We start from the raw sequence: 288,358 nt of genomic DNA on the forward strand, positions 1-288,358 counted from the left end.
TAGATGAACAAAATGTATTTGACAAAATTGAACACCCCTTCAAAAGAAGAAAGATCACTCCACAATCTAGAAAAGCAACTTCTTCAATTTCATAAGAGACTCATGAAAAGTCTATAGCCAACTTCATACTAGGGGGTTGAAAAAAACAAAATGCTTTTCTCCTACTCTCAGAAACAAGAGAAGGATGTCCACTCTTGCCACTTTTATTCAGTGTTGTACTGAAGATTATAATCAGTGCAATTAGGAAAGAAAAAGAAACAAAAGGACTCCAGATTGGAAAGAAAAAAGTAAAACTATCTCTATTCACGAATGATGTAATCCTGTTGTGATGGTTGGGTTCATGTGTCAACTTGGCTAGGTGACCCAGCTATGTGGTCAAGCGGGCACTGGCCTGATGATTGCTGTGAGGATATTTGAGGCTAGTTTGTCGGATCATCAGTCAATTGACTGCAGCTGACTGATGCCTCATCAAGGGGCGTGCTTCCACCATGAGAGAATGCAATTGGCTGGATTTGGTCCGGTGATCAGTTGAAGGCTTATATGTGGGACGGTTAGAGAACCTTCACTTCTTCGGCTGCCCAGTGAAGCATTTCCTGGGGAGCTTGTCGAAGTTACCGGTTCGTTTCCTGAGGAGTTCGTCGAAGTTGTCGGTTCGTTTCCCGAGGAGTTCATCGGACATCTTCCTTGGAGTTGACAGTCTATTACATCTCTCATTGATTCTGTCTCCCTAGAGAACCCTAATACACCTGTATATTGAAAGTCCTAAGGAAAACACAATAAGACTATAAGTGATGATAAAAGATTTCAGCATCCTTTATCAATATCAGTATACAAAAATCGTTTGTATTTCTGTATCTAGCAATGAGAAATACAAAAATGAAAATAAGAAAACAATTCCATTTGTAACATCAAAAATATTAAAATACTTGGGATTTAGCTTAACAAAAGACGTGCAAGTTTTGTCCACTGAGTACTACAAAACAATGTTGAAAAAAGTTAAAGATGAATTTATAAAATAGAAAAACATCCCAAGTCCATGAATCAGAAGAATTAATATTGTGAAGCTGGCATTACAGATTGAGGCGCAGATTCAACACAAGCCCTTCAGAAATACAGCTGAATATTTTTCAGAAATTGACAAGATGATGTTAAAATTCATACAGAAATGGAAGAGACCTAGAATAGCCTAAACAATCTTGAAAAAGCAAATAAAACTTGAAGGACTCACCCTTTCAGATTTCACAACATACTCCAAATATACTGTAATAAAAAAAAATATGGTACTGGCATAAATATAAGCTTGAAGATCATGACATTAAATTTAGAGTCCAGAAATAAACCTTCATATTTATGGTCAACTGATTTTTGATAAGGGGACCAAAACAATTCAATGTGGAAAGATTATTGTTTTCAACAAATGGTGCTAGAATAGCTGGATATCCACAGACAAAAAAATTACATTGGAATACTACATCAGACCATATGTAAAAATTCACTCAAAATGCAAAGATCTAAAATTAAGCACTAAAACTATTAAACTCTTAAAACATAGGTATAAAATTTTATGACCCTGGATTAAGCAGTGAATACTTTTTATGACACCAAGGGCATGAGCATCCAAAAAAAATTAGATAAACTGAACATCAAAGTTAAAAACTTTTGTACTTCAAAGGATACCATCAAGAAAGTGAAAATACAACATACTGAATACAAGAAAATAATTGCAAATTGTATATCTGATTAGGGACTGGTACCTAGAATATATAATGAATCCTTACCACCCAACCATAATAACTTAAATAGCCCAATTGAAAAATTGGCAAATAATTTGAGTAGAAATTTTTTTTTAAAGAAGATATGCAAATGGCTGACAAATACATGAAAAGATCCTCAACATCATTAGTAATTCAGAAAATTCAAATCAAAATCACGAGATACCACTTCATACCCATTAGAATAGCTATAAGCAAAAAGATGGACAATAAGAAGTGTTGAGGAGACTGTGTAGAAACTGGGAACTGTCCTACATTACTGGTGGTAATATAAAATGGTATTGCCACTCTGGAAAACAGGTTGAAAATTCCTCAAAATGTAAAACATGTAGTTAATGAATGACCCAGCAGTTCTACTCCTAGGTATACACCCAAGAGAACTGAAAATATATGTTCACAAATATAGTACCTGCATGTTCATAGCAGCATTATCCTTCATAGCTCCAAAGTGGAAACAACCCAAATGTCCATGAACTAATGAATGGATAAACAAAATGTGGTATATCCAAACAATGGAATACTATTCAGTCATAAACATTATAGAGTGTAAATTCAATCTACAACATAGCAAACCTTGAGAACGCTACAAATGAAATAAGCCAGACATGAAAAGGTGAAATATTGCATGGTTCATTCAATTTATATGGAATTTCCAGAATAGGCAAATCCATGGAGTCAGAAATTAGATTAAAGTTTTCCAGCCTGATTGGGTACAGGACTTCTTTTGGGAGTGATGAAAATTATGGAATTAGATAGTGGTGATGGTTGCACAATTTTGTGAACATATCAAATCCACTGAATTATACACTCTAAAGGTCAATTTTTATGATATGAGAATTATATCTTGATGAAAATATGAAGAGAAAGAAGAAGATAAAGAAAAAGACTGATATATTTTTCTGTATTAAGTTACATAATTATGTTAAAGCAAAGACATTATACACAAATGAAAACACAAACTACACTTTGAGGAAAGACACGTGCAATACACGTAACTGAGGTTAAATTGCCAAAAGAATTTTTTTAAAGAAATGAATGACAAAAAGCTTGTCAAGGAGATACATATCTTAAAGAGCTATCCAAAAAAAATGTAAATTAAGACAGTAAAGTAGTATAATTTCACACATACAAAATTGAAAAAATTTCAGAAGTTGACCATCTAAAGTTTGGTAACAGTGTTCAGCTATAAGCATTCTAATACACCACTAATAAGTGTATATATTTCTACAAGCAATGTGAAAAAACATTTTGTTAATATCTAGTAAATTTGAAAAAGAGCATTCCCTATGGCTCAGAATTTAAATCCTATATATGAAACTAATTAGCCTCATGCCCATATGCAAAAATAAATGCAACTTCTAACATTATTTAGGGAAATATAAAAGAACTTGGAGAACAAAACTACAAATTGCTTGTGGAATGTATATATATATATGGCCAATGTGCACATGATGTTTGATAGTCACAACATATCTATGCTTCATTGGTCAAAAATTATGACTCATTTCAAGCTTTCCTTGTTATTTAATAAACAGCACTAGAATGTAATTTAGTTACATTACTCCGAGTAAAGCCTTGACTCCACTTTAAAGAAAGTTAAAATAATTAACTTAGATTTTATAAAAGTTATTAGTTGCAACATACTGCTTGAGACACATTAAACCATGGATAATGATATCCTAGGGTGTTCCAACAAGGAGGATGAGAGCTAGTTGTTCTGGATGACAGAAACTAGTCAACATCATCTTGAAAGACTTGGAGAAAGAAGTGAACAACAATGATACATATATTACTATTAGCTTATATAAGCCAGAATCAGGAAAACGATAGACTTCACTAAATTCAGATAACATTTGTAATTTCATTATTGGTACTGGATGTTCCAGTGTAACCACACTCAGAAAGGAGTAATCGTATTGTCAAGAGAAATGAAAATCCTTTCAATGAGGAACTCATCTCCACAATGGAGATGTGTCTCAGTGAAGTAAAATGGGTGGATTTTGTCCTCAGTTACAGAAAGCATGGAATGACTGAGGAAGTGAATTTTGAAATTTCGTATCTGATTCAGTAGGGCCAAACTATGACTGATTTGGTAAACATTCCATGGAAAAATTTCTACATGATTTAAGGAGGACATTTCTAGCACAATGAGGGAAATCACTACACTGTGAGATAGTGAATTGAAATCTCAGTAAGGTCTAAAGGTTTGTACAGTGGTAGGCACTGCTCCATTGGATTATGTCATCTCTCAAGAATCTTTCACCTGTAGAATAACAATTCCACATAACTATAATTAGGTCAAACAGATACTAGTTATGCTCTAAGGACTGTGATAGGTGATTCTGTATCTTGTAACTTAGTCACTCAAATGAGATAGATGTGTTTATTTACATTTCCTATTCCTATAGGTAGATTCATAGAGTCAAGAATAGGATAAGAGATGTTAAATAATTTCTTGCTCAGGTATTATATGTCAGAGACAGATGAAGCACTATATGACCTAATTATTTTTATAATTTTCCAGTAGTCAAACCTATCAATCCTTTTCTTTATTATTTATTCCATTAATATATGCTTAGAAAACCTTACCCATTTTCACTGAGATAAGTTAATAAGTGCCTCATATGTTCTTGCTTTTCAATGTTTTATGCTAACTGTTGTAGTAATCTGCAATTTTTAGGGGGAGGGAGTATACTTTGCAAAATAGATTCCAACTTTATTTTTCTCACATTTTCAATTTTCTGAACATTTTTCATGGAGTAGTGCATTCCTTTCTTATATCTTTATGATGCACCTAATAGCATATAATGACTTCACATAAAAAACCTTTTCTCCTCATCTGACTATTGATAATTTTCCTGTAGCATATAACTTTATATTATTCTAACCTTGTAATACATTTTACTGTCTTTGATGCATGTCTAAAGCAATCTATTTAAAAACATATTCTGAAGTCAAGTCATTGCCTTTATAATTTATTTAAAATTTCAAGCATTTATTGAACATAGACAATGTGCATGGAGCCATGATTAGCATATATTCATTACATGCCTAGCATGAGAGATGTACTTTCTTATTAATTGTCTACACAGTCAATGCCAGTCATTTAAAGCAGGCTAACCTCACTTTTCAGTAATAGCCTCTTGGTGGTCTTCCTTGCTCCCAGTGTCCCTCTTGAATAACAACCTGTCAGTTTATTCTTACCCATCACTTCCACAGAAATCTACAAAAATTCAAATCTTATCTTCTTTTTCTCTGCTTTCATTGGCATAAATTACATGCTTCTGACTATATTTCAAATCTCATTGTTAACTATTCACCATCTTGTTTTAATGTTTCAAAAAGGTATAGTTCACCATTTCCACCAGTTACTTCATGACTCTAAATATTTATTAAGGCTACTTCCTCCCCCTATTTATCCTTTAAATCTAATTCAACTTTTGTATTCTCCAGGAAATCCCTCTTTATCATGCCCACCTGATTCTCTTCTCTGATGGAGTTAGATCTTCTGTGCCATGTTATTCCCTATATACTTCTCCATAAACACACTTGGGATTTGACCATGATCTGTTTCTGTACATAACTAATAAACATATTAGTTTCCACAGTATCTAATAGGTGCATGAAATTAATATAAGCTGAATTGAACTAAATTTATCAATAATATTGTAATGTAACTCTGATACTCTGAACTCATCCTCAGATTTTATTTCAATGAATTTTATTATTTTATTTATTTTTATTTTATTTACTTTAAATATTAAGTATATTTAATCTATTATTATTTATATTCTATTTTTATAACTGCTTACTTTTCCTCAACTTTGGTCAAGGATCTCAATTTTCAGGGTAAACTTTTCTTGTTTTATTTTGGCTTTGATTTGTGGATTCTTCAGCTTACCGAATCACTCCAGGGTCTTTAATCTTTTACAGCTGTAAGAGTCAGGATGAACCAGAATAGGCTGCAGTAACAAAACTACAGAATATCTGAGCACTTAACAACAAAGTTGATTTATGGCCCATTATCTATGTCCATCGTGGCTGCACAAGGGGGTCCTGTCATCAGAGCCCCTCAGTGTTTGAGGCTGAACAAAGCTCAACATATGTGCCTATGATTTTAGAACCAAGGAAATGTGGGCAAAGGCAATCATGTATTGGCTTTTGAAACCTCTACTTGGAAGTGACACCACTTTGATGGGCATTTCTTTGGGCAAAGAAAATGACTTGGCCATCCCTGAGTTCAATGCACAAAGGGAACCAAATATTTGTGAATAACAATAGAGCAATTCTCATCACAACACATTCAACTACCTCACTCCCATCCCTAATGGCTTTATAGAGATAAAAATAGTGACAGAGAAAAGGGAAGGAAGGAGAGAGGAAGAAAGCAATGCCAATCTCAAATGCTTGAAGTTACTGGTCACATAATGGAGATGTGCAACACAGACGGAGCAAGAGGTGAAGGGAGTAGAGATTGAGGGTCTGTTTTACTTAAAGGAGGTGGAAGTATTAAGTTGCAAGAATGTCACCATACTATGGTAGCCAGACCTTCAGATTTTTAAAGAAAATACAGATATCATGTGTGTTTGTACACTATGTTTTAAATACTTACAGAAAATACATTTATATATAATAGTTAAATATAATTTAAATATTCACATTTATGTTATATATTCAAACATTTTGATTTTTTAATGTTGGCAATAGATTTTTAAGTGGCAAAAATACACTTAGGGGCGTTCTCTCCCTCTCCCAACATGGCGGCCTCAGCGAAAAAGAAGAATAAGAAGGGGAAGACTATCTCCCTAACAGACTTCCTGGCCGAGGATGGGGGGACTGGTGGAGGAAGCACCTATGTTCCCAAGCCAGTCAGCTGGGCTGATGAAACAGACGATCTGGAAGGAGGTGTTTCAACCACTTGGCACAGCAACGATGATGATGTGTACAGGGCACCTCCAATTGACCGTTCCATCCTTCCCACTGCTCCACGGGCTGCTCGGGAACCCAATATCGACCGGAGCCGTCTTCCCAAATCACCACCCTACACTGCTTTTCTAGGGAACCTGCCCTATGATGTGACTGAAGAGTCCATTAAGGAGTTCTTTAGAGGGTTGAGTATCAGTGCAGTGCGTTTACCACGTGAACCCAGCAATCCAGAGAGGTTGAAAGGTTTTGGTTATGCCGAGTTTGAAGACCTGGATTCCCTGTTCAGCGCCCTGAGCCTCAGTGAAGAGTCTCTAGGTAACAGGAGAATTCGAGTGGACGTTGCTGATCAAGCACAGGAGAAAGACAGGGATGATCGTTCTTTTGGCCGAGACAGAAATCGGGATTCTGACAAAACAGATACAGACTGGAGGGCCCGTCCTGCCACAGACAGCTTTGACGACTACCCACCTAGAAGAGGGGATGATAGCTTTGGAGACAAGCATCGTGGTCGTTAGGATTCAGGCCGGTATCGTGACGGTTATCGTGACGGCCCACGCCGGGATATGGATCGATAGGGAGGCCGGGATCGTTATGATGACCGAGGCAGCAGAGACTATGACAGAGGCTATGACTCCGGGATAGGCAGAGGCAGAAGAGCATTTGGTAGTGGGAACCGCAGGGATGGTGACTACAGAGGAGGCGGGGATGGCTATGAAGACCGATACGACAGACGGGATGATCGGTCATGGAGCTCCAGAGATGATTATAGGCGTGATGATAGAGGTCCCCCCCAAAGACCCAACTGAATGTAAAGCCTCGGAGTACTCCTAAGGAAGATGATTCCTCTGCTAGCACTTCCCAGTCCAGTCGAGCAGCTTCCATCTTTGGAGGGGCAAAGCCTGTGGACACGGCTGCTAGAGAACGGGAAGTAGAAGAACGGCTACAGAAGGAGCAAGAGAAATTGCAGCGTCAGCTGGACGAGCCAAAACTAGAACGACGGCCTCGGGAAAGGCACCCAAGTTGGCGAAGTGAAGAAACTCAGGAACGGGAACGGTCGAGGACAGGAAGGGAGTCATCACAGACTGGGACCTCCGCAACAGCTGGCAGAAGTAAGTCAGATCAGGATGCACGAAGGAGAGAAAGCGAGAAGTCTCTGGAAAATGAAACCCTCAGTAAGGAAGAAGACTGTCACTCTCCAACTTCTAAGCCTCCCAAATCTGATCAGCCTCTAAAGGTAATGCCAGCCCCTCCACCAAAGGAGAATGCTTGGGTGAAGCGAAGTTCTAATCCTCCTGCTCAATCTCAGGGCTCAGAAACAGAGCAGCAATCTCCTACAAGTAGTGGTGGAAAAGTAGCTTCAGTTCAACCATCTGAGGAAGGACCAGCAAGAAAAGATGAAAACAAAGTAGACGGGGTGAGTGTCCCAAAAGGCCAAAGCGGGAACTCTGTCCGTGGTCCAGGAGATGGAGGGAGCAAAGACCACTGGAAGGAGTCTGATAGGAAAGAAGGCAAAAAGGATCAAGACTCCAGATCTGCACCTGAGCCAAAGAAAACTGAAGAAAACCCAGCCTCTAAGTTCAGTTCTGCAAGCAAGTATGCTGCTCTCTCAGTTGATGGTGAAGATGAAAACGAGGGGGAAGATTACACCGAATAAACCTCTACATCTTATGCTTTCTCCTAGTCTCACTCCATCCTGGAACATTCGAGAGCAAATCAAACCTCTATCCAGACAAGACAAAATAAAACACACCATCTCCTGGAAAAAAAAAAAAATACACTTAGGTAAAATACATTTTGGGTTGAACAAAGCAGATCTTCAGGCTTCATTCAGCTCACATGCTACCAGTGGTTATATTTCCTTAGGTGACTGCAAAGTTCTAATATAAAATTTTCATTTAATTATTTATCTCTCTTTCTCCACATGTATATATTAATGTTCAACCATGGTAAATGCTCTATGTGTGCTTGAAAAATGCAAATTCTCCTAGATTTGTGGTCAGAGTTATATATCTCCATTTCATAATTCCTTCCAAAATGTTAATGACTAAATGAAATACCCTCATATCTGACTTAGTAAGTTTGGAGGAGGGCAGATATTCTGCATTTCTGACAAATTCCCAGGTGATGCTGTTAACTTTAACTTAAAATTTAGGTTATTTTAGTAGATTTATATATTTTTGAAAATAGACTCTTGCCTATTGTTTTCTCTATTTTATTTCAAAATATAAAATATACAAATTGGAAGACACCTAGTAAACTAAACAGTATACTCTAGAGGATAAGTTTATTTTCTGCTATTTTGCCCTGTATATTTTCAATACTGAAGCAACAGAGTACCAGGACTCCCCTTGGAATATAACTTCAGCATCTAAGAGAAGTTATATTTAGAGAATATTTCCACACCTATGTCAATTTTTCCACCATTTATCTGTTTCAGGTTTTGGCTCAATCCTTTTCCTTTAGATCATCCTAGATAATTTCTAACTGCACTCACACTACTTATACTGATATTGTATATATGGAAGTTTACGGCATATCTTCTCTAATCCATTCACATAAGAATAAATTATCCCAACAAGAGGGTTTATGGCATAGTCTAGTTCAGAAGCAATAAATTAGATCACTTCATTTACTTCAAGTCAAATGTTGGTTGAGAACATCCAGTTCAAATATTGGTTGCATTCTTTTATGTTTGTAAGTGGGGACAAGAGACCTATCAATCTTATCACATCATTTTACCCAGAATGTTCTCCTTTTAGTTATTATCTTGTGACGCTCCTTAACCCACTGATGTGTTAGTGGCTATGGGATCTTAGGGAGGGTTGTCTCATTATCTCATGACACCATAGTCTATTGTATGCAAGAATTAATGATTGGAAATAGGAGCATGATTGGCTGTTACCTTTCTTGATATAAATATTGGTCTCCCAGGTATGATACTGTTGTACCTTAGTAGTCAACTTGATGAGAAAAAACTAAATATAGGTTCAATAAGAACAGACTAGTAATTTTCAATGAGGGCTCTACAACCAAATAGATGGGTGGATCACATCAAATATTTGTTTTGAAGAATTGAATAAGAGCTAAATTCTATCCATAAAAAATAATATTAGGACAAAACATGGAGGGACATTGATAAGTAATCTGTGTTTGACCACTTGTCTGTACCATTCTCCCTCACTCACATTACCCTCAAAATCTTTTTAAATAATCATGGGTGCTGTACCAGTTTGTATATATTATGTCCCTCAGAAAAAGCCATGTTCTTTGACATAATCCTGTGGGGGCAGACATATTAGTATGGATTAAGTTGGAATGTTTGGATTAGGTTGTTTCCATTGGAGATGTGCCCAACCCAACTGTGGGTGATAACCCTGATTGGATAGCTTCCATGGAGGTATGGCCCTGACCATTCAGTGTGGGCCTTTATTAGTTTACTAGAGCACTATACATGCTCAGACAGGAAGAGTGAGCTTGCCACAGCCAAGAGGGACACTTTGAAGAATGCACAGAACCTGAGAGAGCAGCTGCAGATGAGAGACAGTTTGAAGATGGCTGTTGAAAGCAGACTCTTGCTCTGGAGAAGCTGAGAGAGGACACATATCCCAAGAGCAACTGAGAGTGACATTCTGAAGAGGAGCTGTGGCCTAGAGAGGAACGTCCTGGGAGAAAGCTATTTTGAAACCAGAACTTTGGAGCAGACACCAGCCACGTGCCTTCCCAGCTGACAGAGGTTTTCCGGATGCCATTGGCCATCCTCCAGTGAAGGTACCTGATTGTTGATGTGTTTGTTACCTTGGACACTTTATGGCATTAAGACTGTAACTGTGCAACCAAATAAACCCCCTTTTATAAAAGCCTATCCATTTCTGGTGTTTTGCATTCCAGCAGCACTAGCAAACTAGAATATGTGCTCCATCAATTTCTGATTGATTCCATGTTTGCAACAAATGATTTCCCATTTGTTTTAGTTTACTACCTGCTAAAACAAATACCATGCAATAGTTTGGCTTAACATCAGGAATGTATTTCTCAGGGTTTGAGATTTATTGGCTTAATGTTTGCTTCCTCCTGGGGTCAGTATCTTCCAGCATGCTAGCAATTACTGGGGTTCCTTGACTTTTCTGTCACATGGAAACACACATAGACTTGTCCTCTTCTTTCTCTTCCAGATTCCATTGACTTCTAGCTTCTTGCTTCTCCAGTGGCTTCTTTTTCTATCTGACTTTCACCCTGTTTGTAAAGGACTCCAGTAATCCAGCATAATGATCAATCTGATTCAGTTGGTCCACATGGTAACATGAGCAACATCTAACCCAGGGTACACAGTTCAATCCACCATGTCATTCCCCAATATTGTATGGATTCCTTGTAGACCATCCACATTCAATTAGACCCTATGTTATAAATCCAGCCCCAATAGACATTTCTCATGCTGGGCCTCTTTACTGCATTTACACATTCTACTTTCTGAGTTTATTTTCTTATTCACCATGGCTTTATTTGTAAGGAGCACAGATGTTGGAGGCATTCACCGCTATGTTTATATTCTGGCTCCACTAATTACCAGCTGTGTGACCTTAAGGAAAATACTCTTACCACTCTCAGGAACCCCCTGAAACTTAGATCATAGCTCATCATTCTCTTCATCAGAAACCTAAAATGACAATTTTTTTTTTTTAATTTTTAAGGACTGATTATCCTAATGCTATATAAACTGATACAGATCAGATTAAACTGTGGAAGTGTCACAAATCATTTTGTAACTCTATCATAAGTATTTCAACATTCTTTGACAGAGACAACCCCAAGCAGTAATAATGCAAGCTTATTTCACTTACAAAAATAAAGGGACAATCACATATGTTTATAACAAATTAACCATTCCAATCATGTAAATGTAGTTTACTATAAGAAATTCATTAATATTATCAAAACATTAAAATCTCAAATACAATAACAAAATTGCATTGAATAAAGTCAAATATCCACCATGTTTTGGGTAAATAAGTACTCCTTTGTGTATGACTAAACTACAATAGTTAACCTAACAGAAAACATCTTCCTAATTGCTTCACCATCCTTAATCAGAAAAAGTGAGGATGACTATTCTATTTCCACTCCCTTCCTCTCTTTCTTTCACTGGTGTAAAACAACATTTACAAAGATATATACACTTTTTAAAATAGCACAATCATTTTGATAGTCTTCAAAAATTCTCACCACTTTGGCTTTGCGATCTTAATTTCTAGCACTTGAAGACTTGCTTTTCTTGGTTTAAAACTTGGCTATTGTATTAGTCAGGGTTCACCAGGGAAATAGAATTGACAGGATATAGATAGATAGATAGATAGATAGATAGATAGATAGATAGATAGATAGATGTAGATGTAGATGTTATAAGATTTATTATAGGAATTAGCTCACACGACATGGGGATTGGCAAGTCTGAATTCCATAGGACAAGTCACAAGTTGGGAACTCCAGTGGAGGCTTTGCTTTGATGAATCTCCAGGAGAAGCTGGCAGGCTGAAGTAGAGATATAAATTCTTCTTTCTGACTGCTGGAATCATCAATTCTCTTTTAAGACCTTCAGCTGATTGGATGAGAATTCTTTCATTGCTGAAAGCAATCTCCTTTGTTGATTGTAGATGTAATCAACCATAAATGAAACCCAATAAGATTTAAATCCATGAAATATTCTCACAGTAATAATCAGGCCAGTGCTTGCCTAACTGAACAGCTGGACACTATAATCTACCAAGTTGACACATGAGCTTAACCAACACAGGTGCATATGAAAAAAAAATATATATATATATATACACACATACACACTATATATTATATTTGATAATATATTTTTCCAATATATTTTTATGATACATGTGATATTTTGTCTGGACTAATTGTGGAAAGGGGCTTTCCAAATTATCTCTGTATACCTTTGAAAGAAAGCCCTAGATGCCACTTGAAATCAAAAGTCGAAGTAGGTGTTTTTATTACACTCCTTTCACAGATGATGAAACCAAGGCTCAGAGAGAATCACTGACTTCTCCAGGAACAAACAATATATTAGGATGTGTGAAATTTGAATTTATTCTTCAGATCCCATGTGATATATAATCTGCAAAGAGCTTTTGCATACTAGTTTGTTTACATTTTGAGAAGGTACATAAACAGGTAGAAAGATAATCAAGGATAAATATAACAAAGGATTTAAAATTTAAAGTTATAGTACTAATGCTAATGCTTCAAATGAGCTGGGTGGAACAATGGCTAGGTTAAATATAAATTCTTCCTGTTATTTTCATCACAAAGAGAAGAACTATGAATAAAAAGTTATTCACCTTGGAGTCAAAGGTGTAGCAGGGATGATTTTCTTTTATTTATATCCCAGATTTTCCCAGAGGGATTGAAGCCACTAAATGATGAACTGGATGGGGAGCATAACACCTTAACTTGTATTTTATTTTTATCTTCTCTGTCAAGTAAAAATGGCCACTGGACTAAAATCTAAGTATAAAGACTACTATAGGAGGTAGTTACCCAAGATGGTGTTCAAGGTGGGTCAAAAGATTTAAGTTAGCAACCAACTTAAAATAATTTTGAGTCCTGGTGGACAAATTTTATCCTAGAATGAAAGAACTAGTAAGCAAGATCCCTGAATGGCCACTGAGTGATTACTGGCAACAAGGGTATAATATCTACAAATCTGGCAAATATAATACTGATTTTCACAATAGAGAATAAAATTGAAGTAAACAAACTATAAACTGGCTCACTTAACATTGATTCTGAACAAGATTCTAGAACCAAGAACCACTAGGCATAAGCTTGTGTTCACTTGAGCAAATAATATCAACCCCATTCATTTCCTTAGTAAATACAAGAATGGGTAGATATTAAAGAAATCAGGTAGACAGATATCAAAAAACATTTATTCCTTATGATATATTTGTAACTACAAAGGAAAAGTAAATAATGAGATGAAACAGTAATTTATTGGATCAGAAACCAATTGGGCAACTTCACCTAAATGTGAGTGGGATTTTGGTCAATTAGAGGAGTGATTTTAATGGATACCCCAGGACTCTATATGCCTATTTTATTTTATCAGTGGGTCGAATAATAATAAAGATATCATGTTTATCAAATTTGCAGATATCATTCAGCAAATTTGGCATCCAAACTGGTATAAGACTCAAGTAGTGCATTTCAGATGGCAACATATTCAAAACCATGTAAATGGCTCTATCCAACAAAATAACTAAGTACATGAGATTCTATAAGTGCTAAAAAATAGAGGTGTGGCAGGATACAATTCAGATAGTTGTCATTCTTTTTCTAACCAAACATCATAGATGGATGGAAAATAGTATGGGAAGAGAGTAAATAATATGATGTATGAGTAAATACGTAAGATACTCATCTTTCCCTTTATGAATGTGTTTTGTGCCAGTGATCCATACATTTCAAAATAATTAGGAGATCAAAACACACTACTGAGGAGGATTATCTCAGACAACTAAGCAATCTGCAGGTTCCAGAAAGGGACAAAGCAAAGCATGAAATTTCAAAAGAGGTACAGGAAGTGCCTGGGTATGAACAATGCATTGCAAATATTTTGGGGACCTTTCTTGGAATATGCTTAAAAGAACTTCTTCCCCTGACTCATCCCTCCTTTCTTGTACTGCTCTCTTGCCTCTAAGAATGCCAAAGAGATCACAGATCACATTACCCCCAACAAATATATAAACATGTTTTTCAGATGAAGTAAGTGAATGATAGAAAAATTAAATAATTGACCCATTGACACATTTCAAGTAAATGTTGATGTCACATATTGATATCTGGTGATCTAATTATAAAGAATGAACTTTCTTGATTTGTAAAGGGAAAAAAAAAACAAAAAATAGCAACATGATGGATTTAACATGAACTCTGAGACCTAGACAAAAATAGAAGTGTCCTGTGCCTGAAATAATCTAACACTTTAAATTACTCAGAGAAAGAGTAAGATAGCCCTCAGAAGTTTGTATAGGAGACCCCAGGAGTGGAATGGGCTCAGTTTTCCATATAGCACACACCCACATATAAGTACCAGGTTTTGATTTTAAAAATAAAATAGAGTGGATTCTGGGAAGATGGAGGCATAGAGAGAAGTAGAAGACTTAGTCTCCCCCAGAACAATTCATAAATGAACAAAAAACCAGTAAATAACCTGGAATAACAGCAGGGAGACAAATGTGACTGCCCACTCATCATCCACCAACCTGAATTGGGAGGAATGCCCGAGATCACAGCATAAAATCTGTAAGTAAAACTGCAGACCCACGCTGAGAGCCAAGAGCCTAGAGCTGAGAGCCCCTCCCTCACGGAAGCTGTGCTGTGCACTCTCTCAGCCCAGCTCCAAGTGAGGTTTCAATATTAACTGCTCAATACAGACAGTGAATCCTCAACAAGCAGACAGAGGCTTTTGGTGACAACTGACCTTGGGAGAATCGGGGGACATATCTGTCTCAGGACAAGGAGCCCAGAGGATCGGGTGCTATCTCTGGCTGACAGGTGAACCTGGGAGTTTTTCTATCCCTCTCTCTCTCTCTCTGTGGAGAAAACCTCAGCTGTTCTCAGCCCGCAAGGCATTGCAGTAAAGACAGCCTCAGACATTCTGCATTTTGAAACGAGCTGAGAGCCCTGCGGCACGGCACGGCGGCCCAGGGCTTCCCTTGAGGGACTGCACGCACTAGTGACATAGCACGGCATTCCGTTGGCTGAGCTCCTGGAGGATCATGGCTGGGAGGGGGGACCTGCTCGGAGAACCCAAGGATGCTACACCAAGTCCGGTGGTTTGTGGAGCAGTGAGAGAGAGGGTCTGGGGCTGAACTGAAATGAAGGCTTAGACTCTTGTGGCAGCCTTGACTATCCTGGAACTGGGGGATTTGAACATTAGAACTGCCCTTCGTCCCTGGCCACCCAGACACACGCCCCACATTCAGGGTGGACAGCTCCAGCAACACACCCAAACTGAGTTCTCCAGCTGAACCCACAAGAATCATTTCCCCACACACCGTGGGAACAAGGTTGAGAACTGACTTGGGGGATATAGGTGACTCACAGATGCCATCTGCTGGTTAGTTAGAGAAAGTGTACATCACCAAACTGTGTCTCTGAAAAATTAGATCGATATCCTTCTTTTTGTTACAACTTGAAAGAACCCTATCAAGCAAAACAAATGCCCAGAGGCCAAAAACAACAGAAAATCTTAATGCATATGATAAAACCAGATGATATGGAAAATCCACCTCCAAACACACAAATCAAGATTTCAGAAGAAGCACTCTGCCTCGCACACTTAATCAAAGTTCTACAATCGAGGAACAAAAACATGGCAAAGGATTTAAAGGACATGAAGAAGACCATGGCCCAGGATATAAATGACATAAAGAAGACCCTAGGAGAGCATAAAGAAGATATTGCAAGACTAAATAAAAAAAAATAGAAGATCTTATGGAAATAAAAGAAACTGTTGGCCAAATTAAAAAGACCCTGGATATTCACAATACAAGACTAGAGGAAGCTGAACAACATCTTAGTGACCTAGAAGTCCACAGAACAGAAAATGAAAGAACAAAAGAAAGAATGGAGAAAAAAATAAAAAAAATTGAAATGGATCTCAGGGATATGATAGATAAAATAAAACGTCCAAATTTAACACTCATTGGTGTACCAGAAGGGGAAGAGAAGGGTAAAGGTCTAGAAAGAGTATTCAAAGAAATTGTTGGGGAAAACTTCCCAACCTGCTACACAATATAAATACACAAAGCATAAATGCCCAGAGAACTCCAAATAGAACAAATCCAAATAAACCCACCCCAAGACATATTCTGATCAGACTGTCAAATACTGAAGAGAAGGAGCAAGTTCTGAAAGCAGCAAGAGAAAAGCAATTCACCACATACAAAGGAAACAACATAAGACTAATTAGTGACTACTCAGCGGCCACCATGGAGGCGAGAAGGCAGTGGCATGACATATTTAAAATTCTGAGAGAGAAAAATTTCCAACCAAAAATACTTTATCCAGCAAAACTCTCCTTCAAATTTGAGGGAGAGCTTAAATTTTTCACAGACAAACAAATGCTGAGAGACTTTGCCAATAAAAGACCTGCCCTACTTCAGATTCTAAAGGGAGCCCTATCGACAGAGAAACAAAGAAAGGAGAAAGAGATACAGAGAATTTTAACAGACATATATAGTACCTTACATCCCAAATCACCAGGACACTCATTTTTCTCTAGTGATCACAGATCTTTCTCCAAAAGGGACCATAAGCTGGGACATAAAACAAGCCTCAAGAAATTAAAAAAAAAACATTGAATATACTCAAAGCACATTCTCCAACCACAATGGAATACAAATAGAAGTCAATAATTTTTGAACTGTAACTCCACTATTTACTTCCTACATGATAAAAAATACACAAACTCTAAGGACAAATTAGTGGTTTTGAACTCAATGTAAAATATGTAATTTTAGAGAACTATATAAAGGTGGGGGAATGAAGGAGTATAGGAACATAGTTTATGTGCCCTATTGAAGTGAAGGGGGTATCAAAGAAAAACAAGATTGATAGGGATTTAAGAGGTTAATTTTAAGCCCCACAGTAAACACAAAGAAATTATCAGAGAATATAACCACAGAGATGAAAAGTAGAGTTTGGGCTAAGAGAAACGGGGGAAGGGGCAATGGGGAGTTAAGAAATGAGTGTAGGGTTGCTGTTTGAGGTGAAGGGAAATTTCTAGTAATGGATGGTGGGAAAGAGCATTACAACATTCTAAATGTGATTAATCCCACTAATGGAAGGCTAGGGAGGGGGTGGGATGGGAAGATTTAGGCTGTATATATGTTTCCACAACTGAAAAAAGAAAAAAAAGAAAAAAAAAAAAGACAGTCTAACTAGACGACAATTGAATGCTAAGGATGAACTTGGATGGGATTGGGGGATAGAGGACAGATGCCTCAAAGGCACACAGTTGAGACATAAGGAAAAGGAAATATAGAATGTAAGCTTTGTGTCATTGTTGAATCTCTTATACTTCTTAGCTGCGCTTAATGGAATTACATAAAAGAATGTTCTTGTTCATGGGAAGTATATACGTGAATTATAGTGTATGTTCAAGGATGTGTGCAGCTAACTCTCATATGTTCAGAAGACAGAGCAATAGATGACAGATGATAGATAGGGAGGGAGGGAGGGAGGGAAAGAAATAGCGATGTGACAGCATGTTAAAGTTGGTGGATTGAGCTATCAGGGGAGGGGGGTCAGGGTATGATGGAATTCTGTGTATGGGGCTAGTATTGTTTTTGCAACTATTCATGTAACTTTACATTTATTTCAAAATAAAAAAAATAAAATAAAAATAAATAAAATAAAACAAAATAGAAAGCATGGGAAAGGAAAGAAAAGGGGATGAGGACACACATCTGGCCAATTATGCCATCCATACAAGGTAAAGGAAGCAAAATTGACTTAAGAAGTATTTTAGAGTTTAAAAACCCTTAGCTCTTAGCTAGATCTGCATGAAATGGTGACATAACCTGAGAGAAATTAAAATGTATCCTTAGATGAAATATTACCAGTTTTTACTGCTGCAGGAAAAGAGAAGACACAAAAGTACATTTTCCTTGAAATCATGATGCCTTTCTAGTCTATATTGTCAATACCTGCTCAATGCTTCTTTAGAAGGCTGCTTCAGTATTCATGGTAAAACGTAAGTCTTCTCTTGAACATCAATTCAAGAAATAAAATGTAGGGACAAATTTATGAAATAGAAGAAACAACAACAAAACAGAGCTTAATGCTTAATTAGATACAGAGGAAGTTAAGTAGAGGGAATTGATTAGGATATACAAAGATAACTGGGATATAGTGATTCCATCCTCAGATATAGAGAATAAAGGAATAGCCTTAGGTGAAATGGAAAGATGATGAAGTTCTCTTTGAAGATATTGAATTTGAGGAACCTGTAGAGTATCTCAGTTGAAATGTTTAGCAGGCCATGAATTGTGAATTCACATTTTTAAGGACTGGAGATGAGGATTTGGGTATTGTGCTGGCTTAGAATATGTACACCAGAAAAACATGTTCTTAACTTTAATTCATTCCTGTGGATGTGGACCCACTGTAAGTAGGACTTTTGATGAGGTTACTTCAGTTAAGATGTGACCCAACTCAACCCAGATGAGTCTTAATCCTATTATCGTGGTCCTTTATAAACAGAATAAAATACAGATATAGAGAGAAAGCCATAGGGAGAAAGAAGCTGAAGATCAACCGAGATTGGAAAAGAAGGGAGAGGCCAGGAAAGCTGCCATTGTGCATTGCCAGGTGACAAAGGAGCTCAGGAACAAAGAACACTGTCAACCAACCTCAGAATGCCAGTCTTCAAGGAGAAAGCCTCACCTTGAAGGGCACCTTGATTTGGACATTTTCCTAACCTCAAAATAACGAGTTAATAAATTCTTAAGGTTTAAGCCAACCCAATGAATGGTATCTGCTTGATCAGCCTAGAAAACTAGAACAGGTATCAATCATTTAAGTCCTTAAACCCTTTCAGCAATTTCCCATTAATTCAATCTCAAAGTCAATTCAATTTTTTGAGTCATACTTTGCAACATCTGGGTCATTTAGTTTTGAAAAATCAATGAAAATATGGAAAACATGAGTAATAATCTAAATGATTTAAATCAACAAAAATGTGATTTCCCTTTCATTACTGAAGTATAATAACATAGTTTGTTTATAAATCTAAGAAAGTCAAAAAGTTTCTGAGCCCAAGATGCTCAAAAATCTGTGAATATTCTCCTATGTCTTTAAAGTGAGAATGTCCCTTTTTCTAAAAAAAAAAAAAAAAAATTCTTTTTTAAAATTCAGTTTTATTGAGACATATTCACAGGGCATACAAACATCCACAATGTGTAATCAATTGTGCACAGTGCCATTATACAGTCATGCATTCAACACCACAATCAGTTTTTGAACATTTTCATTACCACAAAGAAAAGAATAACAATTAAAGTCAAAAAGAACACCCAAAACATCTCGTATCCCCCATCCCTCCCTATTATTCATTTACTTCTCATCCTCATTTTTCTACTCATCTGGACAAAGGGAATGTGAACCACAAGATTTTCAGAACCACACGGTCACACAGTGTGAGTTATATAGTTATACAATCATCTTCAAGAATCAAGGCTACTGGGTTGCAGTTCAAAGTTTCAGGTATTTCCTTCTAGCTATTCCAATACACTAAAAACTGAAAAGTGATATCTATATAATGAATAAGAATAACCTCCAGAAGACCTCTTGACTCTATTTGAAATCTCTCAGCCACTGAAACTTTACTTTGTTTCATTTCTCTTTCCCCTTTTGGTCCACGAAGGTTTTTTCAATCCCATGATGCCGGTTCCAGGCTCATCGCTGGGAGTCATGTCCCGCATTGCCAGGGAGATTTACACCCCTGGGAGTCATGTCCCATGAAGGGGGAAGGGCAGTGAGCTTGCCTGCAGAGGTGGTTCAGAGAGAGAGGCCACATCTGAGCAACAAAAGAGGTTCTCTGGGGGTGACCCTTAGGCACAGCTATAAGCTTAGCTGCTCCTTTGCAGTAACAAACTTCTTAAGGGCAAGCCCCAAGATTAAGGGCTCGGCCTTCTAAATTGATAGTCCCCAATGCTTGTGAGGTATCAGTAATTCCCCAAGTGGGGAAGTTTAATATTTCTGCATTTTCACCCAGTCCCTCTAGGGAGCTTTGCAAATACATTTTTATTCTGCCTAGATTACTCTGGGATGTATTGTGGCTTCACCTTAACCTGTAAAAACCAACCAGATTTCACTCCCTATTCAATGTTCCATGTAATTATGTTGCTTGAATAAAGTGACCATACAAGTTAAATTATATAGTATGTTACAAAAAATATAGATTTTTCACCAAATAAACATCTCTTCCTTTGGTCTCACACAGAAGTTAAAGTTTTGAAAACAGTTTCAACATCATCCTTTACCCTTTAGTCTGATTTACCTTAGTCCTAACCAAGTCTATTTCACTCATATTTCTAATTGAAGTCTGATCTCCCTCTCAGACTCTTTAACATTTGCTGTATGGGATAATGCTGACATTCATAGCTGCTGGATTCTGGCTCTGAGTCTCAGGTGTCACAAAGATACCCAAAGTTCCAGGGACTGACCAGGTTATACACAAATTGCTCAGCATCTCAGAATTTAGAACTAGCCATTACAACTCAGTAATAGATGTAACTGCTGTAAGAGCTTACAATCTTGAAACCTTTACAATAAGCCTTCCCCTGATAACCTACACTTTCAGATTTAATTTTCAAAGTTTGCACATTATAGTTAGTCCATATTAGTGAGGCATTATAATGTTTGTATTTTCATTTCTGATATATTTCACTCAGCATACTGTCCTCAATGTCCATTCACCTAGCTGCATACCTTACAATTTCATTCCTTCTTGTAGCAACTCAATATTCCATTGTATGTATATGCCACAGTTTGCCATTCCATTCATCAGTCTATGTACCCCTAGGCCACCTCATCTGCTGTGAATCGTGAATACTGCTACCATAAACCCCACTGTGCAAATGCCTATTCAAGTCCCTTTTGTCAGTTCTTCCAGGTATATGCAATAATAGGTTTGCAGGACCATATGGCAACCCCATGCTTAGCTTCCTGTGGGATAACCACACTGCCCTCCACATGGACTGTACCATTCTACTTCCCCACCAACAGTGATTAGGTACGTCCATTTCTCCACATTTTCTCCAGCACTTGTATCCCTCCATTTCTTTTTTAGACAGTTTTATTCACACACCATACATTCCCTCCTAGGTAAACAATCAATGGTTCCCTGTAAAATCACATAGTTATGCATACACCAACACTATCTATATGAGGACATTTCCATTTCTTCCACAAAGAAAGAGGAAGAAATGAAAAAAGAATAAAGGAAAAAAGAAGAAATAAAAAATGACTAAAAAAAGAAAAAGTAAAATAAAAATAAAATAAAATACAATAAAAACATCAGACAACACCACCAATGCCAAGAATCCCCCTCCCTTATATCTCCCTCTAATACACATTTAGCTTTGACATATTGACTTTGTTACAGTTAATGGAAGCATATTACAAAATTATTGTTAACTATAGACTCTAGTTTGCATTGATTGTATTTTTCCCAATACCATGCCATTTTCAACACCTGGCAAAGTTGAGATTCATTTGTTGTCCCTCATGAAAAACCATACTTATATTTGTACATTTAATCCCAATCATTGACCACTGTAGAATTCACTAAGTTACACCATCCCAGTCTTTATCTTCTGTCTTTCCTTCTGGTGTCCTACATGCTCCTAACCCTCCTCTTTCAGCCATATTCACAGTTATCTTTGTTCAGTATATTTACAACATAGTGCAAACATCACCCAGTATTACACAATCAATCTGGAGCTATACAATCAATATTGTTGAACATTCTGTATTCCTTCAGCATCAAATGCCTGCTCTTCACTCTCTTCTTATATCCTGGTATTTTCATTTCTACACTCTTCTTCAAACCCCTCTCTCCTGTCTCTTCCTATCTGTCTGTAGCACTCCCATTAGTATTTCTTGTAGGGGAGGTCTCCTGTTCACGAATTCTCTCAGTGTCTGTTTATCTGTAAATGTTTTAAACTCTCCCTCATTTTTTAAGGACAGTTTGCCAGATATAAGATTCATGGTTGGCAGTTTTTTTCTTTTAGTATCTTGAGTATATCATACCACTGCCTTCTCACCTCCATGGTTTCTACTGAGAAATCCACACTTCATCTTATTGAACTTCCCTTGTAGTTGACAGATGATTGCTTTTCTCTTGCTGCTTTCAGAACTCTCTCTTTGTCTTTGACATTTGACAATCTGATTAGTAAGTGTCTTGGAGTAGGTCTATTTGCATGATTTCTGTTTGGGGTACACTGTACTTATTTGACCTGTACTTTTATATCCTTCACAAGAGTTGGGAAATTTTCATTGATTATTTTCTCTATTATCCTTTCTGCCAATTTTCCCTCCTCTTCTCCTTCTGGGACACATATAACATGTATATTCATGAGCTTCATGTTGCCATTCAGTTCCCTGAGCCCCTGGCTCATATTTTTTCCATTCTTTTCCCTATCTGTTCTTTGGTGTGTAAGATATCAGATATCCTGTCTTCTAGTTTAGTAATCCTTTCTTTGCCTCTACAAGTCAGCTGTTCTATGTCTCCATTGTGTTTCTCATCTCTTCTTTTTTGCCTTTCATTCCCATAAGTTCTGCCATTTGTTTTTTCAAGTTTACAAATTCTTCCTTATGGTCACCCAGTGTCTTCATAACAGCCTTCATCTCTTTTGCCACACTTTCCTTCAACTCACTAATTTGATTTAGAAGGTTTGCCATGTTTAATTAGTTGTTTCAACTCTTGAATCTCAGTTGAGGGGTTAATTTGTTCCTCTGTCTGGGCCATCTCTTCATGTTTCCTGGTGTGACTCATGATTTTTTGCTGTCTAGGCATCTGATTTCCTTGATTTATTCATTCTGGATGTTGTTTTCTCTCTTTTGCCATGGGTTTTCTTGTTTGTTCTTTTATATCTATATTTCTTTGTTTCTCTCACTGGCTAGTTGTCAAATTGGCTGTGTCCCCTAGTCTTCCCCCAAAGTCAGGCACCCACCGTAGCCTGCCACATCTTTTAAAAGTTGTTTCTATTCCCTTTCACTTTCCAGACTATGCATCAGATGGTGATGTTCAGTAACTTAATGGTCTTCAGAGGCTGCTTTGCCTCCAAGCACAGACTGTATCTACACAGGTGAGATGAAACTGTGGAATTCCTACACCCTCGCTTTGCTGGCCAAAATCTTGCTCAACGTGGGGGTTACACTTGTGGCAGAATACTCCCTAAGCTGACCCAGTACCCCAGCCATCCCCAAAACAGGGAAATGGCTGCCAGCTGCTGCTTCCCTCAAGGGTGGGGAAGGGTTTCAGACCCAGGGCTGGAAATGCCATCTCTGTCCCTTTGCCCCTCACTGACCTGGGCCTTGAAATGTCCTCTCCCGTCCCCAGATCTTCAAACAATGGGGGTATGTCTCACTTCTGTGAGAGATTTTAAAATCTGTGTCCCTAGTGGGAAGGGTCCCATATGTGCCTTTCCCACACTGAGGCTGAGTGATGGGGAGGTCAGAGGACCAGCTGGTCTGAGATGGAAAATCCCTACCTGATATTTCTTCTCTTTCTTCAATTCGGCATTGGCAGGGTCCTACTCCAGTGTGTATCCTCCTCCAGAGTTTCAGACAATTCAGAATTGTCCTTTTTTTCATTGAATCTCTGGAGAGGAGTTTTCAGTAGCTGTTTATGTCACCATGCTGATGATGTCACCCCTTATATTCTTTTTAATGTGCTAAAATGCACCCGTACTTGAAAGAGAAAGAATACACATAAAACAAAATAGTTTTAGTTTACAAAAATGCTAAAAAATAACAGAAATATTCACATGTTTTATCTAAGCAGAAAAAGGTTGATCAGAGATGAACAACTACAGAGTTTCAATACAGGGCCATATTTCATCTCTGGAATTAACATATTAACTTAATGAACTAGATTCAATGAATGAAAAATCTGAAGCAATAAATTAGGAAAATATCGTAAGCCAATATATTCAATTTTTAATCACACCCTTTGTCTGGTGAATTAATTTACATTCTGAGGAGTGTGTTGTTTAGCATTGGCTATAAATGAATCTTTGAAATATTTTCCCTCCAAAGGGTGATTCATATTTTAAGGAAATGACCCAACCTTGGAGATCTTTTCAGGTGTACCTCCATTCTATAGAAGACCAGATAGAGTGATTAGAAGTGTACCAAATTTAGAGTCAGTCATATTTAGTGTTGAGATTGCATCTTAATATTTTAATGGTCATTTGAACAAGAGCAAATTTTTAACATCTTTGAGACCTGAGAACCTGACTTGTGAAATGAGGATAACAGCACATATTTTGTATGTCCCCAGTGAGGGGACTCCCATATATGAGCAATACATCTCCTTATTTCTCTTCTAGGGAGAACAGTTGTTATAATAACTGAAGAAAAATAGATTGTTTTCAATGCTCAGTGGTTCCACTTCCTCCTCTCAATTAAATCATAGCATTTCTGCTTTCACTTTACTTCAGAGAAGAATTTGTCAGTCGTGCATATCCTAGAAAGAATGATTTTTAATGTGTCCATGCCCTTTTTCAGGGGCTCTAACAGAATGCACTTGACTAAACTCATTAGTCTTTGCTCTGAAGTGACATTTAATTTTAACTTCTCTGTTTTTGTACTAGTTGGGATATACCAGCTTATAGTGATTATACAGGTTCTGTTAATCATAGACACCTGGATACCCAGACTGCTGGAGAAGCCATTACTCAGTGTTGCCCTGATGAATCTTACCCAATCTTACACAATGAATTAAATATTCTGTCTCAGAAGTGACCCATGTCATTTGAATTATGACTCTTAGTCACACATAATGACTTGGGGACCAGGAAGTACAATGCTGTCATGTTACCACAGACTGAGAGCTGGTAAAATTTAGCAAACAGCAAAAATAACTACCCTGATTATGATTTAAAACATGCACATATGTGTGCTGAAAACACATACCAAAAATCTTGCATATGGAAAAACATAACTTTGTTTTTCCGTTACTGAACATCATATCTCTTTCAAGTTCCCATTTTGCCTAGTGGTTTAAAAAAACTACTTAATCCAATTGATTGCAGGTAAACTCAGTCAGTTCCATGTTTTCTTAGTCATTCTTAGTCATTAGAGTTTTTGTGTTTTTTTTTTTTTTTTAGAGAAGTTGCAAGTTTGCAGAAAAATCATGTTGAATATTTAATTACCTGTGCTGCTCAAGCAAATACTGTGCCATGGATTGGCTTAAACAGTGGAAATTTATGTACTTACAGCTTTGATAAAAGAAAGTCCAAATCAACGCATCATCAAGGCGGTACTTTCTCCGGAAGACTGTGGCGTTCCGGGGCTGGTTGCCAGTGATCCTGGGAGCCTTAGCTTGTTACACGGCAAGGCACATGGTGGTGTCTCCTGATCTCTCCCTTCTCTTCTGGGTTCAGCTTCTTGCTTCCTGTGGTTTTCTCTCCCTCCTGTCTGAATTCATCCCATTTATAAAGGACTCCAGTAATAAAATGAAGACCCGTCCTGAGTGGGCTGAGCCACACACACCTTCACAGAAGTAACCTCCTCAAAGGTTCTACGTTAATGGGTTCAAACCCAGGAATGGATTAAATTTAAGAACAGGTTTGTCTGGGGTACAATGCAATTTCAAACCACCACACAGAAAATAGAGTTCTCATGTACCCACCTTTATTACTGTTAACACCTTGCATTAGAATGATGCATTTGTTAAAATTGATGAGAGAATATTATAATTGTACTATGAGCTATCATCCATGGTTTACCTTAGGGTTCCCTGTTTGTGTTATATAGTTATATGTGTGTGTGTGTGTGTTTTTTATTATTTTTTATTTTATATGCAACCTAAAATTTCCCACATTTAACCACATTCAGGTATATAATTCAGTGATAATAATTATAGTCATAAATTGTGCTACCATCATCACCATCCATTACCAAAACTTCTCCACCATCCCAAAAAGAAACTCTGTACAGTTTAAACATCAATTCCCTATTCCCTTTCACCACACCTGGTATCCTATATTCTAGTTTCTGACTCTATGAATTTGCTTAAAAGCGAAGTCATTAGAGATTTAAACTGAGGTGAATCTGCATTTTTTCCTTTTGTGGAGAAGAATATACGGGAATATGAGTTGAGGTCATAGAAGCACATGTTGCTTGAATTTAATGCTGCTTAGTACTTTAGGCTCAGTTGTTTATTAATCCCCTACAGGGTTGTTCTGATTCCTATATAATGAGCTGGAACAGTAGCAGGGAATCAGGAGCTATCTTTTGGAGGTTCCAGGGGACCTTCCCTGGACCCACACACCCACATCTCAGGGATGATATGAAAATTCCTTCTCCTTAGCCCATTCCACATGACCTTCTGGTATTTGCATTTTTTGACTTTGCTACAACCTCCTCCTTTCTTAATTATTTTCTTTTTTCTTTTATTTTCCTTTTGATGAATTTACTTCCATATTTGAATTTTTTTTCCCAAACAAACAGTACCCCTACTCCCCTATCCCCATTTCCTGGTAACTTCTAATCTATTTTCTATCTCTGAAAATTTGAAGTTTTTAGTCATCTTTTATAACTTATACAATGCTATCCTTATGTGCCTGGCTTATTTCACTGAGCCTAATATTTTCAGGGTTCTTCCATGTTGCAATTTGTCTCAGATTTTCATTCTTTCTTATGGCTGACTAATATTCCACTGTGTGTTTATATCGCAATTTGTTAATCCATTAATTTGTTGAAAGATGCAGGCTATTTCCATTAGCTATAGTGAATAATGCTGCTGTAAACATTGGTGCCCTATTTGCACTTTCTTTGGGTACATATCTAGAAGTGCAATTTCAGGTTCATAAGGTAATTACATACGTAACTTTTTTAAGGAATTGCCATGTAACTTTTCACTGTGGCTTTTCATTTTACATGCCCATCAACTATGCACTAGAGTTTCAATATCTCCACAACTTATCCAACACTTTCTATTTTCTGTTTTGTTTTGTTTTGCTTTGAATAATAGCTATCCTTTTGGGTATGAAGTAGTATCTCATTTGGTTTTGATTTGCATTGCTCTAACGGCTAACGATATTATCTTTTCATATGCCTACTGCTCATTTGTACAGATTCTTTAGAGAAATGCCTATGCAAGTCCTTTGGCCATTGTTTAATGGGGTTGTTCACCTTTTTGGGGGAATAGATAAAAACTGCCTCAGTCCTTTTCTGTTTAGCAACATCTTGCAGCCATTTCTGGCCCATTGCTGTAACCCCATGCTGATGTGATGTACAATGACTCAAGAACTTTCCTCAATTTCTAAGAAACTACCTGAGAATTTAGCACGTGTGCTTTCTGCTCTCCAATCTCTAAATTTATCTGGGAGTTCAGTCATGGAAGCAGTCATGTTTTATTCTTCTTTCACAGCTAATTCAGAGACCATAAAGGGATGTAAACATTAAAGGCACTTGATAAATACTTGTGGATACTTAATTGGAAATCAGAAATATATTCCCCATATTGCCATTAGGAAAATATTACCATCACTCAGTGAACTTTAACTTCCATTTTTATTTACTCAAGTAATTCTTTTTTTCTTAGTTTTTGACTGACATATTTCAAGAACTGTTAGAAGATAAATAGTTTGAAAGGAAAGATGAAAGTTTACTTGACATGTGTAAAGTGATGCATGAAACATCCTGTCCTCTTTAAACACAAATTGGAGGTCACAACAGCATGTCTTGGTGGATACCATTTAGTGGCTGTCATTTGCCTGGTGCATCTAGTAGGAGAACCATAGCACCTTTCCAACAGCTGGTTTGCTCCTTTTCAATGTGATAACCATTCTTTGGCATTAAAGCACAAAAAAAAACAAGAATAGAATCATAAGTGTATACTAAGGAACAGCAAAATATGAGACTGGTTGCTAATAAGCATAAAACAGAATAAGTACAACATATGGTTCAGCCAAATTCTAGTACCATTGTAGGCTCTGGACTTATTGTCAATTCTCTTATCAAGTCTTTATTTTACTGCATCTTATGCCAATCTGGAAATGAAATGTCATTCACTATAGTGAGAGAACTCATTGGTCAACAAGCACATTAGTGATATTTTCAAAAGTATTTGTTGAATATTTTCTATTTACTATAGGTGATGGGAAAAAGAAAGCAGAATTAGACAGAGCTCAAAAAGCAAAATCTAATTGAGACAAGACACTAAAACATGAAAATGTAACAGGCAGTTTGAACCGAGAAATAAAAGAATATCAATAGAGTGCTAGAAAATTTTCACAGAAAGTTATATTTTTTCTTTATACAACAGAGATAAAACAACCGCTTTGCCAATCTTATAATGTTGTTTTGACTACAAAGTTTAATCAGCTTCTATATGACAAACACAGTAGATTTTTAAGCATGCATGCCCAAACATACATGCTTATAAGCATTCTTATTATCAGAAGGGGTTTGGCATTCCATGTGGATAGTATAGTATGTTACAAAGATAGGGATTAGCCCAAAAATGTTATGTTCGTGAGGTAATTCAGGAATGTACCTGGAAAGTTTGGAATCCAGAAAAAGAAGTAATGGGTAATTTAGCTGGTAAGGTGGGACTACAATAAAACAAAGCATGAATGGCAGAGTATTTCAAAGACAAACTGAACTTCCAACGACCAGAGAAAACTCACCATCTCCAATTCTGCTGCCTCCAATTTCCATCGCTTTGTGCCCAAAGCTCCAGTGTATCTAAAACTTTCCAAAACATGGCTTAGTGTTCTATTTGCAGTAGTATAATGAGTACTCCACAAACTCTGCTCCATTTCCCTTAATTGAAATGGTCATGACAACTTTCCAACTGAAGCATGAGTAAATCTTTGGATTGCCTAAGTCAATGGTGGGGAAGATCCTGATATTCTAAAGCAATATCTGGAAGGTATTCTTTTGAGAAGACAAAGGAAAGAACAAAACCACAAACCATAGTCAATGTCAGCATTACATTAGGAAATGTTTAAAGGCCATATGTTGGGAATCACATACCCACCCTCACCAATATAAATGCATTTCCTCTTACATTGATGGCTCTATAAGTAAATTTAAAAAAAAAAAAAACATACAGAAGTGCAATATTGAAAAATTGCAGAAGTGTCAATTTAGGTGATCTATAGCACACGTAAATGGGAAACCATAAAGTACAAGTTTTTGTCAAGTGCATTAGTATAAACTCTCATTATACACAAAGCCAACAGAATTCAAATCTCTTTCCCAAATCTGTGCAGGAGGTGAGAGCAATCGAAGTTTACAGTCCAGTTGTGAGTTAGGAGAATCCAACATTAAGGTCTCTGATAAGAAGATAAAGTCTGACTAAATCTTTCTGCCTTTCATCCCAAATAAGTGCAACCTGAGCTAATAATAAGAGGACAGTGAATCAGCAGCTAGATTTAAAAACTCTATTGTCAATAGAACTTGCAAGTACTTAATTAAAAGCCCAAATAGCTTTCTGAATTATTTTGTTATTGTTTTGGGAAGTATGTGTTGGGTATTTACCAGCTGTCCAAAATTGTGCTGCTGTTAGCTCCTATTTTTTCCTCTTCACTAACTGCTCGGGTCTCCACACTTACTCTTCTCCCCAGGCAACCAATAGCTTCCAAATCCATCCTAGATTGAAAGCCAAAGACAATAGGGTGGTGATCAGTAGCCTTAGGTGTGCGGTTCATTTAGAATCAACCTGACTTGAAAGCCTGTTAGTCCATGCACTGGGATCCCAGGGCATCTGCAGTGTCCTAGCCAAAGCCTTCTAGTACAGTCTTCTCCTACCTCTTCCAGTACACAAACACTCTAGACCAAATTCTCGTGTTCCTGTCTGGGTGTCACTTGCTCCTAATCCCATTTCTCCCCTAGTCTGAGCCCCTCAGCACTCAGACCCCGGAATGGCCCTGAAATGCCCCAGCCATTTTGCTGATGTCTTGATAATACAGTGAACTGAATCCTACTCCATATAAACCACATATTCTTATTTTTAGAGCTGCTCAAGATCATGCTCAAATTACACAAATTGTCTTACCTTGGGAGGAGCAGATCCAGTTCTCCCACTCCTCTGGTTTGTAGAAGAAAAGCATCTTAAATCAATGGGAACCCAGGATGGAAATCCTCATGTTGACACCAATAACTGACACTTGCAGTGGATGAAAACCTGAAGTGGAAGACTGTCATGATTCATTACCAGGATGGACACACCACAAAGCTTATGTTCATTCTTCTCTTTCACAAGAACCGGATGGCAGTTTAGTAATGGATAGGTGATAGGGAGTCAGATTATAGAGAGCTCTGCAAACCATGCAGCAGAGTTTGTAGTTTATCTGATATGTGTAAGTAGCTCTTGTTGGTTCCTAAGTGGGACAACTCCAGAAGTAGTGTTTTCATATAGTGACTGTATGTCCTGGTTTGCTCACAAAAGATCTAGTTTTTACTTACTGCATGATGTAATTTTTAAAAGTGCTGCTTTACACTCTCAAGAGATTCTCTGCACAAAAATTATAGTCACCTTATGAAGTTGATGAAGTGGAATAGTTTGCTTATGGGAAAAGATTCCACTGTATATAATTCCCCTATAGCAGCCTTTGAACAAAAAAGTAATATTTTATTCAGTATCCCTTACCTACCTATCATCTCTTGATTAAGCAGACATGTTCTTGGTTCACATGTCTCTTCAATGATCTCACTTCTGCCTAGGAGAGTTCTCATTTGTACAGATAGAAATAGAATGGTTTCTTAATTCTGATTTTTCTGGAGATTAATATTATATAATTAGTCACCACATTCTCTCAGATCATCACTGGCTTTCAACTACAATTACATTTACCTTTATGTTATTGAAACTTGGTGTTTAATTATGCTCCATTTATTTTGTTTTCTGTATGTCCTTTCCTTGACTGCCTTAACTGGTAGAATTCTAAGAATAAAAAGGATAGATCTGTACCCCTATCCCCATGAAATTACAGATATAATTAGCCATTTAAATCATTTAAGCAGTTGATAGAAAAGGTGGGGATGTATACTCAGATATCCAGCTCTCCCAGTAAGATTCTGACTGAAATTCCCAAGTAGACATCGTTCCAGTTTGCTATGCTGCCATTATGCAAAACACCAGAAATGGATTGGTTTTTATAAAGGGGGATATTTGGTTACAAAGTTACAGTTTTAAGGCCATAAAAGTATCAAAACTAAGGCATCAACAAGAAGATATTTCACTGAAGAATGGCCAATGGTGTCCAGACAACTTCTGTCAGCTGGAAAGGCACATGGCTGGCATCTGCTCCAGGGTTCTGGTTTCAAAATGGCTTTCTCCCAAGATGTTCCCCTTCAAGCATGTGGGGGTATTCTCTCAGTTTCTCCCAGGCAAACTCTTGGCTAGCAAAAGTCTGCTTTCAATAGCTGTCTACAAAATCTCTCTCTCAGCTGCAGCCTTGAGCTCTTTCTGTCTGAGCTCTTATAGGGCTCCAGCAAACTAATCAAGATACACACTGAATGGGCAGGGCCACACCTCCATGGAAATAATTCAGAGTTGTCACTTATAGTTGGGTGAGTCACATCTCCATGGAAATACTCAATCAAAAGTTTCCAACCTAATCAACACTAATACATCTGCCCCCAAAGTTTGGATTAAAGAATTTGGCTTTCTCTGGGAGACATAATATATCCAAACCAGCACAGACATAATAATTTAGAAACACCTGTGTCAGCTCTGAAAACCATATGCAAGGTGCAATGCTTATGCCAAGTCTATTGAAGACATAAATAAGCTAGAGAGACTACCCTCTCCCAATTTATCACACTGCATGAGAGACAGCACTGTCACCCCAAAATAAGTCACAGCTAAAAGCTCATTGAATAATTGGACTGCATTTAGCTGCTCTACTTCAGCAGCATCTGAACATGTCAGGAAGATGAGAGATCATCCTTGAAGTGGTGGGCAATGGCTCTAAGAATTAGCCTAGGCTTATTTATGGGTTACCTTTGGCACAGGGGTGGGTGATGTTAAATACAAAGATATAATTTGCCTTGGTGAGGAGACCTCACCTAACATAATGAAAACATGGTAAAGAGGAACGGACTATGGGACAAAGTGGCCATATATACGCTTAAGAGAAAACCTTGAAAGCAGTCAGAGAAAAGACACGTTATATACGATGTATGAAAGATAAGAATGACACTGGGTTTATCCTAGAAAGCTAGCTAGGAGACAAAGGAGCAACATCTTTAAAGAACTAGGGGATAAAAAAAAAAAAAAAAACTGTCAACATACATAGAATCTTATGCCCAGCAAAATTATCTTTCAAATATTAACATGAAATAGAGACATTTTCAGAAACACAAAAGCTGAAACAATTCATCACTAGCTGGCCTGTGGTACAAAATAATGTTAAAAGAAACCTTTCCAGCAGAAGGAAATGATACAAGATTGAAAGTTGGATCTATACAAAGAAACAAAGAACACATTAATTGTAACTACATACATAGATGTGAAGATTTTTTCTTACTTTTAAATAAAAAATAAGCAGCTGCTTAAAGCAAATATAATAACATATTTTGGGGTTTTTACATATATAAAAGTAAAATGTGTGACAAAAACAGCACAAAAGTCTGTTGGGGGGAAAGGGAAGTATACTCTTTTAAAGTTCTTATTCAATATGTGAAAGAGTATAATATCATTTGAAGGTAGACTGTGAAGAGACAACCATGTGTACTATGAATACTAAAGCATACATTAAAATAAAACAACCAAGAATTACTGTTAACCATACAACAATGGAGAAAAAAAATGGAATAAAAATATTCAAGTAATGCAAAGGCAGGCAGAAAAAGTGGAAAAAGGAATAAAGTAAAGATGGGACAAATAGAAAACAAATAGCATGAAGGTAGGTTTAAACTATACCATGTCAATAATCACATTAAATGCAAATTGTCTAAACTCTCCAATTAAAATGCAACCATTATTAGATTGGTTAAAAAAGCAAGACAAATATGCTGCTTAAAAAGAATATGCCCTATAAATATAGAAGAGCAAAAAATTAAAAGGTAAAGGTTGGAAAAAGATATATCATGCAAACACTAATCAAAAGAAAGCTGGAACCCTGCTCTGATCAAGAAGGTGGAGTGAGACACTCCAGGGCTCCATACCCCACAGATGCTAGGAACATTCTTCAAGAACTGGCAAAGAGATCTTCATCAAAGTCCCAGAAAATAGTTAAGGGGTTGCAGTAACATGGTATGCACTCAATCAAAGAAAAGGGCAACTTAAAAATAGTATGAAAACATTGTGGCACACTCATTGGCCACTCCCCTATCCCCTCACTGGCCCATCATGCAGCCAGTATAGATCCCTGGTGCCAGTTCTGGGGGGAGCAGATAAACTTTGTCACCATACTAAGGTGTATGTATGTCTGTGCCAAACTGTCTGAGGTATTTCCACTCTACTTACTGCCTCAGATGACCAAAAGATCCCAAACTCTTGAAATAGCATTACATCTTTCATGTATTATTTTATCTGCTAAAACAATCATTCATTTCCAGTAGCAGCTTTGATAGCATGGCTAACAAAAAACCTGAATAGTCAAACACCCATGAATACAATCCACTATATTGCATCCTTTAATGACATCAATCAACTAATTAAACTGTTGTAACAGACATTCTATTATGAAAGTGAAATATTACTAAATTATTATTTTTGCACTGCTATGACTCTTCTTGGAGGGTGTGATAGGCAGAATGATAACATCTCAAAAGATGTTCTTGCCTGAATCCGCTGAACCTGTGAATATGCTACCTTACATAGCAAAAAAGACTTCCCAGATGCAATTAAATTAAGGACATCCAGATGAGAGATTATCCTGAATCATGAAAATGGACCTAGTGTAATCACAAGACTCCTTAATATAGGAAAACGGAATTAGAAGAAGAGAGTAAGGGAGTCAGAAAATAAGACGGAGATGAGAGCATGAAAGAACATAGATGCAAGATTGCTGCCTTTAACAGCAGAGAAAGGGGCCACAGGTCCCATCTAGAAGCTGGAAATGGCACAGAAACAGATGATCCTCAAAAGCTTCCAGAAAGAAAAATATCCTAGGTGAAACTTTGACTTTAGCTCAATGATACAGATGTTAAGACTTCTATCCTACAGAACTGTAAGATAAAAAATGTGTATTGCCTTAAGCCAATTAGTTTGTGGTGATTTTTTACAGCGGCAATTAAAAAAAAAAAAACAAAAACCTCATACACAGGGTTTGCACTATATTCATAAATACATTAAAGATTCATGAAAGAAACAACTCTATATTTTCAGGAACTCTCTTCACTTTTTTTCTCCACCAATTCTTCCAGTAGAAGGCCTCAACTACTTCCAAGTCACAGAAGTCTTTAAGTCACTGTTTTGCACTTCAAAATATTAACTATTAGGGGACTTCCACTTTTAGCCATGAAATAGTAGCTGACACAACATGTACTCTCTCACTGTAAACAGCTAAAACTTGGATAAAATATCTGAAACCACTGTATCTAGACACTAGACAAAAAACATACAGGACTGCAATCCCTGAGAGCGAGGAAGACAACAGCAACAACGAAGGAACAAGATGAGCCTTCTGTTCAACCCAGCATTTTCAATGGATATCACATTAATCTCACCAGGAGGAAGACATTGAAGTTCAGTGAGTTTGAGGCAGCTGGATTCCAAATGTTAAATTATAGTAGAGAAAAAGCTACACAGTATAAGAGTTCCAGAAATTTGCATAGTACCCTTTAGTCTGGTGTTAAAGAGTGAAACTATCCATACAAATGATAAAACTCCATGGAAGCAGACAATAACCAGGAGCTACAATCTGAACATTCCATAATTCATATAAGCCTGAAGGTTACAGCAGCAGAGCAGAGTCCTATTTGAACAACCAGAGCATTAATAGAACATCTAGAATTGTCACACCATAGTAGTAAGTCTAAACTTGTCCTAGATCAGTCATTCACCACTATGGACAATTTTGCTCACCAGGGGATGCTTGGTAATTTCAACTTTTGGTTTTCTCAACTAGTGGGATGGGGAGAGGAGTGCTACTGGCATCTAGTGGCTAAATATCTTACAAATCCCACAACACTATGACAGCTTCCCACAGGAAAGAATTACTGGTTCCACAAGTCAATAGTGATGAGGTAAAAATCCTTCCCTTGATTAAAGGACACTTTAGACATGCCCTAACAGTTAGGCTGGCAAGAAACTTAGTCTCCAGAACAATGTCAAATACTCTTAAAGGAGGGTTTAAAAAAATTCACTATTCAACTACATAAATTTTACAATATCTAGCATCCAATAAAAAATTCCAAGAACCAAGAAATGTGAGCCAAAACCAGGATAAAAATCAGATGAAAGAAACAAACCAGAAATGACAGGGATGATGGAATAAACAGGTAAGGACTTCAAACAGATTTTATAAATAAAACTAAAGATTTAAAAGAAAGATTAGTACAACCAGGAGAGTAATCAAGGAATTGAAAAGAACCAAATGAAAGTTTTTAGAACTAAAAATATAATATATAAAATTTTTTAAATTCACAGTTTTCATTAACAGCAATTAGACACTGCAAAAGAAATTATCAGTGACCTTGAAGACATAGCTAAAGCATAAAGTAAAAAAAAAATGAAAATTACAAAATAAAGCAAAAATTCAAAGTTAAATAAGCAGAAACTCAATGATTGTAAACAAATACTAAGTGCTACATATATGTACACATAAATATATATTTGTGTGTGTGTGTGTATGTGTATGTAAATATATATAAATAACTGGAGTCCAAGATAGAGAGGGAGAGACCACAAAATACATTTTCAGAACTACTTGCCAACAACAACAATAATAACAAACCCCACCATATTTGATGAAAACTATAATTTCAAAGACCTAGTAACATTCCAACCAACAACAACAGAATAATCATTCTTTTCAGGGGAACATGGATCACTCACTAAAATATACCATATTCCAAGTTCTAAAAGAAATCTCAATAAGCTTAAATACATTAAATTATATATACTATTTCAGAATTAAACTAGATATCAACAATAGAAATACATTTTAAGCATCCTCAAATATCTGAAAAATTAAATTTTGAGCCATGGATCAGAGAAAAAATTCCAAGGGAAATTAAATAAATATTTTTGAAATATTGTGAAATAAAAGAAAATAAAAACAAATTAAAATATATCAAATTTATTGCTTCCAGTTTCTGTTTGGAGATGTAGAGTACTAGAAAGAGTGTAGTTTCCACATTTAAAATAAAAATCTCTAGACAACTATAAATTCATCACTTTTCTTGAACCTGTTGTAGAACTTAGGCCACAGGGCAAGCAAGCATTTGTAGGGAAATATGAGACATGAGCACTGGCTTATCTAAAGGGAACACAAGTGGACACCAGTAAGAAGAGTTCATCTAGACGTGTTTAGCTACATTAGTAGGCAAATTGATGGAGGTTGAGTGCACAATTGTGAGAGCATGTAATGCTTCCTTGGAGTCAAAACATTGGATGAGTCTGCACCTTGAGCCTCAAAGAATAGTTTTGAGAGTCTCAAGACTCTCTTAAGGAATTTTACAGCCCCAAGGGTGTGGGAGATTAACTGAAACTCCACCCAGAACCTTTCTCCTATCTTCCCTAGGTGGAAACTTCATAATCTATGGAAGAGAATGGCAAGAAACACTGTCCTCCATTGCAACTGTGGGAAGAAAAAAACACAAAAACAAAAAACAAAAGCAAACAAACAAAATCTTACCTCTAGCAAAGAGGATGTAATACAGAAATTATAAATATCTTCAATGGGCTCCTCAGTAGACTTGACATAGTCAAGACAACAATCAGATAACTCTAAGATAGTTCAATAAAATTATGCAATATGAAATTCAAAGAGAAAAAACAGCTAAATAAAATGAAAAGAGAATCTAAGAGCTGGAGTACAATATGGAATTATCTAACCTACATATAACTGAAGTCCATGAATGAGAAGAGGAAAGAAAAGAGCAGAAGAAATAATTGAAGAAATAATGGCCAAGATTGATTTTAAAAAGAGACAAACCAAAGCATATATCAAAGAAGCTCATAACACTAAACAATATAAATCTCTCTTTCTTTCACTCTCTCTCACACACACATGCACACACACACACACACACACACACACCCCTAGGTATATCATATTCAAAGTGGTAAAAACAAAATACAAAGAAAATCTTGACAGAAAAAGAGAAAAATGTCACATAACATGCATAGGATAAAAGGTAAGAATAACAGAAGACTTTTTGCCAGAAATCATGCAGTTTAGAGCATAATGGAATATCTATTTAAAATGCTGAAAGAAAAACTAATTGCCAATGCTGTGTTCTGTAATGAAAGTGTGCTGGTTTAAATCTATTTTGTACACCACAGAAAGCCATATTCTTTTAATCCAATCTTGTGGCGCAAACCTACTGTTGGGTGGGATTTTTGATTAGGCTTTTTTCTATGGAGATGAGACCCACCAAATTGTGGGTGGGAACTTTTGATCGGATTATTTCCATGGTGATGTGATCCTGCCCATTCAAGATGGGTATTAATTAGTGCACTGGAGCCCTTAAGAGAGCCAACACAGACCAGAACATTTGGAGATACTAAACTAAGAGGTGAAGCCCAGAGTTTGCCCTGGAGAAACTAAGTGGGAACACACAAACACTTTAAAAGAAGCCACTGGAAGCAAAAGCTGAAGGTAACACAACCCGGGATCAAAGGACTAGCAGATGTCAAGCATGTACCTTCCCAGCTAACAGAGATGTTCTGTACACCATCAGCCTTACTTCAGTGAAGGTATCCTCTTGCTGATGCCTTAATTTGGACACTTTTATGGCCTTAGAACTGTAAATTTGTAACCTACTAAGCCCCTTTTATAAAAGCCAATCCATTTCTGGTATTTTACATTCTGGTAGCTGCAGCAAACTGGAATATAAAACATGTCTGTTTTGGCAGTAAAGGAGAAATAAAGATTTTATCAGGACAAACAAAATTTATGGAATTTATGGTCAGCAGTTCTACTCTAGAAGAAATGGTAAAGGACACTTTTAAGCAGAAAGAATATAATACCAGAAAGAAACTTGAATCTACACAGTGATACCAAGATCCCTGGAAATGGGATAAAGATGAAACAAAACTATCTTTTTAATTTCAATTATTCTAGAAAAGAACTGATTTTCTAAAGTGAAAATAGTAGCCATGCCTTGTTTTCATGGAAGATGCCAAATTATAATATACAAGTGACAGCAAAAACAACAACAATACAACAGACAGGAGTTGGGAACAAATTTTTGTAATGCTCTTACATGATACATGAAATACTGTGATACTATTTAAAGGTAGGCTGATTAATTAATTATAAAGATAAATATTGGAAACCTGAGTGAGTCAATGGTTTTTATGAAAAGGAGATATAAATAGTTTCAATAGAGAAGATAAAAAGTAATCTTTAAAAAAACCCCATAAAATCAAAGAAGTCTGGAAAAGAGAGAGAAAAAAAGAAATGAACAATAACAAAATAAAGAGAAAACAACAAGCAAGACAGAAGATTTTAATCCAACCATCAGTAATTTCCTTTAATGTGAGTGGCCTAAAATATTAGTGAAGAGAATTTATCACATTGGAAAACAAAGAAAGATTGAGCCATATGCTGTCTATGGATAAAATCATTTTTAATTTAAGTATATAGATAAGTTAAAAATAAAAGATTGTAAAAAGGCATATAAGCAGGGGGGTGGGGCAAGATGGCAAAATGGTGAGGTATGTGTTTTAGGTTCTCCTCTGGGGCAGCCAGTGGATGGCTAGGAACTGTGTGGAGTGGAAGCTACAGAGGAATCTGAGTCTGGACATATGTCATACAACAGTCTCCAGCAGGTGGACCAGCTGAGATCAGCAAAATCAGTAAGTTCTCACAGCCAGGGGGCCCATGTCCCTCCCTGCCAGGCACAACAGACTGTTTTGCAGCTGGACTCCCAAGGGATGAGGGGCCATCAGTGCTGGGAACCAGGAGGGAGAACTGCAGTTGCAGAACTGATTAACAAACTCAGACTGCTGAATAAAAACCCCAACCATAGATAAACTGAGACCAGACACTGGAGAATCCGGAAGCAGTCAGCCTGGCCAAGAGAAGATAGGGCTAGCAAAAACAGCAGAAAAAACAAAAACAAAAACAGAGACTTTTGGAGAAGGGCCAGACTCAAACAGAATCAGGCACATATGCAAACTCAATGGACCAGGGCTCTCCTCTGAAAAGCTGGTTTTTCTGGTTTCATGTTTGTTACTCAATTGCTCTTCAACACCTTGTCTTTCTGCATTTTAATAGCCCATCAGAACTACAAGGACTGAATTAAAGGGCTTTTCTTTAAATATGCTATACTGGGCATTTATTTTTCTTTTTTCTTTTTTTTTTATCATTTTCTCTTTTTTTAAAAAAAAATAGCTATTCTGTGTAGCCCATTAGAGATGGACTCAAATACTTGCAATTTGGGCTCAGGAAAGAACAGAGCTAAGATAGTTCTAAGAGACAAAGCAAAAAGTCTAGTAGAGGAGACAATTTTCTAAAAAGGCCATAACTTCCCCAAGAAAAGAAGGCATGGTCCAGCTTGAGGGGTACCATCCTTCAGGGAATTCAGACACCAGGAGCTGGAAATCAGAAGCCAGCTTCAGTCATCCATGCCTGTGAAAGGGTCAGGATCACTGGGAGAAATAAAGGCTCCATACTGCCACACACTGGTGGGGGAGCTGCAGGCTGGCAAGTGCCACCTGATGGACAGCATAGGAAAAAACGCAGAGTCTAAAGATCTCACAGGAGGGTCTTATTCTCAAGGAAATGCCATACCCTTCTCCTGAGACCTGGACTTGTCTGGACTGGGAAAACCAGACTGGGGTTGACAATACCTGAGGAGACCCTCTCAAAAAAAGGCTACATAGAGATGGGGCAAGAAACAGAAAAACAAGAGGTGAAAAACTCTGATTAACTAAATAGAACCTAAGTTAGAGGTCTAGAATAAGCTGAACTCAACACCAAAGGTTAGAGAACAAAGTCAACCAACAAAAAAACCCTGAAAACAAGCTCCAGAACAAACTAATCAAGAAAGTCAGATGCCTATACAGCACAAGAAAATGAGCCATACTAGGAAACATGAAAATATGGAGCAGCCAAAGGAAAAAACTAATAGTTCGACTGAGATACAGGAGTTGAAGTAATTAATGCTAGATCAATTCAATGAACTGAAGGAAGAACTAATTAAAGAAGATCATACAAATCTAAATCAATTCTAAAATCAAGCCAATGAACTGAGGGAAGACATGGCAAAAGAGATGAAGGATATAAGGAATACACTGAATGACCATAAAGAAGAATTCATAAATTTGAAAAAACAAATGGTGAACTTATGGGAATGAAGGGCATAATGGAGGAGATGACAAAGACAATGGGGGTGATCTAGTTTGCTAATGATGCTGGAATGCAAAACAACAGAGATGGATTGGCTTTCATAAAAGGGGATTTATTTGGTTACACAGTTACCGTCTTAAGGCCATAAAGTATCCAAGGTAACCCATCAGCAATTGGATACCTTCACTAGAGGATGGTCAATGGTGTCCGGAAAACCTCTGTTAGCTGGAAAAGCACGTGGCTGGTGTCTACTCCAAAGTTCTGGTTTCAAAATGGCTTTCTCCCAGGGTGTTCCTCCCTAGGCTGCAGTTCCTCAAAAATGTCACTCTTAGCTGCTCTTGGGGCATTTGTCATCTCTTAGCTTCTCCAGAGCAAAAGTCTGCTTTCAAAGGCCATCTCCAAAATGTCTCTGTAAGCTGAAGCTCCTCTCTCAGTTCCAGTGCATTCTTCAAAGTGTCCTTTTTGTCTATAGCTCCTCTTCAAAATGTCACTCTCAGCTGCACTGAGTTCCTTCTGTTTATCATCTCCTTTATATGGTGCCAGTGATTTAATTTAGACCCACCCTGAATGGATTGGGTAACATCTCCATGGAAATTATCTAGAGTCATCACCCACAGTTGTATGGGGCACATCTCCATGCAAACAACCTAATCCAAATGTTCCAACTTAATCCCCACTAATATGTCTGCCTCACAAGATTGCATCAAAGAATATGGCTTTTTCTGGGGGACATAATACATTAAAACTGGCACAGGAGGGATACACCAGTAGATTTGAACAGGCAAAAGAAAGGATCAGTACATTGGAAGGCAAGACATTTGAATTCATACACACAAAAGAACAGATGGTGAAAGGAAGGGAAAAATATGAGCAGAGTCTTATGGAGCTGAGTGACAACACGAAGTGCATGAATATATGTGTTATGGGTGTCCCAGAGGGAGAACAGAGAGGAAAAGGGGCAGAAAGAATAACAGAAGAAATGCTTATTGAAAATTTCCCAAGTCTTGTGAAAGACAGAAATGTGCAGATTCAAGAAGTACAGTGTACCCCAAGCAGAATAGAAGCCAGTACACCTACTCCAAGACACTTACTGATCAGATTGTACAATGTCAAAGAAAAAGAGAGAATTCTGAAACCAGCAAGAAAAAAAGCAATCCATTACATACAAGGGAAGCTTGATAAGATTATGTACAGATTTCTCCGCAAAAGCCATGGAGGCAAGAGGATAGTGGTATGATATATTTATGATACTGAAAGAGAAGAACTGCCAACCAAGACTTCTATATCCAGCAAAACTGCCCTTCAAAAATGAGGGAGAGATTAAGCTATTTTCAGACAAACAGATACTGCAAGAGTTTGTGAATAAGAAACTGGTGTTACAAGAAATACTAAAGGGAGTGCTACAGGCTGATAGGAAAGAACAGGAGAGACAGGTTTGGAGAAGAGTGTGGAAATAAAGATTATCAGGAAAGGTAAAAGGACAGAGAGGAAAAAATAAGACATGACATATAAAATCCAATAGAAAAAATGGCAAAGAAAGTACTGCTCTCACAGTAATAACACTAAATGTTAATGGGTTAATCTCTCCAATAAAAGGACACAGACTGGCAGATTGGATTGAAAAACAGGACCCATCTATATGCTGTCTACCAGAAACTCACTTTAGACACAAGGGCAAAAATAGACTGAAAGTGAAAGGTTGGAAAAAGATATTTCATGCAAATAGCAAACAGAGAAAAGGAATAGCTATATTAATATCAGACAAATTAGACTTCAAAAGTAAAACAACAAAAAGAGACAAAGGAGGACACTGTATATTAATAGAAGGGTCAATTCATCAAGAAAACATAACAATCATAAATATTTGTGCACCAAGCCAGAGTGCCCCAAAATCCATAAGGTAAACACTAAGAAAACTGAAAGGAGAAGTAGATACCACTACAATAATAGTTGGAGACTTCAATACACCACTCTCATCAATGGTTAGAACATCTAGACAGAGGATCAATAAGGAAACAGAGATGTTAAATTGTACAATAAATGAACTAGACTTGAGAGACATTTATAAAACACTACACCCCACAAAAGAAGGATACACATTTTCTCAGGTGCTCATGGAACATTCTCTAGGATAGAGGACATGTTGATTACAAAGCAAGTCTCAACAAATTGAAAAATATTTATATTATAAAAAATACTTTCTTGGATCATAATGGAATGAAGTAAGAAATAAATAACAAGAAGACTGTAAAATTCACAAATATATGGAGACTAAACAACATACTCTTAGAAAACCAGTGGGCAAAGGAAGAAATTACAAGAGAAATAGAAAATACCTCAAGGCAAATGACAATGAAAACATAACATATCAAAACTTTTGAGATGCAGTAAAGGCAGTGCTGAGAGGGAAATTTATTGCCCGGAACACCTATATTAAAAGAGAAGAGAGAGCAAAAATTGAGGAATTAACTGTTCACCTGGTGGAACTAGAGGAAAACAGCAAACTAACTGCAAGGCAAATGGAAGGAAAGAAATAACAAATATTAGAGAGAGCAGAAATAAATGAAATTGAGAACAGGAAAACAATAGAGAAAAAAACAGAAGTTGGTTCTTTGAGAAACTCAATAATTGATGGACCCCTAGCTAGGCTAACAAAAAAGAAAAAAAAAAAAAAGGCAGATGCAAATAAATGCAATCACAAACAGGAAAGGAAACAAGGAAACATTACTACTGACCCTGGAGAAATAAAGGAGATAATGAGAAGATACTATGAGCAACTATATGCTAATAAACTAAACAACTTACTTGAAATGGACAACTTCCTAGAAAAGCATAAACAATCAACAATGACTCAAGAAGAAATAGATGACCTCAACAAACCAATCACAAGTAAAGAAACTGAGTCAGTCATCAAAAAGCTTCCCAAAAAGGAAAGCCCAGGACCAGATGGCTTCACATATGAATTCTACCAAGCATTTAAGAAAGAATTGGTACCCATCCTGCTCAAACTTTTAAAAAAAAATTGAAGAGAAGGGAAAGCTATCCAACTCATTCTATGAAGCCAACATCACCCTAATACCAAATTCAGACATAGATACTACAAAGAAAGAAAATTATAAACCAATCTCTTTAATGAATATAGACATAAAAATCCTCAAAAAAATGCTCACAAATTGAATGCAGCAGCACGTTAAAAGAATTATACACCACAACCAGGTGAGGTTTATTCCAGGTATGCAAGGCTGGTTTGACACAAGAAAATTAATTAATGTAATATACCACATCTACAAATCAAATCAGAAGAACCACATGATTATTTTAATCAATGCAGAATAGGCATTTGACAAAATTCAGCATCTTTCTTGATGAAAACACTTCAAAAGTTAGGGAGAGAAGGGGATTATCTCAATATGATAAAACCCATGGCTAACACCGTACTCAATGGGGAGAGACTGAAGTTTTCCCTCTAAGGTCAGGAACAAGACGGGGTTGCTCACTGTCACCTTTGTTATTCAACATTGTGCTGAAAGTTCTAGCTAGAGCAGTTAGGCCAGAAGAAGAAATAAAAGGCATCAAAATTGGAGAGGAAGAAGTAAAACTTTCACTCTTTGCAGATGACATGATTTTATATGTAGAAAATCCAGAAAAATCTATAGCAAAGCTATTAGAACAAATCAATTAATACAGAAAAGTGGCAAGCTTCAAGATAAACACTCAAAAGTCTGTAGTATTCTTATACACACCTAATGTGCAACAAAAGGAAGAAATCAAGAAAAATTCCATTCATAATAGCAACCAAAAGAATCAAGTATTTAGGAATAAGCTTAATGAAGGCCACAAAAGACCTATACGAAGACAACTACAAGAAACTGCTAAAAGAAATCAAACAGGACCTAATAAAATGGAAGAACATACCAGGTTCATGGATTAGAAGACTAAATATCATTAAGATATCAATTCTACCTAAACTTATTTATGGATTCAATGTAATACCAATTAAAATTCCAACAACTTACTTTTCAAAAATAGAAAAACCAATAACCAAATTTATTTGGAAGGGCAAGCTGCCCCAAGTAGCTAAAAATATCTTGAGACAGAGGAACAAAGCGGGAGGCCTCACACTACCTGACTTCGAAGCATATTACAAAGCTATAATGCACAAAACAGCATAGTAGTGGTAAAGGATAGATATACCAACCAGTGGAATTGAATAGAGTGGTCAGAAATCGACTCTCGCATCTATGGACAATTTATCTTTGATAAGGCAGTCAATCCAAAGCAACTGGGACAGAGCAGCCTCTTCAATAAATGGTGTTTGGAGAACTTTTTATCCATTTCCAAAAGAATGAAAGAGGACCCTTATCTCACACCTTATACAAAAATTAACTTGAAATGGATCAAACATTAGCACTAAGACCATAAGACTCTTAGAAGAAAATGTAGGGCAATTTTTTAAAGATCTTGTGATAGGAGTTGGTTTCCCTGACCTTACACCCAAAGAGTGAGCATCCAAAGAACAAATAGACAAATGGGATATCCTCAAAATTAAACACTTTTGTACATCAAAGGACTTTGTCAGAAAGGTAAAAAGGCAGCCTACACAATGGGAGACAATATTTGGAAGCCACATATCAGATAAAGGTTTAATATCCCAAATATATAAAGCAATCCTACAACTCAACAACAGAAAGACAAACAACCCAATTAAAAAATGGGTAAAAGACATGGACAGACAATTTTCTGAAGAGGAAATACAGATGGCTTAAAAACATATGAAAAAATGCTCAACTTCATTGGCTATTAGGGAAATGCAAATCAAAACCACAATGAGATATTATCTCACACCTACCAGCATGACCATTGTACAAAAAACAGAAAATTACAAGTGCTGGAGAGGATGTGGAGAAAGAGGCACACTTATTCACTGTTGGTGCAACCACTCTGGGAGACAGTGTGGAGTTTCCTCTGGAAGCTAAGTATAGATTTGCCATATAACCCAGCTATTCCATTGCTAGGTATATACTCAGAGGAACTGAAAGTTAAAACATGAATGGACATTTGTAAACCAATGTTTATCATGGCATTATTCACAATAGCCAAGAGATGGAAACAGCCCAGATAAATGTCCATCAATGGACGAGTGGATAAACAAACTGTGGTACATACACATGATGGGATATTACACAGCTGTAAGACAGAACAAAGAAATGGAACATATGAAAAAGTAGATGAATCTTGAGGATGTTATGTTGAGTGAAGTTAGCCAGAAACAGAAAAACAAACATGGTATGTTCTCATTAATATGAACTAACATTAATAAGCAAACTTTGAGATTTAAAAGCTGATAACACAGGCTACCAGGATATAGAAAGAAGGTAGAGATTGGGCATTTGATGCTGAATGACTACAGAATGTTCAGCAGGATTGATAGTATAGATCCAGAACTAGATAGCATAATACTGTGTGATGGCAGCACAATATTGTAACTACACTGAACAAAGATGTCCATGAGTAAAGCGTAAAGAGGTGGGCTGGGGGCATGAGTGACACCTGAGGTAAAGATAGAATATAAAGGCTGGGACTGCTCAACTTAGCAAAAACTTACATGGTCAATGATTGTGACTAAATGTACAAACGTAAAACTGTTCTTGCAGGTGGGAGAACAAATGAATGTCAACCATACAGAGTGCTGGAAGGGGTATGGTATTGGGGAAAAATATAATCAAGGCAAACTGCAGTCTATGGTCAACAGTACAACTGTAATGTGCTTCCATTAAATGTAACAAAGGCAATACACCAAAGCCAAATGTGTATGAGAGGGGGATATAAGGGAGGGTTATGGGATTCTTGTTAGTGGTGGTGTTGTCTGACCCTACTATTACATTGTATTGCGTGATATTTAATTTTCTTATTATCTTTTTTTATTATTCATTAAAACAAAAACCTTTTTTTCATAGTAATCAATATGTTCAAGTGCTAACTGTGGTGATAAATGCACAAATGTATGATGATACCATGAACAACTGAATGTACACTGTGGATAATTATATGGTGTGTGACTATATCTCTATAAAATTGTATGGAAAAATTATAAACAGGGATAAAAGTGCTGGTGAAACATGGAAAGAAGGATGTACATATTTACTGTTGGTTAGAAGGTAGAATGGTATAGCCTTTCTGGAGGACAGTGGGGTGGTTCCACATGAAGCTAAGTATGTGGGTGCCATAAGGTCCTGCAACCTCATTAGGGGGCATTTACTTGGAGGATCTGAGAGCAGGGACATGAATGGACATTTGCACACTGGTGTTTATGGAGAGAGTATGCATGATTTGCAATGGGTGAAGGTGGCTTAAGAGTACATCGATTGAGGAACAGAATGGTGAACTGTGGTGTGTGCATACAATGAAATATTGAGCAACTGAGAGAAGGAGTGAAGCTGTGAGACACGCAATGAGGTGAATGGACCCTGTAGACAGCATTTTGAGTGAACTATGCCAGAAACAAAGGCAAACACTATAATGCCTCACCAATATGGACCAACTACAATATGTAAACTCAGAATTGAACCTTAGAGTGCAGCTTATCAGGGGAACGCTTAACTGTAAGGGTCACTAGATTGTAAGCTCTTACAGCAGTCACATCTATTACTGAATTGTAATGGCTGTCTCCAGATTCCAAGATGCTAATCCCTTTGTGAATAACTTGATTGATCCCTGGAACTTTGGGTATCTGTGTGACACCTGAAACTCAGAGCTAGAACTTGGCACATATAAATGTCAGTATTAGTACATTAGAACTGGTAAAAAAGATGAAAAATTGTCCAGACTTCAACTATAGATATGCAGGAAGCAAATGTGGTTAGGACTAGGGCAAATTGGGCCAAAGGGTAAAGGACAATACTGACTGCATTTAAAACCTCAAGTTCCGTGTGAGACCAAGGGAAGGGATGTTTAGTTGGTGCAAGATCTTTATTTCCTAAAAAATTTAATTCATACAGTTTGTTCAAATACCATAATTAAGTGGAACTTTTAATAGGAAGTGAGACCTGGTAAGTTTGCATATGTTAATGTGAAATAGTGACACATCCCAAAGTAATTTGGACAGAGAATAAAAATATATATGCAGGGCCCCCCTGAGGAGGTGGGGGTAAATGCAGAGGTGTTGGGCTTCCTCACCTGGATTGTTGCTGATGTTCTCACAAACATTGAGGACTGACGGTTTGATGTGCTGAGCCCTCTTTCATGGGACTTGCCCTTATGAGGCTTATTATTGCAAAGGAGAGGCTAAACTTGCTTATAATTGTGCCTAACAGTCTCCCCCTGAGTACCTCTTTGTTGCTCAATTGTGGCCCTCTCTCTCCAGCTAAGCCAATGTGGCGGGTGAACTCACTGCCCTCCCCTCTATGTGGGATCTGACTCCTAGTGGTGTTAATCTCCCTGGCAATGCAGCATATGACTCCTGGGGATGAATCTGGACCCAACACCATGGGATTGAGAACATCTTCTTGACCAAAAGGGGGATGCAAAATTAAATGAAGTGGTTTCAGTGGCTGAGAGATTCCAAATGGAGTCAACAGGTCACTGTGGTGGGCATTCTTATGCACTATATAGATAATCTTTTTCAGGTTTTAATGCATTGGAATAGCTAGAAATAAACACCTGAAACTATCAAACTACAACCTGGTAGCCTGGACTCTTGAAGATGATTGTATAGCAATGCAGCTTACAAGGAGTGACAATGTGATTGTGAAAGCCTTGTGGTTCACAGTCAGTGTACGGATGGATGAGTAGAAAAATGGGGACAAAAACTAAATGAAAAATAGGGTGGGGGATGATTTGGGTGTTCTTTACTTTTATTTTTTTATTCTTATTTTCACTTTTTCTGGTACAAGGAAAATGTTCAAAAAATAGATGGGGGATACTCCCAGGTTGTAACTCTCCCTGGCAATGCAGAATATGACTCCCAGGGATGAATGTGGACCCAGCATCATGGGACTGAGAGTATCTTCTTGACCAAAAGGGGGATGCAAAATGAGACGAAATAGTTTCAGTGGCTGAGAGATTCCAAATGGAGTCGAGAGGTCACTCTGGTGGACATTCTTATGCACTATATAGATAATACCTCTTAGGCTTTAATGTATTGGAATAGCTAGAAGTAAATACCTGAAACTACCAAACTCCAACCCAGCAGTCTGGACTCCTGAAGACAATTATATAATAATGTACATTACAAGAGGCGACAGTGTGATTGTGAAGACCTTGTGGATCACACCCCCTTTATCTAGTGTATGGATGAGTAGAAAAATGGGGATAAAAACTAAAGGACAAATGGGGTGGGATGGGGGGATGATTTGGGTGTCCTTTTTTCACTTTTATTTTTTATTCTTGTTCTGGTTCTTTCTGATGTAAGGAAAATGTTCAGAGATAGATTGTGGTGATGAACACATAACTATGTTATCATCCTGTGGACAGTGGATTGTATACCATGGATGATTGTATGGTGCGTGAATGTATTTCAATAAAACTGAATTTAATAAAAAAAAATAGATGGGGGTGATGAATGCATAACTATATGATTGTACTGTGAAAACTGATCATACACTTTGGATCATTGTATGGTATGTGACTACATCTCAATAAATTGAATAAAAAAAGATGTCATGAAAATGAGGAGAAAGGGAATATCCTTTATAGGAAGACCTTTGGACACACAGGACAATACCAAAAGAAAACTTGGTAGTGGCTTGTGCTTTGAGGTGAGCCACCTTATTTTGGGGAAAGCCTAGGTGACAGAGGGTGTTTCTGTTCCTGGGATATGATACAAGCATTCCTCCCAGTATTACAAACAGACAGCTCTGTAGCAGAAAAGAGACACTGATGGGAACATCCTGAACTGGATGGAAATAATTCAATGGGGAATTGGGGTGGGGATTTCTTCAATCTTTTAGGTTGGAAATACATGGCATAAAGTAGGCATGGTTTCAGGAGAAACTTCTTTTCTACTTGCATTTCTGTATCATTGCATAGAGGAAGGATCTTCTGGAAATCCATCCATCTATGAGGAAGGGCAACAGAAGACCAGTTGCTTCCCCAAGGCAGGAAGAGTGACCTGCCTGGTAGTCACTGGGATGCATTTCAATATAAAATAGAGATAATGTGGAAGGCCATGCTCCTGGCCTCCTGACCTCTCCCACCTAACTGAACACAGGTCCAGTGGATGCTTGCACTTTTCCACCTTGTTGCTTGTACTTCAGTTTTATTTCTCACTACATTATACAGACCAGGATTCTGGCAGGACATCCAGGGTCTCTGCAGCTTTGCAATATTTTATTGGTATAAAATTAAGTATGACTTGCACTGTATGTCTAGAGTCTTCAAAATTGGGAATAAACATGACTTTTTGTTAAAAAAAAGATATATAAACAGACACAAATCCAAAGAAAGCTGGAATAACAACATTAACATTGGAAAATGTAGACTTCAGAACAATAACTTTTATCAGGGGTAAAGAGGGACATTGCATAATTATAAAGGTGTCACACATCCAAGAAGACTTAAGACTAAATATGTATGCATGTAAAAATAGAGCTTCCCTATCTGAAAATAAAAGTGATCATTTTAAAAAGAGAGTTAGACAAATTCAGAATTATAGTTTGAGACCTCAACACTACTCTATTAATATTTGACAGAACAGATAGAAAGAAATATAGTAAAGATATAGGAGGTCTGAAGAATATGAATATGAACAAATCAATTTCATACAATTGACATCTATAGAACACTTCTCCCATGCAAAAGTAGAATTCACATTCTTTTAAAGTGCACATTCATCATGACTGATCATACTCTGGGCCATGAAATACAGTTTTAACACATCTAAAAAGATAAAAAAAAAAAAAAATGACACAAACTTTACTCTCAAGTCTTAACTGAATAAAGCTAGAAATAAATAACAAAATAAAGTATCTAGAAAATCCTGAAATATTTGGAAATATTTGGAAAGTAAACATCACTCATCTATAAATTTAAAAAATGAATAAATATATAGTGAGATAAATGAAAATGGAAATACAATATATCAATGCTTATATTAGAAAAAAGAAAAATCTCAATTCTGTAACATAAACAAATTAAACCTATAGCAAGTAGAGAGTAAATAATAAAGATAAGAGCAGAAATCAATAACATTATAACAAAACAGCAGTTAAAAAGAATTTAGATACAAAAATTGTTTTTAAAAAAATCAATAAATGTATTATCTTCTAGCCAGATAGCAAGGGAAAAAAAAGAACAAATGTACAAGAGAACAGACAATTTACCAGTATCAGGAATGAAAGAGGGACATCACTAAAGATCCTATAGACATTAAAAAGAAAATATTTGAATACTGTGAACAATTCTATGCCCAGGAATTAGACAACTTAGATGAAATGGAGTAAATCATTGAGAGAAATAAAATACCAAAACTCAGTAAAGAAGAAATTGATAACCTGAATAGCACTACATCTACTAAAGACATTGGTTATAGTTAAAAACGCTTCTACCAAAAACTAACCAAACAAACAAACAAAGACTCCAGATAATTTCAATGGCAAATTCTACTAAAACTTTATGGAAGAAATAATACCAATGTTTATTCAATCTTTTCCAGAAAATAGATGAGGAGGAAACATTTCCCAAGTCATTTTACAAGGCCAACTAGGAACCAATATGCAAACTACAGAAATAACACAATACAGAAAAATGCTGATATAGACTAATATCCTCATGAACACAAATACAAACATTTTCAACAAAATGCTAGAAAACTCATCTAATAACATAAAGTATAACTCATCACAATCAAGTTTTGGTTACCTAAGGAATGCAAGGCTGATTCAACACTGAAAAATAAATGAAGTAATTTAATTTTAATAATATGGTTATATTAGCTGACTAAAGAGGAAATGCCATATGATCATCTCAATACATGCAGCAAATGTTTTAATGCATTTCTATATCCATTCATGACAGAGAGCTTTGGCCAACTAGGCATAGAAAGGAAACTCCTTTAATTAATAAAGAGCATCTAAAAATAACCTATTGGCAATATCAGCCTTAATGTTGAAAGACCGTTTCCTCCCTAAGATCAGGAACAAGGCAACGTTGTGCTCTCAATGCTTCTATTTAATAACTCTTGCCTCAACACTGATGGAATGGAACAGACCCAGGGACTATCCCCCAACTCTTTGGCCTTGGACCACCTCCAATTGTGTCTCCAGTTGCAAGGTCCAGAACCATCTTCTTGTCTGTCCCCTGCTTCTGGGACCAGCTAACACTACATAATATGGTTAGCTCCTCATTGTTGACCAACCATGAGCTCCCAGATTCCTCAGAGTTATTCTGCCTAAATGGGGGCCTCTGTTAACTGCCTGATCAACTTGCATCTATGGGCCTCCTACACTTATCTCTCTCTGGACTTCTTTTTCTACCACGATGATGTGGCCCTGAAGGGCATGGACCACTCCTTCTGCAAGTTGGCGAAGGAGAAACAGGAGGGTATCAAGAGTCTAGCACAGGGACCACACCCTCTTCCAGGAGATGCAGGAGCTTTGCCAAGATGAGAGGGGTAAAACCCTGGATGCCATGAAAGCTGGCATGATCCTGGAGAAAATCCTGAACCAGGCCCTTTTGGATATGCATACCTTGGGATCTGCCAACACAGAACTTCATCTTTGTGATTTCCTGGAGAGCCATTTCCTAGACAAGGAGGTGAAACTCATGAAGAAGATCGGCAGCCACCTAACTGACCTCTGCAGGCTGGCCAGCCCCAAAGCCGGGGTGGGCAGGTATCTCTTTGAAAGGCTCACCCTCAAGCATGACTAGGAGCTCCCAGAGCCTTTAGCATGACCCTCTGCATTCCCCTGACATTCAGGCTTCTGCCTGAACTCCTCCCTCCAGGCAGCAAGCGTCTTTTAAACCAGCATGGTTGCAGCCCTCTAACAAGCCAGGAAGCAACTGTAAACAATAAAGCTTTTTGCAGCAAACAAAAAAAAATCACAGAATACAAAGTCAATCAAGAAAAAAATAATTACATGTCTATACAGTAGGAATGAACATTTGGAATTTAACATTAAAAACAAAATAATTTAAAATAGAAAAGAAATGAAATTTTAAGTATAAATTTGGAAAAAAATATGCAGAGGATTGGTGTGCAAGAAACTCTCATGACTTATTCTTCCTGACTTACTACAAAGATACAGTAAACAAGATAGTATGATATCGGCATAAGAATAGACATATGGATGAAAACAGACACATGCATATGGTCAATTCATCTTCAACAAAAGTCTCAAGATAAATCAATGGGAACGATAATTTCTCAACTAACAGTGCCAGAAAAAGTGGATATCCATATGGAGAAAAGAAAATTAACCTTGTTTTAGCATCATTGGCTGCTCAAGTCAATACCATGAAGTGGGTCAAGTTAAACAACGGGAATTTATTAACTCACTGTTTCAAGTCAGGGAAAACATCCAAACCAAGGAATTATCAAGGTGATGCTTTCTTGCCCAAGATTCTGCTGTTCTGGGGTTGACTGCTTTTGATCCCTGTTTCTCAGCTCCCCATCACGTGGCAATGCACATGGCAGCCCATCTCAGCCTCTTGGTTTTATTCCAGTTTCCATTGACCATTGCTTCCTATGGTTTTCTTTGCATATATATAATCTCTGACAAAGGACATGTATCCTGAATATATACACAAACAACCCCAATTTAAAAAGAGGCAATAAATTTGAATAGACAGTTTGCAAAGAAAATATAGAACGGTCAATATGCATGTGGAAAGATGCACAACATCACCAGTCATCACAGGCATTCTAATAAAAAATGCAAATATATATACTTAATTTCCACTAAAATGATACAAAAAAAAATTTGACAATGTCAAGTGTTGGCTACTGCAACACTCATGAACTGTCCAGTGGAAATGCAAAATGGTACAGCCCCAACAGGAGACAATTTGACAGTTTCTTATAAATATACTTAAGCATGCATTCACCATTCAGCCCAGCAATTCCTCTTGTATGTATAGCCCACAGGGAAATGTAAACATATGTCCAGTCAAATATATTTTACTGCAAAGCTACATTATCTAGTACATATGGACAAGCTCTGGTTATACTGGGCTTAAACCATTTAATTGCTGCCTTCTTCCTAACCCCATCACATGGCTTCTTTCTGTGTAACAAATATTTTGTCTCTGATTTATTTTTGGCAATCCAGTTTCACTCCAGAGCTATACCAAACTATACCCCACTCTCCTACTATACTGACTTCAGATCTATCTCGGTAATGCTTTCCTCCAGAAGCACTAGAAAATTTTCCCTGTATCCCGCGGCATGCTCTGGCACCCTACCAGAAATTATTTGATACAAACCATCATGTCATCTTTCGTGGAACAAAAGTTGCATGAAGGCATAGATTTTTGTTTTTCTTTCTTTACATCATGAATGAATTTATGAGCAAATCAACAAATTTTGGCCTTCCTGGCTGCCAAAAACCTCCTGTTGTCATATCCATACCATATCACTACATTACTTTGGACATTAACATTAGCCCAAATCAAACCTCAGTTTACCCAGACTTTCATAAACTGACATATCAACCCCTTGAGAAAAACTACTATTCCAAGATCTAAACTTTCCTTATTCCCACTTCTCTTGCTTTTTGTCCCACGTGAGTCTGCATGGGATCTTAGCATACTGCAAAGCTCAGCCTACAGTAGTTCTGAGAGAAGGTAGATTGTGGGTGACTGAGATTCAGAGTGAAAAGCCTGGTTGCATTCACCAAAGCAGGTGTAATAGTGCAGGGCGATTAGATATGGGGAAAGAAGGGTCATAGAGAGAAAGATAATGATATTACATAAACTCAATTATTTAAGAGGTGCCAAACTCAATCACCTTCCTATCTTGCCTTCCCTTTACATACAACTCTGCACTAAGGACTGAAACAGTCTTTGTGTTCAGATACTACTACTTTATTTAATGAAGCTTGTGTAATATACATATGTATGTAATGATATAGAGCAACATATTACATTAGCCTCAGTCGTTTATAATCTAGTAAAAATGGCTACTTTATGAGCCAGAATGGGAAAGAAAGATCCAGAACAAAAAGTCAGGATTTTCTTAAGCTGAATCTCACCCAACTTCATAGTTCAGCAAAAGGCAACGCTCCGTTTTTCAAACTAGAGTGTTCTGGTCATCAGTCAATTTTTATTTTAAGCAAAAAGTATATTGATAGCAGAGTTCTGAAGTGTCATCTGTAAGAGAATGTCTGGCTTTGGGATGGGCTTGTTCTCTCATTGAAAGAGCCATCGCTGTGATCCATCAAACAGTAGCTTACTCTATACATATTTAAAACCCATCCTTCACGGGAAATGGTGGCATTGCAAAATCGTTCTCCCTGTGGCGAGACAAGATATTAATGGCCCCTGCTGCCTTTCACTGAACTATCTCCAGAACACACCATGAATCAAATGCAGAATTAGCATTGGACTGGAAAACTCAAAACAGAGGGTCCAGTAGCAATAAGTGGAAAGCAGCTATCATTTCCATCTCCTTCAAGTCCATTAATTAGTTAGTACACTGATATTCCAAATTCAAAAATATGTAGCCCACTCTGTTCATTACCAACTTAAATATTATTCTTAAAATGAATAATAACATTATTTTAAATCCGTTAATGTTGATAATGATTTAGAAAGAAAGGGTGAGCCTTCGTTAAGGCACATTTCAAATATGTGGATTACATAAAAGTTTTATCATTTAATATGTACTAACAATTAAGAGAGGCAGAAGAAGGAGTGGTGCATAAAACCTTACCAAAATGAGAACAGAATAAGTGGGAGTCCACCTAATGTGAATTTGAGGCAAATAAATAAGCAAACTCACACAAATGTCAAAGGTCTTGCTTTTATTATTGTTTCAGCTTATGGCTCTATCATCTGTTAAAATGCAAATCTCCCCGAGATAGGGAATACTTTGAAATGTTCTCGTGGGGTTATATTCATAAAGGTGCATCTAGTCACTAGTGAAGCACCTCGTGTCAGTAACCACTAAACATTGAATTAACTAAATGCAATTTTAATCTGCTTCTCACTGTTTGGTATTAATAACACCATTATCCTTTCAGTTATTCAATCAAAAAATACATAGGTGTGATCCTTGACTGCTCCTTTTTCCTCATCCCTACTTACAATCTGTTACCAAGTTGGGTGGGTTCCACCTCCCAAATATTTATTGAATCTGTTTATCTTCATCTCCTTGTTGCTACCCTTCCCAGTTATTCTCATCTGTTGCATGAATGACTATTGATCTCTATGGTTCCATTTCTGCAACTTTCCAGCCCACTCTCCTCGTAGCAATGAATGAGGTTTTTAAAATGCAAATCAGTGTATTTCACTTTCCTGATCAAAGATACTCAATGGTTTCAGCTTTCCTTTAAAATTTAAGATCAATCTTTTTACTATGGGCTAGAATGTTCTTTGTGGTTCAGTACCCCCAGCTCTTCATTTTCTCCTTGCTTCTCTACAACCCAGTGACATACATTTATTTTCTCTTCCTTCAAAACACCAATTATCTTTCCTGCTTCTGGACCTTTGAATTCCCTGTTCCTTCTTCCTGGCATGCTCTTTTTTTTTCCAATTCTTTGTACAATGGGCTCATTTTCATCCTTTAGGTCTCAGTTCAAATGCCACCCCTTCAGAGAAGGACCCCCAATATTCCTATCTACACTAGATTCCCCTTGATCCTTTCTATCTCATTACCCAGTTAATTTCCTTCACAGAACATTCACAATTTTTAATAATCCATGCTGTTCTAGTTTGCTAATGCTACGGGAATGCAAAACACCAGAGATTGATTGGCTTTTATAAAAAGGGGGTTTATTTGGTTACACAGTTACAGTCTTAAGGCCATAAAATGTCCGAGGTAAGACATCAACAATCGGGTACCTTCACTGGAGGATGGCCAATGGTGTCCAGAAAACCTCTGTTAGCTGGGAAGGCACGCGGCTGGCGTCTGCTCCAAAGTTCTGGTTTCAAAATGGCTTTCTCCCAGGACGTTCCTCTCTAGGCTGCAGTTCCTCAAAAATGTCACTCTCAGTTGCTCTTGGGGCGTTTGCCCTCTCTTAGCTTCTCTGGAACAAGAGTCTGCTTTCAAAAGCCATCTTCAAACTGTCTCTCATCTGTAGCTCCTGTGCTTTCTTCAAGTGTGTCTCTCTTGACTGTAGCTCCTCTGCAAAACATCACTCACAGCTGCACTGAGTTCCCTCTGCCCATCAGCTCATTTATATGGTTCCACTGATCAAGGCCCACCATGAATGGGTGGGGCCATGCCTCCACAGAGATATCTCATCAGAGTTATCACCTACAGTTGGGTGGGGTGCATTTCCATGCAAATCTAATCAGCACCAAAACGTCTCCCCACAAGATTGCATCAAAGAATATGGCTTTTTCTGGGGGACATAATACTTTCAAACCAGCATATTCCACCCCTTGGACCCCAGAAAAACATATTCTTTCCAAATACAAAGTACATTCATCCCATCACAATATTACAAAAACTTAAATCATTTCAGCAACAATAGTTAAGTACAAAATTCTGTCAAAATCAATTACAGGCATGGTCAGTCCTAAGGCATAATTTTCCTTTAGCTGTGGATCTGTGAACTTAGAACAAGTTATGTGCTTCCAATATACAAAGGAGGGACATTCATAGGATAAATATGCCCATTGCCATAAGGAGAAACTGAAAGGAAAACAGGGTTAACAGGACCAAAACAGTTCCTAAAACCTGTAGAACAAACTCCATTAAATTTCAAAGTCTGAGAGTCATTAACAGAACAACGTTGCATCCTTGGGGCTTGAGAGAGTGGGAGTCTAACCGCCTTTGTGGCAGCCCTTGCCTCTCCAAATGCTGGGGTGAGTTCTCCAACATATCCACATAATGGGGAGACCACCTTCTTGGCCCCACCCTCCTCAAACATCGGGGCAGCTCCCGGATTCCCTTCCATCTCCGGGGCACATGCTCAACCCCTTGTAAACAGTGGGGTGGCAGCCAGGCTCTCCCTATTTCCCTGGGAATGTGCTCCACCCTCTTTGGAACCTGGGGTGGCAAAACTCTTCCAGAGCATCAATGCGGAAGGCCCGCCCTCAAACTCTGGAGCAAACTCACCCTTTCTGTGCATGGGGGCTGCTCCGCTCCCCCAGCCCAAGGCCTCCTGACTCCAGACCTCAACCTCCATGGCTCTGTCTTTTGAAGAAAATTTTCCTTCGCTTTGTTCCTTATCTGTCCCCTCCATTTCAGACTAGCAGCAGCTCTGTCTATAAAGATCTCACAAAAATTCTGTTGGCTTCACATGAAGCACACAGGGGTTAAAACCATCAAACAATAGGACTTTCCACAAATCCTTTCTGGATAACTCCATCTCCAGTCATGGCTTGTACTGAAATGGCGGCTGGGTTCCATGTTTGGTTAAATCCTCATGTTGGGCTGTAGCTTCTGGGATTCCACCCCCTGCAAGCCTGGAATTTTCCAAACCATTAGTTTCTGGTTTCTTTGAATCCAAGAGTTCAGTTCTAAGTTTATCTCTGTCGTCTCACATTTTACTATAAGCTGCAAGGAGAAGCCAGGGTACATCCTCCACACGTACTCTGGAGATCTCCTCAACTAAATATTCCAGGTTGTTGCATTCAAATTCTTTCCATCTGACACCAGGACTCAATTCTGCCAAATTCTCTGCCACTTTAAAACAAGGATCGCCTTTCTTCTAGTTCACAACACATTAATCATTTCTGTTCCAGTCCTCATCAGAAGTATCTTTAGAGTCCATATTTCCACAAACAGTCTCTTCAAAGCAGTTTAGGCCTTTTCTATCAAACTCCTCACAATTCTTCCAGAATCTTCCCCTTATCCATTTAAAAAGCCTTTCCAACATGTTTGCTATTTGCAAACTCAGCAGCAAAAGCACCCCACTTCTCTGGTACCAAAATCTGTTCTAGTTTGCTAATGCTGCCAGAATGCAAAACACCAGAGATGGATTGGCTTTTATAAAGGGGGTTTATTTGGTTACACAGTTACAGTCTTAAGGTCACAAAGTGTCCAAGGTAACACATCAGCAATCAGGTACCTTCACTGGAAGATGGCCAATGGCGTCCGGAAAACCTCTGTTATCTGGGGAGGCACTTGGGATATTTGTCCTCTCTCAGCTTCTCCAGAGCAAGAGTCTGCTTTCAATGACCATTTTCAAACTGTCTCTCATCTGCAGCTCCTGTGCTTTCTTCAAAGTGTCCCTCTTGGCTGTAGCTCCTCTTCGAAACCTCACTCACAGCTGCACTGAGTTCCCTATGCCCATCAGCTCATTTATATGGCTCCACTGATCAAGGCCCACCATAAATGGGTGGGGCCATGCCTCCATGGAAATATCTCATCAGAGTTATCACCTATACTTGGGTGGGGCACATTTCCATGCAAATCTAATCAGCACCAAAACGTCTGCTCCACAAGATTGCATCAAAGAATGTGGCTTTTTCTGGGGGACATAATAGATTCAAACCAGCACACATGCATTTTTTAAAAATCACTTATTCTGTGTTTCTGTCCTCTCCCGACCAAAAGAAGGCAAACCCCACCAGAGCAGAGATCTCATCTGACCTGCTTACCATATCCTCCAAAATTAGCAGACTGCCTTGTCACAAGTGGGCATTTAGTATGTTAGCTAAATAAATTAATCAATGGATGAATAAGGAGATGAATAGGAAATCAAAGCTTTTAAAAGGGAAATAGAGAATAGAACTAGCAACTGGAGAACTAAAACCCAAACTCCACCAAACTCACAGTTTCGCCGAGGTCCGACCATAAGTGTGAGCTTGCATTTCTGTGTTGAGTCAGTGTGTGGGAAGTGAGGGAACAAACAGAGAAGGCTAGATGAGGCATCCCTTAGAGAAAGGCCCCCCAGACGCCCCTGGGGACTGCAGATGACTGTTAAGTTTACATCTCTATAAGTGCTTAAGATCAAGCCTCATCCCCAGTGTGAGTCAAGGAGAAACATCAGAAGGAAGAGAATTTATTTTAATTTTTTAGATTAGCATCTCTCCCACAGCCTGTCTCCTAGACATGTTCATATATAGCACAAAAGCAGTCCACATTTTGCAGGGGCATCAGATATGTGCTTAATGACATATACAGTTAGAAATGTACTTAACCCTAGCCCTCTAAATGCCAAGATAGTTACTCTTTTATTGCTTTTCCTCCTCCTTATGTATTACTATGCATTATAAACCCTTACCCACAAACTCTGAGCAACACAACCATTTTTGTTTTGCATTGATAACAATTACTTTTACTTTCTATGTACAAAGCACTGTTGTGAGCATTTTACATGTATTTATCATTTAATCCTCATTTAATTTGCATAAATAACCCTATGAGTCCAGCATGTTATCCCCACTTCACACATGAGAAAACTGACATTAACTTTCATATTAAATAACTTCCCTGGTAATTGCTTTAAGTGGTTTTTGGACCGTGGTATTCTGACTCCAGAATCTAGGCTCATCACTGTTTCACTAAATCACCTCTCAGTGCAGCCTGATAATTAACAACATCTCACCAACTGCAGAGCATCTATCAGAGCATCTAGAATCTCTCTATAATTCTTCCTTCACCAAGTTTATCTCTTTTCCATTGCTTACAAAAAGTCTTCCAAAATGATTTTTATATCAAAATGCTAAAGAAACAAATCCACTTTCTTAGACCATATCCATGGGCACTGCAAATTGAAACTAATTCCTCTCCCTTCATCATTCTCAGATGTTGCTGAGGTGTGGGAAAAGCTGGTGGGGAGAGTGGGAGAAAGACGAAGAAAAAAAATAAACTCTGTCAAGTAGTTGAAGAGGCGCCACATGCATTGCTCTGGAAGTCAGAATTCTCTGTCAGGAAGGATATTCCTGCAGAGCACACATCATCTTCATAGCATCCATTTATTGACAGCCCTGCAACTCTGATGAATTCATTTGAAATCAGTATAGTCATTTTTCAAAGACTTTGGAAGGAGAGAGGGTTTTAATCTGAAACCCACAGGGAACTTTTGGTCTTTTTCAAGTTATTTATGCCCCACCCACCACCACCTCTTATCAGCCAAGGGGCTGATCCCTCTGGGCTAAACACACATTTGCTTGCAAAGTCGAGATTCAATGCCGCAGTGAGACACTACTGGTGACTGCAAAGAATTCCAGTTTTCTTCAGGTGTGTTGGATCATAGAAAGTTGAGAATTATTGATAATGTACATTTACTCAATAATAATAAAGCCCCATTTTAGCTAGCAGTTTCTTTTTCTATGATAGGCTGGTATAAGTGTATGGTGTGGGGGAGTGGGGAGAGAGGAGTAGATAAACTACACCATTGGACATGTTTCTCCTGCTCTGCATATGGCTAGAATTTCTAGTGTTATTAAAAATAAAATATGTGATCCATATTTGCTATGCTCCTCCACCCCAAGACCCAATGAGGAAATGAAGCAGAACACTAAGGACCCAAGGGAGTTCCTATGGTATTCACTCTGAGTTTTTTTGTAGCTAACTTCTGAAATACAGGCTTTAAAGTGTCTCATTCCTGATGATGGAACTTCTAACCAGTGTGCTGGGTTAAGCGAGGCTGTTCTTATATCCAGGAGCCCTTTTGATGCTTACCAACTGTTCTAGTTTGCTAATGCTGTGGAATGCAAAACACCAGAGATGGATTGGCTTTTATAAAAAGGGGATTTATTTGGCTACACAGTTACAGTCTCAAGGCCATAAAGTGTGCAAGGTAACACATCAGTAATCGGGTACCTTCACTGGAGGATGGCCAATGGCACCCGGAAAACCTCTGTTAGCTGGGAAGGCATGTGGCTGGCATTGGCTCCAAAGTTCTGGTTTCAAAATGGCTTTCTCCCAGGACGTTCCTCTCTAGCAAGCTTGCTCCTCTTCAAAACATCACTCACAGCTGCACACAGTTTCTTCTCTTTGAGCCAGCTCATTTATATGGCTCCACTGATCAAGGCCCACCCTGAATGGGTGGGGCCATGCCTCCATGGGAGTATCCCACCAGAGTCACCACCCACAGCTGGGTGGGGCACATTCCAAGCAAATCTAATCAGCACCAAAACGTCTGCCCCACAAGACTACATCAAAGATAATGGTGTTTGGGGGACACAATACATTCAAATTGGCACACCAACTGTGCTGGTTTGAAGGTATTATGTCCCCCTAAAGGCCATTATCTTTGATGAAGTCTTGTGTGGGCAGACCTATTGGTGTTGATTAGATTGTAATTCTATTGATTGTTTTCACAGAGATGTGACTCAATCAACTGTGTACAAGATCTTGGTTGGATGGTTTCCATAGAGGTGTGACCCTACCCATCCAGGGTGGGTCTGAATTTGTTCGCTGGAGCACTATATGGGCTCAGACTGAAGGAGCAAGTTTGCTGCAGCCTAAAGGGACACTTTGAAGAACGCACAGGAGCTAAGAGAAGAGCTGCAGATGAGAGAGAGTTTGAAGACAGCTGTTGAAAGCAGACTTTTGCTCTAGAGAAGGTAAGAGAGTAAAAATGCCCCAAGAGCAACTAAGAGTGACATTTTGGAGGAACTGCAGACTAGAGAGGAATGTTCTGGGAGAAAGCCATTTTGAAACCAGAACTCTGGAGCAGACACAGCCACATGCCTTCCCAGCTAACAGGTTTTTGGGACAGCATTGGCCATCCTCCAGTGAAGGTACCCAATTGTTGATGACTTACCTTGGACACTTTATGGCCTTAAGACTGTAACTTTGTAAACAATGAACCCCCTTTATAAAGCTGATCCATTTCTGGTGTTTTGCGTTCCGGCAGCATTAGCAAACTAGAACACCAACCAAATAAAGCATCACGTATTCTAATGTAGTTTCGGAGTAGCACATGTACTATATGCCTGCAACACACAGAAAACCCAAATATCTTAGAATTTGTATGTATTGTTCCATGTTGAAAGAAGTTTGGGACCAAATTTGTGGTATGCAAGGGGAGCACTCTCATAAATATCATTATTTATGATAATAATTTAAAAGCAACTTTTGAAGACTTTTAAAACTCCAGATGATGTATTTTGAAATAGAGGAAAAGTAAGGTAATGAGTTTTCTTAAGATTAGTGTGACTGCTTTTCTTTTGCTTTCATACACAAAAAGTCAATGCCATAATATTAGACAGATTTGTAAAAGTGGCTTGGTAGGCAAATTAGAGGATAAGAAGTCAGAAACACAGATCAGTAAGAAGTCAGGACTTTAGCAATTAGGCCCAAAAGACCTATGAACCTCCCTATCAAAGTTGATCCCCAAATCTGGCTTCATCACTGACTTATCAGCAGAGGCATGAGTTGGATTCATCATAATTAGACATAGTAGAAAGTTAAATTGTTCCAAGGTTGGACAATATCCCAAGGATCCCAGTCTTTAAATTTTAAACCCAGGAAGATATAAGGAGATGACTATCATAAAAGAAATATTCTAAAGTATGCAAGACAATTATTGGGAAAACACCAACATGCCATGTATTTGTGTAAGGCATGTTACCACGATTATGGATTTTGATGTACATTTTAGAACAAGTTCCCCAGGGTCCCAAGTGGCTTATGTCAGGAGACTGAAGGTACCAAAATTCTGAAGAAACTGATTTTCTCTCCAGAAAAAGAAAGAGAAATATTTTGTTATTTGCCTGAAAACATATAAACAAGAGGTAAAAACATGCGTATCCCTCACCAATACTAGAATTCCTTTCATTTTCTTATGTTGCATCAAGTGAATAGGTCATATGAGTAAAAAGTGGCATTCTTTATGACTTACTGAAACTTTTATGAAATTAGAAGCCAGCTTTTGGCCTCAAAGGGGATGATTTCTTTTCAGTGATTAACGTATTACCCAGAAACCACCGGCTTCCTGGAATTCTCAAGAAATATTCCACATCTCTTGGCAATAACTTTCAAACACCACATTTTCTGCCAACGAAGCAAGAGTGATCAGTCACTTGTGTTAAGTATGCTTTCACTTTGGTTGTTTAGAGTCCGACTAAAGGAGGCCAAATTGCCGTTGCTCTGAGAGAACTGTTTAAAGTGAAGAGTATAATAGGGTGGAAATCACACAGGGCTGCTTGATGCAATAAACGAGGTGATTGCCTTGCTTGGGGAAAATGTTTATCAGGTTTCAAAGAATTCATTCAGAATGAGAAAAAAGTCTTGTTGAAAATTATTTATGGTTGAGAGCTTAACATTTCTATCCCCCAGATTTATGATCCTTGGATAAATACATGTGGTCAAACACAATATGGCTCTCTAGAAGAAGGCAGATTCGCTCAGGGAATCCAAAAGTGAGGAGGAACTGCAGAGGAGTTCAAACACTCAGAACTTACAAATCACCTATGAAAATGGGGGAAAGTCATGTGTATATGTCCAATTTAAGACTCAGAGGGAATGCAGCATAAAAATAAAGTGATCAAAAGGCACTGTGAAAGAAAGTCAGATATTCTTTCTAATACAAAAAAGAACTACTGACTCAAGCTAGAATTACATCAAGACAAGTCATCTGGTTGGCAAGAAATTTGATCTGAAACAGAGCGTTTTTGGGGTCATGTGCCATGTAGACAAAAAACAAGATAATTACTAAGTTATTGTTAATAAATCAATAAACTATTAATTATCTTGCAAATCTATAATAATTTTCTCGATAAATATACCACGATTGGCTAAATCAATAAAATTGTAATAAAGTAAACAAAAGACAATATTCATTGCTTCAGATTTAGATAGACCTGGATTTGACTCTAGTTGTTTGATCTTGACAATATTACTTAACTTTATTGGTTTTTAGTTTCCTCAAGTTTTTTTAACAGGGATATTACTTCCTGTCATCAAAAGATTGTTAGCATTAAATTATTTATTACAAATAAAGGGTTTATGTATATGAAGTTCAAATTGCAGTCACAATTTGACTGCTCAAAAATTGTTATTTAGTAGTAGCAGTAGATATGGCAGAACACTCAAACTGAGGCCCAAAGAAGCAATGATTTTTTTTTTAGCTATGCTGATTTTTTTTTATTAAATTCAGTTTTATTGAAATACATTCACACACCATACAATCATCCATGATATACAATCCACTGTCCACAGTATAACATAGTTATGCGTTCATCACCACAATCTATCTCTGAACATTTTCCTTACATCAGAAAGAACCAGAACAAGAATAAAAAATAAAAGTGAAAAAAGAACACCCAAATCATCCCCCCATCCCACCCCACTTGTCCTTTAGTTTTTATCCCCATTCCTCCACTCATCCATACACTAGATAAAGGGGGTGTGATCCACAAGGTCTTCACAATCACACTGTCACCTCTTGTAATCTACATTATTATATAATTGTCTTCAGGAGTCCAGACTGCTGGGTTGGAGTTTGGTAGTTTCAGGTATTTACTTCTAGCTATTCCAATACATTAAAGCCTAAGAGGTGTTATCTATATAGTGCATAAGAATGTCCACCAGAGTGACCTCTCGACTCCATTTGGAATCTCGCAGCCAATGAAACTATTTCGTCTCATTTTGCATCCCCCTTTTGGTCAAGAAGATACTCTCAGTCCCACAACGCCGGGTCCACATTCATCCCCGGGAGTCATACTCTGCGTTGCCAGGGAGATTTACAACCCTGGGAGTCGGGTCCCACGTAGCGGGGAGGGCAGCAAGTTCACCTGTCGAGATGGGTCAGTTAGAGAGAGAGAGGGCCACATCTGAGCAACAAAGAGGTACTCAGGGGGAGACTCTTAGGCACCGTTACATACAAGTTTAGACTCTGCTTTGTGGTAATTAGCTTCTTAAGGGCAAGTCCCATGCTCGAGGGCTCAGCACATCAAACCGCCAGTCCCAATGTTTGTGACAACATCAACACCAGTCCAGGTGAGGATGTCCAGCACATCCGCACCTTCCCCCAGATCCTCGGGGCTGGGGAGGGGGAGGCTGTAAATATATTTTTCATTATCTGCCCAAATTACTCTAGGAAGTGTCACTATTTCAGTCCAGCCTATACTAACCTACCGTATCTCACTTCCTATTCAAAGTTCCATGCAATTGTGGTGTTTGAACAAATCGACTGTAGAGTTGTATCATTTAGAAAATTTAGATCCTGTACCAAATAGATATCTATTCCCTTGGTCTCATATGAAAGTTAAAGTTTTAAAACACAATCAGTTTCAACCTTTATCCTCTGGCCTGGCTTGCCCTGGTCTTAACCAGACCTGCTTCATTCATATCACTAATTGAAGTCTGGGCTCTTTTTCATCTTTTTTTTTTTTTTTTTTTTTTTTTTTTAACAGTGGCTGTATGCACTAATACTGACATTCATATCTGCCGAGCTCTAGCTCTGAGTTTCAGGTGTCTCAGAGATATGCATTGTTCCAGAGACCAATCAGGTTATACGCTAGGGGATCAGCATCTCAAAGTTTAGAGACAGGCATTACAATTCAGGGATAGAGTTAACTGCTATAAGAGCTTACAATCTAGGGACTATTACAATTATTGTGTCCACGTTAGGCTATGTTCTAAGATTCAATTCTGAGTTTACACATTGTAGTTAGTCCATATTGGTGAGGCATCATCCCTCTCACCATGTTTTCTCCAACACTTTTACTCCTATATATATATTTTCCTACAATTTTATAGAGTTATATTCACATACCATACATTTATCCACAGTGTACAATCAGTTGTTCATGGTATCATCATAAAGTTGTACATTTATCACCATAATCAGCACTTGAACATACTGATTACTACAAGAAAAATTGTTTTGTTTTTTTTTTAGCAATAAGAAAAAATGATGAAAAGAAAAATAACATGTCATACAATTCAATATACTACTAAGGACAGCAAATAACACCACTACCAAGAATCCCATATTACTCCCCTATATCCCCTTTTCATATACATTTAGCATTGGCGTATTGCCTTTGTTACATTTAATGGAGGTATATTACAATGTTACTGTTGACCATAGACTCCAGTTTGCTTTGATTATGTTTTTTCCTGAATACCATCCCTTTTTCAAATTTCTACATGGTTCACATTCATTTGCTTTCCCACATGCAAAAACATTTTTATATTTGTATATTTAGTAACAGTCATTGGCCACTCCAGTTTCTGCCACGTTATACAGTCCCAGTCTTAATCATCTATCTTTACCTCTGGTGTCATACATTCTCCTATCCCACCTCTTTCAGCTTTACTCACAGACATTTTTGTTCAGTGTACTTACAATACTGTGCTCCATGCTACCATCACACAGTATTATGCTATCTATTTCTGGATCTATGCAATCAATCCTAAACATTCTGTAGTCCTTCAGCATCAAATGGCTGATCTCTGCCCTCTTTCTATCTCCTGGTCACCTGTGTTGTCAGCTTTTAACTCCCAAAGTTTGTTCATTAATGTCTGTTCATATTAGTGAGACCATACAGAATCTGTCCTTTTGTTTCTGGCTAACTTCACTCAACATAATGTCCTCAAGGTTCATCCACATTATTAAATGATCCATGACTTTGTTCTGTCTTACAGCTGCATAATATTCCATCATGTGTATATACCACAGTTTTTTTATCCACTCGTCCTTTGATGGACATTTGGGCTGTTTCCATCTCTTGGCAATTGTGAATAATGCTGCAATAAACATTGGTTTACAAATGTCTGTTTGTGTCTTAAGTTTCAGTTCCTCTGAGTATATACCCAGCAATGGAATAGCTGGGTCATATGGCAAATCTATATTTAGCTTCCTGAGGAGCCTCCATACTGTCTTCCAGAGTGGTTGCACCATTCTACATTCCCACCAACAATGAATAAGTGTGCCTCTTTCTCCACATCCTCTCCAGCACTTGTCATTTTCTGTTTTTTGGATAATGGCCATTCTGGTAGGTGTGAGATGATATCTCATTGTGGTTTTGATTTGCATTTCCTTAATAGCCAGTGAAGTTGAGCATTTTTTCATGTGCTTTTGAGCCATTTGTATTTCCTCTTCAGAAAAATGTCTGTTCATGTCTTTTGCCCATTTTTTAATTGGATTGTTTGTCTTTCTGTTATTGAGATGCAGGATTCCTTTATATATTCGGGATATTAAACCCTTATCTGATATGTGGTTTCCAAATATCATCTCCCATTGTGTAGGTTGCCTTTTGACTTTTCTGACAAAGTCCTTTGATGTACAAAAGTGTTTAATTTTGAGGAGATCCCATTTGTCTATTTGTTCTTTGGTTGCTCGTGCCTTGGGTGTGAGGTCTAAGAAACAACCTCCTTTCACAAGATCTTTAAGATATTGCCCTACATTTTCTTCTAAGAGTTTTATGGTTTTGGTGCTAATGTTTAGGTCTTTGATCCACTTTGAGTTAATTTTGGTATAAGGTGTGAGATGGACATCCTCTTTCATTCTTTTGGAAATGGATATCCAGTTCTCCAAACACCATTTATTGAACAGGCTGCTCTTTCCCAGTTGCTTCGGCTTCACTGCCTTATCAAAGATCAGTTGTCCATAGATGTAAGGGTCTACTTCTGAACACTCAGTTTGATTCCATTGATCAGTATATCTGTTCTTATGCCAGTACCATGCTGTTTTGAGCACTGTAGCTTTGTAATATACTTCAAAGTCAGGTAGTGTGAGACCTCCCACTTCATTCCTCTTTCTCAAGACATTTTTGGCTATTCGGGGCACCTTACCCTTCCAAATAAATGTAGTTATTGGTTTTTCTATTTCTGTAAAGTAAGTTGTTGGGATTTGAATTGGTATTGCATTGAATCTGTAAATCAGTTTAGGTAAAATTGCCATCTTAACTGTATTTAGTCTTCCAATCCATGAACATGGTATGTTCTTCCATTTTTTCAGGTCTTGTTCAATTTCTTTTAGCAGTTTCTTATAGTTTTCTATATAAAGTTCTTTTGTGTCCTTGGTTAAGTTTATTCCTAAATACTTGATTCTTTTGGTTGTTATTGTAAATGGGATTTTTTTCTTGATTTCCTCCTCTTGTTGCACATTACTTGTGTATAGGTACACTACAGATTTTTGCATGTTGATCTTGTAGCCTGCTACTTTGCGGTATTCATTGACTAGTTCTAGTAGCTTTGCTGTAGATTTTTCTGGATTTCCTACATATAGAATCATGTCATCTGCAAATAGTGAAAGTTTTACTTCTTCCTCTCCAATTTGGATGCCTTTTATTTCTTTTTCTTGCCTAATTGCTCTAGCTAGAACTTCCAGCACAATGTTGAATAACAATGGTGATAGTGGGCATCCCTGTCTTGTTCCTGATCTTAGAGGAAAAGCTTTCAGTCTCTCCCCATTGAGTGTGATGTTAGCTGTGGGTTTTTCATATATTGCCTTTATCATATTGAAAAAGTTCCCTTCTATTCCTATCCTTTGAAGTGTTTTCATCAGGAAAGGATGTTGAATTTTGTCAAATGTCTTTTCTGCATCAATCGAGATGATCATGTGGTTCTTCTGCTTTGATTTATTGATGTGATGTATTACATTAATTGATTTTCTTGTGTTGAACCAGCCTTGCATACCTGGAATAAATCCCACCTGGTCGTGGTGTATAATTCTTTTAATGTGCTGCTGGATTCGATTTGCGAGTATTTTGTTGAGGATTTTTGTGTCTATATTCATTAAAGAAATTGGTCTATAATTTTCTATTTTTGTAGTATCTTTGCCTGGTTTTGGTATTAGGGTGATGATGGCTTCATAGAAAGAGTTAGGTAGCTTTCCCTCTTCTTCAATTTTTTTGAAGAGATTGAGCAGGATTGGTACTAATTCGTTCTTGAATGCTTGGTAGAATTCACATGTGAAACCATCTGGTCCTGGGCTTTTCCTTTTTGGGAGCTTTTTGATGACTGACTCAATCTCTTTACTTGTGATTGGTTTGTTGAGGTCATCTATTTCCTCTTGAGTTAATGTTGGTTGTTTATGCTTTTCTAGGAAGTTGTCCATTTCATTTAAGTTGTCTAGTTTATTAGCATATAGTTGCTCATAGTATCTTCTCATTATCTCCTTAATTTCTGCAGGGTCGGTAGTTATATTTCCTTTCCCATTTCTGATTGCATTTATTTGCATCTGCTCTCTCTTTTTTTTTTGTTAGCCTAGCCAGCGGTCCATCAATTTTATTGATTTTCTCAAAGAACCAACTTCTGGTTTTGTTGATTCTCTCTATTGTTTTCCTGTTCTCAATTGCATTTATTTCTCCTCTAATCTTTGTTATTTCTTCCCTTCTGCTTGCTTTGGGGTTAGTTTGCTGTTCTTTCTCTAATTCCTCCAGGTGAGCAGTTAACTTCAATTTTTGCTCTCTCTTCTCTTTTAATATAGGCATTTAGGGCAATAAATTTCCCTCTCAGCACCGCCTTTGCTGCATCCCATAAGTTTTGATAATTTGTGTTTTCACTGTCATTTGCCTCGAGGTATTTACTAATTTCTCTTGTAATTTCTTCCTTTACCCACTGGTTTTCTAAGAGGGTGTTGTTTAGCCTCCATATGTTTGTGAATTTTATGACCTTCTGCCTTTTATTTATTTCCAACTTCATTCCATTGTGGTCTGAGAAAGGGTTTTGTATAATATCAATATTTTTAAATTTGTTGAGACTTACTTTGTGACCCAACATGTGGTCTATCCTAGAGAATGTTCCATGAGCACTTGAGAAAAAAGTGTATCCTGCTGTTGTTGGATGTAGTGTTCTATAAATGTCTGTCAAGTCTAGTTCATTTATCATACAATTCAACATCTGTTTCTTTAGTGATCCTCTGTCTAGATGTTCTATCCATTGATGAGAATGGTGTATTGAAGTCTCCAACTATTATTGTAGAGGTATCTATTTCTCCTTTCAGTGATAGAAGTGATGATTTTTAAGAGCAATGTGCGGTGGTGGAGATGAGCTTAGACTCACATCTCTACTCTCCCTGTCCAGTGTTTTCATACTACATCACATTCCAAGCAAAGATTTATCTCTGACCCTCAATTTCCTGTTCCTTTCGGAGCAGGACCTATCTGATCTCTACACCATGAACTTCCTTTAGAGACCCAGAATAAAAAATGGCATGAACAAATAGAGGCAAGAAATAACAGGAAGGCTGGGCTCCACCAAGACAAAACTATCAAATCTTGAGTTATCTACCAGTTCTCTCAATTTTCCAGGTAATTTATTAAGTTTTTAAAATGCTTTCCACATGTGACAAACCATCTTCATCAAAAAATTTTGCATTTAAGTTTGCAATTTCATTTCCAATTTCAGTTTTACTTGGATTGCAGCAAAAAGTCCAATGAACTTAGGATCTTTGAGATAATACAGAAGCAGACTTTAAAAAAAAATATGATTATTTAAAAAGCTATGAGGGAGGTGGGGCAAGATGGTGGACTGGTGAGCTGTATGTTTTAGTTACTCCTCCAGGAAAGTAGGTAGAAAGCCAGGAACTGCGTGGACTGGACACCACAGAGCAATCTGACTTTGGGCATACTTCATACAACACTCATGAAAACGTGGAACTGCTGAGATCGGTGGAATCTGTGAGTTTTTGTGGCCAGGGGACCCACACCCCTCCCTGCCAGGCTCAGTCCCGTGGGAGGAGGGGCTGTCAGCTCCGGGAAGGAGAAGGGAGAACTGCAGTGGCAGCCCTTATCGGAAACTCATTCTACTGATCCAAACTCCAACCATTGATAGACTGAGACCAGACACCAGAGAATCTGAGAGCAGCCAGCCCAGCAGAGAGGAGACAGGCATAGAAAAAAACAACACAAAAAACTCCAAAATAAAAGCGGAGGATTTTTGGAGTTCTGGTGAACATAGAAAGGGGAAGGGCAGAGCTCAGGTCCTGAGGCTCATATGCAAATCCCGAAGAAAAGCTGATCTCTCTGCCCTGTGGAACTTTCCTTAATAGCCCTAACTGTTTTGTCTCTTAGCATTTCAATAGCCCATCAGATCTCTGAGGAGGGCCCTTTTTTTAATCCTTTTTTCTTTTTCTAAAACAATTACTCTAAGAAGCCCAGTACAGAAAGCTTCAAAGACTTGCAATTTTGGCAGGTCAAGACAAGAGCAGAACTAAGAGAGCTCTGAGACAAAAGGCAATAATCCAGTGGCTGAGAAAATTCACTAAACACCACAACTTCCCAAGAAAAGGGGGGTGTTTGCTCACAGCCATCATCCTGGTGGACAGGAAACACTCCTGCCCATCGCCAGGCCCATAGCCCAGAGCTGCCCCAGACAACCCAGTGTGACTGAAGCGCTTCAAATAACAGGCACACACCACAAAACTGGGCGTGGACATTAGCCTTCCCTGCAACCTCAGCTGATTGTCCCAGAGTTGGGAAGGTGGAGCAGTGTGAATTAACAAAGCCCCATTCAGTCATTATCTCAGCAGACTGGGAGCCTTCCTACACAGCCCAGCAGCCCAGAACTGCCCTGGGGGGATGCCACTCACCTGTAACATAGCACAGTCATCCCTCAACAGAGGACCTGGGGTGCACAGCCTGGAAAAGGGGCCCACTTGCAAGTCTCAGGAGCCATACACCAATACCAAGGACTTGTGGGTCAGTGGCAGAGACAAACTGTGGCAGGACTGAACTGAAGGATTAGACTATTGCAGCAGCTTTAAAACTCTAGGATCACCAGGGAGATTTGATTGCTAGAGCCACCCCCCCTCCCTGACTGCCCAGAAACACGCCCCATATACAGGGCGGGCAACACCAACTACACACGCAAGCTTGGTACACCAATTGGACCCCACAAGACTCACTCCCCCACTCACCACAAAGGCTAAGCAGGGGAGAACTGGCTTGTGGAGAACAGGTGGCTCGTGGACGCCACCTGCTGGTTAGTTAGAGAAAGTGTACTCCACGAAGCTGTAGATCTGATAAATTAGAGATAAGGACTTCAATTGGTCTACACATCATAAAAGAACCCTATCAAGTTCAGCAAATGCCAAGAGGCCAAAAACAACAGAAAATTATAAAGCATATGAAAAAACCAGATGATATGAATAACCCAAGCCCAAGCACACAAATCAAAAGATCAGAAGAGACACAGCACCTAGAGCAGCTACTCAAAGAACTAAAGATGAACAATGAGACCATAGTACGGGATACAAAGGATATCAAGAAGACCCTAGAAGATCATAAAGAAGACATTGCAAGACTAAATAAAAAAATGGATGATCTTATGGAAATTAAAGAAACTGTTGACCAAATTAAAAAGATTCTGGACACTCATAGCACAAGACTAGAGGAAGTTGAACAACGAATCAGTGACCTGAAAGATGACAGAATGGAAAATGAAAGCATAAAAGAAAGAATGGGGAAAAAAATTGAAAAAATCGAAATGGACCTCAGGGATATGATAGATAATATGAGACGTCTGAATATAAGACTCATTGGTGTTCCAGAAGGGGAAGAAAAGGGTAAAGGTCTAGGAAGAGTATTCAAAGAAATTGTTGGGGAAAACTTCCCAAATCTTCTAAACAACATAAATACACAAATCATAAATGCTCAGCAAACTCCAAATAGAATAAATCCAAATAAACCCACTCCGAGACATATTCTGATCACACTGTCAAACACGGAAGAGAAGGAGCAAGTTCTGAAAGCAGCAAGAGAAAAGCAATTCACCACATACAAAGGAAACAGCATAAGACTAAGTAGTGACTACTCAGCAGCCACCATGGAAGTGAGAAGGCAGTGGCATGATATATTTAAAATTCTGAGTGAGAAAAATTTCCAACCAAGAATACTTTATCCAGCAAAGCTCTCCTTCAAATTTGAGGGAGAGCTTAAATTTTTCACAGACAAACAAATGCTGAGAGAATTTGCTAATAAGAGACCTGCCCTACTGGAGACACTAAAGGGAGCCCTACAGACAGAGAAACAAAGAAAGGACAGAGAGACTTGGAGAAAGGTTCAGTACTAAAGAGATTCTGTATGGGTACAATAAAGGATATTAATAGACAGAGGGGAAAAATATGACAAACATAAACCAAAGGATAAGATGGTTGATTCAAGAAATGCCTTCACGGTTATAACATTGAATGTAAATGGATTAAACTCCCCAATTAAAAGATATAGATTCGCAGAATGGATCAAAAAAAATGAACCATCAATATGTTGCATACAAGAGACTCATCTTAGACACAGGGACACAAAGAAACTGAAAGTGAAAGGATGGAAAAAAATATTTCATGCAAGCTACAGCCAAAAGAAAGCAGGTGTAGCAATATTAATCTCAGATAAAATAGACTTTAAATGCGGGGATGTTTTGAGAGACAAAGAAGGCCACTACATACTAATAAAAGGGGCAATTCAACAAGAAGAAATAACAATCGTAAATGTCTATGCACACAATCAAGGTGCCACAAAATACATGAGAGAAACACTGGCAAAACTAAAGGAAGCAATTGATGTTTCCACAATTATTGTGGGAGACTTCAACACATCACTCTCTCCTATAGACAGATCAACCAGACAGAAGACCAATAAGGAAATTGAAAACCTAAACAACCTGATAAATGAATTAGATTTAACAGACATATACAGGACATTACATCCCAAATCACCAGGATACACATACTTTTCTAGTGCTCATGGAACTTTCTCCATAATAGATCATATGCTGGGACATAAAACAAGCCTCAGTAAATTTAAAAAGATTGAAATTATTCAAAGCACTTTCTCTGACCACATGGAATACAATTAGAAGTCAATAACCATCAGAGACTTAGAAAATTCACAAATACCTGGAGGTTAAACAACACACTCCTAAACAATCAGTGGGTTAACGAAGAAATAGCAAGAGAAATTGCTAAATATATAGAGACGAATGAAAATGAGAACACAACATACCAAAACCTATGGGATGCAGCAAAAGCAGTGCTAAGGGGGAAATGTATAGCACTAAATGCATATATTAAAAAGGAAGAAAGAGCCAAAATCAAAGAACTAATGGATCAACTGAAGAAGCTAGAAAATGAACAGCAAACCAATCCTAAACCAAGTAGAAGAAAAGAAATAACAAGGATTAAAGCAGAAATAAATGACATAGAGAACAAAAAAACAATAGAGAGGATAAATATCACCAAAAGTTGGTTCTTTGAGAAGATCAACAAGATTGACAAGCCCCTAGCTAGACTGACAAAATCAAAAAGAGAGAAGTCCCATATAAACAAAATAATGAATGAAAAAGGTGACATAACTGCAGATCCTGAAGAAATTAAAAAAAATATAAGAGGATATTATATGAACAACTGTATGGCAACAAACTGGATAATGTAGAAGAAATGGACAATTTCCTGGAAACATATGAACAACCTAGACTGACCAGAGAAGAAATAGAAGACCTCAACCAACCCATCACAAGCAAAGAGATCCAATCAGTCATCAAAAATCTTCCCACAAATAAATGCCCAGGGCCAGATGGCTTCACAGGGGAATTCTACCAAACTTTCCAGAAAGAACTGACACCAATCTTACTCAAACTCTTTCAAAACATTGAAGAAAAGGGAACACTACCTAACTCATTTTATGAAGCTAACATCAATCTAATACCAAAAGCAGGCAAAGATGCTACAAAAAAGGAAAACTACTGGCCAATCTCCCTAATGAATGTAGATGCAAAAATCTTCAACAAAATACTTGCAAATCGAATCCAAAGACACATGAAAAAAATCATACACCATGACCAAGTGGGGTTCGTTCCAGGAATGCAAGGATGGTTCAACATAAGAAAATCAATCAATGTGTTACAACACATTAACAAGTCAAAAGGGAAAAATCAATTGATCATCTCAATAGATGCTGAAAAAGCATTTGACAAAATCCAACATCCATTTTTCATAAAAACACTTCAAAAGGTAGGAATTGAAGGAAACTTCCTCAACATGATAAAGAAAATATATGAAAAACCCACAGCCAGCATAGTACTCAATGGTGAGAGACTGAAAGCCTTCCCTCTAAGATCAGGAACAAGACAAGGATGCCCGCTGTCACCACTGTTATTCAACATTGTGCTGGAAGTGCTAGCCAGGGCAATCCGGCAAGACAAAGAAATAAAAGGCATCCAAATTGGAAAAGAAGAAGTAAAACTGTCATTGTTTGCAGATGATATGATCTTATATCTAGAAAACCCTGAGAAATCGACGATAAAGCTACTAGAGCTAATAAACAAATTTAGCAAAGTAGCGGGATACAAGATTAATGCACATAAGTCAGTAATGTTTCTATATGCTAGAAATGAACAAACTGAAGAGACACTCAAGAAAAAGATACCATTTTCAATAGCAACTAAAAAAATCAAGTACCTAGGAATAAACTTAACCAAAGATGTAAAAGACCTATACAAAGAAAACTACATAACTCTACTAAAAGAAATAGAAGGGGACCTAAAAAGATGGAAAAATATTCCATGTTCATGGATAGGAAGACTAAATGTCATTAAGATGTCAATTCTACCCAAACTCATCTACAGATTCAATGCAATCCCAATCAAAATTCCAACAACCTACTTTGTAGACTTGGAAAAGCTAGTTATCAAATTTATTTGGAAAGGGAAGATGCCTCGAATTGCTAAAGACACTCTAAAAAAGAAAAACGAAGTGGAAGGAATTACACTCCCTGACTTTGAAGCTTATTATAAAGCCACAGTTTCCAAAACAGCATGGTACTGGCACAAAGATAGACATATAGATCAATGGAATCGAATTGAGAATTCAGAGATAGACCCTCAGATCTATGGCCGACTGATATTTGATAAGGCCCCCAAAGTCACTGAACTGAGTCATAATGGTCTTTTCAACAAATGGGGCTGGGAGAGTTGGATATCCATATCCAAAAGAATGAAAGAGGACCCCTACCTCACCCCCTACACAAAAATTAACTCAAAATGGATCAAAGATCTCAATATAAAAGAAAGTACCATAAAACTCCTAGAAGATAATGTAGGAAAACATCTTCAAGACCTTGTATTAGGCGGCCACTTCCTAGACTTTACACCCCAAGCACAAGCAACAAAAGAAAAAACAGATAAATGGGAACTCCTCAAGCTTAGAAGTTTCTGCACCTCAAAGGAATTTCTCAAAAAGGTAAAGAGGCAGCCAACTCAATGGGAAAAAATTTTTGGAAACCATGTATCTGACAAAAGACTGATATCTTGCATACATAAAGAAATCCAACAACTCAATGACAATAGTACAGACATCCCAATCATAAAATGGGCAAAAGATATGAAAAGACAGTTCTCTGAAGAGGAAATACAAATGGCCAAGAAACACATGAAAAAGTGTTCAGCTTCACTAGCTATTAGAGATATGCAAATTAAGACCACAATGAGATACCATCTAACACCGATTAGAATGGCTGCCATTAAACAAACAGGAAACTACAAATGCTGGAGGGGATGTGGAGAAATTGGAACTCTTATTTATTGTTGGTGGGACTGTATAATGGTTCAGCCACTCTGGAAGTCAGTCTGGCAGTTCCTTAGAAAACTAGATATAGAGTTACCATTTGATCCAGCGATTGCACTTCTCGGTATATACCCGGAAGATCGGAAAGCAGTGACACGAACAGATATCTGCATGCCAATGTTCATAGCAGCATTATTCACAATTGCCAAGAGATGGAAACAACCCAAATGTCCTTCAGCAGATGAGTGGATAAGTAAAATGTGGTATATACACACGATGGAATACTACGCAGCAGTAAGAAGGAACGATCTTGTGAAACATATGACAACATGGATGAACCTTGAAGACATAATGCTGAGCGAAATAAGCCAGGCACAAAAAGAGAAATATTATATGCTACCACTAATGTGAACTTTGAAAATGTAAAACAAATGGTTTATAATGTAGAATGTAGGAGAACTAGCAATAGAGAGCAATTAAGGAAGGGGGAACAATAATCCAAGAAGAACAGATAAGCTATTTAACGTTCTGGGGATGCCCAGAAATGACTATGGTCTGTTAAGTTCTGATGGCTATAATAGGAACAAGTTCACAGAAATGTTGCTATATTAGGTAACTTTCTTGAGGTAAAGTAGGAACATGTTGGAAGTTAAGCAGTTATCTTAGGTTAGTTGTCTTTTTCTTACTTCCTTGTTATGGTCTCTTTGAAATGTTCTTTTATTGTATGTTTGTTTTCTTTTTAACTTTTTTTTCATACAGTTGATTTAAAAAAGAAGGGAAAGTTAAAAAAAAAAAAAGAAAAACAAGGAAAAAAAGATGTAGTGCCCCCTTGAGGAGCCTGTGGAGAATGCAGGGGTATTCGCCTACCCCACCTCGATGGTTGCTAACATGACCACACACATAGGGGACTGGTGGTTTGATGGGTTGAGCCCTCTACCATAGGTTTTACCCTTGGGAAGATGGTTGCTGCAAAGGAGAGGCTAGGCCTCCCTATGGTTGTGCCTAAGAGCCTCCTCCCGAATGCCTCTTTGTTGCTCAGATGTGGCCCTCTCTCTCTAGCTAAGCCAACTTGAAAGGTAAAATCACTGCCCTCCCCCCTACGTGGGATCAGACACCCAGGGGAGTGAATCTCCCTGGCAACGTGGAATATGACTCCCGGGGAGGAATGCAGACCTGGCATCGTGGGACGGAGAACATCTTCTTGACCAAAAGGGGGATGTGAAAGGAATTGAAATAAGCTTCAGTAGCAGAGAGATTCCAAAAGGAGCCGAGAGGTCACTCTGGTGGGCACTCTTACGCACACTTTAGACAACCCTTTTTAGGTTCTAAAGAATTGGGGTAGCTGGTGGTGGATACCTGAAACTATCAAACTACAACCCAGATCCCATGAATCTCGAAGACAGTTGTATAAAAATGTAGCTTATGAGGAGTGACAACGGGATCGGGAAAGCCATAAGGACCACACTCCACTTTGTCTAGTTTATGGATGGATGACTAGAAAAATAGGGGAAGGAAACAAACAGACAAAGGTACCCAGTGTTCTTTTTTACTTCAATTGCTCTTTTTCTACTCTAATTATTATTCTTGTTATTTTTGTGTGTGTGCTAATGAAGGTGTCAGGGATTGATTTAGGTGATGAATGTACAACTATGTAATGGTACTGTGAACAATCGAAAGTACGATTTGTTTTGTATGACTGTGTGGTATGTGAATATATCCCAATAAAATGAAGATAAAAACAAAACAAAACAAAACAAAAATACTTACACAGAGCTCTTATTGAAGCTTTTAAAATCTCAAGCACTTAATTTCTTAACAGGTAGCTCAGGTGGCTATGCAAGCTAAAAAGGCATAAAAGGATTTATGATCTGAAACCCCACATTGCACAGTGACTCTGCCTCAACTATCTCCAGGTGTTCCCTGATCTTTACTGGAGAGAGGCAGGATGTCAGTAAGCAGATGGGTTGCTTGATAAGAAGTGAATCAGTAATGGTGTAGCAGGCTGAGCTTCTATACTAGCTAGAGAAATTAATATTAATAATATTAACTTGTCTAAGTAGAATAGGCAGAATAATGGCCCCCCAAAATCACCCATGCCCTAATCTTGGCCCCTATGGAGTAACATTACTATACCAGTTTGTATGTATTATGTCCCCCAGAAAGCCATGTTCTTTGATGTAATCTTGTGGGGGCAGACATATTAATGTTGATTAAGTCGGAACTTTGGATTAGGTTGTTTCCATGGAGAAGCGCCCCACCCAAATGTGGGTGATAACTAACTCTCCATAATATCTATGGAGGTGTGGCCCCGCCCATTCAGCATGGGCCTTGATTAGTTTACTAAAGCACTATATAAGCTCAGACAGAAGGAGCAAGCTTGCTAAGAGGGACAGTTTGAAGAATGCACAGGAGCTGAGAGAGAAGCTGCAAATGAGAGACATTTTGAAGACAGCCGTTGAAAGCAGACTCTAAGCTAAGAGAGGACAAACGCCCCAAGAGCAACTGAGAGTGACATTTTGAGGAGGAGCTGTGACCTAGAGAGGAACATCCTGGGAGAAAGTCATTTTGAAATCAGAACTTGGAGCACATGCCAGTCACAAGCCTTCCCAGCTAACAGATTTTCCGGACACCATTGGCAATCCTCCAGTGAAGGTACCCGATTGTTGATGCATTACCTTGGACATTTTATGACCTTAAGCCTGTAACTGTGTAACCAAATAAACCCCCTTTATAAAAGCCAATCCATTTCTGGTATTTTGCATCCCAGTAGCATTGGCAAACTGAAACAATTACTTAACATGACCAAAGGGATTTTGCAGATGTGATAAAGGTCTCCAACCTTGATATGGGGAGATTATCCAATCTATTTAGATTGATAGGCCCAATCTAATCAGGAGTCCTTAAAAGGAAAGAGCTTTGTCTAGCTGGAAGTGGAGGAGGTTGAGGCAGAAGAGGAGGTCAAGAGAGATATGAAGCATAAGATACGAAGCATAAGATATGAAGCATACTTGTGCCAGTAGAGGCTTTAAACAAGGAAGAACAGCATCACTAGCCAAGGAATGTAGGTGGCCTCTAAGACCTCAGAAAGACCCCTGGCCAACATCCAACAAAGTAATGAGGACCTCAATCCTCCAACCTCATGAAACTAAATTCTTCCAACAATCTATATGAGCCTGGAAGCAAATTTTCTCCCAGAAGCTTCAGTAAGTGATGCAGGCAGGCCAACACCTTGATTTCTAAGCTGTGGAATCAGTGGAGCCCGCTGGACTTGTGACCTACAGAACTGCATCAAAATAAATTTGTGTTGTGTTAGGCTTCTTGATTTGTGGTAATTTGATTCTCAGTCCAAACAGAAAACAAATACACTAGGTTACATCATTCAAAGTTACAGCACCACTCTCTGCGGTTCTAGCCTTCACTATATACTTATCTTTCCTGGGCAAGAAGGCTACACTTATTGGGATATCTGATAATTCTTGCTCTCATGGGAATTATCCAACTCTGTCTTCTTAGAATATGCTTCTTTGTTGGCAGGAAAGTGGTTAAGAGCATAGACTTCAGAGTGAAAAATTGGCTTGAACAACAATTCAAGCCAATTTCCTTGGGACTTTGGGTTAAGTTACTCAACCTCTCTAAACATAAGTTTCTTCATCAGTGAAACTGAGAAGATAAAATTGCCTTATAATGTTGCTGTGAGCATTAAATTAATAAAATGTGATAATATTTAAAAAGTGCTTAGAAGAGTGTCTGACATTTTGTGATATATATTATAAAGCAGCCACCTGTATTTTTATTGCTTTTGTTATAATTAACCCTGGGATTATATCCTTCCCAATGAGTCACCTCTCTCTTCTCTTTCACTGGCTGCATATGTTTTTCTTTCCTTTAAAAGATGGATTCACTCCAAAGTCTGTGTGTACCCATTCTTGCTATTTTCATCTCCTCTTTCTCCTTTCCCTTCGTCCCACTCCTTCACATTCCCTTCCCTTCCCTTTTACTCCTTCTCTCTTCTCCAGCACATTCAAGGGTAAAGGAAAGAAGAGAAAGTTCTTCAATAAATTTAACCCACATATCAAAGGGATCAAAGGAGAAAGAATAATTTAAAGAATAATCTCTATAATCTAAAGACTTACCTTTTAGCTACCTGACCATCACTAATTTTAAAGAAGAATGGCTATAACAGATTGTTCCACATTTTATAACCCAATATTGTTTTATTTGTCCATTATTTCTATTTTTTATCAATTTTGATGAAGATTTCTTAATATTTTAAGTGTTTTCAAAAATCATTATTTGGCTTTCTATTGCATAATTGTTTTGCATTTCTCATTGATTTCTGCCCTTGTGTTAATCAGATCTTCCACTCTTCTGTGGATTTAGTCTATTGATTTTTTTTACTGAATGTTTAAGTTAAATGCTTGGCTCATTAATTTTCAGCATTTTATCATTGTAATAAAGCTAATTAGCTTTATAAAAATGTTTGATACTTAGTGTTTTAATGGGCATTCAATTCTAAAATACATTCTAGTTTCCATGATTGTAACTTCTCTATGTACTATTTAGATGCCTTATTTATTTTCCATTGGATGGGACTGCCAGTTTTTACTGCAATTATGTATTATTTACTTAAATTTTCATGAGAGAAATTGATCTGTATAAAAATTAATCCTTCAAAATATTTTGAAACTTGTTCTTTGACTCAGTATGTGGCCAATGTTTGTTTATAAATGCCCTCTATTTGATTGAAAGAAATGCACATTTTGCAGTTGTTGGGTGGAATGTCCTGCATGTACATTAGATTAAACAGTTTTGGCAATTTTATTGAGATGTAACTCACATTGTGGTGGCTTAGAGCTATGTACCCTAGGAAAAAAAATGTTCTTAATCCATTCCTGTGGGTGTGAAGTTGTAAATAGAACCTTTGACAAGGTTGCTTCAGTTAACGTAAGGCCTAAATGAATCAGGTTGAGTCTTAATCCTCTAACTGGAATTCTTTATAAGCAGACTGAAATTCAGAAACACAGAGAAATTCAGAAACCAGAGAGAAAGCTATGGGAAGAAGCCAAAAGTCAATGGAAACCAGAGAAGCCAGGGAGGCCTCCAGTGCATTACCATGTGACAGAAAATCCAAGAACTAAGAGATCCTGTCAGCCAGCCCCAGAACACCACGTTATTCCAGATAAAAAGTACCTCTTTGATGGCATCTTTATTTTGGACTTCTTCTAGCCTCAAACCATGAGCCAATAAATTCCCATTATCTAAGCCAACACATTGCATTTTTTTGGCAGCCAGGAAGCTGAAATGCACATGCTATATAATTCACCACTGGAACTGTAAAATTCAGTGTCACAGAGTTTTGCAAACATCACTTCTATTTAATTCTAAAACATTTTCAACACCTTCAAAAACTCCTGTACACATTTGGAATCATTCCCATTTCAGGTCCCCCATCTATTCCCTGCCATAGACCCAAGCAAACACTAATCTACTTTCCATCTCTAAGAATTTGCCTAGTCTGAAAATTTCACATAAATAGAATTATACAATGCATACATACATACATACATACAATTTTTGACTGGTTTCTTTCATTTAGAATAATGTTTTCAAGATTTATCGTGTTACAGCCTGCAACAGCATTGCATTCTACTTTATTGCAGAATAATATTTCAATATCTACATATACCAGTTTTGTTTATCCAGACATCCATTGATGGACATTTAGGTTGTTTAGGATTTTGAGCTATTACGAGTAATAATACTAAGAACATTCATTTATGAGTTTTTTTACGGGCATGTATTTTCTCTTGTGTATATACCTGGAAGTGGAATCATTGGGTCATATGTTATCTGTATGTTTAGCATTTGGAAAAATTCCAATAAATTTTTCAAAATCAGACGCATCATTTTACATTAACACCAGAATGTATGAGGGTTCCCATTTTTCCACTTCTTGTCAATACTTGTTATTTTTGGTCTTTTATATTAAGGTCTATGTTGTCTGTCTTTTTTTTTTTTTTCCCCACCTAAGATTTTTTCACTGTGATATCTTTTTTTTTTAATTCAGTTTTATTGAGATATGTTCATATACCATGCAATCATCCATGGTGTACAATCAGCTGTTCACAGTACCATCATATAGTTGTACTTTCATCACCCCAATGTATTTTATATATATATGTATATTTTTTTTACTGAGATTGTTCAGATACCATACAACTATCCAAAGATCCAAAGTGTACAATCAGTTGCCCACAGCACCACCATACAGCTGTGCATCCATCAACACAATTATTTTTTTTTTCAATTTTTGGAACATTTTCACTACTCCAGAAAAGAAATAAAGACAAAAAAAAGGAAATTCACATCCTCCCATACCCCTAACCATGGCCCGCCCCATTATTGATTCATAGTTTTGGTATAGTATGTTTGTTACTGTTGATGAAAGAATGTTAAAATACCACTAACTGTAGTATATAGTTTGCAATAGGTGTATGTTTTTTCCCTATATGCCTCTCTATTATTAACCTCCAGTTATAGTGACATACATTTGTTCTAGTTCATGAGAGAGATTTCTAATATTTGTATAGTTAATCACAGACATTGTCCACCACAAGATTCACTGTTTTATACATTCCCATCTTTTAACCTCCAACTTTCCTTCTGGTGACATGCATGACCCTGAGCTTACCCTTTCCACCACCTTCACACACCTTTTAGCACTGTTAGTTATTCTCATTACATGCTACCATAACCCCTGTCCATTTCCAAATAAAAATAATTTAAGTTCACCCTAGTTGAACATTCTGCTCATAATAAGCAACCGCTCCCCATTCTTTAGCCTCATTCTATACCCTGGTAACTGATATTTCGTGTCTACGAGTTTACATATTGTAATTAGTTCATATCAGTGAGACCCTGCGATATTTGCCTTTATGTGTCTGTCTTATTTCACTCAATATAGTGCCCTCAAGGTTTCTTCATCAACCCAGTTCTTTTAAGATGGTTTTGTTCAAACACTATACATTCTGTCCTAAGTAAACAATCGTTGGTTCCCTGTATAGTCACGTATTTATGTATTGAGCACCATCCCCACTCTCTATATAAGGACATTTCTTCCACAAAGGTGGAGGAAGAGTCAAAGAAGGCAGAGAGGCAAAAGAAAAAGGCAAGAGAAAGAGAGAAAAACAAACAAACAAACAAAAAAACTTGATAGCTGGAAAGCGACAAAAGGAAAGATAGTATTAACCTAAAGTAGAATAAAGAGTCAGACAGCATCACCAATGCCTGGAGTCCCATACCCTTCCCCTATTCCCCACCCCCCACATGCATTTAGCTTTGGTATATTGCTTTTGTTACATTAAAGGAAGCATAATACAATGTTTCTGTTAATTCTAGCCTCTAGTTTGCATTGATTGCATTTTCCCCCAGTCCCACCCTCTTTTTAACACCTTGCAATGTTGACATTCATTTGTTCTACCTCATGTAAAAACATATTTGTACCTTTTATTACAATCATTGAGCATCCTAGGTTTTCCTGAGTTACACAGTCCCAGTCTTTATTGTTCGTCTTTTGTTCTGGTGTCCCACATGGGCCCAGCCTTCCTCTTTCAACCATATTCACAGTCATCTTTGTTCAGTGTACTTACATTGCTGTGCTACTATCTCTCAAAATTGTTTTCCAAACTCTCACTCCTGTCTTTTCCTTTCTGTCTGCAGTGATTCCTTTAGTGTTTCCTGTAGAGCAGGTATCTTGTTCACAAACTGTCATTGTCTGTTTGTCAGACAATATTTTAAGCTTTCCCTCATAGTTGAAGGATAGTTTTGCCAGATATAGGATTCTTGGTTGGTGGTTTTCTCTTTCAGTATCTTAAATATATCACCCCACTTCCTTCTTGCCTCCATGGTTTCTATTGAGAAATCCACACATTGTCTTATCAAGTTTCCTTTGTATGTGATAGATCGCTTCTCTCTTGCTGCTTTCAGGATTCTCTCTTTATCTCTGATGTTTGATAATCTGGTTATTAAGTGTCTTGGCGTAGGCCTACTAAGACCTATTCTGTTTGGGGTACGCTGCACTTCTTGGATCTGTAATTTTATGTCTTTCACAAGAGATGGGAAATTTGTATTGATTATTTCCTCTGTTATTGCTTCTGCCCCTTTTCCCTTCTCTTCTTCTGGGACACAATGACATGTAAATTCTTGCTTTTCATTTTGTCTTTAAGTTCCCAGAGACGTTGCTCGTATTTTTCCATTCTTTTCTCTATCGGTTCTTTTGTGTGTAGGCTTTCAGGTGTTTTGTTCTCCAGTTCCTGAGTGTTTTCTTCTGCCTCTTGAGATCTGCTGTTGTATGTTTCCAGTGTGTCTTTCATCTCTTGTGTTGTGCCTTTCATTTCCATAGATTCTGCTGGTTATTTTTCTGAACTTTCAATTTCTACTTTGTGTATGTCCTGTGTTTTCATTATACAGTTCGGCTCTTTCATCATATCTTCCCTAAAATTTTTGAATTGACTTATTATTAGTTGTTTCAATTCCTGCATCACAGTTGAAGTGCAAGTTTGTTCCTCTGACTGGGCTATAACCTCATTTTTTTTCTTGGTGTAGGTTGTAGTTTTCTGTTGTCTAGGCATGGTTTCCTTGGTTACCCCAATCAGGCCTCCCCAGACCAGAATGGGCTAAGGTCCCAGAAGGAAGAGATATTCAGTATCTGGTTTCCCTGAGGGTGTGTCTTAGAAAATTGGTACACCCTCTGATGCTTCTGTGCCTTTTTGCCCAGTAGGTGACACCTGTTAGCCTGTAATTCTTCACTGGTGCAAGGAGTTGTGGCTCTTTTTCCCCAAGTTCTGAATGAAAGGCAGGTAGTAGAGCTGGGCCCCACTCCTTTCCTCTTAGAGAAGATAAACGCCCTATGAGGAGGTCATTAGCATTTCAATTGTCTCTCTCTGCCTGTGCTATACCCTTGTCTGGGTCACAGAACTGGGAACTGAAAATGGCTGAGGCTTTCTCCACTGAGATGAAAAAGGAACAGAGAGTCCCCTTCAGATCTAGTCCGAGGCAACCCTCTAGCTCTCCAAGGTCAGTCATCACCCAAAGCCTCTGTCTGCTTGTTGGGGATTCATAGCTCATAGTGAGCATTTCACACTTGCTAATTAAAACCCCAGTTGGAGCTCAGCTGAGCTATATTCACTTGCTGGGAGAGAGCTTCTCTCTGGCACCACGAGGCTTTGCAGCTCAGGCTGTGGGGGGAGGGGTCTCCCAATTTGGATCTGCAGTTTTTACTTACAGATTTTATGCTGTGATCTCAGGCATTCCTCCCAATTCAGGTTGGCGTATGATGAGTGGATGGTCACATTTGTCCTCTCACAGTTATTTCAGATTATTTACTAGTTGTTTCTGTTTTTTTTTTCAGTTGTTTCAGGGGGACTACTTAGCTTCCACTCCTCTCTATGCTGCCATCTTAGATCCTCTGTCTTTTATATTTAGTACAGTGGGTGTGATATATTACCTCATTGAGATTTTGAATTACATTACCTTAATGATTAATGATATTGAGCATCTTCCCATGTGATTATTGGCTATTTTTCTCTTTTGGGGAAATTTTCCTTCAAATCTTTGCCCAATGTTGTCCTTTCATGCAAAAATGTTTTAAATTTTGTGAAATCCAACTTATTCCTATTTTTGCTGCTTATGGTTTTCTGTCATATTTTGAAAACCATTACAATATACAAAGTCACAAAGATTTACTCCTTTGTTTTCTTCTAGGAATGCTGTAATTTTAGCTAATACATTTAGGTCTATGGTGTGAGGTAGGGTACAAATTCATCCTTTTGCATGTTGATATTCACTTGTCTCAGCATTATTTATTGAAAAGACAATTTGCTCCCTCATTTAATTATCTTGGCATCCTTGTTGAAAAGCAAATGACCAAAAATGTGAGTTAATTTCTTACTTTTCACTTTTATTCCATGGTCCTATATGTCTATCCTTATGCTAGTAACACACTGTCACCATTAGTGTAGCTTTGTAATAGTTTTTTAAATAAGGAAGTGTGAATCCTCTTCGTCCTTTACCAAGATTGTTTTGTCCTTTACTATTAAGTAAAATTTTATCTACTTCCAAAAGGCATGGTTTTTCACATAGAAAATCCTAAGAAATATAGCAAAAAAATTATCTGCACTAATAAATGAGTTATGCAATGTCACAGGATGGATCAACAGACAAAAATTCTTTGTATTTCTATATGGTAACAATGAACAACTCAAAAATGGAATTTAAAATATTCCATCTATAATAATAGAAATGAGAATAAAATGCTTAGGAAAAAAAACTTACCAAATAAAGTGCAGGACTTGTACACTATGAAACATTGTAGGAAGAAATTAATGATCTCATTAAGTGGAAAGACACCCATCTTCATAGATCAGAAAGCAATCTAGTTAAAATAGCAACACTCCCCAAACTGCTCTATGATTTAATGCAGCCCCTATCAAAATCATAGATGAAGTTGATAGTCTAATACTAAAATTCACATAGCTTGTGTCTTTCTAGGAATGCGTCCATTTCAACTAGGCTATTTATTTGTTGGTATAGAGTTGTTCAGCATATTCTATTACTATCTTCATTATTTCTGTAATATAGGTAGTGATGTTCCCTCTTTCATTTCTAATTTTAGTAATTTGAGTATTCTCTCTTTTTTAAAAATCGGTCTACCTAATGTGTGTTAAAACTTCAAATTCTATGTGAGACCAAGGGAAGAAATGTTTATTTGGTGCAGGATCTATATTTTCTAAACAATATAATTTCTACAGTCAGTTTGTTCAAACACCACAATTACATGGAACTTTGAATAGGAAGTCAGATATGGCAGGTCTGTATAGGTTAGAGTGAAATAGCAACACATCCCAAAGTAATTTGGGTGGAGAATAAAAACATATATGCAGGGCCCCCCCCCCCTCCGAAGAGCTGGGGGAGGATGTGGAGGTGTTGGACTTCTCACCTGGATTGTTGCTGATGTTCTCACAAACACTAGGGACTGATGGCTTGACCTGCTGGGCCCTCTGTCTTGGGGCTTGCCTCTATGAAGCTTGTTACTGCAAAGGAGAGGTTAAACCTGCTTATAATTGTGCCTAAGAGTCTCCCCGAGTGCCTCTTTGTTGCTCAGATGTGGCCCTCTCTCTCTCTAACTAAGCCACCTTGGCAGTTGCTCTCACAGCCCTCCCCCCTACATGGGACCTGACTCCCAGGGGTGTAACTCTCCCTGGCAATGCAGGATATGACTCCCAGGGATGAATCTGGACCTGGCACCATGGGGTTGAGAACATCTTCTTGACCAAAAGGGGGATGCGAAATGAAACGAAACAAAGCTTCAGTGGCTGAGAGATTTCAAATGGAGTCGAGAGGTCACTCTGGTGGACATTCTTACACACTGTATAGATAACACTTTTTAGGTTTTAATCTATTGGAGTAGCTAGAAGTAAATATCTGAAACTACCAAACTCCAACCCACTAGCCTTGACTCTTGAAAACAATTGTATAACAATGTAAATTACAAGGGGTGAAAGTGTGATTGTGAAAACCTTGTGGATCACACTCCCTTTATCCAGTGTATGGATGGATGAGTAGATAAATTGGGACAAAAACTAAAGGAAAAATAGTGTGGGATGGGGGGAATGATTTGGATGTTGTTTTCTATTTTTATTTTTTATTCTGATTCTGATCTTTCTAGTATAAGGAAAATGTTCAAAAATAGATTGGGGTGATGAATGTACAGCTATATGATTGTACTGTGAACAGTTTATTGTACACCATAGATGACTGTATGGTATGTGAATATATCTCAATAAAACTGAATTAAAAAGAAAAGTCAGTCTACCTAAAGTTTTGTCAATTTTGTTGTTCTTTTCAAAGAAATAAACTTTGGTTTCACTGATTTCCTCTATTGTTTTTCTATTCTCTTGTCATGGTTTGGAGCTGTATGTACCCTAGAAAGACATGTTCTTAAACTTATTGTAAGTAGGACCTTTTGATGAGGTTACTTCAGTTAAGGTGAGGCCCACCTCGGTCAGGTATTAGGTTGGGTGTTAATCTTATTATCGGAATTCTTTATGAGTGGAATGAAATTCAGAGAGACAGGGAGAAAGCTGCAGAGGGAGTAGTGAGAATTTGAACATCAACATAACACTGATTAGAAGAGAGAGACCAGGAAACACTGCTATGTGCCTTGCTATGTGACAAGATAAAGACCAAGGATGCCCAGCAGGCAGCCCCAGAATGCCACAAGCTTTCGGGAAAAAGCATGACCTTGACAATGCCCTGATTTGGACTTTCTCTTTGCCTCAAATCCATGAGCAACTAAATTCCCATTGTTAAAGCTGAACTGTTGCACAGTGTCTGCTTGAGCAGCCTAGGAAACTAAAATATCTCAATTTCACTTATTTTAGTTATAATCTTTCTTATTCTCTTCTGTTTCTTGGTTTGGGTTTAGATTGCTTTTATCATCCCAGTTTTTAAGGTGAAGTTTAGGTTGTTCATTTTAAATCTTTCTTCTTTTTTGATTATGTATTCACTGTTATAAATTTCTTCCTAAGCAGTTTTTGCTGCATCCCATGTCTTTCTATATTTTGTATTTTTGTTTCACTCATTGTAAAGTTTTCTCTATTTTCCCTAATTTCTTCTTTGACCCATTGATTATTTAGGAGTGTTCTTTTATTTCCGTGTATTTTTTAGTTTTCCAAATTTCTTTCTGTTATTGACTTGGCTTCTAATTTCATTCCACTGTGGTCTAAGATCCAGCTATGTAGTATTTCTGTCCTTCAAAAGGTCTATCATATGGCTACCCTGGAGAATGCTGAATGCACACTTAAGAAGATTGTGTATTCTGCTGTTATTGGGGTATGCATTCTATAGATCTGTTATGGCTTTTTGTTTATAGTGTTTTTCCAAGTCTTTTATTTTCTTGTTGATCTTATGCCTAGTTATTCTATCCATTACTGAAAGAGGGATATTAAAGTCTCTGACAATTATTTTTTGTGTTGTCTATTTCTTTCTTCATCTTTCCTTTTTTTGCTTCATGTATTTCGGTGCTCTGTTGTAAGGTGCATATAAGTTTATAATCATTATATAATTGTTATATCTTCTTGATTTAAATCATCCTCTTCATCTACAATAATATTTTCTATTTTTAATTCTATTTGGTCTGATATTAGTATTGCTACTCCAGCTTTCCTGTGGTTCCTATTTACATTTTATAACCTTCTTCACCCTTTTACCTTCAACCTGTTTGTGTCTTTGAATTTAAAATATGTCTCTTATAAAGAGCATGTACTTGGATCAGATAGTTTTATATAGTCAGCTAATCTGAATGGGGTGCTTAATCATCTTACATTTAATGTAGTTACTATGAAGATAGAATTTACATTTGCCATTTTCCTATTAATTTTCTATATATCTTATGGTTTCTTTATCCTCTGTTGCTCAAATGCTATCTTCTTTTGGGTTAAGTAGATATTTTCTTGTATACTGTTTAATTCCCAGGTTGTTTGTTTCCTACATAATACGTAGTTATTTTCATTGTAGTCACTCAAGGAACTAAAATTAACTTCTTACCATAATACAATCTATTCCAAATTAATATCAAATTAATTTTTCAATGGCATATTAAAAAATGTTCCAATGTAGTTCTATTTAATAAAATTGACTTACACATTATATACCTATATATTATAAGGCCATAACCATAGTTTTAAATTTATTGCATTATGCAGTTGTATTTTAAAACAGAGAAAAGAGAATACTACAATTAAAAATATTGTTATTCTGTTTTTCATAATATCCATGTAGTTACCTTTACTGATACTCTTCATTTCTTCATCTGGATTCAAGTCACCATCTAGTCCTCTCATTTCACCCTGCAGGACTCTCTTTATTATTTGTTTTAGGGCAGAACTGCTAGTGACAAATTCTCTCATTTTTTGTTTATCTGGAAATACCACATTCATTTCTTCATTTTTGAAAGATACTGTTGCCTGATATAGAATTTGGGTTGAAAATATTTTTTTTGAACACAAGGAAAATGGCATACTGCTCTCTTCTGGCCTTCATGATTTCTGAAGAGAAGTTAGTCCTTAACCTTATTTAGGATCACTTGAATATGATGAGTTGCAATTTTTTGATGATTTTATCTTTATGCATAATTTCTATCTATTTGACTATGATGTGTCTAGTTGTGGAATTTTTAAAGTTCATTCTACTTGGAGTTTGCTGATTTTCTCGAATGCATAGATTAAAGTTTTCATCAAATTAGGGAGGTTTGGGCCATTATTTCTTCAAATATTTCCCCTTTTGTATACTTTTCTTTTGGGGGAATACTTTATGCAGATGTTGATATGCTTGATGCTGCCCATGGGTCTCTAAGATTCTGTTCATTTTTCTTCATTCTTTTTTCTTTCTGATCCTCAGATTTGGACCATTTCTATTGACCTATGTTCATATTCAGTGATTTTTTTTTCTTCTTCTGCCAGTTCAAACATTAACTCCATAGTGAATTCTCTATTTCAGTTATTACATGTTTCAACTTCAGATTTTCTATTTTTTAATAGAATTTCTATTTCCTTTTTTGATATTCTCTATTTTGTGAGACATCATTATTGTACTTTATTCCAATGGTTTATGCAGGATTCCCTTTAGTTCTTCTAATATATTTATAATAGCTGATCTAAAGTCTTGCCTAGCAAGTCTCAAAACTGGGAAAGTTCAGTAACATTTTCTGCTGGCTGCTCAATTTTCTGTGTATGTGGCATATGTTCTTGTTTCTTTCCTTGTCTAGTAAATTTTGTTTAAAATTGGACATTTTAGATAGTATAACTTCTCTAATATAAGATTCTCTACTCTCCAAAGGTTTGCTTTTGTTGTTTTGTTGTTATTCTTGTTGCTGTTATATGTTTAATGACTTTCCTTGATTAATTTTGTTGATACTGTCTTCCCTGCAATGTGCTGTCACTTAGATCTGTTAGTTTTTTTTGTTTGTTTGTTTTTAAGTTCTTTTTTTTCATTTTTAAGCCTGATCTTCTAAAGTTCATACCTAGTTCAGTATAATTTAGTATTCAACCAATGATTAGTGAGAAGATTCCCTTAAATGTCTTCCCTGTAAGACTTCCACTCTTTGTCAAAGAGATTTTTGTGAGGAGGCATGCCTTTAAACTTCAGGAAGTTTACAAGACAGACTTAGTTTTCACTTCTAACTTGTTCAAGGCCCTAAAAATCATCCAGAAGTGAATTACTGGTGCCTTCTCTTTCCCCACATATTTCATTGGCATACACACATCTTTGCATTTGTGTGCAGGCATTTAGATCCCCAGAAACATGTCAGAGTTTTTCATAATTCCCCATAATGATCTAGTTTTCCAAGATTTCCTTTTTAAATTTCCAGACAGTATCTTTACACATCCTTAGGCAACTGAGATGGTGCCAGCAGTTTGCTTTTGCATGGGAAATTCCCTGGGAAATTAGTCTATCTCCACCCCACTAAGTTGAGTTTCAAATCAAATGTCCACTACGCTCTTGAGAATAGAGACTATCCAAGGAGCTGCAAGTTGAGACTAAGTATTAACTAAGCTCTGGTGATAGTGCTTTTAAAGGAGCTCCAAGAGTGGTCAGATATTTCCATTGTCATAATGCTGTCACTTTTTAGCTACACTACCACTAAAATGGGCAACTTACAATATCCCAGAGCCTACTGTATTACCTAGATTCAGTAGTTTCTCATGCAATTCTTCATTTCTGTTATAGTGCTTTTGATTTCCAGCATTTCCTTTTGATTCTTTCTTAGAGTTTCAATCTCTTTGCTTACATTACCCATCTGTTTCTGCATATTGCCTAAGTTCTACATTACCATTCTTAGTATATTTAAGTTGATTTCTTTAAATTTCTAGTTTGATAATTCCACAATTTCTGCCTTAGCTGAGTCTGGTTCAAATGCTTGGTTTTTCTCTTCAGATTGTGAAGAGAAATCTTCAGAATCTGAAGAGATTTTTTTTTTCTTGTCTTTTGGCTGCTTTGCAATTCTTTTTTGGGGGGTGGGGGGAAGCCAGATATGATCTCTCAGGCAATAGAACCTAAAGTAAAATGACCTTTAGTGTTTATCAGGTTTGGAGTTAGGTTGTGTTTAATATTTGTTGTTTTTCTAGGTTTAGGGGCTTCAGTTTCCTCTAATATCCTTATATTTGTCTCATCTTGTTTGCTTTGCATTTCCCTAGAAACTCCATCCTAAATGGAGTCTATATCTTGCAACTCTTTCAATTGTAATCCATTGTTATTATCTTGGAGTCTTGTTGATGTGGTCATAAGGTATTGCGGAGGGGAAACATTCTATAAACTTATGATTAAATCTTCAGGAGTTTTTATTTTGCTTTGCTTTTACTTTGTCTTTTGAGGGTGGGATATAGTCCTTGGACTGTGACTTTCAGAAGATTTTATTAGCATTTTTTTATCCCCTATATGAAGGCTAGAGGGAGCTGCATTTGGCTAATGCCCTTCCCCATTCAAATACAGCTTGGTTATGTAATTTATCTTGAAGAATGATCTTCTGTACAGAGAAAAAAAATGAAGAACAGATCACTCTGGGCACATGTGCTGGTTTGGATATATTAAGTCCCCCCAAATGCCATTATTTTTGCTTCAGTCTTGTGTGGGCAGGAAAGGTATTGGTGTTGATTGGGTTGGAGACTTTTGATTGGATGTTTCCATGGAGATGTGATCACTCAACTGTGGGTGAGATCTTTCATTGGATAATTTCCATGGAGGTGTGGCTCTGGCCATTCAGCATGGGCCTTGATTAGTTTACTGGAGCACTATATAAGCTCAGACGTTAGAATAGAGCTTGCTACAGCCAAGAGGGACACTTTGAAGGACACACAGAAGCTGAGAGAGTAGCTGCAGATGAGAGACAGTTTGAAGACGGATGTTGAAAGCAGGCTCTTGCTCCAGAGAAGCTAAGAGAGGACAAATGCCCCAAGAGCAACTGAGAGTGACATTTTGAAGAGGAGCTGTGGCCTAGAGAGGAATATCCTGGGAGAAAGATATTTTGAAAGCAGAACTTTGGGCAGACACCAGCACTTGCATTCCCAGCTAACAGAGGTTTTCTGGATGCCATTGGCCATCCTCCAGTGAAGGCACCTGATTGTTAATGTGTTACCTTGGACACTTTATGGCCTTAAGACTGTAACTGTGTAACCAAATAAACCCCCTTTATAAAAGCCAGTCCATCTCTGGTGTTTTGGGTTCTGGCAGCATTAGCAAACCAGAACAGCAAATACCAGAATAGTTACCTTGTTCCCTTAGCCTGCAGAAGCACAGGGGGACTCCTCATATCTTCACAGTGAGAATCTGGTGAATTACATCACTTTCTTGCAGAAACCAGGCATATCTGGTTTATCTCTGGTTCATTTTTGTGTGTGGACCCTGGAATTGAGAGTCATCTTTTCATCAGGGGTAGGTTTGTTCCTATTGTACTCTCCATACGAATAAGCCCTATGCTTGAATCCTCTCGTCTGCACATTCTGTGACTACTAAAATCAAGGTTTTGCAGTCATCAGATTAAGCAAAAGCTCTCAAGAGGGAAATTGTGTCCATGCCCTTCTTACCTCTCTGGATTCCCTCTTCTTTTAGCCATCTTTGGCTATGAAGTATTCACTATTAAACCTTCAGATCATTGACATATTTCAAGAATTTTTTAATCCAGAGTTTTTTAAAAGTTATTTATAGCCTGAGTTTCAGACAGGTTCCTATTATTTCATTCTGTCCAAAACAGAAAAAAAAAAAAAAATTGTAGTGATTCTATTCCGGACCTTCATTCAAAACTATTATATCATTATCTGTATCCCTAAATCTAAACCTTCCCTTCCCTTTGCTGCTCCCCACCATATCTGCCCTCCATTCACCATAACTCCTGTCCTTGTAGTAATAAATTCAAAGTGATTCATCTTTGCCATGCAACCTGACACTGTATATGGCTGAGATTAGAGTTAGTGTGAAATAAAACACACTGCTATTTAATTGAGTATAATGGTAGTGGTTTTCTCAAATCTAAAAGTTATGGCCTGGAATAAAATGGAAATCAAACAAAAGAGTGAAATGCACATGACGCATTTACAAAAGTGATTTGCTGACTTCATATTTAGTCCTCTGCCAGAGGTAAGCAATCTGATGTCCCCAATCTCGTTTCTCAGTAGGCAATATGCTTCCTTTTGTCTTTGATGACTTAAATGTTCTATAGCTTGGGTATTTGCATCCCACCACACACACCACTTATGCTGGTTTGCATTGTATAAACTCTTGCAAATTGAAGGGTTTTTTTTTTCAATCACAGGAAATTCTCAAGTACTATTTATTCAAATATTTCCTTCCCACTGTTATTATTAGTGATCCTGGGGCACATATTATAATGATGTTGACTTCAGTATAATGCTCTATACTTCTGTTCCCCTCATTTAATCTCTTTATCCCTTCCTGATAACTGCTGGGCGAGTTCCTTAAATTGATCTCCCAGCTCATTCATTTCTTTTCTGGATGTGTTCTTTTTGATGACCAACCCATCCACTGAATACATAACTTTAATCCCCTGCCTCTACCACTTATGTTTAGCTGTTCTTTCCTTAGTCTCCTGCTAAGTGACTAGAAGCTATGACATTAATGGTACACTGCCAACCCGAAAATGTGCAGCCAGCTTTCAATAATTTAAGATCATTAATGTTGAAATGCCTTCCATATCAATGGGGAGATTAGAATGGAGGTGATTGCTGGTGTTGCTTATTTGATTTAGTTTTGCTTTTGTTTAGTTTAGAGTAGGACTTCTAGGGAATAGTTCTATTATAAAAATCCCAAAGCCAGTCTGCGATATTTTATTCTTTGTCACTAATATCCAATTTAGTTTATAAAATTTAAGCTTGTTTCTATTATTTAAAAAATATATGATTTTCTCTTCTTGCAAAAATATTTGAAATACTTTTTCTTAATGTCTGTTTAGTCAAATGAAAGACAACACTTTCACAGCCTTAAAAAAGGAAAAAAAACTGATATTGAATCTCTTACAAATGTTCATTATATCAGTTTTTCTGGATCTTTTAAACTATGTTTGGTAATGTTAACCCAACTCCACCATAAGTTATTTATGATGTGTGAAATAGCTTCACTTTCAAAATAATATTTTTATTTGCTTTTTGGTACTGAATATGGCCTTTCTTGATGAATGTTTTATATTTACGTGAAAAAAATGCATACTGCTGTTGTTGGGTGGTATCTTCTGTAAAATGTAATTAGACGAAGTAAATTAACAGTGTTGCTTAAGTCTTCTATGTATTTATTTTATCTCTTCTTGTCCTATAAATAAATGTGAAAGGGAGTGTTGAAGTGTCCAACTAGAATTGTGGGCTTATCTAATTCTCTTTTTAGTCCTATCAGTTTTTTGCTTCATATTTTTGATGACCTGTTGTTAAGGGCATACACATATAGGATTGTTGTTTTCTTGCTAAATTGACCCCTCTTGCTTTATGTAATTGCCATTTTGTCCCTGGTAATATTCTTTGTACAAAAGTCTACTTTGTCTCTTTTAGTTAAAATAATTCCTTAGCCTTACTATATACATTTCAGAATAATCTTGTCTGCATCTACCAAAATAAATTTGCTGAGATTATGACAGAAATTGCATATAACATGTATATCAATTTGAAGAACATTTATGTTTTTATGTTGAGTATTCTAATCCATGTCATGATATGTCTCTCCATTTATTTATATAATTTTTTATTTCTTTCCTCAGCATTTTGTAATTTTAGCATATAAGTATGTTCTGTTAGATTTATACCTCTCTACTTCAGTTTTATAGCATTTATAAGTGGTGTATATTTAATTTTGTTGTTAACATGATCATTGCTAGTATATCAATTTACAATTGATTTTTGTATGCTTATCTTGTATGCTAAAAGATTTCTCAACTCATTTATTAGTTCTAGGAGTTTTTTGGTAGATTCTTTGGATAGTCTATAATCATGTCTTCTGCACACAGGAGCAGTTCCATAACTTCCTTTTACATCTGTAATTCCCTTTGTTTCATTTTCTTCTCTGATTGCACTGGCTAGATTTTATATCACAACATTGAGTAAGAGTGGTGAGTAGACATCTTTGACTTGTTCCCAATTATAGGAGGGAAGCATGCATTCTTTTTCATTAAGTATAATAGTAGCTATGGTGTTTTTCTCAATCTTCTACATCAAAATGAGGAAATTACTCTCTATTTCCAGTTTTCTGAGAGTTCTTGCCATGAATAAGCATTGTTTTCGTCAAATGTTTTCTTTTTGTTTGTTAGTTTCTGCATCAAGTGATATGTTCATGTGATTTTTGTTCTTTAGCTGGTTAATATGGTGAAATACATTGGTTAGTTTTCAAATCTTATAACCTCCTTGAATATCTGGATTAATCATATTATTATGTTACATACATATAAAATATAAAACTTGCAAATTTCCTCATTTGTGAATGAACAATTCAGTGTTATTAATCACATTTATCATGTTAAGATGCCATCACCACCATCCTTTCCAAAACATTTCTATAACCCCAAACAGAAATTTTGCAATCATAAGCAATAACTTGCATTCCCTCCTTCCCACAGCTTCTGTTAACCTCTAATCTACTTTCTGTCTCTATGAATTTACTTATTCTAAATATTTCATATAAGTGGAATCCAACAATACTTGTCTTTTTGGCCTGGCTTATTTCACTTAGTATATATTTTCAAGGTCAATCTATGTTGTAGCATGTATCAGAATGCCATTTCTTTTTACCCTGAATAATAGCCAATTGATTCATTGTGTTGATTTTGCATATGACCATGGAAATCCATTCGTCTATCACCATTTTTGAAGGGACTGTTCTTTCCCCATTGCATGGACTTGGTACTCCTGCTGAAAACCAATTGGTCATAGATCTGTGAATCTCAATTCTATTCCATTGGGCGTATCACACTTTTTTGATTACTGTAGCTTTGAAGTAAGTTTTGAAGTAGGGGAAGATGAGTGCTCCAACTTTGTTATTCTTTTTTCAAGACTGTTTTGACTATTTGGGGCCCCTTGAATTTGAGGATTGGCTTTTCCATTTCTGCAAAAATAGCAGCTGGAATTTTGATAGGGATTGTGGTGAATATGTAGATTGTAGTGAATTTGAAGTAGTATTGACTTATTACAAATATTTAGGTGTTTAATTTCTTTCAGCAAAGTATTGTAGGTTTCACCTCCTTGGTTAAGTATATTTCTCATATTTTATTCTTTTATATACTATTGAAAATGGAATTGTTTCATTTATTTCCTTTTTGAATCATTTGTTGCTAGTGTAAAAATACAACTGATGCTTGTGTGTTGACTGTGTGCCTTGCTGAATCTGTTTATTATCTCTAGTAGCTTTGTTTTGAATTCTTTGGGATTTTCTGTATATAAGAACACGCCATCTGCAAATCGAGATAATCATACTTTTTCCTTTTTAAGTTGGGTGCATTTAATTTCTTTTTATTGCTGAGTTGCACTCATAAGATCTTCCATTACAATGTTAAATAGCAGTGGTAAAAGCAGGCATCCTTGTTGGGTTAGTAATTTTAGGGGGAAAGCTTTCAGCCTTTTGCCATTGACTATGATGAATAATTCTTTTTTATATATTCATGAACTGTATTTGCTAATATTTTGTTTAGGATTTTTTGTGTTTTATTTGTGGTGGGTTGAAGCTATAGGAACCCAAATAAAACACATTCTTTAATTTAATTCATCCCTGTGAGTGTGGATCCAGTGTGGACACATTGTAAGTAGGGCCTTTTAAATCAGAATGGGTATAAATCCTTTTATTGGGGTCTTTATAAGAGAACAAATTCCAGACAAAGAGAGAGAAAGCCACAGAATCAAGAAGCTGAAAGCAATGAAACCCAGAAGAGAAGGGAGAGACCTGCAGATACCACCACGTGCCTTGCCATGTGACAGAGGAGCCAAGGATCACCGGCAGCCAGTCTTTGGGAAGAAAGCATCGCCTTGATGATGCCTTGATTTGGGCATTTTCCCAGCCTCAAGAAACAGGAAAGAATAAATTTCCCCTTGTTTAAGTGGAACCATTTCATGGTATTTGCTTTGAGCATCCTAGGAAACTAAGACAATGTTAATGAACGTAATTGGTCTCTATTTTTCTTTTTCCTTTTTCTTTATTCTCTTTTTTGGTTTTCATGTAGTAGTAATACTAACTACATAAAATTATTTGGTTTATTCCTTCTTCACCTTTCTCTGGAAAAGATTATTCAGTATTGGTATTTATTATTTTTAAAATATTTGGTAGAATTCTTCTTTGAAACCATGTAGTCCTGGTGATATCTTTTTCAGGAGTTTTCAAAAATGAATTTAATTTCTTTAATAGTTATGGAGCTATTTTAATTAACAATGTCACATTGTCTGAGTTGTACCAGTTTGTGCCTTTAGAGGAATTGGTCTGTTTCATTAACATTGTCAAATATATGTGTGCTGTTGTTAGTATTCTCTTATTATCCTTTTGATGCATGCGGAGTATAAAGTATTATCTCTTATTTCTTTCTTGGCATGGTTGTGTACTCTTTTTTTTTTTAAATTGTCAGTCATGCTAGATGTTTGTCAATTTTATTGATCTTTTTGATGAACCAGTTCTTTCATGCATTGATTTTCTATCTGTTTCCATTTCATTGCTTTCTCCTCTGATTTTAATTATTTCCTTTCTTCTGCTTGCCTTTTTACTTTGACTCTTCTTTCTCTAAGTGCTCTAGGTGGAAGCTTAAATTATCAATTTAAAATTTTGCCTCTTTTTTTAATGTATGCATTTAGTGTAATGAATTTCCCTATTAGTACTACTTTCACTGTGTCTTACCAGTTTTGATATATTGTATATCCATTTTCATTCAGTTCCATGAATTGCTGCATTTCTCTTTAGACTTCCTCTTGGGTCCAAGGGTTATTTAAAAGTTTTAGTAGTCTTTTTTTTGGCGAGTGTTTTCTTTGGGTTTTTGTTGTTGCTATTGTTCTTATTTTTTTTGTTTGTTTCCAAATGTTTGCATATTTTCCTATTATCTTTATTGATTTCTAGTTTGACTTCACTATGGTGAGGAACAAACTCTGACATTTTTTTTAATTGTTGAGGTTTATTTTATGATCCAGGATATTGCTTATCTTGGTATATATTCTGTCACCACTTGGAAACAGTGTGTTGTTTGGGGAGTGATTACATTTAATATAATTATTAGTATAACTTAAATCTGCCACTTATTTTTATTTTCTTTTTGTTCTCTGTTTTTTATTTCTCAATTTTCTTTGTCCTGCCTTCCTATCAGTTACTTGAATATTTTTTAAATTCCATTTTGATTTACTTATAGTGTTTTGGACTTTCTCTATTTGTATGGTTTTCGTAGTGGTGGATCTATGTATTATATTACATTTACATAACCTACCACATTCTACTGGTATTATCAAACATCATATATATATATATATATATATGTATTTGAATCCCTGTTCATTCCTGAAGAATATTTTCTCTGCATACAGGTTCGATTCTGGGTTGAAGGTTTTTTTCTTTCATCACCAAAAACTATTGTGTAACTTCCTTCTGACTTCCATGATCTCTGGTGAGAAATCCTCTGTCAGGAAAAATGTTCTTCTCTTATATGCAAGCTGTTATTTCCCTCTTGCTGCTTTGAAGATTTTTTAATTTGCCTTTAGTTTTCACATTTGGAGTATGATATAGCTTGATGTGGAATTCTCTGGGGCTTTCCTCTTTGGAGTTCACTGTTTCTTAATTCTGTAAGTTTATGTCTCTTATCAAAGTTGAGAAGTTTTCAATCATTATTTATTCCAATATGTTTTCAATCTCATTTTTGTCATCTTTTTCTCTGACTCTGATAACACAAATGTTCTTTTGTGATAGTCCCACAGTGCTTTTCCTTTTATTCCATCTATTTTTTTTTCAATTAATTAATTTATAATATTTTATTCTCCATTTCACTGATTCTTTCTTTTGTACCCTCCTTGCTGCTGCCCTACTGATATTTTCATTTAGGTTATTCTATTTTTCAGTTCTAAAAATTCCATTTGGTTCTCCTTTATATCTTTTATTACTTTTCTGAATTTTTTTTATTTGTTTTAACCTTGTGACAATTGCTCTTTGAAGCATTTTTTATCATAACCACTTTAATATGTGTGTCAGATGATTCTAACTTCTCTGTCATTTCACTGTTTGCATCTATTGGTTGTTTCCTTTTATTAGTTTGAAATCTTACTGGATCTTAGTAAGATGAGTTATTTTCAACTGAATCTTGGTCATTTTGCTATAATGATATAAAATATTGGATCTTATTTAAACCTTCTGTTTTACCTGGCTTTTACTGACACCACTCCAGAAGGGGTAGTGTGTCATCTCTTTACTGCCAGGAGGAGGTAGAAGCCCAGTTTCCCCACTTGTATTCTGTGGATACAAAGGAGGGTTTCCTCATTACTGATTGGCAGAGGTGGGAGTTTGGTTTCCCCACGTGGTCTCCAGAGACATAGCCATGGGTGTGGCCTCATTACTGTGGGTTGATGATGACAGTCCTGACTCTCTGATAGCCCTCCTCTGGCACCAGTTCAATGGGGAGGGCATGGCTGACTGTAGGTGGAAATCTACATATGGTCTCTACTGACACTCTAATGGGGGATGAGGCTTTTTACTCCCTGACAACAATGAAAGTCCATCCTTCTCCAACCCCACCCTGCTTGAGTTTGGGGATACTTTATTACAGTCTCACAAGAGTGAAATTCTGCCATGGTGGAGTGCTACACTGTTGCTAGGGTGCTTGGTTGGAGTAGTCATTACTGTCTAAAAGTTTTCTATCTTGCTAGTTCACCATTTCCTTGGTCTTTATTATCTGATTTATTTATTTTTGTCTGTTCTCATTGGTGTGTCTGGGCTGCTGGCTTTTTCAGCTCTAAATCTGGGAATGTGAGAAAAAAGAAAAGAAAAGAAAGAAACCTCAGGGAACTCACCACCATGTTATGGCTGAGGTCTGACTGTCCTTAGCAGTCTGTCTCTTCTTTCCATGTTGAGCATCTTTTTAAGTTTGTTTTATATATAATATCCCAGGTATTTAGTTGTACTCAGTGGGAGCAATAAGGAAGAATATATCATCTCAATTTTCTTGTATTGAGTATTTTTATAATTCTATTTTATTTCGAATTTTGGCTTATTAATTATATCTCTTGTGAAAATGTTTTTGTAGGTTACCATAGGTTTACAATATATATCTTTCAACAATGGTAATCCATCTTCAAATAATATTACATCAATTTATGTCAGAAGAAGGGCTTTATAACAAATCACTCCCCTTTCCTCCATCCCCTTCTTTCCATCATAGAATATGTTATAAGTACAATATCCATGGATCCTCTTTTTCTTTTAGGCAATTGCTTTTTAGATTAATTGAAGTATGAAAGCAAATAATATTGCTTTTACTTTCAATTATTTTACCTACCACACCACACTTTTCCATTTTCTTTGTGTAGATGAAAGTTTCTCTCTGTTTTCATATTGCTTTTGCCAAAAAAATTTCCTTTTAACATTTCTTAGAGTGCAGTGATACTGGCAATAAATTTTCTCTACTGTTGTTTTGTCTGAAACGGTTGGTATTTTTCCTTTGTATTTTACATATATTTTTAATGTGCATAGAATCCTGGGAGAAGAGGATTTTTTGTTGTTGTATTCTCCGTCCCCTTTTGGAACTTTAAAATGTTACTCCATTTTATTCTGGTTTGCATAATTTTCAACAAGAAGCTTGTTGTAATTTTTATCTTCATCTTTCTGTATGGAATGTGACTTTTACCTCTGACTACTTTCAAGATTGTTTCTTTGTCTTTGATTTTCAAGAGTTTGATTAAGATATATCTAGCTCTGATTGTGGGTAAATTTATCTGAGATTACTGGACCTCTTATTTGGTGTCTTTCTTTAATTTTAGAATGCTATCTGCCCTTATTTGTTCAAACATGCTTTTCTCCCTTTCTCATTATTTCTTTTCCTTATAGGATTCTAATTACAAGTGAAATTGCTCCACATACCTTAGCAACTCTTTTCTATTTTATAAATCATTTTTATTACGTTCTTTAGTTTTGGTGATATATATTGACCTAGAATTAGATTCACTGATTCTTTCCTCACTGTTCAGTCTATTGATGAGCCCATTGAAGACATTATTCATCTTTATTATTGTGGCTTTCTTCTTGCCATTCCTGTTTGATTCTTTATTATAGTTTCCACCCCTTTGCTGAAATTCTTCATCTGTTCATATCACAAGAGTTTTTTACATATTAACCACAATTATTTACAAATCCTTGTCTAATATCTGTGTCATAACTGAGTTTAATTCTATTAATAAATTTGTCTATTCACAGTACTTATTTGTGTTTCATTATCTTGGGTTGAAGGACAGATACCCTGTGTAGGACAGTAGAGGCTGAGTTAAATCTTATTTATGCTTGGAATTAGGCTTGCCTCTTCTTTCGCTAGTCCCTTAGTGTGGGGAATTGAGTAAATTTACTCAAAAGTTGAGATGGGTTTGAGGGATTTTCCCCCCTATACTTTCAGTCAGTGTATTACCAGTCTTCAAATTCTTCTAGAATTATCTTCTGTTGATTATGGGGGCTCAAGGATTTTTCTTGATGCCTTCAAGTCTTCTCTTTGTGTGTGTATCCAAAATAGGGCATTTATTTATAGTTTTGCCCCTTCCCAAGCTATATAGCTTGCTCTTGCTTCTTACTTCACACTTTCTGTCTTTGCGGTGGGGACACAACCTATGGTAGCTTTTCTGTTCTTTTGGTTCAGCCTCAGTCTTAACAGATGATGTATTCCTGAATCTCAGGAGTAGTTCTTTGTCAGTGTTTCTCACCTGCTCCCAGTGGTAAGGGATCTCTAATGATCTAACCTCAGGATGTCTCAATGCCCCTTCCCCAAGAAAAGATGAATTGTTTTCTGTCCTTTCCTCAGTTGCAAGGGATCTTCTTCTGTACTCTGAGTGAGACAGTACTTACTGCCCTTCCCACAGCTGCTTAAGACTTTTTTTTCCCACAGGGAAATAAGGAAGAAGTATCCAGGCCAGGTTTCATGGCTTACCCACAGCAGGTGCTATGCCCCTTCCCCAAGCCATCACAATGGGATGCCCACTTTCTTGTCTCTTTTTATTCCCTCACTATTTCTCCTAAGCACCCAGTGATATCTGTGGAGAAGAGCCTATGGGTTGGTGTGAATTTTTCTTACATTGGCAGTTTCCAGAGTTTCTATAGTTTCATGCTAGTCCACAATCAGTCCATTGATTATATTTATCTTAAATCCTTCTTGATGGCTTGCACAGTGATTCATGTCTGCCTTAGTTAAGCAAGTGCTCACATTCACTTTTTCATTTGAGGCACCTGGCTCTCCTTATATTTTGGGTTGGTTTCCCTAAGATCTGAGTTCTTTGATATATTCAAGAAGTTTTGATTTTTTTAGATTACTCAGATTTTGTTGTTGTTGTTGTTGTAGGGGTGGAAATGTTGGTTTTTCCAGCATTCTATATCCTAAGGCAAAGCTGAAAGTTAGAGACATTTAAATAAATTCTGCAATGGTATTTGTAGCTCTGAGATACACTCTATCCAGAATTTTGAATAACTAAGTAAGTAAATATGAACATAAAGATGATTCAGTATTTTAGTTTCTGGAATGTTATGTGAAGTTTAATATATATGGAGCAGTATATATGAGTTCATCCCAATGTAACCACATTCATCTCTCTGCTTTAAATGAATGCACCATATATTAAATCTCTAAGACAGTCTCAGAAAAAGGAAACTTATTTGGTGTCTAAAGCACCTCAATGTCTTTTTGAAGCTGAGAAAGAGAGGCATAAAGGAAGTGTTGGCAGCTATTGGAAGAATAAGTTGCCCTAAAGTGCAAGCTATATTCCTGCAAGTAAGTGAAATATATATGAGTTATGTTCAGAGATAAAAGATGGAACTTGCTCCTTGGAATTTTCTCTACTTGTGGATTTTCATTTACAAAACTCCTCCATGAAGTGCTACCCTAAACTACAAGGGATTATTTTATCTTCAGACAAAAGTTGAAAAACCATTGCCCCAACTCTCTGGAGTTCCTATAACAGCAGCACTGATTGTCTAGAAGAGAGATATAATATATCAAATATTTCTATAATTAAGTGGATTTCTTAAACGTTGGATAAACAAGTTATATTTCCAATAAAACATGGGCCAATCCTAAATTTTAAATAATCATCAACATTATAAATACTTTCTTCAAAATCAGCCTGCCTTTGCCTCAACCAATTCTTTCCCTCAGAGATATTATTTTTATGAAAATAGGGGAAAAAAGAACAGAGGAATATTGTTGAAACTTTGACTTTCATTTTGTTTTAACTCTGAGAAAAGCAGCTATTTTTATCTTGCTGATTTATTTATGAGACACAAGAAAGAAACCTTTAGTGGAACATTCTTCTGAACTGGATATGAACATCAAGGAAAACCAAAAGGGATGCTTTGGTTAAAAATAAGAACCAGCTCAACTGATACTTCGATTGTGAATCACGGCTTTTGTGACTGATGTTGTTGTTTGAAAGGGTTTCTTTTCTTGATTAGTTTCCGTTCTCACCTATTCTTTACTGCCTGGTCTCTGTTGAGCTGACCCAGAGAATAAAGGTTTTTTTGTGTGAAATTTTCAATTCTGTTCCTTGCCACTTGGAATTCAAGCTCCGTCTGAATTCTTTGAGCTTTCTTGATTCACATGCAACTTCTGAGCCTTTTGAGATTTACCCAGTAAGAAAAGAACAAGGTTTGTGACCAGTATTAGGGGAAAATCCTAGGACAATCGTGAGATCTTGTAAAACCCATTGTTTGCAGTATGTCTCACAAATGTAACCGGAAGAAACACGCACTAGAGCCGTGACCCCTGGAGGCTGCTCTGTCCACATTCCAGAATATATTAAAGAAAACAGTATATCTTTATATATGCCTTTGATGACTGGTTCTTTGTGAAGCTAAGCTTTCTGAACTAGAAGAGATTATTTTGTTATTTAGCAAAACACCTTAGTTAGTTTCAAGATATGTAAATAATGCCTTGTCTTCATTGGAACTGGAAATAGAGAACTACTCTACTTAAAAATTAACAAGATTATGTATAGCTCTCTGACTAAGAGCAGAAGAGGATAGAGGGAATTTAATAATATTGTGAGAGATTGGGCCTGAGGAGAAAATATGTGGAGATGCCTAAGGTACTTTTAAGAGAGAGGTCTAGTATTAAATTTAAGGTGTTTCTTCTATGGTGTTTTGCATCCACCCGTTCTGTGACCACTAAAGCTTTGCTCATAAGCTGCTATACAATATGATAGGTTGCAATATTTGAGATTACAGATGGTCCAATGAGGGAAAGAGAGGGCATATGCTCATAGAAGAATGAAGCACGTTGGTGAGAAACACTACAAGTGGGAGCTGAGAAAATAGGCTTCCCTTCTCCAATAGGCAAGGAGTGAGGATCATTTTCTCACTAGAAAAAGAGAATAATGAATAAAATAAATGGTGCCTGTGTAAGTTTTCTTACAACAGTTAAGGCAAGAAAGAATGCAGGTGCATCCAAGCCAGACCCTAGTTGCGGGGACAAAGTCCAGTGTCTCCTAAAACGCTTGGTATCCAAATGGAAAGTGATAAAATCAGAATTAAAAAAGGTACCAAATCCAGGAATTAAATGGGTCAAATTAGAAACTTATCAGGCAAACTTGGTAGCAGGGGACATGAACTTTGTACAGTTCAGAAATTTAAAGATTTACAGATGTAGTAGATATTATAGTATTGTACTGCTCACCAATATTTTCAGTTGTCCTTTTACCAACAAAGGGAAGTTGCCCTGTCCTATCTTTTTGATATTGATCTTATCTTAATGACTTGCTTAGATCAACAAAATTTATTAATAATTAATTCTGTAGTTGGGGAAGGGGAAAAAAACAATGAATACTGCAGATATGTCAACCCTCTTATTTAATGGAAAAAGAAGCTCAAAGATGTAAAGTACTTGTGTAAACATAGTACATTTTATAACTGGGGCTTGAACTTAATTTTCCTAAAACACTATCTATTAACAGTATTCTTGAGAGGAACAGAATCAACAGAATAGCAATTGTCCCCCACAAATTCTGGTAAGAGTTGTTGCAGTCTTGAGGCAGAAATTTGTTTTGATCCTTGGAACCTTCAGTTCTCGCCTTTGAAACCACCAACTGATTGGATGAGGGCCACCTACATTATAGAGGTGAATATCATTTACTTAGTCAATTGATTGCAGATGCTAATCCCATCTACAAAACATCTCCACAGCAGCAACTATGTCAGTGTTTGACCAAGCAAGTGGATACCATTACCTAGCCAAGTTGACACATAAATTTAACCATCACACACTATTCAGTATTCTTCTAATCATACAATATTTAGCTTAGTAACAGACAGCAAATGCATTTTGCCATATTTTTCTCTTCTACTTGCCATGGCTATATCAAACCCAGGCTGTTTATAGCTATAATTATTAGAAAGAAATGATCTTCTTTTTAATAAGTACTACACTTTATCTCTGTAGTTTCAGGTAAAAGAAAACTTTGCATTCTTTTCTTGACCTATGGCCAAATAAATTTCAGATGACAATCAGAGGCAATGCCAGGTAATGGAAAGAACCAAGACTTTAGCATGCCCAAGGGTGAACACTGACACCCCCACTTCCCAGCTTGGTCACATGGGTTGTTCATTAAGTTTTGTTTTAGAATAATTGTCTTCCTCTGAAAAGTGAAAAGCAAAATATCTCTCTCTCTCATGTTTGCAATGAAGATTAAAATGATGATTCATATAAATCACCAGGGAGCATGATTTGGGCACAGTAGATAATTTCACAACTGTCAAATCCCTTCTCTTGAAGTTTACTTTCAAAGTTATCAACCAGTAAACACACACCAAACTATTTATTCAAAGGCAGAGTAGCATAGTGTTCAAGAAAACTGGGACTAGAGCCAGTCTGCCTGGGTTCAAATATAAGATAAATATTTGCTTGCTATTTAACCATGGAAAAGTTGTTTAACTTCTCTGTGCCTTAGTCTCTGTAGCTGTAAAATAGGGATAATGAAAGTGACTATTTGTTAGGACAGATAAATCAATGTAGCAATTGAAAGGCTTTCCAAATTACCTGACATAGGTTAGTTAGTCTGTAAGGACCTATTATTTTGTTGTTTTTGTTGTTGTTAAACAGTCATAATGTACAAAGGCTTACACTGGGAGAGGCGATACAGATAAGGCAGATTTATGTAATCAATTAATAATGTTGAAATTCTTATAAAGAGAATACATAACTTTCTCAGGAGGATAAATTGATTTAGAGCACTTTTGAATACCTTGAAAATACTTCATTAATAACTGATCATCTTTTTAAAAATATTTATTGACTATAGGAAATATATTTCCACCCTAATTATAAGTTTTGACTGATATAAATGCAATAAATCAGGGTTTGTGTTAAAATATTTGGTTATTCATGCTTTCCATTAATTTAAATTTTACATTAGCTCAAATTTATTTAAATTAGCCTTAGCTAACACTTTTCTCTAATTCATTGGAGACTTCACTGCAGAAAGAAATCCCATTTATTGAAGTTATATTGACCACACAAACATACCAGAGATGACGATTTGCCAATATGTGATCCATGTAGATTCAATAATTTTGAGTTCTAGTCCAGTAAAATTCTTCTGGAAGCACAACTGAGTTGCCGCTGTTCTCTCATCTCATAAAAAAAAAAAAAAAAAAAAAAAAAGAATATACCAGCCAAATCTAGGCTGAAAACTAAATTAGAATAAACTTTGCAGGGAAAAAAATGTCTTACTTGCACTTTGCAGAGAGGACAATTTATAGTCCAGAGAATGAGTGGATTATAATAGTATTTCAAGCAACTGTACAATGGTGTGTTTGGGAGAACAGTATTTTGAGAGAGAAAGGAGCTGTCCTGGCTAACCCTTCATCTCTGCAATAAATCTTTTAGCATGATACCTAATTCACTTATATGCAAACTGAGCTCTGTGTGTTAAGTAGAGAAAATGGCAAGACCGAGGAATTAACTGACAGTCCAGGAATCACTGGGAGCTAGTAATTATGCTGGCTTCTCCTCCTGATTCCAAAGTGCAAACATGCCTTAAACAGATTGCCATTTCCCCCAGGGAAGAGAGAAGGAAATGGCTGGATTAAAGTCAGAAAGCAGGGAGCCAAAAAAATCTAGTATTCATTACCATTCCTATCAATGAATATTTATCAAGCTTCCACAGAGAACCTAGTATCAAGGCTCAGAAATTCAGAGAAGTAAATACAATTTAGAACAGTAAAATTTCTCCCTATCCAAGACTGGCACATGGCTGGGGGGAAAAACCTTGGATGGCAAAGGAATTGAAGAAACAGCCAGAAAAATGCAAGCTCCCTCTTCCTCAACTTTCAGAAAAAAATAAATTCTGTCCCAATGTAGAGTTAATTTCTCATTTTTGTTGATTAGTTGAAACCATAGTCCGTTTTTTAACTTCAATTCTCAGATTCACTACAGCTATCTTAGTATCTTCTGGAAACTTTCAAGAGCCTTCAAACTCTCAAGTTCACTAATATTTTGGCCTATAATGTGAAGAATAACAGAACTGTTGTATTGATAGGTATCCCTGGTAAAAGCCCTGTTATGTTGGGTCTTGACCCTCCAAAAAAATGGCACTCATAATAAGTCTTTTATTCCTAAGCAAGATGGAATAACTGTAAAAGGGCCAAGTTTGATTCTTTGATGCAAATTTTATCTTTGAATAGTAAGATGTGTTGGCTTCTAGTACTTTAATTGGAAAGGATCATTGAGTTCCTTTTGTGTGGGCAGCCAGGACAATGAAAGACAGGCAATTCTTGATAAGAGCCTTGACTTTGCCTAATTACCTCATTAAAGAGAAGGCCCGTGGCTCTGCTTCCAGGGGATCCTAGAATAATGAGGGAAATCCAGTCCATGCTGGGAATGGCAGGCACAACAGGTGTCTGTCTCCTGACCAGACAAGATGCATTCAGCACCCTCAACTGAATCCTGCTGGAGTAGAAGAGCTGTCATTCTTCATCTCTCTGGATCAGCCATTGGACATAGGAAGGTTGGAGCGAACAGTGAAGTTTACTTTGATTCTATTTATACCTGGCAGGCCTGTGTACTCAATGGAAAAACCAACAGTTTGAGAAGAAATAACTGATTTATAGTTTCGTGTTTGGAACAAAGAAACTAGAATTAAATCAGTATGGCAAGGCCATTTCCATGCAAATCTGCACCAGGGCAAAATGTTGGAAATCATTTGTGCATTTATATGTGGGCAAGTAAAGGACATGGCATCACTGGGGGCCCACTCTTTCTTTCCATTCTCTCTGTTCCTTCTGTTTACTCTGCTTCTGTATCCATCCCCATTTTCTATGTTCTTTCTTTAGACCAGGGCTTCTCAACCTTAGCAATACTGAAAATAAGAGCGAGGTAAATTTCTGCTGTGGGGGGCTGTCCTGAGTATTGTCGAATGTTTAACAGCATCCCTGGCTTTGACCCACCAGTGCCAGTTGCACCCCCAACCATAAATGTCCATACACAGGGATGAGGGCGGAATTACCCCAGTTGAGAACTACTAATTTGGACCCAAATATATTTCTTCCAGCTCTGCCATAAGCAACTGTGTGATCATGACAACAGTTTATACTTTTTAAAATATTTGTAGAATTTTCTACATCACCCCCCTTAATTCTTTGAACTCTTTCACCTGCCCATGCATTTAAGCTTACCAGTGGCCCAGTGTGGTTCTCCCTCAAAGCCTTTAAGTGCACAAACTCTACACAATCTGCTTACACTCTAGCCAAAGGCAAATTTGCTTCCTATCATCATGGTTCTGTCTTCTTCTCTCAAAATTACAGTAATATGTATTCCAGGGCACTTAATAAATTATTGGATAATGAATAAATTAATGAAAATATGAATTGCTGAATTGATTTTAAATAAAACTATTGAATTCATGAAAAATCATACCTATAATATCAATGGCCTGAAATTACCTACACTTGCTCTCTCTAAGAGCAGTTTTTCTTCACATTGTTTCTGCTACTTCCATCCAGAGATTGAGTGGAAAGATTTTTAAATTATTGCCTCATTTTTTTCTACCATGTTTTCTCCAATATTCAAACCTTATTGCTGACTGTAGCAGATGTCATCTTACTTTCAATCTCAATTATACATATGGCCTATGCTTTCCCAGGCCACTGCAGACTGAGCATATGGTAAAGAATTTGGATCAAATAATAATAGAAGCAAAGCAAGAGCATCTTATTAAGACCTTACTAGTGCAAACGCTGGAAGTATTACTTTAAAAATGCCCCTATTCTCGATTCTACAAATCATTACTCCCACCTGGGAGTTTACACCCTGGTTCTTCTTCCTCCCAGAGTGTAATATTCCCTTAAAAAGTACATTTCTCAACAGTTTATGGAGTGATAATTGGTTCCATTGGGAATTTTAAGCCCTGGAGACAAACATTACTTTTGTCCATCCAAAATTGTATATCCAGTGCAACACCCTGGACCTCTGTTCAAATGTATCCTTGACTGGTATCCCATTTAGGCCAAGAAAGACAGCACATATTTGTGATGAATAAATAGTTGAAGACCTTTCCTTCACAAGCATCAAGTGTGGGTTTCAACTATGTGGCCCTGAGGCCTGCTTTCCACATTGAGACTCTGTGGTTTTATCATTCTAAACCTAACAAGGTTCAAAGTTGGGTGATCAGATTCTTAGAATCCAGAGCCTTGGTTACTCATGAATAAACAGCTGGTGCTCTATTCCCCATTATGTCAAAAGACACAGATAACGAGAGGAATGGGCAAATACCAATGCAATGGTTTGGCTTAAACAATGGGAATTTATTTGCTTATGGTTTTGAAGCTAAAAGAAAGTCCAAATCAAGGCATCATCAAGGCGATGCTTTTTCTTCAAAGACTGTGGTGTTCTGGAGCTGGCTGCCAGTGATACTTTACTCCTTTGTCGCATAGCAAGGCACGTGGCATCATCGTCTAATCTCTCTCTTCTCTTCCTGGTTATGTCAATGTCCAGCCTCTTGTTTCCTATGGCTTTCTCTCTCTGTCTATCTGAATTTCATTCCATTTATAAAGGACTCTGGACATGGGATTAAGACCCATCCTGATTGAGGTGGGTCACACCTTCTTAACTGAAGTAACTCCATCAAAAGGTCCTACTTACAATGGGTTCATACCTAAAGGAATTGATTAAATTTGAGAACACATTTTTCTGGGACACATACAGCTTCATACCACCATAGCTGTCTTCATGTGGGCTTGGGGGATTAGCTAAGACTGAGAACAATGCTAAGGAAAACAAGGTCAATGCTTAGATGCATAAGTGAACAATTTACCTCCTCTCAAGCAGACACAGGCTGGACTTTCTCTTTCAGGTCCTTTGTCTCATACATTATGGCCTCATGGTTTCCCCTCAGGGGTGGGGGTTGTGGGTGGGGGGAGAAAGATTGACCCTGAGAGGACTGAAGAATCATTGCCATTCCACTGTTGAAGACCTTACTTGAAGTTGAGTATGGAAATTGGATGTTCCTACTTTGAGAATATGGTAATTGTCATTATTATATTATTAGAGTCATGTTAATGATTTGAGGCAGGAAAACTTGGTGTTGACCAAAAAATAAGTTGTGGGTGATCTAATGCAATCATCTTTTGTTGTCAATGGAGGAAAGTAACCCATGAAATACAATTACAGTAATGGCCTAATTTTTAAAAAAATTCAGAGTCAATCTCACATGAACTTGGTGAAAATATTGATGAAGGTCACAGTGTGGAATGTTTGTATCATTAAACCAAAGTCTGCAACTATGAATTTTCAAAATCTTCCCTCATTTCCTTTTCTGAGCCCATGGACATGTAAGAAATTAATTGTGAGATGAGCCATTCCTAATAGTCAACATCAGTGGATACCATGGATCTAACCAGTTGGTTTCCTTGTGTTCTTTATATAAGAATATAGCTTTTTCATTTTTCCTTTTGCCTTTAATTCCATCTTCTAGAATCTGCATTGCTAGCTCTCATTTCCTTCAGGTCTCCGCTCAAATTTCATTTTATACCTGAAGCCTTCCTTGCCTTAGGTATATGAAATACCAAAACCCCTATCCATGCCATTCCTGGCTTTTCCTATCCCTTTAATCTTTTTTACTTTTCTCCAAGAAAAAAATACACCATGTTACTTGTTTGCTTGTTTTCTTATGTCTTCACCTAATAGAATGTAGTCCTTGTGAAAGCAGGCACATTTTTCTTCTCTGTTGTATCGTTGGCACCTTGAAGAGTGCCTGGCACATATGAAGGGCCTAATAAAGTTTTTAATCATATTTTTTATTGATATCTTAAATGTAAAATTCACTTGATATTTGCAACAACCCAGTTAGAGGCTGGTTAACCAGAAAGAGGCCCAAAGCTAGGAAATGAGAGCCAGAATTTAAACCCAGCTATTCTGGCTTTAGTGACTATGTTCGGAACCCCCATGCAACAGAGCATCTCTTCCATAAAACTGCATTAATAGTACATAGCTCAGAGTGTTGAAGTGAAAGCTTAGTAACTAATTGAGCTAACGTGTTTGGCACACCTTTAAGTGCTTGGCACTGCTCCTGACATGCAAGTCCTCAATATTTGGTATTTATTAGTGTATAACCTATTGTGTGAAGTCACAGACATTTCCTCCTCCTTTAAATTTTTCTTCTTTTTATAAAAGCAGTCTCATCTGTTTCATTCACAACCTCCAAAATCAATCCTCCTTTCAAAATTCAAAGCTTCCTCATTGGCATTCCTGAGCCTGAATATCTTTCCATCCGCTTGTGTCTCGTATAACTGCGTTTTTGTTTTGTTTTGGTCTGCTTTCTAAATGTCTCATCCAACAACCTGCCCAGTACCCTAGCTGATCTTGCCAGCCCCTTCCTAATTTCTGGAACCCAGCCCTTTGTGCTTTGTGTTCCACTTGGTAAATGGAATTGTGCAACTGGTCCAAGTTCACTCTTTGATAACATATGCAAGCCCAGGAAGCTATTAATGATGCTAATGCAAAAACCCAGTGCCCTACCTCCAGGCTGCTGTCTGATTCAGTGGATAAAACAATCTGAAGTACCGAGTTTAATTTTTCTGCCCACATACTTATTTATAACAAACCTGTATAATGGAAAACTCTTGGGTTTAGACATCCTCCTTCTAAAGAACATTTTGGCAACAAGAGCATACAAATTTATTGTGTATGAAATGATTCTTTGGGCTATTCTGCTATCACTCCCATTATAACATCATATGTTTTGTACTTGAATTTCTCACACAGAACTGAATTCATAGATACGTAAGTTTGAAACCTATAGGAGAAACCAGCAAAACACTTTCTCCATGATTTCCCTACCTGTGAAATCAGTGGGTGGATTCTCAGTTCTGTTGGCTTTAACTCAGCTTAAGGGATGAGTTGTCACAGGAGGCTCCTCCATGTGTGCTATTATGCTATTCAGAGAAACTCCAAAATGTGGGAATAGAACCCTCATATTGTGGGGAATGAACTTCTAAACAGCAAAATCTCAGGGAGGTTTCAAGAAGCGACTTTATAACCACTAGCAATGCAGTCAGTGAAGGGAGAAATATTTTGGATTGGGACACAAAAAGGAATGAGCAAAGACACAATCACACAAAGAAATAAGGTTAGCACTGTATAGTGGGTTGTGGAAGGAGAAAAAAACAACCAAAGCCAATAGCTAAAGTCTTTATTAAAATATTGCAATGTGAAAACAACATGAATGCTCTAAGATGAGCATTCAATGTGAGTAAAATCCCTAAAGATTTTATAGACTAGATTGAAGTAGGTCAGTCAAGATTCAGTTTGTTCTGAGAACTCTTCAATGTTCACATTCTCAGATGTTATGGGGAAACAGAAAAAGATGGGGCAGCAAGCCTAGGGACACATTTTGACAGTATTTGGATTGACAATTGTAATTAAGAGGGGTAGTAAGGAATAACTGGATGCTAATGTTTTGCAAAAATTTGCAGTAAAGATTTTTTAGTCTTTCCAGATCATTCCAAATATATAAAGAACATTATTCAATTTTTAATAGTTTGAGTATATTTTTGAATTGGATCCAAGTTTATTTTGGTTCACTTTCCTTAGCTCCAAGATAGTTTGTGGAGGGAGAGGGAATGAAAGCTATCTGGATCAGGAGTTCCTTGTAATTTCCAAGAACCAGAGTTGAAGAAATTATGAGGGTTGAAACTTACCTATAGCAGCTATGGGCATGGGTCACTCAGATCTCCCTTCAAGAGAGACGTGCTGTGAAGAAAGTTGTTAGCTGACAGCCTCCAGCTACCATGCATTCAGGATCCAGCAAAGCATTCCTGATTAAGGCACCCTATCTCAGACTGCTCCCAGCCAATGACTGAACACAGTGTGAAGACTAGATCTGGGTAAGTACTGGCTAATATAGAACTCCTTTAATGGGAAGCTTTGTTCTGGGGTCTCCCCACCAGTCTTCCCAAGACTTTGTTTCCATACGCGATCCTCCATTTCTCTCTGTTTTTCCAGGGTCCGACTGCAATGCAGTCTAAAGACTCTCCTGCCTCCTCCTCCTCATTATCCTCAGAGGTGTTTCCCATAGAAAATCTCTTGCACATTTAATCTGTCTTGGCATCTATTTCTTGGAGGACCCAAAGTTACACATTATGTCATTTACAAAAATATTATACACGGGTCTGAGGAAATGTGTTAATTAATGGGCACATCTCCACTCCACATCCAAAACCATCCAGGGTTCATAGCACTAATAGATAAAGAGAGATGAAGCAAATCCATAGCAACTATACTGGTCCATGGAGGTCTTTAACATTTCCTGTTTTTCTTTAGAAAGGAGGAGACATTCTGTAGCTGATATCCATGTAAGTATGGTTGGCTACTGCCCTCTTGTAATAACCCGGCTTACCTATCAAGGAATTCTAAATTATGGAACAAACTGGTTCAAGTTAAGTGCTTTTTGGGAGATCCAAAAAACAACGAGCTTTTCAGCTATTAGAGAAGCAGAAGATAGATTGCAAATTTTCCCACCAATTTATTTTACATAACAGACATAGTTGTTCCTACTTGTATGAAACTGGTCTGCTACTTCTACCTCCATGTATTTCAGTGTGTGTGGCTAAGAGTGCCATTTCTCTTGGTGTCCTTCCACATGCTTTTAATTTTCTTTTTCTTTTCTTTTCATCCACTCGTTAAGCACAGGTGCTAGAATATAACTTATTTTACATGCGTACAAGTGAAGTAGCAATTCTTGTATACATCTTCTCCTAATTTCCTTTTTAGAGGCCATTTCCTTTTATACTTCTCAATGGCTAAAGTTCTTTATATTCTAAAGTTCCTTAAATATGGTGTTCGAAAATATGGAGAAGAATTGCTGTATTTTCAACTGCCATATGCAATTGAAAGCATGTTAAACCCTGAAGTTGAAACTGCAAATAATAAATCCTAACAGTAATCATTATAAAATTCCTTAATGCTCCAGTACACAAGTTAAACACTATTAAAAAAAGAAAAAAAAAAAACTTACAGAGTAAATGAACACACATATTAACAACATTAATTGTGATGATTAATAGATATCATAGTAAATAAAGTGAGATTACATAGTTATCTATTTGGAGAAGATATAAGGATTTTGAAAGGGATGTTATTTGGGAATAAGATGGAATCTCAGAGCAAAGGAAAAGATCCCTGAAACGTATCCCAGATAAAACCATATCAGATTGCCTGTGTCTTGTTTCAGTAGATTCCAATTGCCCTTTCATCGATTATTATTACTATTTTAATGCTTTGTCAGAAACCCATTTTTTTTCCCCTTAAAGTTTACTCTCAATTGCTTTACTACATTCTTTAATTCACTTCACTTTATTGAGCATGTACCGGGTGTGGAACCTTTTGGGTAATAACACGTAAATGACTAAGATATAGTCTATGACCTTTGGAATCTAATGTGGTTTTAAACATATAATGGAGTGTATGTCCCCTGGGAAAAAACAAGTAGTTCTATAATTGAAGACAATGGAAATGCATAATTGGCTCTAGAACCAAGAGACAATATAATGTATTACACATACAAGAACATCTCTGAGAATGAAAGGGGGAGCCATTGATTATTATTCTGGGACAATGGGCATTTCCTGGGATGACCAGAAAATCTGGGATATGTCATCACCGCACCTGTAAACAACTTCTCCAGAATGAATTTTTTTCTTTAAAATAGGATATGGTCTCTGCTGAGTATCCAAAACATCTAAGGCTGGCAGACTCACTTCAAACAAAGTTAGAAGAGCAGGAACAGGTGTGGGGGCTTAACTAGGGTTCTCCCGGAGGTACAGAGAAAACCTCATCTGCTGGGTTATTATCACTTTCATTGAGCCTCCAACATATGTAACTGATGCTGTGAGAGGAGAAAAGGAAAACTCATGAATTCTTAGTTATTTCAGATAAGTACTACATGGTGAGGTATCAGAAATTAGCTTAAAAACAATTTTAATATGGTTAAAATTTATTTATACATTATCTTTAATCAATTCCCAAAGAATAGGGGTAATAATAAATCATCTGACAGAACTAAACTTGACCCAGTTGTGAGGTTCAGTATAATATCCAGTAGGATCAATTTCCCCTCCAAGAACATAGTAATCAGCATTCATTAAAAGCAACTTTTAGGACAATTTCAGCCCGAACCCAAATGCCTCTCATCTGAATTCCACTAGCCTTTGTCCTACTCTTTCACTCTTGTGCCACTTTTTACTGATCTTCCTATATCTCCTCCCAATTCATCTATAAGCTTATTTAGGTTAGTAACATGACTCAGGGCTCACAAAAATCCTTTGCTCTGTAAATAGAATTTTTTCTCAACATCTGGACATTTAATCTTTTCCATGATTATAAATAAGCAGCTAAAGAAGTTCATAATTGACTGTCTATTTATGTATTGTAGGAAAAGAAAAGTTACAGAGGACTGCTGCTACGCATAAATTGAGCCTTCAGTCTGGACTTCATCATTCATTTTATTCTTCAGAACTAAGTCTCCATGAAATCAATTTTTACATTCAAATGAGTAAGAGGGGCTTTGTTCCACATGCTGAAAACTTACTTTACTCCGTGATTCTATGACTTCATTACAAATAAATGTGTAAAATGAACATTATCCTATATTAGGTTTCTCCAGAGGAACAGAACCCATATTTATTATAAGGAATTGGCTCATATGGCCATGGGGATTGGCAAGGCCAAACTTTAGTGGGCAGACCACACGCTGGAAATGACAATAAAGGTGATGTTGAAGTCTTTAGTCTGAATTCCCAGGGGGAAGATAGATGGCTAGAAATTCCAGTAAAAGTGAATGCTGAAGTGGAAGTAGGGATTCTTCTTCTGACTTCTGAAACCCTCAGTTCTGGCTTTTAAGACCTCCAACTTACTTAATGAGGACAAAACCCCACATCGTTGAGGGCAGTTTCCTTTGTTGGCTGTAGATGCAATCACTGATTATAGATGCAAATCCCATCTATGAAATACCCTCACAGTAACAAGCAGGCCAGTGCTTGACCAAGAACTGGGTGCCACAACCTAGCTGTTGACTAATGAAATTAACCATCGCATATCCTAAGTTCCTTAACAGCAAACATCATAAAACACATATACTATGTGTCAACTGTGTCAGCCATAGAGTTATGCTGCTTGTCTCTCCCCTGAAGAAAAACTTAATGTTTAGCTGCAAGAACTTCTAGAGTCTAGCTGTTAGTGCCTTTAGGATCCACCTCTCTTTTGGGGCCATGGCCATGAATTTCTGGGGCAGCTCCCAGATGTAGTCACATGGGATGGGGGGAAGAGAATATTTTTTGACCCTATCTGTCTGCATTGGGATTCTTCTTATGGACAAAATCTTCTCTGAAGCCCTAAAGTGGGTTCACTGAGACTTTTTTCCATATTTGTTACAAGGAATTGGCTCATGTAACCATGGAGGCTGACAAGGCCATACTTCAGTGTGCAGGCCACAAGCTGGAAACTCCAATAAAGGTGATGATGAAGTCTTTAGTCTGAATTCCCAAGGGGGAGCTAGATGGCTAGAAATTCTAGCAAAAGCCAATGCTGAAGTTGAAGTAGGGATTATTCTTCAGAAATCTGCATCCCAGTCTGCAAAACTCATGCACAAATCTGGTTCCTTTCCTCTTTTATCTTTCACAGGCATTGATCCCCAATAAATCTCTTGCTCTGTTAAATCCATCTTAGCATCTTCTTCCTAATGAATTGTCTTGGTTTGCCAGGCTGCTATAGCAAATACCATACAACGAGTTGGCTTCAACAATAAGCATGGTTTTGAGCCTTGAAGAAGTCTACAACCGTGATATTGACAAGGCTTGCTTTCTTGTGGAGTCTGTTAGCATCTGGGTACTATGCTAGCGATTCTTGGGGTTCCTTGGCTTGCATCTCTGCCTCCCATCACATGGTGATCTCTTTTCCGTTGGGTCATTTTTCTGATTTTTGCCAGCTTCTGGCTTATCTGTGTGTGACCTTCTGCAACTTCTGGCTTCTGGTTTCCTCTCTTCATAAGACCTCCAATAATAAGAATTAAGACTCACCCTCATTTAGTTTGGCCACACCTTAACTAAAAATAACATTTTCCAAATGTCCCCTGTACAATGGGTTCATACCCATTGGGAAGTGAATTAAGACTAAGAATATGTGTTTTTTGGGCTACAGAATTCAATTGAGTATGCTGCCCCAATTAAAATACAAAAATCATCTAAAATAGCTCTCTGTGCCTTTTGCCTGGTCTCATCAGTACTTGCCTAGTAAATTCTATCAAGGTCTACTATACAATCTTTTTCAGTAAGTATGTTTTCTGATTATTTATTATAAAGAGATTACCTACCCATTTTGTATCATGGCCCCCACTGAGAGTTTTATGAAAGCTATGGACCATCCATTTTAGAAAACCATATATAAAAATGAAGTCTATGTACATTGTTAGTGGTTCCTGGATGCTATGTTTTAAAGTCAGGCTGTGGACCTCAGGAAATGAAATCATTCTCTTAAAGGAAACTTCAAATTGTACATGGTTTGCAACACAGGGGAAGGGTTGTGGGCTCCTTTCTTTTTGAGCCTGTCATCAGTCATCTCTCTAACCTTCTGGGGAATTAAGTATTTATGCAATAGCCAATCGTTTGGTCAAAAATTTTTCTGTGACTCCCAATTGCACAGACACATGTAAAACCTTTCCTTTGTCTTCCATAAGCTACCTTACAGAATCTGGCCAGCCAGTGTTTCTTGCCAGTCATACACTCTAAATAATTCTTCTAGAGTCATGTTAGATTTCTCACTGGTTCTTTCAATACTCTGCAGCCCCATCTTTCAAGTCTTTGCTTATATTGATACCTCTTCCTTGGATAGTTTTGATACCACCTTCCCCCCCATTTCTTTCTGTCAATCTCCCATTAATTTTTTCAAGATTAAATGCAACCATCCTCCTCTTATGGTTTTCCTATAATTTACACACTTATTTATTTATCTATCTTTCTATTTATTTATTTATTCCATCTTTGTGTATTAAAAAAACATTGGAAGGCATCTCACCCCATTAATCTCCAAGAATAGGTTATATTGAATTTATTTGGCCAGTGTTTATTATTTTCCATTTCCCCAAAGAAACAGAAGCTCAAGAACACAGTATTAGCATGTATTTGCTGCTTAGCATTACAAATAAATAAATAATGTATCCTCCACCTCTTCTATTACTTTCTTTCTGCCAGTATTTTCCAAGTGGTTTCAGCTTTGAATGATATTGTTCAACACCAAACCAAAGATAGACAGGAGGGAATTGAACACCAGGCATCTCATGGATAAATCTTATCATATAGGGAGATGTTAATATACATAAATAAAATACGTTGTTTCATTGTACTTCATTGTTCCATTTTACGCGCAAGAAACTCCTACTCTTGATGAAGGATTCCGAGCATCCCTTTCAGTTTTTCTAACACAACAGAAGAAGTTCAGGCATATTAGATCCCCTAGCCCCATAATAAATTCATACACAAGATAGCTTAAAACTGGCTCTTTATGCTGAATATTCCTCTTGAAGAGGACATTTTGTATGATCAATATTTGGAGCTCAGTGAGAATGAGTTTATCATATCTTTTCCTAACTAGAGATTTTAATAAGAGATCAAAGCAAGAAAAATTGAAGACAATGGATAGGGGAGGAATGGATGACAAGAGAGAGGTAAAAGGAGTAGAATGGTGAGAATGAAAAGAACAGAAGTAGAATAAAGGCATAAAGGGGGATTCATAGTTGTGAAAAAGGTGAAAGGAAATGGGGGTAGAGGGAAAAGAATGCAAATATTGATAACTTTAAAATTTTGACTAACATTCACCTAGATATTCTTAAATTTAAATTCAAAGAGTTGCAAAATGTATCAAGCAAATTACACTTCTGGCAATAGAGGACCAAGAAAAACCCTTATGTCAAGAACAACCAGAAAAGCAGGAGAAGAAAAAAAAAATTGACATCACTAAAGAGTTACCAAAGCAATAGGAATGTGTAGGACCAAGATCTAGAAGAAGAGAGAATTCAAGTGAGATGATCCTGGAATTTGAGAGTCTGTTTCTGTTCAGATTATTGGCAATTATGGATAGAAAAGTGGTATATGAGAAGCTAAGATGCTAAGTTAACTTTCAATAATCTTACAGTGCTAGAGAAATTAAAATTGTTTCTGGGCTTGCCAAGAAGGAGGGAAACACCTTAAGTTTTCAGCTAGACCCAGAAATGCTACCTTCAAGATAAAAGGGTGAAACAAACAAAAGAACATGGGCCTGACAAGACTGAGACACAATTTTGTATAATCTTAACTCTTGAATGAATAGAGATGATCTGCCCTATAATAACTTTCTGAGAGAGGCAAAATTTAATTATTGATGAAGGATAAACTCACCTGGCACCTTAATTACAACGTTTCAATGAAAATGTTCAGCAGTCAATCAAAAATAACTAGGCCTAATAAAAGAAAATAAATAACCAAAATGCCAATGAAAGTGAACAATATAAACAGACCAAGATTTTGAAACTTTCTTAAAAACTTAAATGTATACCAAAATTAATTTATAAAAATTAATTTTTATTTTCTAGAGTTTTATATAAATGGAACCATATGGTATGTACTCTTGTTTGGCTGCTTTTAGTCAGCATAATTATTTCAAGACTCATCCATACCATAGTTCATTCCTTTTAATTACTGAGTTTAATGTTCCACATTTGTTTATATATTTAGAAATTTATTCATGAAGCACAATTGTTTATACATTAAACAGTTGATAGGCATTTGGACTGTTTCCATATCTTGGCTATTATAAATAAAGCTGCTATGAATATTCATGTGTGAATCTTCATGTGGACATATGCTTTCACTTCCATTGGATAAATACCTAGAGGAGGAATGGCTAGATCATATGTTAGATGTGACTTTCACTTTCTAAGAAACTGACAAACTGTTTTCCAAAGTGGTTGTATCATGTCACATTTTCACAAGCAGTGGCGGAGATTTCTAGTTCCCCCATTTTCTCAGCAAAACTTGATATTTTCAGACTTTTAAATGTTAACCATTCTATGGGTATGTATTGTGCCTAAAGGCATTTTTAATTTGTATTTGTCACTGACTAATGATATTGAGCATCTTTTTAATATGCTGATATTCCATTTGTATCTCTTCTTCAGTGAAATGTATGTTTAGTGTCTTTGCACATTTATATAAATCAGGTTGTTTCCTCATTACTGAATTGTAGAGATCTGTATGTATTCTAGATACAAGTCTCTTACCAAATGTAAGATTTCAAACATTTTTTTTCAGTCCCTGGCTTGTCCTTCCACCCTGTTAGTGGATTTTGAAAAGCATGGAGAGCAGAGTTTTTATTATTGATGAAATTCAATTTATCTATTTCTTTGTCTTTTTTATTATGCTTTTGATGCTGTATCTAAGAAATTTTTGCCTAACTCAAGTTCATCAAGATTATATCCTATGATTTATTCTAGAAATATAATGGTTTTAGATTTTAAATTTAGGTTTATCAACCATTTTGAGTTAATTTTTATATATAGGACAAGGTATGGTTGAATTTCAAAGTTTTGTTTGTTTTGGGCATATGGATATCTAAGTATTTTGGTAAAAATTATTGAAAAGCCAACAATTAATCTCCACTTAGTTGCCTTTGCCCCACTGTCAAAAATAAGTTGGCAGTATAGATGTGGATATATTTCTGAGTTCTCTATTTTTTTTTCTGGTACTAGTGTACCTTACACCAATATCGTATTGCTTTGATATCTGTAGCTTTATAATAAGTCCTCACATCAGTAAGGTTTATTCTTCCAACTTTGTTTTGCTTTTTTAAAGTTGTTTCCACTATTTTAAATCCTTTGCATCTTCATATACATTTTATAGTTAGCTTGTCAATTTCTACCAGAAAGAAAAATAAAATCCCTGCTGGGATTTTGATAGGGATTGTGTCAAATCTATGAATTAATTTGTAAAGAATTGATATCTTAATAATTATGAGTTTCCCTGCCCATAAATAAAACACTTCTCTATACTCAGTTAAGTCTTTTGAAATTTCTGCCAGCAAATTTAGGTAGAATGTGTAAACCTTAAGAGAAACACCTTTCAGTTAGAACCAGAAACATCACCCTCAAGGACAAAGGGTGAAACAAACAAACAGAAAACAGCCCTATTGAGTCTGAAGCACAATTTTGTATAAAGCTTTCAGACTTTTGTCAGATTTATCTGTGATCATTTTGTACTTTTAATGCTGTTGTGATGGTATGGCTTACTTTAAGTGTCATTTCTTTGGTGCTAGAATACAGAAATAAAGTTCATTTTATCTTGGTCATATGTCTGCACTATTTCTAAATTCACATTACTAATAGCTTTTTTATAGATTCCACTGGATTTTGTACATAAACTATTAACTTGTCTGTGAAAAATGACAATGTTACTTCTTTCCCATCTGGGCGACTTTTATTTCTTTTTCTTTCCTTAGTGATCTGGCTCAGATCGCCAATGGAATGTTGTATAAAAGTGGTAAGAGTGGGCATAATTTTATTTTTCCTTATCTAAAAGAACCATTAAATACATTTGTATAGGATTTTTGTAGATATTTTACAGGTTAAGGAAAATCTCTTCTACTCCTAGTTTCTTTGCTGATGGTCTTTATTAGGAATGGATGTGAAATTTTATCAGATGCTTTTGTTACATATATTGAGATGTCAATATGACTTTGCTTTCCAGATTTTAATGTGGTGAATTACATTGATTAATTTTTGTAACTTCTTCTTATGAAATACTTTAAAATTTACAGAACAGTTACAAAAATAATACAAATCCCTTACAAAAAACTCCAATATCCATCTAACCCCCACCCAATACCCAGATCCACTGTAACATTTTGCCAAAAGTTATAAATATCATTCTATCTATCTATCTATCTATCTATCTATCTATCTACCTACCTACCTAATCATCTATCTCTCTCTCTCCATCTGTCTACACATTAATAAAGTGTAGGTTATATGCATCATGCTCCTTTAACACTTAATATTGCCATGTACATTTCCTAAAAACAAGGTCTTTCACTTATGTATCCTCCTTAAATGCAGTCATCAAGAAATTTAACATTGATATAAAGTTTGCAATCTATATTCCATTTTTTTTCATATTTCCTAATAACATCCTTTTGAGCCTTTCTCTTCCCTTTCTAGATCCCATCCAGGATCATGTATTACATTTAAGTTCCATTGTTTCTTTAGTTGCTCTTTCTTTTTTGTAAATTGTGGGAACATATATTTCCCAGCTCAACCACTGCCACAAATACCATTCAGTGAGATTAATCACAGCCACATTATTTCAGTACTCATGCCAACTTCCATTACTAAAACTTTCCTAACACCTCAAAAAAAAAAACATCCATTATGCATTAACTACTGTTCAAGTTTGCTAGTGCTGCCGTTATGCAATATACCACAAATGAAAACCATTTATAAAACCATTTATAATACCATTACAGCTTTCATAAAGGAGATCTATTGGGATACAAGTTTACAGTCCTAAGGCCATTAAAGTGTCCAAACTAAGGCATCAACAAGAGGATATCTTCACTGAAGAATGGCCAATGGCATCCGGAACTCCTCTGTCAGCTGGGAAGGAACATGGCTGGCATAGGCTGCTCCTTTTCTCCCCGCTGCATTTCAAAATGGCTTTCTCCAAAATGTCTCTGGGTTTGTCTTGCTTAGCTTCTTCAGCTCTTGTGCATCTGAGCAACAGGGTCCTCTCTTAGCTTCTCCAGAACAAACTCTGGGTTAGCATCTCCAAACATCTCCAAGCATCTCAAAGCATCAGCAAACGTCTCTCCAAAAGCCTCTCTCAGCTGCTCTGAGCTCCTTCTGTTTGTGAGTTCTTATATAGGACTCCAGTAAACTAGTCAAGACCTACCAGAATGGGCAGGGCCAAATCTCCATGAAAACATTCAATCAAGAGGTCACACTCTAAACAAAAAGATTAATAACTCTACCCCCACAAGACTGCACTTAAAAATATGGCTTTTGTGGGGTCATAATATATCCAAACCAGCACACTACCCATTCCCTCTGTACCTTGTCCCTGCCAACCTATACTCTAATTTCTGTCTCTTTAAGCTTGCATATTCTCTGACATTTTCTTTGTATTTATCATGGAGCTTAAATTTAACTTCCTAAATCTATTAACAGTCTCATTTGCTTTGATACCAACTCTTCCAGTTTGCTAAAGCTGCTGTTTTGCAAAATACCAGAAATGGATTGGCCTTTAGAAAGGGGATTTATTAGGTTACAAATTACAGCTCTAAGGCCATAAAAGTGTCCAAACTTAGGCATCAAAAAGAGGATACTTTCACTGAAGAAAGGCCAATGGTGTCTGAAACACCTCTGTCAGCTGGGAAGGCATGTGGCTGGCGTCTGCTGATTCTTTCCTCCTGGGTTCTGGTTTCAAAATGACTTTCTTCAAAACATCTCTGGGCTTCTGTCTCTCTTAGCTTCTCTCTCTCCCAGCTCCTGTGCATCCTTGCTTGAGCAGGGTGCTTCTCTCTAAGTGTCTGAGGATCTTCTCTTAGCTTCTCTGAGGCAAATCTGTGCTTCATTCCTTAGCTTAACATCTCCAAATGTCTTTCCGTCTGCATCTCCAAGTGTCTGGGTCTGTGCCAGCTCTCTTAATGACTCCAGTAAACTAATCAAGACCCACCTTCAATGGGTGGGGTGGATACAATCTAATCAAAAGGTCTCACCCAAGTTGGGTGGGTCATATCTCCATGGAAACAACCTAAATAGAAGATCCCACCCACAATAAGTCTGCACTTATTAAATAATACTATTTTTCATAATTAAGATATTAAAACTCATTAGTCTCCTATCTTCCTGTACATCTTACATGTAAACTCTTAGAAGAGAATTTATTCATTCCCAAAAGGCAATGCACATGATTTGGGGTGATACACGCTCCAGGGGATTCACAAGCAAATGATAATGGAGAGAATGATAAATACTTTGAAGTGGTCTCCTTCTAGGTGTTTATTTGAATTCCATTTTTAATTTCTTTTTCTTCTCATGGATCTCTCAAAAGAACACTAAAGAAAAAAAACATCATGTGCTTTATCATCTTTCTTTAATGCAGAGATCCTTCTAGAGTAGATCAAAAGAACATGGTTTTTGTGGGGGATATAAGAGATTCTCACTAGCCAACCAACTTAACTTCAATAATATACACAACCTATATTCCTTCACCTCTCCATCCCCCCTACTTTATGTAGTTCTTGTCACAAATTACATGTTTATCCATTATAAGTCCAAAACCACTGTTTATCATAACATCTTATGCCTTTGCCTTTTAGATCTGTAGGAAGTAAAAACTGCGTTACAAACCAAAAATACAATACTATTGGCATTTGTATTTACCAATGTTTACCATCACTGGAGATATTTTATTTCTTCATGTGGCTTTGATCTGTTTTCTATTGTCCTCTTCTTTCAACCAACAGAAATTTCTTTAGCATCTCTTGTAGGGCCAGTCCAGTAGTGAAGAACTCTCTCAGCTTTTGTTTATCTAGGAATGTCTCAATTTATCCCTCATTTTTGGAAGACAACATTGCTAGATATAGAATTCTTGTATGGCAATTTGTGTTTTCAGCACTTTATATATGCCATCTCACAGCCTTCTTGCCTATATGGATTCCAAAGAGAAATCAGCACTTAATTTCAGTGAGGCTCCTTTGTATGTGATACATTGCTTTTCTCTTAATGCTTTCAGAATTCTCTCCTTCTCTTTGGCATTCAACAATTTGATTAAAAATTGCTGCAGTGTGGGTCTATTTGGGTTTATCCAGTTTGGAATTTGTTGAGCATTCTGAATGTATATACTTGTATCTCTTGTTAAATTTGAAAAGTTTACAGCCATTGCTCCTTTGAATATTCTTTCTACTCCTTTCTCTCTTTCTTCCGCATCTGAGACTCCCACAATGCATTCATTGGTATGCTTGATGGTATCCCACAGGCTCCTCAGCTCTGTTAACTTTTCTTCATTCTTTCTGCTCCTCAGACTGAATGGTTTCAATTTTCTTATTTTCAACTTCTCTGAGTCTGTCTTATGCCAGCGCCAATCTGTTGTTGAACATCTCTAGGGAATTTTTAATTTCTGTTACTATAGTCTTCAGTGTTGTTTGGTTCCTTTTCATGATTTCCTTGTCTCGATTGATATTCTTTTTGTGTTCCTCTATCATTTCCCTGATTTTCTTTAGTTCTTTATCCGTGTTTTCCTTTAGGTCTTTGGGCATATTTAGGACCATTTATTTTAAAGTCTATGAATGTTATGTCCCAGGTCTGCTCCTCCTCATTGATGGCTTTTAATACTGCAATCTTATCCATGCCTGGGCCATCACCTTCTGTTTCTCTGCATGTTTTCTAACCTTTTGTGGAAACATTGGTGGATTTTAAAATATGAACTTACCTTGCATTTCTGGGATAAACCTCACTTGGTCATCATGTGTTTTCTTCTTTATATATTGCTGGACTCAATTTGCTAAAATATTTTTTAGAAATTTCCATCTATTTTCATTAGGGATATTGGTCTTTACCTTTATTTTCTTACAATGTGTTTGATTTTAATAGCAAGGTAATGTTAGTCTTGTAGTATGAACTGGGATGCATTTTCTCCTCTTCAATTTTCTAGATGATTTTATGTAGAACTGATATTATGTCTTCCTCAAATGTTTGGTATAATTCACCAGGGAAGACATCTGAACCTAGAGTTTTGTTTATGTGAAGGCTTTTAGCTATAGATTAAATTTCATTAAATGATATGGGTTAATTTAGGTTATGCTTTCTTCTTCAGTGAATCCAGCAGTGTGTGTCTTTCAGGAAATTTATAAATTTTATCTAAGTTTTCAAATTTATTGACAAAAAGTCATTCATAATATTCTCTGTTTATTTTTGTAATATCTGTGGAGGCTATCATGCCATTATCTCTCTTAATCCTGAAATGTTAATGCCTTCCCTCTCTTTTTCCCTTTTATTGATCTCAAACAACCAACTTGTTTTCATGGATTTTCACTACTTTTTGTTGTTTGTTCGTTTGTTTCCTAGTTCATTGATTTCCACTTTGCTCTTTATTAGTTTCTGTTTCCTGTGTACTTTGAGGGTAATTAGGTTAATTTTTTATTATTTCCTTTTTTTATATTTGTTGAATTGTTGATTTGGAAGCTTGGAAGCTATGGTCATTGAATTGATCTCTCTCTTCTTTTCTAAGGGTTTAGTACTATAAGTAAACCCTCCCTCAAACACCACCAAAAAAAAAAAAAAAAGATTGCTATAGTGCATGTTATACATTTTATTGTATTTAGGTTTTATTTTTATTAAGTCTAAAATAATTTCTACTTTTCTTTCTTTTTGTTTCTTCTTTAGTGCTTGACTTAATATGAAGTATCTTATTTTATTTCCAAATATTGTAGTTCTCTGTATTAGTTTTTTGCTTTACTTGCAACTTTTCTGTAAATTTTGTTATTTCAAAATAATTTAAAACATCTTTATGCTAATCTTGAATAATAAAAATATGTAAAGCATTTGAACTTCAACAAAAATTACTGTGAGTTACTACTACATCTTCACCAAAGTGATGAAAAAGGAAAAGACCATGAATACTAAATTTTGGTGAGGATGTGGAGCAAGTGACAATCATGCATTGCTGGTGAAAGCACATTTGCAAAACTACTTTGGAGACTGAGCAGTATATATAAATTTGGGCATGCACATTACCAGTAACCCAGTAATTCTACTTCTAGGTATATACTGAAGAGATCTTTATAGACATGTACCAAAAACACTTGCACAATTGATTAATATTTTTAATGTCCAAATCTGGAACAAAATAAATGATCATTAATACATAAATGGATATTAAGATTGAATTATATTCATTACCTAACAATTAAAATGATGCACTACTGCTACAGGTTGAAAACATGCACAAATTTGACAAACATAATTTTCAGTAAAATAATCCAGAACCTAAAAATAAGCAATCAGTATAATTTCATGTAATTGAAGATTAAAAATAGGTAAATCTTCTCAGGTGCTGGTAACTTCTATTTCTTGTCTTGCATAGAACACCAGTGTAACCAATTTGAGTGAATTTACTGAGATGCATATTTAAGATTTGCTTATTTTTTTCTGCATGTATGTTATACACCAATTAATATAATTATTTTTATAATAAAGAAGACATGGAGAGCAGCACAAATAGTATGATCCATTCCTTGACTTCCATTTATTTTATTCAACAAATATGAATCAAATACCTTCGAATGAAATGCTTTGAGAGAATATAAAACAGAATAAATAAGATTACTCTTCTGTAGCAATTTATAATCTAGGTAAATAACAGCTATATAGATATCATTTGAGGTGAAGCAAAACAAAATATTAGCTTTCAGAGAAAATAAATATTATGGTTGAATTGGCCAGAGAAACAGAAATATCATACAATAGGTCAGTAGAGAAGAAACCATGAGCAGTAGTATGTCAGCAGGGTGATTAGGCTGATTTCATGTCTGTGATGGTTAGGTTCATGTGTCAACTTGGCCAGGTGATGGTACCCAGCTGTCTGGTCAAGCAAGCACTGGCCTAACAATTGTTGCGAGGACATTTGTGGCTGGTTAATAAACCAACAGGCTGGTTTATTAAATCATCAGTCAATTGGCTGCAGCTGTGACTGATGATGTCAATGAAGGGCATGTCTTCCGCAATGAGAGAATGCAGTTGGCTGGATTTAATCCAATCAATCAGTTGAAGACTTATAAGCGAGACAGATAGAGGACCTTCACTTCTTTGGCTGCCCAGCAAAGTGTTTCCTGAGGAGTTCGTTAAAGTTGCCGGTTCGTTTCCTGAGGAGTTCATTGGCCATCTTCCTTGGAGTTGACAGTTTGCTGACTGCCCTACAGAATTTAAACTCATGCATACCCACAGTTACGTAAGTCACTTTTATAAATTTTATAGTCATAGATATCTCTCATTTATTCTGTCTCCCTAGAGAACCCTAACTAATACAATGTCATAGATGGATGCAAATAAAGTATTGAAGATATTAGATTGGGACTCATGCAATTAATTTTATCTGTTTATCACAGTCACATACACAAAATTTAAAAGGTGTTATCTTGAATGTAAGGACTGGAGTTTTATAAACTTAATCCAATTGGGCTTCATTGGGGAGATACTTTGTAGGATTTGATAGAGAGGAGAGATTTTGACAGATAACATAAGGAAGGGCATTCAGGACATAAGAGCTAGAATTCACATATGATCTGGAGTTACAAAACCAAAATACTTATAGAGTTTCAAAATAGCAAAAAGAAATATATATCTAATTAAAGCAGAGACACAGGGTAAAAATATGCATGAGTTAATCAATCAAGAACTATTAATTGAATGACAGCTGCATATTTAGCGCTTGGCAAGGTGTGCTCTGAGGTACAAATATGTCCTCATCAATTCTAGTCGAGAATTACCAATGCTTATGATGTGCATGTTAGAGGGAACTTCTTCAAAGAGCTTAAATCAAGACCTGAAAATAGAAGCATAAATAATGCAGAGACTGGAGCACTTTAAGATAGTCTGGGTGAAGCCAGTTGAGAAATAGGAGTAATTGCTGCTGGGGAATTTAGAGAAACAAGTCTATGGTAGGCTGGAATGGTCAGTAGGGATTTCCTGAAGGGAAAGATATTTATCTGAGCCTTGAGTGGAAATTGGCTAAGAGAAGGCATTCAGATAAAAGGATGAAAAAAGGCAAGGAATGAGCAAATACAGTGCAGAAAGAAAATTAGAGGAGTGGAGGGCGCAAGTTCGGAAATAGTGGGAAAGTTGGATCACTGCAATCCCCCCCTCTTTCCTTTTTATCCTTAAGCTCCTAGTGCACTGAACCTGATAGTCACTCCCTTTGGCCCTTCAGCTTGCCCTATCTGAAATGTTTCCTAACTGCGCTGTGGGTTTTCATGGTTGATCCCCCCACAAAGAAGAGTATTTTTGATCAGGCATGGTCTCAGTCTGTCAGTCTGCTATGACCAATGCCACACAATGGCTTCAACAACAAACAGTTATTGTCTCACAGTTTCAGAGACTAGAAGTACAAAATGAAGCATCAGCAAAGCTGTGCCTTCTCCCCAAAGTCGATGGAGTTTTGAAGCTGGCTGGCTGCAATCTTTGGGGCTCCTTGGCTTGCATTTCTGCCTCCATCACTGTCTCATGTCTGCTCTTCTGGTTTCTGCTGACTTCCAGCTTTGGGCTCCTTGTGTGGACTTCTCTAACTGACAATGTCTAAATTTCTTGTGCTGATAAGGACTCCAGTAATACACTTGAAGGCCCACCCTGGTTCAGCTGGCCATGCCTACACCAAAAATAACATCTTCAAAAGGTCTATTTATAAATGGGTTCACACCCAGGGGAATGTGGTTTAAAATTGAGAGAATTCTTTTAGGGGGGGTACGTAATTCAATCTAACAAAGGCACATATAGTCCCTTATATTCCAGAGGTAGTATCTTGCCTATTTAAGAGTTCAAAGTTTGGGAGTTAGACAAATCTGCATTAAAATCTTGAATCTTCCCCTTGCTGGATAAGTGATCTTTGACAAGTTGCTTAATCTTTTTAAGTCTCAGTAATTTCTGTTTATCAACTGTAAAAATGTGGAGAGATGGTTTTATCTTTTTCTTAAATTATGATAGAAATAATATTAACACTACCTGTTTCATATCATATTTGAGAATTAAAAGAAATGACTAGTACAAAGTTTCTAGGAGTACCATATCTTGAATAAATTTCACTGCCGTATTTCACAAATACTTTTATTCCCTCATCACCAGGTAGAATGCTATTTTAATTTGTACCATCTCCATCCAAAATAGCAAATCCAATCAGAAAGAACCAAACTGTGCAGCTATAGAGGAATTTTTCTATTAATTTTGGTATAATCATGCAGTGTGGCATTATGCAGCCATTAAAAATCACATTTCCATAGGTTGTTTAATAACATGGGCAAAAGCTCAAAATGAAGAGCCAATGCAAAAAAGTGTAGTACAAAGTTCTTTATCTTGAACTAGTGATTTCAAGGTTTATATAGCCTAGAAAGTAAAACAATATATTAGTAATGATTCCATCTATGTGATAACCTTGTGGATATATTTTGATCTCCAATATTATTTTTAATTTCCAAATAATCTATTTAATTCAATAAATCTGCATTACTTTTAACATAAAATTTCAATTTTTATTATTTTAAAAGAATAAAGTTTGCCCCCATCACAAAGCTTGAAAAAAAGTCATAGAAACTCAATCCTTTCTCATTTCTTCAGTCTACTTTGCTAAACTTAGTGTCACTTTCACACTTCCTTCACAGGTAGTCAATTAGTGTTAGTACATACTTTAAAACACATCTGAAAGTGTTACTGGACATAAAGACAGCATACATTCATTTAAGCATATAAAACAACATACCTGAGAAGTATGCAAAGTATCAAAAAATCTAGCCTACATGGAATTGTATCATGAAATGATGAGAAGTATGTAAACCTGCTTCTCTTTTCTACCCTGTCAACTAATTAGAATTCTTGCTGACATATGTTCATATTGAGAACCACATGTTCACTGCTAATATTCCCACAGTATCTGGCTACAAAGAGCTTTTCAACTGCCTAACTAGGTTAGGTAGCAAAGGAAAGAATGTTGCATTCAACAGAACTTCCAGGTGTGTATAAAGCAGAAGTAAAATCAGCCACTCAAATATAAGACTGTTAGGGAAATTTAGAAAGTAGAAAACTATAAAAGAGAGATGACTTGAAAACATATGGATCAAGGGCTGGAATTTTTTGTTCTTGCTCTTGTGTATCTCTCCATAGGAATATCCAGTTTTTCCAAGTCCAGTTATTTAGTTATTTCCATTGTAAGAGCAAGTCCCATAGAAGTTACACCTCATGGAAATAAATGATAGGTCTCTTCTCTTTCTTTTGTTCCTTTGTTCACAAATGTTAATTTGACAGTGCTATCATTTATGTTATTTTTTCATTCCCTTATTCTACTTTTCAGAGACTACTATTTTATACTCATCAACACAAGTGAATCTATATAGTGTCATTTGAAGAATTTATCACTGACGTATTTTCAGACATCTAGAAGTTTTATATAACTAAAGTCATTAAATATCATATTCTTAAACGTAGTGAGAAATTTCCCATGAATTTGAGCGCTTAGTATTCTGTAACCATTGAAGTTACATTTTATTATAAAAATCACATATTCTCCTGACACTGGAAATTTGGGGATGTGAACTGGATGTGTTGTATCCCTCATACATATTCTCTTGTGATTAATGGTCGCTAAATTGACTAAAGAAAGGAAGTCTGCCAATTTTAATTCTGTTAACCTACCACAGGATTCAATTACATTAAGGAATTTTAAAGTATCATTTTAAAACTAGGAAAATCATCCTATTTTAAAATGAGGGAAAACATCCTTTACTGGATGTTGAGAACAAAGAGTGGGGGGACGGGAGGAAGACACTGCAACAAATGCTTGCCCCTCTTCTGTTTGCTCACACCTCGTGCCTTCTTTAGTAGGAGGAATGTGAGTGGTTGAGGCTATGGGTGGTCATATAAGTTAGTGATCTCCATTAGAATACAACTTGACTGTTGCCCAGTCCTCGTTTCCAGTGGCTTGTACTTAAGAACCTCATGAAGAATGAGTAATGCCATCTGACTAAATGGGATGGCACTGCCAGGGAGGATGTTTAAAATACACCTTCTCATCCCCAAGTTCTCATTCAAGGCTGATAGTGGCAAATCCATACTTTGTATTTGCCAAAGGCTTTTGCACCATGGTGGGACACACTAACTGGCTTATTTTCTCCTGTGAGTCACTCAAAGAAGTATGGTGCTTCATTATTACTGGGCCACTAGCTTTATTTAGCTTAGATTGCTAAAAATATACTTTAAGGATGGTTAGTAATTAACTATGTCTATGGCCATGTAAAGACATTATCACTAATTTGCTGTACATTCTAAAGCAGAACATTCTACATACCCAAATCAAAATATTTTAAATATAACACTTAATTCTACCTTTCAAGGTAGACATAATCACAAACAATATCCTTCAAATAATTCCTGATTAGCTGACACAATTTGACACCTGTATTTTCCCTACATTGCAGCATAATAAAATCAAAAGCATTACTGTAAGAATTCTCCTATTCAATTATAGAGGCAATCCTTATTTTCTAAAAGCTCACATAAGCAACAAAATTAGGAGAGCTTTTTGTCCACACTATTTTTTTTTTAAATCAAAACATACACTGTGATTAGGGATATCTTTAAAAATAAAACAGAAGTAAGTGCCTTGGGATCAGGCTCTGTTCTACACTTTAACCCGTCCCTCCACCTGTTGGAGTCGAAAGCAATTAATGTCGGTGTTTAGAATGATGACCCTGATTGCAAGGTCCTCAAGGAAAGCTTCAATTAGAGTGTTTTTTATTGCTTGTGTTGGAAGGAACATTCAGTGTATCAAGTTAAGAGCCAAATAATAAATTATTGCCTTCCTTCGGAAAGTTTTTATTAACCATATATAGTATATGCTTTATGCTCAATAAGTGTTCTAAACACTGTGAGAGGAAAAAAAGGAAATACAAAATATAAGCTCCTCATGGATCTTACAATTCAGGGATAGAAACCCTATTCAAAGAGTATGTGTCTTCGGAGTGAGAGTGGGGTGGGAGTGTTCTGGTTTGCTAATGTTGCTGGAATGCAAAACACCAGAGATGGATTGGCTTTTATAAAAAGGGGTATATTTGGTTATACAGTTACAGTCTTAAGGCCACAAAGTGTCCAAGTTAACACATCAGCAATCGGGTACCTTCACTGGAGGATGGCCAGTGGTGTCCAGAAAACTTCTGTTAGATGGGAAGGCATGTGGCTGGCATCTGCTCCAAAGTTCTGGTTTCAAAATGGCTTTCTCCCAGGATGTTCCTCTCTAGGCTGCAGTTCCTCAAAAATGTCACTCTTAGTTGCACTTGGGATATTTGTCCTCTCTTAGCTTCTCCGGAGCAAAAGTCTGCTTTCAACGGCCGTTTTCAAACTGTTTCTCATCTGCAGCTCCTGTGCTTTCTTCAAAGTGTCCCTCTTGGCTGTAGCTCCTCTTCAAAACATCACTCACAGCTGCACTGAATTCCTTCTGTATGTCAGCTCATTTATATGGCTCCAGTGATCAACTTAGACCCACCCCAAATGGGCAGAGCAACACCTCCATGGCAATTACCCAATCAGAGTCATCACCCACAGCTGGGTGGGGCACATTCCAAAGAAATGCTCAAAGAATTACAATCTAATCAACACTGATAGGTCCACCCACACAAGATTACATCAAAGATAATGGTGTTTGGGGGACACAATATATTCAAACTGGCACAGGGAGTTAGAAATTGTTTTTAAGGATATGGAAGCATCTCCAACAATGTAAAATCAGAACCATATCTCTCTCTGGAGAACACAAAAATTCAACTCCTCAATGATCTCTAAGGCTCTGTGACTTATACTCTAGAAAAGACTGCAGTAAGTTCCGAATAGCAAATGAGTAGAACCAGTGATTAGCATTATATAAGCTCAAAATTACTGTGGCTTGGCTTGATCATGGATATATTCATGGAATATGCTGCTGTACACTTCTCTAACCCTCAGTATTGTGTAAGACCTTGTTTACTATCTGACTTTCCCTAGACTTTCTTCAGGGAAGAATCACAGCGAATATTTTTACTTCCTATATCCACAGCATCTAGCACAAAGCCTGGTATGTATTAAGTAATCCTAAAATATTTTACTTGAATTGGCTTGAGTTAAGTAAATATGGATATATGCAAAGAAGAAGGAAGACTATATAGGGAAATTGGATTAATTTGCATAAACAAAATAGTGAAAAAATGGAAGGCCATAGCAGGAAGAAATTGAACAGTAAAACCATTAAAACAAGAACTATCTATCCTTTAGAAAATTCTAAATGTTTATTCTTAGACTGCTGTGCTAGGTTGAATTAAGTACCCCAGAAAAAATGCATGTTCTTAGTCTTAATCCATTTCTACGTGTGTAAACTCACTGTAAATAAGACATTTTGAAGATGTTATTTTCAGTTAAGGGGTGACCTAACCTTCCTTAATCCTATTACTGAACACTTTATAAAGAGAAAGTTTCATGGAGGAACAAGAAGCCGGAAGTCAACAGCACCCAGAGGAAAAAGAGGATGTTGCCATGTGCCTTGCCATGTGCCAGACGAGCCAAGGACCCAAGAATCTCCAGAAGCCCGGACCAGAACACCACAGTCTTCTGAGAAAAAGCATCACTTTGATGATTTCTATTTTGGACTTCTCTTAGCCTCAAAACCATGAGCCAATAAATACCCATAAATCCCAACCCATTGTGTGGGATTTGTCTTGTCAGAAAGGAAAATAAGCATGTGCCATTCCATATCTTTTGTTCATTTGAATTTAGTGTTAATATTTTCATCAATATTAGTAATATGTATGAAATTTGCCAAACTAGCTTCATGTTTTGTCTGGAATGTTAGTAACAGACCCACATACATCATGAAAATTTTAGCATTTTAAAAATTTGCTTTTAAGATACACTGTTTAATAAAAATACTCTACAAACATTTTTTTTATTGTTAAATATTTGAGCAATGGATGAGTTGTTGGGAGGTAACAGATCATGGTGGCTAAGTGCATAGGCTTTGGAGTCAGACTACTGATTCTCAAATCCTAGTTCCACCACTTACTTGCTAATCCTAACTAAATTACTTAACGTCTGGTCCCCAGGCATCAGTTTTCTCACTTGAAACACGAGGTAGGTTTGCTTGTGGATTAGATAATACAATGAACATATGGTGCTCATACAGTGCCCATCACATAGGACTGAAGTTTACCAGATATTATGTCTATTGAGAATATTATCATCATCGAATGTTCAAAACTCTTCCTTCAGTGTCAATTACATAAATTTTGCCCCCATCTTACTCAGTGGATCCTCAGACACAACCCTAATGGTTCTTTGAAAAAATAATTATGGGAGAGGAATGTTTGAATCTGTCATGGACACAATTCGGAGCTTTGATATCTCTAGCTCAAGTGGAGTGACCAATCATGGATTGTTAACAATTGGAGTAGATGGCAAAACTTTTATTTCTATGCCTACACTAAAGAAAATCAATTTTTGAAAATCACAAATTACCAATATGCAGAACATGTAAAAAGTTCATACAAATAAACAAAGAAAGTCAAACAAACTAAATTGAACAAAGGATAAAAAACAGTAATATGAGTGTAAGTGACATAAATTTATAATGATGGTTAATCAAGGGAATACAAATTAAAAAGGAATTTTATATCAGTTTTCACTCACTAGAGCAGCAAAATTTTTAAGAAAATGTAATACATCTTCAAAACTTTTCAAAAATGGAGGAGGTCAGAAGAAGATTACAGCATAGAGAGGAGTGGAAGCTAGTTAGTCCCCCTGGAACAACTAATAAAAAGACCAGGAACAACAAGTAAATAATCTGGAGTAACTGCTGGGGGACAAACATTAGTGTCCACACATCATACACAAACCTGGATTGGGAGGAATACCCAAGATCGCAGCATAAAATCTGTAAGTAAAAACTGCAGACCTGAGCCGAGAGCCCCTCCCCCACAGCAGCCCAAACTGCAAAGCCTTGGCTGTGCTAGAAAGCAGCACTCTCTGAACAAGCAAGTATACCTCAGCCCAGCTCCAACTGGGGTTTTAATTAACAAATCTTGACTTCTCGATACAAGCTACAAATCCCCAACAAGCATACAGAGGCTTTTGGTGATGACTGACATTGGAGAGCTGGAAGACCTCGCTGGGAGGGTAGGGCAGCCCAGAGGACTAGGTGCTATCTCTGGCCGACAGGTGAAACTGAGGGTAGCAGCAGACTGGCCCTGAAGGGAGGCTTTCTGTCACTTTTTTGGCTCAGTGGAGAAAGCCCCAGATGTTTTCAATTCCCAGCACTCTGACACAGATAAGGGTGGAGATTGCACAGGCAGAGAGACTATTCAAATATAAATGACCTCTCCCTAGGGGATGTATCTTCCCTAAACGGAAGAAGGTGGTGGCAATCTCTACTGCCTGCCTTCCATTCAAAACCAGACCCCAGAGCCTGGGGGAAAACAGCCACGGGCCACACCGCCTTACACCAGTCTGGAGCTACAGGCTGACAGGTTCCACATGCTGGGCAGGAAAGCACAGTGACTTGAGGCCTCACATGGTGTACCAATCTTATAAGATACCCTTAGGAAAACCAGATCCTATGCCTTCCTTCCAAGACCTGAGCCCATTCTGGTCTGGGAAAACCTGATTGGGGTAACCAAGGAAAACAGATACCTAGACAATAGAAAACTACAACTTACACTAAGAAAAATGAAGTTATGGCCCAGTCAAAGGGACAAATTTACACTTCAACTGATATGGGAATTGAAACAACTAATGCTAAATCAATTCAAAAAGTTTAGGGAAAATAAGGAAAAAGAGATGAAGCATATAATGAAAACACTGGGCATACATAAGGCAGAAATTGAAAGTTCGGAAAAATAACCAGCAGAATCTATGGAAATGAAAGGCACAACACAAGAGATGAAAGACAAATGGAGACATACAACAGCACATCTCAAGAGGCAGTAGAAAACACTCAGGAACTGGAGAACAAGGCACCTGTAAGCCTACACAGAAAGGAACAGATAGAGAAAAGAACGGTAAAATATGAGCAACATCTCTGAGAAGAGAATGGCAATGTGAAATGCAGGAATGTACGTGTCATGGGTGTCCCAGAAGGAGAAGAGAAGGGAAAAGGGGCAGAAGCAATAATAAAGGAAATAAATCAATGAAAATTTCCCATCTCTTATGAAAGACATAAAATTACGGATCCAAGAAGCACAGCATACCCCAAACAGAATAGATCTGTATAGGCCCATGCCAAGACACTTAATAATCAGATTATCAAATGTCAAAGATAAAGAGAGAATCCTAAAAGCAGCAAGAGAAAAGCTATCCATCACATACAAAAAAAGCTTGATAAGACTATGTGTAGATTTCTCAGTAGAAACCATGGAGGCAAGAAGGAAGTGGTGTGATATATTTAAGATACTGAAAGAGAAAAACTGCCAACCAAAAATCCTATATCCAGCAAAACTGTCCTTCAAATATGAGGGAGAGCTTAAAATATTCTCTAACAAACAGACAGTGACAGAGTTTGTGAAGATACCTGCTCTACAGGAAACACTAAAGGGAGCACTACAGACAAAGGAAAAGACAGGTGTGAGAGGTTTGGAACACAATTTGGGGAGATAGCCCAGCAGTGTAAGTACACAAACAAAGATGACTGTGAGTATGGTTTAAAGAGGAAGGTTATGAGCATGTGGGACACCAGAAGGAAAGAGGAAAGATAAAGTCTGGGACTGTATAATTCAGTGAAACCTAGGGTGCTCAATGATTGTGAAAAAAGGCACAAATATGTTTTACAAAAATGAGGGAGGACAAACAAATGTCAACATTGCAATGTGTTAAAAATAGGGTGGGATTGGGGGAAAATACAGTCAATGCAAACTGGAGACTAAAATGAGCAGAAACATTGTATTACGCTTCCTTTAATGTAAAAAAGGCAATATACCAAAGTTAAATGCATATGGGGGGGGGCATAGGGGAGGGGTATGGGACTCTTGGCATTGGTGATGATGTCTGACTCTCTTTATTCTACTTTGGTTTAATGCTACCTTTCCTTTTGTTGCTTCCTAGCTGTGATATTTTTTCTTTCTATTTTTTCTTTTGTCTCTCTACCATCCTTGACTCTTCCTCCTTCATGGAAGAAATGGAGATGTCCTTATATAGATAGTAGTGATGGTGGTGAATACATAAATATGTGACTACTCCAGGAACCATCAATTGTTTACTTAGGATGGAATGTATGGTGTGTAAACAAAACCATCTTAAAAAAATGGGTTGATGAAGAAACCTTGAGGACACTATATTGAGTGACATAAGACAGATATAAGGACAAATATTGCAGGGTCTCACTGATATGAACTAGTTATAATATGCAAACTCATAGGCCTGAAATATGTTACCAGGATATAAAACAGGGCTCAAGAATGGGGAGCAGTTGCTTATTTGTGAGCAGAATGTTCAACTAGGGTGAACTTACACATTTGGAAGTGGACGGGGTGATGGTAGCACACTGGGAGAATGACTAGCAGTGCTGAATGGTGTGTGAATGTGGTGGAAAGAGTAAGCACAGAGTCATGTATTTCACCAGAAGGAAAGTTGGAGGTTAAAAGATGGGAATGTATAAAACAGTGAATCTTGTGGTGGACTATGCCCATGATTAACTGTACAAATATTAGAAATCTCTCTCATGAACTAGAGCAAATGTATGACAGCATAACTAGAAGTTAATAATAATGGGGTATGTAGGGAGAAAATACATGTATTGCAAACTATGTACTACAGTTAGTAGTATTTTAGCATTCTTTCATCAACAATATCAAATGTACTATACCAATACTATGAGTCAATAATGGAGGGGGGGTGATTAGGAGTATGGGAGGATTTGAGTTTCCTTTTTACTGTCTTTATTTCTTTTCAATGTTCTAAAAATTGAAAAAAAAATAATTGTGGTGATGGATGCACAGGTGTATGATGGTACCATGGGCAACTGACTGTACACTTTGGATCTTTGGATAATTGTATGGTTTGTGGACAATCTCAATTTTTAAAAAAATGAAACAAAAATAAGCAGAATTAAAAAAAAAACTATGCAAAAATGAAAAATGGTTACTCTTACAATGACTGAGGAGATAATTTGTCATGACATTTTGAAGGGCAATTTGGCATTATAAAGCCAAATGAAAAATTGTATTCTGTATTCCCTGGAAACTTTGTCATGACAGAAAATTTCAGTTGCAGATAAGGTGACAACAGAGTAACTAAGCTTTTAATGCAGATTGACCAACACCTTGTTTAATTATAAAGGGGAAACTATCACTTAAAAATCAAATTCAAAGCATGTAGGCTTTCAGTTATTCAGTGATCTCTAGATAAAAATAGTATTCAAAAATTTCAATTCTAGGCATTTTCTGGAGAACTACTGACTGAATTTGAATCCTATGACTCTCACTTTTTGCTAGTTTGGCATTGCTCAGTCTACTTAACAGCTCTGAACTACAGTCTCTTTACTTATAAAATGGGGATAATCATCTTACCTTGTACATAAGATTATTGAGAAAATTGAGATGCAACATTCATAATACACAGTTTGATACATACACAGTAAGCACTAAATACTTGTTAAGTTACCATTATTATTGTTGTTAATATGGAATATATGCAATGCATAGAGAAATATCTGGCAGGACATGCACCAAATTATAAACACTTGTTAGCTGTAGACAAGAGAAAAGGATTGAAGTGGCTATAAAAGGGCAGTTTGAAATCTTGCCTTTCATACCTCTGTATGATAAGAACTATTCAGATTTAATTTGCATAATTAAGAAACAGAACTAACTTAGCATCTCTGAGCAGCCCATAGCTCTCTCCTCTTGGTTTTCTGGTGCCCAGGCTGCTTTACTTGGGTTCTGTACCTCAGTTCCTGGTATGTCCCCCACGACTTGCTTGGTAGTAGATTCATAGCCACATTCCCAGCTCTCTCCTTTTACAAATAGAATCTCTATATATAATCCCAGACAAGAGGGCCATAAAGTAACTTGGCCTAGGGTGACTAATTTGTCCTGGCTTACCCAGGACTTCCTTGTGTTTTTCTCTGAAACTCTGGCCATCCTGTACCAGTCCCTCACCTTAGTAGCTGCATTTCCAATTGCTTCATGTCAAGGATGATAGTCAATGATATATTTGCAGAAAGACATTTTTTTTTAAATTAAATACAGCTTCCTCTTTGGAGACAATCTCTATTTCTTCTGGTCTCTTTCTTTTGTAAAATATATCATGACACATTCTGCATCAGTTTGTAGCACAGGAAAATTCAGCGACTTACTTTCCACTAGGATTTTGCAAGCAAATCAAAGATTTGGGAAGCAGGTGCCCTGGATGATACATTTATAAAATGCCTGTTTACTATGCACCTGCGTGCACTAACTGGAGCTAGAATGAACTCATGGACCAGTAGTAATAATAGAGAGAACAAAGAGAAGTGCCCTGCCAAGTGGAAATGATGCATTTTGTGAAAACGACTTTTGGTAAACATCCACTTCTGCCCAATTACCACCCGTATAAAATGCTTTGACAGAAATTTGGACCCTAGAGAGTCAAAAACCTACAATTATATTCTGTGTTCCCTGGCTGCTGCTTCAAGAGGTGCAATGCCAGGTGCAAATGAGGTGGCAGCAGAGAGCATAAATAAGTTTTTCAATGAAGAATGCCTGGCAGTCTGTTGAGTTAGAAGGAAAAATTTGTCACTCTGTTTTAAATGCTCAGTTACATTCATTCTTTCACTAACATCTCATTAAGTGCTTCCAGGCTCATGTGCTTAATTCAGCCCTCACTGGCCAGCCTTGATCACGTGGCTCTGGCACCTTGGTTTACTAATGAGGCTCAGGGAAGTAAAATAACTGGGATAAGGACACAAGAGATTGGCAGCAACGTTTCTGTTCCCCAGTCTAGTAGCTTGTCCGTGTAACCACAGAGCTCCTGACCTACAAATGCCCCACTTCTTTAGTACTCACCTAGTCCTCATCTCTGACAGAGCCCAAGGGTGATGCTTTCTATCTTCATCGAATACCTTCCTAGTTCCGCAGGATCCTGTTTTCTAAATGCAACTTATTATCTAATCCATCCATTTTTAACCAGATGTGCATAATACAAGGGTCTGGAGGGTTTTTCAAAACATACATTCCTGGCCTATATGCTGAGCTAGCTGGTATAAGTCTGATGGATCTTTTAAGTACCTTGCAAAGCATGCTACAGAGCAGGTCATTTCCTCCACCTGTGTGATGGTTCTTTTTATGTGGGAATTTGCCCAGGGGATGATGTTCCATTGTTTGGTCAAACATGTGCCCAGACATTGCTGGGAAGTTATTTTGTAGGTGTGATTAGCATCTGCACTCAGTACACTTTAAGTAAAAGTGATTATCCAAGATAGAATCAGTGGGCCTCCTCCAACCACTTGAAGGTCTTAAGAGCCTCAAATGTGGTTTCCAGTGAAGGAAGAAATTCTCCCTCAAGACTACACTATTTCTCTCTGAATTTCCAGCCTGCTGGCCTCCCTACATAATTTGGACCCAAAATTTTGACATCACTCTTAATGGAATTTCCAACCAAACAGCCTCCCCATGGATTTTGGACTTGCCATCCTCCACAATCTCAGGAATCAATTCCTTAAAATAAATCTCTTTACAAATACACACACATATAAATACATCTATTCATATACATATGTATTTTGGGTTCTGTTTCTCTGGAGAGCCCTAATACAGATTCTGGTATGAGAAGGTGGGGTGCTGTTCTAACAAATACCTAAAAATATGGAAGTGGCTTAGAATTGAGTAATGTATAGAAGATGGAAGAATTTTGAGGTATTTGATAGTAATACCCAGATTGCCTTGCATATACTAGTGGTAGAAATATGGATGTTACAGGTGATTGGGCTGAGGCATTAAAGAAAATGATGAATGAGTTACTGGAAACTGTCCAAAAGGCAAACTTTGTTACAAAGTAGCAAAGAACTTGGCAGGCATGTGTTCTGATGTTGGATGAAATTGTCTATTGAATTTCCTACAATAGGGAAATCTGATAGTGCTGTACTGGTCAGCAAAAGCAATTCTGGAGGAATTTAACATATAATCTTAAATATTATTTTATGTCTCTTGTACAATATGCATGTATATCTGGAATGAATTTGTTTTACTTTTTAACTTTAATATCCTTAAAATGTTTGAGAGGTTACATGTGTCATGTGCTGTTCTAATTTCTTTGTGCACAGCAAAAAACATAACAAAACAGAACACTACTAGGTGATGATGATAGTGATAATGATTAATATTACTGTTACTAACCTCTATAGTACTTCAATCCCACAGTATGTGTGGGATGGATAGACTCTTGCAAGACCCACTTCTACTTCTATCAATTGAGAAGTGAGATGATTCATAGAGGGGACAGAATAGCTGACTGCCTATACTCTGCAGTTTAAAAATTCTGGAATGATTCATATCTCCCCACAAGGGCTCTAAATGTCTCCACAATTGCCAACTCAGTTCATTTTCAAAATTCCTCTAATATTAGTGATTTTTCCCTTTAGTATAAAATTTTGATCCCTCTACTGATGCAAATTGCCTTGAATGTCATAGTTATTTATACTTCAAAGTGAGGGAAGACTCTGAAAGGTGGTTTTGAAACTGATGACAAAAACAAGGGCCTGAAGAGCTACGAGGATTTGGAGGTAGGTATGATCTGACTGCGCTAGAGGAGGTAGAAGAGGAAAAGCATAAATTTATGGCCTCTAAAAATTCTCTTCTCTTGCCTCACATTTTAACAAGATTTTCCTTGCCTGAAAACAAATGCAGGTACCTGGACTTTTCAATGGATGTAACTTTTTAAAAAATCCTGATAGATAGCCTGCAATAAAATAAAAAATGTCAAGAAGATTATGGATTCATGAGAAACCCTGAATCCAAATGGTACCAACTTCCATTTATCTGAAATGATTTGTAGTCAGGATTACCAGACTCTAACAGGTGGTTACTTTTAAGTACAGATGCTAAATGTCATACCTGCAGATGGTGCATCAGCAGAACATGTAAAAAACATCTTAATTATATATTATGAAGTCTTTTCATAAAAAATTAAAAGATAGGCATTCATTATGCTTGTTTGAGTTATATCAGTGAGTACAGATGCTGTTATGAGTTAAGCTGGTGCTTTAATCAAAACAACTATCAGTGGATCAATTTAATGATATGAAAGTTCTGAATTCAGCTTAGAAAGTTTCTGGCAATGCAAATTTCTTGCAGTTTCCTGATTTATGCATGAAAGCAGAGGGCTCTCCTCCACCAGAACTCCACATTGATATGTGTCAGAGTAAAGAATGATACTCAGTTAGCCATCCTTAAATAAAGCATTCCAGCTGCATATCTCATACCACATCTGAAGCCTAAAGACAGAAGCATTAATTTCTTCACATGGACTTTGGAATCATCATGACTGAATCATAAAAGAAAAGAGGTCATTCACATGGAAGTAATCTCAAATTATTTACTTTGATTTACTGTGATTGACCAATTTATACAGTAGGCATTGCCAAAATTACTGCTATTGTTAAATAATAAATCCACCTACAAAGATGGAGCTTTAATTTAGTTTAAAATATTGAATAAGTGCATCAGACTCTGAATGTGATTCCCCGTAAAAGTGGCACTCCAAAAATTTTGAGTCACGGCAATTCCTCCTGTATTATATATGGCCTCAGGAGATATCAATAGTGAATTTCTTAAATTAATTTTCTTATTACCTGATATAGTCACATCTTATTTCATCTTCATGGTGAATGGATGTTTAAAGGCTACCTATAGTACGGTGTTAAATACTCTAGATTCAAAAAAAAGAGGCAATAATGGATCCCTTGCCTATTTAGGAATGCATGGGTGTGAGTGTAAGTGTGTGCGCGTGTGTGTGTGTGTGTTATATCTTTTAACACATTTTACAAAACTAAAAGTGCCATACGAATTCAAGACTTAATATGATTGGTTTTTGACAGTAAAATCAAATACAAGGAAACTTTGTTAGATCTCTGAGCAAGCGGATTTTTTGCAAGCAGAAAGCCCAGAGTCAATCCTGTCAGGAATTAAGTGCACATGCCTAGAAATTTCAGTGAGAGATGATCTATTCTTTCTCTTTTAGCTCTTTTTATTTAAAATAAGCTAAAAAGAAAACAAAATCTTCCATTTTTAATTACAATTATATAAGTGATATAATATAATGATAGTAGAAAGTAAAACAGTACTGGTGCTAAAAATGGAAAATAAAAGTACTCCAACCTTCTCATTCCCACTTCCAAGCCCTATCACTATATACCAATTTTTGTATCTCTTTCCAGTAACTTTCTTTGCAAAAATAATCCCACATATATGCTTATGTATATGAATTTTATAATTTTTTCCTTTTGCATATAGCAGTATGCCTTACCAGATGAAGTGCCTGCTAGAATTTAAAACCGTTATTTTTATTCTTATTTGGCAAGAGAAGTACTGGCTAGTTCACTATATCAACATGAATAGATAATCACCTTATCATCACAAAAAGTAGTCACCTTTACAAAGATTGATGTATGGCTTCTGGTCAATCAAGATGGCCTCATAACATGCTATAAGGTGCCACTGTCCCACAGAGTCTTTGAACAAGTAGCAAAAATTCATAGGACCATCTTCTTCAGAAATCCAGAAAACAGTTCAGTGGTTGCTATAACTGCTCAAGTGCCAAATCAAGAAAATTCAGCTTTAAAAAGTGGTGTAAGAAGCTCATGGTGCCCTTCTTGGCCTCTCCCTGGTGCAGTGTGCGCCCTCTGTGCATTCCTGGCCCTGTTCCAGAGGAAACAGAACAACCCAGTGTGCAGAGTGTCGGGGCTTGTATGTCAGGGTTAATCTATGTGCTAGCAACTGAACCAGTCCTGATCTTTGGTTTGCCCTGAAGGCAGAATCAACTAGTGGGCAGTTAAAGCAGAGAAAGAAACAGTAAGTCAAAGAAGACTGGGCTAGAGGAGTGCCTGCTTTAAGTCACACATTCAGGCAGAAAGTATATGACATACAGTGTAGAGGGAGCTATTAAATTTCTATAAATGGGTAATTCCTAAGGCCATGAGCAAGCAAATGACCAGGACAAGATGCAGGCTCAGAAAAGGAGAGGATCCAGCAGGGAACATTCACTTCAGGCTTATCCTCTCCGTAAGATGAATAAATTCTGAAAGAGAGCACCGTCAACACAGATTCAATATGTAAATACTATGAAAGGTCTTTATCTGCATTGGTTTATTTGTTCTTGTTAGCTCCTGTCACTCAAGGAAATCTCTGTCATATCACTATCTGGATATAAACTTAAGGAACAGACATCTCAAGACTAAATCCCAGATAAAACACATTAAAATAATAAGTTGTACAGTGTACAACAAAATATTACAAGACAGACATAGAAATGGGAAATGATGGCTTTTCCAAATTAAGAAGATAAAATCTAGAAACCGTCAATCAAGAAGCCCAGGTTTTGGACATACTGGACAATGACTTAAAAAAAAAGAAAGAAAGATTTTCAATATGCTTAAGGAGATAATATAAAATCCAGATAAAGAACTATTACCAGATAAACAGAATTTAAGTCTGTTTACAAGGAACTAAGAAAAACACAATATTATGAAAAAGGGGACAATTCAACAAGAAGACATATCAACTATAAAGATGTATAAACTTAACAGCAGAGCCCCAAAATATATAAAGCAAATACTGACAGATTTGATGGGGAAAATAGATGGCTCTACAGTAATTGTAGGAGGTTTCAATGCACCACTTTCAATAATGGAGATAAAATCTAGGCAGAGGATCAATAAGGAAATAGAAAACTTAAATAATACTATAAAAAAAAAATAGATCCAACACAAATGTATAAAAAATCCAACAGGAACAGAATACACATTTTCTTCTAGTGTACTTGGATCATTCTCCAGGATAGACCATATATTAAGTCACAAACAAGTCTCAATAATTCAAAAATATTGAAATCATATTATGTATCTTCCATGACCATAATAGAATAAAGTCAGAAATCAATAACAAAGGGAGAAATGGATAATTCACAATTATGTAGCAAGTAAACAATATGCCCTTAAAGAAACAAAGGATCAGAGAAGAAATCACAAGAGAAATTAGGAAATATCTTGAAGCAAGTAAAATGAAAACACAACATACCAAAACTTGTGCGATGAAACAAAGGCAGTGTGGAGAAAGAGATTTATAGCTCCAAATGATTACATTAAAAAATAAGAAAGATCTCAAATCAGGGACCTAATCTCACATCTAGAGGAGTGGGAAAAGGGCAAAGTAAACTCAAAGTGAGCAGAAAGAATTAAATAACAAAGAGATGAGTAAAGATAAAAGAAATGGACAATAAAAAACAATAGAGAGAATCGATACATAAAGTGGGTTCTTAGTAAAGAGTAATGAAATTGACAAACTTTTTGTTAGACTGAAAAAGAAAAAAAAAGAGGACACAACTAAAACCAGAAATGAAAGGGGATTCATTAATACCAACCCCAATCAATAATTTTAATTGATTTTAAAATTAATTACAAAATTAATTAATAAAAAAGATTATAAGAGGGTACTATGAACAATTGTACACCAATAAATTTGATAACGAAGAGGAAATGTACAAATTCATAGAAACACACAAACTACTATACTGATTCAAGAACAAATGGATCTCAACAGAAAAGTAAGAAGTAAAGAGATTGAATCTGGAATCAAAAACCTCCCAACAAAGAGAAGACCAGAAGCCAATGACCTCACTGGAGAATTTTGCAAATCACTCTAAGAAGAATTAACACCAATCCTGCTCAAACTCTTCCAGAATTGGAGAATTATTGAATACGATAATTCATTGTATTATATATTACAAATAAACATACCCCCAAAAAAGCAACTTATAGACCAATGTCCCTTATGAATATAAATGCAAATTCCCCAACAAGATACTAGTAAACCAAATCCAACAGCACATTAAAAGAATTACACACCATGATCAAGTGATATTTATCCCAGTTATGCAAGGATAGTTCAATATAAGGAAATTTAACTTTAAAGGAATGTAGGGAAAAATGGACATAATTATCCAAATTGATGCAGAAAAGGTATTTGACATAATACAGTACACCGTCTTGATAAAATCACTTAGAAAACTAGGCATAGAAGGAAACTTTCTCAACATAATAAAAGGCACATATGAAAAAGCCACAGTTAACATCTTACTCAGACTGAAAGCTGTTCTTCTAAGATTTGAAACAAGACAAGGATGCCCATTGTAACCACTGTTATTCACTGTTGTACTGGAAATTCTAGTCAGAACAATTAGGAAAAAAGAAAAGAGAGGAGAGGGAGGGAGAGGAGGGGAGAAGAGAAAAAAGAGGGAGAGGGAGAGAGACGAGAAGACAGAAAGAAAAAAAAGAAAGAAGAAAAAGAAAGAAAAAGAAGAAAGAAAAAGAAAAGAAAAAAGAAAGAAAAAAGCAACAAGGAGGAATGAAGGAGGAAGGAAGAAGGAAGGAAGGAAGGAGAAAAACAGGTATCTGCTATCCGCATTGGGAAGTAAGAGTAACACTTGACCTATTTTGCAGATGACATGATCCTACATAGAGTAAAATTCTGAAATCCTCAACAAGCTAGGCAACTAATAACCAAAATCAGCAAAGTAGAAGATCAATGTTGAAAAATCAGTACTGTTCTACATACTAGTAATGAACAATCTGAAGAGGAAATCAAGAAAAAAATTACATTTTCCTTAGCAACTGAAGTAATTAAATATCTAGGAATAAATTTAACCAAGCATGTCAAGGACTTGTACATGAAAACTACAGAATACTGATGAAAGGCAAAGGTGACCTAAATGACTGGAAGACTAAATACTGTTACATTTTTAATTCTATCCAAGGATTCAATATAATCCCTATGAAATTCCAATGACTTTCTTTGCAGAAATTGAAAATCCAATCATTAAATTCATTTGGAAGAGTAAGAAACCCTCAATAACCAAAACTGTTTTGAAAAAGAAGGATGAAATTGGAGGAATCATATGTCCTGATTTTAAAATTAATTACAAAATTACAGGAATGGAAAAAAGTGTGATACTGGCACAAGGACAGACATATAGACCAATGGAATTGAATTCCGAGTTCTGAAATAACCCTTACATCTATTGCCAATTCATTTTTGACAAGTCTGCCAAGTCCACTCAAATCTCAAAGAATAGTCTCTTTAAAAGTTGGTACTGGAGAGACTGGATGTCCATATGTAAAATAATGAAGGTTGACCTCTATCTCAAGTCATATACAAAAATCAACCCAAAATAGACCAAAGACCTATACATAAGAACCAGAACTACAAAGTTCTGATACCTGCAACAATATGGATAAACATTGATGACATAATGTTGAGTAACATAAGCCAGGCACAAAAGGACAAATATTGTATGAGCTCACTGATACAAATTTATTATAATAAGCAAATTCATCGAGTCAGAAACTAGAATGCAGATTACCAGGGGCCAACTGGGAGTAAGGAATAAGAAGTTAATGCTTAATTGGTATAAAGTTTTTGTTCATGGTGACTGAAAAGTCTGATAGTGGATGGTGTTGGTAGCACAACATTGTGAGTGTAATTAACACAACTAGATTGCATGTTTGAATTTAGTTAAAAGGGGAAATTTTATGTTGTATATGTTACTAGAAAAAGAAAATTAAGAGACAGGAATGTACCAAACCAAGCAAACCCTAATGTGAACCCTAATGTAAACTGTGGATTATAGTTAATAGTATAATTATAATAATAATGTTTCATTGATTGTAACAAAGTTACCATACTAAAGCAGTATTGATAATAGAGGAAACTTTGGTTGTGATGGGTGGTGCGAGGAAGCATGAGAACCCTGTATTTTCTGCGTGATTTTTCTGTAAACCTACATCTTCTCTAATAAAAATAAATAATTTTTGAATAGCTGGAGGGAAGTGGCTGAAATGGTGCAACTGTAACCCATGGCATTCTTCAAGATTTGCTCTATAGCTACTCATTGAATTGTGCTTTGAAAGTTATCATCTTTCTGTATTTATCTTATATTTCACAATAAGGAAATAACTGAAACTGAGGAGCTGTAACCCATAACATTCTTTGAAATTACCTACATAGCTGCTTCTTAAATTGTACTTTGAAAGTTATCACCTTTCTGTATATGTGTTACATTTCACAATGGGGAAATAACTGAAATTGTGGAATTGTAACTCATAGCATTCTTTGAAATTTGCTCTCTAACTAGTTGAATCATACTTCGAAAGTTAACACTATTACGTAGGTGTGTCGGATTTCAGAACAGAAGATGTATTAAAAAATAATAATGAATAATAGATGGATAGATAGGTAGATAGACAGACTGATAGATGGATGGTTGGATGGATGGCTGGCTGGAGAATGAGCATTGTGGTTTTCTGGGGAAGAGAGGTATAACAATAACTCCTTGATGCTTTGCTGCCTTGCTGCCTTACCATCCATGGATCAAGTTTTGGTTTTTAGCTCTGTGAGACAGCAAACTCTGGAACTAGTATGAGCACAATCCTCTGTGGATCGTGTGCCTGTGGAACTTGTGAATTCAAAATAAAGGAGCTGAGCAATAATAACTGCAACTCACTACTTCAGAAGAGTTACTGGCTTCTGTGAAGGATTCCTGGGGCTGTGTCTGCTCTCCAGATAAGCATGTGTGCAGAGTTGTCATAGACAGGCTTTGACTGCTGAACCATGTTTGCACAGTCTTAAACAGAAAAGCCAGCTGGGAAACAATGATAGGAGTGAAGAAAATGAACTCCCCTATGGAGGACACTTGAGTGACCTCCTTATATCACATTGGTCCAAATATTCTTAAGCCTTAAGGAACAGAAAGAAACAAAGGCACTCTGGAGGGAAATCTAGAACTCCATGCTAGTAGATATGTGGAGGATTGCACAATTAATTAATATAAATAAAATAACATTTCTACTTCTCTGTTACGATCTCTCACAAAAGCGAAAAAACAGGAAAATGGGCCAGATATTTTAAAATATGGATTTATCTACTTAAACTATGAATTACACAAGTATGTGAAATACAATTTGTGGGATGTTGGGTGGCAACTCAAAGGAATAGGTGAATAGCTGAAATTTAGGTAAGAAGGACCACTGAAAATGCCCAGACGAGCAACATATCATACAAATTAATATGCTGTGTACAAAGGAAAGGAACAGTAGTTTAAATATGAATCTTAAACCGTAAGTCACAAGGATGGATTCTCTGTATAAAACTAGGGGCTTCTTATATGGGCAACTGTATCATGTTCCATAATAAATAAGAGCAGGGATTTTTCATTTGGACCTATTGTTAATTCTCTTAAGCAATCAAATGTACTTCAGCTTTTTTAAAAATTAAAAGTTCTTCCCAAGATTGCATGACAAATTTAGGATCATACTGCAAATTTCTTTTCTCATTTTGAATATCTCTGACATCTCACATCAGCACATACACATTTATACTGCCCTATTTTCAATGGCTGGTTATTATTCACATTTTACAAAATTATCATGAATTACTTAACCGACTGCTAATTATTTGTCATTTGTGTGGTTTTAAGTTCTTTGCAAATACACACAATGCTGCAATGGCCATATTCTTAAACATATTTGTGTTAATACATACACAGGTTAAATTCCCAGTGGATGAACCCTTGGTCAAAGAAATGATGCATTTCACTTTGATAGCTACTGCCAAATGACACTCCGAATGGTTGTACCAGTCTATACTTGCTTCAGTGATACATGAGTCAGGATTTCTCTGATAGGACAGTGACATGTAGCAGATGCAGTCTCAAAGTTTTGGTAGCATTGTTCAAGGTCAAGGCTACCTATCTCAAAACACCCCTACCCCTACCCCTCCAAACCATTGGCCAGAGTCAATTCTTTCCACATGGTAAGACTGTGAAAAGAGTAAGTGGACATTGCCCCCCTTATAGTTCTGTCTCTGAAAGACAAAATTAGCCCAGCAGTATTTTTTTCTGTATTAAAAACAGATGCCTATTTTCTTTTGAGAAATTTCACAGGGACAAATATCAAGAAGGTGTGTGGGGCACCTGCTGATGTACAGCTCTGTTCTAGAAAACTGTTCAAAGCAGCTGAATGTTCTGGCCCAGTTTCGCTCATAACCCACCCTTTTCTTCCTCCACTCTCCTGTAACACATCCACTCACAGATGCTGCTCACACGTTTTTATTCTTGGCATCTCCAGCTAATCCAGCCAATTCATCTACTTTTCCAACCAGGCATGGGACACTGCCATCACCAAGAAGCAAACACTCCTTGGGAAGGTAATATGTTTCCAGAAGCTAGAAAAGGAGGGAGAGTGGAGAGTTTCAGAATGCATGAACAGACAAAACTTGTATTTTTAAAATTGAAATTGGCCAGTGATCACTCTTTTGTCAAGATCCATCAAGGTTCAGCTGCGTACAGCGTAATTATTGTCCTTGTCACAGGCTTTACTTTCCCCCCTAAAATCGCTGAGCTCTCCGTTTCACTTGATGGTAATCAGAAGAGTAGCTATCATTTGTGTCAAGCATAGAAAAGAAACTTGGGAAAGGTTTGTTGGGCTTACTGATTAAGGATGTTGAGAGAATGAAGATCATTTTCCTCCTGTCTTTGACATGAAGTTTTTGGCATCATTATAGCATCATTTCAGTTCTTTCTGTATTACTAGACTGGAGTTCTAGAGTCTAAGTTAATGGGGTTTGAATGCCTACTGCTTCTTTACTAGATCTGGGATTTTAGGGATCCGCTTTATCTATGGTCAGGCAGAATTCTAAGCATTTAGGGGTAAAATATTAATTGAGAAGACAAGTTTCTTGCTCATGTGAAATGTATACAATAGAAGGGAAAGCAGAAAGCAAATGAATGAATAATTAAGGCATTTTTACCTAGAGATAAGAATATGAAGAAAATAGAAGGGGCAATGCAATAGGTTACCCAGCTGGCTAGAGAGCAACACCAGAGGGCAGAGGGAAAGGATCTTTGGAGAGGAAACACCTGAGCTGACACCAAAGTGTTAAGGCATGTGAAGAACCTGGGTAAGAGAAGACCAGGCAGATAAAACAGATCTAACCTAGAAATGATCCTGGTATATTTAAGTTTAAAATTTTAAATAAGGTCCATTCAACTGGAGTATGAAGAGCAGAGCTGGGAGGGAGGTGGCCTGAGATAAGGTCAGATGGCCTGGTCAACTCGTAGAAGACCTTGAAAACTACGGAAAGGAAGATGGGCTTTAGCTATTACGAGTATAGACTGCTGGCATTATGAGCTTCAACTGCAGCAACCTGGCAAAAACCTGCGTTCTCTCTTGCCTTAGAACAATTTTAGCCCACATTTCCCATCATCAACATGAAAGCTTTCTGCCTTTTGAAGTTTAACTGACCTATTCACACTGGACATGAGGACTACTCTGTGATATCTTGGTACCAATATGATGACAGACATTTATTTGATCCATCTGGAAAATCATATATGTTCATGGTTGACACCATAGAGTACAATATGCCAAAAATCTATAGAAAGATAAAATAGTTTGACAGACAATTTTCTCTGAAGTGATGGTGAAGGGGTGAAGGGCAAATTAACAGAATCATTTCCCCACTCTTTGATGACATTTTATCATGAAATATATGTTGTTAGGGAGACAAGAGAGGAAAGGCAGAACTGGAAAATTATTGTTTAATGTTGCAACACAAACTGGGATTCTGAGTCATTCAAGCCTCAGTCAAAGGATACTCCTATGAGATGAGTTTGAGCCTCTGCTTTGTATGCACTATGCTAGTGGGCATCGTAGGGTCAGTAGATTACCTATGTCCTTTGGAGACAGGTATTTCTTGATCTTCTCTATATTGTTTCAGGACACCAGGAGCACAGAGCTAATAAATCTGAGTGGTAAGTGGCCAGCTCTCTGCCACCTTCTGGTTGGCACATGTCATGCCCACCTACTCCCTGCTTCTATGACATTCACTGTTAGCGATGCTCTACTGCATGATAGCAGCATATCTTTTCAAGTATAAAAAGAGGATGCAAAAAAAAAACCTCCTGCTAATGTACACCCACAAAGATATAGAAAACCACAGTGACTACCTAAAGCATTTGAGATACTTTTTAGGGAATTTGCACATACTGTACAGTTGCTGTTGCCCTACTCCAAAGCATGTAGCCTGTCTGAGTTCACTAATGGTTGCAGCGGAGTTTCGAGGAGGCAGACAGCTCACTCTGTTAGTTTCCTGAACCTATGGACTTAAAACAACAGAAATTATTCTCTCACAGTTCTGGAGGCTAGAAATCCCAAATTTGGCAGGGCCACACTCCCTTCAAGAGCTCCAAGGAAGAATCCATTCCTTGCCTGGTACTGATCCTGGTGGCTGTTGTGGCATTCCTGGGTTTGCGGTTGCTATGCTTTACCCACTGCCTCCGTCCTCACATCAGCTTCCCCTCTACATCTTCTCCTCTCTGTGTTTCTTATAAGGACACTTGTCATCAGATTCAGAATCCAGCCAGATAATCCAGGATGATCTCCTAACCTCAAAATCCTTAATTTAACTATAACTGCAAATTATAATTTAATCGTAACTACTACCTTTTTCCAAAGAAGGTAGTATTCACAGCTTCTGGAGATTAGGACTTGAACATATCATTTTTGGAGGCCGTTTTTCAGCCCACTACACCCATCTTGTCCCTGTCTCTCCTTTCTTCTCTGCTTAAGGGTGATTCCTGTCACCTTAGGATATTTCTCCACCATAATCAAGTACAACACAGGGGCTCGTATCAGTGGCTAAATGCCCCAGCTTCCGTGTCATTTAGTGAGAATATCCTGAGACGTTCTATAAGATTTTTCAGAGAGTCCAAAGAAGATTGACTCCCAATTGTCAGCTATAACGTGCTCATTAATACCATCTTTGGTGACTTTTCTCTTTTCCTGCCTCACTTTTCCAGCCCGCTCAGGTGTAATTCTTAGGATCACCTCTCAAATAATCTGCACCCAAATATTGCTTTTGGGGGGAAATCCAAATGAAGACAAATACTGTGCCTCATGTGACATTCATACCCATACTTATGGGAGCAGTGCTAGTATTACTGTGATCCTTTATTTATTACTGGATACTTTCTTTATTCCACCACAAGGCTCACCCATCTGCTCTTGCACTCCAGATACTTCAAGCTAGCAGTGAGGTTAACATGTTAGAATCTGTGCAGGAAATTAATGTTGCAATTTTGTAGAAGACAGTTATGTCAAGGAATAAAGTACCCTATTGGCATCTACATATTCTTTTATATATGTGCTTTTATTCAGACTATTTTATTTCAAATTTTCTCTTTCCATTTCTCATCTGGAAAAGTCATTCTCATTCTGAAAAAACAAAGCAGATCAAATAACACTTCATTGTGAAACATTCTGCGTCACCAAAATAAGAATTATTATTAATAATAATTCTCTCTCAGCTTTTCCCCAAAGTTCTTCATCTCTAAATCACAATTTACTCTAATTCAGTACAGTTTTTGCATATTCTAATTGATGGGCATCTTAAGAGCATGAATGAAGTCTTATTTAACTTTTGGAATCATTCTGTCAAATTCACTCTCAAAATATTCCATCACTCTTGGTTTAGAATTGCTATAAGTGTATTACTTTTGGGAGAGTTCAGTATTAAGGCTTTCAATGAGAAAAATGGTATACTTTTAAAAGCCTTTTCTTAAATGATTTAGGAGAGTTATATAATTATCTTTAGAAGGCCCTATTCATTTCATATTAAATGCATTTCTAGGTACTTTATATTTGCTTTTCATTACAATTATGTCATGTCCCTATAATATCACCTAAAAATTTTATGTGAGATATACATATAAACTATTTTTTGCACAACTGTTTAGTAATTGGCCAATTTATGAGATACTATGATAATTTCAAACAGTTTTTCAATTTGCTTTCTTGAGTTTTTAAAATTTATAATCATATTATCTACAAGTATTGCATCTTTATCTTATCAATATATACAACATTTACTTCATTTTCTTTTCTAATGGCCTTGGCTATTACTTTATGTACCAATTTTTCCTTCATAATGACCCAAATCTAGAGGCTTACAACAATAATTGCTTTACTGTTTTTTACAATTTTGTGGGCTGGCTCAGCTGGCTGAACAATTAGAAGAGCCTCAATCGAATGTGTGGCTGTTGGCTCCACATGAACTGTCACAATGAACTTCACCATGAATCTCTTCTTATTCCTCAGGCTGGCCCAGGATCTTCCACATGCTCATGGGTTTGTAGTGCTCTCAAGAGCAGTAAAAGAGACAATGTCTCACTGCACTTGCACTTCCAAGCCTCTGCTCGTATCACATGTGCTAAAGTCTCACTGGCCAAAACAAAGCACATACTCAAGCCCAAATTCCAGGAATGGAGAAATGGATTCCACACTCTATCTTTCAACATGAGGGGTTAAAAACCACATTACCAAAGGGCATGCACACAGGCATGACATAACTTTAGAGCTATTTTTGCTGTTTGTCACACTTCTAGAATAATGCTAAATAATACATGTGATAGCAAATATTTTCTTCATTTTCACTTTAATAATAATCATTTTAAGTTTTACTGTTGAGTTTAATATAGGCTATAGGATCTAATACCCTCATTTAAGATATCTTTTCTCTCTCATATTTTACTTTTTGGTGTTCCTCTTTCTCTGACTACTGTTTCTTAATTTAGCTCTTTAATTTATCTCCCATTACCTACTTTTCCACTAAAGATGGATATCTACTGGCTCCCTTCCTTGGCCTTTTTTGACATATACTTTGTCTAGGAGTCTTTTTTCATCTCAGAGCTTCAAATATCTTCAAATATCTTCAAATATTTGTCTATAAAATAATCTCCAAGCATTCATCTTCATTCCATATATGCATCCTTCAATGCAGTTTTCTAAACTACTTGTATAGTTTTCTATTAAGTTAAAACTCAGCTATATTTTTTTGAAAAAAATATAATGCCCCACCCACTATGTTATGGGTCATTAGTTCCAGATGTTAAAATTTAAGTTTTATTAATAATAATATAGCTATGGAAGCTATTTTGTTCTAACCTTCCTTCACATATAATTTCATATATTAAGAGATTACTGAATACTGAATGACCTATTTGAGTCAATTAGATACTCTGCTGCAAATTAAAATCTTATATTTAACATATTGCAATAGACCATTGGAGCCCATTCTACCAATTTAAAAGTCATACAGAATGAAAAGAAAAAAGGGTAGAGTGATTGTTTCTAAATGTGTTAAATAACTTAAGGAAAAGGAAAATAAATTTAAATCTTAAAATCTTTGCCAAAAGTCAGTAACTGAAATTGAGAAACTATGTGATATTGCTGAAATAATTTTTTTCCTATATCTGCAGGGCTGATTCTGCTGGACACCGAAGTCACAGAGTCATTTGGTGGGCAAAGAATTACAACTCCAGTTGAATGCACAACATTGTCAGAGCTCTTATATGAAAGTTAATATCCTGATTTTTTAAAAAAAGTTATATCCTAATGATTGGAATAAAGACTTCTAAAGGGACCCAGTGGACTTCAGAAATGCTTTCCAAAAGAGCTGACTTCCCCTCCTTTCATTACTGTTCACTCAGAAACAAAACTTTGGATTAAAAATGGCCTACAGAATGATGTCATCAACATGGCAACATAAACAGCTACTGAAAACCTCTCCCCAGAGATTCAGCAAATAAAAGGGCAATTCTCACTTGTTCAGAACTCTAGAGGAAAGTATAGGCTGGAGAAGGATCCCACAATGCTGAATCAAAGAAAGAGAAAAATATCAGCTAGGAAACTACTATCACGGACAGGCCAGTCCTCTCCCCTCACCCTCACTCAGTCCCACCCAGCTGGGGAAGTGCCCAGAGGCAGCAGCCGGGACCCTTCCTTCCTCCCACCAGGGACACAGACTATAACATCTCACAGCAGTGAGACAGAACCTCACCTATATCCAGACACAGAGACCCAAGCCCACAGGGATCCACAGCAGGACTTAAGCCACAGGAGAGAGAGGAATACAAAAGGGCAGCAAGGAAGAGCTTCCAAAATAGAAGATTAGGAAGGAGAACCACAAAATCTTCCCTAAAAACAGCACATAGCCAGGCAGAACTACCCTAATCAACTCTTTGGGAACTGGGGGACAGGAGAGGACATCTCAAGGTCCAGGTCAGAGAGGGATGCAGAGTCTGAAAAAATGCAGACAAAGGCTGTAATTCCAGCCCTGGGTCCTGGTGCTTCCCCCACCCTTGAGGGAAACAACAGTAGGAGGCCCGATCCTTGCCTGGGGGATGGCTGAAGATTGGGGCAGCTGTGAGAGTCCTCTGCCACAGTAAAGTGGGGGACACAGCCCCCCATTGAGCCTGATTTGGGTCAGCAATGTGAGGATACAGGAACCCACAGTTTCAGCCCTGCCCAGTCAGATGCTGCCTAGGATCCAGGAGGGAAACAGATTCCAAGGCCATTACATCACTGAACAGCACCATCTGCTGGGCAGGCTAGAAAGTATAGGGAACTGCAGGACTTTCTAGAGCCTCTTTAGACCCTATAACAGGCCCATTGGAGTTGGTCTATACCCCCTGCACAGCTACCTGGCCCTGTATTGGTTGAGAAATACTGACAATCCAACTGTCAATGCAGTGCCCTAATACAAACCAGGCAACAATGAAACCCTGTAACAGAGAGAGAAATCAACCTTCAGAATAGACCCTTCAAGATAAACAGATGACCAGATATCAGCAAAAGAGCACAAGGCATACTGCAACTAAAGAAGAAATGGCCCAGTTGGAGAAATCAGAAGAGATACAGAATCTGGGAAAATTAATCAAAGATGTGCAAACAAATCTGAATTGATTCAAAGAAAGAAAGGAAAATGTGTATAAAGAGATAAAGGATATTAAGACCCTAGATGAGCATAAAGAAGAATTTGAAAGAATACATAGAAAAATAAGATTTTTTTATGGCACTCTAAAAGACACCGTAAAACATATTGTAGATGAAATTTAAAACATCCTGGAAGCACAACAACAGCAGATTTGGAGAGGGAGAAGTAAGAATGAGTGAGCTAGAAGACAAAGCAAACGAATTTGAACAGACACAAGAACAAATGGAGAAAAAAATGGGAAAAATTTGAACAGGGTCTCAGGGAAATGATTGACAACACAAATGCACAAATATATGCATCTTGGGTCCCAGAAGGAGAAGAGAAGGGAAGAGAGCCAGAAAGAAAATTCAAAGAAATAATGGCTGAAAATTTCCCAACCCTTATAAAAGACATAAATATACAAATGCAAGAAGGGCAATATACTCCAAATGGAATAAATATGAATAGACACCTTCAAGACACATAGTAATCACATTGTCAAATGCTGAAAAGAAGGATAAAATTCTTAAAGCAGCAAGAGAAAATGATTTGCTACATACAAGGGAAGTCAAATAAGACTAAGTGCTGATCTCTCATCAGATACATCAGCCAAGAATTCTCTGTCCAGCAAAGCTGGCCTTCAAAAATGAGGAAAAGTCTAAAATATTCACAGAAAAACAGAAGCTGAGAGAGTTTGTTAATAAAACTCTATGAGAACTACTAAAGAGAGTCCTGCCAAATGAGAAGAAAAGACATGAGAGAGATGTCTGGAGTAGGGTACAGAATAGAAGATTATCAGTAAGGGTAACAAAGGATAAAGAGAGAGAGAGAAATAAAAATAGATCTGACAAATAAGAACCAAAGGATAAGATAGTTGAATCAAGATCTGCCTTTACAGTAATAAATTTGAATGTTAATGGCTTAAAATTCCCAATGAAAAGACACAGATTGGCAAAACAGATTAAAAATATGATCCCCCTATATGCTGTTTACAAAAGACTCAATTTAGACCCAAAGATGCAAATAAGTTGAAAGTGAAAGGATGGAAAAAAATATTCCACGCAAGTAGTAACCAAAAGAAAGCTGGGATAGCTATACTAATATCAGACAAAATAGACTTTAAATGCAAAAATGTTACAAGAGATAAAGAAGGACACTATATCATAATAAAAGGGGCTGTTCAACAAGAAGAAATAACAAGCATAAATACCTAAGCTCCTAAACAAGCTGCCTCAAAATACATGAACAAACACTGGCAAAATTGAAGGGAGTAATAGACAGCTCTACTGAAATAGTGGTAGACTTCAACACACCACTCTTTACAATAGAAAGAACAACTAAACAGAGGATCAATGAAGAAACAGATAACCTAAATAATATGATAAATGAACTAGACCTAACAGATATATATAGAACACTGCATCCCAAAATAGCAGGATATACATTCTTCTCAAGAGTTCATGGAACATTCTCAAAGATAGACCACATGCTGGGACACAAAACAGGTCTTAATAAATTTAAGAAGAATGAAATTATACAAAGTACTTCCTCTGATCATAATGGAATAAAGCTGGAAATCAATAGCAAACAGAGAACCAGAAAATACACAAATATATGGATGCTAAACAACATATTCTTAAACAATCAGTGAGTCAAAGAAGAATTGCAAGAGAAATCAGTAAATACCTTGAGACAAATGAAAATGAAAACACAATGTATCAAAATATATGGGATAGAGGAAAGGCAGTGCTGAAAGGGAAATTTATAGCCTTAAATGCCTACATTAAAAAGGAGAAAAAGAGCTAAAATTCACAACCTAAATGAACAACTGGAGAAATTGTAGAAATAACAGCAAACTAATCCCAAAGCAAGCAGCAGGAAAGAAATAACAAAGATTAGAGTAGAAATTAATGAAATGGAGAGTAAAAACAGTAGAGAAAATCATTAAAACAAAATGTTGGTTCTTTGAGATGATCAATAAAACCAACACATCTTTAGCTAGACTGAAAAAGATGAAAAGAGAGAAGTTGCAAATAAGTAAAATCAGAAACAAGAGGGTCAGCATTACCACAGACCCTGAAGAAATAAAAAGGATCATTTAAGTGGTTACTATGAACAACTGCATGCAAACAAGCTAGACAACTTACCTGAAACAGACAACTTCCTACAAACACACAAACAACCTACACTGGCTTGAGAAGAAATAAAAGACCTCAACAAACCAATCACAAGTAAAAGGATCAAATCAGTCATCAAAAACCTACCAACAAAGAAAGCCCAGAAGCAGACAGCTTCAAAGGTGAGTTTTACCAAGCATTCCAAGAAGAACTAATACCATTCCTGCTCAAACTCTTCCAAAAAATTAAATAAGAGGGAACTACCTAACTAATTCTATAAAGCCAACACTATCCTAATACCAAAGCTGGATAAAGATACTACAAGAAAAGAAAACTTCAAACCAATCTGTCTAATGAATATGCATGCAAAAATCCTCAACAAAATACTTGCAAATAGAATCCAACAGCATACTGAAACCCACCATGACCAAGTGGGTTTTATGCCAGGCATGCAAGGATGGTTCAACTCAAGAGAATCAATTAATGTAATATACCACATTAACAAATTAAAAAGGAAAAAACACATGATCATTTCAATTGATGCAGAAAAAGCATTTGACAAAATTCAGCATCCTTTCATGATAAAAACACTTCAAAGGAAGGAATCGAAGGAAACTTCCTCAACATGATAAAGGACATATATGTAAAACCCATAGCTAACATCACATTACATTCAATGGGGAGAGACTGAAAGCTTTCCCTCTAAGATCAGGAACAGGGATTCCCACTGTCACCACTGCTATTCAACATTGTTCTAAAATATCTACCTAGAGCAATTAGGCAAGAAAAATAAATAAAAGGTGTACAGATTGGAAAGGAAGAAGTAAAACTGTTGTTATTTGCAGATAACATAATCCTAAACATAGAAACTCCAGGAAAAAAATGACAGCAAAGCTGCTTGAGCTAATAAGCGAGTTCAGGAATGTGGTGGGATACAATAACAACATGCAAAAATCCATGGTGAATTAATACTCTAGTACAACATGCAAAAATAACATCACATTACATTCAATGGGGAGAGACTGAAAGCTTTCCCTCTAAGATCTGGAACAGGGATGCCCACTGTCACCACTGCTATTCAACATTGTTCTAAAATATCTACCTAGAGCAATTAGGCAAGAAAAATATATAAAAGGTGTACAGATTGGAAAGGAAGAAGTAAAACTGTTGTTATTTGCAGACGACATAATCCTATACATAGAAACTCCAGGAAAAAAATGACAGCAAAGCTGCTTGAGCTAATAAGCGAGTTCAGGAAAGTGGTGGGATACAATAACAACATGCAAAAATCCATGGTGAATTAATACTCTAGTAATGAGCTATCTGAAGAGGTAATCAAGAAAAATATGTCATTTCAGTACCTAAAAGAACTGAATATCTAGGAATAAACCTATCCAAGGATGTAAAGGACTTGTACACAGAAAATATTGCTAAAAGAAATCAAAGAAGACCTGAATAAATGGAAAGGTATTCCCTGTTCATAGATCAGAAGGCTAAATGTCATTAAGATTTCAATTCTACCCAAAATGACCAACAGATTCAGTGCAATACCAATCAAAATTCCAACATGCTATTTTGCAGAAATGGAGAACCTAATTATCAATATTCTTTGGAAAGATAAGGGGCATCAAATACCCAAAAACATATTGAAAAAAATGAAGTGGGAAGTAACTCACTTCCTGACTTTAAAGCATATTATAAAGCCTTAGGGGTCAAAACAGCATGGTACTGGCATAAAGATAGACATATTGATCAATGGAATCAAACTGAGAGCTCAGAAATAGACCCTCACATCTATAATAAATTTATTTTTGGTAAAGCTTCCAAACCCACTCAACTGGGACAGAACAGTCTCTTCAATAAATGGTGTTGGGAGAACTGGATATCCATACCCAAAAGAATGAAAGAGGACCCCTACCTCACACCATCTTCAAAAATTAACTCAAAATGTACCAAGACCTAAATATAAGAACCACTACCATAAAACTCCTAGAAGAAAATGTAGGGAAACCTCTACAAGATCTAATGATAATATCAACTGTGTTTTAAAACTTCAACTTCTATGTGAGACCAAGGGAAGAGATGTTTATTTGGTGCAGGATCTGTTTTCTGTAGCACACTAAAGAATTTAACTTGTACAGTCAGTTTGTTCAAAAACCATAATTACACGGAACTTTGAATAAGAAGTGAGAGCTGGTAGGTTTGTACAGGTTAGTGTGAAATCCTGATGCATCCCAAAGTAGTTTGAGAAGGGAATAAGAATGTATTTGCAGGGCCCCCTGAGGAACTGGGGGAAAATGCAGAAATATTAAAATTCCCCACCTGGGGAATGACTGCTATTCTCACAAACATTGAGGGCTACCAATTTAGTAGGTCAAGCCCTTGATCTTGGGGTTTGCCCTTATTAAGATTGTTACTGCAAAGGAGAGACTAAGCCTACTTACAATTGTGCCTAAGAGTCTCCCCCAGAGAACCTCTTTTGTTGCTCAGATGTGGCCTGTCTCTCTCTAAGCCCACTAGGCAGGTAAACTTGCTGCCCTCCCACCTACATGGGACATGAATCCCAGGAGTGTAAATCTCCCTGGCAACACAGGACATGACTACCATGGATGAGCCTGGACCCAGCACTGTGGGAATGAGAAAATCTTGACAAAAAGGGGGAAAAGAAATGAAACGCAGTAAAGTTTCAGTGGCTGAGAGATTTCAAATGAAGTCAAGACGTCATTTTGGAGGGTGTTCTTATGTGCTATATGAATACCCCTTTTTAGTTTTCAATGTATTGGAATAGCTAGAAGGAAATACCTGAAACTGTCGAACTGCAACCCAGTAGTCTTGATTCTTGCAGATGAATGTATAACTATGTAGCTTACACATTGTGACTCTGTGATTGTGAAAACCTTGCGGCTCACACTCCCTTTTTCCACTGTATGGGCAGATGAGTAGAAAAAAGGGGACAAAAATTAAACAAAAAATAGGGTGAGATGGGGGTGGATGAGATGTTTTAGTTTTCCTTTTTTACTCTTATTTTTATTCTTTTTTTGTGGAGCAATAAAAATATTCAAAAATTGGTGATAATACACTGTGGAAGATTGTATGGTATGTGAATATATCTCAATAAAACTGAATTAAAAAAAGATCTAGTGAAAAGTGGTAGTTTCTTAGACTTTATACATAAAGCACAAGCAATGAAAGAAAAAATAGATAAATGCAAACTCCTCAAAATTGAATACTTCAGTGCTTCAAAGGGCTTTGTCAAAAGGGTGAAAAGGCAGCCTATGCAATGGGAGAAAATATTTGGACACCACATATCTGATAAGAGATTGATATCCAGTGTATGTAAAGAAATTCCACACCTCAACAGTAAAAAGACAAACAATCCAATTTAAAAAATTTTTAAACATGGTCAAAGAAAAGAAAAGGAATAGCTATTTCTCCAAAGAGGAAATACAGATGGCTAAGAGACACATGCTATAAGGGAAATGCAAATCAAGACCACAATGAGATATCATCTCATACCTACTAGATTGGCTGCTATTAAACAAAAAGGCAACTACAAGCTTTGGAGAGGATGTGGAGAAATTGAAACACTTATTCGCTGCTGGTCAGAATGTAAAATGGTACAGCTGCTGTGGATGATGGCATGGCAATTCCTCAAGAAGCTAAGCATACTCAGAATATACTCAAAAGATCTCAAAGCAGGTATATGAACAATCATCTGCATACCAGTGTTCACAGTAGCATTATTTACAATTGCAAAAGTATGGAAACAACCTATATCCATCTACAGATGAATGAATAAACAAAATCTGGTATACACATATGATGGAATATTAATCAGCAATAAGAAGTGATGAAGTCCTGAAGCATGTGACAATATGGATGAACCCTGAGGACATTATGTTAAGTGAAATAAGTCAGACACAAAAGGACAAATATTTTATGAACTCATTGATATGAACTAATTATAATATGTAAACTTATAGAAATAAAATATAGAATGTAGGTTACCAGGATATATAATGAGGCTGAAGAATGGGGAACAGTTGCTTAATATGTGCACAATGTTTAATTAGGATGAACTTACATGTTTGTTAATGGACAGAGGTGAAGGTAGCACATTATAGTGCTGAATGGTGTGTGTGTGTGTGTGTGTGTGTGTGGGGAAAGGGGAAGTTTAGAGTTATGTCAAAAAAAGGAAAGTTTGAGGTTAAAATATGGGAATGTATAACATAGTGAATCTTGTGGTGAACAATATCTATGATTAATTATACAAATATAAAAAAAGTTCTTTCATGAACTAGAGTAGATATGTGACACTATTGTAAGGAGTTAATAATAGAGGGGTATATGGGGAAAAAAATATACCCATTGCAAACTATGGACTATAGTTAACAGTGATATTTTAATACTCTTTCATCACCAGTAAAAATTTACCACACCAATACTCTGGGTCAATAATATAGGGAGATGAGGAGTATGGGAGGATTAGCATTTTCTTTTTTATTCTTATTTCTTTTCTGGAGTAATAAAAATGTTCTAAATTCATGGGACTTTATGCACAATTATGTGATGATACTGTGAACCAGTGATAGTGTACTTGAAATTGTTTCTATGCTATGTGACTATATCTCAATAAAATTGCATTTAAAAAGTGGCCTACAGAGAGAAATCAAAATAAAAGCTATACCCAGGAAGAAATACAGTAATTAGCTAATTTGTATTAAAAAATAGTGGTGGGGAAGGGGCAAGATGGCAGTACAAAGAGAAGTGGAATTTAGTTATTCCCCTGGAACAACTAATAAACAACAAGGAACAACTAGTAAATGATTTGGAATAACTGCTTGGGGACAACTGTGACTGTCCACACATTGTACACCAACCTGGATTGGGAGAAATGCCTGAGACTGCAGCATAAAATCTGTAAGTAAAAGCTGCAGAACTGCGCTGGGAGCCTCCTCCCCCCACAGCAGGCTGAGCTGCAAAACCTCGCTGTGGTATAAAGCAGCACTCTCCAAGCAAGCAAATATAGCTCAGCCCACCTCCAACCAGGGTTTTAATTAACGAATGTGGACTGCTGAATACAAGCTACAAACCCCTAACAAGCAGACAGAGGCTTTTAATGATGACTGACCTTAAAGGACCAAGACTCATTTGTCCCATGAGGGGAAGCCCAGAAGACCAGGTGTTACATCTGAGTGATGAGTGAAACTGGGGGGCCATGTACTGGCTCTAAAAGGGGGCTTTCTGTCTCTTTTTCTCTCTCTCAATGGAGAGTGCTTCGGCCATTTTCAGTGGAGAAAGCCTCAGCTGTTTTCAGTTTGCAGCACTCAGACCTCGACAGGAGTGGAGATAATAGAGTCAGAGAGACAACAATTCAAATGCAGATGATAACTTTCTAGGGGGTATATCTTCCCTAAGAGGAAGGAGGTGGAGCCCAGTTCTACTACCAGATTTCCCTTCAGAACCAGACCCCAGATCCTGGGCGAAAACAGGCAAAACAGAAATTAAAGGGGCCCACATTGCTTTACACCAGTCAGGAGCAACAGGCTGACAGGCGCCACCTGCTGGGCAGGTTAGGAAAATCACAGCAGCTAGAGACCTCACAGGAAAGTCTGTCAATCTCTAAGACACACCTGCAGGGAGACTACAAACTGAATATAACCCCACCCTGAGATCTGAACCCATTCTAATCTGGAAAAATCTGATTGGGGTAACAAAGGAAACCAGATGCCTAGACAACAGAAAACTACAATCTACACTATGGAAAATGAAGATATGGCCCAATCAAAGGAACAAACTTACACCTCAATCAAGATACAGTTGAGATATTGTTTCACTTTAATGAAAAAATCTATTAAAGATTATCAAAGAAATATACTAAATCAAATAAAAACCAAATCAACGAATTCAGGGAAGATATGGCAAAAGAGATGAAGGCTATAAAGAAAACACTGGGTGAACATGATGTAGAATTTGAAAGTTTGAAAAAACAACTGGCAGAATCTATGGAAATGAAAAGCACAACACAAGAGATGAAAAAGACAATGGAGACATACAACAGCAGATCTCAAGAGACAGAAGAAAATACTCAGGACTGGATAACAAGACACCTGAAATCCTACACATAAAAGAACAGATAGCGAAAAGAATGGAAAAATATGAGCAACGTCTCAGGGAACTGAATGATAACATGAAGCACATGAAGAGAAAAGGGGCAGAAGAAATAATAGAGGAAATAATCAATGAAAATTTCCCATCTCTTATGAAAGACATAAAATTACAGATCCAAGAAGCACAGAGTACTCCAAACAGAATAGATCTGAATAGGCCTACGCCAAGACACTTAATAATCAGAGTATCAAACTTCAAAGATAAAGAGAGAATCCCAAAAGCAGCAAGAGAAAAGTGATCTATCACACTCAAAGGACGCTTCATAAGATTATGTGTGGATTGCTCAGTAGAAACCATGGAGGCAAGAAGGAAGTGGTATGATATATTCAAGATACTGAAAGAGAAAAACCACCAACCAAAACTCCTATATCTGGCAAAACTGTCCTTCAAATATGAGAGAGAGTTTAAAATATTCTCTGACAAACAGACAATGAGAGAGTTTGTGAACAAGATACCTGCTCTACAGGAAATACTAAAGGGAGCACTACAGACAGATAGGAAAAGACAGGAGTGAGAGGTTTAGAACACAATTTTGGGTGATGGTAGCACAGCAATGTAAGTACACTGAACAAAGATGACTGTGAACGTGGTTGAAAGAGGAAGGTTAGGAGAAAGTGGGACACCAGAAGGAAAGAGGAAGATAAAGACTGGGACTGTATAACTCAGTGAAACCTAGAGTGCTCAACAATTGTGATAAAATGTACAAACATGTTTTTATATGAGGGAGAACAAATGAATGTCAATCTTGCAAGGTGTTAAAAATAAGGTGGTATTAGGGAAAAAATACAATCAATGCAAATTAGAAACTAAAGTTAACAGAAACTTTGTATTATGCTTCCTTTAATGTAACAAAGGCAATATAACAAGCTAAATGCTTGTAAAAGGGGGACATAAGGGAGGGGTATGGGACTGTTGGCATTGGTGATGTTGTCTGATTCTTTTATTCTACTTTAGTTTAATTCTGTCTTTCCCTTTTTTGCTTTTTAGATGTCATGTTTTTTTCTCTCTTTTTCTTTTTCTTTTGTCTTTCTATCTTCTTTGACTCTTCCTCCTTCTTTGTGGAAGAAATGGATACATCCTTATATAGATAGTGGTGATCTTGGTGAATATATAAATATGTGACTATACAGGGAACCATCGATTGTTTACTCAGGACAGAAAGTATGGTGGGTGAGGAATAAAACCATTTTAAAAGAAAAAACGGGTTGATGAAGAAATCTTGAGGGCACTATATTGAGTGAAATAAGGCAGACACATGAAGACAAATACTGCATGGTCTCACTGATATGAACTAATTGTAATACGTAAGCACATAGACATGAAATACAAGTTACCAGGATATAGAATGAGGATAAAGAATGGGGAGCAGTTGCTTATTATGAGCAGACTGTTCAACTAGGTTGAACTTAAGTGTTTGGAAATAGACAGGGGTGATGGTAGCACATTATCGTGAGAATAACTAACCATGCTGAATGGTATGTGAATGTGGTGGAAAGAGGAGGCTTAGAGTCACATATGTAACTGGAAGGAAAGTTGGAGGTTAAAAGATGGGAATGTATAAAACAGGAAATCTTGTGATGGACAATGTCTGTGGTTAACTATACAAATGTTAGAACTCTCTTTCATGAACTAGAGCAAATGTATGACACTGTAACTAGAAGTTAATAATAGAGGAGTATACAGGGAGAAAATATATCTATTGTAAACTATGTACTACAGTTAGTAGTTGTGCCGGTTTGAGTGTATTGTGTCCCCCAAATGCCATTATCTTTGTGGTCTTGTGTGGGGCAGAAGTTTTGGTGCTGGTTGGATTTGCTTGGAATGTGCCCCACCCAGCTGTGGGAGATGATTCTGATGAGATGTTCCCATGGAGGCGTGGCCCCGCCCATTTGGGGTGGGCCTTGATCGGTGGAGCTATATAAATGAGCTGACTCAAAGAGAAAAGAGAGTGCAGCTGGGAGTGATGTTTTGAAGAGAAGCAAGCTTGCTAGAAAGGAACGTCCTGGGAGAAAGCCGTTTTGAGGCCGGAGCTTTGGAGCAGATGCCAGCTGCCTTCCTAGCTAACAGAGGTTTTCTGGAGGCCATTAGCCATCCTCCGGTGAAGGTGCCCGGTTGCTGATGTGTTGCCTTGGACGCTTTGTGGCCTTAAGACTGTAACTGTGTAGCGAAATAAACCCCCATTTTATAAAAGCCTATCCATCTCCGGTGTTTTGCATTCTGCAGCATTAGCAAACTAGAACAGTAGTATTTTAACATTCTCTCATCAACAGTAACAAATGTACTATACCAACACTGAGTCAATAATGGAGGGGGGTAGTTAGGGGCATGGAAGGATTTGAGTTTTCTTTTTTTATCTTTATTTCTTTTCCAAAGTAATGAAAATGTTCTAAAAATTGAAAAAATTATTAATTGTGGTGATGAATGCACAGCTATAGCATGGTACCATGGGCAATTGATTGTGCACTTTAGATCTTTGGATAATTGTATGGTATGTGAAGAATCTCAATAAAATTAAATTAAAAAAATAAAGAAAGTGCTCCCACTTGATGACACAGCAGGCCCACTTCTGCAGAAATCCCCTGGAGAAAGCATGTTGCGCTTGTACTTAGAGACCCTGAGGAAAGCTGGAAACAGTAGTTATGTTGATAGGGCAAGGGTTAAATTGCAACATTTAAACACGGAGCATCCACACCATATCTTGAAAATATATCATTAAATGTAAAAAGAAAGTTACAAATAGGGTGGGATGGAGGGGATGGAAATTTTGGGCAGTTCTTTCTTGCTTTTATTTTTATTTTTTTGGAGTATTTCAACTGTTCAAAGATTTATTGTGGTGATGAATGCAAAACTATATAATGATGCTGTGAACAACTGATTGTACACTTTGGATGATTGCATGGTATGTGAATATATCTCAGAAAAGTTGCATTAAAAAAGAAAAAATATATATTGGAGGATTGACTTAGTGGATGCTTAATCAAGGAAGCAAGGGCATAATTTTTATCAGACCCAATTCATTGATATATATGTTTTCACAGGAGACTCTTCATTAAATAAGCCTGTTGAGGCATTGGCTGCCTTTATAACATTTTGTTAGTTTGTCCAATGAAATGTCAATTTATGACTAACCTATACTAACTGATCACTAAGGCCAGAGAAAAATTGACATAATGCGGACAAAATTATTGAAATGCTTAGGAAGACAGGAATTTTATGTTTCCTCCCTTCCCACCTTTTCCTTCTCCACATTTCTTTTTTTTTTAAAAGAAAAAAAGACCCTTTTTCCTTCTCATGAGGAATAAATTCATGGAGAAGCAACAAAATGTTTAGCAATCACTTGAAAACTAGGTTGTTTCTTGTGGCTTAGAAATGTTGTTGGGAATGGGTTACAGTAAAAATTGGAAACCTCACCTCAGTGGAACTAAGAGAAGTTTAAGATTAAGTGGAGGTCAAAGCAATTAACCTCTGGAAGCAAAATGGACCTTACCAACTTCATAGGTATAACTGATGACAAGGTTAAAGGATGGTGTTACAGTACAGGTGTGATGATATATAATCATGTTTTAGGTAATAGTTTGATGTGTAGAAATCTATAGTTTTGGTTAACATATGATAGAACACCAAGGAAGAATATCAGCAGAGAGCAAATAAAGGTTTTACTTAATTTACTCATCTAAAACCACTTTGGTTATACTCTTCATTAAATTCCAAGACCTGAGTATGTTTATAGACTCTGGGCCCAGGCATAAAGTTAGTAATTGTTGTTGTTTACACGCAATGAAACTTAATAGACACAAATATTCTGTGTACCCCTCTTGGCTGAAAAGACTCTTTCTCACTCCCATCCGGCATTGCCCAATTATCATTTTATGAGTTAACTATCCATAGGCTCTTCTTCCAAAGGATCTGAACAGAAAGTAGAGAGATGGCTATTCCACTGTAGAATTTTCAGATGGGAAGGACACATTCAACTTAGAAGCATAAAAGCCTAGGGATTTAAAGGACAAGATATTAGACCTGAGATTTAGGTAAAAAACAGTGTATGTACATGCAAAAAAAATGAGGATTAAGCTGCAGATTTTATCATGGAAAACCACCATTTATTGCTGCTTCTAGACACTGGAGAATTAACAAAGAGAATCACTAATACTTGTTTTCACTGTGAGAAAGTAATATCGCTGACATTTATTTGGGAGAACTGTTTACTATTAGTAGCATATTACCATATGCATAATAACTGTTATGTGCAATATGGGTATGTGCCAGATTAATATTGAAAATTTTTATTTGATTATAATTCTAAACCCTGTTCCCTGTGTTCAGTTTTCTGTTGCTAGGCTGGCATAATCAGCTGATCACATTGTAAAATACAAGAGGGAATATTGACTGTAACATTTAATAAATGTTTGTGGAAAGAAATATGCCTTTTCACACAGAAATCAGAGGCAGTTTTCATTTTTTTATATCCTATATAGAGTCCTAAACTGAAAGGTCTGGAAGAGATGACAAGGGGGAAGAGATGAGGGAGGTTTCAGATCCTCTTTCTTTGTCCAGTGTGGGGTCAGGCTAAGGGCAAGTTCATTCACAGTAGGGCCCTGGGGGCTATGGCTGATCAGGTGGGATTCTGCTGAGGGTGAGCTAGATTAAGGATGAACTCATAGCCAGAAAGAAAAGGAATCAATACTATGAAGGAAAAACCTGTTTTCAAATCCAAGGGAAAAAAAATGTAACTGAGATTGGACTAGCAGGTCAAAAGTTTAAGAGACAGCAAGATTCACTTATTAAACATGTTGAACACCTATAGCATTCTTGGTTTCTGGGGATCCTATCTACCCTAAAGAGTTCAGCAAGTGAAGAGATAATTAAAATAAACCAAAGGAAATGAAATGGTAGAAAATGGTATGTAGCATTACAAATGCAAAAGAGAAGGCCATCTAAGGCAGTTGGAGGGGAAGGGAGGGGAAGAGAGAAAGTCGTCTGAAAAAATAAAGCTGAAATTGAGACCTAAATAATATCTGAGTTAGATAAGTGGATAAATTTGGGTACACACCAGGAAGGAAAGTTGGGATAGCTGGAAAAATGAAGTCAAGATCCAGTATAAATAATGCTACAAATTATGGGCAGGTAAGTGCTTGTTCCTGTTTGCTAATGCTGCTATTTTGAAAAACACCAGAAATGGACTGGCTTTTATAAAGGGGGTTTATTTCATTACAAAGTTACAGTCTTAAGGCCATAAAGTGTTCAAGGTAATGCATCAACAATCAGGTACCTTCACTGTTGGGTGGCCAACGGCATCCAGAAAACCTCTGTTAGCTGGGAAAGCATGTGGCTAGTGTCTGCTTGCTCCCAGGTGGTGTTTCAAAATGGCTTTCTCCTAGGATGTTCCTCTCTAGGCCACAGCTCCTCTTCAGAATGTCACTCGCAGTTGCTCTTGGGGCATTTGTGCTCTCTTAGGTTCTCTGTAGCAAGAGTCTGCTTTCAACGGCCATCTTCAAACTGTCTCATCTGCAGCTCCTCTCTCAGCTTCGGTGCATTCTTCAAAGTGTCCCTCTTGGCTGTAGCAAGCTTGCTCCTTCTGTCTGAGCTTATATAGTGCTCTACTAAACTAATCAAGGCCTACACTGAATGCGTGGAGGCACACCTCCATGGAAATTATCTAATCAGAGTCATCACCTACAGTTGGGTGGGTCGCATCTCCATGGAAACACTCAAAAAATTGCAATCTAATCAACACCAATATGTCTGCCCACATGAGATTGCATCAAAGATAATGGCATAATGGGGGTCATAATACATTCAAACTGGCACAGGTACCTTCACTGGAGAAAGGCCATTGGCATCCAGAAAACCTCTATTAGCTGGGAAGAAATGCGGCTGGTGTCTGCTTGCTCCAAGGTTGTGTTTCAAAATGGCGCTCTCCAAAACGTCAGCATCAGCTTTCAATGGCCATCTTTAAAATGTCTCTCTTGGCTGTAGCACTGAGTTCCTTCTATTTGCCAGCTCTTTTATATGGCTCCAGTGATTTAATTAAGACCCACCCTGAATGGGTGGGGTAACACCTCCATGGAAATTATCCAGTCAAAGGTCTTGCCCACAGTTGATTAAGTCACATCTCCATGGAAACGACCAAATCCAAAGTTTCCAACCTAATCAAGACTAAATAAGTCAACACTCTCAAGACTGCATTAAAGAACATGGCATTTTGGGGGACATAATACATCCAAACCAGCACTATGCTGCTAGATCTTGAAGTATAAGGGTGGATGTAGCTACAGTTCAAAGAAACTATACAGAAAGATGTCATGTTCACTGATTTCCAACAATAGTAACATCTTAAAACTATAGTTTGATACCACAACCAGGATATTGACATTGATACGGTGAAGGTACAGAACATTTCCATCTCCACACAGATCCCTTATGTTGTTCTTTGTTAGTTACCCCACTTCCCTTCTGCCTTGCCTCCTCCTTAGCCCCTGATAATCACTAATCTCTATTTCTAGAATTTTTTCATTTCAAGAATCTTATATGTTCTCATTCTCTTAAAATATAATAAAAAAAACCCCACTGAATTGTACATTTTAAATGAGAATGGTATTGTACATGAATTATATCTCAATAAAGCTTTTACCAAAAAAAAAGAGAGAATGCTATACAAATAGTATCATACAGTATGTATGTAAACTTTTGGGATTGTCTGTTTTTACTCAGCATAACTCTCTGGAGATTGATCAGGCTATTGCACGCATTGATAGCTCCTTCCTCTTTATTGCTGAGTAGTATTAGTATTCTATGGTAAGCATGTACCACAATTTGTTTATTCATTCACCCACTGATAGAACAACTGGAAGAGTCAGATTTTGGCTATTACAAATAAAGCGGCCATAAAAATTTGTGTAAAGGAAAAAAAAAGGGGGGTGGATGTAGCAAGAATTGATGTTGGAGATGGAGTGGCAGCCAGTTGGTGGAAGCCAAAGATGAAGGAGGAGACATCTCACATGCCATGCTGAGGAGCTAAGAATATAGCTGTAGGTGATGGGGACCCAAGGAAATTATTTTTCTGACTTGTTAGAGGACGACTCATTTCTTTTGTTGAGGGTATCTCTTTAATTTAGGGGAGAACATTACCCTGTTTTATTTTATTGGAGAAGTTGTGAGATTACAGAAAAATCATGCAGAAAGTACAGGGACACTTTATGGCCTTGGACACTTTGTGGCTTTAAGACTGTAACTGTAACCAAAAAAAACCCCTTTTACAAAAGCCAATCCATTTCTGGTGTTTTGCATTCCAGAAGCATTAGCAAACTAGAACACAGTCTTCCCAATTATTAACATTTTGACTTAGTGTAGTATTTTTTATAATGGATGAAACAATATTATTACAAATCATACTATTAACTATACTCTATAGTTTATATAAGGTTTCACTGTTTATGTTGTGCAGTTCCATTTTCAAAATATTTATTCTGGTTACAAATATTAAACCTAAAATATTCTGTTTTAAACATTTTGAAATATATGATTCAGTGGACTCAACTACATCCATAAGATTGTGCTACCATCACCACCACCCATTACCAAAAATGTTTCCATGACCCCACACAGAAATTCTGTACAAATGAAAGAAGTACTCCTCATACCCTAAACCCACATTCTATTATTAGAATAACCTGTATTCTAATTTCTGACTACGAATTTACATAGCCTATTTCAGAAAAGTGAGATATACAATATCTGTCCCTTTATGCCTTGCTTATTTCACTCAACATGATATTTTCAAGGTTCATTCATGTTGTCACAGTATCAGAACTTCATTCCTTCTTACAGCTGAATAATATTCCATTGTATATATATATACGACATGTTTTTTCCATCATGGGTTTGTGGACACTTGGGTTGCTTTCATCTTTTAGCAATTGTGAGTAATGCCACTATGAACATCAGTGTGAAAATATCTGTTCAAGTCCCTGCTTTCAATTATTTTGGGAACATATTTAGAAATGGGTTTGTCAGGTCATATGGTAATTCTAAATTTACTGAGGAACCGTCAAAAAGCTTTCCATAGCAACTGTACAATTTTATATCCCCTCCAACAATGAATGGGTGGTCCTACCTCTCCATATCCTCTCCAAACTTTGTCATTTTAAGTTGTTGTTGTTGTTGTTGTTGTTTAAATTGTGGATGTGAAATGGTATCTTATTGTGGTTTTGATTTCCATTTCCTTAATGGCAATGATGCTGAGCATCATCTCATGTTTATATTGGCCATTTTTATACCTTCTTTGGAGAAATTTCTCTTCAGCCTTTTGCTTATTTTTAAATTTTGTTGTGTGTAGTTTTGTTTTTCAATTGGTAAAAGAAATCAAAGAAGATATAAATAAATGGCAGGACATTCTGTGTTCATGTATTGAAAGACTACATTTTGCTATGATGTCAATTCTACCCAAAGAGATTTACAGATTCAGTGTAATCCCAATACAAATTCCAATAATCCTTTTTGCAGAATTTGAAAAGCCAATTATTAAAATTTTATGGACAATTAAGAGGCCCTGAATAGCCGATGCCATCTTGAAAAAGAAGAACGAAGATCTTAAAGCATATTAAAAAGTCATGGTAATCAAAACAACATGGAACTGGCACAAGGTCTGACAAATAGACAATGAAATTGAATTGAGAGCTCAGAAATCAACCCTCACATTCATGGCCAACTGATTTTTGACAAGGGGCAAAGACCACTCAGTTGGGGAAAAATAGTCTTTTCAACAAATGGTGCTGGGAGAATTGGATTTCCATTTGCAAAAGAATGAAGGGGGACCCCTACCTCAGAGCTTACACAAAAATCAACACAAAGACCCAAATATAAGAGCCAGAACTATCAAACTCCTGAATTAAAATGTAGGGAAGCATCTTCAAGGGTCTGTGGTGGGCACTGGTTTCTTATACTTTACCCTCACAGCACAAGCAACAAAAGAAAACATAGGAAAAGGGAACCACATCAAAATTTAAAACTTGTGTGCTTTCTCTGAATCAATTGAGATGATCATGTGGACTTTTTCCTTCATTCTATTAATGTAGTATATAACATTAATTGATTTTCTTATTTTGAAAAACCCTTACATACATGAGATAAATCTTGCTTGATCATGGTGTATAATTATTTTAATGTGCTATTGAATTCAATCTGCTAGTATTTTGTTAAGGATTTTTGCATCTGTATTCATAAAGGATATTGGTGTACAGTTTTATTTTGTTTCCTTTTTTTTTCCTTATGGTATCTTTATCTTGTTTTGGTATGAGGGTGATGTTGGCCTCATATATTATTGAGGTTACTATGTGATATTCTAAGAGGGAATATCTATTTAAGTTGGTTCTCTGATCCTGAGAGCTCAAAGGAGATGGCTTGGCTGAGAGGTGGGAAATGAATTCAGAGAGTCTGTCAAGTTTACTTGGAAATACTCTAAGGAGTCAGAAGAGCAATGGACTCAGGATAGACAATGGACAACAAACAACTTTCAAATGATATGTGGTTGAATATGATCTCTTAGAAGAGCATTTTCTCTTACGATCTACTTAGGAAAAGAGCAACAGGTAGGAGATTCTAGAGATTTTCATTGAAGCAAAGAGAGTAACATGTTTTAAGAAATAAGTGATAAACAAGATGTTAAAAGTTGCAGAGTTTCATTAACAAAATAATTGAAAAATGGTAATTTGCTCTAACAGTATCTCACTAATGGTAAACGGAAATAAATTCAACTGTATTGAAAGTAAGAATTTTGTTATTTAAAGAGATGGTAAGGAAAGTGAAATGACAGGCCACAGTCTGGGAAAAGGTAGTTGCAGCACATATAGCCAATAAGGGGTTAGTATTCAATATGCATAGAACTTCTGCAATCAACAGTAATAACGATGAAAATATCTAAAGCCCCAAAAGGAAAAAAAAATGGGAAAAAATGTAAGTATCCAATTACAGATGAGAAACATGAATGACTGAAAACATATGAAAGAATGTTCAACTTCATTAGTAAACATGGTGAAGCAAAATAAACCCAAAATATTACACCATTTCACACCCACTAGATTGACAACAACCAAAATGACTGATGAAACTAAACCTTAGCTGAGGTGCCTAGAAAATCAGGAACTACCATTCACTGTTGAGAGGAGAGTAAATTCATACAACCCTTTTATAAAACAGTTTACTACTTTCTAGCAAAACTGAAAGCTGTGATCCAGCTATTCCACTCAAACATATTTCAGGACGTAGAACAAGTCTTGTATCAGAAGATAAGTTCAGAAAGCTCATACCAAATTTTTTTCTAATTGAAAAAAGAGGAAGCAATTCTGATGTTCTTTAATGAAGAACTGACAAATAAATTTAGACAATGATAGATTATGTCATATATGAATCATAACTGCATATATCAACCTGAGATGAAATGTCTCGCTAGTGGTTAAACTAACAAAAAAAAAATCTAGAAGGTCAAACACAGTGAGGAATCACATTAGGGTAAAAACCAATCATAACTAAACAATACAGTTTTAGGAATGCATATAAATTTGATAAAGTTATAAAGAAAAGATGGAATTATTAACACAAGAGTTAGAACAGCTACATGCTGGAGGGAGGGTTTTGGATGAAGCTCTGATGGCTGAGTGCATACAGGGGTTTCTGAGGTACAAGAAAGGTATGTTTATTAATCTGGTGATAGGTACACAAATTCACTTTTTTAATTTTTTTTAAATGTAATTATACAATTTTTGCACTCTTGACAACTGTGATATATTTCACAATTTAAAGAAATATTTCAATTAAAAGAATAAATAGGATGTTAAAAGGTCACTGCTTGGCAACATTCTTGAAATCATTACAAGAACATTTCTCAAAAAATCATAGTAAATGGGGTTTCTACTTTTTTCAGTATGACAGGTTAGATGCTTTGGAAAGAAATAGCTCTTGCTACAAAACAGAAATGCAAATATAACAACATTATTTCACATACATAGCTGAGCTTGCAAAACAAGTCAAGGAAAATCCACAGAGGCCTAAAACAAAGCTGGAATTGAAACTAGAGTGGTAAGCACAACTAAAGCCAAAACTACTGGGCTAATACCAGCAAAGCAGAGCTAGAATGGTCACCACAGGGGACAGAAGGTAAGTCCCTGAGCCAAAATACCATGAAGGGAGATGAAATTGAGAACTCTGCCTCAACATCAGCTCAGTGAAAGTCTGAATGAAGGAGGAAAACAAACAAAAACGTCTTCTGAGAAAAATAACTTTTTTTTGCCTGCATTTGGGACAGAGAGGGGCAATCATATCAAGAAATATTGCTCTAAGGAGAATAGAAAATTGGCTTAAGACAAACCATAAACCATAATAAATAAAGTTGTAATATTTCTAGACTCAGGTGATTTCAGGAGTGGATTCTAGCAAACTCTCAAGCAATACATATAATCTCAATCTTGTGCACATTGTTGTAGAGAAACTGTCATTTTTTTTTTCAGGTGATACAATTGCCTACACAGAAAATCCAGCAAAATCTATGTCAACCCAGGAATTATGATATTCTGGAATCCAATCGAGGGTTTCAAGAAGACAATGACCAATTAAAACTAATGCCAGCAAATCAAGTGATGAGAAGTATGAAAAATGAAAATTTAATTTGGCATTGTGCAGGTAATTGGTATCTTGGATAAGAATGATATCTGTGGAATGTAGAGAAAATATCAAGAAAGCCAAGGGAAGAAGTTCATATAGTGAGTTTTCTCAAATTTTTCAAGGAGTGTTATAAAGGGGAATAGATACTTATGGAAGTAGCTGAAGGGATTATGAATCTTGCATATTTTCTAAAGATGGGAGTTTTATATGCTGATGAAATAATCCCAGGGGAAGAGGATGGGGCATGATGACACAAAAGAAAGGAAAGCAATACAAAAGTGAAATCCTTGAGTAAGCAGGAGAGGATGAAACTCATTTTAACAGCAATTAAGAGATATTTTATATGTTGTTATGCATTAAGTTCGGGAGAGAGGAAATGGGATTGGAAAGGAGTACACAGGGGAGCTCAAACACCTGGACTGTTTACTTCCTAATCTTAAAAAATCAGAGGTAAATAAAATCAGTTTGTGAGCATATATATGGAGGTATTTTTTTTGAATGGAAGGCAAAACGAAAGGAGAAGCAGAAAGAATCAGTCAGTGGAAGTAAGGAAAATAGGGTTGATCCTTTCTAACAACCTCCTCTTTCTTCTCTTGCCCACTGAGTAGGAATCATGTTCATCTTTTCAAGAAGGGGAGAAATTGTGGAGAATGAAACGAACAGACACTATTCAGGGCTGGGAGTTACGAATTTATAGTGACACAGTTCTGCTCTTTTTGATGCATTTCCCCAGCAATACTCAGGCACCCAATGAAGGGGCAGAGAAGTGGCTGGGATGTTGGTGCAGAATTTGCTGATGAACCCCACAGTGAGTCAAGATTATTGAGAGGGACTATGAGAGAATAGATCACGCATTAGCCAGGGCATTTCTCTGGGCTAAGCAGCAGAACAGGAGCTGATTGGGTTACCTTATCTGAGAACATTTATCAGTGACATATTAGCAGGGTCATAAGATTTGCAAAATTATAGGAATTTTAGATACTATTATTACACAGGTTTATAATGTAGTTTTAATTCTCCTTAATTTTTAATTGCTAAGGTAATACAGGCTCATTGTGAAATGCATGTAAAGATTCTACCTAACAGATCTGAGAATATTACATATCTTCTAGTTACCTGCTGTTCCAGTTTCCTTCTTCCAATGAATTCTCAAATTTAGAACTTCAGTTATATCTATGGCATATGGTAGGTTGTAAATAGCACCACTTGGAGTTATGTATTATGTCAGGCATAGTGACTACTGTTGTTTTATCAGAGTGTTTTGTTTGTTTTAGACCCTATCCTGAGTTCTTTATTCTTTCAGAGTATCACTGGCATATCACAGTCACATAAATAAGAACTTGCACTAAAGTTTTAGCCTAATGGTGAACTACAGTGGAAACAAACACTTAAAACTGGATTGATAAATACAATCACTAAACATCCTTCTGCCATTTCCCACTGTGGGAAATTATCACTGGCTCTGTCCAGAGCTCTTTTAGTATATGGTGGGAGATTAGAGAGTAACATACATTAGGTGCCTTACCAAACAGACCTCTACCCTTTAGGAGCTTAAAGCATCAGCAGCTAATTTAAGATGACGTATTTTCTAAAACATAAGCAAAATCTTATGCAGTGATCTATCTTTCTACTTTTCTCTGAAAGGAGAATGGGACAGTATTAAGATTTATTCTTCCAATATCCAGAACAAATCCACAGATGTCATGTGTTTTTTTACTCTCTTTTTTAGAATGTATGAGTCTTATGTGAGTGTGTGTAAACTTTTTTGAATGTGATCAACATATTCATATCATTTGTTAACCTTTTTTGGCTCAATTTGTTTTTTGTGGTTTAATGTTATATTATGAATACCTTTCTGTATCAAATTTATATACATTTGTTTTGATGGCTATATAGCATTTGATAATGTGATATACAATAACTTTTTTAACAATCTAGTAATCAACTTTTTTGTCCTAAATTTTGCTACTACAGACATGACTGCAAGTAAGATCCTTGAAAATATACTTGTGAATGTTTATGTAACACTTCCATATAGAATCAGTACTAGAAAAGGCAACTGATAGTTCAAATAGTATGTAAATTTAAAACTTTCATAGATAATATCATTTATCCTGATTATCTCAAACATCCATCTCAATCCTAATCAAAACTGAATATAAGGGATTTCTTATTTTAGCCAATTTTCTAATATTATTATTTAATATGAGTATCTTAGATTATAAGTGGGGATGAGCTTCATTCTATACCTTTATAAGACACTTGCATTTCTTCTGTCAATTTTCCTTTATAAATGTGCTAATGCTGTCTAAAAGTTGGTCATCATTTTTTCTCATTGATTTATAGGAGACCCTTTTTTATTATAAGTCTTAATCCTTTATCAGATATACTTACACATAAATATATTTTATCTTTCAGTCTTTTCTTTGTTTAAGACATCTGCCATCATTCTGAAGTTGAAATGTTTACATTATCAGTCTATCTTTTTTTTCCCCTTGGTTTGCGGTTTCCTCAAACTACTACTTACAAAGGCCTCTCCATACCATAATAGTTTAAAAATAAAATTTCAGTAACTTTCTATTTTTTTAATATCAGAAGTTCTCGCCCACCTAGTCTAATAATTATAAACTAAGAAAATTAAAAGTTATTTTTCCCCAAATTAGGCTCTACACTTTAAAATGTAGTAGTTTAAAAAAAAAAGGTTTCATACAATCAGGTTAAAGTTTTATTCAGGCCTTCACCCTCACCACTTAGGGTATATCTTGAAATCAATATCAGCTTTGGTTTCCTTATCTGTCAAAATAAATAATAATCATAATTAACAAACAGGGTTTTCATGAGAGTTAAAGGAACAATGCACATACTGACTGCAGCTAGCCATCTAAATGATCAGTTAATGTTAGCTTTATTTTTAACTGGTACATTGCATTTGCTCAATAAATATTTGAGGTGTACAAAGGAAAACTGAACACTCTTATGCCTAGATATTTACAACACCTGGAATTTTGATCATATTTATGGTTTGAATTATGTTTTTAATATTATGACTTTTATTTTAAAATGCATGTTACAATTATTAATTTGAATTGATATTGATTTAATAAATCAATTTGAATTGACTATATGCTATTCCTATTTGTAAATGAGTCTGGTTCACATTGATCTTTTTTGCCACATAGTATCTGTGACATTTCTTGCATGTAATTTTACCATTTCAGAGTTATTATTCTCACACTCCCCACAAAGAAGATATGGTAGATAGCACTGCCTGCATTTTACATAAAAACTGAGCCCCAAGCAGATTCAATGGCTTACTGGAGTTCTTTGACTGATTAATTAAGGCCAGGATTATATTTCTGATCTTCTGTCTCCCAGGCCAAGATTTTGTCTACTGCATCACCGGCAATTAAACTGTGTTCTTTAAAGCATTAGAACAGCAGTTCTCAAACTCAAACATGCATTAGAATTACCTGGAAAGCATGCACAACCCAGAATGCTAGATATAATCTCAGAGTTTCTGATGTGATAGGTCCAAACTTTCTAAGAAATCTCCAGGTGACAGTGATGGGGCTGGTCTGGGAACCCACTTTGAGCACCACTGCACCAGAAGCTCCACCTTTGAGACTGCCATGAATAAATAAGGGGCCAAGTGGATGGGCTTCCCTACCACCCCTCACAACTTCAACCAAATGCTCCACTTTTATCGCTTCCATACGATTTAGTTGATTAATGGGTTCTGCTGATTCAAAACTATGTAAATAATAAATAGAAGTTAAAACAACCACACTATAACACACTATCTATTGTCTTCATGTTAAAAGGATAGAGAACAGGACTATACCCAAGAAACCTGAATGTTTTCTGTGGGATGTCAGAACCCCTAGACTTCAGGGAGTCTGGAAATCGTAGTACGTTTATTATAGCACAGTTGGCCTGTTTTTTTTAAATTCATTCATTCATTTTGCATAAGGCCTCTATTTACCATTCTTCACAATTTGCATGACAACCTTTCCAAATTAAAGTAACCTACCTGGCAAGCAGCAAGACTTGGCAGGATCTGGCAAGCATCCTAAAGTTCTAACAGTAGAATCCATAGAACCAGCCCTGTTTAATGTAATGGGGGAGGGAACCTATCCTTGGAAGTCCTTATAAAAGCATTTTGACATAATAGGGCACCACGTGTCACCTACCTCTCAGTATTGTTGTCTGTGTGCATGTGAATGTGTGTGTGTGTGTGTTAGTAACACATCCACAAAAGTTCTTTTGGACAACTATACCGTGACCTTAGATATAAAGCTATTCTCTCTGGTCCCTAGTATCTCACTTTTTAAATCAGTGGGTTTGGCCTGAGTGTTTTCCCTGTCATTTTCAGCTGAACCCAGCCAAAATCCTGAACAAAAGGCAAGATAAACTGGGTCCAAGTATATCTCTTAGAGAAAATAGTAAGTGAACTTGTCTCCTAACGCCTTGACTTTCTCCAGCTCGTCCTACCCTCAGTTGTTTTAAAAATGTAACCTGTGCCATCAAATATTATCTTGGTACCATTTTAGTGCACAGAAAATTGCTAAGAGCCACTGAATAACTGGAATTTACCTTTCCAGAGTCTTCTCTTGGATCTCAGAACATCTTTTATCTGCTCAGCATTTTGTATGACCCTTAAATCCAAACTATCTTCCACAAAGATAACAGGTAGGTTGCACAGAATGGAAACACTGCTCGCTCTGTGCCCGCCTGTCTGCTTGTTTATCCAGCAGGCAGAACTCAGGCTAAAGGGGAAGGGAATAGTTTGAGGTAAATGACACTGACACTGTGTACAAAGTTGTATCCTAGTAGCTGTCTTGGAATTCAAATGGAAGGATTTACTTCATGGCCAAGAGTGTCAGTCAGGTTCTCCAGAGAAACAGAACCAGTAGGAGGTTCATGATATATATTAAGAGATTTATTTTAAGGAATTGTCTTATGCAATTGTAGTGGCCAGCAAGTAAGAAATCTGTAGGGTAAGCTGTCAAGATGTAAATACAGGCAAATGTTGATCTGCTTTCTTGACAAAGAATTTTACCTTCTCTGGGAAACAGTGTTTTTTTTGCTTTTATGGCCTTTCAACTGATTGGATTAGGCCCAACCATTTTATCAAGGGTAATTTCCCTCACTTAAAATAAACTGATTGTAGGTGTTAACTACAGCTACAAAATACCTTCACAACAACACCTACATTAGTGTTTGATGAATTAACAGGGTACTATAGCCCAGTCAAGTTGACACATAAAACTAATCATCATGCCAACTGTGAAATTTTGAGCCTCAAGTTTTTCCTCTCTGGAATGAGAATATTCCCATCTTGCCTCAGTGAACTATATATGTGGGACTCAACTATGATTTGTAAACATGGAAGCCCCCTATAAATGTTAGAGGTGGATTTCTTTTTTCTTTAGAACAGAGTTCCCTCAACCATGTTCTCTAGGAATAGTAGTTTGAGAGGTTTGAATCAGTGGAGATTTACAGTCCTCATTCTCTGAAATGGCCAGCTCTGTTAAGGCTTGAATAATCTTAGATAGGCAATAGAAAGCTTCTAGGCCTCCCAGGAAATATTTTCCCTGTTCTTGGAAGGGCCGTCATGGAGCAGGATCTGGTTAGACAAGGCACTGCAAATATGTCTACAAGAGAAGGGAATTCATGCTGGAAATACAAGAAATGGCTACCCAACTACATCAAAGGCAAGCCTGTGGGCTTCATTTACCAAAATCTAGCTAAGTGTGGGACATAAATTAGGCATTTGAACGGTGTTAAGTGGTGAGATGCATAAACATATGCTCAGGATGCAGATTCTGCCATTAGGCAGTTCTTAGTCCAGCCAGTACAGCTAACACATGGAAACACAAGTAACACACACACACACACACACACATTTTCTTGAATTTAATCCATTCCTGTGGGCATGAACCCACTGAAAGTAGGACCTTTGGATGGGGCTATTTCAGTTAAGGTGTGGCCCACCTCCATCAGGATGGTGTCTTAATCCTATTACTGGAGTCTTTATAAGAGAATGAAATTCAGACAAAGAGAGAGAAAGCCATAGAAACAAGAAGCTGACATCAGTGAAACCCAGAAAAGAAGAGAGGGACCAGCAGATGCCACCATGTGCCTTGCCATGTGACAGACTAAGGACAAAGGATAGCAGGCAGCCAGATCCAAAACACTACAGTCTGGGGAGAAAGCATCACCTTGATGATGCCTTGATTTGGAGTTTCTCTTTGCCTCAAAACCAAGAGCAAATACATTTCCATTGTCCAAGATGAACCATTGCATGTTATTTGCTTGAGCAGCCCAGGAAACTAAAACATACACACATATGTGCATATGTATGTAGAAGATACAATAGAGATGTGACAAAGTGCCTTCCTGACGACATTATGCAATCATTCACAGGGGGCCATTGCATGGGCCAGCTTTGGGTCACCTAATGGTGACTCTGTTAAAAGGTTGGGATTGCAGCTTCCAGCCTACCCTCAGACAATCAATCATCTTTCAATTTCTCTCTACATAGGAGGAGGAGAGAACAAAGACCAATTAAAGACTATGGTTGGCAGCATCTGGAATGGTAAGTTTACAGGGAAACTCTCTTATGAGCTGGAAAAAAATGGAAGTCACAGATTCACTTACCTAGTGGGTCCTTGAGGAGTTAAATGTTCTCAGAGAGTTATTCTTATTACTTAAAAGAAATTCCACACAGGCAGCAGCACTCCTTCCAGTCTATCAGTTCTGATCAGTGTGCCTAACTGCCCATTGATCTGCCGACAGCTTGTAATAAAATTTTTAAAATCTACCACATGGCTTGAAAGAGGAAAAAAAAAAATATCTGTATTATATCTTTTCAGTCTTAAAGGGAGCAAATTTAAAAAGTATAAACTTCCGATACTGCTGAGTTTTACATGTTTATTGCCTGGTTCCCTATGTAATATTCTGGGAAATTAAAAGGGGGAATACTCCCTCAAAAATGTCCCTGACTCAAAAAAGAATTGACAATAATAATTTTAGCTCAGTTCCTTAAATTAAACATGATACCTCAGCTTCTTTTTTTTTTAAGTGAAAGAATGGGGGAAAAATGTAATGCCCAAATTAAATAGTCCCAAGAAAATAAGCTTTTTTGTTCCCATAACATTCATGATCAGAAAAAGCCCTCTCTTCATTTTAAGTTCCATAACAGGGAACATACTTTATGTCCCTTGTTCATCTTCCCCCAGAGTTTTGTATGATGCTTGCAATTTAGTGTGCATGCAAGAATACGCATAACATAAATAAATAAATGATGGTATAACAAGCAACATATATAAGAATTTTCATAGCAGTAGTTTGTAAGAGCAAAAAAAATTTTTAAAGTGAAAAAATTCATCATTAGAAGAATGGATAAATGAACTTTGGTATATATTCATAAAATGGAATGTTACACAACTTTTGAAACAAATACACCATAGATATACATGACAATAAGGATAAATATTAGCAATATAATATAAAAAGGTAACTATCAATAGATTATATATAGCCTAACTTCCTTCTTATACAGCTAAAAACAACTTAAATCTAAAAGATGTTTTAGTAACACATACACATAATTTGAAATTTATTTACAAAGAAATGTAAGGGAAAGATTGAACATAGGATTTGGAGTGATAGTTCTCTTGAATTCGGATAGGGGAATGGTGTCAGGGAGATAGATTGTTGAAGGGTTTTATTTTATTTTATTTTATTTTAGGAAAGGAGAGATGGAGGGAGGGAAGGAAGAGGAAGAAGAAAATGAAAAGTGACTTAAGGGGCATGCTTATCAATCAAATGTAATGTGTATTGGAATCTCTTCAGATCTTGATTCAGTTAAATGGACTGTGAAAAGACATTTTGAAAACTGTTGGGAAAAAATGAACATGGATTGGGCATTAAATGATATTAGGGAATTATTTTTAATTTTTGTAAAGGTGTGATAATGATACTGTGGTTATGTTACAACAGAAGTTTTTGTTAGAGATACATATTGAAGGATTTACAGGTCAATACTTCAACATACTCTAGGAAATAAAAAGGTGCATGGAAGAGTAGATGAACCAAGAAGGTAAAATTTTGATAATAGTGGAAGCTGGGTGACAGACACATGGAGGTCCATTATTCTATTTTTCACTCCTCTCATGTATGTTTGAGGTTTTCCATAAAAAGATTTAAAACTACAACAACAACAACAAAAAACATACTATGGGAAAGCCCAGATCTCTTTCCACTCCCAGCTGCGTGAAATAACTAGACAGGAATATCCTTGCTGCAACATTTTCAGAAGAAAGGATCAGGCTGAAGAGGAATCTCTTAAGGGGTGGGTGGAGGACAAGGAGCCTCACAGGGACAAGAGTGTAGAAGGAAAACTGGTTTTGAGTAGTGTGTTACAGGAACCAAGGAGAAACACGGTTTCAAGATGGAAGGAGCATCAACTACGCCAAATATTGCAGCTGTCACAAAAGATTGAAAAGCCTCTGCTAGACATAGCAACCAGGAGGTCACTTACAATCTTGGAAAGAGCAATTTCAGTGGAAGGTCGGCTGTGAAGGGGAGAAGAGGTGTGATACTAATTTTTCTTTTCCCCCAAAGGAAAGAGAGACTAGAGATGCTTTTTATGCTAAAAGGGGGTTGCCATTTGAGAGTGGTTAACAATATAGCTGAAAAGAGGGCAGGGATCCTTACAAAAGAGGGAGAATTGAGAACAAATCCTATGTACATCCCACTGAAGCAATTAGCTCAGTTTTCTGATCAGTCACTTTACTTACCTAGTTTACTGTAACTTCCAATCACTGGAAGGAGTTTTATATATTCAAATATATACTATTGTCAAGCTCTGAACTTTTGTTATGAGTGGTGAGTTCTAGTAACTAATAACCAATGAGCTGACTAAATAAAAAATAAATGCCCATGATGATACTGTCATGGATCATGAATTATAACCGATTTAGTTCTGTGACCTGAGATAATCTCATGGGAAAAATAAATCAGTGAATAGGTGATTGACAGAAAGGACTAATGTATGAGTAATATCCACAGCATGGCGAAAAGAAGGGATGTCACCAAAAATGGAAGGGATGGGGGATTGATAAAAAGTGAAGGAGGAGGGAATAATTTTCTAAAGGACTGCCAATCACCTGAGAGATTTGATTTCGACAAACTAGAGCCATAGTCAGACTCTCTGGTCATGAGGAGCAAATAAGTAAATTCTTGAATCATTAGGCCACTTTTTTAAGCATAATCACTTCCCATTATAAACATCTTCATGCTCAGAAAGCAAACAAATCATATATTCAACAAACAACAAAAACATTACCTAGTGGGGGGCACACAGAACAAATAAAAATAGAGCAATAAGAAAAATATAAGCTAGTAGTTAGGACTTGCAGATTATCATTGCAGAGTAATAGATTTCTGGATAACTAGGTGAAGACATTTTCGTGTGTGAATTTTCTTAATCGTAGTTTCCCGGCCATTTCTTTTCATTTTTTGACTATTCTCTTTTTAGTGTCCAGTTCCTATTAATCAAAAGAGGAACATGGGAAAATTATTCTTTTCCAAATTTCACATATCCAAAGAGATAAGAAATTAATTCATATTTCCCATTAAAATTGATATCCGAATGGATATGTAGTGCATTTTAACTGCAGCTTTGTTAGGGAAACTGTCTGAACCAAGTGGTGATATTCCTGGTGATTGATTTAAAGATCAGGACCTGCAGTGATTTTACTCTTTCAAAGTACATTTTACATCCATATCTTCCTTGAATGACAAATATTCCCAGTAAATATTTTATCAGGAAGTTTAAGTACAACAGTGTAAAAATTTCACACTAGAGTTTGCCATTAATTTTCCCATTCAGTCATCACTTTGGGTAGAATTGACATCTTAACAATATTTAGTCTTCCAATCCATGAAAACAGAATATCTTTCCATTTATTTAGGTCTCCTTTAATTTCTTTTAGCAGTTTTATAGCTTTCTGTGTAAAAGTCGTTTACATCCTTGGTTCAGTGCATCCCTAGATACTTGATTCTTTTAGCTGCTATTGTAAATGGAGTTTTTACTTGATTTCTTTGTCTGTTTTTCCATTGCATGTATACATAAACACTACTGATTTGGGGGCCTTGATCTTGTACCCCATCACTTTGCTGAGTTTATTTATTAGCTCTAGGACCTCTGCTATGGATTTTTCAGGATTTTCTGTATGCAGAATCATGTCACCTGCAAACAGGGAAAGTTTTACTTCTTCCTTTACAATTTGGATGTGTTTTGTTTCCTTTTTCTTGCCTAATTGCTCTGGCTAGAACTTCCAGCCAGTGCTGAATAACAGTGATGACAGTGGGCATCCTTGAATTGTTCCTCGTTTTAGAGGGAAAGTTTTCAGTCTTTCCCAATTAAGCATGTGAGTTTTTCATACATATGCCTTTTATCATTTTGAAGATGATTCCTTCTATTTCTCCTTTTCTAAGTGTTTTTCTCAAGAAGTGGTGTTAGATTTTCTCAAATGCCTTTTATGTGTAAATTGAGATGAATATGTGTTTTTTTTTTTCCTTCATTCTGTTAATGCAGTGTATTATATTAATTGATTTTCTTATGTTGAACCACCTTTGCATATCTGGGATAAATCCCACTTGGTCATGGTGGATACTTCTTTGTGCTGCTGGTCTCAGTTTGCTAGTATCTTGTTAATAATTTTTGCATCTATATTAATAAAGGCTGTTTGTCTATAATTTTCTTTTCTTGTGGCATCTTTATCTGGCTTTGGTATAAGGGTGATGTTGGCTTTGTAGAAAGAATTAGGAAGTGAGGAAGTGGTCCCTCCTTTTCAATTTTTTTGGAAGAGTTTGAGCCAGATGGTGTTAACTCTTCTTGAAATGTTTGGTAAAATTCCCCTGTAAAGCCATCTGATCCTGTGCTTTTCTTTCGTGGAAGATCTTTTATTACTGATTCAATTTCTTACTAGCTGTTGGTTTTGTCAAGATCTTTTATTTCTTCTTGAGTCAGTGTAGATAGTTTGTGTGTTTCTAGGAATTTGTCCATATGATATAGGATATCTAATTTGTTGGCATACAGTGGTTAATAGTATACTCTTTTAGTTAATAGTATACTTGTTTATTTCTGTGGGTTTGGTAGGAATGCCTCCCTTTTCATTTCTGATATTATTTATGTCCTCTCTCCTTTTTTCCCTTTGGTCTATGTAAAGGTTTGCCAATTTTATTGATATTTCAATAGAACCAACTTTTGGTTTTATTGATTTTGTTTACTGTTTTCTATTCTGTTTCATTTATTTCTTCTCTAGTCTTTATTTTGTTCATTCTGTTAGCTTTGTATTTAGCTTGCTCTTCTTTTTCTAGTTTTTCCAGTTTTGAGGTTAGGTCTCTGATTTGAAATCTTTCTTTTTTCTTAATGTAAGCATGTAGAGCTATAAATTTCTCTCCCAGCACTGCCTTCGCTGCATCCCATTACTTTGGTATGTTTATTTTCATTTTCATTTGCCTCAAGATATTTCCTAATTTCCTTTCTGATTTTCTCTTTAACCCATTGGTTGTTTAAGAATATATTATTGAATTTCTTCTTATTTGTGAATTTTCCATTTCTCCCTCTGTTATTTATTATTGGCTTCTTTCCATTGTGATCAGAGAGATACATTGCATGATTTTAATATTTTTGACTTATTGAGACTTATTTTGTGACCTAAGATATGGTATATCTGGTAGAATGATCCATGTATACTCCAGAAGAATATATATTCTGTTGTTGGGTGAAGTTTTCTATATATGTCTTTTAGGTCTAGAAGGTTTAGAGTATTGTTCAAGTCTTTTATTGCCTTATTGATCTTCTGTCTTGCTGTTCTAACTATTATTGAAAGTGGTGTATTAAAGATTCCTACTATTATTCTAGAACCATTAATTTCTCCCTTCAAATCTGTCAGTATTTGCTTCATATATTTTGGGGCTCTGCTGTTAGGCATGAACTTTTTTTTTAATCAAGATTTTCTTAAGCATTTAGGATTGATACAACAGCAGCAAAATAATAGCTGTTGCAAGTCTAAAATGAGTTCGTACTTCAATTTCCAGGCATAATCAGGTAGAAGTGAGCCTCACATGGAATCCAAAACTCTTTGAACAGAATTTATGCTAGACTCTAGCACCAGATATTCTCTAGCTGATTCTAATGGCACCTCAAGTACCCGCCTGAATAGGATGTTTTTCAATCTAACTGTCCTTACTATTTTATTATTTTATTTCCCCATTTCCTCTTTAACCCATGTTTTCTTTCATTGCTGCAAAGGACTGCACTGATAGTATCAGGCTTTCTTGGTAGCTAATAGATTTTCATGTCTGATCACCCCAGTCTTCCTGATATACACTTGCCTATCTGTGAGTCCCTGCACTGCTTTCTCAGGCCTCTTTCCCTCACTTGTCACATCTTATTTCTCTGGTGTGACTCCTCACCCATTTCCCACAACCTATGGACTTAGGACCAGTGACAATGACCTCTGAAGTGATCTATCAACAGTCTCAGCCTCCTTTCTGATCCAGAGTCTGGGACTCCAGCCATCATATTTCTACTCTTCATTGCTGCCCATGCTTGTGAATCCTGTGTCCTGGTGATAAAAGTGTTTCCTGGAATACTAGCCCTTATACCCCTACCTGTGCAGTCAGTCACTTTTCACATAGAGCCCTTTGATGCCTCCCTAGTGCTAACCTGATACAGCACATCTTCTTAGACTGGCTCTGAAAGTTTTACAATTTGGCTCCAATATATTATTTTGAGCCTCCTTTTACAGGATGTACCAAGATGAACAATTTTCTAAAGCCAGGTTGGACTCAGTCTGAAAACCACATTATAATTTCTTTCTTCACTTAGACTCTTTCCCTTTCTGGAATGAATTCGACTTATGAAATTGAGACTCCAGATTATGAGAGTTATCCAAGAAATACTTGTTGGTGTATACCTGTGCTCAATTCATTCACTGGTTCCACAGCATATGGACTCAACATTTACTGTGTGTCTGGCCCTAGTGTGCAACAGCAGACCAAAGTCTCTGTTCTCAAGGAAACCAAACAATCTGCTCTCCAGTCATGAGAGACAGGCAATTTTTAAAAACCTTATAATGTGTCAGATGGCAATAAGTGCTAGGAATAAAAATAAAACAGGATAAGGATGTTGGGAAAATTTTATGAGAGTATATTTTAGAGAGTAAGTTCAGAGAAATTTCTCTCATAAGAGGGAATTTGGGCAAAGACCTGAATGAAGTGGAGGTGTAAGCTTGCTAATATCAAGGGAGTCTTTTCTGGAGAAGAGAATAGCAATTGCTAACTGAGACAGGGGTAGTCAACAAAGAGAGCATTGAGAATGACTGAGAGTGTGGGTTTCATTCCTGGGACCAGCTGTTGCAGCATCAAAAGGCATGGGATGGGAAATAATCTTCTATACCCCACCCCACCCCACCCCCAGCAAGGATAGGTGCATATCAGTTCAGTAGGAAAGAAATATTAGGTTACCTTCATATATGGATGATAACTTAATTGGAACTGAAATTTTTGAGTCACAATCTTTACCCTTCAAAACTCTTGACATTCCTCCATGGCTTCTGTCATTTAGTGGTTTTATGATTTAACACTTATGTTTTGCTCTCAAGAAGATAACCAGGATTGTATAAAAACTTTCTTAGTGGGCTTTTAGCTCAGGGGATATTAACTTCTTTTATTATGAGTTTGACATTTGTATCATCTTTGCCTGCTGTGATGGTTAAGTTCATGTGTCAACTTGGTCAGGTGATGGTACCCAGCTATTTGGTCAAGCAAGCACTGGCCTAACCATTGCTGGGAGGATGTTTGTGGCTGGTTAATAAACCAACAGGCCGGCTTATTAAATCACCAGTCAATTGGCTGCAGCTGTGACTGATGACTCAACAAAGGGCATGTCTTCCACAATAAGAGAATGCAGTTGGCTGGATTTAATCCAATCAATCAGTTGAAGGCTTTTAAGCAAGACAGATAGAGGACCTTCACTTCTTCTTCGGCTGACCAGCAAAGTGTTTCCTGAGGAGTTTGTCGAAGTTGCAAGTTCACTTCCTGAAGAGTTCATCGAACACATTCATCGAAGATCCCAGTTCATTTCCTGAGGAGTTCGTCGGAGTTACCAGTTTGTTTCTTTAGGAGTTCATCGAATATCATTGGAGTTGCCAGTTTGTTGACTGCTGTATACAATTTGGACTTGTGCATACCCACGACTGCATGTCACTTTTATAAATCTTGTATTCATAAGTATCTCTCATTAATTCTATTTCCCTAGAGAACCCTAACTAATACAACTTGGTACCAGGAGTGGTTCTTGAGAAACAGAACCTTAAAATGGGCTTTTACAATTTGTTTTCTACTCTGATTAGATTCAAAGGCACTAATGACTCCATTTCCAATAATCAAGAGGGCACTGACAGTCCATGGCATGAGTTAGCAAAGGAGATATGCAAATAACACTGTTTGATTCTCCTAATCATACTCTTGTATGAAGCAAGGCTCTGGGTGACAGTGTTTCCGACACCTTCACAGAGTTTTGCAGAATTAAGAGGTATAATGATGTTGGCTGGCTGCTCTTAGATACATTGGATAAAGTTGTAAGAGAAGGGGAAGAGTGAAAAGCTTCAAATTTAAAACTTAAATGCCATATGACAGATGCAATGGAAGCATTAGGCAGAGTAAGCAGGCAAGAAAAAGGAATAAAAAGCATCCAAACTGAAAAGGAAGAAGTGAAATGATCTCTATTCACAGATAACATGAATTCTAGATATTGAAACCCCCCAAAAAATCCACAAAAAGGAGTAAATTCAGCAAAGTTGCAGGGTAGAATATAAATATGCAAAAATCATTTGTGTCCATATTTATTACCAATGAACAATACAAAAAAGAAACTAAGAAAATATTTCCATTACAATAGCATCCCAAAAGATAAAATACCTAAGAATGAATTTAAATAAGGAGGTGAAAGGTTTTTACTCTGAAAACTACAACCTCTTGTTACGTGTTTTTAAAAAAGACAAATAAATAGTAAATAAAATGTTCATGAATTGGAAGAGGCCTCTTAAAAATAAGAGGCCATACTATACAAAATGGCTTACAGATTCAATATAACTATTATCAGAATTCCTGTGGCCTTAGTGTAGAAATAGAAAAGATGATACTCAAAATCATATGAAATTTCCTATGAACATTCCTAATATTCAGCATCCCTGAATGTTAAATAAACTTAAAAATGATGAACAAAATTGTAGCACTCACACTTCTGATTTTCACATTTGCAATTTCACTTATTACAAAGCTACAGTAATCAAAACAATGTAGTACTGGCATACATAAGAATAGACATACAGACTAATGATAAAGAATTGAGAGTCAAGAAATAAACCCATAAATCTACATCCAATTGATTTTTTTAAATTTAATTTTATTGAGATTGTTCACATACCATACAATCATCTAAAGTGCACAATCAGTTGCCCATGGTACCATCATACAGCTGTGCATCTGACACCACAATTAATTTTTTTTCAAATTTTTAGAACATTTTCATTACTCCAAAAAAGAAAAAAAAAAACAAAAAACAAAAAAGAAAACTCAAATCCTCCCATACTCCTATCCACCTCCCCCTCCATTACTGACTCACAGTATTGGTATGGTACATTTGTTACTGATGATGAAAGAATGTTAAAATACTACTAACTGTAGTACGTAGTTTGCAATAGGTATATTTTTCCCTATATACCCCTCTATTATTAACTTCTAGTTATAGTGTCATACATTTGCTTTAGTTCATGAAAGAGATTTCTAATATTTGTACAGTTAATCACTGACATTGTCCACCACAAGATTCACTGTTTTATACATTCCCATCTTTTAACCTCCAACTTTCCTTCTGGTGACATACATGTCTCTAAGCTTCCCCTTTCCACCACATTCAAAAATGCTTCCAATGCAATGCAGTGGTTAAAACAGATATCATTTTCTTGTTTCTGATCTTAGAGGATAAGTTTTCAGTATTTCACCATTGTATATGATTTTAGCTGGGGGGGGTGGTTCATGAATTCCCTTTATCATGTTAAGGAAGTTCCCTTCTATTCCTACCTTTCTGTGTTTTTATAGTGAAAGGATTTTTGATTTTCTCAAATATTTTTTGAGTCAATTGAGATGATCACGTGCTGCTTCTTCCTTTGTTCTATCAATGTGACGTATTACATTGGCTGGTTTTCTTATATAAAACCACCCTTGAATTCTGGATTAAATTCCCACTTGGTCAAACTGTATACTCTTTTTAATATGCAATTTGAATAGGTTTGCTGTTTTTTTGTTGAGAAATTTGAGAATTTTTGCATATACATTTGTAAGGGATATTGTCTGCAGTTTCCTTTCCTGTGTCCCTTGGTCTGGCTTTGGTATCAGGGAATGCTGGCCTCATAGAATGCGTTCAGAAATGTCACAATGTCTTCAAATTTTGGGAAGATTTTGAGAAGGATTGGTGTTTATTGTACTTTGAATATTTGGTGGAATTTACCAGAGAGGCCATCTGATCCTGGACAAATCTTACCTTTGTTAGGAGGTGTGCCACTTTGAATGTATTATGTCCCCCAAAACACCATTATCTTTGATGCAATCTTGTGGGGGCAGATGTATTAGTGTTGATCAGATTGTAATTCTTTGAGTGTTTCCATGGAGATGTGACCCACCCAACTGTAGGTGATAACTCTGATTGGATAATTTACATGGAGGTGTGGCCCCGCCCATTCAGCATGGGCCTTGATTAGTTTACTGGAGCACTATATAAGCCCAGACAGAAGAAGCAAGCTTGCTACAGCCAAGAGGGACACTCGGAAGAACACACAGAGAGCTGAGAGCAACTGAGAGTGACATTTTGAAGACGAGCTGCAGTAAGAGAGGATAAAATGCCCAAGAACAGCATTTTGGAGAATGCCATTTTGAAACATAACCTGGGAGCAAGTGGACACCAGCCACGAGCCTTCTGAGCTAACAGAGGTTTTCTGGACACCAACAGCCGCCCTTCAGAGAAGGTACCCGATTGTTGATGCCTTACCTTGGACACTTCATAGCCTTAAGACTGTAACTGTGTAACCAGATAAACTCCCTTTATAAAAGCCAATCCATTTCTGGTGTTTTGCTTAATGGCAGCATTAGCAAACTGGAACAGGGGGGTTAATCATTTGCCTCTGTGCCTTTTGACTGGCAAATTTAATCCTTTTACACTTAAAGTAACAACTGAAAATCACTACTTTCTTTCACCATTTTGCTATTTTGCCTTTGCAAGTCACATTTTTGACCCTGAATTCTTCCATTAATGCCTACATCCATATTTATTCTTTATTTTTGTGTTTTACTATTTTGAGTCCTTTCTCATTTCTTTCTGAAAATAATTTTCTTGTGTTTTCTCTGTGGTTAGCAGGGGTTGAAATTTAACATCCTAGATCTATAGCACTCTTACTTGAGTTGATACCAATTGTTTTACTTTCCACATTTTTGTACTTGCAAAAGCATCACCCTACTCTCCTGATACCAAAATCTGAATTCTGCAGGGGTCATATAGGAGAGTTGAATGGGTTTGTCATGGGAATCACCACCCCTGCATCCTTCAAGTTCTCAATCTCTCTTATCTCCCCAGGAATGTGGGTGGTATTGCTTTTGATGTGCTATTTTGCTAGGTAGAAGCAGTTCTAGTGGCTTCCATTTGGTCTTTTTCTCCCTTTGTTGAATTTCATACTCTTATAAATGACTCTATTAATAGGATTAAGATCCATTTTGATTGAGTTCAGTCACACCTTAACTGAAGAGGCCTCACTGAAAGGTCCTACTTAAAATGGAGTCACAACCACAGGAATGTTTTTTGGGGATATAAACAGTTCCAAACCATCACACCAACTTATCTTCAGTAACATTCACATACAGTGTTCCTATGCCCCTCCAAACCCTCACATTTTTTGGTACTTGTTACAAATTACATCTTTGTATATTGTATGTCCCAAACCATTGATTTATCATTACTTTTTATGCATTTCCATTTTAGCACCCATCTAGCTAAAGCCTTGTCTATATGATTGATCTTTTTTAAATAACCAACTTTTGGTTTCATGATTCTATTGTTTGTTGTCTATTTTATCTCTTCTTTAATGATTATTATTTCCTTTCTTCTGCTATTTTAGGGTTCACTTTGCTCTTCTTTTCCTAGTTCCTTAATATATAAAATTAGGTTATTGATTTGAGAGCTGTCTTCTTTTTTAATCTATGTGTTTATGGCTATGAATTTCCCTCTGAACACAGCTTTCACTCTATTCCTTATGTTTTGATATGTTGTGGTTTTGTTGTCATTTGTGTCTGTGCATTTTCTAATGTTTTTGTGATTTCTTCTTTCAAACCCATTGTTTGTTTAATAATGTGTTTTTTAATTTCCACAGACTTGTGAATTTTCCAGTTTTCCTTCCTATTTATTACTAACTTCATTCTATAGTGGTAAGAGAAGATACTTTGTATTGTTTAAATCATTTTTAGCTGATACAGACTGTTTTGTGAGCCATCATACAGTTTATCCTAGAGAATGATAGAGGAATGTATACTCTGCTACTGTTGGGTGGAGTGGTATATATCTATATCTATATCTATATCTATATCTATACCTATACCTATATATATCTATATCTATATATCTATCAGGTCTAATTAGTTTATGGTATGCTTCAAGTCTTCTATTTCTTTATTGATTTCCTGTCTGGATGTTCTATTGATTATTGAAAGTGGTGTATTAAAGGCTCCAAAGATTATTTTAGACTGTCTATTTCTCCTTCAATTCTGTCCATGTTTTCTTTATATACTTTGGTGCTCTGTTTGCTGTGTATCTGTTTATAATTTATATATCTTCTTGATGAGTTTGCCCTTTTATCAATATATAATGATCTTCTTTGTCCTTTGAAATACTTTTTGTCTGATATTATTAACACCTCAATTCTTCGCTTTCAACCTATTTCCATCTTTATTTCTACTGTAAGCCTCCCATAGACATTATATACTTGGATTATGGTTTGTTTTGTTTTGTCTTCCAGAATATAATTGTTAATCAGAGAAGCAGCAGGTATACAGAAAATCAAGCAAGTACCAAGTTCCCTTATAACCCCCTTACACATGCAGTTTTTCCTATTAATACTTTGCATTAACGTGACACATTTGCTACAATTGATGAAACAATATTATTTTAATTATATTATTAATTACACACCACAATTTACATTAGGGTTCACTGTGCTGTTATATATATTTGCTAAATTTTTATTACAGAGTTTATTCCATTTACATTTGATTATTGATTAGAATGACTTTCTTCTTCCATTTAGTTATTTGTTTTCTGTATGTCCTATATCTTTTTTTGCTCTACATTTCCTCCATTATGTCTTTTTGTGTTAATTACATTTTGTTTTGCATTGTGCTATTTTATTCCTTTCTCATAACTTTTTTGTATGTTTTTATTATATAGTTTCTTAGAGACAACTATAGAGATTCCAATTAACATCATAAATTTATTTTAAAAATCTAGTTTTAATTTAAACAGCTGTTCTGGTTTGCTAATGCTGCCATTAAGCAAAACACCAGAAATGGATTGGCTTTTATAAAGGGAGTTTATTTGGTTGCACAGTTACAGTCTTAAGGCCATAAAGCATCCAAGGTAAGGCATTAACAATTGGGTACCTTCACTGGAGGATGGCCAATGGCATCTGGAAAACCTCTGCTCGCTTGGAGGGCTCATGGCTGGCATCTGCTTACTCCCAGGTTACGTTTCAAAATGGCATTCTCCAAAATGTTGTTCTTCGTGTGTTTTGTCCTCTCTTAGCTGCAGCTCCTCCAAAATGTCACTCTTAGTTGCTCTCAGCTCTCTGTGCATTCTTCAAAGTGTCTCTTGTGTCTGTAGCAAGAGTCTGGGCCTGTGTGGCTCTTTTCAAAGTACTCCAATGTTTCAGTTAACACCCACCCTGTATGGGCAGGGTAACATTTTCATGGAAATTATCCAATCATAGGTTTCACTCACAGTTGATTGAGTCACATCTCCATGGAAACAATCAATCAAAGGATTCCAATCTAATCAACAATAAATTCATCTGCCCCCACAAGATTACATCAAATAATAATGGCATTTTGGGGGACATAATACATTCAAACCAGTACACCAATGTATTTGCAACAGTGTACAAAAACATTGTTCCTATACAGTGCAAGCCCCTTTATGTTGTTACTGTCACAAATTATATCTTCATATATTACATGCCCTTTAATATGGATTTATAATATTGTTTTATGCACTTGTCTTTAAATCAAATAAGAAATAAAAAGAAGGGTTACAAACCAAAAATATAATAATACTGGCTTTTATATTTACCTATGTAATAACCAAGATAGGATTTAACAAAAGAATATGAATACTGAATCTTCATATATATATAGATGCTAGTGTATTCGAATAGCTAGAAGGAAATAACTGAAATGGTGGTACTCTCCTTCATTTTTGAAGGAGAGTTTTATCAGATATGAAATTGTTAGTTTACTAGTTATTTCTTTCAGCACTTTAAAGTGTCACCCCACTCCCTTCTGGACTTCATGGTTTCTGATGAGAACTATACTATTAATCTTATTAGAGATTTCTTGTAAGTGATGTTTTGCTTCTCTCTCCAAACTCTCAAATTTCTCTCTCTCTCTCTCTCTCTCTTTTTTTTTTTTCAACACTGAGCCAGGCCATTTACCACTCTGCAATCACTTCCCACTTGCACTGAGCTAGAGAACAGTCAAAGGTGAAAGTTTGGGGTCTTTCAGGTCTTTTTGCGCTTGTTTTCTAGCTGGGTATGATGCGATTGTCTAAATTTCCCAGGATACATGGGCACATCTGAGTGCCTCACTTTCCCAAAGGAACTTCCCAACTTTATCTCCCAGGCTTACACTGCTCTATTGTTGACCTCTATTGTCATCTTTGCCCCATGTGACTGCAAGTTGTTCTTGTGTCTAATAATGATTTTGAGGAATGAGTGCTACTTTTCTGCCCTAGGTGAATTCCTAGTTAGGTGAAATGTTTCATAATACTGGAAGACAGGAAGTTCCTCCTGAGATCTATCTATTTTTCTCATGCTGCTCATCTTATTGGGTCTGTATGCTGTGAATCAGTGAATATTCAAGTGTTAAAGGAATCAATGTAAAATACTGGGACTGATGATAATGTTGTAATTGTCCCTAGAGACTTTTAGATTTGTGTCAAAAAGTCAAAAGATAGAGTAAAATTCCAATTAAAACAAAGTGTAATAACATTCTGTACAAAAGGCCAACTTCATTAAATACCAGCATTAAATATCTATTTTTTTTAAGAACTAGGCTTTTGGACTCAATGAAGAGAGACTTTTTTACTACTGAATAAACACGGCAATTTTGTGTTATGCACAAAATCCATTTAACTCATTCCAATCCTAAGTCCTGACAAGCCTGGGAGATTTCTCAACTATTACAACTAATAGATCCTTTAACAGTGCACCAATTTTATTTCTTGGACATCCAATTTAAATATTGTTTAGAGCAGGGATTTCCAAATTTAGCTGCATATTACTATTTCCTGGGAAGCTTTTATAAATCCTGGTGCCCTGGTTGCAACCCATACCGACTGTGCCAGTTTGAATATATTGTGTCCTCCAAATGCCATTATCTTTGATGTAATCTTGTGTGGGCAGACATTATCAGTGTTGATTAGATTGTAATTCTTTGAGTGTTTCTTTGGAGATGCCCCCCACCCAGCTGTCGGTGATGACTCTGATTGGATAATTTCCATGGAGGTGTTGCTCTGCCCATTTGGGGTGGGTCTAACTTGAGTCACTGGAGCCATATGAATGAGCTGATGGACAGGGGGAATGCAGTGCAGCTGAGAGTGAACTTTTGAAGAGGAGCTACAGCCAAGAGGGACACTCTGAAGAAAGCACAGGAGCTGCAGATGAGAGACAGTTTGAGGATGGCCGTTGAAAGCAGACTTGCTCCAGAGAAGCTGAGAGAGGACACATATCCCAAGTGCAACTAAGAGTGACATTTTGAGGAACTGCAGCCTAAAGAGGAACATCCTGGGAGAAAGCCATATTGAAACCAGAACTTTGGAGCAGACGCCAGCCATGTGCCTTCCCAGCTAACAGAGGTTTTCCAGACACCATTGGCCATCCTCCAGTGAAGGCACCCAATTGCTGATGTGTTACCTTGGACACTTTATGGCCTTAAGACTGTAACTGTATAACCAAATAAACCCCCTTTTATAAGAGCCAATCCATCTCTGGTGTTTTGCATTCCAGCAGCATTAGCAAACTAGAACACTGACTAAATCAAAATAGCTGCAGGTGGGAGCCAGGAAACAGTAATTTGTAAAGATCCCCAGGTAATTCCAAGGCACAGCAAAGTTTGAGAACCACTGGTTTAGATTAAAAAAAAAAAAAATCAGCAGGAATACTAATGAAATTACAGATCCCTGGTCCCCTTCCCAAACACTCTGATTCAATGGGTTTTGTGTGGGGCACTGTACCGGTTTGCATACATTATATCCCCCAGAAAAAGCCATGTTCTTTGATGCAATCTTGTGGGGGCAGACATATTAGTGGGGATTAAGTTGGAACTTTCTGATTAGGTTGTTTCCATGGAAATGCACCCCACTCAACTGTGGGTGATAACTCTAATTGGATAATTTCCATGGAGGTGTGGCCCTGCCCATTCAGCATGGGCCTTGATTAGTTGACTGGAGCACTATATAAGCTCAGACAGAAGGAGCAAGCTTGCTACAGCCAAGAGGGACACTTTGAAGAATGCACAGAAGCTGAGAGACTAGCTGCAGATGAGAGACAGTTTGAAGATGGCCATTGAAAGCAGAGTCTTGCTCCAGAGGAGCTAAGAGAGGACAAAAACCCTAAGAGCAATTGAGAGTGACATTTTTGAGAAGCTGCAGCCTAGAGAGAAATGTCTTGTAAGAAAGCCATTTTGAAACCAGAACTTGGAGCAGACACAAGCCACGTGCCTTCCCAGCTAACAGAGGTTTTCCGGACACCATTGGCCACCCTCCAATGAAGGTACCCGATTGTTGATGCCTTACTTTGGACACTTTATGGCCTTAAGACTGTAACTGTGTAACCAAATAAACCCCCTTTATAGAAGTCCATCCATTTCTGCTGTTTTGCATTCCAGCAGCATTAGCAAACTGAAACAGGCACTGTAGGTGATTTGAATGTGGATGATCCACAAACACGGTTGAAGGAATACTGCTCTAGAGCAGGGTAACTCAGTGTGAGCATTGGAACTGATGCATTGGCATTAACTATGAGCTTGTTGGAGATGAAAATGCAAATGTATATGTAAGTGTCCCGTCTCCACCTAGTGAACTAGAATATCTGAGCCAGATAGCCAGTCCTCCAAATGATTCTTGCACATATTAAATTTGAGAATCACCAGCCTAAAAATATACAAAATATAAGTATAGACAAGTGGTTCCCAGTCATGGCTATTTTCCCCCAAAGAGACATGTGGGCAATGTTTGGAGATAATTTTGGTTCTTAGACCTGGGAGGATGGTCCTACAGGCTGCTAGAAGGTAAAGACCAGGGATGCTGCTAAACTTCCTGCAATGCACAAAGCAGTCCACCACAACAAAGAGGTCAGGAAATCCTGATACAGAAAAATAAAAAAAAAAACAACAAAATAAAAACAAAAAACAAAAAGCAGACTTCCCTCAAATTAAAACTGGAAAACAAATACCTTGTTTGGGCTCTTAGTCAGGGATAGTTCTCTGCAGAATTCTGAAGGGCACCAAGTTTGTAATTGGTTCCTCTGAAACTATACTCTTTGTCTTTCCTTTTCTTCTTGCCACCAGGTATAATAATTTCTAGTGTTGTGGTAACAAATTTCCACAAACTTGGTGGCTTAAAGCATCATACATTTATTCTCTCCTAGTTCTAGAAGTCAGAAATCAAAAATAAGATGTCAGCAAGGCCATTGTTCCCGTGAAGACTTAGGGGAGATTGTGTGCCTTGCCCCTTCCAGCTTCTGGTGGCTCCAGCCATTCCTTGGCTTATCTCTGAATCACTCCCATCTGCCTCCATGCTCACACTGCTTCATCCTCTTTGTCAGTCCTATCTTCTTTGTGTGTCTCCTAGAGGACACTTGTTACTGGATTTAGGGCTCACCCAGGTAGTACAAGATGATCCCTTCTTCTCAAGCTCTTTAACTTAATTTCATCTGCAAAGATCCTGAATCCAAACCAGGTCACATTCTCAGGTTTTGGAAACTAGGATGTGGACATATCCTCTGGGGACCTCCATTCAACCTACCCACTAGACCTCCTAACTGTTTCAGAATTCCTGCTGTGGTGCCAAGATTGTGGCAGGGGCTCCAGGATTCCCTCGGAGGCAAGGGTGTGGAGGAAGGGGAACATGTTTCAAGAAGTGTCAACACCAGATCTACACAATCTCTTCCAGAAAACAGAAATGAAGTCTTATGTTCAACAAAAACTTGTGCACAAATCTCATAGCTGCTTTATTCATAAGATCCCAAACCTGGAAACACCCCAGATATCCTTCACTGTGTAAATGGTTGAAAAAACTGTACTGCAGCCACACTATAGAAAACTACTATATTAGTCAGTGTTCTCCAGAGAAACAGATCTGAAACATATATATAGTGTGTGTGTAAATATTAAGAGATTTATTACATGAATTGGCTCATGTGACCATGGGGATTGGCAAGTCCAAATTCCATCAGGCAGGCCACAGGTTGGAAACTTCAACAAAGTTGGCAATGATTTCTCCAGGAAAAGAAGGCTGGTTGAAAACGAGATAGAACTTCTTTTTTACTGCTGAAACCCTCAGTTCTTGCAGTAAGACCTCCAAGTGATTGGATAAAGAGATTCCTTTCATTGTTGAAGACAATCTCCTTTGTTGATTGTAGTGTGCATGCAATCAGCTGACTAATGATTTAAATCCATGCACAAAATTGCCTCACAGTAACAATCAGGCCAGTGCTTGCTTGGCCAAACAACTGGATACCATAACTTAGCTATGTTGACACATGAAATTAACCTCACAACTACTTACTAATAAAGAGGAGGAAACTATTGATACACACGACAATTTGGAGGAATCTCCAGGTAATCAAGCTGAATAAAAAAGCCAATCCCAAAAGGTTACATGCTGTAGGATTGTTGACGTGACAAAATTATAGAAATGGGGGATGGAAAGATTAGTGGTTTCCATGGGTTACAGAGGGAGTAGAAGTGGGAGAGGAGTGGGTGTGGCTATAAAATGGCAGCATGAGGGATCCTTGTGCTGATGGAAATGTTCTGTATCTTAACTGTATCAATATCAATATCCTAGTTGTAACATTGTACTATAGTTTTGCAAGATGTTATCATTGGGAACAGGATCACTCTATTACTTCTTGCAACTGCATGTGAATTTCTGGTAAATTATCTTAAAAAGAAACAAAAATAGTTATTTTAGTTTGCTAAAGCTGCCTTAATGCAATATACCAGTAGTGTACTAGCTTTAGGCAATGGGAATTTACTAGTTCAGAAGCTTCCAGTTCTGAGGCCATGAAAATGTCCAAATCAAGGCATTGACAGGTTATCCCACAATCCTGGACTCGTCTGTCACATGGCAAGGCCCTTGGCAGTGTCTGCTGGTTCTTCTCTCTCAGGTTTGGCTGCTTTCAGCTTCTGGCTCCCTCCACCCATAGCTTTCTTTCTGAGCTTCTTTGTTTTTTCCTCTGTATTCTATGTGTTTCTCTCTGTTTTATCCTCTTATAAAGACTCCAGTAAGAGGATTAAGACCCACCTGGGGCACACCTCAACTGAAATAACCTAATCAAAAGGTCCAACCCACAATGGGTCCACATCTACAGGAATGGATTAGCTTTAAGAGCATGATCTTTTCTGGGGTACATACAACTTCAAACCATCACAATAATTTTTAAAAAGTAAGGAATAGACTGTTTGAAACTTTGTGCAGCTTGGAAATGAGACAAAGAATTTAAACATGCATAGCCATAAAGAGAGCCTCCAAATTGCTGAAAATACTGACAATCATCTAAAGCCATGTGCAATAAATTATGAGCTGATTAACAGCTGTAAAAATACTTACCTTACCTAATAATCAAAGATGCAATTAAAAAAAAAAAACAACATGCTGTATTTTAAATATGTATACACAGTGAACCCAAAGGAGAGAAAAAAATGGGCATCTACAAACTTTGTTGATAGTAATGTAAATCAGTTAAACCTCTAGAATGGCTATTAGGCTGTATCTATCAAAATTAAAAAAAAAAAAAATTAAAATGCACACACATGTCCCAGAAATTCCAAGTCCATCCTCCAAAAATTGTACAATATAGTATCTATAAAGTAAATATTATTGACTGCTGTGTGCCAACCACTGTAGTGATTAATGAGAAAAAGGAAATTAAAAGATTGTCTCTGTGCTTCAACGTGTGTTTATAATTACTCAAAATTATATCAGATTGCACGAGTTGAAGAAAAAAGAACTTTTTCTGAAAATGCAGCATAATCACGGTTGAATACTATTTAAGGCAGAGGGGCTGGGGGATTATATTCTCAAATATGTGTTGATCCCTTTTTCTCCAGGACTCCTCTGGACCTGAGGAAGTACATCTGAATTACCTGTCATGTCAAAGGAGGGAAAATTGGAAAAATAACTTATCAAAAGTGTCACAACTCTGATAGACTTTGGTTCTGAGGAATGTTGACAACTCAAATAAAATCAGTGAGAAAAGCAAAACTTCATTTGGTGCATGAAAGTGGCCCCAAAGTGGTGAGATAAAATCAGATTTGCTGTCTAAGCCACTACACAACTTCAGGGCAACAGAAATCTTCAAACAACTGTGATCATTGGGGTCTGGCGGGAGACAGAGTTGCTAACACCTTTGGAGCATGTCCCAGTCACAAATGACATCATGCGGACAGAGATCAAGCTCGTTTTACTAGCAAGCCTTAGATGAGAAACCCAAGTTACATCCAAATGAATTGAAATTCATAGCAGTAATCCTTTCTGAAAGGAAAAGACTTGGCAAATACAGAAATCACTTTAGGAAACTGGGATGGGGGTTTTGAGAACATCCTGCTTTAATGGGGTTGCAGATGTCGGAGGTTAATTCCAGATACTCCTAAAACAAACTAACAACAATTATTTTTAACATGATTAATTCTAAATCTCACTTACAGCATTTGGATTAAATCTCTAGATTTAGTTCCAACACCTGTTTCAGAAAGTTACTGGAAAAAACAATCTCTAAGATTTCTTCCTGCTATGAATAATTTCTTGATTATGCTCCTCCCAAATCCTATTTTTACCAAGAGTTCCCTGGGGAAATGATTCATAGGGAAATAATTTAAATATAAAAGGAATTATAAATGGAAAATGATGGTTTCAAATAACTACACTGATTCTTTATTGCTTTTTATTTTGGAAGAGGATGAAGGGGAGGATTTTGTTGTTTTACTGAATGTGTAATATTTTCATAGGGTTCAAAATTCAGAATTTATTAGTAAGTGCAGTAAAGGGCCTGATTCCATTTTTTGATGTTTGACTGCTGACTTCTTTTAAGCCTCACCCTCTTCTTCCCCTTGACCCCACATCTGGACAGACTGATAAAATGCCCGCTCCTTTGGAGCCTACGAGAAATTCACATCTCACAAAAGCACAGCCCCTGCTTGGAAACTTTTCCCCAGTCCCATGCCCTAACCACTGTATTATCCCAAAACAATCCCACTTCCTCTCTCAAGCCAGCTTAGACATGCTTGTGCTCACCTTGCTTTCCCCAAGAGCCTCTTGTGTGCGTGGCAAAGATGTTTGTGCCTTCTCAGTGTATGGGGTCATCAATCTCGACGTGCAAGCCAAATTTGGGGTGGGCAAGTCCACCCTGCTTCTGCAGAGTGTCCAAAACGATCGGTGCAGTGAGCAGGCATTCTAGTTGGTGACGATCATCACGGCTAGGGGGCTTTCTTCTCTTGCTCTGATTTGCTAACTGGCTCTGCTGCCTGTGGGTGAGTGTTCGCTGAGCTGCTGCTTGTTGGAGAGCATGCTCTTTGAGCTTTGTTGCTGCCTGCTAGCAAGCTTGCATCTTGAGCTGGGTGCGTTGTCCCACATTTGCTAGGTTCTACAAAGACTCTTTTATACAGTAACATGAATCAAGTGGCCTTGGTTCATGTGTCTTGGCTCAAATCCATCGTGTGCCTCAATTAAAGCAGGAGCCATGATTGATGCTAGGCTCGGGAGAATGGCTTTTACCTTGTGAACCTGTGTGTCTCTGCCAGGCATTGGGCCCTGTTCTGTAGAGTGCTCAGGGGAGAAAGTAACACCCCAGCAATATATGTGTCCATTCAGTGGCCATTTGTATGGAGGAAGGGTCATTGTTACTACGTGGCAGACTGAGGTCCACACCCCTAAAGGCAGATGGTTCACTGCGACCCTACAAAATTCTTTGCTGCTCAAGCCACTGTCAACACACACACACACACACACACACACACACACACACACACACACAAAACAAACAAACAAAAAACTCTGATCCTTAGGATTCTAGAGAAAAAAATACCCGTGGCACGTTTGTGGCACAGACAGGCAGTTAATTCAACCATGGTGACAGGGGAGGCCCCTAACTCCTCTGATGATAAGGATTTGACTATCTCTGGAGGAAGAAATTATAAATATTTGCTGGTTAGAGAGGATCCCCCAAAGTACATCAGTAATCACCAGAAAGAGAGAAAGAAGGAAAGGAAGGAGAGAGGGACAGGGAAAGAACGAGAGGGAGAAAGAGAGGGAGGGAGGGAGGAAGGAAGGAAGGGAGAAAAAGAGAGAGAAACTTCTATATGGGAGGTGAAAACGAAATGCTGAAACAGATGAAGGAATAAACAAAATGAGATATATCCATACAATGGAATATTAGTTTTGTAAAAAGAAGTGAAGTGCTGGTACATGCTACAACATGGATGAACCTTGGAGACATCACTGAGTTGAGTGAAATAAGCCACAATCGAAAGAACAAAAGTATGTATGATTTATCTTATATGAAATACTTTGAATAAGCAAATTCATAGAGACAAAAAGCAAACTAATGATTACCCCGCATTGGGGGAAAAGGAGGACAGGGAGTTTTCGCTAAATCAGTATTTTGGTTTGGGATGATGAAAATAGTCTGGAAATAGTGGTGAAAGTTATGCAGTATTGTCAATATACTTAATGTCAAAGAATGGTCCACTTAAAATGGTTAAAATTATTTTTATGTTATGTATATTTTATATTAATTATTTAAAAATAAAAAACAAACACATAATCTTCTCTGGGAAAAAAAAAAAAAAAGTCTGAGTAAAACTCCACAATTTGACCCACTTAGAAATCTAAATTTTGTGAAAAGAATTTATGCAATAAAAAGATAAAAGGGCCTTGATTAACTTTTGTACTTCTACAACATAGTTTCTGAATTAACTTCAACATCTGTTTAAATGCACCAATTGGCAAATCTTCATGGCCTTAATCAGTACGAAATCTCAAATTACAGTCCCACTGGGAGAGCTCACTCAATTTAAAAAAGGTTTCCCATATAATCTTAGAGGAGTTACTGAATATGACATAGAGGACAAATAAGTGTGCCTCACCTTAGCCATCAGAACTAGCACCTTGTCTAAATTCCCCGTGGTCATGGCACCCATTGCCTTAAAATGGATGCTCTGACCCAATGAGTAAAAATCTAAAATTAAATGAAATCTTTGGTACTTACAAATACAAAAATTGTCTGGACAAAATGGGACCCAGTGGACCTTCCCCTTCCCCCCATTAAAATAGGGAATATGGCCCAATGTAAATTAAAACAGGGCCTTCAAGCATTGCAACCTATCATAGGAGAACTACTTAGTGAAGAAGTGATTGCCCCAATGTTTGTCCATTTAACTGCCCAGTTGGGGCTGTTCTTAGACTTGGGAAAATGCTCTCGAGGTGCATTACTGCAACCCTAATGCCATGGTTCCGCCCACTAAGCCCCCAGACCTAATGTTGGAATTACTGACTCCATTCAGCCAGCAACCAGTCAACATTTTGCTGTCATGGATTTGGCTAAGATGTTCTGTTCAGCAGCGATTTCCACAGCCTGTCAGCCACAGTTCACTTTCACCTTCGAAGTGACATAATGTCCCTTCATCCTGACCAACTGTGGGAACCCAGCAGCCTTGCCACGGCACACAGTCTTTGCAGGCAAGAACTCAACTCCATCCGGCTTTCACCAGGAGCTCAAGTTGGACCTCACACCCATGGCACTTTGAGGAAATGTATTTGAGCCAGTCTTTGGTGGCATACAGCTGCTCACAGAGGAGCTCACAAAAGCAGCAGGATAAACCTGCTTGCATGTAACGCAAGACCAGCCACATCAGTTCAAGTCTTGCAAATTATTTGGTAAACGAAGGGCCACACCATACCTGAAACTGGTAAAAACAAACAAACAAACAAACAAACAAATTATTGATCGTTTCAGTACCCACCAAGCTAAAACAAACACCTTTTAGATCTTTTGGTGTTCTAAAGTAAAATTTATAAATTTTACTTAAGCCCATTGTGCTGATTTGAAGCTATGATGTACCCCACAAAGGCTATGTTCTTTTAATCCATTCTTGTGGGTGCAAACCTATTGTGGGTGGGAACTTTTGGTTAGGTTATTTTAATTGAGATGTGACCCACCCCATTCAAGGTGGGTCTTAATCCTTCACTGGAGTCCTTTATGAGGATAAAGGACAGAAAAAAAGCCAGAGATCTCAGAAAGAAACATCTTGGAGATGCTAAGAGAAGGCCCACAGAAGCTCAGAGAGGAAGCCGCTGGAACCAAAAGCTGAAAACAAGAAGACTCCAGAGCAAAGGACCAGCAGGTGCCGGCCATGTGCCTTCCCATGAGACAGAGGAACCCCAGATGCCAGTAGCGTATCTTCAGAGTCCAGTTACCATCCTGTTGATGCCTTAATTGGGACATTTTCACGGTCTTAGAACTATACATTTGTAAATGAATAAATCCCCATTGTAAAAGCCAACCCATTTCTGGTATGTTGCATTTTGGCAGCTTTAGCAAACTAAAACACCCATTTATGCTTTTTTGTTTGTTTGTTTTGCAAATTGGCCTATCTTGAATGGGACCCCCTTCCAAGGAAAGGTTATAAAATCTGTCCAAATTGCAGTACAACAAGCACTCCCCTTGCACGAAATTGTTCTGTGTATGTATAATCACACATGTAAAAGTATCTGTAGGGCGAATTCATAGAATTGAATTTGTTGGGTCAAAGTATGTATGCATTTGAATATTAATACACAGGGTCAATATGAACATAGAAGTTTTATTTATTTACACTTCTATCTGCAAAGTATAGGATATTATATTTCCTGTTAACTTTATTGACATGGGATGTTAGTAAACATTTTGTTCTTTACTAATTAGATACATAGAGTATCAATATATACTTAATGTTCATTTCTCTTTTTATTACTATAGTGGAATATTTGTTTACATATTTAAGAGCACTTGTATTTCCTTTTCTATAAACCATCCATTATTGGTCTATCTTATTTTTTCAATTGGCTTATCTGTATTTGCTATTACTTTAGTAGCTCTTTACATATTAAGAATATTGGCTTTTGTTTTTAAGATATAACTCTCAGTTGTCTTTTCCAGTTTATTCTCTATTTCTTGACCTTGCTAATAGTGGTGTCTTACATAAATTATTTTTAGTGTAATCATCCAGTAATTTCTTCTTCTGAGCTTTCCCTCATGGTTAGAAAAGTCTCCCTTACTCCAAAATCTGAAAATAAAATGTTTATGAGGCTACACTAAATACTCATAAACTTCCACCTTATTTATATGTAAATATTTGATCAGTTTTCAATTTATCCTGTTTTAGGGTATGAAGTGTAGATCCACTTTTTTTTTTTTTTTGACTCTGGTGGCTATCTGATAGTCCCAACACAATTTCATGAATAGCCTTACACTTTGCCACTGATTGTTATGCATTCTTTATTGGGTACTAAATTTCCATATATTTCTGGATCTGTGCTTAAATTTTCTTTTGTTCTTTTCATGACTAATACCACCCAATACTATTTATTGTAGGCTTGTAGCATACATATAATTTGATATTTAGTAAGTTTGGCCATGTCCTTATTTCTGAATCCAGCTGATACTGGGTGCTTGCTAATTTCCTGACCTAAAAATATATATGTTTATATATATATATATTTTTTTAATGAAATCAATTTCAATTTTTAAAAGCTGTTTCCTTTTAATTTGTTTGTTCTTCCCCTCATAGAAGAATGATACAGTTGGCCCTGATTTTAGTCTCCTGGGCCAATACTGACTTTCAGCCAGTAGTTCTCAAGCTTTGCTGCATATTAGAATCTCTGGGAATTCTTTAAAAACCCTAATGCCCTTGTCTCACCCCCATATCAATTACTTCAGAATATCTAGAGGGTGGCAGTCAGCATTTTTAAAGTTCCCATGTGATTCCAATGTGCACCAAAGTTTGGGAGCCACTGCCTTAGGGAGATTCAAAGAGCACAGGTACCCAGATGATCCATTAGCTCACCCAGTTCACTGTGATGGAGATAGCATGTTTATTGATCCAGCAGCTCATGATCAAGCCCCTCAATCTTGTGAACAAGGTCCTTTGCAACAGTTACTTAATAATAAAGGGCCCTCCATGCTCTTGTAATTTCTCATCAAGGCTTAGAGTCCCACCATCTCACAGTCTTACATACCCACTGAGCCATCTTACTGGTATTCCTACTTGAACAACAACTGTTGCTAAGTACATGGTACCACCATATCCTCAGATGCTACACTTATTCTGCTCTACTTATTTCCTCTAACTGCCCATCACTGGATGTTTCCACCAACATAGCCTTTCAACTGTGGATGCACCTAATCTCGAGTTCCTAATGCTCCCAGTCTGGCATGACCCAGAGAGGATCAAGCACTTACCTCCACTCTATACCTGTAGGATTATATTGGGGCACTACTAAGATTATGTAAAACTATCATGAAATCTGTTCTAGTTTGCTAATGATGCCAGAATGCAAAACACCAGAAATGGATTGGCTTTTATAAAAGGGGGTTTATTTGGTTACACAGTTATAGTCTTAAGGCCATAAAGTGTCCAAGGTAACACTTCAGCTATCAGGTACCTTCACTGGAGAATGGCCAATGGTGTCCGGAAAACCTCTGTTAGCTGGGAAAGCACATGGCTGGCGTCTGCTCCAAAGTTCTGGTTTCAAAGTGGCTTTCTCCCAGGACGTTCCTCTCTAGGCTGCAGTTCCTCGGAAAGTTATCAATCTTAGTTGCCCTTGGGGCATTTGTCCTCTCTTAGCTTCTCTGGAGCAAAAGTCTGCTTTCAAAGGCCATCTTTAGAATGTCTCTGTAAGCTGCAACTTCTCTCTCAGCTCCTGTGCTTTCTTCAAGGTGTCCCTCTTGGCTGTAGCTCCTCTTCAAAATGTCACTCTCAGCTGCACTGAGTTCCTTCTGTTTGTCAGCTCATTTATTTGGCTCCAGTGATTTAATTTAGACCCACCCTGAATGGGTGGGGTAACAACTCCATGGAAATTATCCAATCAGAGTTATCACCCACAGTGGGGTGGGGCGCATCTCCATGGAAACACTCAAAGAATTACAATCTTATCACCATACAAGATTACACCAAAGATAATGGCATTTTGGGGGACATAATACATTCAAACCAGCACACCATCTCATATAGGAAGAAAATTCATGCAAAAATGCATATCTGAGGAGAAGAAATATACTTTATGAATCTCAAAAATATTGTCAGACCAACTACTTCAGAGGCTTTATTCTTAAGACTTCTAATGGGAGTTAAATCATTTATCTTTCACTATAAAATTTCATAGGTTTATTTTTAATTCTGTTTTATATCATCTCCAGGTCTTGGCTAAGCTTTAAAGTTTATTATTTGCAAATGGTGGCCTAATTACTAGCATGCTTTGCTGAGACTCTACAGAATGGGGCCAACTCTCTGCATTTGGTCAGTGTTCCTTAAGGTAATTATCTCAGGCATAAATGAATCAAGAGAACACCAAATATTTTTTTTAATTGAAGCCAAGGAAGCTCAACAGCTGTTTTTTTTTTTTTTATTTGTTTGTTTTTAATTAGAACAAGGAAATAAAATTCCATTTGTTCAAAGTTAGTCTTAATTGCCCTTCCTCAAATTTATTTTCCCCAATTTTATTTTCCTGCAGTTAGGTAGTTTTGTGATAATACACAGTGGTATTGTTGGCTTTTATCTGTTGCCTACAGTTTAATTTTATACACAACTTTTATATTCAGGGATCTGAATTTCATTTTATGGGCAGTTATTTATTTTTACACTTTTGCTGCTTTTTTCACTCTGGAAATCTTCCCATAATTATTTTTAACATAAAATATGGCAATGTCCAGTTTACTAGGAAGTGGCTTCTCCTATCACCACACATCCTTCCTCCCATCTATCCTGTCTCTCGCAACAAGTTTGGGTGAACAGCAGTGAGCATTCCATGGTGCAGGTGAGACATCTCCAGCAGAAGGGTCATGGATATCCCATCCTCCCAGCAATCTGCAGAGCAGGTTGGGATGTAGCTGGATCCATAGAAAGAGCTAAAGCTTCAGGTGACGGATTCATGTGCCCCACTGACCAATCTGACCTCATTCACAGCCTATGCCATATGAAGCTTGCTGGTGTATAACAGAGCCCATTATACAAAATATACCAGTGCACATCCTGTGCCCCTCTATGCCAACAGATAATCGAAATACGCTTTTCCAGTGAATTCTCTGAAAATAATCATCATGCCCTCTTTGTTGATCAGCATCTTTCACTATCCTTGATCCTGTGTCATACCTTTTTATTCAGTGCAGTTACTCACAGTACAATGAAGACCTAAAGACACCATGATAACTGGGAAAAGCACAGCATTTACGGAGAGGCAGAAATGGCTCCCATCTGAGCCATAGCACTTAAGAACTTTGTGACTTTGGACAAATTACTTAAACCTGAAGTCTAATGTTATCAACCATGAAATAGGAATACAGTGCAATTCTAGTTATGTTTCTGAGAGAATAATATCTGAAAATGATTTTTAAACTTTTTTCTTCTCAGCAGAACATTTTCTAAAAGTGAAATTATATGCAGAATCCCAACATGAAAAACAGATTTAAAAAAAAGTTGAGCTTCTTGGCTAAAGTTTTAGCGTTCTTGAATCATTTGTTAGAATCTTCAAGAAAGAAAACATAAGGTATGAGGCAAGTTTCTTTCAAAGTTGTGCAAGTCCCTGGGTGAACCAAATTCTGGTTTATTCATTCAAGACACTTTTTTGAATATCTTACCTTGTGTTTTACACTGTAATAAGTACTGGGAATGCAGAGGTGAACAGGATAGAACAAATCCCTCCCTCAGGGATCTTACACCCTAGTCAGGGAGTTGACAATTGACAGATAAACAAACATATTTATGGTAACATGTCCAAGAGGGATAGGTTCTATGATGAATACTAAAATGAGGTGATGTGATAGAGAATGAAGAGAATAATTTCTGAGAGGACGGTGAGGTAAGGCATCAGATTATGATAGCATTTGAGCAGAAACACTCATAAGGTGAGGGAGGTATGTATGTCAATATGTGGAGAAAGAACTTTATTTTTCAGTATTTGGAGAAAGAATGTTCAGAATAAAAGAATAACAACTCACGTGTCCTGAGGAGCGTGGTTGGCCTATTTGAGTAGAAGCTGGGAAGCCAGTTGGAGAGGAGGGGTCATGCAGATCGCAACAGGAGATGCTGTCAGAGGTATCAAAGGCTGCGCCACGCACGGTCTTTATAAGCCATGGGAAAGCGTGAGGATTTTATGCTTAATGAGATGGGAACCCACTGAGGTGTTTTAAGAAGAGAAATAGCATGACCAGATTCATGTTTTTAAGAGTTAATCTGCCTTTTGAGAAGAGTTTGCAGAATACAAAGTTAGAAGCAGGGCTGCCACACTATTGCACTAATTCAGGTGGGAGATGACAGTGACTTCGGTAAGCATGCTAGCAATGGAGAGCTGAGTGACATCATCCAAGATATATTTAGAAGAAAACACCAACAGAATTTTCTGATCAATTAGATATGAGCTCAGGGATATTTCCAGAGTTTGGGGACAGAACAAAAATTTATCAGGCAATGATGAAAAAAAGGAAAAAAAAAAAAAAAACCAAACCTCTCTTCAACAGAATCATTGGAAAAAAAAGTCTGGGGAAAGAGACTATTTTTAAAATTCTCATACTTGTTGCCATGAGCTACCCATAGGGAAGTAGATCTCTGGAGAAAATTTAAATTTAAATATCATGTCATGAATCCCCACACAAGATTGTGGTTATGTGGGTTTGGGGAAACTTTGTGGAGATAGGGACAGAGCTATAAGGCCTTTTGCCATCATGGATTTTGCTTCAACTCAATACAGTGGTATCTCCAGAATTCTTGTCTAGGTTAAGTTGCAGAGGCAGTGGTCTGGTTGGATGGGAGAACAAGGGGATTTTTCTTGAAAATATTTTGGAATCTCAACACAGTTTTAGATGATATTTTAAATCAATAAAAATAGCACAGGCATCTAAAAATATATAGCACAACTGCAGTGATGTAAGGTGTTGTGCTGGTTTGAATATATTATGTCCCCCAGAAAAGGCCATGTTCTTTGATGCAGTCTTGTGGGGCAGACATATTAGTGGGGATTAAGTTGGAACGTTTGGATTAGGTTGTTTGCATGGAAATGCACCCCACCCAACTGTAGGCGATAACTCTGATGAGTTAATTTCCATGGAGGCGTGCCCCACCCATTCAGGGTGGGCCTTGATCAGTGGAACCATATAAATGAGCTGACAAACAGAAGGAACTCAGTGCAGCTGAGAGTGACATTTTGAAGAGGAGCTACAGCCAAGAGGGACACTCTGAAGAAAGCACAGGAGCTGTAGATGCAAGATATTTTGAAGACAGCTGTTGAAAGCAGACTCTTCCTCCAGAGAAGCTGAGAGAGGACAAATATCCCAAGTGCAACTAAGAGTGACATTTTTGAGGAACTGCAGCCTAGAGAGGAACATCCTGGGAGAAAGCCATTTTGAAACCAGAACTTTGCAGCAGACGCCAGCCACGTGCCTTCTCAGCTAACAGAAGTTTCTCGGAAACCATTGGCCATCCTCCAGCAAAGGTACCCGATTGCTGATGTGTTACCTTGTAAACTTTATGGCCTTAAGACTATAACTGTGTAACCAAATAAACCCCCCTTTTATAAAAGCCAATCCGTCTATGGTGTTTTGCATTCCGGCAGCATTAGTAAACTAGAACAGGTATGGTCTCCCACAAACCCCCAAATGGGCTCTCTTCATTCCATATCGCCCCCAACACTGCTACAAGAGGTGTCTGTCCAAAACTCAGAAATCCTGTGTGAAACTCTTGTGGGAAAACCACTGAGAGGGTAAAGGACACAACCACCATGGAAAACATTTTGGAAACACACCTCCTAAAACAAACTTCACATTCCATGAGACCCAGCAATAGGAATGCATTCTTGGTTCAACAGGAGACATGAATACACATGTCCTTAGAGGTAGGTATTCTTCACGAGAATAAAAACCTGGAGAAACACAAATGTCCATCAATGGGAAAGTACATGAAGAAACTTGTGTATCAAACAATGTTGTATTTTCTAGCCATCATATCAAATTAACTGCAGCAAAATGCAAGAATATAGGAAGAACATTATTAAAAAAAAAATTAAGGAAAAAAGAAAATCTCCAAATAGCCCATGAATAAGATATCTTTGTTCTGAAGCTAAAATAAAATTTAAAAGTATACTCTTGTATAATCAAATAAAACTACAATTATACAATCATGCCACTTTAAAAAAGAAAGCAAAAGAATTACAGGCTTCAGGGTGTGAACACTCTGGTGTTTCTAGGAGAGATATGATTGAAAGCAGGCTATTGTCAAAGCCCTGACTTCTGTTTGGAATGGTGGGTCAGTGGATAAATATTGCATTATTAAAATATCTTATTAAATACCTTTAAAACTTTAAAAATGAGGAGGATTAATGGACAGACCAATGGATAGAAGATTATGATTTATCCAGGTTAGTGCAAGGTCCACTATAGAAAAAAACAGGTGATTTCCCATGCTCTGCAACAGCAGAATCTACTGATTGTAGTTTCAGAGGCCTATTTATAAAGTATCATTACCAAGTGCACCCAAAATACATATATAGACCCCCAGATCTATGGCTGACTGATCTTTGATAAGGCCCCCAAAGCCACTGAATTGGGACATAACAGTCTTTTCAACAAATGGGGCTGGGAGAGTTGGATATCCATACCCAAAAGAATGAAAGAGGACTACCTCACACCCTACACAAAAATTAACTCAAAGTGGATCAAAGATCTCAATATAAAAGACAGTACCATAAAACTGCTAGAAGATAATGTAGGGAAACATCTTCAAGACCTTGTTTTAGGCGGCCACTTCTAGACCCGACACCCAAAGCACAAGCAACAAAAGAAAAAAATAGATACAGGGGAACTCCTCAAGCTTAGAAGCTTCTGTACCTCAAAGGAATTTGTCAAAAAGGTGAAGAGGCAGCCAACTCAATGGGAAAAAATTTTTGGAAACCATGTATCTGACAAAAGACTGATATCTTGTATATATAAAGAAATCCTACAACTGAATGAAAATAATACAGACAGCCCAATTATAAAATGGGCCAAAGATATGAAAAGACAGCTCTCTGAAGAGAAAATACAAATGGCCAAGAAATAAATAAAAAAAAATGTTTAGCTTCACTAGCTATTAGAGAGGTGCAAATTAAGACCACAATGAGATACCATCTCATACCAATTAAAATGGCTGCCAATAAACAAACAGAAAGCTACAAATGCTGGAGAGGATGTGGAGAAATTGCAACTCTTAGTCATTGTTGGTGGGACTGTATAATGGTTCATCCACTCTGGAAGTCAGTCTGGAAGTTCCTTAGAAAACTAGATGTAGAGTTACCCTTTGATCCAGCGATTGCACTTCTTGGTATATACCTGCAAGTTCTGAAAGCAGTGACACGAGCAGATATCTGTACGCCAATGTTCATAGCAGCATTATTCACAATCACCAAGAGATGGAAACAACCCAAATGTCCTTCAACAGATGAGTGGATAAATAAAATGTGGTATATACACATGAAAGAATACTACACAGCAGTAAGAAGGAACAATGTTGTGAAACATGTGACAACATGGATGAACCCTGAAGACACAATGCTGAGCGAAATAGGCCAGGCACAAAAAGAGAAATATTATATGCTACCACTAATGTGAACATTGAAAAATGTAAAATAAATGATTTATAATGTAGAATGTAGGAGAACTAGCGATAGAGAGCAATTAAGGACAGGGGAACTATAACCCAGTAGGAACAGACAAGCTATCGTGGGTGAATTTAACATTCTGGGAATGCCCAGGAATGACTATGGTTTGTTAATTTCTAATGGATATGTAGGAACAAGTTCACAGAAATGTTGCTATATCAGGTTATTTTTGTGGGGTAGAATAGGAGGAACATGTTGGAAGTAAAGTATTTAAAAAAAATACATATATATTGATTTATAAATTTTAAATGATTCATTATAGAATTATCTTATTTAAGCTAATACATAATGTATTAGTTATAACATTCTTTTACCTCAAAGTAGACATTTTCAAGAATTAAAAGATAAAATAAATATTGAAAATTATTTTGCTTATTAACACTGAAAAGCCATTTCATAATAGGAAACAATTTGTATATATCTAAATTTAATACAGAGAACTATATGATTGAATGTGGTTTATTTTTCTGAAAATTTTCATTTAACCCTTTAGATTACCTCCAGTTGAAGGTCTGTTCTCAGCCCAATATATTATATACTTCGTTTTAAGGCTATATAGCTGAAAATATACCTCACAATGAAAATAAAGAATCAAATGGAAAAATTGGCTCATTGGTTCATGTCAGGAACTTCATGTTACAATCTTATTCACCAATTATGCAAAATTGCATTGTTATCACTGATCAAATTCAACAGACAAACATCCCTTATTACATTTCATTGTTCTTGCAAGCAAATATGTTCTTGCAAGCAAAAAAATGTTTATATCTTTTATTTTACAAGGATTGAAAATTCTATTTCCAAGACCTCTGAAAGTGAAACTTTGAGAGAATTTATAATTGACATATCTATATTGAAACAAAAAAGAATCACATAACAACAGAAATATTTCCAATTGTTTTCATTCTTTCCTCACTGTAAAAGTTTTTATTTTGTTTGTTTGTTTGTTTTAATTTCAAAACATCTTCTTTAAATCGGAGGGGCATATTTTGGTTTAGAAATTCAGCTAGATACATAATTATCAGGAAAGTACAAAAAATTCAGTACACTTCTTTTTTAAAAAAATGATTTCTTTAAGCTCAACAACTCTTAACTAGTTTGCCCCAAGATAACCAATGAACCAAGGATTTGTTAAGTTCAGGCACTCTTCTACAAGAATGAAAGGCCCACAGGATGACTTCCAAAATGTCTCGAAAGAGCTTGTAAACCTTTTTCTTATTTGGCCCAGCTCCTTTCTAAGCCATAACTAGAGCTTTTCCTCCCTTCTAAATGCATTTTTCCACCTTCTATTTAATTTCCTGAACATAGTGTATTCTTTGTAACTCTTCTGTCCAGCAAACTCTCACCCAGATTCAAAATAAATGACACCACTTCTTTAACATCTTTCTTCAGGCTCCTGAGCAGAATAAATCTTTTTCTGGTCTGTGTATTCACAGCCACTGACTATTCTCTAAGTTAGTACATATCACAATATATTACAGTTATCAGTCCATAAAGTTCTTTCCCTTGCCAGACCATGGGCAACCCTGAGGAACTAAAACTTTCTAGAACATGGACTAACCTTATTTAACTCTATCCTTCCTCTACATTATTTGGAAAATAGTAGCAATTCAATAAATCCTTGTTGAATGAATAACAAATGAATGAATGTTTAAATAAATCAGTGAATGTTTCAATGAAATGAAACAAGGAACATTAAATTTCAGTGAAAATTCTGATAAGTTAATATCATTTTAGCAAACTTGGGCCTTGTATCTATGCAGATGGTTTGAAATCATAGCAATAAACTCTTTGCAATCTTCCCTGGGGTATTTTGATAAGCAAGCTGAATGATCCATCTCATTTCAACTTCTCATCAACACATGGTGAAGAGAATTCAACCTGATTCTAAAGATTGAATAACTGAAAGATAATAGGGGGAGGGAAATGAATACTGGACTTTGTTGGGATATAATTTGCATATGACATGGTGGCTGGTTTCTGGGAGTTATTATTCCTACAGGAAGCATTCAGCAAGCAAGCACACAGTTAATGACAAGCAAGTGCTTCCTGATACATGTCCCAAGAAAGTTCAGAAGGAATTAAGAATAACTGTATTCAGATGTCTTACAGGAATTGATCGAGATAGTATTTTCAAAATGGCTTTGTAAATTAAAACAACTGTCAATTATAAGATATTGTCCAGAGGATTGTAGGGAAAGAATTTCACCAGGTCAAAGGAAAAGAAGAGCACCCCTGGGGAAGGTTCTGGAGAGTAAGTGGGTAGCAGTTCAGCTGGGTCCACATACACTAAATCATTGTAATTGTGAAGCTGCCTCCATGACAAGACGTGACGGATGCCATCAAGACAGGTGTTGCCATAATGGCCAACATCAGAGCTTAGAACCTGGGAGAGCTCCATTTCTGCCATATTTTAAGATTCCTATGAAAGGTAAGAGTCTTGAAGGCCCAAACTGCTATATGTATTTTTTTGAGAAACATCTTGTATATTGACTCATCTTCAAAAAGGATGTACCCAGCCATGACATCTTTTCCTAATTTCATGCAGTAAGCAATAATACATCTAGCCTCATTAAGTAATCACCTTAATTATGACAATGGATGGCCATAATCATTAAACTAATGACACCTGTCACCATCAGCCACAGTTACGAGACCATCAGCTTCATGCTGTCTGGTGATTGAGAGTGAGTGGTGACATAACAGGGTCAACAATATATCCCAGAAGTTTGAATGATGAAACACAAGCTGGTGTTGGTTCTAATTTTCCACAACATCAATGGAATGAGGCAATTCTACTCTCACGGGATTCAGTGAAGAAAATATTCATGAACTATCCAAACTGACAGATTCAATGAAACTTGCATTTTCTCCAACAGTAATTTGGACCAGGTAAAAGAAAAAAAATCAGAATGTGACTATGGCTGCCTGAAAATTAAAGTTTGTGCTACAATACCGTGCTTCTGAGAAATGTAGTGTCCTGTCACTTCATATTGCCTTTTAAGATTTCTCCATTCAACATCTATCTGTGCAAGCAGTAATATAAACATCCACCCTTCCTCCCAAGGCCCAACCTTCAGAGATTGCCTTTTTTTGACCAACATCAAAAGTAAACTCCCCTCCCCCATGTAGTCTTCTGTCACCATTTTCCCTCTACTTTTCAAGTAGATCAAGAACAAATCTGAAATGATATTTACTTGCAATATCTTCCCTGTATTTGGATGGAAGCTACTGGTAACGGAGAACATACGCATATAGATCTATTTACCCTTTAACCAACAAGATACAGTTCAACAGATATAAATGCAAAGTTCTAAGTTCAGATAAACAGCAAAAGAAAAAATGAAAGATGTTCCCCTTCTAAGGGTCCCTTTTTGTTTTCACTGTCAGAAAGCTCAGAATAAGCTGTGTGGTCAGCTCCCAAAGTGTCCTTATTAACTTCTCCCTCTGGAAGTTGTGCTTATGTTTTTGTTTTGTATTGTTTAAGTTTGTTTTGTATTGTTTAAGTTTCATATTTTAATTCCACAAGAAACATTTTAATTTTTCTTATTTTCATAATTCTATACATTTTGCTATAATTGTACTAAATGTTTTGCAAGTGTATGGAATGTAATTCAGTATTAATAAAAAAATGCAGAACTGAAAAACTTGGAATGGCAGCCATGCCCATGTAAAAATGATGCAATTAAGAGCTGATGGCAAAAGTATGTCTAATTCTTAAAAATTGGTATAAATGAGAACCAAATGCTAGAAATACCATGTTCAGATCAGATGTAAAACTTTCACTGTCCTCTGTACTGATCACACCAAATTTAGAATACCGTGTGTGAGTCTGAAAACCCTATATTAAGAACGGTGACATAACACAAAGAGCTGCCTGGAGAGGCCTTGCGGCATTGTTGGCATTTCCCCATTTAAACCACCAAAGGGGCTTCTCCACCTAAAAACAAATTAGGTTCAGAAAGAAAAGAGGAAAATCCATTGGTGCATGAGTACACAGAACACATTCAACCAATGTGTATTCACCTAACGTGCCTCTCCCTATTGCCATCACTCTTACTGCTTTCGAATTCATCAGACATGATGGAGTTAATGATGTTTATAAAATGTTCGAAAATGTTTTAAACAAAATCACAAACAAAGCAAGCATGAAGTAGATGAGCAAACACAATACCCAGACTGAAAAGGTAGTCCCTGGGCTGGGATACTCTTTGTAAGTTGCAGAAAGAGTGGATAACCTTTTCTCTGGAGAAAGCCTTGGTTTTAGCCTCTGGAGATTGAGATCATGTGAGTAGCAGATTTTTTTATTTTGTGTTTTGATTTTGCTTTTAATTAAGAAGAGGCTCACTGTCGGTGAATATATGGGCTAAATATCCTTTAATTTCCCCCAAATGAAAATTCACAGTTATGGTATACTAATTACTGTAGCTTTCCCCTGCACAGTCACTCCCATTTTTTTTTTTCAATTACTGTTAAAATAAGATTTAAATTCTACAATCTGATGGTCAAGATCCTCCAAGACATAACCTCAATGAAATTACTCTCTATTCTCACCCCATGTTAAAGAGGAATAGAATGATGCACCTACCTCCTAGATTCTAGGAACATTAAGCAAAACAACACGTAGAGAGGGTATAACACCTGGAGATGGACTCACTGAGAAGCAGCTATTGCCATCATCATTGTCATCAGCTTCATTACCATATTCTGTCATTCCATAGTATTTATTGATCTCTTTCCTCAGAACAGATACAATTCTAAGTACTACAGAGAAAGTGCTGATTAATGTCAAGTAAAAGAATCATAATGGTAATTATAAATTTTATCATAGAAAAATAACTTTAACATTTTTGCCACTCATGACTTTTAAGAGAGTAAGGTGAGTCACAAGAAAACCAACTATTACTAATGGTTACAAAACAAAATTAACTTCTCAACATTGCTCAGTGTTCTGAGACAAATGTCAGTATAATGTAATCTCTCATACCTTCCCCTCTCTCCCTGATGATGAGCTAGGTTTGCATTCTGTTTCTGCCTCTAACTGGCAGGATGACTTGGAAAAAGTTACATAATTTCTCTATGCATTAGTTTTATAACATGAAAAATGGGGATTGCAATAATATATCTGCCTCATAAAGCTGTTGTGAGAATTAATGAGTTAGAATATTTAAAACATGGTTGAGACATAGTAAGTATAAGACGTGTTTTTGAATATGATGAGGATGAAGATGATAATGGTGATGATGATATTGGTGAAATGAGAATTTATTTTCAAAATGATTACTTGCAAGAATTTCAATTATAAATATATATTCAATTACATGTACTAGACTGAGCTTTATGGAGACAAAATAACGGTCTTAAATATTTGAAGAGACAAGATTAAAATAAGAACAACAAAAATAAATATACCTCAGGTGAGCAGCTAGTTAAAAAGAAATTCCTAAACTCTCTTCTATTTCTCCTTCTAGTACTCACAAAGTCAACTAATGAAAGTTTATTAGATAGCTATTGTTGTGTAACAAATCAGCACAAAATTTAGCAGCTTAAAACAATACATATTTATATCACATTTTCTGAGGGTCAGGAGTTTGACACAGTCCTTCTGCTCAGAGTCTTATGCACGGTTACAATCAAGTTGTCAGCCCGAGACACGCCAAGATTCAACTGGAACAGGATTTGCTTCCAATCTCATTCAGTGGTTGTGAGCAAGATTCAGTGCCTCTTAGGCTGTTGGTCTGTAGGTCTCAGTTCCTCATTGATCATTGACTAGAAGCTGTGACTCTCCCTACAGGAGCCATCATAATATGGCAGCTGGGCTACCATCAGAGCAAATAAATGAGAGAGCAAGCAAGGGCAAGCAAGGTGGAAGCCAGAGTCTCTTGTAATCTAACCTTTGCAGTGACTTCCCCTTACCTCTGTAAAATTCTCTTCATTAGAGGCAAGCCACAAGATCCAACCCGTACCCAAAGAGAGGGGATTATTGCACAATGCCATAAATAGTGGAGTGGGGGTCATGGGGACCATATTAGAGATTGCCTACCACAACCTTATATAAAATATATTTGGTTCATGTGTTCTCTACATAGGAGGCTTGATGTTCCATGCATATTCGTAGAACCTGGTCTAGATGATCATGGAGTGGTCAAACAGCAATCCTTCAATTGCTAATGCCAGGATGAATGACGAATAGGTATTTTTGCTTGTTTGCTTGTATGTTTTCATTTTTATGGCTTGTAGGGAGTAGGAGTAGGGAGAAGGGGCATCTCCAGGATGGACTAAACTCAGAAATGGTTTCTTTTCCCAACAAAGCCAGAGGATGATTTAGATAGATCAATAGATAGATAGATAGATAGATAGATAGATAGATAGATAGATGATTGATAGATAGATAGATAGATAGATAGATAGATAGATAGATAGATAGAAAGAAAGAATGGCAAATCCAGAACCGACAGGGCATAGACAAGTCTTAAAGCACAGCCTGAGAGAACACCCTTCAGCATGCTTCAGAACTTCATAAAACAGGATGCACTCTCTCAGGTCCAAGCATCCCTCAGATGTTTGCACAACCCAAGGCTTCAAGACACAATCAATAAGAACAATAACCAAAACACATGGAATATTCCATATCTAACAGGTACAGTTCATACTTTATAATTTTAACTCATTAAGTCTTCACAACAGCCCTATGAGGTAGACACTTTGATTGTTCTCTTTTGATTGATGAAGTTGAGACATAAAGAGGTAAAGTAATTTTCCCAAGGTTATACAGACAGTTAATGTAAAAACTGGTATTTGAACTGAGATAGAGCCTGTGAACCTAAATATGGGTGAAGATGCTCTATTTAAAATGTGATTGTAGTGGCAACATTCCCTCCTATGGGCATGGAGCAAGAACAGCTTCAGACAAAGGTCAAGTTAGTGACCTTGACCAAAACAGAATATTCAGATAGGGCTAAAGCTAAGGCATTTTCTTTAGCTGCACTTGTTTGCTGTTTTCACCATTTCTCTAATACGATGAACACTGTCTGGCTTGGTAGTTTGTTGTATTATATAATTAAAACAATTTAATTATACAGTTTGTCATCCTCATTCTACGGGGTGAGTTTAATTATTCTCAAGCAATCCTCTCATTGTCAGCATAAAACCCTTATAAATGAAACTAGATCTTGTATTGTAACAGATGACCAGACAAATCTTGACAATATTATGTTGCCTGTAGTTTAGTGGGCTATAATATATTCAAAACATAGTAATACATTTAAAAGGTTTATTATTTCGTGATTGTATAAACATTGCATTTCTCTCTCTCTGTTGCTCTCTCTTCCTCTCCCTCTTTCCTCTCTCATATACACATCACACCCAAACACACACACACAAACATACACACACACACACATACATACACACTTCTTACCATCTGGCAAGGGATTCGCGATGGAAATGAAGAAACCTGGAAAGTCAAATTCACCCCCAGAGAGTGCACTGAATTTAAATTAGATTCTCCAGTCATTTATTGAGCTCACAGTATATTCCATGACTTGTTCTCTTGATCTACTTCACTGAAGCAGAGAGCTCTACTTTCCCTAGAGAAGGCACTATAACTCTGAGGGTAGAAGTCTACCTGGTCTGAAAAGATGCATGTCCATACAGGGTACAAGCCATATTAAGTGATTTTTGAGAGAGAAATAAATAAAAAGCAGATTGCTGAGAGCATATAAAAACAGGGAAGAGGAGAGAATAGGAGGAATAAGTCAACTCACCCAGCTGCTTCCTCTGTTTCCCTCTCCTCCTCCTACAAAAGTTTATTTGTTCCTTGGGGATTTTCAATTAAACAGGAACCTGAATACATTAACCTTTTCAGTATATAATACATCCATCAGAACAGCCTTGGGCTGAGCTCTGAGGGAAGCTATGATATCCAGCAGACCCTGGGAAAAACTGACCCAGGTCACATTTGCAGCGTCTAGACTGGGGTGCATAAATGAAATAATTTACTTTAAAAAGGATTTGTTAACTACAGTTTTGAGTTGATGAATAAGTGCCAAAATTATGTGTTTATTTGACTGACTAATCTCTAAAATCAAATTCTGACTAGACTGCCATCCATATTTTAATTATATACAGCTTTACTTTCTGCACAGTGGTTTCTCATGTATTATCTCATTTGATCCTTGCAATAACCTTTCAGACAGAGAAGAGAAAGAACAGAACAGACACTAACAATAATTGAGCACATGCTTTATGCCAGGTACTGGGTTGGGCCACGTATTTCCAATATTCCTGTTTTTATGGATAAGTAAGTCAAGTTCCAGAAAGACTAACTGACCTACCTGGTTCTCACAACATGGGCAGTCCTGAACTTTTGGGATTGCCCTGGACATTACAGATGTTTTGGGTCTCTGGCCCCATATGGTAAATGGCAACCAGAAATGCCTCCATATGTTTTTACATGCCACGCATTACGGGTAGTGTGGAAAGAGATACATATATACCACCTTTCTTTTTGAATTAGAACCACAACTTGTATTTCCTGGCTCAGAGATCTCTTTACATATATGCATGGGGATTTCCTCTTACCTTCCTGTACTAGTATAGACAGAGTTGCCAGGTTTGTCATGCTGGAAGAGTTGAAGCCTAGTCCTGAGCCACAAATCTCAGAGTGATGTATGTACAAGGGACACGTATTAGGGGTTGGCAGTATGGCCAATGAATGGAGTGGGAGGAGATGAGAAGTTCTGGACAAGACAGTCTAGCCTGGATGAGAAGTCAGAGGATGATCCTGCAAAGCAAGGAGAAACTCAGCCCTGGTGTCAGTTTGGGACATTGTATTATTTAGGGTTTTCTAGGGAAACAGAATCAATGAGAGATATCTATAAATATAAGATTTATAAAAGCGTCTCACACAACTGTGGGTATGCACGAGTCTTTATTCCATAGGGCAGGCAGCAAACTGGCAACTCCAATGAAGATGTTCGATGAACTCCTCAGGAAACAAACTAGAAACTTCGATGAACTCCTCAGGAAACACTTCACTGGTCAGCCAAAGAAGAAGTGAAGGTCCTCTATCTGTCTTGTTTAAAAGTCTTCAACTGATTGCATTAAATCCAGCTGACTGCATTCTCTCATTGTGGAAGACATGCCCTTCATTGACGTCATCAGTCACAGCTGCAGCCAATTGACTGATGATTTAATAAACCAGCCTGTTGGTTTATTAACCAGTCACAAACATCCTCACAGCAACTGTTAGGCCAGTGCTTGATTGACCAGACAGCTGGGTACCATCACCTGGCCAAGTTGACACATGAACCTAACCATCACAGACCTGCAGGATGCAAATGCCAAGACAGAATTAGAAGAGCAACAGATCTTATTGGGGAAATGCCTATGAAGGTAAAGAGAAGAAAGAATGAGAGGAGGCAGGGAAAGACTTCAGACCAGATGAAGGTCTGACCCCTATAAAAAGGAAGATGGGGGGTAGGGGGTGGTGAATGGGAAGGACTGGTTAGAGAAAGCCTCAGTCTGCAGAGCAGTTCTAAGAAAGTCTCAACCAGGCAGATGGAACTCAGAGCAGAGTTGCCTGTTAGAGATGCCTCACCTCAGGTAGAAATGGCTCTGCTCAAGTCTCACTACCATGCTCAGCCCTCAGCCAGGGTCAACCAGGGAGGGTGTGGTCTACACATGAACACTGCAGGGGATCCCAGGTCTGGCACTGGATGCTGCCAGCTAACTACACTCCTCAGAACAGAGGATCAAACAGGATGTCTCCATTTCACTTCCCATGAGCTTGGGAGTAGATCGGGAAAGACCAGTCCTAACTATGGGCCCACTGAAGAAGGAAGAGGGTGAGATGGGTATGCCATAGGAAGTGCTAAATAGATGGTAAATGAGGGTGATAAGGGAAATTATTGACAGCCTTCTCTGTGCCCACAGGTCTCACTGCCAACACTTCCTCCATCATCTATCCGTGTATGCAGGACTGGCCTTACTGGAAAACAGAAGACGCAGTCCAGTGCTTCGGTGAATTTGAGAAGTCTCAGAAAATTGACTCAAATTAGCTCCTCCACCAATAACTTCACTTCTGCCTTGCAATGTTTTGCCTTTTATTGAACTGGGTAAGGTGAGACCTTCAGCACAATTACCATTCAAGAATATTTTTCATTTTAAATTCATTTATTGATGTACTTATAAACAGAAGTACTTTCCAAAAGTATGTGAGGTGATATATGACATATAGCAGTAGTGCAAACATGTTAAGAATATGGAGCTCTCTAGTGAGACGGTCTGTAAGAGGTAAATTACTATTCTCTAAGCAATAGAGAGGGGAATGAATAAAAATAATGTCTACAGCTGAAAACCTGGGCACCTATTAGTAGGGACAGAAAGAGATTGGAGAGTTGCATAGGAAAAGATGGCTGGGAGAAATGGACACTGTTCCAGTTTGCTAATGCTACCATTATGCAAAATACCAGACATGGATTGGCTTTTATAAAGGGGGTTTATCTGTTTACAAAGTTACAGTCCTAAGGTCATAAAAGTGTCCAAACTAAGGCATCAACAACAGGGTAACTTCGCTGAAGGATGGCAGATGGCATCTGGAAAACCTCTATCAGCTGGGAAGACACGTGGCTGGCATCTGCTCCAGGGTTCTGGTTTCAGAATGGCTTTCTCCCAAGATGTTTCTCTCTAAGCATCTGGGGGTTCTCTTAGTTCATCTGGGCTCCATCTCTTAGCTAAACGTCCTTCTCTCCGCATCTCCAAGTATGTCTAAGCATCAGCGTCAGCTCTTAGCTTCCCTCCAAAATATCCCTTTCAGCTGCTCTGAGCTCCTTCTGTCTGTGAGCTCTTTTATAGGACTCCAGTGACTAAATCAAGGCACACCCTGAATGGGCGGGGTCCATATCTCCATGGAAATAATTCAATCAAATGTTTCACCCACAGTTGATGGAGTCAAATCTTCATGGAAACACTCGATCAAAAGATTCCAGCCTAATCAACACTAATACGGTAGCCTTCACAAGATTGCATTAAATAATATGACTTTGTGGGGAACATAATATATCCAAGCTGGAACAGACACAAATTTTCTTCATTAAAATTTTGCTGAGCTCTAATACTTAGATATAAATTATACATAGAAGTTTGCCCTGAAGCAGTGGTTCTAAAGTGTGGCCCCCTGACTAGTAGCATCAGCACCATCTGGAAACCTGTTAGAAATGCAAATTATGAGACCCCTCCCCACATGTCCTGAACCAGAGATTCTGGGATGGGGGTCAGCAATCTGTGTTCAAACAAGCACCCCAGAGCATTCTGTTTGAGAACCACTGGACTATGCTATATTTTCTCAGTAGCGTTCACAATATTGCATCTTTTCCTGCTCTTGAGCTCTCCTTTCTTTTTGCCCTTCCAGTTATACTTATCCCATCTTCTCCCTGCATTTTACCCTCCTCCTCCACAAACAACCCCCCTACACACACATTCAGGGACCACACATTTGATTTTTTATTTTCCATAGAATATACATCTGCATGCAGAAAAAGCACATAAGCTCACCACAATTATTCTCACAGTCTACACTTCAGTTCCTTCAAACTGACTTCCAGGAAATGCTTATTTCCCCAAACATGAGTAAATAACATTTGAACCTTGCCCTACAAGTAAACATAGATCACATCTGTGACTAGAAAATGACAGATACCAGAGGAAGTGTAAGAAGGGAGGGAAGCGGAGGATGTGGCCAGAGAGAGTGTCAAATCAATTCCTCTCATCACTTGTGTTTTCATGAGAAGTGCATATGTGTGTAAGATGGTCCTCAAATGGGTGTGGCTGCTAGAAAGGAATTGAAACATGAATAGCTATCCTTTGATGACATTTTTCTCCCCAACAGGAGGTAGAGTGAGTTCCTAGCAATCCAAGATAAATTCAGAGTTCTTTTTACATGGATAATGTTATGTTTCATGCATTTTTCTTTTTTTTTAATTCCCTTTACATTCTCTGTTGATGTTCTTCCATTTTTAGCAGAATCTTAGCCTCCTCTGACTGTTAGAGAAAACAAGGAATGGGCTGGTATAAATACTTGGATAGGGTCCTCAAGAAAAAGAGAACACATTTGGGTGCCAATGTGGTTGTAACAACTGTAAATGCTGTGGGAAGCTTCAAGGAAATGGTGAACATTGTGGAGAATGGTAAAATCCTATGATCCAATGACCTAAGGATACTCCTTCATGCTTCCCGAGTGCAAGAAATTCTAAAGGTAATGGAAATAAGGATTAAAGTATAATTTTAAGTCATTCATGTGGTTCGAACGAGACCTATAGTATATGTTTCAAATCTCTCCTGTAAAGCAACTTTCAGGACTGCAAAAACACAATTCTGAATTGTCGGCTGAAATTAGCTCCCTAACTTAGCTACAGGAACATAGTTACTTACATCAAGAAAAAGCAGACCAGACATGCAAAGAACTTTCTGGGAAAAAAGCACCATTGAGTCCTGGTAGACTAAACACTACTAAACGGTTTTGTCAGAACCAATTCTGATGATTATTTAGCAATCTCCTACACACTGTATCAAAGTTCCCAGAGCATGTCCTAAATTGAAGGATATTTGTAATAAAAAAGATATGACTTTGACTCTCATTTTGACCAAACATTAATAAAAGTCGAATTAGAAGCAAGTGTCTTGAAAGGCTACTGGCAAAAGGTTTGGTATTATAACAATGTGAATCTGATCAGAAAAGGAAATGCTTCTTTTTTCTTTTTTATTATAGTAATGATATTAAAACTATTTTTTTTAAAAGTTGGGAAAAGACAAAAAAAATTCTCACATTCTGAAAAGGAACAGATTCTACCCTTTTTTAACTATGCAAGGAATACACAGATATAAAAGGCAGCCACCGTGATTAAAAGCTGCACAAGCACCTCAGATCACAACAGAAATTCTGACTCCCAATGCCCTTTTCATTATTCTTAATGAAATGCGACTTCATTTCCCCACACACTCAAAATCGTGGTAGCTGAGAGTTCAAACATGCAAATGAAGCCAAACACTCAAAAGAATACCTCCATTCTCTGTTTCCAAAGGCCATGCGAGGACACCAGCTTGTGCCAAGTGAATACAGGAAGAAAGAGCAGGGGATGGCGGTTTACTAACATTTCATTTCTTAATCTCTTTTGGACATCAGCTAGTTCTGTTATTGATTTGTTTTCACATGCTCTCATGAGTACAGTTAAAACTGGCTCTAGGTCATATTGAATCAGTTATCATTTCAGAAAGACTGCCGTTTCAGATAATGCCCCTCCAGGACCAAAGCCAAGGTCCTCAGAGGTCCCTCTGTGCTCTACAGTTTTCTTATCTAAATATACACTCCAAGTTGTTCCCAGAGGTGCAGTGGAAAGATCACTGGATTGGGCGTTGGAAGACCTGAGACACAAATCTACATCAAATCTTCCCTTGAGTTCTGTGTGCTCTTAATTAAAGGTTATAAACACACACAGGCAAATGCTTCTGATTGCACTTGACCACTACCCTTATATAAGTAGGTAGCAGCATAAAATATGATCACCCTGTTTATTTTAATTCTCTTTGTTCCTTTGCCTTATTTCTCAATGTCAGGGAAATTTGGGGTGATGGCTAGCTAGGGTTAAGGATACAGTGTTGAGAAGAATGAGTTTGGCATCAGACATGATAAGGGGTGACTTGTCTCCTTTACCATAGCCTATGAAACCATCAACACCTGGTTCCTGCCTTCTCTTGGACTTCATCTTATCCCACTCTTCAGTGCTTCACTATTGATAGAGTAGTCCTGTTTCTATTCCTTAAAATGTCAAGGTCTTTCCAACCACAATGCATCTATCCTTGGTAGAATAATGTGCCTGGAATGTTTCTTGCCCAAATTTTTATGTAGCTGGCTCATCCCTATAGTTCAGATCTGAACTCAGATTTTACCTTCCTAGAGCAGTCTATACAATCCATTTATCTAAAATAATGTGGCCACCCACATTCCCTCTCTTCTTATCCTGATATATTTTTTTTTTACTTCCTCTATAGTACTTATAAATCTCAAATGTTATCCTGAGCATTGATTTGTTTCCGTGTCAGCTGTCTGCCTCTCCCAAATCACACTAGAAAGAAAGTGTCATTTGAGTCTGGATTTTGTCTATTTGTCCCCTGCATTCTCACTGGGGCTTAGAAGAGCATAAAGACGATATGTGTCTCACCATTGAATTCTTCATAGTGCCTTCTATTCAGCTGCTCAAACTATGTAGATCAAAAATGAATTGTTAGAAGCACTAAACATGATCTTTGCCCCCAGTTTCCTTATAATCAATTTGAAGACACATGTATCAAACACACAGAAAGCTTAATAGTAAAAGAATAAAACAAGATTAAAAAAATAAAAAATCAGAGAGGCATCACAATGCCTAATGGAGAAGGAGAGCAACAATTGGGTCTTTTTACCTCTAGGATGAAAAGAACACTGGAGAATTTTGTTCCCTTGTTTTATTTTCATACACAAATGGGAACATTTTTTAACATTATTTTCTTGAGGATGGATTTCTTCACAACTCTTTGAACTCTTCCTTCTGCTTCTGCAATGCCCCTTTAGCTTGTTATCTCCATTAAATTGAAGGCACATGCACTAATGAGGGTTGACATTCTCAATGTCATTTTAAAGATATTTGGAATTATAGGACTCAGATATTTTCACTGCTTTCCCTTTGCCACATGAAGCATTTATTTGAGTCTATTCTTCATTGGCCCAAGAAATCAACATTTGACAGTCTATGTAAAGGTGCCCAGGGCTCACTAAGAAAAATGTTCTTACTTTTTTGAAACGGGGAATTATCTCAGTGTTATCTCCTTCTTTCTGAGACTTCCAGCCATGCACTGTACACTTTATGGGTATATTGGACTATACTGTACATCCAGTCTCCATCTGAGAGAAGCACCTTTACCACTACAGACTTTCTAGTCAGTTCTTTATCCATAGGCAGGCATGTTCTGGAATGCACACTGTTGACCCCTTGCCCGCAGCTAATTGAACTGTCCAAGAGGTGCTTTGGCACAAAAGATCTGCCAAAACAGGAAGAGCAGTGATCATCTATGCCAATCAGATTTTCTCTCTCTAAAGATTGTAAAGTAAAAATACAAAGAGGATATCAGTTAGTGGGTAGTGGGAACAGAAGCAAAAGGTCAGAGAGAGAAGACTGAGAGGAGCAGGAGTGAGGGAGAAGAGAATAAAAGAAGTTGATCTAGAGTAATGGTGGGGAATAGAAAAGCAATACACAAATGTCTGCTGCTGGTGAGTCAATAAGAGAGAAGCACAGATAAGGATCAGATCTATGTATTGAATCCTGATGTACATGTAAATGCCTTCAAGGACTGGGGAAGTGGGACAGAGGAGTGGTGTGCCAGGTTGGACACCTAGCTTGCTGACGCCTGAGGAGAAGCTCCCTCACTCGTCTACTGTGGGAGACAGTTAAACAGAGGAGTCATTCAAGGGCTGAGGGAGGATGCCACTGGGCTCAAAGTTTCACACAATAACACAGATTTGTTATGTCAGGTAAGAAAAAGAAAGATACAGAAAGGTTTACCATATCATGGTGGAAGAAGTGAATGAGCAATCGCAGCTCCATCATAGTCACCACTGCAGGAACTGCCACCCCCACCGAGACACAAGTTTTAGAGAGACTTGGATCAAGAGAGAGGGCAGTGACAGCGGTTCATGGCAACGAAGGTCAAGGGCACAAGCTTCTCCGACAGTGGTGGTAAGAACATGGCCAGACCATGCAGATTCACCAAACACTTCTGGTGCCTTCTCTGAGTCCGGTAAGAATAAAAGGTCTTTCAAGAATGGAAAGCACCTCGGGGATTGCCTCAGGGCTTTAACTGCAAAGAAGCCATTGCAAATACCAAGGAACATTTGGTGTGAGCCAATCCACAGAGCTGTAGGGTCATTAATACTAGCTCTTGGTCTTGACATCAGGCTATTATGGTTGCAAAAAATACTTTTACACACAGGAAACAGTATGTGACAGACTGTATTTTCTAAAGATGGTTGCAACAATATCTACCATCCACATGTATTCTTACAATGGGACTTTGAGACACCTCTTGTCAAGGGCTTGAGGTCTATATAGACACAATGGAATATTACTCAGCCATAAAAAGGAATGAAGTCATGCAACAACATGGATCAACTTTGAAGACATCTTGTTGAGAGGAATAAGCCAGACACAAAAGGACCAATATTGTATGATCTCACTGATAAGAAACAATTAGAATAAGCAAACACATAGAGTCAGAATCAAAAATACAGGTTACCAGGGAACAGGGTAGGGTACAGGCTGAAAATGTACAGTTTCTATTTGGAGTGATGAAAATGTTTTGGTAGTGGATGGCGGTGATGGTAACACAATGTTATGAAAATAATTAAAAGCACTGAAATATGTATCTGAATGTGGTTAAAGGGGAAATGTTAGGTTGTATATTTGTATAAAATTTTATAGAATAAATTAAAAAAAAATCTGTGGAACTGCACTGAACAAACAGTAAACTCTAAGTTAAACCATGGACTACAGTTAATGTACAATTATAGAAATGTGCTATCATCAATTGTAACAAATATTCCACACCAACGCGAGGTGTTAATAACAGGGTGGTTTATGGGAATCCTATATTTTTTGCATGATTGTTCTGTAAACCCACAACATCGTGCTTTCTAATATAAAATGGTCATCTTTGCCTTCCTCACCAGGCTGTGTGTCTCTGAAGTGATACATGTTTGTGAATTAGGGAGATCAGAGGAGAATTGCTCCAAAGTTTTCTAAATCTTTAGTAGATCCAAAAAAAAGAAAAATAATTTTAAAAAGTCTTACAGCAATTTATGTCTAGTTCTGTTAACAAGAGAAAGAATTCACCTTGGGAGGGGAGCAGGTATTCTTTTATTTGGGGATTCTGGTTATTTGATTATCCAGAGAGGTGAGACCTAAAGCCAAGACTGGAAAAGAGAGGCTGAGAGAAAGAGGATCTTATTAGTGCTGCATAAAATAAAACTTGCTGCTTTTCTAGAGTTTGGGTTCCACATGATCTTATTCCAGTGAGGTCTGGAGAGAAGAGTTTTGTTTTTCCTTTTCTGCACTTTGGAACTTGGGTGGAAGAAGATATGAAAGCAGAAACTGAAGAGAATTAGCATAGAAAACATGCTAGAAAGGCCGTGGGAGAAAAACCAGTCCTTAGGAAGTCCCAGGGAAGGTAGATTTCTGGCTAATGAATTCTAAGAGCTATTCTATCTGTTACTGAGTTTTATGTTATTTATGTATTTTTTCAATCTCTCGCTATAGGTGAATCTCTCTATTGCTGCCAAGACTTCAGTAAAATCTATTAGATGCTAAAATTTTGTGTTATCAGTGCCACCTTAGGGGCAGATATTTGTGGAGAGACTGTGGCAGCATGGAGAGGCGTGATTCAGCAAGACGTAAATCAGATGAGTCAAGTTGTGGACAGATCATAGAAGGCATGTGACAGCAGACACCTGTGTAGCTCACTGGGAGACTTATCTAGAGAGAACAGTGAATTTCCTGCAATCCGAGTGCTGAGGGAAAAGATATGTAACATGCTCTTAAAGTAAAGGGTAAGCTCAGGAGATGGGACAACTTGGAAAAACTCAGCTCACACATGTGACAGTGCTTCCAAGCCTATATTACAAGAGTATTTTAAGGATTGTCAGTCCTTCAAAGGTGGATTTAAATGCTCCTAAAAATATATCCACATAACCATTTTTTTTTTTTTGGTAAAATTTTTGTGATATTTTAACTACCACAGGCTAAGTCCACTGTCCCTCCACTCTGACTTTATCTTTAGGATACAGCTAAGGGAAATTGAATTGGGAATATTACTGGAATATGAGAAAGCATTCTGAAACATGTTAACAAATCAATGAAGACATTGGAAATATTTTAAAGATATTCTAGCAGATGCTATGGGACTGCACCCACATCCCCACCCATATCCATGCCTTAATATTTTAGTGCCCAGGGCTGACATCAAACTGCTATCATTTGCCTTTCATTTCCTGGGATCTTTACTTGCAGCCTTAATATACAGACATTGTCCACATATCTTACCCAGAGATCTCTCTCAAAAATGACTGAGGATGTTGACATATGCATCCTTCTGCATCCATATCCCTCATCATTCAGGGGGATACATCTGAGACACCTGTTTACACTGCTCCCCAAGTTCTCAAACTGGTTTAAGCTCCAGTAAGCAATTCCATTTAATGTTATTAAAATGGATTAGTAACATTCCATTTTATTTTTTGTCTATGCTTCCATGTTGTGCTGGTTTGAATGTATTATGTCTCCCAAAACGCCATTAACTTTTATGCAGTCATGTGTAGGCAGACGTATTGGTATTGATTAGACTGTAATTCTTTGAGTGTTTCCATGGAGATGTGACCCACCCAACTGTGGGTGATAACTCTGATTGGATAGTTTCCATGGAGGTGTGGCCCCACCCATTCAGCATGGGCCTTGATTAGTTTACTGGAGCACTATATAAGCTCAGACAGAAGACGCGAGCTTGCTACAGCCAAGAGGGACACTTTAAAGAATGCACAGGAGCTGAGAGAGGAGCTACAGACGAGAGACAGTTTGAAGATGGCGGTTGAAAGCAGACTCTTGCTCCGGAGAAGCTAAGAGAGGAAAAACGCCCCAGAAGCAATTAAGAGTGACATTTTTGAGGAACTGCAGCCTAGAGAGGAATGTCCTGGGAGAAAGCCATTTTGAAACCAGAACTCTGGAGCAGACGCCAGCCACGTGCCTTCCCAGCTAACAGAGGTTTTCCAGACACCACTGGCCATCCTCCAGTGAAGGTACCTGATTGTTGATCACTTACCTTGGACACTTCATGTCCTTAAGACTGTAACTGTGTAACCAAATAAACCCCCTTTATAAAAGCCGATCCATTTCTGGTGTTTTGCATTCCAGCAGCATTGGTAAACCAGAACACATGTCTTAACTCCCCATTACTTACTGATACTTCCAGTAATCACTCCCCAAAACTACTTGCACTCAAATCCTTATTTCAGAAGGTCTGTTTCCGAGAGAACCCAAACTGGGATGGGTACTTTCTTTTGTCATCTTTAAATCTATTTATTAAAAAGCTGAGAGAGAAAAAAATTAGATAAAAATTAATAGAATATTTAACAAAAGTGGTAAAGGCCGTCAGTGAAATCAAATGAAATTATTCTGACATACAGAAGTGAATTGTAACAAACATATTTTTCAGGTAACATAAAGAGCAGGATTTCTTTAAGAAGCATTATATTTTGAATAGGAATAAAAATAGGCTCTTGGATTTTTAGCCATCTAATTAGTGAAGAGGACTTAATTATAAGAACTTAGAGAAATAGATTTAAATTTTCCCTGATTTGAGACAGAAAACTAACACAACATAAGATTAAGAACAAACCACCACAATGAAGCCATTGGTGTTACACAGTGCAACATGCATCATCAATTCAGAAAAGGCTTAAGATAAGTCATTGCACAAGAAAACATGAACTGGCCTGAAATTGCACAGCTCCTTGATGCACCATGGGCCTTGGGCATCCCTGCAGGTTCTTGCTAGAGACACCAAGAATGCAAGGCCTTGACAACTCTTTATCTGGGATGTTCCTCAGGTCTGTGTTTGCTGCGAGCAAACGTGAGTGATGAGACAGTGCCTCTCCTCTGACAAGGAGCAGGTTTGCTTCCACTTACTCTAAAAGTGGGGAATTTCTCTAGGTCGTGCACCTCTCCTTTAGTGCAGTTCACTGCACATGCATACATCCTTGGTGAGATCTTTGCATTGTCTCTGTGACTGACATGGTGTACCTGCTCCAACCTACATGAATCTCTAGCTACTGTTTTTGCTGTGAGTTAATCAAGTCCTTTGTCTCTGACTCAGGAATCTGTCCTCCTCTGTCAGCATCTGTAAAGCAGTAATAGACTAACTTGCTAATTTATTAGGAGGCTCAAATCCCAGACCTGCAGTTTTTGCCACTCTTATATCAAATAATCTTGATAGAGTTGTTCACAAATGTGTCAACAATATTTAAAATTTATGTGGCATTCCCAATAAGAAGTTGTGCAGGAGAAAGTAAATTTTCTAATCTATCAATAGTAAAAGACAAATTTCAATCCATCCTACTACAAGAAAGACTAAAGTATTTTTCTCAAGAATATGGTATGGACATATCTGCTATATGTAGATATGATTAATGAGTACAAGGACAAAAAGTGAAAGGAAAAGTATTGCTGAGATATATCACGTAGTTTATTAATAAAGATGTTAAGTTCATTTTCTAGACTTTGTGAATTTTGTGGCACATGTCAGCTTCTGTAAATTTGTCGTTACTGTTGTTACCTTTCTCATTTTAAACAAATATTCACTTTTCCCTAGTTTTTATTCAAAATACTGATTTTTTTTTTTTTTTTTTTGAAAAGAGGTCCCAGCAATTATATAAGTCCCAAACCACACAAACTGGGATCTGCCCTTGCTCTAAATATTTGGTGTCAGCTTTTAAGTTTTATAATTCAACAATTAAGCTTCATGATCTCATCACCTTTACTGTCCAAACGGAGAGTTATTCAAAGTAAAATAATTAGTGCTAACAATCTAATTATTGATTTCTTTAAGATGTATTTGTATGTAAACTCAAAGAATTAATATCTAATGGTCAAAGACGATTGTATAACTATATAGCTTTTACAGTGTGACTGTGTAATTGTGAAAACCTTGTGACTGACACTCCCTTTATCCAGTATATGGACAGATAAGAAAATAAAGACAGAAAACAAATAAATAATAGGGAGGTATGGGATGATTTGGGTGTATTTTTTAATTTTTATACTTATTTTTATTTTTTATTTTTTGGAGTAATGAGAATGTTCAAAAATTGATTGTGGTGATGAATGCACAACTATATGATGATACCATGAACCACTGATTGTACACTTTGGATGATTATCTGGTATGTGAATATATCCTAATAAAATTGCATTTAAGAAAATAAATATCGAATGGTCCATTTCACTGTTAGTAGATCCTTCTCTGTCTCATAATATAGCCACCTAGCCATTGCCACCATACAACAGGCTGAATTAACCTGATGCTAGCCTGTGCTAAGAACAGAAGCATTGAGATGAACTAAGTGCCTAGAACATGGGTCAGCAAAGTACAGCCCAAATAGCTGTACAGCCCTTGAGCTAAGAATGAATTTCACATTTTTGAGGTGCTGTGGGTGTGAGGGGGAGGGGAGGAAGGAAGAAACAAAGCAAAAATATGTGACAGTAAATGTAGGTAACATTCCCTTTATGGAAAATGTTTGCTGACCCCTGGCCTAGAATAATCACCCAGGAACCATCAAAATGTGCCAAATACATTTTGGATTATAGACATTGAATCTAAATATGAAATGCATTACGTAAGGATAATATTAGCTGAGCTTCAGAAATCATCCACACTCTTAGCCAGCCATATTTCATCTTGCCAGTTAAACATTAATTAATTCTTTGGTCCCCTCCATCTCCCAAGATTTCTTTTCAAATGTGCTAAAATTAACTGAACCACCAAAAAAATTAATTTCATAAAAAATTTACTTATGATGAAATCTATGATAAGACTTAACTCAGAAAAAAATTGTGGGTTGTAGCCAAATAATTCATGTGAATTGAACGTGCTAAATTCATTATAATAAAGAGAAGATAATTTTTATTTTCCTTTCTCTATCACTAACATATGGCTTTCTTCTTAGGGAAAATATTGCAAAAAGTGATTTCTACTTCTGCTACCAGGAAATCTGCTTTATGGTTTTAGAAAGTAATGAAGGAAGGAAGGAAAGAAGGAAGGAAAGAAGGAAGGAAGGAAGGAAGGAAGGAAGGAAGGAAGGAAGGAAGGGAGGAAGAAACTTTAAGTATTTTTCCTTAAATGCATCCAGTGCAGAATTGGGCCTAGAAGGAGGGAGCGATAGGGTATAAAACAATCTTAAAGTTAGAAGGAGACCAATATGATATAGAAATAGCCTCTGTCATATTTTTGTCACATGTCCACCCAGTCTCTGCTTGAATACCTTCAATATCTGGGAGCTCACAATACTGTACCCAGAGTAATACAATGCATTGTTTGTTTTTTCTTGCAATTTTATTGAGATATAGTCACATACCATACAATCATCCAAAGTGCACATCAATTGTTCAGAGTATCATATGGTTATGCATTCATCACCACGACCAACTTTTAAGCATTTTCATTACTCCAAAAAATAAGAAGAAGAAGAATAAAAATAAAAGTAACAAAGGACTTCCAAAGACAACCCACCCCCTCAACCCCCCATTATTCATTTAATTTTGTCCCCATTTTTCTATTCATTTGTCCATACACTGGATAAAGCAAGTGTGAGCCACAAGGTTTTCTACAATCACATGGTCACACCATATAAGCTATATATTTATACAGTCGTCTTCAGGAATCAAGGCTACTGGGTTGCAGTTCAACAGTTTCAGGTATTTCTTCTAGCTAACCCAAAACACTAAAAACTAAAAAGGCATATCTGTATAGTACATAAGAATAACCTCCAGAACAATGCACTGTTTTAGTTAAATGTCTGCTTTATTTAAATGGGTATATTTTCTTCTGTAACTTTTTTTTTTTTAACCTATGGTCTTAGACGTAACTTCTGATACTCCTCTGAGCAAAACTGTTCCGTCTTCATACAGAAGACCCTAAAGTACTTGTAGACCACTCTGATAACTCTCCTCAGTATCCCCAGGCTATCAGATGATATCTCCTTCAACCATTTCCCCAGGCCCACACCTTCCAGTATGACTCCCATCGGATCGTCTCCACTTTGCCAATGGCCCCAAAATTAGAACACGGTACTCCAGGTGTGATTTGACTTCCTCTGGTAGACAAAGAGTAAAATATATTACAAAATTAGGTCTAATTGAGCTTGAGAAATGGATGAAAACAAGGAACACCTAAGCTCAGAAAAGAGCTTCTGCAAAAAAAAAAGCAGAAGCAAAGTACAAAAGAATGGAAAAACAAACACAAAACCCCCAAAACAGGTAGATCAGTATAATGACAATTGACAGTCACAAAATAGAGCAAAAAGGACTATGTAGCTTTCACATTGTTGTGATTGCAGAAGTATAATGTCATTTACAGACCCTAAAAAGAAAACCAATTCACATTAGAATAGTGACCAAAGAAAGTATGACAAAGTCCCAGCTGAAGTTGCTTGGAGAAACAAATCTCTACCTATTCCTTACAGCAGGGTTCAGCAAACTTTTTCTCTAGTGAGTCAGACAGGAAACATTTTAGGTTTTGCAGGCCCTGTGAGCTCTGTCACAACTACCCAAATCTTCCACTGCTGTGCAAAAGATGCCAAAGACAGTACAGAACTGAATGGGTGTGGCTGTGGTCTAAAAAATGCTGTTGATGGACTGAAATTGGAATTTCATGTAATTCTCTGGTGTCATGAAATATTGTTTTCTTTTGATATTTTTTAAACCATTGAAAAATGTAAAGCCTTTCTTAACTCTTGGCAATAATTAGTAGACTCCTGCTTTAACTACGAAAAGGAACCAGGTAACTAGATTAACGCTGCCTCAGGGCAGGTCATACTGAAGGATCAGAATGTAGAAGTGCTGGAACATGAGTGCCATAAAGAAATGAAACAGAAGGAAGGCATCTGTTTCAGTTTACTAAGGCTGCTGGGATGCAAAGTACCAGAAATGGATTGGCTTTCACAATGAGGGTTTATTAGTTCACAAGTTTACAGTGCTAAGGCCATAAAAGTCTTCAAACTAAGGCATCAGCAAAAGGATACCTTCACTGAAGAAAGGCTGATAGTTCCTGGACACCTCTGTCAGCTGAGAAGGCACATGGCTGGTGTCTGCTGGTCCTTTGCTCCCAGGTTGCATTGTTTTCAGCTTCTGACTCCAGTGGCTTTCTCTCTTTAAGTGTCTGTGGGCCTATCATAGCTTCTCAGGGGCAAACTCTGGATTTCATCTCTTGGCTTCTCTTGGCTCTCTCCAAGTTCTGGCTGTTTCTGTCAGTCTTTGCTCAGCATCAACCAGGGTATTTCTGACCGTGTCTCCAAACGTCTGCATCTGTTCAGCTCTGAGCTCCCTTAAGGACTCCAGTAAACTAATTAAGACCCACCTTGAAAGAGCAGGGTCACACCCCCATGGAAATGATCTAATCAAAAGGTCCCACCCACAGTTGAGTGGGTCACATCTCCATGGAAAAAACCTGATCAAAAGGTCGCGCCCACAATAGGTCTGCCCCCACAAGATCGTTATGTTCCTGGGGTACATTAACAATTTCAAACTGGCACAGCACCTCATCCTATAAATCCATATACTAAAGACCATATGCCTAAGGATGTCTATATGTTGAGCATAGCTGTTATTTCTCCTATTCTCAGGGACACTGCAGTAAAAATGCATCAGTTGTGCATTGCCTCAGCTTCTCCACCTGTGGGGCTCCCTGCTGGGCTGAGAGTGGCAAAAATGCATTCCCTTGTAGGTAGTTTTATCACTAGATAAGTACTGTAGTGACTGGGGTGATATGGTGACTCCACTGTCCCTTACTACTGCCAAAGACATGTGAGCCTGTCTTGATTAGGAGGTAGAAGAGGACTTCTCTACCATCTATGTATCAAGGGTCCTCCTGATATACCAAGAAATAGCATAGCACAGGAGAAAGCATGAAGTCAGATCTGGGTCCACATTCCAGTTCTACTAATTATAAGTTGTATGATTTTGTGTAAGGTAATCCAGCATCCTGACCTCCATTTTCCAATCTGAAAGATAAGATTAATAGTAATAGCTGCTTCTCTAGGCTGGTGTGGGGATTAATGATAAAACATATATAAACTACCTAACAGACTTCTAACCCCAAAGTGAATGATTGGTAAATGCTAGAAATATCAATCCTTCCTTTTCTCACACCTCCAGTTCTCCTCCAGTGAGAAACTTTCTCATTTGCTTCAGCTTCCAGTCCTCCTCATTCATGATTACCTGTTTGTTTTGTTTTTGTCTATTTGTTCCCTATTCAATCAACTCTATCGCATGTACTGTGCCAAGTCCTGGAATTGCAAACGACTGCCCCAGCCTCAAAAAGCTCATTGCTTGCAGAAAGAGACAGGAGATGATGAAGGTGGCTGAGGCAAGCTGATGGATGCATGCATCATAACATTGCCAGCACAGTAATGTTTTGATAAATGCATCTGAGAAATGTAAAAGATGGGGAGGGGGGTTGATGGGTGGTAGATGAGACAGGAAGAGAAGAAAACTGAGGAAACAAGGAAGCAGTCATTTCTTCAAGTTCTACTATGTGCCAGGCACTCTACCAGGAGTTTTACATCTGTTAGTACACCTAAATAGTAGTTTTGGGCACTGAATATATCTTGAATTTTTCTGATGGATATTAAGCTTGAATTGAGCCTTGAGAGAGTGCTAAAAATTAGCCCAGTAGAGAAGAATTGTTGGCAGACCTTGAGATCACTCCAGAAGAGTCCAGGGGACTGGACATCACCATTTGGGGAGGGAAAAAAAAGTAATGGCAATTTTTTAAAACGGAAAATTTATAAGATATAAAAAGCCTTTAGGAATCGTGGAAGGAATAGCTGTATTCCTGCCACCTAATTTAAGAAATAAAACCTTTCCAATTAAGTTAAATCCCTCTTGGTTGCACAGTGGTTCTCAAGTTAGCTCTTAACCCTTTTAGGGCCCTCAGAAAGTATCTGGTTGGCTGCAGTGGTAGGAAGGGGATCAAAAGAACAGGGCTCAAGATTCTTCACCTTAATATATATCTACAGCTAAAAAAAGATCTGCAGTTAAAAGAAACCTTAAATGTACCCTTTTAGTCCAATACTTTGGAAAGCCATTTTAGAAAGGTGACAAAATCTGCTTCTCTTGAGGTTATAAAAGATAATACAGAAATCCCAGCTCCCTGTGATGTGTAAGAGCTGCCGTCAGACAGGACTTTGGTTTGCATGATCCTTCTTTTCATTTCTCCTTATTAAATCTTATTACTATATTTCTAGGAGTTAATGCCCTTCTGTTTGCTATGAGAATAAGTGAACTGAAAGGTTGGATAAAACTCAAAATTCCTGCTCTTATGCTCATTATTAAAACAGAAAGAAAAAAAAAAAACACATTAAATAGGATTTCATTTATTATGTTAAGAAAAGCTGTACCCTGGAATCATGTCTACATAAGCAAAGGCAAATGGAAAATTGAAAGTATTAACTAGATCATTCAAATACCCTTTAAATAATTTCTACCACCCACCACCACAACCCCTCAATTATCTGGTTATTTCAAGTCAATATAATTTTTGACCTCATTTAGCTAACTGATTGCCTCCATTGTTTATTTGTTTTGATGGAAACAGACCCAATTTTTGTTTTTCTTAAATTTAACTGCAAGACAAATGTACCTTACTTTGCCATTAAACCCAGAGAGATGGACATAGATGTTGTAGAAATGACATGTCTTCAGCTCTTAACTTTACAAGCAGCAGTGGTGGCTGTGTTATAATAAATGATGTCATAATAAATGATGGGGTACTTACTTGCAACACAGTTCACCTTCGTCAGGGGTGCACATGAATCAGCCTAATTTTTCACAGGCCAGAAAGCGTGGGAACACACAAGGAAGGAAGTGTCTGTCAGCAGGAGGCAGCTGCGACATCTATTTTAAGTTATTAATTAGAAATAACATTTGGCCTCCTAGCAAACCAAGCACCAGACATCTACAAAATCAGGCAGTGAGGGACGCCTGCCTGAGACAGGATGGCTACAGGTAGGTCCTGAATATTCCGCAAGGATCTTTACTGAAATATAGTTTTGCAGTTTTCTACAAGTCTATGTGAACTTTTCGGGTCATTTGTCCTGATTTTTATTCCAGAATACATGCTACCCATGTCCATAAGAAGTCAGTACAAAGCTGCCTAATGCATTTTCCACCAGTTTTGATCAAATCATTTTGGTCTCTTGGGACCTGGGAAAACACACTGGTTTTGAATCCAGAACAAGCAGGATTCAAGTTCTGACTTCATGTAATTTGGTGACTGTAAGTGGTTATACTTAATCACACTCATCCATGATTTCTCAACCACAAAAAAGGGTTAAAACACCTTTTTCATAGGCCTGTTGGGATGATCAATTGAGATATGAACCACTCCCAGCTCTCAGTAAAATCTTGGGTAAATTACTTAGCTTTCCAAGCCCAGTTTCCTTATCCATAAAATGGGAATAATAGCAATGCATAATTCATGAAACTCTGGTGCAGATCAAACTACCATATATATATATATATATATATATAGATAGATAGATATACATATTCTCCAAATGAACTTATCTTCATATAGTAAGAGCTCAATAATGGTAGCCATTATTTAGTGGCAATATTATTAATGACACTCTGTAGAAGAATATTAGGATTATTACTAGTAATAGTCTTGGTCTGAGAATAAGAAGATAAAGACTGCAGTTATAGGTCAGTCACCAAAGTTTTTAATCTGCAGCTATTTACTCCTTATTAAATGTTTTATCGAAAACAGGTAAAAATAAACCCTGAGCTCCCCATTGCATGTTTTGTTAAACATATAATATTCCTTCAATTATAGTAGATGATAGAGCTGTGAAGAGAAATAAATCTCCCCTTTTTCTACGGGAGAGAGACTCCTTTTCACAGGCTGGCAAAAGTCGCTCTACGTGCCTGTAAGAAGTGCACCCAAAGCATGGCTGCAGAGCAATTCATTCTGATGGGGCAAAATACAGCTATGGAGACATAAGGAAGGTTTAGAAAATACAAAAAACATACACAAGGAGATAAACGCACAGAGTTGTGGAAATTAATGCAGAAAACTCCCTCTCCAATTGAGACCCCACTATAAAAGATGAAGTGCTGTTAAAACCACAGTCTTAGTAAAGCAGGCTCCATTGGACCTCTTGAAAAATTGTGTATAACTTGCAATTCAGAGGATTTAAACATTTAATTCCTAAAGAGGAATTAACTTTCCCCAGCTCAACCCAGAATTGCTGAGTGTTTTCCCATGGCCAGTCCTGTGATCACAGGAAGTACTTTGATGGTTATCATGTTTTACATAAAGGATACATCAGATCTCTAGGTCCACCATCTTTGACAAGAAAAATGTATTCAAAGATATACAATTTCCCTTGAAAAACCCTCAAGAAGATCTGTGTCCCAATGAGATTTCTTAGGTCAACTCTGGAGAAAGTAAAACCCTGCCTTCTCTGCTTTCCAATTCTCAAGAGAACAAATGCAGGGTTCTCCTCCTGACATGCGTAACAGCCAATCTATGACACCAGGGTTTCAAAGAGGGAAAGAGTTTATTGATTTTTATTGCTAAGCAAGAAGCAGGAGATCAGATGGCCCATTGGCTCAAAAACCTGTCTCCCTGAGTCTAAGTGGTTTAGAGTTTTTAATGGATTCAAAGAAGGGAAGGTGGAGTGGTTACCATTAAAATAGCAAGTATAAACAGGGCTGAGCTAGTTCAGGGATTTTCAGTAATTTCAGATATTAACTTTTGACTATTCTACAATATACTAGAAGGAAAAGGCATCTATATAATGATTCAGTAATTACACTCATTTGTTAATTCTTAACTTTTGGTTACACCATTAAAAAGCAAACAAAACAACAAAATTATGTTATCAGTGATAAATTTCAAGTCAGTCCAACATGACTAATCATTCACACATGAGCTGGCTATAATCTAACATCTCTATATTATTTTAGATAGAGCTAATCATCATAAAAACATTGTTGCTAAGGAAATTATATTAGCAATGTTATATTGAAATTCCTAATAACTATAAAAATTATTGAGTGGCTACAATGTGTTAGCACTTCACTGGAAAATAGGATGAACAAGGCTTCTCCTTTGGGGCAGGAGAGAAAGTTATAAGCTGCAGGGATCCAGCGCCCTATTCGTTTCCTATCTTCATAAGAATAAGAGGAAGCTTCTTTTCATTTGCATAAGGAATGACACCTCTAAGGTGAATCACTCCCCAGGTGTTCAGAAGTAGAGAAAAAAGGAAAGAAAGGATTGTCCCTTTGAGGGCACAAGAATTTAGTGCATAAGAACAAGTCATTCATAAGTCAAGTGCTTCCCATATATGGAACTGCAGGTGAAAGTAATAAATAGCTGTATCCTCCTCTGTACAATGAGGATTTTCAACTAGATGATTTCTAATTTTCCTTCCAGCTCTACTATACTAGGTCTCCTTGCAGGGAATGATTGGTGTGGTTCCTCCAGGCTTTAGGAGTCTGGAATAGGGGCCAAAAGTTTTCACGGGTTAGGAGCAAAGAGACTTGAGTCTCAACAGAATCAACAGCACTTGCCTAGGTGGAGAAACAGACAGACACCCATTGTTCCTTGGTTCCACCACCACAGGGACCAGGGCTTGGGGATGCATTCAAGGGAAAGTAAAACTGAAGCAGAGGTTTCAAGAAAAGTAGCAGGAAAAGTCTCTCGAGTTGTCTAAAAAGGAAAGAAGTTCTGTTTAAGGGAGAGCTGCCTGTACTGCAATGTGCTACAGAGATTGCGCCAACGTTGCAGACAGCTTCACGCCAAAGGAGTCAGCAATGTGAGGATTCAAATGGGGGGCAATTCAGACAATTTTTGTCCCACAAATTAAGACCTAGCAGGCATCCTATTGTTAAAAGATAATTTTCAAAAAAAAAGGCAAAATCATGATTCTCATACAGGTACAAAAGTGAACATGATTATCTCACATTATTAACGAGAGAACTGGCAAGATGTTACAACAGGATCAAAAGATATTATAGATGAAGAATATTAAAAAGAAAGTGCAGATGAAGGCCAACTGGTCCTTCCACAGTGGGTAAGGAAGTCAGTTGACAGCATTTGCATGTCTATAGGCAAAAATTACTTTTTATTGCTATCAGTCAGCTAAAATTTACAGTTATAAAATAGCTCAATAACAATGAAAGAGGAGAATCTGATAGCCTGGAAAGGTCTGATCTTGTCAATGCACAAATTCTGTTAAAGCAGGACTTTTCCCCTATAAGGCCCTGCCTAATCTTAAAATAGGCTGGACTCACAATGCTGGAGCCTCTTCTGAAAAGCAGAGACCAAAGTCTCCCACATCTAGAATTTATAAAAGCAAGGCCAGAATGGCCAACAGTTGACAGTTACTCGATCAGTTCTCTATTTTAAGGTATAAATGAATGGAAGTGAAAGATTTTCAGAGGGCAGTTTTGATAGTAAAACAGAGCAGAGAGAAGAGTGGTGGATGATAGATGTTATCAGAAATGGCAGAAGAGAGCAGAGAAGGGAGGCAAAAAATAAAGGGGAAAGGCAACTGTCAAATTTGTAGAGGAAGTTACTCTGCAATTGGAAGGATGGGTATCTGGGTAGGAATTCAGGAAGGCAAATGGGCTCTAGGCAGAGAGAGCCAGGTTTGCAAACACCCAAAGTAAATAAAGGTATGGACTGACGGACTGACAGGGAATTTTGTATAATGTTGTTGAAATGTAAACCTAGCTGGGGAATGAGAAGAGATAAAGAAAAATGTGCCCCTTCCCCAAATAAAGCAAACCTTATTCAGAACAGAGTCCTTTCTACAGAGTCCTTTCTATTTATAATTCACTTGGTATTCTCTTTAATATATAAGGCTGATATTAAGAGATATTTTCCTGGGCAAAACCTTTATGGAAGAGTTGAAGGAATCACTGTCATTGAGTATCTGGGTGATCGAAACCAACCAGTCAATGATTGCCATTCAATAATGTCTTTGGACAACTGCAAAGGAAAAAAAAAAAAAAAAAAACCATTCAAGTATTTAACCTGTTAAAATGTGTTCTATTACATCTGTTAATAAGAAGAAATCTTTAACTATTAGGCTGGAAATCAGGAATAGAATGAGATCATGTATCTAGAATAATATAGCCAAGACTTAATGTTTTTCCAAAGTCAAATATGCCAGAATTTGAAAGGGTCTTGGAAGTCATTCAAACTAAATGCCTTATTTTATAGAAAAGAAAACTGAAGTCCCAAGGGGAAGTAATTTCCCAAAATCATATACCTGGGTAACAGGTAGTAACTAGACTTCCAAACTCTCTCTCTAAGGCACAACTACATTAAACAAGTTTGTAATAAAAGTTTTATAGGAATTCCTGCTCTCCTTAACACCAAAAATCAATCAATCAAACAAATGAAACACTTAGTTCTACTTATTTTCTTTAATAGAGATGTCCAGGCACTGTCCTCTTCCCAAAGCCAGCAGGGAATGAGAATACAGTGTTTCTACTTTCCACACCTAAGCACGATGTCAGACTGACAGCAGAAGTGCCAGATACTGTCAGTTATGATCACAATCACCAGGACAGGAGGAAGTTAGCTGAGACCCTTGACACTGACCAAACTTGAAACCGCAGCTGCTTTGCATCAAGACCACCAGATGTGGTTGCAAAGCCATGCTTAGGAGTGAAAGGCAAACATGCTCTTTCTGATACATCTCAGATCCTGTGTTGTCCAAACTGAGCCCTTATCCCATTCCATTTATCACACCAGTCTTGACAAAGCCACATGTTGTTTTCTTCCTGCTTTAACTTGTTTCAGAAAGGTTGACCTTGTTAAGGCAAGTTCTTTTCACATCTTTTTTGACATTTAAACATTTTATTCCAGTTGACAGAGCAAAGTGTTAGGTGTAGACTTAATAGATACTCAAATTATCCATCCCCAAAATAATTTCTTGCTAATTGAGCAATTACTTTATTTTATATTGGTGGGGGGAAAGGATAAATGCACTTCAATTACAGGGTGAAGGAAACAAAAAATTGAGTCAATTAATACTCGACTTCAATATCCACTTATGAAAGAACCGATCTGTGTGTCCCTTTCATTCCCCATTCATACTTACTGGGGATGGGAAATTGGGAAAAGGGTGGGGTGACGGTGGTGGTGTTCAGACTCCACTAAGGATGTATATTGATGGCAGGAACAAGAAATTAATGATCTTGGGAACAACAAATCTACAAAGGCAAAATGAGCAGACTACTACTTGGTTAATATATATCTTTCCTTTAGATCTCAAGCATATTATTTCTTTACTCTAAATTTCTAAGATTTTTTAAAAATAATTTTTATACTGTTTCAGAATGTACTAGTGTCCTCTTTTTGCTGTAGCAAAATAACCTCAAACTGTTTGGTTTAAAACAGCACAAATTTATTATCTTCCAGTTCTGGAGGTCAGAATTCCTAAATGGATCTTACAGGCAAAACATCAAGTTGTCAGCGAAGCTACATTCCTTTGGGGGGGCCCTAGGGGGTAGTCTATTTCCTTGCCTTTTCCACCTTCTAGAGGCCCCCTAAATCCCTTGATTCATGGCTCCTTCTCCACCTCTAAAGCATATCACACCAGCCTCTGCTGCTATCACTCAACTTCCTCTTAAATTCTGTTCTGGTTTGCTAATGCTGCCAGAATGCAAAAACACCAGCAATGGATTGGCTTTTATAAAGGGGGTTTATTTGGTTACATAGTTACAGTCTTAAGGCCATGAAGTGTCCAAGGTAATGCATCAACAATTGGGTACCTTCACTGGAGGATGACTGATGGCATCTGGAAAACCTCTGTTAGCTGGGAAGGCACGTGGCTGGCATCTGCTCCAAGTTCTGATTTCAAAATGGCTTTCTCCCAGGATGTTCCTCTCTAGACCACATCTTCTCTTCAAAATGTCACTCTCAGTTGCTCTTGGGGCATTTGTCTTCTCTTACTTCTTCGGAGCAAAAGCAGTTTCAACAGCCATCTTCAAATTGTCTCTCATCTGCAGCTACTCTCTCAGCTTCCGTGAGTTCTTCAAAGTGTCCCTCTTGGCTGCAGCAAGCTCGCTCCTTCTGTCTGAGCTTATATAGTGCTCCAGTAAACTCATCAAGGCCCATGCTGAATGAGCGGGGCCACACCTCCATGGAAATTATCCAATGAAAGATGTAGCCCACAGTTGAGTGCTCACATCTCCATGGAATCATCCAACCCAATCAACACCAATAGTTTCCTGCCCACACAAGACTGCATCAAAGATAATGGCGGTTTGGGGGACATAATATATCCAAACCAGCAAAAACTCTAACCTTCCTGACTTCTTCTTATAAAAACACTTGTGAGCACATGGGCTCACCCTGATAATGCAATATAATCTCTCCATAGCAAGATCTTTAACTTAATCCTATCTGCATATTTACAGCTTCTGAAGATTAAAACATAGACATCTTTTTTTTTTGGGGGGGGGGGGGGTGTTATTCTGTCTACCACAGTGACTTTTCTTCGATTATCACCAAGAAACTACCCTCTTCCTTTAAACACTGCCAATATGCTCTCACATCCGTCCCTCCCTTCCCCTACTGTGTGCTCTGTATCACAGAAAACTGCACTTTCAAGCTCTCTTGCCCTTCTAACTTCCAGCGGGGTATAATGATGAAACAGGAAGCAGGGGTGGGAGATTTAAAGGCTGCAGGACAAAAGAAGCCGAGGTACTTCCCCTCTCCTCTGTGTTCCCCATGGTGTGTTCTGGTGTTGCTGTATTTCCCGCATCTCTGCAGTTGCTGTTGAAGAACAAAACTCTCTTATATACTCAGGTATTGCCACCAACCCCCAGATCCTACCAGATGACCCCGTATCTCTCTTACTTCTGGATTGGTGGCAGCTTCTTGACAGTCATAACCTTTTCTGTTTGGCTTCTTTGCTCTTTCATTATCTGTAGTAACCTTGAATTAAATTCCCTCTTTCTGAACAATCAAGAGTGGTTTCTGATTTTCTAGCAACTCTAATTTATATGCCAAACCAATCATAGCCTAAGTCAGCCAGTTTACCCAGGGCTTAATCACTCCCAAAATGGGGACCACAAAGTCTGCCCTCCCCAGCTGAGAAGCACAACACTGGAATGCATAGACTCAGCACATGGTACAACTCAGATGCTACTGTTTATATATTGATTCTTCCTTATGTGTTTCTACAAATCTGCTTGTAAACAACCCATGAAATGAACATGCTGTATTTTGATCTCTTATGCCACATACTCTGAATTCTGCAAGGTGGCTTTGAAATAACAAAGCTAGTTTGATAGTAATGAAATGAGAGTGCATCATCTGGCAGCCATGTTGGAGGCTCTGGTTCTCTCTCTTGTATCTCTAAGACCTGAATGGGCCCACCTATTTATCTAATTCTGCTTCAGTTATAAAGCATATAGATGGGAATCATTTTGAAATAAAAAAGGCCCAAGTGCAGGCTAAAAGTCTCTTTTTAATTAGTATTAATGTCAAAGTTCTCCAAAGCAAATCAGAGCAGCCATCAAGATTCATGATCAGACAACATTCTCAACATGGAGACAGACACTTCTAAATTAATTGTGACTTCCTGGCTCAATTTCCCCCTCTTCTGGCACTTAAACTGCTACCCTGAAGCTTTGTAATGAGGTATTTTGTGGGGCTAGACTTTAAAGGGATTGTCTTCCTCTAGTTTGCAGATCATGCTTCAGAAGACAGATATGGCACAGATTAGAGGTAGTGACCTTTCCAAGATCCCTTCTATATTGTCAGGATAATTAAGAGCTGTACTAGAACTATAGCCCCTTTCCCCCCAAAGTACAATCAGAAGATGTTATCCTTCCATTAAGAGGTTGCAAAACTGCCTTAAATTGTCATTTACCAAATGCACCCTTACAAGCATCCTAAGTATATATTCTCAAAAAAATAAAGCCCTCAGTACATATAGCAAATTAATTAAAATCAAAATATTTTGGAGCTAAAACTCATACTTCCTGCAGGTTCTTACAAAGCTAGTCATAATGAAGAAGGAGGGGAGAGAGGAGGATGAAGGGTGGATTAAGAGGAAGAAGAGAAAAATGAAGACACATGTACACAAAGCAGGTCACTCCTTTGAAATTTACATAGTTGCTTTACTTTCTTTTTCTCATAATTATTTGCATAATTATGGTGGAGATTTTTTTCTGTAGGTCATCTTTTTATTTGTTCTGAGAAACCACTTAAATGATTAAAAAAAATTAATCTGCAAAGCAGAAATCTAAATATTGTCTCTATTCGAAGGACTTTATATACTAATACTAGTGGTAGAAATGATCATGAAGGTTCTGTTCGAACACTCCCATTTTATAGATGAGGCAGTTGGGTCCAGCCAGGTGCCATGACTGGTTCTGTGTTACTAAGGAGGATGGGAGACATGGATTTCACATTAAGTTCAATTCAAACTACTTGCCACAGTTTTTTTGTTTGTTTGTTTTTTTGTTTTTTTGTTTTTTTTTTTTTTGCTATACTGGGAGTCACAGCATTTTCTTGTACACAAATTTCAACTTCCACATAAGAAAACTAGAGAAATTGTACTGCAGCTGTTCCAAAGCATGTAGTCATACTGGATGGATTTGAGAGGTGCAAGAGAAAACCAAGTTACCGATGAATTTGTGACAGATTAACTTTGTTCGTCCTAGTCACTGGAATGAATCTGCAACTTAACGTCACACTTGGGCAATTACCCACAGGCATCACAGCACTGAAAGGAATAGAGTGTTAAGGAAACTTGAGCTGAGAATATTACCTTTTCAGATTGATTTGAAGCAGAGCCCATACAGCTGGAGCAGAAGGGAATGAGAGGCTCCAGACTGCTTTCGTGTTCCAGAACACTGTAAACCTCTCTCAGCAAGATATTTTCAAAGCCAGAATTGAGCATGTAGAAACAGGAGAAATGTGGGGTTTATATTTAAAGATAAGAAGCTAGAAGGCTACTATGTGTCTAGAATGTAGAAGGTGCTAAAATATTTGTTGATTTTATTTACAAAACAGTTTAAAATTTGGGACCCTTTATTGGAATTTTTAATTTCCATAGGAAACACTGTATTTCTTTGGGTTATATATTTTAATATTTATCATTTTTATTCAATAATACATTCTAATTGTGGAATTCTAAAAGTAAAACTAAATAAAAAGAAAATGAAAATGACCCATGTGCTGCTTTGGATATATTATGTCCCCTAGGAAAGCCATGTTCTTTAATGCAATCTTGTGGGAGCAGACTTATTACTCTTTTGATTAGGGTGGAAACTTTTGATTGAGTGTGTCCATGGAGATCTGACTCACCCAACTGTGGATGAGACCTTTTGATTAGATTATTTCTATGGAGGTATCACCCTGCCAATTCAGGATGGGTCTTTATTAGATCACCGGAGTCCTTTAAGAGGAGAAGCTGAGAGAGACATTTTGGAGAGAGAAGCTAGGATGTGTGGTCCAGGGTTTTCCCCCTAGAGAAGCTATGAGCCAACAAGTCTCTGATGCTTGGAGATGCAGACAGAAGGACGTTTGGAGATGCTAAACTAAGAGATGAAGCCCAGAATTTGCCACAGAGAAGGTAAGAGAGGACTCCCAGATGCTTAGAAAGAAAAGTTCCAGGAGAACAAAGCAGAGAGCTGAGAGAAGCTAAGGGAGACAAAAGGCCAGAGATATTTTGGAGAAAGCCATTCTGAAATGCAACATGGGTGCAAAGGACCAGCAGACATTAGTCACATGCCTTCCCAGCTGACAGAGGTGTTCTGGATGCCATTGGCTTTTCTTCAGTGAAGGTATCCTCTTGTTGATGTCTTAGTTTGAACACTTTTATGGCCCTAGGACTGTAAATTTTTAACCAAATTAACTCCCTTTATAAAAGCCAATCCATTTATGGTATTTTGCATAATGGTATCTCTAGCAAACTGGAACAACCCATAAACCTACCATCCAGAGATAACTGTTGCTGACATTTTGTTCTATCTTCTTCCAGAGTTCTGTTCTCTATCAGTACTGAACTATTTTTTCTTACATAATTGTGAATATATATTATATTTGAAGGTCTCATAGGAAAACAATTAGGGAATCAAAACATGTTCTTTCACATTGTTTTCCTTCTTCAAAAAATTCTCTGACTATTATTTGTTTCATTTTTCAGAAGTTTGCAATGATTTTGTCAAGTTCCAAAATAATAACATCAAATGTAGCTGAGAGCTGCACTTTATTTATGAATTGATTTGACAGATAATTACGTTTTTATACATGACAGCCATTCCTTGAAAGAAAGTGGGAAAGAAACAAAAAACACAGCTATTTGTCACTCTCTATTTCTGAAGGATTTCCTATAAGGAAACGTAGTTGTCATGTCTTTGTCATTCATGCGTTGATTAAACATTAAATATTACATATTTGTTGGCTTTCCGAGAAATCCCATTATCCCAGAAATGTTGAGAGACTCAGCATATTCCAAATTTTCAACCTAAAATACTTAATAATGCATCAATTGGGCAAGGAATGTGAGCAATTAGAAGAAGGCTTCATTCAGCTGATCAGTGGTGAAAGAAGAGGAGGCAGCAATGGAGGTGATCAATAATGTCACCAAAAAAAACTACAAACATACCTATTGTATTAGTTAGGGTTCTCTAGGGAAACAGAATCAACAAGAGATATCTATAAATGTAAGATTTTATAAAAGTGTTTCATGCAACTGTGGGTATGCACCAGTCCAGATTCCATAGGGCAGGATGCACGAGTCCAAATTCTGTAGGGCAGGCAGCAAACTGGCAACTCCAATGAAGGTGCTCAATGAATTCCTCAGGAAACACCTCACTGGCTAGCAGAAGAAGAAATGAAGATCTTTATCTGTCTCACTTAGAAGCTTTCAACGGATTGGATCAAATCCAGCTGACTGAATTCTCATTGTGGAAGACATGCCCTTTATTGATATAATTGGTCACAGCTGCAGCCAATTGACTGATGATTTAACAAACCAGGCTTCTGGTTTATCAAGCAGTCACAAAAGTCGTTGCAGCAATTGTTAGGCCAGTGCTTGCTTGACCAGACACCTGGGTACCATCACCTGGCCAAGTTGACACATGAACCTAACCATCACACCTACTGTCTTAGTTTGCCAGGGTGGCTACAATAAATACCATAACAAAGGATCAATTTAAACAACAGGAATTTATTGCTTCAGTTTGGGAAGACTGAAGCCCAAAATCAGCATCAAGCAGGCATCAGCAGGATCAAGGCATCAGCAGGATCAGCTTTCTCTAAGGACTGTAGCATTCTGGTGGTGGCTGGCTGGCAATCCACATCTCAATCTCCATTTCAGTCATGGACCATTGGTCTCCTTCTGTCTCCTACTCACCTTGCATCCACACTTCTTCAGCTTATACAGACTCCATTCATACTGGATTAGGGCCCACCTTCTTACAGTGCACCTCACCTTAACTGATAGTTTCTAAGATGAGCCTATTTACAAATGAGTTCACATCCATAGATCCAGGAGTTCAGACTGGAACATGTCTTTGTGGTGGACGTGATTCAATCTATAACACCTACTGTACTAAACAGGGTTCTCTAGGGAAACAGAATCAGCAGGAGAAATCTGTAAATCTGAGATTTTATAAAAATGTCTCACACAACTGTGGGGATGCATAAGTCCAAATTCCGTAGGGCAGGCAGCAAGCTGGCAATTCTGATGAAGGTCTTCAATGAATTTCCCAGGAGTGGCTGGCTAGCTGAAGAAGTGAAAGTTCTCTTTCTTCTCCCTTAAAAAATCTTCAACTGATTGGATTAAATCCAGGTGATTGAATTCTCTCATTGCAGAAGACACTCCCTTCATTGATGTAATAAGCCACAGATGCAATCAGTTGACTGATGATTTAATAATCCAGCCTTCTGGTTCATTAACCAGCCACAAATGTCCTTGCAGTAATGGTTAGGCCACTGCTTGCGTGACCAGACACCTGGGCACCATCACCGGGCCAAGTTGACACATGAACCTAACCATCACACCTACCTTGAGATGTAGGGATGTGAATCCCAAATCCAGCATTTCATCCTGACAGTGTGCTCACTCTGTGTTTGTCCCTTGCTCAGGTAGGAGCCTGGCTGCCAAACAATCAGTACAAATGAACTACTTTATAGAATTATTTCCTTCAAACATGTGGTTTTATTTTTCCTGCTATCATTTTGAAAGCAAAAGGCAAAAAAATAACCATGAATAATGGGGTTACCTAAATAAGAAGAAATGTATTACTCTTAAACAGAAGGATGCTTTTGGCCTCCAAAGTGTGATGATCATCCTCTTCCCACCATTCACCCTAGAGCCATTCACCCTAGAGCCATTCACCCTAGAGCTGTAGGTAAATCTTGCAGCTGGCTCCAGAATGTACTCAAGAGTAGAGAAAAAAATGCCCCCCAATTTATTGGAATTTATTGGAATTTAGTGAACATAATATGGATTTTTTAATATCATTTTGAGATAATTTGGTAGCCATCTGGAAATGTAGATGCAGATGTATTACCTCACATCTAACATCAAAATGAATTCCAGATAAATCTTAGATTCTAATGAACAAAACAACAGCAAAGCAACCTGAAACATAATAGAAAAGGAGATAAAGAATATGTGTAGGCAGTTTATAGTAAGGCAGGTATAAATGAAAGATGTTCAAACTTAAAGTAATTTTTTAAAAGTTTTAATGATTTTTTTAAGCTTTTACATTGACAAAGTTCAAAATACTTAACCCTGATGGTGAAGATGTGTGGAAAAACACCTCCATAAATTGGAGATGGGAATACAAAATTTGGTCTAACATAGTAGAGAACAATTCAGAAATATGTCAATATTAAAAATGCACATAACTTTGTCTTATACTATGTCTTACAAATGAAGCATATATGTAACAAATAACATTTGAATTAGATTATTCATTGTGACCTTGTTTGTAATATCAAAGGATTTGACATATGCTCCATCATGTTTTATGGAATGACTGAATTCTCTATACCTGATTTTCCAAAAAATAAATGCAGTATATTTTTAAGAATTTATAAAATAAATTAAGACACTTGGAATTCTTTGATCATTCTCAAGCTGGTTTTTACCTCACAGACTGATGCCTTGCATGAAAAGTGATCAGTCCCCACCCCTGTTGCACAAACATAGCTTCTGTTTAAATAGTATTACAAAAGATGAATATACTGAGTCATTTACAAATGGAAAACCCTTTAGTTTGCCATTTTCTAAAACATACTCTACAGAACTTTAGTTAGTTAGTCCTAAAGGATTCTCTGAAAAAAAGAGGGTTTCAAGGTCAAATAAAATACAAGATCTATCACATAAACCTTCTCTTGGTGTTTAATTGAACACTCAGCAAGTAAAGGCTCTGAGAAGTCCTTGTTTAACTTATTCTTTCCTAAAATTATTTGACTACAGAAATGTTTTTCTTGATAACGATTTAATAATACATTAACGTACTGTTTGGAAGTCCTGCTTAGTCTACAAGATTTATTTTTAAGTCCCTAAGGGAATAATAAGTAGGATGGAGAATGTGTGAACACAGAAACTTTGGTGTTTAGGGCACAGCAGAGCAGGAAAGCTGAAGCATGTGGGACAAAATCCAGGCATCAGTCGCCTTGGGGTGGGGCTAGGGCCCAGGAGGGGGATACTGGAGCATGAAAAGAATATCAGCAAACTATGAGATATTCGAAGAGGTGGGAGAAAGTGCAAAGATAAACAACAACAAAGACTAATTTCTGACTTAACATTTTATCTACTTAGCTGGATCAAAGCTTTGAAACTAAATGGGACAGCAACCATGCCAAGATCAGGATGCAAAATCATTTAGAGTAGTCACAGTGCCTCCAAACTGCTCTGGAAGAGAACCCTCCAACTTACTCTTTGTGGAGGTTCTAAACAAAGCTAAAGTCTTGCTCCATGTTGCGATTATCTGGCCTTGACTCTTTGTGGCTGGGACACTGGATTCCTTTAATCGTCTACTTAAGGATCACAGAACTGGGGACTGTCCAAGCTGGATGGAGCAATAAGGATGATCAGATGTGATGCCTCATTCTATAAAGGTAAGGCAACCCAAGGGGGGAAAGAAGGAAAAGTTTTTGCCTAAGGGAACCCAATGAGTTATGTTGGAGCCACAACTGGTTGCATTCAAATTCCAAATTAGAAGACCATAAATTCAAATCTATGGTTTGCCTTTTAATAATTATGTACTAACTATGTAAGCTTAGACATGTTGTTACCACTCAACCTTAGTTTTGTCCTCAAAAACGTCTTCAAAAACAATGAATGAGATAAAATAGGTAAAGTGAATAGTACATTGTTGGCAGATAGTGAAAAATAAATGACAGCTAGAAGTAGTGGCAATTATTTTAACAGTGGTATCAGAGAAAGGAAGCATAAAATGGCAGGTTCAAGTTGAAAAGCCAGGAGGGCCTCTATTTTGTCCCCTTGCTTCATTTATTTTAGTCACTATCTCTCAACTTACAAGTGAGGAAAAGTAACAGTCTCATCTTCACCCACAATCATGGAAACTGCTTCATATTTACTCATTCTTTCACTCAACCACCAATCAGTTAATAAAATTTACTGTTTTTCCTTCAGCTCTAGACACTGTTCTGCTGTGGATTCATTGTTTCAGAAACAAAAAAGAAAAAGGGAAATGGGCTTTTCAAAAATTTGACAATGACTTGAGACAACCAGAAAGAAGAATCACTTGGGAGCATGTCCTAGGATACCATAAGGTATAGAAAAAATAATCATGTGGCTTGATGAAAGCTTAAAAGTTTATTTCATTTCTTCTCTCTCTAACGCAGCTTGTAATCACAAAGCCAAAAAAATTCACTATAACACTATCCATGAAAACAAATCTACTATGCTGAATGTCTGAAATGAACCCTGACTTCCAAATCATAGTCATTTTCCTGGTGTTAATACAACATATTCTCTCCCAGGTATTTTCCTCTGAATATCTAAACTGCGGTTCATAATTAGTAAGAGCAATTTTAGTGCTGTAGGACTTGTTTTAGGCTCTGCAAATTCTAATCTTTTGTGCATAAGAATGGCTACTTGCATTCACATTGAAAGTCACCCAGACTCTGAATAATATTTTACTATGAGAAATGAAAGGGAGTATATAAACCTGAGTTTAACAATATAAACAGCTGTGCCTTATATAGAGTCATATCATTTATATCCTGATATGTGTCTGTATCAGGTCCCGGTCAGCTGACCTGTGGGAAAACTGGAAGTTCTGGAATTGATCTGTGTGAGTTAATTATGATAAGAGATGACCTTAGTTGTCTTTATCTGGGACTCTGCAACGCATCTCTCCTTTGACAGGTGACTCTTTGCCAGGTTGTACTATTAGGGAGATATACATAGGGACGCTCAAGACTGGAAGAGGAAGAAGGCACTTGAACCTTCCTGTTTCCTTTGTCTTTGCTTCATGTTCCTGTCACTATCACCCCAGCAATGCTGCCTCACCCCAACAGTGGCAGTTCCTTACTAGAGTAGCAGATAAGTCCAGTTTTCAGTTTTTCCAACACTTGAAGAGTCATCTTCATTGTGCTCACCTCAGAGACACCAGCACCAGGAGGCCTCTTCAGAAATCTGGGTACCAGTACCATGGGGAACCGTCTCCAAACTCAAGACACCAGCAGCCAAGCAGAGCCAGCTCCTCAGAGTTCTCGGTGCCAAGCTCATGAGACCTCTCCACCAAGCTCACAGGCACCAGCTCCTGCTGAGCAGCATCCTCCATTGCAGCCTGAGTTTCAGCTTCTGCTAAACTTCTAAGTTTTAATAATTCTAGCATCTTCCCTTTGTTGTTCTAGCATCTTCCTTTTGTTATCTCACCCTTAAGGATGGAAGTTCCTTCCTACAGCTGCTATCTCCTTGATATCTTAATACCCTCTTTTTACCTTTTCAGTTGCCTAATAACAACTTTCTACCTAGTTAACAATTCTTAATATTAACTTCTCTCAGTTAAACTAACTGGTATGGATTCTGTCCCTTGACTAGACCCAAATAATGCTCTAATCACCTGGCAGGGATGACCTAGCATTAGGACTCAGAAAGGTCAATATTGATTTGTAAAGTGGGAAAAATCAGGAACCTGTTTATCTTACTGGGAAGTCACCCAGTATAAAGCATGGAGTGGAACTAGAAGAGAACAAGAATGGTTCTGGGAATGTTTTGACATCTTCAATGAGATGAGGTACAACCTGGAGTACTGCCATAAACTCTCCTTCTAGCATTAGAGCTCCTCTGATTTAACATTTGACAGTCCTCACCTTGGCACATGGATACACAGTAAAATTTGCCCTTTGTATAGAACATTGGACCATTCAAATGATGGCATAAAACTAGTTTTTCTTCAGTGGATTCCCTTTCCTTCTCGCCCTACTCATCTTTCTACTCCCATATGATCATACAGTTCTCTCATGCTCTTATCCTACTTTCAACTGGATGCCAGATTGGTCAGCACAGGAGCCATTCATTCACAGAAGAATCTGCTAATAATATTGTTCTAGTTTGCTAATGCTGCTGGAATGCAAATCACCAGACATGGGTTGGCTTTTATAAAAGGGGGTTTATTTGGTTACACAGTTACAGACTTAAGGCCATAAAGTGTCCAAGATAGAGCATCAACAATTGGGTATCTTCACTGGAGAATGGCCAATGGCGTCCGGAAAACCTCTGTTAACTGGGAAGGCATATGGCTGGCGTCTGCTCCAAGTTCTGGTTTCAAAATGGCTTTCTCCCAGGATGGTCCTCTCTAGGCTGCAGTTCCTCAAAAATGTCACTCTTAGTTGCACTTGGGGTGTTTGTCCTCTCTTAGCTTCTCTGAAGCAAAAGTCTGCTTTCAACTGCCATCTTCAAACTGTCTCTCATCTGCAGCTACTCTCTCAGCTTCTGTGCATGCTTCAAAGTGTCCCTCTTGACTGTAGCTCCTCTTCAAAATGTCTGCACTGGGCTCCCTCTGTTTGTCAGCTCATTTATATGGCTCCAGTGGTTTAATTCAGACCCACCCTGAATGGGTGGGGTAACACCTCCATGGAAATTATCCAATCAGAGTCATCACCCACAGTTAGGTGGGGACATCTCCATGGAAACACTCAAAGAATTACAATCTAATCAATACTGATACATCTGCCCACACAAGATTACATCAAACATAATGGCATTTGAGGGGACATAATACATTCAAACCTGCACAAATATAAACATTATACTAGCTCTTTCATTATTTTATGTAATCTGAAAGGGGAAAATCTTTTATTAGAATAAATCTTTGCAAGCAATTGAATCTGATGGGTCAGGTGAGATATGGTGGATATTTTAGATAGGAGGGTGGGAAAGAGATTTTAGCCTTTTGAAACCATATCACAAAAGAAAACAATTCCATATATTTCTAATGCTGTCCTTGGATGCCATTCCTTTTAAAGTGTCTTCATTCATCAAATACATTATATTATTTGTCAGTGCTTTAAGTACTGGAACAGTCTCTTAACAGAGCAAGTATTTAATAAATGCTTATCTGGTTAATGATCAAGGGCCAGGCCACAAAATGATTATATTGTCTTCTCACTATGAGTAAGGACTATCCCCACATTCTCTGTGTTGTTTTCCTCCATATAAGTTCTACCACTGAAGTTTCCCCAGCTGTCAAATAAATCACTGAATAGGGACGTCTTAGGAACCAGTTTGCAAATCTGGCATTAACCCGGTTTCCTGTTTGGGTTTCATCCATCATAACAATACTGAACCAATAAACTATGACGAGCCCTATAGATTCTCAACTGGATGCAGAAGAAGACCAGTTGGGCATGTACCAAAAAAGATGAAGATCTGTGTTCTCAAGACTGTCAGTGAAAGTCAAAAAGCTAATGACTTCAGCTCGCTATGTCAGGTACATTGTTGGTGTTTTGGGGTCCAAATAGGCTAGCCAAAGTAAGTGTCAAGGGGTCCTGGCTGGACAGGACAAGAGGTAGTTTTGGTATCTGAAAGGGGAAATTTTCAGGATAAGCATTTCAAAATTTAGGCTTCAAATGAGGAAATGGGTAAGAAGTAAAGAAAAAAGCAATCCTGTCAATAGCATGCTCACATAATACAACCATTAAGACTATAGCCAAGTGTCACACAAAGATGATCTCATTTGATGATCACCACCCCCTTATGAGAGTAGCACTTTCATTGTACACATTTACAGATGACAAAATGGTGGTTTATGTGTTCAGCAATTTACCCAAAATTAAGCTCTTGGTAAGTGGTACAACGTGAATCTAATCTAAGCCTGGGTCTGTTTGATGTTAAAGACCTTGTTCTTAACCACTATAAAATAGTGCCCATTCCCAAAAACACAGTTGGAGTGTGACTGAGTTTCCAGGACAGTTACCAGCTACTGTGTACCATGCCTGCAAGTTGTCTTTCAGGTAAGGGCAATTGCAAATTCTGCAGGTGCTGAGGATTGTCATCTACTGCAAGGGTTTCTGGGAAAACCCACTTTCTAATGCTGGGGAAGGCGTAGCACTGTCCTGAGACATGCAGTCACAATTAACCAGGCTGTACATGGAAAATAAACACTATTCAATTTAGAAAATTGAAAGTGGAGAGCTTCTGAATAATGAAAGAAAACAAACTATGAATAAGAGAATGCACTTATTCCACTGGTGAGAGAAGCAGCATATCAAGTTTGATGGGAGGTTGTTTTCTAACCAATAAAAATAAATACTTGCATAATGAAAAACCATTAGAAAAAAATATCAACTTCTTGTAAAGGAGGTTTTGAAATGGATCGAGTAATGTAGACTGATGGTCCAAGAGTGCTAGGCCTGAGTTTCTGACCAATTGATCTTCTGGAGGATTGAGCCATTGAAGACACCTTCAGGGTGCCATGCATAGATATTTTAGAAAAAAATCTCAGTCACCCAAAAAGAATTCCTTAAGGTTCTAGTCAGAAATGGAATTGTCAGCAGGCTTGGCCCAACTTAATGTATGACTGTCATGTACAGTAGATTATGATATCTACACAGAGATCAAACTCCTTAATACACGATTCCTGATCTACTACAAATTAACCTGCATGTTCACTTCCAGAATTGTCATATCACATCAAACACTTCAGAGCAAAGCACACATCATTCACAACCTTACATACTTAATTCCTAACAAAGTACCTTGCTCATAGCAGATAGCAGTTGTTCATTGATTGCTGAGATGATGGCTTATTGGTAGTGGATTATCAGCATTGCTCTCTCATTCTCATAAAAACAGATTCTATTTAATACCATATCCAAATCTTAGCTCATTCTGTTTCATTGGATTTATGCCCCCTCCAGCCCTACCTATACAAACCCACCTCCCAAGGAAACTTCTTGGGAACTCCAAAATTTATTTTGTATGTGAAAAATAAAAAATAATAGAGAAAAAAACCACAAACAACAACAAAACAAAACATCTCTTTCAAGCTGGGAAGTGATAATATGTCCAACTGACAAATAAAATGTTAGCATACAGTGGAGGGAGAATTCAGATAAAAGAATCTGGAAAGCCTTCAAGAGTGCAATGATCTTTGAGTTGGTTTCCTAGACAGATAAATAGAATATGAATTTATGGTAAACATTGAAAAAGTGAGATAAGGTTACAGTAGGAGAAGAAAACAGCAAGGGAGAATCATAGAGACAAGAAAAATCCAAAATATGTTGGTTCAATAAAATGAAAGGCTTTTTGACCATCTTATGTGCCAATCTCTGTACATATGGAACTTATTTATCTCTTAAAACAGAACTGAGTAGCAGGTGTTAGTGAGCTATTTTGCAGATTCCTGTGATTAGAATAAACATTGTATATGTTATGCAACATTTTTTATAAAATGTTTTTCAAAAACATAGTTAATAAAATACTGATAAATGTCCACTTTATACATTATATTGTATATCCTAAATCTCATCAGCACTGGGAAGACGTTTTCTAGCCCACACACTTGCCTGGTTAATACCAGTCTCCAATACCCCACACCCATCCCGCGAAGGTTTTGCTTTCTTCTGAGCAAGGGTTGAAATAAAGGATTAGCTATTGACCTCTCACAGTTTCATCAGCAACCATAACTAAAAAGATAGCTATCCACAAAAATGGATTCTAATTTGCTTCCTTGCCCCATAGCTGGACTGTTTTTCTCTACTCCATTATACTTAGCAGTGGCTTTATGGGTAAACTCTAGCCTAAGCCATGAAAGCTGAAGTGATGCCTGCCCCTTCAGGACCAGCCACCAGGTTCACCAAGTCATATATTGAAAATGCAGAGCTTCTCTCTGGGTCTCTGAATGACTGAGTAAGTAGAGACATCTGCTGGTTTAGAACACACACCCTGGACTGTTACGTGAACAAGAAATAAGCTTTTATATTCCTTAAGAAAGTAAATTATTTTGGTGGGTTTTTTTTTTCATTGTTGTTACCATATAAAATGTTTAAACTAACCATTAAAACCATCCTACCTGGAGGTAAACAAAAACATGCCATTTTTTTCTGAATATGCACTGTTCACTCATTTACTGGGGTAGCAAATGAGAAGTAAAGTAGGAAATTGATATGTTTTCCAAAATAGCCATATCTATGTTATTTGAAGATTGAGTATTGGTCGATATGAACTAGCCATCTATAGGTCTCAATATCCCTCTACTTAAATCTGGGATGCGGGTATAACCTTTCTTACAAATTGAGACCTTCAATAAAGATAAAATGACATAGACTAATTTCATAGAAACAGATTGTGAATTTTTAAAGGGTCTTGAAGTTTGTTTTAAACCTATCTTCCATTTAACTTGAGGTCATCTCTTCAAATATACCTGGTCAAAATTTTTTTAGTTACTACTTATTGTCTACTAATGATACTGAGATAGTTCTTAAGTGATTTTCAAGGGCTTACCAGTAAGATATACATAATATGCATCCTTGGTCTGTTCATGTATTTTCTTCTGGACAACGACATCACATGCTGTTAGAGACATCATTTTAAGAAATATTATTCTTGCAGTTATATTTCTCTGAAATACGCAATCATCACCCTCCCTCACATCAGGTGGAATATTTTCATAAACAAATCCATTCTTAGAATCACCATAGAAATAACTATCTTAATTCCCTATCATTTTGACTTGTGTCACAATGAGTGCTATCTCCTTTTCTTTACACCTTTCAAATTTGCTGGAGTGAGACTGCCTCCCTGGCCTTGTTATTTTTTAACATCATTTCACATGAAATGATTTGCTTAAATTTACTTTTTATATAAATCAGGCACTCCTCTCTAATTATTCTAACCTCTTTTCCAGTCGTTTTATCATTTAGGGCTGATCCGTTCCTTAAAGGAGAACAGACAATGATGGTCAGAAGCACCTGTTGCCTCTGTAACCCACCCTTTCTACCACCACCATCATCATCATCATCTTTTTAACCTCTCTAGTTTTCAGTTCTACCCTATTGTAGTTTACCTCCTGCACGTGTTCCCTGATCTGAATTTGGTTCCTGAGAGTTGGGTGGGAGACGATTTGAGTATTTACAGAAGGCCATATTTGAGTTATTCAGAAGTCATCATGCCATTGTATCAGTCAAAATCTGGAGCAGAAAAGCTAGCCATTTAGAGGAGAGTTTAAAAGAACTATTATGAAAATACGAGCAGGATGAAAATCAAAAACAAAACATAGTTCAATATCCTAAAGCTACTTACAGCAGAGTTACCACACCTGGGCCTGAAGGGTCAAGGAGAACCAAGAAATGGGAGCTGAAGACAGAGGGCCTCCTGTTAAGAGCTGTGGCCTTTGGTGGAAGTATGCAGCCAACTTACTGTGAACTACAAAGAAGGAACTGAGGGAAAATATTTTGGCCTCACGTTCTTCCCAACATCCTGTCTCCTACCAGTGCCTCCCATTGGACCAATCAATACATGTAGTGAAATGCAAAGTAGCCTGTTAAGGAAGCCCATAAGGTAGAATGCTAAAGCACACAGAGCAGGTTTTAGAAAGAGAGAATGTCTGGAGAAGCAAACGGATGATGTCCAGCACAGACAGCACAGAGCCACAGCACTAGAATCACAAACAAAGATGGATCTACGTGGTATGACAGAGATCCAAGACATCAGGGCAGAGAGAAGAAGCATCCATTGAGGGCCTGCTATGGGTCAACTGATGGTATTCTTACTTAAAAAAAAAAAAAATCTCAAGATGACTTTGTAAAATATTATTATCTCCATTTTACACTATTTCGATAATTTAGTTAAGATGTCAATAGCTATGTCACAATTTGAAATGAGGTCTCTCTGGCTTTGATGTCACCTTGCCTTACAAATTAAAGTATGAGTGAGCCAAACTCAGACAGAGCCAAGAAGCTTGTAGTTAAGACTAAATTGAATATCAGGCATCCAGAGAACAGCTTGGATGTTGAGGACACAGAGGAACTCAATAGAAAGGAAAATAGACAGGCAACAGAAAAAGCATTATCTTTTGAAAGAAAGCAACTAGCAAACCTGAAATGGAACTTTTTATTCACAGAACACTGACATCCTCAGGAGTGCAGAGGCTAGACCACTGTTTAGAAGAAAGTGTTATAGAGAGAGGAGGTTTTTCCACTTCTTTCAAATCTCCATGTGGCAATGGCCAGTCATTTTTTTAAATGACTGGTGAAAAGGATAACTTGGGGTGTTACTATGCTAGGGTACTCTATGCTTTATAAGGTTAAATCCCAGCCTTCAACTGTCAGTGTGCCAAGCTCTAGTGATTTCTGCTTAGGAATCTATCAAAAACTGCATTTATATTGCTAATTACAATAAAATGTGTTGAAAGCATGACTTATCAAAACAGATGAGTATTGCTGCTTGCTATGAAGATTTCCCAGACACTTCAGCACGAAGTGGCTATAAATGTAATATTCCCAGAGTGGTGAATGGTAAATACAGGAACAGAAAAAAGTGCTAGGGTTTTTCTAACCCCATCATGATTTAGGAGCCTTTGGTTTTAAAAGAAGCTACTTAATGACACAATGGATTCAGGAATTTCAGAGTAGAATCTCAGCTCCGCACTAATGTTCTGTATTGAGAAAGTTATTTCACTTCTCCAGGACTCACTTTTCTTATTTGTAAAATGAACAATTTGGATTTCATGATCTCTAGTTATAGTTCCTTTATTGCAGCTAAGTTGCCCATAGTCATGGTTAAGTGCAAATAAAGGGGTTTGATTAAGGTGAGATTACCCCTAAACACTGCACATCACCGACACTTCTTGTTTAATTTCTTTTGTTCATCCCTGAATATCAAGCTTTAACGGTGCAAGTCAATTTCTACCACCTCAATGAAACCATTTTTTTTCTTTAAAGTTTTGACATATACATTCATAGATTTTCTAAAGTATAATTTACATATAGTAAGACTCATCCTTTTGAATGCACATTTCTGCAAGATTTGACAAATGCATACTATCATGCAACCAACACCACAGTTGAGTTATACATCAGTTAAATCACTCCCCCCAAATTTCCTAATATTTTTTTTCCAGTCAAAATCACCTTCAATCACAGCCCATGGAAACTAGTGATCTATCTTTTGTACCTATAATTTTACATTTTCCTAGATGTCATAAAATGGAATCCTACAGTATGTAGCCATTTGAAGCCATCTGGGTTTTCCCTTGAAATAATGCATTTGAATTTCATCCCTTTTATGGAGTGTGTTTGTAGTTCATTCATTTTTCTCTGACTGCCTTCAAAATTATTTTTTATCTTTATTTTCACCAATTTGAATATAATGCACCTTATATGAGGTTTTCTGGATTTTATCCCATTTGGTGTTCTCATATTTTCTTGGGTCTGTGGTTTGGAGATTTTTCTTTTGTTCTCAAAAATTCTCAACCATTATCTTTTCACTTATTTTTCCTGCCCATTTTTATTTCTCTTTTTTTCTTAGATTTCAACTGCATGCAGTTTAGACTATTTTATTTTGTCTCATGGCTCTTGGATGCTCTGTTCTTTTTTTCCTCCCATTATTTTATCTTTTTAATCTCTTTGAATTTCAGCTTTAGATAATTTCTATTAACATATCTTCAAGTTCACTAAGTCTTTCTTGAGCTGTGTTTCATTGCTGATACTGTGTTTTTTTCATTTCTGGCATTTCCATTTTAATTTTTCCTAGAGTGTCCATCTCTCTGCTAAATTCCCCATTTTCCCATGCATATTATCAGCCTTTACCTTTAGAGCCTTTAACGTATTAACATCATTATTGTAAGCTCTCTGTCTGATAATTCCAACATCTGTGTCATACATGAATCTGGGTCTGCTGATTGCTTTATCAATTGTCAATGCATTTTTTCCTTTCTCTTGCTTCTTTGTGCATCTCCTAATTTTTGGTTGAAAGCCAGACATCTTGTAAAACAATGGAGACTCAGATAAATATTATTTATGCATGGAAATGGCACAACTTCTCTTACATTAGACCTTTACTGCAGCAATGAATCTGTCTAGTCAGGTGTTGAGCTGAGTTTGGTATTTTTTGTTGTTGTTATGGTTACACTTAGTGTATTGCAGGCTTCAAACTCCTCCAGTGTGACCTTGTATTTAGGATAAGTATTGATAAACTACCCCCACCCACACCCCCACCCCAGTATCTGGTGCTCTTTTGAACCTATGTACACTTGACTCTCCCCAGGTAATAAACTTCTGATTCTGGGAAGTTGCTAGTATGGTAGGCAGGCAGAACATATTGTCTATTTTCTATCTATAAAGTAATTCTTAAGTTTCTCAGATTGATAAATTGTTCTGTCTCTAACTGTTCTGTCTCTAAACTCTTACAGCACTTATAAGTAGCAGATGGCAGAACACTACTTATACACTGATCTATTTAGTGATGTAATTTCAGAGACATGGAAAATTCTTCTGAAAAGATGATATATGACAATTGGAGAAATAAGAAGCATTAAAGGTAGTTATTAGTTGATATGACTATAATACAAAACAGGAGTTAAAGAAATAACAAACAAACAGAAAATCCAGCTATCCACCTAATCTCCTTGGTCAACTAGAATAAAAGTGAAAAAGGTTGAAGTTCAGGGTTTCAAAAGCATTCATACGTTTGTTGGGATGCCTAAAGCAATGGAAGAAGACTCTTCTGCAGTTTCGATCCCTTCCCCTCATGCTAGTCTTCATCTTACCTACTGCATCATGAAATGTCCTTTAAAAGCAGGAAGTCACCAAGGGATGGAGGTCCTCATAGGGACGCAAAGAGCCTCAAAGGAAAACCAAGCAGTTATGAATTCAGGAAGAGGCAAGGACAGTGACTGCCCTGGAAAAGGAACACAATGGGAAGCCATCCTCATGAGTCTTCCTTTATTGTTTCCCCCCGAGTATAGATATCAAGAGGAGAATGAGAAAATAAGAACTTGGTAAAGAAATTGTAGAATTATTAACCCAGGAGAAATAAAGGAATCTGGAAATTGGAATCTTTTTGGTTGTATGATCTATTTGGCAGTTTTTAATATCCTGCATAGATGAAGTTTTGCAGATTCAAAGAACTCCAGGTGTCTTTGGGCATCCAGTAACCATGTCGATTGTTCTCTATATTTCTGTCTGTCTGTCTCTCTCATGTGGCAATGGATTTGTTCTCTTGAAAATAGCTTTGATTCTGGAGAGACATGGCAGTGAGTCTGGGGCTCATTAGAGAAAGAAAAGAGAAGAAAGGAAAGAATTTATAACTCATCTACCATATGCCAGACACCGTTCATTCATTATTTCCTTCAATGTCAAACTTAAGAGTGAGCTGCTAGGGCAGTTTCCAGAGTAATAGTCTACATAGAATACTAAAATAAACTCAATGTGCTGCCATTTAGCACAAGTTCCCAACTTGGTACCATACTGTACCAACTTAGTCCCTTTTTAGCAACTGTCTTCCAATGGAAATACAATAAACTTAAACACTACAACTTACAGAACTATCACAGAGGAACAATTTTGCAACCACTTTTTATGTTGCCACTTGAGGTTATTTAAAAGTCTATGGACAGAATCAGCTGAAATTTTGAAGCCAAACAATGTCTGGTTGATTGTTGTTTAACTGAGAATAAATGATTTATATTGTTACCTAAATTTTGAACCCTTCATCCCTTCCAATAAGTTGTCTAATTCTAAAATATAAATAAAAATCACCAAAGAGATATTAATAAATAACTACATAAACGTCTTTGCCAAATGAAAAGAAATATAATGAATAAGAAATTTCTTATAAAACTAAGAAATTTTTAATATGTGTTAAATTATAAAGATGTTGAATTCTAAACATACAAAGATTTCATAATTACATTTGTATAACCTGTCTTTGGATAGATAAGTTACAACTATTCATTTGTGAGTAACAAAGGGTATTTGTTATAATAGTCACACTTATGGTTCAACATTTTGAATTTCTGAAAACCACTTTTTTAATGGCTTAGTTTTTTGTCTTTGTTTTTTTTTTTCCCTTTCCTTCCCCTACCTTCTTTTCTCCTGTAAGGTACATCATTAAGTGTCAAGGAGACTGTAGTGAAATTTTACTCTTTACTCTGCCCCCCACTCTGATAAATGGCTGGGATAGGAAGAAGATGGCATCAAAAGAATACAATATGGTTTGGGAATTATCTTTTCACAAATCCATGTTCTCCTTTGCACCACCAGACACTCTAGTGGAAATAATCAATTTTTAAAAAATGTACTTAAGAAATGTGAAAAGCATCAGTCTGCAGAATAAAAATGGCACTGCTGACCAACAATAGACCCAATCAGAGTAAATTATTCTAAATCTCAATATACATTCAGAGCTCTCTTCTCACTAACTAAGTTAAGTCTCCTGAAAATAATTATTTGTTTCGATACATTTTCCAGGAAAAATGACATTTTGGATACCCTGAAAATAGAACTGGGACTCCAAAAGCACAGTCAACAAAAGAAACAATAAATAAATTTAACTTCATCAAAATTTAAAACTTTTTTGCATTAAAGGACATTGCTATCAAGAAAGTGAAAAGTCAGTCTACAGAAGGGGAAAAAATAGCTGCAAACCATATGTTGGATAAGGGCTTCATATATATATATATAATGTTTAGAATGTAACAACAAAAGACAATATAATTAAAAAATGGTTCAAGTACTTGAATAGACATTTCTCCAAATTAGATATACATGTGACCAATAAACATATGAAGAGATGCTCAACATCATTAGACATTAGGGAAATGCAAATCAAAGCCACAATGAGATACTATTTCATATCCCGAAGGATAGCTATTGGGGGGGGGGGCAAGCAAACAGAAAATAGCGGGTGTTGGAGATGATGTAGAGAAATTGAAACTCCAGTACATTGTTGATAGGAATATAAAATGGTGGTGCCAGCACAGTGGAAAGCCAAATGGCATTTCCTCAAAAACTTAAATATAGAATTACCATTTGACACAGCAATTCCACTTCTAGGTATATACCCAAATAAAGTGAAAACACAGTCTCAGACAGACACATATATACCAATGTTCACAGTGGCAATATTCACAATAATCAAAAACTGGAAACAACTCAAGTTTCCATCTACAAATGAATGGATAAACAAAATGTGGTATGTAAACACAATGGAATACCATTCAGCCATAAGAAGCAATGACATTCGGTGACAGGCTGCAACATGGACAAACCTTGAAAACATTATTCTTAGTGAGATCAACAAGGCACATAAGGAAAAATATTGTATGAGGTCACTTACATGAAATACCTAGAAACAAAAAATTGCACAGACAGGAAGTAGATTAGAGTACCTAGGGGATGGGCAGAAGGAGGATATTGTTTGCTTACTATAGAGTGTTTGTAAATAAAAATTAATAAAAAAAAGAAAACAGAACTGAACTGCACTGATTAGTGTTAATCTCAATCTCAGTTGGACAAAATGTTGAATCATAAAATTTAATCCAATAATCAATTTTGTAGAGGGCTCTAAAGTATACGTAGCATTTCTCCCTGAATCATCACCCCTGGCTTCTCAGCAACACTCTGGGCTAAATGATGCCACGTTGGGTCCTCCCCACCTCCATTCATAATACTAGGGTTCATTGTTGGACAGATTGGTCCTTCACCTGCCCCTCAGCCAGTCCTGACCCAGAGAGTGCAATTAGAAACTTCCCATTTTCAGAACGCAAAGTCAGGAACTAGCTTGTCTGCCTTAATCAAGTATCCACAGTCCCTGGGATTGCTCTAGGGTCTTTAATTTGTTCACTAGGTTACTGGATTCTTCCACTTCCCCTGAGAAACTGTAATCTAGCCTAACTGGAATCTGTCAACATCCCTGCCTGAGCTCAAACCCTGGACCAGTCTCCTGGCACCGTGTTGATCTCCTTCCATTCTGTTCCTCTAGTACAAGGAACCTTCTCTCCAGAGCAATCGTCAGCATCATGGTTTTGGTTGGTTACTTCACTGCAAATACAATCCCATAAAAACTTGGGGAGAGGGAGGGAGACGATTGCTCTGGAGGTCTAAGGGAATTTCTCAGGCTTACACAGTTAACATAAGAGAGGCAGAACTTGTAGCCAAGTCTCTTGACACTAAGTCCAAGTTCCATTGGGTCTTTGTACTAGTCGGGAATTAATTTACAGTAGTGAAACACTTAACAGACATTAAAAAAATACATACATTTGCACTTGCACATAATATATTTTATACTACAATATTAGCATTTATTGTTGCACTTTTTATATGAGTTCTGAGAGGTAGTCACTTTTATCAACTTTTTACACCTGAGGAATCTAAGGCCTGAAGTTAGTGTCACAGCTGGTAAACAACAGAACTAGTTTTCAAATTTACACCTTCTAATACACTAGGTGTAAAGAGATGACATTTCATGACTTTCAAATATAGTACATTTTTAAAAATTTGATGATAAAAACTTTTTCATGTTTTTCTCTTCCTGCTTGAATTGTTCTGGCATCTTTTAAAGAAGGTCACACTTTTGAATAAATGTGGTACATGATTAAAAGCTTCAAAGATCTTAAATTTGACTTATGGTTAAAACCATAGGGCTTTTGTTACTGCCCTGAATGAATTCACAAACTCTTACATACAGTTTAATATAATATTAATGGGAATCAGGTAGACAATGGAGAACGAATGTCTGAATAGAATTAGAGTTCATGATATGCCTATATCATATATGAATTATAATCCAAAGAATCCTTCAGTGCACAAAGATTATAGCTGAAACTCACAGGATGGAGGCTCACAAAGGAGTACTTCACCCTGAAAATACTTTTGAGGACACTGAATAAAGACTATGCTAAACAAAAGTGACAAGGACTATGTGTATAGACCTTATGAAGTACCACAATTTCTGCATCAGAGACAGCTGAATTTTATTTCTACCCTATCAATTAAACACTCACCTATCAGCTACTGGTTCCTGAAACACTGTTGTGATATGATCAATTGCAAGGAGTTATCAAATATTTTCTTAATGATGAAAGTTAAAATGCCATAAGTCACTACTTATTTCATTTCTATATTATCATTTTTATGGAAATGAGAGGAGGATTCAGTTATATCTATAACATCCAACTCAGTCTCTGGCTTCATTAATGTTAAAGGGTGAAGTAGACTCCGGAATTCTGGAGGTACTTGAGAATGTTCATGAGAGTGGCCCAGAACACATGAATGTCATCAGATGTGCATCAAAGAGGAACAGAGACTGGAAACCACTGCTCTGATAGAAGGAGTTTGAGAAAGTTGTCCTTTGTTCAGCCTTATTACTAAAGTACAGAAGGCTAGAGAGATAGGAATAAAAGGAACCCCTTTTATTCCAAGCCTTGGAAGATCTATTAGCATACGTGCCTCCAACACGCTTGACACATCAACTCCAGTGACTTTGGAAACACGGATAACCAGGCACTATTGTTAGCTCCTTAGTAAGTCTTGTTCCAGGTAATTTCCCTTGTCAGATGCAATTTTAATCACAGCCAACCCAGACTATCCATAAACAACCACCCAGATACATCTTTCCTGACATTGCCCCTCATCATGGAAAACAGAAGTGCCTGTCCTTGATTAAAACTGTTTTGCTGAATTTGATCATAGGGCAATCTCATTGTTCATAACAGTAATGGACCAGAATAGAGGATTTGAATTTTGAACTCTTTTATCAGTGGAAAAAGGTGTAGAGGAAGGAAAGAAAGCTTTCCTTCAGAGAAAAAAAAAAATAACAGAAAACCTCTAAAAAGTGGAACATTTTCATGCTGCAGAAAAATTACAGAATTTCCACATACACAGCAATAAAAGCTTTGGAAGAGTGTGTGAAAGCATTGGGATCAGTAAGGAAACACTTAAGGGAGAAAATTAGTAAGAAAATAACCACTTAGTGCACTAAATATGGCGCTGCTGGCCTGCAAGAGTTAATGCTCATTCTTAAATCTTAAATTATTCCCAAGGAGATGATTTTAAGCAAATATACTCCGACAATGCAATGCCATATACTCTCGGCCTTTGCTTCTCACACAATTCATGTAAAATTGCTTTATAATGAATTCCACAAGGCAACCAAATTGTTTGGTTTTATCATAATTTTGTAATAATGAATTTGCTACTAGACTTACATTTCCAGTGTGCTAGAACTAGAGATGAAATTCAGCTAATGCCAGCCCTTCTGCCATGAATATTTAAACAAAATATAGTGTTTAACGGGAGATGTGTCATGCACAAACCACAGTCACCCATCAACTCTCCAAATTTCTTGAGTTCTATGACAGCTGTTTTACTCAGAATTTTGAAAGTTCAAATAGTTGTGGCTTCAGAGGGGTTAGATATGTATGATGGAGAAGGAAGCTTAGTGATAATTACAAACTGGTGGCAGGATCAAAACTGCAAGGAGCTCATTCTCCTCTCCCTGCTTACATGGTCACACAAGTCAGGACTATTATTATAGCCCTATGGCTAGAATAAAGACAGGACTGGAGAAAGTTCTTATATTATGAAATAATTCACCATATATAAGGCATTGTAACCAGATATCATTACCCAAATTGCCACTTGGGATTTTTCTATCAGCATCTCCTCCTGTAAAACAATAAAAGTAGTGGCTACAACTGGCATTCTAGAAAGCAAAGCCATTCTAAGGCACAGTGAAAGAAGCTGCCATTAAGACCCTAATATATTCGCTGTAACAAATGTATTTCTGCTGCAATGTGTTTGGTTCTAGATGGAGGTTGATCCCCTAATCAGTTATCCCCCACCCCAACTTACACACCCCTAAGGAGTAAATTGCTTCCCCCTCTATGTCCCTATTTTACTGCATTCATATGGACACTGCTGTATCTGTACAACTCTATTACTATCTCAAGTATATATGCGGAAGAGTTGTGAGCCACTGGAATGCAAGCGCTATCTTTATCGATTATTGTGCAGGCATACCTCATTTAATTGTGCTTCACTTCATTGCACTTTGCAGCTATTATGTTTTTTACAAATTGAAAGTTTGGGACAGCCCAGCTTTGGGGAAGTCTATCAGTGCCATTTTTCCAGCAGCATGTTTGCACTTTGTTCCTTTGTGTCACATTTTAATTGAGTTAGGTACATTTTTTTAAAAGTCATAATGCTACTTGTGCCGGTTTGAATGTATTGTGTCCCCCAAATGCCATTACCTTTGTAGTCATGTGGAGCAGACGTTTTGGTGCTGGTTGGATTTGCTTGGAATGTGCCCCACCCAGCTGTGGGAGATGATGCTGATGAGATGTTCCCATGGAGGAGTGGCCCCGCCCATTCAGGGTGGGCCTTGATCAGTGGAGCCAGATAAATGAGCTGACTCAGAGAGAGGGAACTCAGTGAGTGCAGCTGGGAGTGATGTTTTGAAGAGGAGCAAGCTTGCTAGAGAGGAATGTCCTGGGAGAAAGCCGTTTTGAGGCCAGAGCTTTGGAGCAGACGCTGGCTGCCTTCCCAGCTAACAGAGGTTTTCCGGACGCCATTGGCCATCCTCTGGTGAAGGTACCCGATTGCTGAGGCGTTACCTTGGATGCTTTGTGGCCTTAAGACTGTAACTGTGTAGCGAAATAAACCCCCGTTTTATAAAAGCCTATCCATCTCTGGTGTTTTGCATTCTGCAGCATTAGCAAACTAGAACACTACTGCACACTTAATAGACTACAGTATAGTGTAAACATAACTTTTATATGCACTGGGAAACCAAAAAATTCATGTGACTTGTTTTATTGTAATAGTCACTTTATTGTGGTGCTCTGGGACCAAACCTGCAAAATCTCTGCAGGATGCTTGTGCTTCCCATTGGTCCAAAGAACACCAAGGGTTGAACTGAACTCTGAGAGGAGTCAAGAAACTTACAGCCTATTGAGGGAGGCAGAAACACACAGGATATAATAAAACCTGATAAGACAGTGAGGCATATGAGCTCAGGGTACTGTGGGAGCATAAAAAAGAGCAGTATTACCCAGCCTCAGTGTGTCAGAGAAGGCTTCCTGCGGGAGGTAACATTTGGTTTATTTATGAAGGAGTAGATTAGACTAACTATATAGTTAGGCTGGTAAAGAGATGGAGAAGTCATTCCAGGCAGAAGTGAAAGTGCAACAGTGTGCGAAATAGAAAACAAAATTTCTGCGATGCTAGATTATAGTGAAACGTAGTGTGATGAGAAAGGAGACGTGTCAGCTAGGGAAGACATGATGGAAGTTGCTTTAGAAGTATTAGAAGAGCTTAGGCTTTATCCTCATATTGATGGGTAGTCATGAAGCAATTTTTAAAAGGGAGAGAAACGGTCATACTTATGTTTCATCTGGGCTACTCTGTAGCTTTTGTGAAGAATAAATTTGAAATGAGCAATACTGGAGGCCATTTCAATAATCCATGTAAGAAATGTGTGAGGGCGGGAAGTAAGGTGGTACGGAGGTGAGGAGACAGACAGGAGCAGTACCCAGTTGTCACCTTTGGCCACACATCAGAACACCTGAGGAGCGTTTAATACCCTGATGCTCAGACCCCACCCAGACCGCTTAAATAAAAATTTAAATTGAAGAATCAGTGATTTTAAAAGCTGTCCGGGTATTTCCAATGTGCAGCCAAGGTTGAGGATCCCTAAACTAGAAGAATTTTTAGGAGGTAAAATTGGCAGAACTTGGTGATTGATGGGGGGAAAAAGAGGGAGACAGGTGTTAAGAATGAAACCCAGATTTCTAGCTTGGGAGATTGGGTAGATGCTGGTGCTAATTAGAAAATAAAGGAAGGGGAGGAGGCTGTAGTGGGAATACAGTGGGACCAGTTCACACAGGGTATCTCGGAAGTAAGTGGAGCACACATGTGATCTCCAGCCAGCAGTCGGCTATATAGAAGAGCAGAAGGAAGGGGTCTGGGCTGCAAGTTTACAGGTAAGTGGCAAGGGTCCTTTCTGAGCAGGGGCACTATGTTGTTCAGAAAAGCAGGGAGAGCCTTGAACCTGTTGAAAGCTTTTAAGAAGTTTATGGCAACAAAGGAAAACCTACAACTGAATTTCTGAAACAAATTATCACTTAAGTAAGAGAAAACCATGCGTATTAAACATAGCCTCCATGTGCAAAGCCAAAACCAGATTTATATAGAGTTTTGGCAAGCATAGAATCCAAGGGTTGCCACGATCACAGAGGTGGAAGGGTATAGTGATGGGTCAGCTTTTAGCTATGGACCCATGGTCATCAGAGTTGCTGGGGCTGATGGACTTTCAGAAACAGAGGACTGTCAATGATTGTCTGGCTCTCAGAAGCACCGCCATCATTCATTGGTTTTAAAACCAGTTCTTGTGATAACTAGATACTGTGGTAGAGAATAACTAGGCCTTTACTAGGAGTGTGAGACTATTTTAGTTTCAGATGATTCTGATCCAAAAGGTCTGGGATTAGGGTCCAGTTTTGTGTGTGGGTTTATGAATAATAGATACTTCAGGTAATTGTTGCTTTTTTTTAATTGTGGGATATCATTCATACAAAAGACTTTATAAATAAATATGAAAATAAAGGTGAAAAAAACATTGACAAAACTGAACACTTTGTGTACAACCAGGCACCTTAAGAAATAGAGTATGACCAGTAACTCTCCATGTGACTCTCTCTCTCAATTAACAATTACCATTTTCCTTAGAGGTCTAGCAAGCATTGCCTGCAAAGTTGTCTGTTCATTGCATTATCTTCCTAGAAGACACCTCTATTAAGTGTGTGGCTATTCAGTTCCTTTTATTTGGGGATAAATTTTAGCAGGCTGTATTTTTAAAGAAACTTACACATTCTAAGTACTCAATTTGGCATGATGTTCATCATAGATGTCTCTCCTTTTTGTCTTTCCTTCCTTTCTTCTTTCATGAACTCCTCCCTTCCTTCATCCTTCCTACTTTCCTTCTTTCTTTCCTTTCTTTCTTTCTAGTCTGCTATGGTATGTTTGCTTCTTTATTGTATTTTAAGTCTACCTCTCCCTTTTTTTCTTTTTGTTTTTTGTATTTTAAAATTACCTTATCAAATAAATTTTTTCTTGATTTATTTGGTTAGATGTTTGTCTATTTCTGCAGCCTTTTCAAAGAAAAACTTTCAACTCTTTGTTGACACTCACAACTGAATATTTGTTTCATATTCTATTAAATTAAGCATTTATTATTTCCTTTTTCTAATTTCTTTGGATTTACTGTTTTGTTTCCATCGTCTAAAGTTGACATTTCAAATCTTTTCTAACTGAAAGAATTTAAAACTATAAATATCCCTCTAATTATCACTTTATGTCTCACAGTTTTATTTTAATTTTTTGTAATACTTTTGTAAGTGGTAATTCTTTCTTTATTTTAAGGCAAGATTATTGAATTATAGTTTATAAACCATAAAATCCACCCACTGTAAGTGTACAGTTTGACAACTTTTTAACAAATAGATGCAGTCATGTATTGCCATCACAATAAAGATTTGGGATATTTCCATCAAGCTCCTGCTTTATTTCTTCACACATAATATATATTCTAATTCTACTGCCCTCTCACTCATGACTCTTGTTCTATGTTATGATTTTGTTTTCATGTTACTTGAGAATTGTCTATGGAAAATCTTTGATACCTCTGTCAAAATTGTGTTCCTTCTGGGAGGAATTTTGTTTGCTTCTACTTATTACCTGTGTTAACTCTCAGCCTGGGTACACTTTAAGTGAAATTATCTGCTTGAACTTTTCTGGACCACATTTGTGCCATGTGTTCAGACTGTACAACTATGTAAGTGAGATCCTCCTAACATAACTCACAAGGTCAAGAAAGGAAGCCCCCTGCAGCCCACTTAATATTTGGCAGTTCATTTATCTTTCATCTTACATTGACTGAGTTTTTGTAAGGGTCTCCTGTTAGACTTCCATCATAATTAATAATCTCCAGGGCATCTGTCAAATGGGAAACTCAGGGTCATAAGGTGAAAACTGGCTTTGGAACTCACTTGGAAACCCAAGTCCTTGCTTTCACTTCATTTTGGCTGCTACTTTTTTTTTTTCTTTTTTTTTTTTACTTTCTTATCAGCTTAGTATTGAATTTAAAATTATTGTTTGAATACTTCATAAACTTTCTTAATTTGTTTTAAGGAAGAAGGCCATTCACAGTATCTATTATACTATATTGTAGGAAATAGGAACCAGCCTGTATATTTTGAAAATGATCCAGGAAAATTTGTATGTATAACAAAATGTTATAGCATAGAAAAAAGATACATGTATCTTTGTCTTAAAGTTTTAAACACAAGTTTTTTAAAAAAGCAAATGTATAAAGATAATCAACATCAAATTTATAAGTTATTTGTATTTCAGAAGAATAATGCATGTTTCATTATCAGTTTACCAGTTTATTATAAAACTGTTGTTAATAAATAATATTGTGCATTTTTTGACAAGAATATATGAAATTCACACCTCTTTCTAATATCTGAAGCCTATCACATTTAACACATGCATAAGGAAACCTTAGAACTGAGGCATTTTTTTAAATTTATACTTTGAGTCCTTCTTAAATTAGACAAGAACTAGCATTTAAACTTCAGCCCAACATGCATCTGAATAGGATTCATTACTTGGTCAATTTGTAGATAATCTGAAATCAGAAGTTATCATGAAGTCACTACTTAGTTGAGCCCAGGATATCTCAACATACCTCCCCTAGCCCTTCTGAATTTGTTTTCCTGGTTTTGGTCTCTCCCATCTTCTATCTACCCTACACTATTTAATACACCTAGTACTTTTGATGTCCCTGGTTATGGCAGCCCTTCATTTAACCGGGGAAGAGAAGAAGGGTGGGGACAGAATGCTGGGAGAAGGAAAAGTTTACTGAACAATGACCACACCAGGCGCTTTAAGGACATGGGTTAGCATTAATATTCATAAGAATACTCCTAGGCAAAAACACTTGCACTCCCCATTTTAAAACTGGCTCACAGAGTTTAAACAACTGGCTCAACTCCACACACTGGAACAGAGAACAAGTTAGGGGAAACATCAGTTTCCTATGACTTCTCCACCCCAAGAACTAACCATGACACTTTCTAATGATTTAGCCTCTGGCTCAGAAGTGTAATAGAAATATTGTTTATGAATACAAATTATAATATGTGAAGATTATAAAGCAGGAAGTCATTTGTGTTTATATGTGTGTTACCCAAACACACACACACCTATATACACTTATACATAAATTCATACACACATGTTGGTGGGATGAGAAGGTGCTTAGAGGAATCTTACATGTACTACTAAAGAAAACAAATTGTTAATATAGAGGGGGTTGATAAGGTTATTTCAATTGAGATGTGACTACCTCATTCAAGGTGGGTCTTAATCCTCTTACTGGAGTCCTTTATAAACAGATAAAACACATACAGAAGCTAAGAGATGAAATAAGAGAAGCTCCACAGAAAAAGGCCTCAGAGAAGGTGAGAGACAAGGAGACATGCAGAGGCTCAGAGAGGAAGCCAGTGAAGCCAGAAGCTGGAAGCAATGAACCTGGGAGAGAAGGACCAGCAGACATCACCATGTGCCTTGCCATCTGACAGAGGAGCCAGAGCTCGCTGGTAGCTGTTCTTCAGAGAACGTATTGCCCTGTTGATACTTAATTCAGACATTTTTCATGGCCTAGAACTACAAACTTGTAAGCTAATAAATCCCCATTGTTAAAAGTCAGTCCATATCTGTGTATATTGCATTTCACCAGGTTTAGCAAACTAAAACACTGCCCATCCTGGGCAAAGGTTCTGACAGCTGTAAAGGATAGTCCAATTCTCTGGTTTTCATCAACCAAGTCATGGCTACCCATTAAGTAGACAGAATTACTAAGTTGTGCAGCCCAAGATGGAACAGCTCCATGGAACACTTCCGTTTTGAGTTTTGGAGCTTTTTCCCATTGACCACTGTTCTGCCAGCAAAACTAGAACCACCCATGGATTGTCTTGCCACCTGTGCCGGTTTGAATGTATTATGTCCCCCCAAACACCATTATCTTTGATATAATCTTGTGTGGGCAGACCTATCAGTGTTAATTAGATTGTAATTCTTTGAGTGTTTCCATGGAGATGTGCCCCACCCGACTGTGGGTGATGACTCTGATTGGATAATTTCCATGGAGTTGTTACCCCACCCATTCAGGGTGGGTCTAAATTAAATCACTGGAGCCATATAAATGAGCTGACAAACAGAGGGAACTCAGTGCAGCTGTGAGTGACATTTTGAAGAGGAGCTATAGCCAAGAGGAACATTTTGAAGAATGCACTGGAAATGAGAGAGGAGTTTCAGCTTACAGAGACAGTTTGAAGACAGCCATTGAAAGCAGACTTTTGCTCCAGAGAAGCTAAGAGAGGACAAAATGCCCCCAAGAACAACTGAGAGTGACATTTTGGAGAGAATCTGAAGCCTAGAGAGGAACGTCCTGGGAGAAAGCCATTTTGAAACCAGAACTCCGGAGCAGACACCAGCCACGTCCCTTCCCAGCTAACAGAGGTTTTCCAGACACCACTGGCCATCCTCCAGTGAAGGTACCCAATTGCTGATGTGTTACCTTGGACACTTTATGGCCTTAAGACTGTAACTGTGTGACCAAATAACCCCCCTTTTATAAAATCCAATCCATTTCTGGTGTTTTGCATTCTGGCAGCATTAGCATACTAGAACACCACCTATATGAGAAACCCTTGGCGACCAACACCAAACTTCTATTTATTTTTATCTTTGCCTCATTTTTTTCCCTATGGGAACATAAGTTTTCAACCTGCCTTCAGTTGAGAAGAAGGCAGGGGTGCTGCTGAGAGGGAAAGTGAAAAAACAAGTTTGAGCAGATGGACCAGGAGACCTCTGCCACCCTAAACTCCCTCAAGCAGAACAGCTTCACTTGATTTATAAAGATATTGAGATGCTGCCTAATATTTTATTTTAAAAAAGTTCTGACACTAAAATTAGTGTGAAAATGTCTGAACTGGTATATGGTGAGTGGAAATGGATTAATCAGATATAGGGAATGCTATTTTAGGGTCTTAAGGTTTAAGCAGATTATTAAAATGATTTTCAAATTGTCAAGGCAGACTGAGTGACACCTTGGAGACGGCCATATTTGTTGTCCAAGCTGAGGTTGGTTGATACTGGGACAAGCATTCGGTACACAGTGGACTTAGTTCTTAGGCTTCATTTCCATATACTTTTCTGGCTCCACTCCTGGTTGGTAGTTTCTGAACTGGATCCCTTGTTTCTCTAGGCTTCAAACACGGTTCTTTCCCTTGGCACCACACGTCCAAGACAGATAAATCTCCACATTTTCTTTCTGATATATCTCCACATATTTTCTTTGAATTTTTAAAATGCCCTTTGTTTTCTTTGAGTAGGTAATGCATATGACATAAAAGCAAAAGGAACAAAAATGTAAAAAATAAAAAGTAAATCTCCCTCTCACCTAGGTCTCCCAAGAACAGTTTCCTTCTCCAGGAGCCATCACGAGAGTCAGCTTCTTGTGTCTGTGTGTAGAGATGTTCTCTACATTTGGACATGTAGATATGTGTAATATATATTCCAGATCTCGCAAATACCCAACACACTCTTCTGTACTTTGCTTCTGTCACTTAGCATTTATACTGGAGATTGGTCTATAGATATATATGAAGACCTTTCTCATTTTTTTAAACAGAGTCTTCTCTATGTAGATGTATAATAATTTATTTAACCATCCCTATTATTTAGGATATTTTTAATATTGTGCTAAAACAGAAAATGCTGCAATGTTTTCTGGTAAAACAGAGAATGCTGCAATTTTTATAAAAGCATGCACGTACAATAAATTCCTAGAGTGCAACTGTTGCTTCTGCATCAAATGTCCATAGATACTGCCAAATTGTTTCCGTACATGTAGTACCATATTTCATTCCCCTCAAAATAAAAAGTGACTTTTTTCCCATAACTTCACCAACACAATATGTTTACAAGTGTTTTAATCTTTGTTAACAGGAGAAAAAAAAACATAATTTTTTATTTATATCTATCTTGTTATGAATGAGCTTGAGTTTCACATGCTTAAGGGCCATTCAGATTTACTTTTCTATGACTTGTCTAAATCTTTTGCCATTTTAATTTGGATTATTGATATTTGTTCTTATTAATTTATAGGAAACTTTTACTTAATAAGGAAGTTAACCCATTTCCTATTATATGAATTAGATTTAAATTTTTTTCTTTACTTGGTTTTTTAGCAATTTTTGCTATGCAGAAGAATTTTAGAATTATATAATCAAATTTATGATTTTTTTTCTTTTATGACCTCTATGTTTTATTCCATACTTACAAAGTACTTCTCTATGCCAACATAAAATAAAAATTTCCCCAAATTTCTTATTAGATTTTAAGTTTTATTTTCCATTTTTAAGTCTTTAATGCCTTCTGAATTTCTTTTCACATAAATTGTGAAGAAAGGATATTTCTAAATGGCTAACCAGTTGTTCCAATCACACTTATTAAATAATCTATTTTCCACTTATGATTTCTGAACTTACAAGACTATTCCATTGATCTGCCTGTTCATTGCTAATCATTGCTAATTGCTAACACTTTTAATTAGAAAGACTTCATAATATAATGTAATATCTAATAGGACTATTCCCCATTATACTTCCTTTTGAAAAACTTCCTGGGTTTTTAAACACTATGTTTTTTTATGTAAAGTTTAAAATCATCTTGTCTAATTGTGTTGGTATTTTAATCAAATCACATTAATTTTATAGACTGATTTTGGAAGAATTGACATCTTTATGATATTGAAAATTCCTAATCAAGAGCACAAAATACATTTCTTAATTCCTTCAATGACATTTGTATGTTTTTTTTTTCTTTGTCTTGAACTTGCCCACTTTTTATCAAGTAAGTTCTTGTCTAGTTGTTGGGGAATGAATCATGCCACCCACAGAAGTCATGTTCATATCCAAATCCCTGATCCTGTGGGTTGTGAGCGCATTTATAAATAGGACCTTTGAAAATGTTATTATATGAGCTATGCCCTTAGTCCAATAAGGCTGAAGTCCTTATAAGCAAAGGAAATTGGACAATGAAAGAGAAAGCCACGGGAGCAGGCAGAACTGGAGGTCAACAGAACTCAGAAGAGAAAGGAAAAACACATTATGTGAATTGACATGTGACAGAAAAGCTAAGGAACCTCCAAAATTGCCAGCCAGCTGGAAGATGCAAACTCGGGGAGAAAGCAAGCCTTATAGCTTCTGAAACCATCAGCCAATAAAATCCTGTTGTTAAGCTAATCCATTGTATGGTATAGTTTTAGCAGCTGGGAAGTTAAAACAATATTCTATCCATTTTTTTTTCTTTCTAATTACTTTGGTAATGAGTCTTTTCTTTCTTTATATGGTCTATCTGGGTATTTTTATCCCTTATATGGTTTAT

At 37.2% G+C, this 288,358-nt stretch overlaps 1 protein-coding gene, 1 long non-coding RNA gene and 1 pseudogene across 2 annotated transcripts; 2 read left to right on the top strand and 1 right to left on the bottom strand.

Moving 5' to 3' along the window:
- Positions 1–6,516: 6,516 nt before the first annotated feature.
- LOC119512679 (eukaryotic translation initiation factor 4B-like) lies at positions 6,517–8,457 on the top strand. Its single transcript, XM_037807505.1, is given in 2 exon segments — positions 6,517–7,496; positions 7,499–8,457. Coding segments are annotated over 2 exon segments (1,821 nt in total). The 5' UTR covers positions 6,517–6,529; the 3' UTR covers positions 8,353–8,457.
- A 20,297-nt stretch (positions 8,458–28,754) lies between these two features.
- Positions 28,755–209,082, bottom strand: LOC119512682. The gene is made up of 4 exons (XR_005212442.1): positions 208,874–209,082; positions 30,517–30,645; positions 30,000–30,110; positions 28,755–29,393 (listed from the first exon to the last, which is right to left on the bottom strand). It is a non-coding gene; the product is annotated as an uncharacterized LOC119512682 (long non-coding RNA).
- Positions 52,182–52,798, top strand: LOC119512681 (annotated as a pseudogene).
- Positions 209,083–288,358: the final 79,276 nt, after the last annotated feature.

Source organism: Choloepus didactylus, chromosome 17 (genome assembly GCF_015220235.1).
Source record: "Choloepus didactylus isolate mChoDid1 chromosome 17, mChoDid1.pri, whole genome shotgun sequence".
NCBI lineage: Eukaryota > Metazoa > Chordata > Mammalia > Pilosa > Megalonychidae > Choloepus > Choloepus didactylus.